This window comes from Schistocerca serialis, chromosome 10 (assembly GCF_023864345.2).
Source record: "Schistocerca serialis cubense isolate TAMUIC-IGC-003099 chromosome 10, iqSchSeri2.2, whole genome shotgun sequence".
Taxonomy (NCBI): domain Eukaryota; kingdom Metazoa; phylum Arthropoda; class Insecta; order Orthoptera; family Acrididae; genus Schistocerca; species Schistocerca serialis.
The window spans coordinates 161,541,534-161,746,863 of NC_064647.1; the positions used below are offsets into that span (position 1 = coordinate 161,541,534).

General features: G+C 39.6%; 2 protein-coding genes across 2 annotated transcripts in view; both read left to right on the plus strand.

The window, feature by feature from the left end:
- Positions 1–11,458: 11,458 nt before the first annotated feature.
- Positions 11,459–139,528, plus strand: LOC126425315 (nuclear RNA export factor 1-like). The gene is made up of 14 exons (XM_050088295.1): positions 11,459–11,483; positions 11,694–11,831; positions 22,765–22,964; positions 33,672–33,755; positions 34,643–34,747; positions 42,232–42,361; positions 54,182–54,384; positions 57,971–58,080; positions 66,379–66,415; positions 92,277–92,506; positions 106,248–106,416; positions 114,615–114,788; positions 119,852–119,988; positions 137,854–139,528. The coding sequence occupies exons 2-14, from the start codon at positions 11,714–11,716 to the stop codon at positions 137,972–137,974; spliced, it is 1,818 nt and encodes a 605-aa protein (XP_049944252.1). The 5' UTR covers positions 11,459–11,483; positions 11,694–11,713; the 3' UTR covers positions 137,975–139,528.
- Positions 139,529–169,538: 30,010 nt separating this feature from the next.
- The window catches only part of LOC126424629 (uncharacterized), a 117,073-nt gene continuing 81,281 nt past the window's right edge, over positions 169,539–205,330 (plus strand). The window contains exons 1-2 of the mRNA XM_050087363.1: positions 169,539–169,632; positions 174,146–174,361. Of these exons, the coding sequence (XP_049943320.1) occupies positions 169,615–169,632; positions 174,146–174,361 (234 nt within the window). The 5' untranslated portion in view covers positions 169,539–169,614. The remainder of the gene's footprint in view (positions 169,633–174,145; positions 174,362–205,330) is intronic.

Genomic DNA, 205,330 nt, shown 5'->3' on the forward strand with positions numbered 1-205,330 from the left:
CTCTGGATTAAGGAAGATTCGATTATGAAATATTTCAAAATGTAAATTGTGACTTAAATCCATTCAGTGTTTCATTTCCAACTGGACAGAAATGATACAAAATCAGAAACAGTGCAGATGAGTAGTAACATCGGAAATGGGAAGTTGAAATAACAATTAACATCCACAGACGTTATTAACTATCTTGTCTTTGATAATGCAGCAACAAATGAAGGATGATCGACTGTGCAAGAAGTGAACATTAACTATTATAATGAAAACTCGAAATTTAATGGATGGTGAAGATGTTTGTGGCTGCTCCATCTGATGTGTAGGTATAACGAGAAGTAGGGCATATAAAGTAGATAACAACATTAATATCTTACATCAGAGAAGTCGATGACAGCAGATTGACAGAGGGCGGTTACAGAAAACATGAGAACGCATGAACTCCACAAAGATTTAAGGAATGATTAGCAGAGGGTCTGAACAGAGCTTTTAGATTGGCATGTCGAATTTTCTGTTGTACTTCCCCATGTGCACCTGACATTGATGCAGCATTGTCATAATCTTCAGCCCTGCATAACGCAATATCCAGCCCGTCGTTTTCCAGATGCTGTTGAACATCTTTTGACATATCCTCTCCAGTGTTTCCCAACATAAAAGAATCTCAGAAGGATTCTCGAACTTCCACATTGTCGTCTTTTACATGTAGATAAATAATCATTTGACTCATTTGGTCGGTGGTTATTACATGGGGAGCCCTGTAAAAACTTATTTCGTGATATTTCCAATTTCTTATGTCTGCAATGACGAATGGAAAAACTAGTAGAAGCTGACCTCGGGGAAGATCAGTTTGGATTCCGTAGAAATACTGGAACACGTGAGGCAATACTGACCTTACGACTTATCTTAGAAGAAAGATTAAGGAAAGGCAAACCTACGTTTCTAGCATTTGTAGACTTAGAGAAAGCTTTTGACAATGTTGACTGGAATACTCTCTTTCAAATTCTAAAGGTGGCAGGGGTAAAATACAGGGAGCGAAAGGCTATTTACAACTTGTACAGAAACCAGATGGCAGTTATAAGGGTTGAGGGACATGAAAGGGAAGCAGTGGTTGGGAAGGGAGTAAGACAGGGTTGTAGCCTCTCCCCGATGTTATTCAATCTCTATATTGAGCAAGCAGTAAAGGAAACAAAAGAAAAATTTGGAGTAGGTATTAAAATCCATGGACAAGAAATAAAAACTTTGAGGTTCGCCGATGACATTGTAATTCTGTCAGAGACAGCAAAGGACTTGGAAGAGCAGTTGAACGGAATGGATGGTGTCTTGAAGGGAGGATATAAGATGAACATCAACAAAAGCAAAACGAGGATAATGGAATGTAGTCGAGTTAAGTCGGGTGATGCTGAGGGTTTTAGATTAGGAAATGAGACACTTGAAGTAGTAAAGGAGTTTTGCTATTTGGGGAGCAAAATAACTGATGATGGACGAAGTAGAGAGGATATAAAATGTAGACTGGCAATGGCAAGGAAAGCGTTTCTGAAGAAGAGAAATTTGTTAACATCGAGTATAGATTTAAGTGTCAGGAAGTTATTTCTGAAAGTATTTGTATGGAGTGTAGCCACGTATGGAAGTGAAACATGGATGGTAAAAAGTTTGGACAAGAAGAGAATAGAAGCTTTTGAAATGTGGTGCTACAGAAGAATGCTGAAGATTAGATGGGTAGATCACATAACTAATGATGAAGTATTGAATAGGATTGGGGAGAAGAGAAGTTTGTGGCACAACTTGACCAGAAGAAGGGATCGGTTGGTAGGACATGTTCTGAGGCATCAAGGGATCACCAATTTAGTATTGGAGGGCAGCGTGGAGGGTAAAAATCGTAGGGGGAGACCAAGAGATGAATACACTAAGCAGATTCAGAAGGATGTAGGTTGCAGTAGGTACTGGGAGATGAAGAAGCTTGCACAGGATAGAGTAGCATGGAGAGCTGCATCAAACCAGTCTCAGGACTGAAGACCACAACAACAACAACAATGTCTGCAATAGTTTTGTTTTTGAAATGCTTACCGAAAATGGAAAAAGTTCATATTGTATCCCTATTGACAAATAAGAAGGTACTCTGTTTGGCCCACCAGCGGACTCTTCAAGCTTCAAACAACGCTCTTTCAATACTGAACCATATTTCGCCATCAACTTCACCAATTCTAAGAAATTTCTTCAGTTTTCTGACGAAACCTCTTCACAATGACTGCGGAAAGCAAGGTTTTGCTCAGCTAAAAATAGTGTAATATATAAAAGGCGATGAAAAATTTTTCTCCATTTCTGGTCTCATTTTTATAAATCTTATGGCCTTTGTCAATCGTTTTCATTGTGTTTCAACTTGTGCAGTATCACTGGAGGAAGAAGAATAGAGCTTAAATCTATCAGAAATATGTTCATTTTTAATAATTTTCTCATCTTCACTGTCTTTATTGTCCTTTCTTATGTCACAATCGTCATTAAAGTTACTTGCAGTGGGCTTTTTACCTATGTTTGTAGTCTCAATATCAATAATTATCTGTATGCTGGAGCCAGATTCAACAGCTCGATTACCCTTATTTACGTCATCTTTGGTTTTCTCCATGATTGTACAGACGTTTGGATAATGATCCAGCGAGTGATTTAGTCTCTTCAGGTTTTGCTTTTCCTTGCCTTCTATTCTGAGAGCCAAATGGGTGCAGTATTTTCAGTAAAAAAAAATTTATAAGATTATTTCACTGACACATCATGACTTACACGTTCATTAAAAGTAATTTTTTTCTCTCCGTGTAGTCTTTAGGTTCAAAGGAGAGAGTGGATACGTACCATCATGATCAGAAATGCATGAATGTTGTGTATAGTGCTTATATTGTGACTGACATTAATGCCAACAATGATAAACGACATAAAAGAAAATTCGCAGATGGGACTTCGTGCAATCCAGCAAATGGATGGCATACCAAGAAAGCTTCCAGAAGTGTACACATAAAAAAAAGTTTTGCATCACCCTGGTTCCCAGGACTCCTGAAGACAGACGTTGACAGTGGATATTGTATCACAGACACAGTCCTTTTGACTGTTCAGAGATGACACTAAACCCGCCCAAAGGTGTAAACAACCATGCATGAGCAGCGCCTATTAGATGGAGGGGGTCAGACATCCGATCAGTTTCAGTCATTCCGTCAGGAAGGAGGTACACGGCTCGTGCTGTCTGTAGTTCTACCAGGCGTAGACGGTCAATATCGCGGTTCGATCGTGTCCGCATTATTACTTTGTGCCAGGAAGGACTCTCAACAAGGGAAGTGTCCAGGGGTCTTGGATTGAACCAAAGCGATGTTGTTCGGACATCGAGGAGATACAGAGAGACAGAAACTGTCGATGACGTGCATCGCTCAGGCTGCTCAAGGGCTACTACTGCAGTGAATGACCGCTACCTACGGAGGAACCCTGACAGTAACGCCACCATGTTGAATAATGCTTTTGGTGCAGGCACAGGACGTCGTGTTACGACCAAAACTGTGTGCAATAGGCTGCATGATGCGCTCTTCACTCCCGACGTCCATGGCGAAGTCCATCTTTGTAACCATGACACCATGCAGTGTGGAACAGATTGGTCCAACAACATGCCGAATGGACTGCTCAGGATTGACATCACGTTCTCTTCACTGATGAGTGTCGCATATGCCTTCAACCAGACAATCGTCAGAGACGTGTTTGGAGGCAACCTGGTCAGGCTGAACGCCTTAGACACACTGGAAATTTGTGGTAAGGTCTTATGGGACCAAACTGCTGAGGTCAGCGGTCCCTAAGCCTACGCACTACTTAATCTAACTTAAACTAATTTACACTAATGGCAACACACAACACACACACCCACGCCAGAGGGAGGACTCGAACCTCTGATAGAGGGAGCCGCGCGGACCGTGACAAGATGCCTCAGATCGCGCGGCTAGACACACTGTCCAATGAGTACAGCAAGGTGGAGGTTCCCTGCTGTTTTGGGGTGGCATTATGTGGGGCCGACGTACGCCGCTGGTGGTCAAGGAAGGCGCAATAATGGTTGCGCGATATGTGAATGCCATCTATCCAACTGATAGTGCAACTATACTGGCAGCATATTGACGAGTCATTCGTCTTCATGGACGGCAATTCAGGCCCCCATCTTGTGAATGATTTCCTTCAGGATAACGACATTACAGGACGAGAGTGGCCAGCATGTTCTCGAGACATGAACCCTATCGACCATGCCTGGAATAGACTGAAAAAGTGCTGTTTATGGTCGACATGAGCTACCAGCCACTCTGAGGAATCAACGCCGAATTGCAATTGAGGAGTGGGACGATCTGGACGAACAGTGCCTTGATTAACTTATGGAGAGTATGCCACGACGAATACAGGCATGCATCAATACAAGAGGACGTGCTACTGGGTATTAATGTACAGCAATCTGGACCAGCACTTCTGAAGGTCTCCCTGTATGGTGGTACAACATGCAATGTGTGGTTTTCATGAGCAATAAAAAGGGCGGAAATGATGTTTATGTTGATCTCTTTTCCAATTTTCTGTACAGGTTCCAAAACTCTAGGAACTGAGGTGACAATAAACTTTTTTTAATGTGCGTAGAACTGGCATTGGGAGCGGTGTATTAATTGTGGATGAGCGTATTTCGAAGGAGACCCTGCACAAAAAGTAAAAGGTATGCGAAGAAAAATTTTGTGGACAGAGTTTCGGAATTTATTTCAATAGACTTCGTATTTGCATTTATTTTACTGAAAAAAGAAAAGCAGTATTTGGCGGGTACACTTTTGTCGGTTTTGGAACTACTTCTGGAACTACAACAACAGCCTAACATTACAGTTCAAGCATCACTTTATATATACAATTACGGCTCTCCCCTTGAAGTACAATGTTCAGTATTCACAAAATTATATTTCCGTCTGAGACCTGAAAAACTCTTTGGTCACACTTGATGATATTGACTGCTTCAGCTGAGGTCACGAACTGGCGCAGAGCACTTCCAAAGCTCAGCTCTTTAGTAAACTCTGTGCGAGAGCACTGCAGTCATGAGAGAAAGGCGCTGTCTTCTCCAGACTCTCCCATTCGTCGTTGCGGACTGCAGCGAGACATTGCTATTTGTCTGTGGTATTGATGTGGGTTGCCTGCTTTCGTGTGGCTTTACGATCTTTCGTCAATACCACATGCACAATATTTGCAAACGAATGATGTATCCGACAATTTTTAAAGATTTTTGGGTTAATAAATAAATAAGAGATCAAGCACTGTATACACTGTGACTTATATGTGGGGAAATAGCCCCCAAGTGTGATGTGGCAGCTGTTAAACTAAAAGCTAGTTACCGTATTCGAAATACCTGCATCAACGAATACAATAAAAAATCTTGGAAGAGTGGCGTGTCTGCAGATGGTATGTACATGCCAGCTGTTGGCTAGTTTGTCACAGTAGACAGCGTTTTCGCCTTCGTGTTATTTCTTCCTTAAATGGTCCCAGGATTTGTCCTCGTGCGAAATCTAGTTTCGGATCTAACATTTGGGTTTTATCTTTCTTGTATCTGACTCCTCTCACAGCTCAAATGCCATAACCTGTACAATAACATACAAACCAAGGGTTCGTTTAAAGGCCAATTCACACTGGCCGTCAGGTCCCGTCCTGTCAAAACATTCGGCAATGCGTTAGTAGTAGTAGTAGTTTATTCATCCAGAGACAATTTACATTGCATGGATTTCGTCAAAAAATACATAGTATATATATACACACACATATAGGGTGAACAATACTATACAAAATACAGATGTGCATAGTAGACTACATAACATCAGACCACATTGAAATAGCATGTACAACTTTGATTATTTACATTGATGAATGAGAAAGACTTTTTACATGGAATACACAGTTGATATTTAGATATAACACATACAATTCTAGCACTTTTGTACATATTATTTATTTAGATCATAGCAACAGTCAGATAAAAATTACTATTGGCACAGAGTACATAAATAAAATTGTTTAGTATGAAGCTATTCCAGGTATTCTTTTACACTATAATAGCAGTTGGTCATTAAAAATTTGAATACTGCTTCTTTAAATGAAGACAATTTTTTTATTTCTTTTATCTTTACCGGTAGTTTGTTATACAATCTGCTTCCTTGTATGTTTGTTTGTTTCTGCGCCAAAACCTTGTTAACTCTTTTTATATGAATGTCATTGCACTTTCTTGTGTTGTAAGTATGTAGATCCGAGTTGGATTGGAAATTGTTAATATTTCGTTTTACATTAATTACGCTTTTCTGTATATAGAGGTATGGTAGGGGTAGAATATTCAGCTGTTTAAATAATTGCTTTGGAGGAGTTAGTCTTGAATTGTTGGTAATTATTCTAACAACTCGTTTTTGTAGAGTGAAGATGGTTTTAAGATTTTTCTTACTATGACCCCAGAAGATGAGGCCATAGGTATTAGCAGAATGTATATAAGCAAAGTAAACAGCTCTGCTACATTCCCTACTACATACAAAGCTAATAACGTGTAAAGCAAAGCAAGCAGAGCTTAACTTATGCAAGAGATACAGGATATAGGATTTCCAGTCTAAATTTTCACATATATGTACACCTAAGAATTATGTGGTAGCAACTCTCACAATTTCTTTATTTTGTATTCTGAGATCTAGATCAGAGTGTGACTTTGCTTTCCTGTAATGGATATAATTAGTTTTAGAGATATTTATGGTTAATTTGTTCACTTCAAACCAATTTTGCAAATATTCTATAACTCTGGTTGCAGATGTTGGCAATACCCGGTTTATGTCAGTTACTACAATGTTTGTGTCATCCACAAACAGGGTTATATGAGTACCATTTACTGGAATCTTGATATCATTTATGTAAAGAAGAAATAGGAGAGGTCCTAGAACACTCCCCTGCTGTACCCCTATTGGCACAGTCTGAATATCCGATCTGTAAACAATACTTTGGTTTTTACTGTTTGTTGTTGCAATTTCTACTACCTGTTTCCTATTATGGAGATATGACTGAAACCACTTTTTAGCTACTCCTCGTATTCCGACATATTCTAATTTGTCTAGCAGGATGTCATGTTGGACAGTATCGAATGCCTTTGAGAGGTCCAAATTTATTCCTATTGTACTGTTGTTCTTATCTAGCCCCGTTACAATATTTTCAATGAATTGGGTGATGGCTGACTCTGTACTCATTCCTTTGCGAAAGCCGTGTTGGTTTACAGACAATAGATTGAATTTCTCAAGGTAATTTGTAATTCTGTTTTTCATGACTGTCTCTATTACTTTTGAAAATACCGATAATAAAGCTATTGGTCTATAGTTTCCCACTTCATGTATATTGCCCCTTTTATACTATGGTTTTACTTTTGCAATTTTTAATCGTTGTGGAAAGACACCTTCTGAAAATGATATGTTTATGATGTGTGAGAGTGGGTCTGATATGACACTAGCACATCTCATCATGACTGAGCAAGGTATCTCGTCAATCCCTGAGGATATTTTATTCTTCATTGTTTTTATTATTCGATTAACTTCCAATTTGTTTGTGGGAGGTAGCAATAATGAATTAACACTTTGTTCTTCTGGGATTGATGTTCTACTAATTTTAGGACAATTTTTATGTAGATTGATTGGACTATTTATGAAGTAGTCATTAATGTAATTTGCTAAAATACGATTTCTGACTAGCACACCTTGATCATCTTTTAAAACAAAGTCATCTGGATTTCTAACATTTTTGCTTGGGCCTATTCCTTTTTTTACTACATTCCATATAGCTTTTGATTTGTTTGCTGACCCAGCAATTACACTGTCATTGTGCATTGTCTTGGCTTTTTTGATCACCTTCCTGTAAATTTTCTTGTATGTCTGAACATAATCTGTGAAGTGTTCATCTTTGTTATCTTTTTTGAGTTGACTAATATGTTTTAGTGTTTGACTAGATACTCTAATAGCAGGTGTTATCCACTGGCTTGTGTTCCTAGGCATGACATTGATCTTTGTGAGCTTTTTTGGGAAACACATCTCAAATAGGGACATGAATGTACTAGAAAAAGCATTGAAAGATTCCTCGGTTGTTGTTTGTGCAAAGACATCTTCCCAGGTTTCATTAGCTAACAACTGGATGAAAGTATTTACTTTTTCTGTATAGAAGTGCCTTTTGTATCCCGACTTATAATTTACTGCCTTGGGGATAGAGTAATTTATGTATGTTAATAGTGTATTGTGATCCAAAAGACCTAAGTTTACGTTTAGTGGCTCAGAGATACCATTCTCCATATTTGAGAAAATATTGTCTAAAAGAGAAGATGACAGTTCTGTTATTCTGGTGGCATCTGTAAAGAGTGGTTTCATGTGGAAGCTGCTGAGTATACTCAAAAGCTGTCTTTTTTCATCACTTTCAATTAACAGGTTAATATTAAAATCTCCACATAAAAATAATTTCACTTCATTACTATAAAAAGTGTTTAATGCTGCTTCTAGTTTTTTGAAGAATACGTTTTTCTCACCCAGTGGAGATCTATATACTGTAATTACAACTAGTTTTTCACTCTTCTCCTAAGTTTTTAACTCTATGGCACATGATTCAAAATGTTTTTCTATATTTAGATGGTCCAATTCTGTTTTCACTTTGAACTGCAGTCCTACTCTAGAGTAAATGCATACCCCACCATTTTTAAAAACACTTCGGCAATAATGTGTTGCTAAATTAAACTTGCTTATATTTATGAGACTTAATTCACTAGCCTTGCACCAGTGTTCAGATAAACAAATACAAGAGACATCAGCAAGATTATTTAAAGCTGCTTCTAGATCTAGTACTTTGTTTCTGAGGCACTGAATATTCTGACACATTATCCTGACTGTTTTGCAAGTATTTTTTCTTTTGTCATTACCTGGTAATATGCTGCTTTTTCCATAGTAGTTGTGATTTATCTGCAAATTTTCTTGCTGATTTGTCACAATCTTTTCCATTTCTTTGTCTGATGCCATAAAAAATCCTTATTTAATGATGTAGATGTACCTTGTCTTTGACTCCTCCTTAGGCAGTGTTGTGTTGCTGCAACTGTTGTTGATGGTTTTGTTGCTGCTGCTACTGTTGTTGTTGGTTCAGTTGCTGCTGCTGTTGTTGCTGCTGGTGCTTCTGTGGCCGGAGGTGGTGGTGGTGGTAGTGGATGTGGTGCTGACAGGATTCTTCGTGCTGTTGCTGCCTTTGATTCTTTTATTGGCACTGTTTCTGTTGGTGGTGGATCTGTTGTTGTAGTATCTGTTGGTTTTGCCCTGTAATTGCTGATGCTTGTGGTTTCCTTCCTCTTTTCTGCCAGTGACTGTAGTGGAACTGCTACAGTTGTTGACACCTTTTCTGCTTCTGTTGCTTGTACTGCTGCTGTTATTGGTCTTGTTGCTTGAGCTGGTTCAGATGTTGCTGGTTTTGCTGGTGCTGCAGTTGTTACTGAATTTGATCGTGATGCAGTAGCAATTTGTGGTTCTGCAGCTGCTTTAGTTGTTGTCTCCAAGACAGATTCACTTCCTCTATGGTTGCTTCCAGTAATATATTGGTAGTTCATTACAATGGCTGGTACTGACTCATAGATACTTTGTTTTTTATATGGTTCTAACGTTTCGTAAATTGCTTTGCACAGAGATGACTTGCCTCTTCTATTCAGGTGCATGCCATGTTTTGTAAAGCTGCATCTATCCAGGAAATCGATTGATAGGAATCTTATGTTTGGGTACACTTTACACGCTGTTTGTATCTGTTTATTTGCTTCCTTAATTTCAGCATTCACTCATGAAGCAGATATCCTCATATCTGCCTATGTGGTATACCAATAACAGTTACTTTTTGGTTTTCTATCGAACTGAGGGCACTTTTGAGACTGATAATAGCGTTAGCTAACTCGTTACAATACACGTCATTTGCTCCTCCAATTAATACAACATGACGATTTTTGTTGTCTTGTTTGTCCAGTAAAACGTCCCTAATAACTTCCCGCATTGGTGCTCCTGGTTTCACAAGACTGCGTACTTTCAGACCGTAATGGTTTCGTAGTACTTCCTCCAGTCCGCGTCCGTGGCTATCTGAGTAGATATTTAACTCAGTGAGATTTCGTGAAGATTTATTATTTATTCTTGGAGACAAATATTTCACTTGGGCACAGATTTTCGCTTCGCTGGTATTCATTTTCTGTTCTAATTCATCGATCTCTGCGTGTTTTCTATGTGAGGCCTGTCTTTCTAGTTCATTAGTTAATGAACTTTTTATTATTTTTGCTTCTTGCAGTTCGCTTTTATATTTTAATATATCAGGATGTAGGTCTTCTTGTGTTAAGGCCTCATATTTACGTTTTAAAATGCCGATCTCAGTTAGCAACGTTGCAATCACTTCACTTTCGCATTCTGCACTGATCAATTTTTTTTCAATGTCGTCTATATAACATTCCCGACAAGCCCAGAGCTTTTGTTTCGGATTAGCACTCGCACAACTGTAATGGTGTAAAGTTTTGCATTTAACACACATAATACCTTTCGCCGCTCGCTTGTTGCAGTAGCATTTGTCTGAGTATAGACGATCGTGTGTGTTAGCTCCGCAAATGTGAACAAAAACAGTGGTAAAAAGTGTGAAAAATGTAAAAAACAAAACATTTACAGTGAAGAGAAATGTGTTACATGCCATATGATTGTAAAAATATCAGAAGAAAGGATGGGAAAATCGACAAATTTCGTTAAAGCAATCGCGAGTATAGCGTCCACATCGTCTTCCGGTCAACCTCGTGGTATATCTTCACTTTCCGCCATCTTCCTTAATTCACATCCTGCAGTGGAGATACATAAAACAATCGTGCCAAAGGCGTCGTCAGTAGTTAAAATATCACCTCCATTTGCACCTCCACTTAGCCTGTGAACTAGCGTGAGGGAAGGAGGGTGTGGAAGCCCTAGGGCACACAGTTTAACCGAGAGAGGGCACTTGTGGTAGGCGGGAGACACTCGCACACATTAAAACCCAGGGATACATACTCATATGCATCAAAATTTTAAAAATTGTGCTAATTCAAACCCTCTGTCTTAATAAATAAAACATATCAGAACCATTTAAGACACCTACATACAGTAGAAAATATGAAACCAATTTGCCTGTGTCCTAGTGTCAAGCAGACGAAGCTCGTTTCAAATGGCAGCATCTATCCACGCCCTGTGCTGATTTGGCGAGTACAATTTATATAGGTTCAAGAATTTAGGTATTTTGTAGGCCAGTAATTATTCAATTTGTTCTGAAAAAAAGTTTAAATTTGGGGGAAAAAAAAATCTCTTACGGGAAATTCTATGCATATTCTAGGGAAATTTGAGATATGGTGTCTGGCAATACTGTATGGGCGAAGGCGTAAACAAATATGTAGTAGCGGGGGCAGGTATTGTTTAATGTTTATGCGGAGTACGTAGGTATGACATGGATTGTAATTCATGGAAAGAGTAGAAGACATATCTGTTGTTTCGTTAACTTCGCATTGTGATCGAAGAGAGACTTCAGTACGCTTTTGTAATAGTGCTCTGGTAGTGTGTAGAATTCCTGTTGCTGATGGTGTTTAGGTTTGAATTGTGATTGTGTTACGCAAATGAAATGAATGTGACAGGATACAAACGTTATTGTAGAACTTTACGCTGACGTGAGAATGGGGAAGAAGAAGAAAAGGGCGAAATGGGTTCAGCAAACAGTCCGTCCATTGTTGCTACCTTTGGTGCCGTGTCAAGGTACGTCGGCTGCTGTGACTAGCACATCTGGAGGAGCAGGTAATTGATGTATAGACCTTATAAGAGCCACGGTGTAAACGAATCTTTTATTGAAAACTTTTGTAGTGAGTTCATGTATATTAAGTACATTTTATACAAGTTTTAGCTATTTCTGTAGTTTCAAATATTCGGCTTTTTCTGTAGCGTAGCCAGATGTCTAGATTAGATTGAAAGGCGATAATTTGGATGTGAGTTTGCGAACTCGATGAATAAGTGTGCGAAATATCTGTTGTGGAAACAGATTGCTCTGTATTGTAATTTAATGCCATATATGTGTATCATACTTCAAAAGCGTATGTAAAGCGCGTCTCGTTATAAAAGCTAAAATTGCGGGGCAAACTCGGAAAGCCTATTTTACAAAATGTTGAAGCTCCCGACGAGAATTGTGGTGCATATTGTGTACACATAAACTACGGAAAATCTAAGGGGGTACAGTACATAATTTTCAGCAAGTTGTGTGCCTTATTAAGTTTGTATTTACTTACTCTCTAAGTTCGAGGGGAAACTTCAAGAGAACTGACAGGAACTTTTCACACCATTACATCATCACTACTTTATCGGAAGCGTAAACTGTTACAGGAATCGATTCAGTGTTACGGATTTCCACATGACACTTGAATCACAACTTTTGCCAACTGAACTATGGCCGATTTTTTTTTTTCCGTGCCATGATTTCTTGGCGTTTCATTAGCGGGTCTCGACATTTGTAAGTCTTCTGTTGGCTGTTTATCAAAAATGTACATACGACAATTGGGTGAGGAGCATATGTAAAATAAGAGTACCTGGTGTGAAATCACAATGCATTAGGTCTGTAGTATAGCAATTTATTCATTCAGGAATCAATTTTACAATGATAGGCTATAGGAATAATGTAGTCGGTTTAGTACAGAAAAGTGAACTATCTCTGTCTTATACCTGTATCTCTTGATCTCTGTGTAGAATTAACCGTAACAGGTTGCAGTCATCAAGCCCAGCACCTGGTGTAATGGTACAGTGTGCTACTGCGTACACAGGGTCACCTCTGCAGTAATTTTGACAGCAGCTATTGTATTTCTGATAATTTAAAGCTGGTGACTGTGCCCTATCTTTGAGGTCTTTGTGGCATTATTTATCAAACAAGATAATGCAGGACTATGTGTTACCTATGCTGTCCTGACCTACCTTGATGCAGGGGATGTTAGATCATTTGCCTGATGACCAATTTTCCCTGATCTCTCACACACTGAAAGAATCTGGCATCCGGTCATGAGTTGCCAAGATACTGGCTCACCAGTGCTCGCCAGTCCCTATGGCTGATACATTTGGCACAGAGCTGTAGCTGTGTGGAAGAACATACCCTATTTGTCATCCAAGCTCAGTTTGATTCAAAGCCCAGCCGGATTAGAGCCATTGTTGCTGCTAAAGCTGGTAGTAATGTGTTTTACATTCCACACACTAGCCTATGTACTCCCAAATCACAAACATAGTCACAAATTCTTCCTGAAATGCTGCATACGCACGATATGTAAGATTTCATTGGTTGCCATCGGGGTAGATGTTGCAATTTTAATGGTCTGCTGTGTAAATGTAAAATTAGGAGGAGACAGAATGGTTCGCCAATACTTACCTTTAAGACATGAAATTCCAGTACTGCTGAAAGATGCGTGCAAAAGTAGAAAGAAGTACCCTAGCGTCTGTCACTGTTGGTTTCTTTGTTAGGGACAAAAGAGGGGTGGGTTGTTAAAGGCGAGAAAAGAAGTGTAGGCCCTTTGTACCTCAGCCTGAGAGTGACCTATTGGGTGTGAGGACAAGGCAGAAAGTAACGTCTTTTGTTCACAGTGACTATGTACAAACAATAAAGTGTGTGTTGCAACTCAAACAAAACATTCGTTTCATCGATCGAAAAAGTTCATGGAATTCAGCTGTAACCACACTATGTCTGTAGGCATAGTTGAAGAAGGTATTTTTTTTGAAATTCCACATCTAAGGGGTGAAATTGGGTTGAAAGGCTTTTGAAAACATGACAGTATTAAGGCAATTTTGAAGGTAGACCTACAAAAATTGGTGTTTGATTTTGTGGTCAGAAATAAAGAAATATGTATTTCAGCATTCTTGAGAATTTAACACCTACAGGTATGAATATTTCTTTTTGAAAATAAATCATTATTAAAGAACTGCTGAAGTTTTTTTAAAGATACGTCGATAAAGACTGATAGCCTATTTGATTTCTCAGTTACAAATAAGAAAATATACATGTTTAAATGTTTGTGGAAATTTAACTCCTAATGAGGTGAAATAGAGGATAAATGTTTCATGAAAATATTTAATAATGAAAGCATTTTTAAAGCTAAATCTACGAAACTTGAAATTTGGTGTTTCGATTAGAAATAAAGAAATGCATGTTTCACTGTTTTTGGAAATTCAACACCTAGGGGGGTAAAATAGGGGATGAAAGTTTTAATGGAAATATTTCATTATGGAAGCATGTTTGAAACTAAATTTATGAAAATTTGTATGTGGTTTCTCTGTTAGACATAAGAAATGAGTTGTGCTGTTTTTGGAAATTAATCTCCTAAGGTGGCAAAATAGAATGAATAGTTTATGAATGTGTTTCATTGTGAAAGCATTTTGAAGCTAAATGTATGGAAATTTTCACCATTTTTGGAAATTAAACCCCTGAGAAGGTGATATAGCCGGTGAAAAGTTTTATGAAATTATTCCATTATGAAAGCATTTTCAAAGCTAAATCTACAAAAAATTGTATTTGGCATCTCAGTTAGAAATAAAAAAAAAAAATGTGTTTCTATGTTTCTGGGGAAATTCAGTCCCTATGAGGATGAAATAAAGGATGAAAATTTTTAAGAAAATGTCTCATTATATTAAGAAAATTTTAAAGCTTAATCTGTGAACGTTGTTAGTTCACCTCTTGGTTGAATGTAAATAAATATTTGTTTGGGGATGGAAGTTTCTATGGAAATTTCACCGAAAGAACGCAAATGGCGTTATTAACAAAAACCTTGACTCTAGCTACCAAATTCGCTTTTTGGTCAGAGGTACATTCAGGAAAGACCATACTTGTATAGCCTTAATTAGTGTGGAAGTTCAGAAGGTGCTGCATTTCGTGAACAACAAAAAATTTAAGTAAAGACCATACGGTCTGCGAGAGCAAAGCAGTGAGTACTAAGCTAATGATGATATAAATAAGTTAAGCCGTATATGGGAATAATGTTTTCAGTCAGCGTATTTACTATTTCCTTTTATAAGACTTTCAATTAATTTCAGGTGCAGAGAGCAGTGTTTCCTGTATATGTATATGTGAATTTAGGTTTGAGTTTGTCATCTTGCACTTTTCAGATTCTGCATCTGAAATAGTTTTATGTACAACTGTGACAGTGCAGATCAGTCACTCTTCTTTGCTTTTGCAGTTTCTTCTGTAACGATAGTCATATATTGTTTCATAATGTACATTAACTACATCTACAGAAGACTGTGCACTGTGAGGAACATTGCATAAGATTGAATATGTGATTTTCACAGTTCAATACATGAATGAATATCATCTTCTCTGTCTGCACATATGTGTCACTGGATTGTTAGACTGTGTGCATTTACTCCTGGTATGCCACACTGCTCCAGTCTGGGACGACGGTGCAAGAAACAAACACAAGAGCTGTGCAGGTCTTTGTCTCACGCAGATACTGTGATTGTTGTCCCACACCGAAGTTGTGCAGTTTCCCTCTCTACACATGTTACAAGCAAAGATAGATAACAAAACGGCCAGACAATGTCATATTGTTTTTACTATTTAAAATTGTTATATTGCTATTATGAATTGGCTAGGTAGTCATAGAGTTAAACTTCACCTCACTGGAGTGTCGTATAATGGGCGATGAAAAGGTTCTGTTTGAAGGCTTTGCTGCAGTGTTTATGCAATGTAGCATAACTCTGATATGGGTATATAAGCACTGACATGTAATCAAGGTATTACTGTGGAATTTGTCTTTCTGGCATGCGTGCTGCAAATGCAGAAACGTGGATTGCGATAACATTTTACCAAATGCGCCCAACAGGAACAGTGTTATTCTCAGTTGCCAATGGACGAACACAGGTAGACACCTGTCAGAGCATGAAAGATGTGCGTGGTCTTAGCACGTCTGTCGAAGATAGCTGTATTGGAATGGTGCGAGAAGGTGTGTTGCTGCGTATAGCAAATGTTGGAACACACAAGTTACGCCAACTCGAGTAGGAGATACTCTAGGACTCACCCTGTAGACCTGATCTTTCTCCATGCAGTTATCGTGCCTACGACCCCTTAAAAAAGGCCTTGAAGTGTCAACAGTTCCTGTCCGATAAGGATGTGCAGCAGGCAGTCAGACTACTTGATGCAGCAGAACATTGCGTGTTACCAAATGAGTATCTTCAACCTTGAATGTCAGTAGAATGATTGCCTCAGCATTCATGGAAATTTTGTCTGATTTGCATATGGATTCTGGACTGTGTGGCCTTTGAAAGGAAACTTTTTGATTGCTCCTTATGACACCGCAAGGGATGTGAAATACTTAAAGTTGTTGAAGTAAAGTACAAATATTTTCCATATATTTTTCTCTAACAAGTCTTCTCCCATCTATGTTTATTGTCTCTAAAATACATGGTTAAACTGCTCAGTGACCATGTACAATACAAATGTTCTTAGTGTGAAATGAACCATGTCTGCCATCAACCAACTTGTAATGGATGCTAAAAGTCTTCTGTACATCAGTTACCAAGCTGTTGATTTCAGTTATGTTTTAATCATTACAACAAAGCACAGTCAGGTTCTTGACAGTGTGGACCCCTTTCTCTTTGTGGCAGCTGTCTGTTAGTTAAAACACTGCGGTGATCTGCGGTGTGAAGTGGCGCGTCCTCAGAGAAGTGTAATGCCGTGTTACCATGATCTTGTAAACTCTATAAAAAAAAAATCAAAATTTTAAAAAAATTGATGTCACTAAAATGGGAAATACGTCATTGTTGCGATCAATATTTGTAACACCACACAAGCAGAGCAGCCAGCAAACATACTTGTCCCCAAGTAGTGCACCTCAGACTGCACAGTGAACTCGAGCCTGAGGCTCCAACGACTTCTTCTCTGTTGACTCCTGGTTGCTCAGGTGTGGCTCAACTGACTTCTCGAGGCCTCTCACCTCAGCTTTTGAATGCATTCTGCTCTGACTGTTCCTCCCTGGCAGTGTCCATAGGGAGGGAGAGAGGTGCTTTGATTTCTATTGGCAGCTAATAAGCTATTGCTAACACATCTTGCCTTCATGATCACTTGTGACATTACAGAGTCCCCTTCCTAATCACCAATCCTCGTCTCTTACCTTACACTGTCTGTCACACTTTGAGAGCGTAGTACTTTGTATTTAGGGCAGCCATGGTTGTCATACTCCATGTTGAGTAAGAATGACTGTTAATAATCTTTATTCAAATTCACAACTGCTTTCAAAAATTATATTTGCATCAACAGGCATCCATAGTCAATCCAGAGTGGTGGTGTGTTTGTGAAACTACTTGTGTCTTTCAATAAAGATTTTTAACAGTTGCAGTGGTCTTCATTTGACACACTTTGGAAGTTTGCCCAGCGTCTTAACTAGCCTACTAGGGGCACTCAAAGAGTTTTAATTGTCATCTCGAAAAAATCAAGTGAAGTCCATTAAACTTGGTGATAGTGTAGCCCTAAACTTTTTCACCATTCAGCGTGTCAATGGAAAATGAGCAGATAGAGACTTTGGTCACAGAAGCCTGCATTTTGGCTGTTCGGGAAATGTCACCTTGTCATTGGTGTGGAAATGGCTGCCATGCAGTGGTTTCTTCATCTGAAGAAAGAGAAAGAAGTCACTTGTTGCCATGTCAGGAAAATACAGGAGAGGTGTGGGAGAGCATGCAGAAGCAGCTCGTGTGACCCTGTCCTGAGCAGCTTCCTCGTGGAGCAAAAGCACGTCCTCGGGCAGCTTCCAACAAAATCTCGTCTCGACTACCTCCCATAACCTCATAAGGGTATTTTGGGGTCATAGTAATACATCAGTGGTGACGAGGTGGCTCAAGAAGTCACCTGAGAATTGGCCTGGCACAGTCACAACATTTCCCTCGGATTGTCCAGCTTTTTTAATGGAGGTGAATAGTTTGAACCTCACTGGGCGGTGAAATTTACTGTGTACAAAATGTTGAAATATGATCCAGTAACTGGTTTTCACTTTTCCCCATGTGATCCAGTGACTGGTTTTCAATGTTTCCTACATTATCTTGATTGTGTTACCCAGGCCTTCGAGCATCAGGTCCTCAGATTCTGTGTGACCACATTGGAAGCGTCTGTGCCACATGACTACAGTGTCATATGATGTTTCACTGTTGCCTTACATCAGCTCAGCATAGACTGTACAGCATTGTTTTCCTTCAGTTGCAGAAAACAAGTTGCTGCACACTACTCCACTGCCTGCACAATTTTGTTGTGCTGTTGCATTGGGATTGCATTGTGTATCAGTTTCCTGTGAGGGCTACATACTTGGTCCAGTGATCCTCCAGATTTTTCATCCCATCAGAAAAATAGCTTCTGTCAAACTCTGCAAAATATTGATTGCAACAATCACTTCTCATTTGATGGAAATTTCTTCCCAGCAAGCCAAAGTTTCAAGTTAGGGAACAGGAAGAAGTCACTTGGAGCTAAGCCTTGTGAAGAGGGTTGATGAGGAACCAACTGAAAGTCCTATTAGTGCACTTTTGCCATTGTTATCAACGGTGTGTGGGCTGGAGTAATATCCTGGTGAAAGAGCATTTGTGTGTGTGTGTGTGTGTGTGTGTGTGTGTGTGTGTGTGTGTGTGTGTCAACCTCATTTTCAGCCAACCCAAATTTCAAATGATCCAATGGTTAAGCATAACCTTTGCTCATTGTTTTGGCTGCCGATTTGACTCTAGTTTGAAATGATGGATCCATGTTTCATCAGCGGTCACAAATCGGTGGAAAAAGTCTTACGGGTGATTAAATGTTGCCATACAATGGTTGCAATGTCGTTCTGAGTGTACTTTTGGTCAACTGTGAGCAAATGTGGCACCCACCTCGCACTCAGCTTCTTTGTAGCCATTCTCTGAGTGGTATGTTATGTACTTGTTCAGTTGAGATACCTACAGTCTCAGCACTCTCACAAAGTTTTATACGGCAGTCTTGCATTACTGTATCGTGGATTTTGTCAGTGCTTTCCTTTGTGGTGACCTCATTTTGATGCCCATGCTTCATTTAAATTCATTGATCCAGAAGTAAATAGTCTTCAATGATAATGCAGATTCTGCTTGAACGTCATCCAGTTCTGTTCCGGTTTGTGTGCCTGTCCAGCCATTCAAATGAAAATGTTCAATAACAACAAGAAACTTGGTTTTCCCCATTTTCAGTCAAGGTCAACACACTGACCAATTCAGACGGCTGTCAACAATGAATTGTTCTCTGTTTTTTTTTTTTTAATAGAGGTGGAGCCCCTCCACGCCCACACCGGCATGATGGCCAACACAAAAGGTCTTCTGCCATCTCTGCATAAGGGTTAGTATTCACTAAAGTGAGGTGTCGCAGGATGTGGGTACTGCGATGTCTGCGTACGTCTGGTTAGGATTAACCATTAATACGCGCTCATCTGGAGATAGATTGGTCGAAATCTGACGAAGGGTAGCGGTTTGAAGGGCAGAGGAAAAAAAGTGCCAAGGCAAGAGCCAAGGGAAAAAAACCTCTGCGAAAGTTAGGTCGGGCGGCAAGAGCAGTAGCGGTTGTCTTGCTGCCTGCGATAGGTTGTGTAAGGATAGGCTTTGTTAGTAGTGGGTATCATGCATGTCGATACCTTGACGTTGTGCGTTTGTGCTGCTCGGCGGCTGGCGCTGGGTGCTGGTACAGAGTCCTCGTTCAGCGTCCTGCAACCTGCAACAGTTAGGTTTGTTATCGGTCTTGTGTCCGATAGGTCATATACCGGAGGCACAGTGTGAGGGAATGTTGGCAGATTGTTTGTGCGTCTGTGGGCGAGCTCGTCGGTGTCCCTGCTGTGGCCTGTTGGTTGGCTCTAATAGCAGCTGGTAGTTGCCAGTCAGTGTTGCTGATATGCAGGGGCTTACCGGCGTTTGTCGCTGTTTGCGTATGTTAGTTTACCATAGGTGGTTATGCCCTAGTTAGCAGTGTCTTTGGCCGCTTGTGTTTCCACCTGTGGTTGTGATCGTAGTTTCCCAGAGTGAGGATGAAAGGATTGTTCGAGTGTCTCGAGTTCCTGTTAATTGTTCTCTGTACGTTGTTGATACTTTTATACGCTCTTTGGAATAATCAAGCTTACCAACCATGAAATTGTTTAATTCTTTTGAGGAAATTTACTTGTCCTATCAAACCACCCTCATATTCATACCAACTCCTCAAACACAACACATGCAATAAATGATGACTAACTGACAACCTCAGCTGCCGACAGGTGTTGTTGATATACCTCGATGTGGACAGCTGAAAATGTGTGCCCCGACCGGAACTCGAACCGGGGATCTCCTGCTTACATGGCAGACGCTCTATCCATCTGAGCCACCGAGGACACAGATGAATAGCGCAACTGCAGGGACTTATCCCTTGCACGCCTCCCGTGAGACTCACACTCCCAACTGTCCACAATTCTACATATGTATTGTACCTTATAGACATTTGCCCACCCACTCATTACTCGCGCACGCTTTGGCGATTCCCGTAAGAGTTTGGGCAACCTGTGTGCATTTGCACAGACGAAGGTCAATGGCTGGTTAGCCTATAACTATATATACGAAGACAGTAACTTGTTCTCGAAAGAACAGTTACTGTTGATGACCGTGCAGCTTTTCCATGGAATAAATGATGACTGACTGACAACCTCAGCTGCCGACAGGTGTTGTTGATATACCTCAATGTGGACAGCTGAAAATTTGTGCCCCGACCGGGACTCGAACCCGTATATCAACAACACCTGTTGGCAGCTGAGGTTGTCAGTTAGTCATCATTTATTCCAGGGAAAAGCTGCACAGTCATCAACAGTAACTGTTCTTTCGAGAACAAGTTACTGTCTTCGTATATACAACACATGCAGTACATAACAGTGACCCCTCCCAGTTTTGTGTTGAGGTCCTGCTAGACCAGTTACTGCTGAACTGCCATCCTGTCATCATCTGCAGCATGGCATTATTAGGACTTGATATGAAGGGGCACAGAATTGGCACATCACGCTCCCAGCCAATGTCGGCTTTCCGGACCCCAGAACCACTATTTGTCAGTCAAGTATCCCCTCGATTCACCTCACGAGGCTGAGTGGACTCAGTTCCACTCCTCTCTCCGAGGAAAAATCCCTGGCAGAATAGTATTAGAGCAGAGAATACAAGTTTTTGAGCTGTCTGGAGCATAGCGTACCTGCGTGGTACGCAGTGGTTGTATTAACAAGTATAAAAACACATGGGCATGGGAACACAATGAAGAGGATTACACTACCACAGACTCTGCGAGAGAGAGCACATTAGAAACACCTGGTGCAGCACTGTGACATCATTGCAAAGGAGAGGTAGTGATATTCTGCTAATGGGGCAACGTGGAGTAACTACTTGAAAAGACGCCTTTCGGACTGTAAACCATGTAGAAAAGACCACACTGGTGCTCTGAAATTAAACATTACTCTGGCAGAGTACACTGACAGGCTTGAAAAGCCCCCCGTAGGGGGGGATTAGGTCATTGACCACTTCCTTGTTCCTGCATCTCGAAGTCAGAGTAGGTCATTCCAACTGTACCAGTGACACCAATGGATGGCGAGCTCTGTTAGCTGCAGATTGACCTTGTGATAGATGATGAACTGTGGATAGCTACTGCCCATTTGGAGTCCGCTTCTAACAGCCAGCATCTGTCCTGGTGTAATGTGAACTTCAATTTTGCAAGCTGTCGTTCCTGTCAGTCACAGTGGTGACTGACTTAAGGTGAGGGTCGGGCAAATCTTCCGTAGACATAGAATGGACACCTCTGACTGCAAGCTGCTCGACTTGCGAGCAGGGAGCCCATTGACGCCACTCCTTGGCAGAGCGTTTGCTGCTTTACCGACTGTACAGTCGGGCCTCTCCTCGAGATGTCCTCCGTGTCGCTGTCGGGACTTCTATCCTCTCGCCGTCAGGACAATCGCTGCTATGGGTATGCAGATTTTTGGGGCCGAGCCTAAGCACAGTTATGCTAGATGAGGGTGCTGGGGCTTTGGGAGCCCAGTCACTGGGCCACAGGAACGTGCCACTGTGCCTCGTACGAGGCAGCAGAACTGACAACTGACCCTGGGCAACACTGGTTCCGTTAACCGCAGATTCCACAAAAGGTTGTGACGTGCCATTTGACGTGTTCCCACATTGGAACATAGTGCTTCTGCCGCTGAGCAGTGGAGGAGCAGACTGATTCACTGTAAAACTCTCATTAGTAAATGGATGTTAATTGAATATAGTCTCGTTGACGCGTCAGGGGTCACACGGGTCCTTGCCGCTGCCGTGTCTGTAGAAACAATAGTTACCCCTCTGTCTGTTACACTTTTGAGTACATCTTTCTCGCAGCAGCTGACTGCGGCCTTGCATTATGTGTGCTGTGGCATGAAACGATGATGTTTGGTGCACCTCTCTGGCTGAGCCTAGAGTTTCTCGTGCGGTAACATTTTATTTAAGAATGTCACGCCTTGGCTTTTCATCTGTGAATACTACGCTCATTCTTTCTTAAGCCTGTAAGCTCTCTAATGGGACTTTCATCTGTAGAATATTAAACTTTGATCTTCCTTCTTGCCTTCCTTCTTATCTCCATTTAGTTACTCTGATTATATGTAACTTTAAGACATTAGTGTGTGCCTCTGGGAACACCTTTTATATGAATCGCATGTAATTGGCATGAACCAACTATATTACTAAATGTTGCATTTTTTACTTCTAGAAAGTGCAGCAGCTCCAGAAAAAGTAATACAGGAGGACCTTACTGATGAAGTGAGTGAAGTGGACTTTACGAACGAAGTGACAGAGGTGGAAGATACGAACGATGAGATAGACGTTCTTGGTAAAAATGCTGTCCGCTTACTAGCTGCACATCCTAATATTCTGTCAAATGCAACACCCAACATCTGGCATAAAATTACAGTAAGTACCACACTTGTGTATCGTAATACATACAGAGTGACTTTCAAAGTCGGCAAATAAAGTAATGAGATTGATAGTTCAGAGTTTCACAACAGCAGCAACTGCCTTTCTAAAATTCCAAGGATCTGACTGATAGTCTTATACTGTAATCAAACGAAATATTTCCTTTTCTATAACAATAATAAAATATCTTAAGACGAAATGGACTACATCTTCTACATTGAAAATTGTAGAAGTCAGTTATGGTCATGACGTACTTGACCCTTACTGACTTGCAGTGAACTTCAGATACTGATAATACTTATAATGGCGCCGACAGTGCCAGGTAGCATTGAACCTGTCGGAGGGTGGGGAGATCGGGAGTAGACCGGTCAGGGTGGCCAGCTGACCCCTCATCTTGGGCACATCAGTTCTCTAGCGGGAGCCGTAGTGAGCCCAGCCTCACTAGGGTCGGAACTAGTAGATTTATTTTTCCGATACAGCTTATATTGGATAAATCCAATCTGGCAGGTGCAGAGGGAGAGGGGTCAAAACCGGAATCCTCGGCGGAAGTGTTCTATCGGTATCGAAAACAGTGCAGTCCGGCTCGCAGCAGTTAGTGTTTGCCAGTCGGGTGCAGGGCGGGGCTGACGGGCACTGAGTCAGTGCCGGCCACAAAGTCCAGCCTCACTTTAGAGTGGCGACCAAACGATACTACCAGTCTGTCCGGTGGCGGCTCGGAGCGAGGACAGTCTCATTCGGGGAGTGAACCCTGACCTACGGTGTTTGCCTTGTGGCTCCTAGCGACAATACTCTGTGAGTGAGCCAGTCACTAGAAATGCCCCAGTTTCATTGTAGGCCAGTCCGAGCTAATGCTGGACGGTTTTCCTGGTGGTTGTGTAGGTCGACAGATGTCGGTGACTGCACCAGTATGTTGGTAGTAGAATGACTGCTTTTCTTGGCAACATGGGGTAGACTGCTCCACTGTGGCCACTGACTCGATGCCCTCCGCCAGCTGGTTGTCCAGTGCTTAAACGCTCCAGTGCCAGCCAGGCGTGTCGAAATACGGTTGCCTCGGTCATCACGTAGTTCCCCTGTTGCAATACTGCACACGTGTTCATATTTTGGGAACTTTGACAGTCGCTGATCTGGTGATTGTACAGACATACTGACACCGATCGTGATGGCGAAATGCTGTGACGACTTGGCGCAGTTACAGTAGCGGTGGCTTGCACTGACTAGCACTGCTGCAGACTGACGGTGCGTCAGTCGATAGGGTACTAAAAGCGATACTGACTACACTGCGTGTGATGCTGCTTTCACTTTTCTCTCCTGTACTTAATAGACACTGGCAGAAGATCGTAGCAGTGGTGGCCAAGTGGGATTATACGAGGAGTGGAGGAACGCTGTTGACATTCGTGTACTGTGTTGTCGTTCGTCTACTCACATTCCCTATAATTGTGTTATCCTAAAGTTAGGTTATTATTAAGATGCAAATCGTTGGATCACTTTGAAATCTTATCGAGAGCTGATTTAATGTGTGTGCAGCTATTTTTGAAACCGATCTCAGTCAGGCATTTATAATGTGTCGGATTTGCAGTAATTGTACGACTGTTTAAATTACGAAGTCTAATGAGATGCAATCTTGAACGCTGGTGCACGGCCATCAGTCGGGTATCGGAACTCATTTTGTGTCTAAGGTTGTGATGTTCAAACCTAATGCTGCCGTAAAGTTCACTGTTTCATTACTAAGGAAGTCTCATTGTTTCAGTGGCTTTCATAGGTCACAGTACTGGTTTTTATGTACAACAAAATCAGTGTTCAGTAACCTTTACATTTTATTGGTATTTTCGAGATTGAGCACATCAGTGAATGATAGTTCAAAACCTGGCACATTTGAACTCTCATTGTGCTTACAAAAATATTAATTTGTGTGTCAAGAGACATCAGAAAGGCTTCTACCGAGCACTAGTAGGTTGTGGTTCAGTCACTGTGCTATTCGTAGTCCACAATGCGACAAGCCACTTACTTACAAAGCACTGTCAGTAATAACCACTATCCTAATTAGCTGGAGCTGAATTTAAGCAGTATTCAATACTATGTTTTTATAAAAACCAAGAAATACTTGAATGAAAAGTTATTGCACAGCACATAAAATGAAACATAATTGAAAACCCTGTCTGTGAACAGTGGTAGGGGATGAGTCAGATGGTTTGAGAAGTTATGCATAAGCTTTCAATAAAATATCATAAGTGAGATATTTCGAGTACATCCGTTGTGATTTCTTTTTATTCAGGTACGTCATTGTTTTCAAATATTTCTAGTGTAATAATATTTTTTAAAGCTGCAAATTCTGTGCCGAATTTCATTCTTAAAAATATGACAATGGGCACTTAACAATGTTGACTTGTAAACTGAATGCACTCAGCACGGGTTATCGTTGACTTACACATATACTTTCCAGGCGAATTAATGAAACTTTAATGTGAAACCTCTTAAAAATAAAAATTTAAAAGGTCAAAATTGTTTCTGTTAAGAAGTATTGCATTACCAATTTTTGAAATAATGAATTATAATAACCTCAAAATTTTATCTGTGATTCATCACAATATGAAAGTAATTTTATTGTCACCTGCTACAGAGAGCAAACAATGTTAAGGATGCCCATTAACATTTTTGGCATCACACTGTCACATAAATTCATGTAAACTGTGGTAAGGAGCACAACTTAACGTTATTTCCTTGCAGAAACAATTAATGTATTCATGTTGACGTAATTATCAACAAGTGGTGGAACGAATTTACATTTGGGAACATATTCAGGATCCTTATCTAACAAGGAGAGGTCCCCAGCAGTGGGATTGACTTCTTAAAACCATCTATACAGTGATGTCATTGAAGGTCCAAGGTAAAACACCCTGCAGCCATTCACCCTGGGGGTCCTTGTTTGTGGATAATAAAAAAAATGATACAGAATGTCATTGGTGCACTACAGCTTTAAATGAGGAATGTTCTTCTGGCTGGTTGCATAGTGTAATGGTAAAGATACTCTCTTCACGTGCAAAAGGCTGTATCTTCAAATCTCGTTAAGTTGTGTTGGACCTTATGTAAGTTTACCTATAGCGGTGTATGTTTTATTTTTTCTGTCTATTTTTATCCGTTCATTTACCTAAGTAGTTTACAGTTAAGATTAAAACTGAGTATGCCAGGAGCAATCTAGTCCCTGGAGCTAGTGAGAAAAAATGAGAAACATTAATTTTCTTATGTATGTAAAAACTACTAGCGGATGTTCATCGATCTTGTGCTGTCTGTGTTTTCCTATCCGTAAGAGAGGGAGGATGTGGATTTCTATTGAGTTCACTAATAACATGAAATATAGTAATTCTTATAACATGAAGTCAATTTCACTTACTAGTTTCTTATTTCACCTGACCTATGTATCTGCATTACTGGTCCTGTAATACTTTGTGAGAAGCAAGAAATTTAAGCAGAGCAAACTGGACACTGTAACATTGTCTTCAAAGAAGAAGAGGTGAGGTAGTAAATAACTTCAGGGCTCGAAGAACTATCATATAATAATCCAATATTGTATGTTACAGATTTTTGCGTATATGAAAAATCGGAAGCCTGCCTGACTGAAGTGTGTGTTGCTGTGGGTAAATTTGCTGAGTCTCACACACGCGAGTGAGCTCACTATTGTTGCGCTCTTTGTGCAGTGCCAGCACATTTCCAGCATAATTATTATTCTTAAGACTATTAAGTTAACAGTAGAAAGTGCTTTGAATTGTTCTAAAGGTAATTTTTTTAAAATTTCTGTTTCATTGGCTCAACATTTTAATCACTCTATTAGCTTTTCAATTTGCTCACACTTTTCTTTGCATCATTATTTTTCCACTTGCAATCTTTGTTCATGTGATTTTGAATATTTTTATCTATTAACATCGATTTAATTTCTACATTTTATCATCCTATATTTTCATTAATGTTGTATTCATTATATCTATTCCTCAGTTTGCTTGAATTTCATTTTACTTACAATCCCTTCTTTTGTTTAAACTTTCATCTATGTCATTTTGTTGATAGTGCTACAAGAATTTGTTTTAAGTTTGTTATGTCGAGAGCCATTAAAAAAAAAAAAAAAAAAAAAATATGTACATCTGTTAGTTCATTTTTTACACCATTGCACAACTTCTCATTTTTGACTGTGAATACAATGCTGATTTTTATTGGACTTCCTCTTCAGATGCAGGCAGCTACAGTGACATGACATTAGCATAATGCGCGGAAGGAAATGAAAACTTTCATGGTTTTGCACTAATAAGAATCCTCACACTTAATATTTTCATAAAATTATTATTCAGATAGTAAAATATCTACTACTCATTTCTCACAAGAATACGTCTTCTCCCTACAAGAACTAAAGACAGAGTCTATTAAGTAATTGACAAAAAAAAATTGAATGAAATTTCCATTATTCGTCATTCGCTTTCCGGCGTAGCAAAATACATCTTTTCCGGTGCTTACAGGGTCACGCTGGTGTTTATTATCATTGGTTTTTAACTTTTGTCGTAGTGAGTTGGGGCTTTTCCTTATGTATCTATACAGCCTTTGGCTCCAAAGGCCTGCCCATCACAACAGCCTTTTAGGTGTGTGTGCTGCCGCCGCTTGGTGAGTAGATTTTTTATCTATCAAATTAAATAATTTATCTAAAAACAAAGATGTGACTTACCAAACGAAGTGCTGGCAGGTCGATAGACACACAAACTAACACAAACAAACACACAGAATACTAGCTTTTGCAACCAACGGTTGCTTCGTCAGGAAAGAGGGAAGGAGGGGAAGACGAAAGGATGTGGGTTTTAAGGGAGAGGGTAAGGAGTCATTCCAATCCCGGGAGCGGAAAGACTTACCTTAGGGGGAAAAAAGGATGGGTATACACTCGCACACACATACATATCCATCCACACATATACAGACACAAGCAGACATATTTAAAGACAAAGAGTTTGGGCAGAGATCTCAGTCCCCTCTTTCCTGACGAAGCAACCGTTGGTTGCGAAAGCTAGTATTTTGTGTGTTTGTTTGTGTTAGTTTGTGTGTCTATCGACCTGCCAGCGCTTCGTTTGGTAAGTCACATCATCTTTGTTTTTAGATATATTTTTCCCACGTGGAATGTTTCCTTCTATTATATTTATATCTTGAATTAAATAATTTCATCAATAATTGATTGTTTTCGTTGATATGTTTTAAGTATTATGACAGATAGATGAAAATAAATTCGCATGCACAGAAATTCAGAATGGAATGAGCATGATATGAAGGAAAGTGAGTGCAAGTGAAAAAGTTCATACGATTATTTAAATGATGTGAGAAAGGACTAGATTAAAAAAAATACATTTAAACCAATTAATTGAATAAAAATAATGATCGGAGTCATTTTGATAGAGATATAAAAATAAAGCACTTGTCAAGATATGAATTCACAACCTGTAGTGCATGAAGACTACTTTAGCCATTATACTGCCCAACCAGCCTGCAGAATATTTTTTATTTAAAGCTGTAGAGCATCACATGATATTCTGTAATTATTATTATTTTGTTGACTAATATCAGATTAGGGCCCAACAAGGTGGAATGGCTGCAGTGTGTGATTCCTGGGACCATAAGCTACATCACCAAATGGATTGTTCTTTAAAAGTAGATCCCTCTCCTTGTGAATTGTAATGATCCATGTCATTCTAGGATTTATACAAATTGTCCTCGAACAGAATTTTCCTGGCACGAACACCGCATCATTATGACTACTGGCAGCCATGTTTTTGTACTTATCACTGTTCACATGCACACATCCTGACAAAGTTGACGTTAGTGAGAATACCAGATTAGAGATAGAGCTGCTGTTTCACTTTATCATGGAACTATCAGCTAATATGAATGCAGCACACCGTGTTTTACACACAGTAAGTCGGCTTCTCACTCGCATATGGGATGAGACAGTTCAAACCTGCATCTGACAATCCTGATTTATGTTTCCTGTAATTTCCCTAAAATGCTTAAGGAAAATGCCAGGATGATCATGGAATATAAATGAAAAAAATGCCAGGATAATAATGGAATATGAATGAAACACACCATGAACTCGTTTTACATGCAGTAAGTCCTCACATTCGGGAAGATGAAGGTTCAAACCTGCATCCGGCCATTTCGTTTTCTGCGATTTCCCCAAATCGCTTCAGGCAAATTCCGGAATGATGCCTTTGAAAGGGTACGGCCGACTTCCTTCCCCATCCTACCCTAATGCGATAGGACCAATGACCTCGCTGTTTGGCTCCTCCCTCAAATTAACCGATCTGTTTCTCATCGATTCTACCTTGCCATTGCTTACAGCGGACATCTTTAATACTGTAGTCTGAAGCTTAGCACTTTAAACCTCAGGCAGATGCACCGTTTTTCATAACGTGAGCGTACTTTGCATGTGTACAAAGAATAGCGAACTTTATGTTACCGAGGTAAACATGGATGACCAAAACCACTGTTTAGTTTAACTAAACAATAATAAAAAGAGACCTACATAATGTGACCTAAACCATTGTTCAATTAAATAATAATGAAATAAACTTCCTTGTATGACTCTACTGCCACAGACAGGTGTTACCCCACAGTAATCATGGACTCAAAGCATTAAGCAGTGCAGTTGCTTCAGATCCCAGCCAACTGCTTATTAAATCTCTAATTATCTCATGGACAACAGCCTTATTGTGAAATTGTGCTGCAAGCTTGTAATCTGGATCATTTTCTTGCGCAGAACATAATTTTTTTGTCACCTAGCTCGCTGTTTATTTTCACTTCTGCTGCTGCTAATGTCGATGTATGGCAACACAATTTATCACTGGGTAAGCTGAAGCAATAATGAAGAAATAAGTATGGGGTCGTAATCGTGAAACAACGATGTAATGGTGCAAAACAGTTTTATTTATGGGTGGCACTCTTTATACAGAGCTGTGCCCATTCAAGGCTTAAGACAGTAAGTCTGGCACTGTAGCTCAATTTTCAGCAAATATTTATAGTGAGATTGAAATTTTGTAGTACGTGGTACTAGGAAATTTTAAAGATCAAATTCCGCTGGGAAATAAAAATCCTTTGGCAACACTAATTATATTATGGCAAGCAACAAAACATAAATTATTCCCTGAATAATAGATTTCAGGGAAACATAATCTTTGAAATAATTTTGGATATCTTGTTAGTAATCTATTGCATGCACCCCACAATTTTTGTTTTAAATTTAACAAGTATTATCATAGGTATTAAAAATTCAGAAGCACAAATTTTCAGGACTATCTGTGTGGGGTTAAGAATCTCTATGGCACTAGGAGAAATTATTTTATATAAGGGGTGTTCAAAAAGAAATGATCTGGAGGCATAATTACAGAAACTAGTACCTATATGTTAGACGCATTGACCCTGGCTGTTGAGACACTTGTCCCACTGTGACACAAGGCGGTGAATGGCTGTTTCATAAAATTTCCGGGGCTGCGATGTTAACCAGTTCCGCACGTACAGCTGGACGTTGTCGTAGGTGGTGAATCATTTGCCCCTCAGAGCCTTTTTCAGAGGACTAAAATGGCATAATCACAGGAACAGAGGTCTGGACTGTATGGAGGGTGGCCAAAAACTTCCCATTTGAATTTCTGCAGGAGTGCCGCGACTGTGTTGGCTGTATGAGGCTTTGTATTGTCATGGAGCAGAGTGACTCCACGGGTGACATTGCCTGGCCATTTTGATTTGATCGCTTGGTGAAGGGTGGTCAAGGTTTGCGAATAACACTGGGCATTCACTGTTGTCCCGTGCTTCAGGAAGTGAATCAGGAGGAGGCCATTTTGGTCGAAGAAGAAGATCAGCATAACCTTTCCTGCACTTGTTTGGATGGCCTTGGCTTTTTTGGTGGTGGTGGTCATCGATGCTTCCACTGGAGATTTTGTCATTTTGATTCTGGTTTGAAATGATGACACCACGACTCATCTCCAGCCACCACGACTCATCTCAGGAACGCATTCCCTTCCTGAACATAGCACTGCAGATGAGCAAGATAGTGGGCCATTCGACATGATTCGTAGTGTGGTTGAAGGCCGTGGGGCACCCATTGGGCACACACTTTGCGCATATGGAGTCGTTCCTTCATAATGGTGTGACCCAACCACGACGGCTATGGCTTTGACTGTCACTCGGCAGTCCTGGCTAATGAGTGCATCCACCAGCTGGTCGATGGTAATGCAGTGTGATGCTCCAGATCGTGCATCATCGGCTAATGACACCTGTTCTTCCATGAAGCGCTTGTGCCATGCCTTGACCCTTGCAAGGGACATGCAGTGTTTGCTGTACACGTGTGACATTTGTCGGTGAATGTCCGTTGCTACTACTCCTTCCACTGTCAGAAAACACATGACCATTTGACAAGTCCACGTCACTGTTTGCAATGCGACTGGCAGTGTTGGACGATTGATGCATGCTGCTGCTAGCTCTGTATAGTCACATGACGTGCATGTGCCCTCTAGCAACAGACTGAACTTCCATGCTGTGGTCAGAACCACACCTCGTTACACATGCCACAATATTACCCTCCTGTCACTGGTTTGCGCATTCCTGACTCCAGCTCGTTTCTTTTTGAATGCCCCTTATACTTTTCAATTCTTTTAAAACATGTTATATTAAAACAATTATTTACATAATTTTTTTCCACAGTTTCTGTATTTGTTTAAAAATTTGCCATAACATTCTAAAAGTAGACATCTGCTGCCTGTGAGGATAATCAGGCTTTAATGCTTCTTTCACCTCGTCATCTGTTGTGAAGTGCGTACCACCGAGAAACTCCTTTAGGTAGTGGAGCAGGTGAAAATCGCGTGGACAGTCAGTTTGTATCTGAAAGATCTGATCAGATTTTTACTGTGAATGGCAGAATGGCATCTGGCATTGTTGTGCTGTAAAAAAACTCCAGCCACGTCACTTATCGTGTGCTGCACGTTGAATTAGAGTCAGGGTAGTGCAGTATACAGCTGCATTTGTTATTGTCCCATGCTGCATAAATTTGACTAACTAGACTTGTGTCCATCCCAAAACATGGTTGCCATAAACTTTCATGTTGAGATTGTTTGTGTGGTCTCAACTTTGACTGGTGATACCTCTATAAGCCATTCTTTTGACTGACATTTGGGATCTGGGGTCATGTGAGAAATCCATGTCTTGTTCCCTGTGACAGTGTTCTCTAAATTTGATCACCTTGCTAATGATATTGGCCCAAAAAATCAAGAGCACAAACCATTGTTTCCATTTCTTGTTTCTTAATAATATCTTTATTTATTACTGAGTCTGGAATTACCATTTTAAAATAAATGTGTGTAATTGCAAAAGGGAACCAATTGTAACTGATTACGGCCCCGTCCACAATCGTAACCAAATCCTGCGTTCCTTGACTACCAGGTTTCAGTACATTGTGAATTTCTTCATAATACACTATGTGATCAAAAGTATCCGGACACCTGGCTGAAAATGACTTACAAGTTCGTGGCGCCCTCCATCAATAATGCTGGAATTCAGTATGGTGTTGGTCCACCCTTAGCCTTGATGACAGCTTCCACTCTGCCAGGCATATGTTCAGTCAGCTGCTGGAAGGTTTCGTGGGGAATGGCAGCCCATTCTTCACGGAGTGCTGCACTGAGGAGAGATATTGATGTTGGTCGGTGAGGCCTGGCACGAAGTCGGCATTCCAAAACATTTCAAAGGTGCTCTATAGGATGCAGGTCAGGACTCTGTGCAGCCCAGTTCATTACTGGGATATTATTGTCATGTAACCACTCCGCCACAGGCCGTGCGTTATGAACAGGTGCTCAATTGTGTTGAAAGATGCAGTTGTCATCTATGAATTGCTCTTCAACAGTGGGATGCAAGAAGGTGCTTAAAACATCAGTGTACGCCTGTGCTGTGATAGTGCCACACAAAACAAGGGCTGCAAGCTCCCTCCATGAAAAACACGACCACTCCATAACCACCCACCACCTCTGAATTTTACTGTTGGCATTACACACGCTGGCAGATTAAGTTCACCGGGCATTTGCCATACCCACACCCTGCCACATTGTGTACCGTGATTCATCACTCCACACAACGTTTTTCCACTGTTCAACCGGCCAATGTTAACGCTCCTTACACCAAGCGAGGTGTCGCTGGGTATTTACCAGCATGATGTGTGGCTTTTGAGCAGCCACTCACCCATGAAATCAAAGTTTTCTCACCTCCTGCCTAACTGTCATAGTACTTGCAGTGGATCATGATGCAGTTTGGAATTCCTGTGTAATGGTCTGGATAGATGTCTGCCTATTACACATTATGACACTCTTCAACTGTCGGCATTCTCTCTCAGTCAACAGACGAGGTCGGTCTGAACAGTGGACGTAGGGATGTTTAGGAGTGTAGAAGTCTTGCGTACAGACGTGTGACACCCAATCACCTGACCATGTTCAAAGTCCGTGAGTTTCGCGGAATGCCACATACTAATCTCTCATGATGTCTAACAACTACTGAGGTCGCTGATATGAAGTGCCTAGCAGTAGGTGGCAGCACAATGCACTTAATACGAAAAATGTATGATTTTTGGGGATGTCCGGACACTTTTGATCACATAGTGTATATGTACGCTTACATTTTCTAGTGATTGTCTCATTTTGTTTCCAGGTGAAACCAGCTGGGGGTGACAAAGTAGCTATTCTCGATGCCATCAACAGGCAAATTTCTCCACTGGAGCTCATTCCGTATTTTGTAAGTTCGTAGTTGTGGGACAGTACTGTCTTTTCCACAAACTTTTTGTTTTAATGTTATGCTTAGCACAAATCTTTAAATGGTATACAGAAATGTTTGTACCCTACATCCAGCCAGCAGTGTGTAATGTTTGTTGTCAGGTGCTTTCTCCCAGTCCATTCATGACCTTGATTTAAAAGTTTAAGACTAACTCATGAAAAGACACCCATCGTGTATGCCAGTGCTGACTCACTTGTCTTATCAAGAGGACACAGAATATAGTTATGGAACTCAACCTGTCTGAAACTCCAGCAATTTTATTTGCTAATAAAAGACTCTACCCATTTTTTACGAAAATTTCTTTGTCTTTTAATTGTAATCTAGATACAAATAGCATTCTCTTCATGTGCAAAGAATTTGAATATAACACTGGACTGTCACATAATTCAATACAGGCATGTAAGATACTTTTAGACCAAAAGTGTGGCATCTGGGCTACGCACGGTGCTAATTTGTAGTCTGCTGTTTAATAATCGGGGAGTTCTTGTGCAGACATTGCAGTATCTCTATTTCCTTACGAAATTTGTTTATTCAAAAGGAATAACAGCATCCATTCAGCAAACATTAGACAAGTGATCTACGTGCAGGAAACATATGATTGCCTATCGTTCAGAATGTTTCATTTCTTCTACTATAACTAAAGACAGTCGGTGACAAATTGCATATTTTTTAGCCAGAGTAGAAGACTCTTCAGTAGGCAAACTCTTTGTATTCTGTGCAGTAATATCTGATGTTTTAACTGCATTTCATAGTAAAGTGGATAATATTTTAGATGTATTATTTTTATAATATATTGTGGAGTAGATAGTCTTGTTCTTCCATAATGTTAGTACCTCTTATTTTTACAGTTTTGCATGGAGCGTGGACATATAACATTCCTAGTGAATAACTGCAGTGCTGCACTGGCAGCATTGTTCAAACAGAACCTGAGAGTGCCATTTTATCCTTTTAAGGTAAGTTTTTCATGGCTTTTGGTATGCTATTAGTATGTAAAACTGTTTGTGGATTCTTTGTATAAATTGCTCTTAGTGAATTTAAGCTCTGAAAAAATTCCAAGCTGCTTGTAAAATACCTGCATTGTCTCAACTGGAAATGCTACTGCTTAAATGTAATCAGTGTTTGACAGTTTAAAAAATTCTATTGGTCAATTTTGACAGTTATGCCAATGTATAAAAAGCAGTCAGTGCATGCTAGTCCACAATATAAATTCCTGGTATGGATTGCAGGAAACATTTGAAAGCCTACCATGTTAACCTACCCACTCACCTAGTAATCCATTTTGCTCTAAATCCTCCTCATCAAAAGGGTGGTGCAGTGGACAGACACTTGGACTTGCATACCGAACAGTGTTGGTTCAAATCTCGATCCATCCATCCATCCAAATTTAGACGTACTCTGTTTTCCCCAAGTCAGTTCAGGCAAATGCTGTCAGGACACAGCTAGTTTTGTTTGCCATCTTTCCACAATCCGAACTTATGCTTAGTCTATAATGATCCCATTCTCAACAGGTTACTTAACCTTGATCGTCCTTCCTTTCTTGAGGTCCCTCACAGTGGTCCTCTAGCCTAGGGATTCTCAAACTTTGTTGTTGGTGACTCCTCCTTACAGGTGCATTTCTTCAGGAACCCCAGTCACTGTCGCAAATGTAATTAGTACTATCGACATATAGGAACAATGGCTATTATAGTTTTTACACATATTTTTCCACACAGGCACTGCACAATCAGCCCTTCTTGCTGAAACTTTATTGTGTAACTTCTTACGCATAAACAGTATTTGAGGAAAAAACACTTGAACTAGTTAAATATTTGTTGATAAGAACTGTGATTAAAATGGTGTATTAAAGCACCTACAGTGGAAACAAAGAAGAAAACGGAATAGGTAATTTGCACGCTGAAACACTGTATAAACACTGGCCTTTGTTATATAGAATTCTGTATATGCATATGCTGAAGCACTGTGGAAACACTAGCCTGTATTGTATAGAATTCTGTGTATTGTGCACTAAACTTTTATCTGAGTAACTTGCTGGACCACTGAATACGAGGAGTCACAAAATGTTACTAACCATTTGTATACTGCTTCTGTAAACATCAGTACAGTTAGTCTGTAGAGCAACAGTTGGAACTTAGTAGAGTTCCTCCAATATGCCAGCAATGAAACATTGGTCAAAATGGAAATAACAGAGTTGCCAGGTGCCACAACAAAACAGATGTGATCATTAATCACTACTGATGACAGTGTCCAGTGGAGGAGCCCCTGATTTCAAAATACAGTATATATTGAAACTAAGATAGGCGAATGCAATAAATGGTATGAAAGCTGTAAGAATTTTATAGAGACATTTCAAGATAGTTGGAGAAGTTGCTAGCAGGTGGTACTGTGATCACAGTATGTGTGCCTACATATGGGGTACCTCACGTGAGAGTGATCAGTTCCACTGTTGAAACCTGAAAGGAGCTTAGTGTACTAAAGGAAGAGGTCAGAATCACGTATTCCATTGAACAATGTGTTTTTCTGGTAGTGGAATACCACTGGTTAGAATACAGTCTTGCAGCAAGGAGGCACAGTTTACTATTCCAAATGGACTGAACATGAGAATCATTCGCAGGCTCTTCACCAAATTCCAATAGACAGGCAGCATGGCTGATGATGTAAAGGGGAATGTTGGCCCCAGGCAAACTTGGGTTACTCCTGAAAATGTCGCCACAGTTTCTGGAATTATTTGGAAAACTCCAAGGAAATACACTCCTGGAAATTGAAAAAAGAACACCGTGAATTCATTGTCCCAGGAAGGGGAAACTTTATTGACACATTCCTGTGGTCAGATACATCACATGATCACACTGACAGAACCACAGGCACATAGACACAGGCAACAGAGCATGCACAATGTCGGCACTAGTACAGTGTATATCAACCTTTCGCAGCAATGCAGGCTGCTATTCTCCCATGGAGACGATCGTAGAGATGTTGGATGTAGTCCTGTGGAACTGCTTGCCATGCCATTTCCACCTGGCGCCTCAGTTGGACCAGCGTTCGTGCTGGACGTGCAGACCGTGTGAGACGACGCTTCATCCAGTCCCAAACATGCTCAATGGGGGACAGATCTGGAGATCTTGCTGGCCAGGGTAGTTGACTTACACCTTCTAGAGCACGTTGGGTGGCACGGGATACATGCAGACGTGCATTGCCCTGTTGGAACAGCAAGTTCCCTTGCCGGTCTAGGAATGGTAGAACGATGGGTTCGATGACGGTTTGCATGTACCGTGCACTATTCAGTGTCCCCTCGATGATCACCAGTGGTGTACGGCCAGTGTAGGAGATCGCTCCCCACACCATGATGCCGGGTGTTGGCCCTGTGTGCCTCGGTCGTATGCAGTCCTGATTGTGGCGCTCACCTGCACGGCGCCAAACATGCATACGACCATCATTGGCACCAAGGCAGAAGCGACTCTCATCGCTGAAGATGACACGTCTCCATTCGTCCCTCCATTCACGCCTGTCGCGACACCACTGGAGGCGGGCTGCACGATGTTGGGGCGTGAGCGGAAGACAGCCTAACGGTGTGCGGGACCGTAGCCCAGCTTCATGGAGACGGTTGCGAATGGCCCTTGCCGATACCCCAGGAGCAACAGTGTCCCTAATTTGCTGGGAAGTGGCGGTGAGGTCCCCTACGGCACTGCGTAGGATCCTACGGTCTTGGCGTGCATCCGTGCGTCGCTGCGGTCCGGTCCCAGGTCGACGGGCACGTGCACCTTCCGCCGACCACTGGCGACAACATCGATGTACTGTGGAGACCTCACGCCCCACGTGTTGAGCAATTCGGCGGTACGTCCACCCGGCCTCCCGCATGCCCACTATACGCCCTCGCTCAAAGTCCGTCAACTGCACATACGGTTCATGTCCACGCTGTCGCGGCATGCTACCAGTGTTAAAGACTGCGATGGAGCTCCGGCAAACTGGCTGACACTGACGGCGGCGGTGCACAAATGCTGCGCAGCTAGCGCCATTCGACGGCCAACACCGCGGTTCCTGGTGTGTCCGCTGTGCCGTGCGTGTGATCATTGCTTGTACAGCCCTCTCGCAGTGTCCGGAGCAAGTATGGTGGGTCTGACACACCGGTGTCAATGTGTTCTTTTTTCCATTTCCAGGAGTGTACTTATGAAGAATTCGAGTGGAGAAGAGTTTGAAGGGTTTCAGCATGCAGAAACTACAGACAGAGCCTATACATTTCTGTTCAAAATCAAAAATTGGTTGACAGAGGGCTGACTTTGCAAACCAGATTCTCACAGTGATTAATTATGAAGGATTTGATGTTGGCTGCATCTGGTTCACAGATAGAGCACACTTCTATCTGAATGAATAGAAAAAAAGAGGAGATTTTGGGGTTTAAAAAATCCCCATTTGTCTGAAGCAAAACCACTGTATTTTCCTAAATTTACTGTTTAGGCTGCAGTATGCAGCAGTAGCATTATTTACCCTTTTCTAACATGAGAAACAATCACTAGTGAATATAATAATATTATAAAAGGGAAAGTTGCCACTCACCATATAGCAGAGATGCTGAGTTGCAGATAGAGACAACAAAATACTGCCACAAATAAAGCTCTCTGCTGGTAAGGCCTTCGTCAAAAATACACACAGTGCAGTGCGGCTTCAGTTGCCTACGACAGCATTCATGTGTGTGTGTGTGTGTCGTGTGTGTGTGTGTGTGTGTGTGTGTGTGTGTGTGTGTGAGAGAGAGAGAGAGATCTATTTTTGACGAAAGCCTCACTGGCTGAAAGCTTTATTTGTGACAGTCTTTATGTTGTGCCTGTGCCTATCCTTCCCACCCCTCCTACCATGGTATTCCGCCGTCCACCGACCCTACACAATATACTCATCCATCCTTACACAACCCCTTCTCCCAATCCCTTACCTCATGGCTCATACCCCTGTAGTAGGCCTAGATGCAAGATCTGTCCCATACATCCTCCTACCACCACCTACTCCAGTCCAGTCACTAACATCACCTATCCCATTAAAGGCAGGGCTACCTGTGAAACCAGTCATGTGATTTACAAGCTAAGCTGCAACCTCTGTGCTGCATTCTATGTAGGCATGACAACCAACGAGCTGTCTGTCTGCATGAACGGCCACCAACAAACTGTGGCCAAAAAAAGTGTATCACCCTGTTGCTGAACATGCTGCCAAACTTGATATCCCTCATCTCAATGACTGCTTCACAGCCTGTGCCATGTGGATCCTTCCCACCAATACCAGCTTTTCTCAATTGCGCAGGTGGGAACTTTCTCTGCAATACATCCTACGTTCCCCTAACCCTCCTGGCCTCAACCTCCGTCAGTTACTGTTCTCACCCCTCCAGCCTCCTCCCTGTTCCTATTCCAGCACTACACAGCAGTCATTTCACCACCACACCCAGTCTTTTAATTTCTTTTTATTTCTTTTATTTGTCTCCTTTCCACTACTTACCCCCTCCCGCCCTCCGCACCTTCTCTCCCGCCCTCCGCACCTTCTCTCCCGCCCTCCGCACCTTCTCTCCCGCCCTCCGCACCTTCTCTCCCGCCCTCCGTCTAAAATGCAACACTTCACTGTCCGCCACTCCCACCATACTATCCCTCCTTACCTCCACCCAGTCGCCACTCCCCTCATGCACTAGTGCTGCTATTCGCAGTGTGGTTTCAGCTCTCTGAGACTGCAGATGTGTGTGCAAGTTGCGTTTACGTGAGTGTGTTTGTGTGCGTGTGTGTATGTGTGTCTACTGCTGACAAAAAGCTTTAATTGTGTGAATCTTTTTGTTGTGCCTATCGCGACTCGGCATCTCCGCTACATGGTTAGTAGCAACTTTCCTTCTCTGGTATTGTCACATCCTTGTTACCAAGATACGGAACACTGAGACAATACCTGCAGATCTGCGTGACACTGCTATTATTAGGATATTCAAAAAAGTCGATCGGACACATTGTGGAAACTACCGAGGAATATCACTACTCTCAACAGCTGGAAAGATCCTTGCTAGAATTCTCTCCAACCAACTGGTTCCTCTGGCTGAAAAAAACCCTACCTGAAACTCAGTGCGGCTTTAGACCTAATCGGGGCATGGTCGATATGATTTTCAGTGCAAGGCAAATGCAAGAAAAATCTAAAGAACAGAACCAGCCCCTGTACATGGTATTTGACCTTGTAAAAGCCTTTCACTCTGTTAATCAAGAAGCACTCGGGAAAATTCTGGCATCAAATCGATGTCCTGGAAAATTAATCAAAATACTTCATGACAACATGAATGCCGCTGTCCTTGCCAGCAATGGACACGGGGAAATGTTTTAAGATTACCACAGGAGTCAAGCAGGGATGTGTTATTGCACATAGCCTATTCTAGACATTTGTGGAAACCATACTTCACCTTGTTAAGGAAAACCTACTGTTGGGTGTTGGAATAGCGTATAGGACTGATGGTAAGCTATTCAACGTTAGCAGACTCGGAGCTAATATAACAACAGCTGTCATTGAACTTACACTGATGATAACATTATCTTGACAAACACAGTAGAGGATCTACAAACCACCCTAAATGCATTCAGTCTGGCATACAAATCCATTGGTCTAGAGCTTAATGCAGACAAAATGAATGTCCTCTGTCAGCCAGCCCCAGATTCCACTACAGCTGCTCCAGTTATCACAGTTGATGGAACACCTCTAGGGATTGTAGAGTATTTTCCATGTCTGGGAAGCCATCTTTATGCAAAATCAAACATAGATGCAGAAATTTAATACTGACTAAATTGTGCAAGTACTTCATATGGTTGTCTTTTGTAAAAAGTGTTTGATAACCATGATTTGAGTGTTAAAACTAAGCTTACAGTCTTCAATGCCATTATCGTGCCTACACTTCATTATGAACGTGAAACCTGGACCACCTGCAGGCCTCTCTTAAAGTCCTTAAAAAAATACAACCAACATTGCCTAAGGAGAATATTGAAACTAAAGTGGCAGGATCGGTGAACAAACAACACCATTTTGGAAGAAACGAACTCCACCAGCATTGAAGCAAAAATTGTCATACACCAATTTCATTGGGCTGGTCATATCATCCAGATGCCAAGCTCCTGTCTCCCTAAGCAAATCATATTCTCCTAATTGAAGGATAGCCAATGCAATAAGGGATGGCAAACAAAATGATATAAAGATGTCCTCAAGTCAACTATGACAAAATGTCAAATAAACACAAATGATTGGGAAACTGCAGCTCTAGATAGTCCAAGTGGTGATAAATTGTTCACCAAGGAACACTTCATTTTGAAAAGCAGAGACAATTGCAGGAGAATTGGAAGAGAGATCGCAGAAGAAAATAAAAGCTCTTGAGAGGAACAAATCTGTTACACCGTTCAGTCAACACTAACTGGGTATGCCATTACTGCAGGAAAATCTGTGGCTCCAGAATAGGACTGTTTAGCCACCAAAGGATCCACAGATAGCGCTACTAAAAGTCATTTCATAATGAGTAAATTACTGTGACGATGATATTAATGACCCTACAGACATTATTAATAGTAAAATCGGGCTTTTTGCAGATGATGCAGTAATCTTTACTGAAGTAATATCTGAGAGAAGCTGCATAAATATTCAGTCATATCTTGATAATATTTCAACATGGTGCAGAGATTGGCAACTTGCTCTGAATGTTCAGAAATGTAAAATTTTGCAATTCACAAAACAAAAAAACGTAACATCGAATGACTATATCAGTAAGTCACAGATGGAACTGGCCAGTTCACACAAATTCCTGGTATTTGTAGTTTGTAGGGATATGAAATGTAGTGATCTCATAGGTTCAGTCATGGGTAAAGCAGGTGATAGACGTCAGTTTATTGGTAGGATACTGGCAAAGTACTATCAATCTAGAAAGGAGATTGCTTAAAAATCACTTGTGTTGACCCATTCTAGACCCTTCCTCAGGGGAGCTGGACCCATACCAAATAGGTTTGGTTGACCTTGGGAGAGTGGCACTTAAATGTTGAGAGAACTAAACTGGCAGACTCCTGCACTATGCCAAGAAAGCTTACTTATGAAGTTTCAATAACCAGCTTTAAATGACGACTTCAGGAGTGTACTGCAACCCCTTACCTGTCATTCCTGCAGGGATCGTGAGGAAAAGGTTAGAAGAATTACAGCATGCACATAGGCATGTAAGCACTCATTCTTCCCATGCTTTATACGCGAATGGAATGTGAAGAAATCCTAATAACTGGTACAGTGGGGCTTACCCTCTTCCATGTACTTAACATACATTTGCACAGTATAGTTGTAGATGTAGAACCACTTAAATTAGTTTAGTTTGCCTGTCTGTGAAGTAATCACTTGCTGTGTTGTTTTCTTCTTTCACACAATTTTTATAGTTTTCTCTTTGCTATCTAATACATCTTTTTAATGACAGCAACGTGAATTGGTACTCCAGCTTCATTCCAAGAAAGTGAACCTCTCTGCAGTTCTGCAGAAAATTATCAGTAAAAGGCTAAATTCTGAGAAAACGGTCTTAGACCTGTCAAACCTGAATAGCATTCCTGGTAAGTATATGTCTTCAACATACATGTTAATGATAAGAGCTGTGCGTAAATTTCGTGCACTTTATGGGTGCACTTTTCAGTAAAATTTATGTTTTTTCTAGAAGATGATGGTAAACTCACAGTGGCTTGTGCTGTAGGTATTACATGCTTCATGTCTCTCTTTATTACATAGGTAGTTTATCAGGAACTTTTACATTCTGAACTTTCCTATGGTTCTTCCCCTGAATATATACTCATTGAGAGATGGACAGCCGTGAAATATTAGTGTGTCTAATCTCACCAAATAAAATTAATCAAGACAACTCTGGTTGCTTTGGAGCAATGCAGATGATGGAGAACTGGTACCAGATAGTTAAATGACCATCCAGTGCTGATGTAAACCATTTCAGTGAAATGGTGTGTGTGTACCTGTCAGTTATTTGGAATTGGCGCTTTAAGTGTGTCGATGTGGAGAAGTGGCAAAATGGCAGAGGCAAGTTACCATGTTTTGAAGTGCCCATTGCTGTACGGCGAATGAAGTTGTCCATTCTATTGGAGGGTTGTCCAACATGTCTAAAAGGAATGGTGTACCACAAAGCCACATAACACAGTGCAAGAACAGTAGTCGTAACGAGATCCTAACTAAAGGTACTGTAGATGAGTGTCACACCTTATCTATGACTGTCGATTTCAAATCCTACAGGAAATGCTGCTGTCAGTGAATACGGGTTCATCTCAACCAGTTTCCAAGTTAATGTAGTATAGGGAACTTCAGGCAGTGGAGATCTGGAGTTGGGTGCCTCACAAAAAGCCATTGCTTCCAGCGACACATAAAGTTATGGGTCTTCAGCGGTTGAAACATCCATCCGAAATTTATAGTACAAGAAACAGGCCTGGGATATTGCTATTAGGAAAACTAAGGGTGCAAATGCCCATGGGGGTCAATTCGAGAAGGTGATATGCACCCTTACTGCTCAATTGAGATGGCGAGATTGTGTGTGTTTGTGTTTATGGAAATATATATGAGAATGATAATTGAATTGTGAAACACTACGTTTCAGTAATAATAGTTATAGGTAAAGGGAAATTATGTTCTATTTGGTACTGTGCGGTGATGGATGGTAAAGGGAAATTACGCTACATTTGGTTTGGTGCGGTGATTTATGTTGGAGATATACCCGGGGACGCCAGATGACTGCTTGTGATGTCAAAGCAGGCAGGGGCTCAGAGTCTGCAGGGCAGTGCAGTGTGCCATGGAGCTTCATCCGTGACGAAGTTCCACGATTGTGAGACTTGGTAACTTGGGAGACCTATAGATAACACAGTACCGAATTGGACTCAGAAGCACATTGAGAGTCAGTTCTTGTTATTGCTTGTAAAAAATTATTGTCAATCAGAAGTTAAGCCAATTTGTAATTATGACAATAAACACTCTTTGTGAACCTACTAGCACATTTCACGACATAATAGTAGTTATTTCACATGAAAAGTCTTGTGGAATGTGGAGCCCTCCGAAAAGAGTAAGAAGATCTCACCGAGAAGAAGAGAACCCTCGCAAAACTTTTCCCAGGTGGTTTCTAAAAACAAAGATGCAGATATTCATACTAAGTTATGATCACTTTCATGGGATATGATCAAGTCTGATTCTGCAATTAAATTCCACTTACACATAAAAAAAAACTTTTATCTAAAGGTATGCTACATAGCAACTTGTGTGCTTACTGTACAACAGCCAGACTAAAAAAGACGCCACAGAATGGTGAGAACAAATGAAATACAGTATTATCTGTTTTATAGGAAAAGATGTACAGAGTTCATTTCATGTGACTTTTTTAGCAAGTCCCTAACCAAACAACTGTATTATGATATTAATTACAAAATTTATTTTACACAGAAGAACAAAAACAGTAATTCACCACATATCACAGTATTAATAGATTTCTATTAATTTCCACCTCACACTTCAGATAGTTATGAAGTTACACGGGAGCAATACATATTTTTATGGCTAGCACATGCTACACTATATGGGCCAAATGATGCAGAAAGTAGACTGGAGCATGTTTTGTGGTTTGATAAGTCATTCTTTCTAAATGACTCGGTGTTGAATGTGTTCAAATGTGTCAGTGGCCCAGTGAGACTGTTACCCACAGTTTGTGTAGGGTGTAGTTGAGGTCCTACCAGCAACAGTCGGTTACGGGATCAACGACTCTGGGTTTCCCGAGCTGGGGACTGCCTAACTCCACCAGACCTTTTCTGTCTTAAATTCTGAGCATAACTGACACAGTACCATTAGGTGTAGCGCTGGGATGCTACACTTGGAACCGAAATCTTTCAGAAGCCGTCAACAACGAACCTGAAACCTCAATCCCATATTGCTGCACACCATCAAAAGGACTAAACCATCCTCTCTACCCGTGCGAGCAGCTTCTTCCATAAGAGAGAAAAAACATCACACAGAAAGTCATTCAAAATCAAAGAAAGCAGCAGCTATACCTTCGGATTGGCGAGTACTTTCCCTTTCCAATGGCGATTTTACTATCGAGGAGATAGATATTGGCGCAGAGGAACCAGAGAGCCAGGCACCATCTAACATTTCTCCTGGTCCATCGACAGGAGGATGAGGATACTCTTCGCTAATCAATGGCTTACCCAGGGACTTCTATGTCACAGTGGAACTTAAACGGATACATCACATTTGGAAGAACTTCAGCTCCTGGCCCAGGAGAGACTGTTTTGCATCCGTTTACAAGAAACTCTTTTAATGTCACTGACATACCTGCATTAAGGGGCTACCGCCCTTACAGGAAGGACGATGTTACTAGAGACATGGCTAAGGGTGGTGCGGCTGTTTTCGTCGATGTTTGATGCCACTACCCTCCTGTCCTATTTACTGTGGCCTTACAACCAGTTGCAGTGGAACTTCTCACACCGATTAAAATCACAATTTGTGCTTCGTATGTTCCACCTCACAACCCGTTGGATGCAGTGATAGAACTCTTCCAGGCACTTCCGTGCTCATTTCTCCTCGTGTGGGACATCAGTGCACACAGTGTGCTGTGAGGCTCAGCTATCACGTGCCCCATGGTTCAAATTATTGAGTGCCTTGTCCATTCAGAGAATATTTGGATTTTGAACTATGGTCAGATGAGATACTCTCCCACAGCTTCGAGGTTATCTTAAACCGTCAACCTTTGTTTTTGCTCAGTTTCATTGGGAAGTGGCCACAGATTTGTATTCCAGTGACTACTTTCTGGTGTGGATTGCCCTTCCAACTCAGACAGTGGTTGACAGGATACCACGAAGGTGGACAGTTCGTAGGGCAAATTGGTTACGATGAAGGCAGCAGGCTGTCTTCGTACGACAGGGCTGTGCCCAGGACGTGGTACACTGTACCACGTGCGAGATCCGACGAGTTGCTGCGGATCCGTTCCCCAGTCTAGCAACCACCTCAGGTGACAATCTGTCCTTCGGTGGAGTGACAAATGTCGCCCAGTAGTCGGAACTGGGCAGAAATTCAAACACCACTGAACTACAGAAAACCTTCATGCCTTCAGATCTGAGGGTGCACAAGTGAGGCAAGTGTTAAGGGGAGCCAGAATGATGAAAATGGAAAAATTAACATTTTTAGGGTTTTTTCATTATAAAATTACTTGGAGTTTCCTTATTAAAACTAATCAAGTTTCAATCTTCTAAGTGAATTCTAAGTGTGTTTTCTATCATTTCAAAGTTGATGCACCACGCTGTGTAGATGGTTGTAGCGAGTTGGCATGTTACCTGTGATGACACTGCTCGCTGTCTTTAGGCAGCATTTCTTGGTGAAATTTTCCAGTGTTTTGTTTTCCAACGTTGAAGGCCTTGATCTCTGTGACAAGTGAATTGTTGATTTGTGAAGTTTGCTTTGTGTTTTTTGTTAGGCTAGCTCAGCAATTTTTCATATTTGACAAATTTTTCTTGTATCTGTTTTACGTATTATAATGTATTTTGCCAAGTTTGCAAAGAAAGAGGTCTCGAATTGAAAATAATTTCACACATTGGTTTGGCATGTAAAATGTTATTGAAGTGTGACAGATGTGGTGGAGAGGTTTCATTGTATATTTCTAATACAAGGGTAATTCCAAAAGTAAGGTCTCCTATTTTTTTTATAAGTATGTAGACCTGTTTATTTCTACAATTGTTTACATCAGATTACTGCTTGAACATTTAGCTATTTTTCAACATAATCACAATTTCTGTCAATGCATTTTTGTAGACGCTGTGGCAGTTTTTGTATGCCCATGTCATACCAGCTCACTGCCATGCTGTTCAGAAAGTTATGAACCTCTTCTTTCACCTCGTCGTTGGAGCTGAATCACTTTCCGGCTAAATGTTCTTTTAACCTAAGGAACTGGTGATAGTCACTGGGCGCCAAGTCAGGACTATAGGGTGGGTGGGTGATTATGTTCCACTGAAACAGTGGAGCAACGGTTTGCCGAGCGATGTGTGGGCGAGCATTGTCATGGAGAATGTGTGCGCCCTTGCTCAACATTCCTCTTCTCCGGTTCTGAATTGCCCATTTGACTTGTTTCAGAGTCTAACAGTACCTGTCAACGTTAATTGTGATTATGTTGAAAAATAGCCAACTGTTCAAGGTGTAAACTGATGTAAACCATTGTAGAAATAAACAGGTCTATGTACTTATTAAAAAAAATGGGAGACCTTACTTTTGGGATTACTCTCGTAGTATTCCTGGTAATGGTAATAGTGGAAAGAAGTTGTATGACATAAATGTTAGGCTAGTCTAAGGCTTTTGTTGCATAGGAATGGGCAGTGCTGCAGGAACAATGTTATGTGGAATTATGAACTTGCCAAAATCACCAAGTTTGGATTTAATATGAATTGATGGTATCTTCTGCTGAAGATGTTGCACAAGCATCAATGAAGAAAGCAGTTGAAGAGGCTGTGGCTGATAATGGAAATTAAGATTTAACTGTTGCTTTATGTGGGTCATGGCAACATAGAGGCCATAAATCTCTAAATGGAGTTGTGACAGCTACCAGTGGAGACAGTTGCAAAGTCATTGATGTTGCTATTCTCTCCAAACATTGGAAATGTAAAGGCAATACCAAGGAGGAACATAATGAAGGTTTTGAAGCAAATTTTCGAGGTACAGGTGGAGCGATCGAAGTAGAGGGAGTGAAAAACTTTTTTTTCCAGATCAGAGGAGTGGTATAATGTACAATATGCTAACTGTCTAAGGGATGGTGATTCTAAGGGATATAAAATAGGAGAAGAATGACAATGAAATTCACATTAAAAAACAGGAATACATCAGACGTGTGTAGAAGCACATGGGGGCTCGCTTGTGCAAACTGAAGCAGACATTAGGAGCCCTGAAGCTTAGCAATGGTAAGACCCTTGGAGGAAGATGGAGATTGACAGGTGAAACAATTGACAGATTATAGAGGTTTTATGGTTGTGCAATTAGGCAAAATACAGGAAGCACTGAGCATATGAAGAAAGCAGTATGGGCATTATTTTTTCATACTGCACCAACAAATGAGCACCCACAACATGCACTATGTCCCACAGGTGATGACTCGTGGTGTAAGTACCAATCAGGAAAGGAATATGACCATAAAAACAGTTTGCCAGGTGCTGTAATTAATGTAATTAAGCCCATATTCAGAGATTTGTCACAGCCAAATTTATTGGAAAAGTACCTGCATGGGAAAACACAAAATTCCAATGAAAGTGTGGACAGTTTAATTTGGATTAGGATTCCACAAACAGTTGCAACATACAATGCTGGAAACATTATAAAATGTGATGTGATGAAAGGTTTAGGTTTCCAGCCATGGGGCACCACCATTTCCACAATGCACCTAATTGATGAAGAAAGACTAAGAGGTGCAGCAAGGAAAATATTATAAAAAGAAGAGCTTGCTGATGATCCAAGTTTAAGAAAAAAATGTTCGTTGTATTTGCTGAAATTAACATGGAGAATATAGAATGTACCAGCTCTCCTTACAAGAACAGAAGAGGAACTCCTGGAAGGAATTTGTGACTTACACTAATTGTTCTACTTCAACTGTGAAGGAAGGTTTGAAACTCGTAAGGTGGATTTTAGTCAAGGCCAGTTCACATCCCCTTGCGACCTCTTATACAGGGTGGTCCATTGATCGTGACCAGGCCAAATATCTCAAGAAATAAGCGTCAAATGAAAAAACTACAGAGAACGAAACTTGTCTAGCTCGAAGGGGGAAACCACATGGCGCTATGGTTGACCCGCTAGATGGCGCTGCCATAGGTTAAACGGATATCAAATGCGTTTTTTAAAATAGGAACCCCCATTTTTATTACATATTCGTGTAGTACGTAAAGGAATATGAATGTTTTAGTTGGAGCACTTTTTTCGCTTTGTGATAGATGGCGCTGTAATATTCACAAACATATGGCTCACAATTTTAGACGAACAGTTGGTAACAGGTAGGTTTTTTAAATTAAAATACAGAACATTTTATTTTGGTTGTTCCAATGTGATACATGTATCTTTGTGAACTTATCATTTCTGAGAACGCATGCTGTTACAGCATGATTACCTGTAAATACCACATTAATGCAATAAATGCTCAAAATGATATCCATCAACCTCAATGCATTTTGCATTACGTGTAACGACATTTCTCTCAACAGCGAGTAGCTCCCCTTTCGTAATGTTCGCACATGCATAGACAATGCACTGACACATTTTGTCAGGCATTGTCGGTGGATCACGATAGAAAATATCCTTCAACTTTCCCCACAGAAATAAATCTGGGGACATCAGATCCGGTGAACGTGCGAGCCATGGTATATGGTGCTTCGATGACCAATCCACCTGTCATGAAATATGCTATTCAATACCGCTTCAACCGCACGTGAGCTATATGCCGGACATCCATCATGTTGGAAGTACATTGCCATTCTGTCATGCAGTGAAACATTCTTGTAGTAACATCGGTAGAACATTACATAGAAAATCAGCATACATTGCACCATTTAGGTTGCCATCAATAAAATGGGGGCCAATTATCCTTCCTCCCATAATGCTGCACCATACATTAACCCGCCAAGGTCGCTGATGTTCGACTTGTCGCAGCCATTGTGGATTTTCCTTTGCCCAATAGTACATATTATGCCGGTTTACGTTACTGCTGTTGGTGAATGACGAGATTCCCGATTCTCTCACAATTTTTCTGCTACTGATGTGTGGATTAGCCGTGACAGCAGCTAAAACACCTACTTGGGCATCATCATTTGTTGCAGGTCGTGGTTGACGTTTCACATGTGGCTGAACACTTCCTGTTTCATTAAATAACATAATTATCCAGCGAATGGTCCGGACACTTGGATGGTGTCGTCCAGGATACTGAGCAGCATACATAGCACACGCCTGTTGGTAATTTTGATCACAATAGCCATACATCAACACAGTATCGACCTTTTCTGCAATTGGTAAACAGTCCATTTTAACACGGGTAATGTATCACTAAGCAAATACCGTCCGCACTGGCGGAATGTTACGTGATACCACGTACTTATACGTTTGTGACTATTACAGTGCCATCTATCAAGAGTGAAAAAACTGGTCCAACTAAAACATTCTTATTTCTTTACATACTACACGAATATGTAATAAAAAATGGGGGTTCCTATTTTAAAAAATGAATTTGATATCCGTTTCACCTATGGCAGCGCCATCTAGCGGGCCAACCATAGTGCCATGTGGTTTCCTCCTTCAAGCTAGACAAGTTTCGTTCTTTGTAGTTTTTTCGTTTGACGCTTATTTTGTGAGACATTTGGCCCAGTCATGATCAATGGACCACCCTGTATACTGTGACATTCAGATAAATTCCTGTGTTCCAGGTGTTCCGTAGGACTGTGGAGATGAGGAGTCTCTGGTTCTTATCATGTAATGTGATGGTCTAGAATCCTAGAATGTTACATTCTAATGGAAGTGAGCCCTCTCCGTGGCCAGAGACACTGCTCCAGGACCTGATCATTCTTTATGCCATGCTTTGTCATCTGCGCCTTAAAGCCAAAAGCAAGCTCCTATCTCGTTTGAATCAGATATAGTTTTTGATCATTCATTGGAAAGAGGCAATATTAACCGCCGCCTTGCCTGGCTCCTCAGATCCCGATGTCATGTGTATCACTCCCTGCGCATTTCAGGTGCTACCAGCATTCTGTCCTAGACAACTTAATTCTGGTGTGTCAACTTAACGAATGAGGACTTTGTGAATGTCTGTTACTTCATATCCATTCCTTCCTTGAGGAGCAGTGCTTCTTGATATTGTATTGGCAATGCCTTCTCTGATTACTATGTTCAGGAGAACAGGGTCCTCCATTGCAGTGTACTCAACTTCAAATTGTTTACATTCACTATCTGGCATCTCCTCCTCAGACAGGAGCCTTGCTAAATGCTCTTTGTTTGTGGATGACTTTGTTGTTTTTTGATCTTCCTTCTATCTTACAGTGACAATGAAGCAACTACAGCTCACCTTCAGGGGGCTGGAAGCTTGGGCAAATGAAACTGGTTTTAGGTTATCACCAGAGAAGACTGTGTGTCAATTTTAACTGCACCTGTCAAAGTTTCAATTGACCAGAACTCACAGTGGGAGCCAGCATTTTACATTTTAAGCAAACTGTGTGCTTTTTGGGCCTATTATTGGACTCGAAACTAATGTGACTCCCACACATTAAAGAATTGAAAACAAAGGACTTAAAATCGTTGAATATTTGAAAATGCCTCAACGAAAATACATGGGTAGTGGACAGCTCCTACCCGCCTCCTGCAGTTTTATATGGCATTTGTCACAGAACACAGATTACAGTAGCACGATTTACGGATCAACCCTTACTTCTTACATCAAGTTGTTAGACTCCATCCACCAGTTGATTCAACTTGTGCGTTAAAGCGACTCCGGCACTGTGGCAACGAAGTGGCCTTTGCTGGGTACCCAGACACATTGGGATATGGGAAAACAGCATAGCTGAAAAAGCCGCCAAAGAAGCGTGTCAGGATGGTGTCGTATGTCAATGTGCTGTCCCCTCCCGTGCTGTCACCTCATTATGTGACAGACATATTGTGCTTCAGTAGGAAACTCAATGATTGGAAGTGATGGAAAACAAACTGCAGTCACTCAAGTTGACCATGGAAGGAAGAGTTGCATGCGAGACTCCTGTCAGAGGATCCACAATTCTATGAAGTTTGTGGTGTACCACTTTTGGTTCTGTGCATTTTGGCTACATGAGTCTTGTGTGCTGGCATCAGGGCAGCGTTCGGTTTGGCTGGAGATCTGCCCACTGTCCTCGCCAATAGAGACCCCAATGTTACATTGGTTCAGAAGTACTGGGAACTGTTGGGCCTCATCCCTAAAGTGCAGGGGAGGAGAAGTGGACTTCAAGGCATAGTAAACTACTCCACATGTGGGGACACTCCTTGTCCCCCCTGCCCACCCTCTCCCCCTCGCTCTGTCGTCGTAACATCCTGTACCACAAGAGGTCCTTTCATTGAGTGTGATATTGCTTCTGTCTTATACATTCTGTACGTAATATTATCTCATTTCCCTGCGATATTGGGCCCTGTTCTTCAGTTGTTCTTCTGCCAAGCAAATTTGCTCATGATTATCACCTAATGTTTATTTCAGTTTGGAATGCTATTTGTGCCAGCTATCGAGCTTCTCTTAGTTTTTTTTGAACCACTGCCTGGCTGTGCCATCAGAGTAAAGTACACGTTTGCCAGACACAGTGTGTCATCCCATCTGTTGTATTTTGCAGCTGGCCAAATCCTTTCAGCTGTTCGTCAGGTCCTGACTGACATCCCTGGACAACAGTGACGGATGCTTGATGTGCAGCTGACTTGCTGTTGTTTCAGAATCTGTTGGTCTCCTGAATATACAGACCTTGGTAACAGTATACTGCTTGTATTCCAGTTCCTGTCTGTGTAGGTGGTAGTGTTCGTGTTGCCTAATTTGAGCCACAGTGATGTAAATGTTTCGGGATACTCGGTGTCTGTACCAAACAATATCACATCGTAATCAGAGTAAAGTCTAAATTTGAAAGTAGGGCAGTCATTGGAGTACAACACTTGGCACTGAAAGCATGTTTATTATGGACATCAGTGTGCAGACATGACAGAACTGAGTCCTAAATGGAGTGTACAGCTACTTGTACAAACATAGACTATTTCAAAATATATGCACATTAAAGGATTAAGGAATTTTGAGAAACTTCTAGAAATGCTAAATACTAAGTAACAAATATTTTGTGGTGGTTTGATTTGAACTGGTACCCTGCAACAGCTGAGCTAACCATCATTCCGCTGCAGCTCACAGAAGTATTCCTTTTATCTTTTGGCCTACCCTTATTTGCCTTTTTCTAGCTTCCCATCTGAGTTCTTAATATTCTTGCAACGGTGTCCCTTTTCCCCAAAGGCCTCTTTAATTTTCCTGTAGACAGCATCTGTCTCTTCCCTAGCCATGCATGCTTTATAGGCCTGCGTTTGTTCTCCAACTATTCCTGCTTTAACACGTGCTAAGTAGATAAAGTTTTCTGTTACCTTTACCATTCCTTTTAGACACTGATGCTACAACAGTCATATGGTCTCACTCTAGTTCCTCCTCTGTGTTAACTGGATCATTAAGTTCTGTGCAACCCAGGAGTGCCAAAAATTGATACTGGATGATAGGAACCAGGTATGTGTTTGTGAGGAGGCGTCATACACTCACCAGGGCATCCTGGCTTCAGATGATGGTGAGGGAGATTAGAGGATGTTGTAGAACACTTCAGCAAAACAGTTGACAAACATCACAATTTCTCATTATTCCATTAGTCTCTAACAATGTGTGTGCTCTCGTCCCAAGTGTTACCTAGCTTCACCCAGTAATGTTCCCTTGTAAGTGTGACAGAGATAGCAGATGGCCCAGGGATGTATAAGTGCAGCTGTAAAGTGGTGTGCCTTCTCAGCGAATGCCAACACGGCCGATGCTGACGTGTCAGCCGACGTGACAGTGGATGGACCGCCAAGAGTCGAACTCCGGACCGGCAGCTGAAGAGCGACGGCAGGCAGAACCTGACAGCATGGAACGTCAAACGGAGGGGCAACTGCAGGATTCCGGTGGCGGAGTCCCTGGAGGTGGCCGAGTGCGGAGCTGCCGTGTGTTCAGAGTGGGCAGTGTTCAGAGGTTAATAGCCCATTGATAGCTGCATTGACTCTGTGGCCAAATCTGACACGGACTGGGCATCATGACATTGGCAAGCTGTCTGAAAGATGACTGGATGTCTTTGGGAGTTGGGAGCTGTCTGGTATTGAAAGAGGCAGAAGGAATAACACTCACATTCCTCCACATCAATGAACCTTCTGGCTCCCTCAGAAGATTCCTGAAAGGGGTCAGTTTCCCAGACCCGGCCGTAGCCTCGCGAAGTGTATGGTGCAGAAGTGACCGGCCTCTGCCGAGTTGTTGTCCCGACACATTGTCGACTCGCGGCGGCTGTGCCCTAGATACGGCTCTGTGCACTGGCTGTGGTCTGTGCTGTAACAGTTCGCCGAGAGATGAAAGATATTACTCTTACGTGTTCTGATAACTCAACATCAGAACCTTTACACTAAATTTATCAGCTGCCTCTGAAGGTTGAGCTCATCTGATATTATTGACCATTTAAGAGATTATTAAGGAAAAAAAAAGTGTCAGCAGTTACTTCATTTATTGTACAGTAATGTTCATTTATTGTAAAATAATGGAGTGTCCACATATTTTATGGATTGAACAGTCTTTATGTAGCTTTTTGCATTAATTGTTGTTTCTCTACTTTTTTTAGAGTATCAGCAAGTGATGTACGACCCATCAAAAAGCTCTCATTTACAGCAGCAGTTGCTGAAAAATGCACAGGTAATGGCTCCGAACCTCATCAGCCTCTGCCTAGCAGGAAATGAGCTGTCGACACTGAGCCACCTCACCCCAGTCTTTGCGGATAAAACCAAATGGAGGTCACTAAAAGTATTAGATCTGATGGACAACGAGGTAAGTGACCACTGATTTTTATTCGTTTATCATGACACTGGAACATCATGGACACAGGACAGACACAGACTCAGAGAGAGAGAGAGAGAGAGAGAGAGAGAGAGAGAGAGAGAGTATTTGTAGCTTTCAGGCCTAAGCCTGCAGAAGCATTGGAATTGGAAGGCACATATAGGCTTTATAGAAAACAAATTGAATAACTTAACTGGCGGCAGTAGCAAACACACACAAAAGGTAAGGAAGTGTTCAAGATTTTGGAGCCAGTGGCTCCTTCTGGCAGAAGGTATGAAGGGGAAGGAAGAGGGATGAAGAAAAAAGGAATGGCAAGGTTTAGGAAATGGGGAGAATTACAGAAAAGTCGCCCAGAACCCCAGGTCGGCGGAGACTTACCAGACGGAATGAGAAGGAAAAACTTATTGTTGCGGAATGCACAAAATGAGATTTGAAAAACTAAAAGCTTAAAGGTGGAAGATATGGTAATAAGCAAGAAAGAGATTACTGACCAAACATTGTGCGAGAGTTAATGAGAGTGGAAAGCTACTTACAGTAAACATGTTGTGAGGGTAGGGGATAGGGAAAAAATACAGGTCAGAAAATAAGCTCAAATGGAGTGGGAAAGAAATTGTTACTGAAAAGGAATGCTGAATCTGAAGAATTTTAAATAAATTAAGGCCAGGTGGGAGGCAAGAACTGGGGACAATCACAATTTATTGTTTGATATCTTAGAGGCGGCTTTTCTGGGATCCATAAGCCTTCAGCCACTGGTTTGGTAAAGGTGCATTGATCTGTACCATATAGACTCATGATGAAGCTAATCTGTTAACACTTTTGGAATCTCTAAATACACTCTTCCAATGATCATTTTCTGAATAGCATGTCATTTTTTCTTGGTGTTGACCTTATCCTCACCAAGGGTAAGCTAAACTCTTCTGTTCTCATTAAACCTACTAACAAACAACAGTACTCACAGTTGACATCATTTCCATGTTAATTCTCATCTCAGCCTTCCCTGAATGTAATTCTTACCAGCCAAGCCCAAAAGCAATTGTCCAGGCCATCACCTCCAATCCTGGTTCAATTGAGCCCTCCAAAAAGCTAAGTGGGACTAAACCTCTTATCACTCTGTATTTCCTAGTCTTGAATTATTAATAAACTAATTCGACAAGGCTATGATTTCCTAAAATTGTGCCTTTAAATGAGTTCCATTCTGTCAGGCATTTTGCCCACTGAACTTTTCGTCGTCCCCTCTAATCTCCACAATATCCTGGTCAGGCCCTATGCTCCTTGTGCACCCTCTTCCCTACCCCACAACTCCTGTCCCTGTGACCGCTGTAAGACTTGCCCTGTGCACCATCCTCCCAACACCTTTACCAGGCCTGCAACTTCCAAAACATACATACACCATCTGAGGGAGAGTCATCTGTGAAATGTCACATGTATACTAGCTGCTATGGAATCATTGTTCGACCTTCTGTTTTGATATGACTACCACCAAGTTATCAGTTAGGACGAATGGACGTAGAGAGGGTGTGTGCTGGAAACACACAATGTCCCATTGCAGAGCATGCTCTACAACATGACAGTCATGATCTTGGTGCCTGTTGCACCACCCATGCCATGTGACACCAGTTTCTAAGAACTCGGCAGTTGGAAACTGGCGTTACAACATATCCTTCTCTCACCACCATCTGGCCTTAATTTGTGTTAATTTCTTTGGACTCAGCATTCCTTCTCAGTAACTATTCCTTTCTTCACTCCCCTTTAGCTTTCAGTATATTTTATTTTCTGACCTGTCAGTTATTTCCCCTTCAGCCTACCCCCAACCATATTTAACGTACTTAGCTTTCTGCTATTATCATCTTGTGCACCATATTTTGTTAGTAATTTCTGTCTCGTTTATTACCCTATCTTCCACATTTAAGCTCTCAGGTTTTCAAATCTCAGCTGGTGCAGTCCCCAACAATGTCTTTCCTTATAATCTCATCTGGTAAGTCTTCCCTGACCTGAGGTTCTGGGAAAGTTTTCCGTAATGACAAAAACATGAATGTAACAACAAATAAGCACACATTGCCAGCCTAGTGTAACTTATGAACTGGCTACAAACGGCTAGACATGTGGCATGGGCTTAAGAAATTCTCGGCAATTCTCCATATTCCCAAAAGCTCACAAGTCCTCCTTCATCCATCTTTCATCCCCTTCAACTCTTCCGTGAGAAGGAGCCACTGGCTCCAAAAGCTTGCACAATTCCTTATATGTATTTACTCCTGCTGTCACTTAGTGAGTAGATTTTTTTTATCTATCCAGTCATATTTTCAAAAACTGATTAGTTTTTATATCATATGTTTTGTCTGGTGTCCATAAGTACAAGAAAAATAGTGTATCACAACTACTTTGTGTCAGTTATTAGGTGTTGTGTAATCTTATGGGGAAATTCAACTGACATTAGACTTCTAACACTTCAAAAAAGAAACATCAGAAACTTGTGTAACCCATAAAGAGATTCGTGTCGCCCACTATTTAAAAAAATTAAGTAACACAACCATTCCATCCTCATACATGTACGGGGGGCGGGGGGTCTCCTGCCTACTAGGCAGATGCTGTGACCATGAAGCCATCCAGACATAGGGGTCATTGCAACTGCTGCACCCACTACCCTTAAACGCCTCCCATCAAAGTTAAATTATCAACTAATCCACTACTACTAATGTAGTGTGCCTCACCCATTATCCTCATTACACCCAGTATTTTGCCTATTCTCGTAAGCTGTGTGCATCTACACTGAAGAGATCGTTGGCCATCTTGTCTCAATTGTATACATATCTGGTGTCTTAGTTCATAATGGTCCTTGTATCAAAATAGTACTGTTCTTTTGGATATGTCCGTGCAGTTGCAGTGTTTACTGTGTCTGGATGGCTCAGTGATCAGAGCGTCTGCCTAGTAAGAGGAGACCCGAGTTTAAATCCTGTTTCGGCACAAAATTATAACTGTCTTGATTTCAGTCAATGCCCACCTGCTGTCAACATTTGTAATTCCTTTGTGTCTAAAAACATATATTTTTTGTAGGGCATCTTGTGTATTGTGTACCTTCACCAAACTGTCATTGTGGCATAGATAGGCCACTCATTAACTAGAAGCTGGCTGTAAAAAGCATCAGCAACCTAGACACATAGTTGCTTCGGACTGTGACCATGGGAAAGACACCAAAAGTGTTTTTTCTTATTATCTTTAACTTACAGGACTTGAAATTGAAGTGTTAATGTCGTCAACAAGCAATACATGTAAAAAGGGAACAACATGTTTAGAAATCCAGTTCTCAGAAATAGCTGAAAATGCTACAGCCTGGCTGGTCACCAGGAAATTAATAAAGTTGCAGTTCCCAAAATGAAATGCGCTCTTTCACTGCGTCTAAAAAAAAGACATCATTGTGCATCCTTAAACTTGGAGAATGTTTAAATCTGATGATTGTTTTGTAGTTACCATGTATATGTACATGAATAGTCTTATCCCAGCCAAGTTCTATGAGAAAAGAGTTGTTAATGTGCAGTAGTATGTCCTACTTGATGTTCATTGTAACTGGAATGGTTTTCAGATCCAGACAGCTGGTGTGCTGCCGACCTTTAATTCTCTGCCTATCACAGAATTTTACTTGCACAAAAATCCTGTGTGTGGGAAATATAAAACACGTGAGGCGTACACGAGGTTAGTGATATTTGTTTCTCCTTTATCTCGAAATATTTGGCAGTAGTGTTATGGAATTGAAATTGAGAGATGTCTATTTCCAAAATATAAAATGTTGTTTCTGGTTTGTTTTGTGTTTATGCAGACGTGGTGTTAATTACGATATTGTAACAGGTTTATATTTGAAGCATATTATTGGTGTGAGAGAGTAAAGACTTGGCTATTCTCCCCTACAAGGGCATCTCAAGAGTGGTTCCTTTCATATGAATTGATTGATTTTCCAGATTATAAGTATCATAAAGTCTCAAACAGAAGGATCCATTCCAAATTCTATAAAAAAGGAAGTGCAGATATTTTCATTTGCAATTGAAATTGTTGTAAATGCTGATTATTTTTACTTTAAATGAAATTATGATAGTTGACTTTAATATAATGAATGAAAATGATATGTAGGACAAAATGTCATTGTCAGTTTGATGACAAATGATCATGTATATAGTTAATTTACATACAAAATAGTTATTTGTAAAAGTTAATCGGATTTTGAGTTAAAATGCAGGCTCGACTTTTTAATAATAAAATACCTAAAGATCTGGCAATCCTTAAAGTAATCATGGCAAATACATTGATAACCAGCGAACCCCTCGTAGATGCATGATAAAGGGAAAAAGGAAAAGAAAAGACAAAAATGGGAAACATCAAATGAATTGGCACTTGCTAAAAGAGCCTCAGTCAGGAAATACCAAAATGGAGTTGAGACATTGACATGTTGCTGAAGGGTAGCCACGTGTTTTAATGCACTTACTGAGATGCTTCCCTATTATAGGAGATGGAAATCCTGCTGTGTGCTGTAAGGATTTTGGTCAGTTACTGAATCTCTTCCAGGAAAAGCAAGAGAAGCTGTCCAGCGATAAATTGAAAGTTTTCATCTAAAAGGAAGTCATTTATGCTGGCAAGGTATAAAATGTTTAGAAGGCAGACTTAACATTCTAGAGAGGTATAAGTTGTTTAAGGAGAAACATCACCAGATTAAGGTCACTTTATGCATCATTTTTCAAGGAAAATTTCAGTTGGCATTTTGGGCCTGCTCAGACTGCTGCTGCACATATGAAGAACTGAAGGTGAAAATGAGAAGCCCTCGCATTACAGATGCAAAGCAATGTGTCACTGGAGAGCTACTGCTTCACAAGAGAAGGGCCTAAAAATTTTATACCGAGCTTACAGAAGAAGCCAAAAGGATATTTGATCCCATTGTATGTGCTATTAGTTTTGACTACATGCAAAATATACAAATTCTGCAGGTTCCTGCCCAGGAAACGTTTTATCTGTGACAGTTGACAACTTGTATATTTTGTGTTTGTGACATTAAAAAAGTAATGCATATATTTATAAATATCATAGAGGCATTGGAAAATGTGGGCACAAAAAAGTAGGCCTACGCTCTTTTCTCTAGAAGCGTCTGCAGAGTGTTCCTCCGTCAGTTGCTGAATTTCACTTACATCCTGGCAAGTGTGGAGGACAGAACAAGAACTGTGTTGTATATGTTACTGGCATTGACTGACTGAAACGGGTTTGAAAAGTTGGACACTACTTACGTCAAGAGACATTACTTTCTTCTTTGTGACAGGGATTTCAGCATACTCAAAAGACATATTAGAAAGTGTGACAGGTTCTATATGGCACATGAACTAACAGAGCTCATAATAAATTCCAGCAACAGCCAAAAATTTATTGGGACTGAAATTGATGCTAGAGATACACTGGAATTGAAGACGTTGTTGCAGCAGTTTTACAAGACGACTTGTGCTTCAGTTGAAAGTTGCCATAAAAGTGTCAAAGGATATAAGAAAATCCACTTTCTTATCACTAATTTGGTGCATTTTACATACAGTAACATTCTACCTTCATAACACATTTGTAATTATTGGTTGTTATAAATGCCACTGTTGAATGCATTTATTAAGAGAGGAAAAAACAGTAAATACTTGAGGAAATTTCAAAAGTGCTAAAAGATCCTCAGTTATCAAACTCTAAATATTTTTTGTGTGCACAGTTTTTATTTTTTCGCAATGTGAAATGAACCCTGATATTCATGCAAATGTCGTGCGTTATTCATATTTTTTCTGGAGAAAAGAAAGAATTGTTGAAGTGTAATCATGATTTTACTAGTTCTTTCAAAACTATGTTGGAATAACTAAGTACCTTTAGCACATGATGATTCAAATAGAAATTATGGCACTCTTTTGTTTTTGGAGATTGTGAAAATACAGACATAATATTAAAAACACAAATATGAAATTACTAAATGTGTTTCATTTATTATCAATTAGCTGACACACCTTGCATTGCCTGGATATGCCTTCTGGCAATTTTCTGTTGGAAATGAAAATGAACTTTGTCCATTGTGAAGTATCGAAAAAAATTTATTTGTAAATTTCACATTTTGTAAAAGTGGTTCATGGTGTGGGTTCCTGTAGTCATGTCCTAGTTCATGAACCACGGGCAACGTATGAGGGGCCAAGTAAGTGGTCCCGACAGTCGGGATACCAGTTACTTTGGAATAAGGCTGGGCATCTCGGACATATTCTGAGTCGTGGTCACCTTTGTGCTCATACGGCAAAGACTACCAAATCCACCGGTTAGTCCCTCAGCCATTAGGGGTAAAACCCAATGGGACTCGGGGCAAGTAAGGCTAGCAACCTGCTGCCCTGGTACTTTAAATATGATGCTGGCAACAATCAGAGCAAAATGCCTCGGAACTTTGGAGGTGACGGAGTCCCACCTCTAACTAACAAACCAGGGACTCCTAAGATACGACTTGGCAAACAAATGGTAATGAGATGGGGAGCTATTAATATCAATGGGGGAGCTATTAATATCAATGGGGGCTACTCTGGGAAGAAGGTAGAGCTGGCAGAGGCTGCAAGTAAGATGAGGCTGGATGTTTTAGCTGTTAGTGACATTCGGGTAAGGGGTGAGAAAGAATACAAGGTCTACCTGTCAGGAGTCAAAGCAGGAATAGCACAATGGGGTGTAGGGCTTTACATCAGGAAAGAAATGGAACCCAGTGTAGTTGCAATAAGGTATGTAAACGAACGACTGATGTGGATAGATTTGACAGTGTCTAGCAAGAAAATTAGGATTGTGTCAGTATATTCGCATTGTGAAGGGACAGATCAAGATAAGATGGATAGTTTTTATGAGGCACTCAGTGATGTAGTTGTTAGAGTAAAGGACAAGGACAGTGTTCTGCTCATGGGTGATTTTAATGCCAGGATTGGAAATCGAACAGAAGGGTATGAAAAGGTTATGGGTAAATTTGGAGAGGATATGGAGGCCAACAGGAACGGGAAACAACTCTTGGATTTCTGTGCCAGTATGGGCTTAGTAATCACAAACTCCTTTTTTAAACATAAGAACATTCACCGGTATACTTGGGAAGGCAGGGGAACCAGATCTGTCATTGACTATATAATAACAGATCAGGAATTCAGGAGGGCTGTGAGGGACACACGTGTATTCAGGGGATTCTTTGATGACACTGATCATTATTTAATCTGCAGTGAAATTGGGATTGTGAGGCCGAAAGTGCAGGAGGTCAGGTCCATATGTAGGAGGATAAGAGTGGAGAAACTTCAGGATAAGGAAATCAGGCACAAGTACATAACAGCGATCTCAGAAAGGTACCAGTTAGTTGAGTGTAGTCAATTACAGTCATTGGAAAAGGAATGGACAAGGTACAGGGACACAGTACCAGAAGTGGCTAAAGAATGTCTTGGAACAGTAGTGTGTAAAAGTAGGATGAAGCAAACAGCTTGGTGGAATGATACAGTCAACGCAGCCTGTAAAAGGAAAAAGAAGGCGTATCAAAAATGGCTACATACCAGAACCCAGGTAGACAGAGAAAGTTATGTTGAAGAAAGAAACAAAGCCAAACAGATAATTGCAGCATCCAAGAAGAAATCATGGGAATATTTTGGAAACAGGTTGGAGACTATGGGTCAAGCTGCTGGAAAACCATTCTGGAGTGTAATTAGTAGTCTTCGAAAGGGAGGTAAGAAGGAAATGACAAGTATTTTGGACAGGTCAGGAAAACTGCTGGTGAAACCTGTGGATGCCTTGGGCAGATGGAGGGAATATTTTGAAGAGTTGCTCAATGTAGGTGAAAATGCGATCAGTAATGTTTCAGATTTCGAGGTAGAATGGGATAGGAATGATGATGGAAATAGGATCACATTTGAGGAAGTGGAAAAAATGGCCAATAGATTGCAGTGCAATAAAGCGGCTGGGGTGGATGAAATTAAGTCGCAACTCATCAAATACAGTGGAATGTCAGGTCTTAAATGGCTACACAGGATAATTGAAATGGCCTGGGAGTCGGGACAGGTTCCATCAGACTGGACAAAAGCAGTAATCACACCAATCTTTAAACATGGAAACAGAAAAGATTGTAACAACTACAGAGGTATCTCTTTAATCAGCGTTGTGGGTAAAATCTTCTCAGGTATTGTTGAAAGGAAAGTGCGAGTATTAGTTGAGGACCAATTGGATGAAAATCAGTGTGGGTTTAGGCCTCTTAGAGGCTGTCAGGACCAGATCTTTAGCTTACGGCAAATAATGGAGAAGTGTTATGAGTGGAACAGGGAATTGTATCTATGCTTTATAGATCTAGAAAAGGCATATGACCGGGTTCCTAGGAGGAAGTTATTGTCTGTCCTACAAGATTATGGAATAGGAGGCAAACTTTTGCAAGCAATTAAAGGTCTTTACATGGATAGTCAGGCAGCAGTTAGAGTTGACGGTAAATTGAGTTCATGGTTCAGAGTAGTTTCAGGGGTAAGACAAGGCTGCAACCTGTCTCCACTGTTGTTCATATTATTTATGCATCATATGTTGAAAACAATAGACTGGCTGGGTGAGATTAAGATATGTGAACACAAAATAAGCAGTCTTGCATATGCGGATGACTTAGTTGTGATGGCAGATTCGATTGATAGTTTGCAAAGTAATATTTCAGAGCTAGATCAGAAATGTAAGGACTATGGTATGAAGATTAGCATCTCCAAAACGAAAGTAATGTCAGTGGGAAAGAAATATAAACGGATTGAGTGCCAAATAGGAGGAACAAAGTTAGAACAGGTGGACGGTTTCAAGTACTTACGATGCATATTCTCACAGGATGGCAACATAGTGAAGGAACTGGAAGCGAGATGTAGCAAAGCTGATGCAGTGAGCGCTCAGCTACGATCTACTCTCTTCTGCAAGAAGGAAGTCAGTACCAAGACTAAGTTATCTGTGCACCGTTCAATCTTTCGACCAACTTTGTTGTATGGGAGCGAAAGCTGGGTGGATTCAGGTTACCTTATCAACAAGGTTGAGGTTACGGATATGAAAGTAGCTAGGATGATTGCAGGTACTAGTAGATGGGAACAATGGCAGGAGGGTGTCCACAATGAGGAAATCAAAGAAAAACTGGGAATGAACTCTATAGATGTAGCAGTCAGGGCGAACAGGCTTAGATGGTGGGGTCATGTTACACGCATGGGAGAAGCAAGTTTACCCAAGAGACTCATGGATTCAGCAGTAGAGGGTAAGAGGAGTCGGGGCAGACCGAGGAGAAGGTACCTGGATTCGGTTAAGAATGATTTTGAAGTAATAGGTTTAACATCAGAAGAGGCACCAATGTTAGCACTGAACAGGGGATCATGGAGGAACTGTATAAGGGGGCTATGCTCCAGACTGAACGCTGAAAGGCATAATCAGTCTTGATGATGATGATGATGATGATGTATTTGTAAAAACACCTTTGAAATTATGAAACGGTCATACAAAGAAATGTGCGTAATGGACAAATGTGTAAGTACAGTATCCAAATTAATAAACACATTACCTGACAGTTTCTTTGTGCTGGGCGCAGCTGCTTCACATGTCCACAATGCAATTTTGTAAATGTCTTGATGGCAACGCCTCTTCATAGCTCTATAGACAGATGTCATTCTCACCTACAACTGTTTGTGCTTCTCAGCTGAAAACTGTCAAAACTGCTGCCAAGTGCCAGAGAATCTGAGTCAACTGTAGGAGTGTGTTAGTAGTAAAGAATAAATGTATTAAAACTTCATGCACGATGTGGCATTTTTCCAGATATTTCAGTGTTTATGATGTCATATTTCTTCCACTGTGTGTGATACAATGATATATTTGTGTAGGTCCATTCTGCAGCATATGAGGATTCTGTCAGAAAATATGTCATGGATAGAGTTAGCAACAAAGACATATAACTTTAAATGTTACCCATGCTGCGGCAGTTTTTTTACGTGTCCATTGCTTATAACACTATATCTCCTGTATGGTTCTTATCCATAGGGACTATTGCCTAACTAACCGTTCCCCCCCCCCCCCCCCCCCCCCTCCTCTCTCTCTCTCTCTCTCTCTCTCTCTCTCTCTCTCTCTCTCTCTCTCTCTCTCTCTCTCTCTCTCTCTGTAATGAAATATTTTGTACTGTAATGTGCTCGGAATCGTGCCATGCGGGGGACCCGGGTTCGGTTCCCAGTACTGCCGGGAATTTTTCCTCAGTGTCACGGCATGCACTCGGGATGTGAGGCTGGCAGACAGATGTTCAACAGAGTGGTAGTGGTTCCGACGATGACTGGGAGAGTGGTGTGCTGACTAAATGCCCTTCCGTACTGTATCTGATGACACAGTCGGCAGAGGACAGCACAGAGATCGGTCAGGCTCGATCGGCCCATCTTGGTGTGGGACGCGAAACTTTGCGTTTACATTGCTTTCTGCCAAGTTGTATCGTTAGGAAGGAATTCAAACCAGACCAGTCTGTGAGGCCATGTTATTAACGTCATGGGGTTAGGTAGGCAGTCAATCTTGTGTTCCATATATCATATGTGCACTTTTTATTATTATATCGTGGAACAAATCGGTTTTAAGGTTATGTACAGGTGACTAGGCTAAGCTGTTCACCTAAGTTTTTCCTGAACCATTGAAGGTATTGTGACACTATCTCATCCAAATTAATTTAAAAAAGTCCTCTTGTTGCCAAGTGCGCCAAACTGACACACAAGCTGACTTTTCTGGCTGGCCAAGTGCATCAAATGTATACACACATTTCAGGCCATGTGTATGATTCTTATACATAGCTATATTAATTTCAAATGGATATATAGTTGTCCAGGCCCCCTGGAGAGGCCGTGCAGTTTTGGTTCCGAAATCCACCGACGGACCTACGCCATATTACTTGTGTGATTACTGACGGGTTCTTCTCGATGTTGGCAGCTGTGTGTAATGGTTGTCTGCATGAAAAGCTCGCATGCTAGAACTGTCTGATAAAAACTTCTTAACTAATGTGTACACTCTAGTAATTAATTGAAATATGTTGTTACATCTACTGTTAATTCGTAAACCAACCAGTTGAAATATTAAAAATTCAACATTTATATTATTTCTGCTCTATTCTTCCAAAAAATAAATGTCATTCATCTGAAATCTGAAAACTTGATCTGTCCCTATCAGTCATGAGCTATGACCCAAAGCAAAATAAAATTATTCTTGACAACTTACTGCTGATTTCCACTGTAGAAGAGGTATTGTTTCCAGCAGGCGCTCAGTGGTGCATCAGATAGCGCATGTGACTACGGATAACAAGATAACGTGCTCAAATCCTGTAAGGATCATATGTTTTTAAAAGTTTTACACAAAATACGAAAATAGCGTTAACAAGAACTGGTTGTGGGTTGTTTTGATTGGGATATATTATATATAGATTCACATTGGTATTAGTCTGAGAAATGGATAACAGAGGATAAATGCATTTACTTTGCAGACACACAGTTCACTTTTTTGGAAAGCATTGTTAGTAGTGAAGGTATCACCACATGCCGTCAGTACAGTGAGGTGTATGACGATAAGGTTATTCGGAGAGATACAAAGTGTGTACAACGTACAGGTGACACTAACATAAGGGCTGTGATGTTTGTGATTGTAAACTAAGTTTATTGTCGGAAACAGACTTACTTCAGCTGTACATAAGGTGATGACACTGCAAAAGTTCAAACAATAAGAATCCTAGCTGGACAGTATGAAGATAAAAACATTGTTTCTAATAAAGTAAAAAGTGTACAGTGATCGCAAATGTAAGCGCATGTAAACAGCGAGGATGTTATGTAATGGTTACACACACAGCTTTTATATGTTGTTGCTATTTTTGGTATATTTTTTATGAGATAGGTCCTATGAAAGCTTGTAGTATCTAATGTTTCAGTTAATTGAAACAGCCACCAAATGACATTAATATTCTTGTTTTCATTTCAGCATCGTCACAGCGAACTTCCCCCGTCTCATTAAGTTGGTGAGTTATAAAGTATGCATGATTTTTATAACTTTAGCTTACGTGTTATTTGTTGGATTAGTTCATTCTTCATACATCACAACTTAGAATACTTTAAGAATTTATTATTTCATTAATAATGCACCCATTAATGCCAGATCCAGCCACTTTCAAAGTTTCTGAGCACTGAAAATTGCTGATTTATAATGTTATTTTATACCTTTAATTCTTTGATTGATTAAATGTGAGGTCTATTTGAAAAAAAAACAATTAGTGGAGGGGAGGTGGGGGGGGGGGGGGGCGGTGTTTGGAGTGGGACAGCTCATAAGCATTACCAGTTACCTGATGTAAGGATGTAGAATTAAATTTGGAAATTTTCCCCTAAGCATTAGAAATGTGAAATCTTATGTACTCCTACTCTCTATAAATAAGCCAGTGTGGGTACAACTAATTTTATTTTAAAACAGTGGAAAATCCAGGATGAAATAACATCTGTACGGAAAGGATAGATTGCTACTCGCCATACGGAGGAGACATTTGAGTCACAGACAGGTGGAATGAAAAGATTGCTTAACGTTGAAACTTTTAGACAAAAAAGTCCTTCTTCCAGGATGGATAACGCACACATTCATATAAGCTTTCACACACGTTTGCAGCCACTGCGTCTGACATGAGAGGCAGTCGTAGGGTGGGCAGTGAGGGTGAGGAGGCGGCACGGGCAGGGAGGTGGGGGGTGAGGACAGGATAAGGCTGCTAGTTGCAGAGCCAGCATGAGCATGGGAACTCGAGAGCCCTGTGTGATGTAAAGTGGGATACTATTCTTGGTAAAAATCGTAGGAGTTTATAAGAAGCGAGGAAGTAGTTGAAAAATTCTATCCATTATACAGGGTGTTCGAAAATTCTCATCTTAAACTTCTAGGACTTGTGTAGATGGGAATGAGTACATAATATTTTGAATAGGAACCCATGTCTGGAAAAGTACTGTTTCCATTCAGCAATGATTTCAATTCAGATTTGTAATATGTCTATGTCTGCTGAGGGGGAGAGAAAAGTCTCAGAGTTGCTTGTCCTGGTATGCAGTAGGTTAGACAGGATGACGTTATTACATCAGACTGTCAGCTGATGTTACTCAGCATCTGCCTTGGTGTGAGACCTATTCAGTGCCTGTGTGTCTCTGATACAGTAAGCACAGTTCGGCACATGTTTTCAGAACACACAAGACACACTCTTTGTGTATGTGAAACTGGAGGTAGCAGAGGAGCTGTTAGTCAGCTGTATCACTGAACGTTTTCTGCATCGTAATGTGCCATTGTACAAACTTTTTGCTCTAGCTACGCAATGGCTCTGAGAAACAGGTACCTTCACTGTGAGAAGGCAGAACTTTGTGCTCCATGGCATCACGCATGGCTGAATTTGAAGATGATATACTGCATCACATTGAAGAGATCCCATCAGTGAGTACTCGATCAATAGTGTGTGCAATGTGTTTTAGTCACTGTGTCATCTGGGATTTTCTGCACGAGCAGCAATCACATCTGTGCCACTTACAGAGGATACACGCTACGAGTCCAGGTGATTTTCGACAATGCGTTGCCTGCTCCACGTGGTTCCTGCACCACTGTATCGACACACCCCTGTTTCCATGTAGAGTTTTGTTCAAAGATGAATGAAAGTTCATTGGGGACTGTGCATTGAATTCACAAAACAGCCATGTCTGGGCAGACGAAAACCCTCTTGTCACACTTTTTCAGGAATTTGGGCTCTGGATTGGTATTAATGTGTGGGCAGGTATTCTGAATGGTCATGTGATTGGGCCATGCCCCCTTCCACTCACCTAACTGACCCTGCATACTTGATCTTGCTACAAAACGTATTGGACCCGTTCTTGGAAGCTGTGCCACTGAATGTACATCAGGAAATGTGGTTTCAGCATAATGGTGCACCACCTCACTTCTCACAATGTGGTTCAGAGACAAGCAACTGACAATATGGTGGAAGATGGATAGTCCGAGGTGGTCTAACCATTTGGCCGCCAAGATCACCGGATTTAACTCCTGTGCACTACTTTTTGTTGGGTTTTATGAAAAGATTAATTTACAAGACTTCTTTAGAGACAGAGGAAGATATGCTGACACGAGTTCTGGCCACTGCACAAGAATTTGAAGAGACACCAGGTGGGATGGAGAGTGTGTACCAGAAGACTAGAGAAACAATATCAAAATTTTAGACACTGAGGTATCTTCATAGTAAAGTTTATTTTTTGTGTGTGTGTGTGTGTGTGATTTTTTGGGGGGGGGGGGGGGGTTGTGTCTACAGCTTCAACATGTTTTGTGAATGAAAACATGGTCCAGGTAGGCTGTATTATTTTTTTAATTATATGTGTGATTGGCCACTTTCAACCTTTGGTCATTCTCAAGTGTGTAACTTAAGCTTCCAGTTTCATTTTACAGTACATTATAATATATCGTTAGTACAAGTCGACAAAACATCTTACTTCTGTGTGTATGTGACACAAAAACAATATACTATTGTACATGGTTACTGTGGTGTCTAGGAAACTTGTGCACTCAGTTTGCTAGACAAACAATTCAAACAAATTGTATTAATGAGTTTTATTACAAAATGATAATTACAATACTTAACTTTTGCAATTACACAGATGTGTCACAAGCAAAGGGCGACATACAAAATAATGAATCTTCTTCAGTATAAACATTCTCAAGTCTATGCCACATAGACAGTACAAGCGGAGTAACTAGAGTTGACACTGCTATTGGACTCGCTAATCTTGAAGCTGCTATTCAACTGGGGCATCACCAATCAGTTGCGGCACTTATGTCCTCTTCACATAGGGGCTGCTGCTGTTGCATTGTCACCCTGGAAAAGGGTCAGTTAGTGTGTGATTGGCTGACATATTCTCACAGCCATGTCTTCTCTGTGCAACATACGCAAAGAAGTAAGGTGTATTCCGTTAACATGTACCAGCGACATAATGTAAAATGAAGCTGGAAGGATAAGATGTGTGTTTTAAAATGACCAAAGGTTTAAATTGGCCAGTCACATAGATAATTTAAAAAAAATTACAGCCTACATGGACCAAGCTTCCATTCAAAAAATATCTTCATGGTATTCAATTCATTGTCGGGCATTTGGGAGAAATAAATGCGTGGCAATTTTATGATTTTGAGAGGATATTTTTTGAGAAGCCTCTGATGACTACATTTGCTTTATATATTAACCACAGGGGGTTGTTAGAGAAAAATAATTGTATGCATAATTACAGCATGAGAGCAGGGATTGACTAGTGGAAAGTAGAGTGGAGCTCTTTTGTATATCTGTATATGTATAGCATTGTATTTATATGTATGAACCTAAATTTGTTCCAGTCTGAAAGCGCTTAGAGTACTTTCCTACGAGGTGTCACTAATTATAGTATACTGTGGCAGAAAGGGTTATGTGAAGACTTATAAAGAGTTATAGCATTATTTGATTTTGTTGTCTTTGAACCACTATTTATTTAGTGATGAGGCAACAGTTTGTTGCGAAAGCTTGAATTTCATGTGTATGTGTATGTTTGTGTTTGTTTGTGTGTCTATCGACGTGCCAGCACTTTCGTTCGGTAAGTCACATCATCTGTGTTTTTATATATATTTTTCCCACGTGGAATGTTTCCCTCTATTTTTTATATATATAAAATTCAAGCTTTTGCAACAAACTGTTGCCTCATCAGGAAAGAGGGAAGGAGAGGGAAAGACGAAAGGATGTGGGTTTTAAGGGAGAGGGTAAGGAGTCATTCCAATCCCGGGAGCGGAAAGACTTACCTTAGGGGGAAAAAAGGACAGGTATGCGCTCGCGCGCGCTCGCACACACACACAAACACACACACACACACACACACACACACACACACACACACACACACACACAAGCAGACATTTGTAAAGGCGGATGCCATAGGGCTCTGGTGGAGCTAGGGGGAAGCAATAAGGTAAACCTAGTGTGGCTCCCTAGCTACTCGGGGATTTGTGGCAATGAACGAGCCGACAGGTAAGACAGGATGGGGCAACGACTGCTTTTATTGGACTGGAACCTGTTCTGACAATCACTAAGGCTATGATCAAACTAGAACTACGGAACTGGCTTAGGAAACAGCACATAGAATATTGGACCAAGGTCCATAAATAAAAACATGGTAAGGTAATGATGCCTAAGCCATGTTTTAAAAGAAGCTCTGTAATCCTGGGATTGAACAGGAAAGAGATTAAACTCATGAGTGGACTGATGGCCGGCCATGGGAATTTCAAAAAACACATACAAACAATGCATATAACGGAAGAAGACTCTAAATGAAGGATCTGTGATGAGGATGAAGAAACTGCATCACACATAATCTTAAAGAAATTGTGTCTAACAAAAAAAACTGGTAAAGGGACTCATTGCACTATTTAAGGGCATTGGTTGGCTTTAGTAGATATACAGGGAGAAGTGCTGCACAATAAACTTGGTTTCAGTGCAGGCAGTGGTGGGTTAGACCAAAGCTGTTTTAGCTTCCGTGTCAATATCAAATCAAATATGGTATAGGTTTTGTAAGAAGAGCATTTGTACTGTTTGGAATTTTCTTAAGCAAATTAGCTCAACAGTAATGTAAGTGATTGAGCTTATTATCATTCTTACAATATATAGTGAATTTAAGAATGAGCTGCATGTTTGGCTAATTATTCACTCGATTTTGTAGTCTGATTCAAATGTTAAGCAGAAGTTGTTATTGCATCGCATCACTCTCCATTGGCTGTCCACTGTGGTGTGTTGGAACATTCATAGGGCCTACAGGGATTAAGCTGGTGGTATCATTTCTGTAGGATTGAGGAACACCACTATTCTCCAGCCCACCAGCGAAGTACGGCCTAGGGATATATCCTGTGGTGGGTGGTGGGAAGGCCATCTGTCTTTTGGGGCTGCCTTATTTTCTATTTTGGCTTTAAAACTCTTAAACTCTCTTTTCCTTTCTTACTTGCCATTACTTTGTACCATTCTATTGCATCATTGTCCATACTGAATCATTCTGTCATATGAAGCCTCCTACTTTGTGGTATACTCTCTGGTCAGAGTGTAACAGTGGGCTATGGTTTCGATGTGTCTCACACTGTGTACGATCTGTCATCCAGTTGAAAAGTGTGCCAACTTTTACCTTTCTTTTGGTCACTGTTCTTGAAGTTATTTGCTGCTGCAGACCTGTTATGCAATGCCACTACACTGTGATGTGTGACTTGTTCACCTTTTGCATTGAGGGGGTTGCTGAAAAAGAGCTCTGATCTAATTGTGCTACCAAAATGACATAATAAGTTTTGTGATAACTCTTCTGTATTATAATCACAATGTTTTTACTGTAGAACTTCATTTACAATTAAGAGTGATATAGATCTCTCATTGTAGCTCACAGTAGATCATAACATGTACTCCTTTGCTAATTTGACATTTCAGACTGACTGTTCTTATATGTACTTCAGTTATTCGGGCACTGACACCGTTGCCCACACCCACGTCCTTTGCTATGTGGCTCCCAAGACACTGCCGAGCCTTGGCAGCGAGGCGTAAGCAGCCCTTTCACAGCAGGTGGAGACACTCACTTGCAATCACACCTTGTCGATGTTCTGAGCTGAAGCCTTTACACCAAATCTGCCTGTATGGTAAAGCAGAGCACGTACTGTTTTTATGTTCTACACTTTACAGTTACCTAAATGAAATTTTTGAGTTGCGATAGGCACAATAAGAACATTCACACAATCGTAGCTTTCGGCCATTAAGGCCTTTGTCAGCAGTACACCCACCCACCCACACACACACCCACACACACACACACACACACACACACACAAGCGCAACTTGCACACACATCTGCAGTCTCAGAGAGCTGAAACTACACTGCTCTCTGAGACTGCAGACGTGTGTGCAAGTTGCGCTTGCGTGAGTGAGTGAGTGAGTGAGTGAGTGTGTGTGTGTGTGTGTGTGTGTGTGTGTGTACTGCTGACAAAGGGCTTAATGGCTGAAAGCTACGATTGTGTGAATGTTCTTGTTGTGCCTATCGCGTCTCAACATCTCCGCTTTATGGCGAGTGGCAACTTTCCTTCTCTCATATTGTTACATTCCATCCTCGATTTTATATTGTTTGATAAATGAAATTTTTTGTTTCCATGAACGTCTTTCGTTGACTTAAGTGGTTAGAAATGGAACATGTTATTCTGCAGAATCACTCAATTACACTATAAGGTCTGCCTGAGTTGAAGCAGCTTCCTGTCTTCCTGTCTGCCTGTGTGTGTGTGTGTGTGTGTGTGTGTGTGTGTGTGGGAGAGAGAGAGAGAGAGAGAGAGAGAGAGAGAGAGAGATTTCTATTTATGAAATCATATTAATAAAACAAAGGAAAATCCAGTATGGAATTAACAGTGTGATGAAAAGGATAGTTGCTACTCACTATATACCAGAGACATTGACTCGCAGATAGGCACCACAAAGAGAATGTCGCAAAATGATCTTTCATCCAACACACACACACACACACACACACACACACACACACACACACACAACTCATGTGTCTGTTGTCTATTTTTGATAAAGGTTGTTTTGGCCAAAAGCTGATTTTGTTTCTCTCTTTGTGGTGCCTATAGCATCTCCACTATATGGTGAGTAGCAACTATCCTTTTCATAATATTGTTAAAAATTATATTGATACACATATTTAAAAAAATAGTTTCCATAAAATAAGATGTGTACATCTTTTGTCCTTCTTCTTCTTCTTCTTCTTCTGCCACTCTAGGGTAAGGCCCAAGGCCTGTTCTGGTCTCACCATTTCATCCTCTGTCTTCCCACACGTCTTGCACCCTGTGGCTTATAATCCATTTGTGATGACATACGACATACACGTTCTCTCCATGTTTCTTTGTATTGGATTGTCTTTTGGGTTATTGTTTGGATTCCAAATTTTTGTACAACTTTTGTAAAATAGTGAAAGGTTGTGGTGTGGTCAGAGTGGAGTGTTTAGCTGTATTTAGCGTGTTTGGCAATGTTTTGACTACTTGAGCAATGTCTGCTCTAGACCTGTTACTCCTTGAAGGTACACCTAGCACTACCACCTTAGCTTTCCCTTATTAGATTGGTGTAGAGATTCAACCTTGCAACTCTTGTGATTTGTCTTAGGCTCCAGCTATGCTGTGCCGTGTTCTTCTTCAGCATTGAACTTCTTTCTTCTGTGCAGATTTCTATAAGTGAAGAGGCTATAAAACAAAACACTGTCTCTCTATTTAAATAAGTGTAGATTGGTTCCAATCAGCTCTGTATATTGTCACAAACTTTCATAAACAGTTACACATTACATGTGTAGTTACTACTCCCAGAACCAACTAACATTGCTGTCTCAAAGATATCTCATTATCATGTATGTAAATAGTATAAAACAACAATCGCATATATACATCATATTCCTCTTCCGTGGTGCTGGATGTCTTCCATGGTACTAGAGCTCCTTCATTCCTCCCTGCTCCATGTAAATTCAGATGCTCTCCACTTAGATTCAAATGCTCTCCAGCAGGTAGACACAGCACCTGCCAAGTAGTACTTTCCCACAGTATGTGACCCAGTGTTTACAAATGCGATCACATGCATCGTTGCTCTGAGCACTACATTTCACAAACGTATTATATGCCCTTCCATGAATGACACAGATCACTGTAAGATAAGATCCCTTAAAGCAGAACCTAGTTGCATGTGGTATACATTAAGATTCATTTGTAAAGAACATGTAATGATAATAAAGAAAAAGTAAATATGATTAATATTTAAGTATTTGTTGTATAATTATAAGAAAGAAGTCTTGTTATGTTACTTCATATTTAGATGGTATAGAAAATAGAAACACACTTACTCATTTATATGGGTAGCAAGTGTGAGGGTACAGAATTTGGCTGAATTAAATTCCGAAATATTCCCATAAGCTTTAGAGGTGTGTGATTTCCTGTACCATTGTCGCCTATAAATGAGATAGCGTGTATACAACTAATTTTATTAGTAATCTATGTCTTTCAGCAACAGCTGAAACATATTAAGACTTGTAGATAAATTTTGTTATAATTTTAATAATAATGAAGTAGGAAAAGAGTAGTTCAGTAAGTTGTTACTAGTGTATGGATGATATCCCATACATATCTTCAAATATTTGTTTTGTATTTTTATTACTTGTTTGAGGTACTCCTTGGGATGGAGTTTCACAACAGAAATCCTTACATCACTGCAGATGCTGCATAGAGCTACCAATACTGTACAGAGTACTAAACAGGATCTCAGCATATGCAATCCCTGTGTAATTCCAGAGATGATAAAACAATATAAATGAAGAACAAAGAATAATCAGTGTAAAACTTCAGTATCACCTTAGCTGTTGCTCAATGTTTGTACTCACCTGTATCCAATAATAGTTCATTAGTATTCACAAATGAGAGAGAGTATTATTATCGATGTATGATAGAAGAATAAGAAATCGCTAAGCCACTATTGATGTGGATTTTTAGTTCTGAAAATGTTCAGAAGCAAAACTGCAGTAATTCGAGAAATGAGCTAAACAAGTAGCAAATCGACTTTGATTACATTACAAAGTTGATGTTTTTGAAATTCCAAAAAGGAGAAGAGGCTTACTGAAAGGAAAATACTAATCATTTTACTTTCAACTCTGATACTGGCAGAATTTTTACTTCACAGGTGAACACTTCACAGTGGAAGTTACAGCTTGTGAGGGTGCAAGATTTTCCAGATCTTTTGTAGCCAAAGTTTGGAAATAAATTATTTCATTGGGGGAAGTGAAATCTCGCACTGATTTTGAATGTAAATGAACAAGCTTTATTAGTTGAATTATGTTCAGTTTTGTTACTCAGAATAACATAGGCCAACGATGGAAAACCTTTTTTGCTGAAAATACCTTATTCTTATGTTTTTTAGGGTGGGAAATCCAAATATGATAACTGTATCGCCCACCATTTCTTTACATTTTACAGTTAAGTTTATTAAATTAAGTGATTTTTTAAAGAATTTAACAGCTTATATATGGTTAAAATAATTTTAGAAGGAGGTGTAATGAATGTAAATGACATTGGTAGCACTGCTGAAAAACATTTGCTGGCAAAAAAAGAGGTCAATTCTATTTTTGTGTTAACAGATGATATTTTGTTTACTGTCAACCTAACCTCACTTTCCCGTTCCCTGTACATGTGCTCGATACAATGTCTAATCGTGGTTGTAAAAACTCTGCTGGCAGTTTTTGTTATCTTTGTGGTGAATTCGTGATTAAGAAACACCAAAGAAACATTACAGACTTTGGGATAAAGGTTTATCTATCATACTTTGGATCCAAACTTGGTGATCAATATAAATCTTGGGTGCTGCATAAGGTATGTTATGTGTGTGTTGAAGATCTGAGAAAATGGTCCAAAAAGGAGTAAAAAACCTTTAGATTTGCTGTTCCTATGATATGGTGGGAGCCAAAAAATCATTCCGGTGATTGCTACTTTTCAGTGTTGATATTATTGGTCGTAATTCGAAAAACAAGAAGGTAATAAGCTACCCTAACCTTCCGTCCGCCATCTGACCAGTAGGGCATGGTGTAGATTTGCTGGTTCCTGAACCACCAGATGAATTTAAATTCTATTCCAACAAAAGTATTTTCTGATGTACAGTCTGATTTAGATGAACCAGATGATGATGAATTCCATTGTAAAACGGAAAGTCTAGAGCCCAAATCGTTTACCCAGACTGAGCTTAACGATTTGTGTAGGGATCTGGGCTTAACGAAACAAAAAGCGAATTGATTGTCTCTAGATTAAAAGAAAAGAACTTATTGACAGTTGGAACCAGCATATACATGTATAGAAAGAGAGAGCAGCAATTTTCCAAGTTTTTTTACGAAGAAGCTGATTTAGTGTACTGCTCAGACATTCCAAAAAGGAAGACTGGAGGCTGTTTATTGATTCATCCAAAACTAGTGATGGAAAAACGCACGCAAGGCCTCTGGAACAGCAACATGATTGGGGGGGGGCTACTTCACCGAGAAGTTCAGCAAGCGACTCATCATAGAAAAAGCTACACAAGAAGCTTCAAAGAAAAAAGAGAAAGAAAATACAAACCAATTTCAGCTGACAAGTGAAACCTCTATTAACACACATCATTGTTTTAAGTAGCTTATTGTAAATATAAACCATACTTATGTTGTAACAAAGCGTTCCATTAATTTCCCTGTGTACCATACAGCATAGGGTTTTTATGCTATGTAATAAAAAGCGTATTGCTTGAAAACTGTGGGTGATAAAACTAAGGCTAGATTTGAATTCAGCTCATAAAAATCTACGAAGTTCAGCTATCAAAAAAAAAAAAAAAAACTCGTTGGCCTGTGTAATCATCCTGAATGTAAAGTTTTAATTATCACGTAAGAAGATATGTTAGGGAACAAGTACTGTTTTGTGTGTTGTATTATTTGCATGATGTATACCATCTGGTCACTGTGCTGTTCCAAAAGAGTTGAAGGCGTACTTTGAGTCTTCACGTGCAAAGTAGTCAAAGGCAGAAAAGTCTCTTCTGCACCAGTCATACTGTCAAGGAATACCAGTGACCAGAAGTTTATATCAAAAATGTATGTATGTACATATTGAAAAAATGCTTGTTATTCATTACCTTAAAGGTCTTCTGCAACAAGATACTTATCATCTAATATGTGCTGTATTTAAAGGTTCAATAAAAGTCTTAAAAGACCACAGTTGCCAAGTCTTGATTTTTAGTAGAAATTAAGTTAGTCTAAAGGTAAGAAGAATATTTAACAAGCCAGGGGTTCGCAGATTACTCCCAGCTGAACATCACAACGAGGCAACTTAAAATATAAGTAAACCCTTGCATGTGGCGTCCCTGGTGTGAAATGAACTGGAGGACGATTAAATAATATTGGTACATCAAACCAAAAACTGGGTAGAAAGGCAAGATTTAACACCAGTAAGGAAGATCTGAGCACGAAAGTTAAATTGTTGGTACAAGAAGCCACCATTAACAAGACTATATGGAAATAGCCAAACTGTATGTTCTTCTTTCCAGGAGTAACGATTTTAACAAAGTAATAGGTGTTGGTAACTAGTAATCAAAGCTAAAGTTACTATTCAAGGGCCAATACAAACAACTGTGCAATGCTGAAACATCAAGAATCAATACAGCCAAAAGCACAAAAAGTGGAATTAAACATATTTGAACAATATAACTGATTTTTCTGTGTATTGTAATTTACATCATCATGATTGGAATTCAGTTACTAAGAAACCATACAACCACAGAATTACAACTAAATCCACCAATATATGGATAATTGGAGCATCCATGATGAATGGCCCTACATGTTGTTCAGAGCATAGAAGGCTGTCCAACAGGTCGAAGTTCGATGAACTGCCGCGAGACAGCATGCTGATATCACCAGCAGCAGATAATACCAAACAGCAGCCATCCACGAGTCGCAAAATGCCATAACTCTGTTAGTTTTGATCCCCCCCCTCCTGTCTTCTTTTTATCAGAAAAAGTGAATTACTAGTACAATAATTTGGTTGCAACATTTTCTGTGCATACAGTTGCTTGCAGTCGGATCACTGTGGTGTTCAAATGTTCTATTACTGTACTATTACATATAGTAAATAAAAAAAACTAGACCATTGTAGTGAATATACTTACACCCATTGCAGGATTAAGACGTCTTACACTGTATATAGTTCAGTACATCCACATTAATACATGAGATAGATTTAAATTTGTTTAGTTTGAAAATAATATGATGCTATACATAGATAACAGCATGACTATGGAAGAGTTAATGCAGTTGGTTGTACAGCAGTTGGCTCACTTAAATACTACAGTTACGCATATGGATGACAAGTTCACACATGAAGAAAACAGACTGACACAAAACCATAGACACACAAATTTAGAAACAAGATTTTATGCTTTTACCACCCAACTTAATAGTAGGATACGTTGGAAACAAGATGAAAAAGGGTTTTGGTCATGTGTCCGAAATAGATGGGTACTTAGAAATAGTGGAAACTAAACTAGACAGTACTTAGAGCACATACATACTATCAAAGCAGAGAATGATAAATTAGTGCGGAGAAGTGACATATTAGAAAAAGAACTGACGAGTACTGAAACAATGTTGCATACCTAGACGAAAAAAGAAAGTGATGTTTTGCTGCAATAATTAATGAATTGGAACCAAGAATACAAAAGCTGAGTGGTAAGAATGTTCATAATACAGAATTGGTAGACAACAAATCTACCTCTACAAAGACTACATCTGCAGTGTTGGAAGAACCAGCCGTTCACGATGATGATATTTTGCGTTCAAACACTTATGATGGTATACAAAATAACTCTTTGAGCTTAGAGGAGACAGAGAAAGAATTTAGAAAAGAGGTAGAAGACTTGTTATTAAATAACAGGACAGCAGCTAATAACTGTGATGACTTTACTGCAACACTAAGCAATGGATTCAATCACAAATTCCCCAAGTTTTAATAGGTTTGTTTATAAATAAATAAATCTTCTGCTACCAGTCAGGATTTTTTCTTTATTTTACTATTCGCATGACGCGTTTCGAGAAATAATTCCCATTTTCAAGTGCGTTTTTTTGGTGTATATTAAGCTATTTCTTTTGATGATGTCAGTGTGTGTGAGTCTGCTTCATTTTGTTGACTTTTACTGTAATACATAAGAAACACGTGATTTTTAGTTGGGTATCAATTCTTTTTGTGAGGTTAGTGGCTAAAATTTAGAAGAATTTATACTTACAGTTTTCTAATGGTCCATTTGTGTAGTGTCTCACACACACTTAACATCACACACAACTTGTTGTACACTTTACACATCAAAAATATCTTATATAAACAAAACAGTTACAAAGATCTTACAGGTAGTCCACAGAGATAACATTATAGGTCTTCCACAGATTATGATATGCTTTTGTACAGAGGTTATTTATCTTAACAATTTGGCTCATGAATTGCTTATATTGATTTTACTATTGTGCTTATTTCTATGTTTTACTATTTTTATTTAAGTATATTATCGAAACATCTGAAGAAATTCACTTTCAAGTTTTTCATTTAATATTTTATCTTCATATTTTCTGTAATGTGAATATATCTCCAGTTCTTCAAGCAAATCCATTTTATGTCCTTTATTTAGTCGGTGTAGTACTTTGACATTTTGCTCTATTTTTCCAAATGGGTGTCCTGTATTATGTATGTGTGTTGCTATTGCTGATGTAGTGTGTTTGTTGTGTGTGTTTGCTCTAATGTGCTCTGTGTACCTGGTGTTGATATTTCGGCCTGTTTGTCCTACGTAGAACTTAGAGCATTCCTGGCATGTTACCTTGTATATTACAGAGTCTGAATATGGATCATGATTACACTTTATATTATGTACTAGTTTTTGGTGTAGTTTATTAATGTAGAAAATCCCAATTTTTACTCTGTGATTTTTGAAAATATTTGCAGTCTTCTGTCATACATTGCCTGTGTATGGAATGCTAGATATACATTTGTTTTTCTCTTTTTCTTCTGTGGTGCAGTTTGTACCTGGGTTTTTCTTCACTTTGTCTAAGATTGTGTCAACCATGGAAGCATTGTAACCATTGGCAACTGCAATCTTTTTCACTGTGTTTATTTCTTGTTGCATATTTTCTTGGTTCAATGGTATTTTTGTTGCCCATCTGTATGCTGCATGTTTATGGATATTTGGGTGACATGAGGTTGCAGGGATTGTGGTGTCAGTCATTGTGTTATTCCTATAAATTTTGAATGTGCATGTGTTGTTGTGTCTTGTAATATTTAGGTCCAGAAAGTTGATACTTTTATTTTGCTCATGTTCCACTGTAAATTTGATTTTCTCATTTAGATTATTGAAATGATTAAGAATGTCTGTGATGTCTTTGGTATCTCCTTTCACAGTAGTGTGTCATCTACATATCTCCTATAAAATTCTATTTTCTTGAGGCAAGGTTCTTGGCTGTCAAATAATTTTTGTTCTAAGTGATTTATGTATATGTCAGCTATGGTACCAGATATACATTGCTAGGCCATCTGGTTTCTTATAAATGTTGTCATTAAAGATAAAGTAGTTGTAACTTAGGTTTAGCTGAAGGAGTTCCATAAATTCAACAATGTCTGTGTATGAAAGTTTCTTGTGTTGCATAATGTTCTTTTGTATTACTATTAGAGCTTCTTGTATGGGTATGTTTGAATAAAGGTTGGTGATGTCAAGTGATATAAACTGTGCATCTTGGGAGAGCTTTCTGGTTCTTAGTTCTTTGGCTAGCATCATGCTGTTTTTTATGGAATATGTTGTTTCATATGTATAATTTTTCATCGATATGTTATTCAGTTTTTGTGACAGTTTGTGTGCTGGGTTATTTATAGAGTTGACCACGAGACGTATTGGGTTTCCATTTTTGTGTATTTCTGGCAGTGCTCTTAGGCGTGGTGCTTTTGCATTCATACATGTAAGGTATTTCTTTTCAGTTTCTTTCAACAGGAAATGTGTGTTCTTTAATTGTTCCCTAGTTTTACTTTGGAATTGTTTGGTGGGGCCTTTTTCAATGTGCTGAATGTTATTAGCAGCAAAGAATTCATTTGTTTTGTCTATGTATTCCTTTTCTCTCATCACAATTAATGTATTACTTTTGTCTGACTTTACAACTATGAATTGGTTGTTTTTCAGTTTATTATTTATAGATTTTAAAGTTTTTATATCATTTATTGTATATTTAGATCTAAACTTATCTTTATTCATTTCTTTCTCAAGAGGCTTGCTTACTTTGTGACCTATTGCTGCTTTTGTATTTGAATTTAATTTTGCAGCATCTTCTGCACTTTTAGTTGCAGCTATAACCTGTTTCAGTGTATGGTTGTTGAGGTTAAGTTTTGCATTGTATTTTAGTCCTTTTTGGAGTAGATCGTTTTCTCTTTGGTTGAACTTTATGTCAGTGTTGTTCGCCATCCTACTGTAAAATGTGTGTGTGCTTTTGTCAGTTATCTCAAGGTTGGATCTCTTGTCTTGTTTGGATGTCAAGGTCTGTAGTTTCTTGTTATGTGTGTTGCAAATGGTCAAGTACTCCTTGTCAACTACATCCTGGATATGCCTGCAAATGCTGTCATAAACTGTAGATTCCATGTTGCTTGCTGCTTCTATCTGCATGTTGAGTAGCTTTCTGTTTAGTAAGTCCTTCTTATGGTACTGCCTTATTTCGGTTTTCAGCCATAGTTTTTCTGCTTTGTGTTTTATAAGTTTTGCTATGTTGCTGCTAGAACATATTTTCACTTTTTTATATTTTGGAATTATGCTTTGTTGTTGACAGTGCTTGTTGAATCTTATGTGTGCAACTGTTTTTAGTACTTTCATTTTGAGGTTTTTGTATTTATATATAGCTTTCATTGCCTGGCTTGGCACTAATAATCTGATTTGATCCATTTTAAATGGTTTTTGAAAGCCTGCGACTGTAGATACAATAGGTTTGTTTATAAATAAATAAATCAATCTTCTGCTACCAGTCAGTTTTCACCTTCATGCAATGTTCACCCTGTTTTATTTCTAAAGTCACTTAAGAGTGTGTTACCCAATTCCTGGTCAGATTTTAATAGGATACAACTTGTGATAAGTTTTTTGATGGGTGATTCTGCACAGTGGGGTATGTTAAAGCTAGAAAAATTCACAAGACATAGTGATTTTGAAACAGCTTTTAATTCTAAGTATTGGAGTGAGGGAGCCCAAAAGAAACTGAGATTAGAATTTTTAGCATCAAAACTGTGCAACAGAAGTTCATGGAAGGGCACAGAGATTTTGTGGAATGGCATCTTAACAAAGTAAAATATCTAGACTACCCCATAAGTGAGGAACATTTATTAGAAGTTGTCATTAGCTGATTACCAAGGTTTGTAAGGGACAAATTGTTATGGAAGGAGCCGGCCGGATTGGCCAAGGGGTTCTAGGCCCTTCAGTCTGGAACCGCGCGATCGCTACGGTCACTAGTTCGAATCCTGCCTTGGGCATGAATGTGTGTGATGTCCTTAGGTTAGTTAGGTTTAAGTAGTTCTAAGTTCTAGGGGACTGATGCCCTCAGATGTTAAGTCCCATAGTGCTCAGAGCCATTTGTTATGGAAGGACTGAAAAAAAGTGAACAACTTATTGGAATATCCAGAATAATTGGACACAGTGGAAAGGCAATCAGAAAGATGACACACAGGCAACAATATCACAATAATAATTGACAAAGTAATGTTAGAGAGCATCTCACACCACCAGGGAGAGTGCTACGAATAAAGGAAACAGGGTACATAATGGATATGATTATAACCATTCAGGGAATAGATACAGAAACAGGAACAATAACAGAAATTATAGTAATAACACATTTAACAATACACGTACTACAGAGAAGAAAAATTAATACGCTTCGAGGTGGAGGCTCGGTCCTCTGAAACAATAGAAAATGAGCCACAACAAATCTGTTCCAGCTTAATTAGGTACGATTACAAGCAGAGTTTAACAGATGTCTTATTACATGAAGTACACAAAAAAGAATAGATGAAACCAACATTGACATGCATTGTAAATAACAACTATGGAAGTTATTTTAGGCTCTGATAGTGACATATCAGTAGTCGATAACTATTTCTTACAGCAAAATAATTTGTTAAATGCATTTCCTTGGCTACCAGTCACAGGAATAAAGATAACTGGGATGACAGGTATGACAAGAAAACCAGTACATGCAGAATTGTGTATCAAATTTACATTAAACACATACACTTTTCAACAAGCAATGTATTTAAGGAAGATTTAAAGGTACATATGATTTTAGGCATAAACTGGTTGTTGGACAGCAGCATATCGGTAAACTTGGACAGTAACGTTCCCATACAGGCAACAAGATGACTTGGCTGTCATTCATTGTGATCAAAGCTACTCGCTTTATTGACAGAAGCTGTATTAGAATAGAATGACGGGCACCAATCAGGGGCAGACATGGTACAAGTGAATGAGACAGACATAACTGATAACATCAACAAATCAAAGAATCTAAGCATTGAGGAAAAGGAAGATATGATTTCTTTATTATGTAAACATATAACAGTATTTTCAACGTCCCCAGGTATTATTAGGGAAGGTTGAAAATTAAAGCACACAATTCATTTTACATCCATACCAGTATTGACAAAGCCATTAGTTAAAAAAGAAACTGAAAGAATGTTACAATGGAATATTACAGAAATGTCCGATAGCTGTTATAACAGTCCATTAGTTTTTGTTAAAAACCGGATGTTAATGTATGTATAGTGTTGGATGCATGAACTGTAAATAGAATTATAGAGCCTGAGGGACATGAGACCCCTTAAACAGAGGAACTGCTTGCAAAGTTTGATGGATTAAAATACCTCAGCACAATGGATCTCATGTTGAGTTATTAGTAGATTGCCCTGCATGAAGATTCGCTGAAGTTTACAGCATTTCTGTTTGAAGGAAGGTCTTATTAATTCAAAGTGCTGCCATTTGCTCTAAATTTATCAGTCTGTTTTCATAAGACCTTTGCATAAAGTATTGGGAAACGAGCTAAAAAGGGAAGTGTTGTTATGTGTTGATGATGTATTTGTAATATCCACAGAATGTGAAGAAAACCTGCAAACTTTGAATGAATTTTTAAGGAGGTTAGGTTCCCAAGGTGTCACCATTAAATTGCCAAAATTATAATTTGGTTGAAAAGAGGAGAAATTCTTGGGACACATTGTAAATACTATGCGGATTAAGCTATATCCACACAGATTAGATGTGACCATGAATTGCCCAGAACCTACTAATAAAAAACAACTCAAATCATTTTCAGGTATGGTAGGATTCTACAGAAAAGTCATTGCCAATTCAGTACTTAATGCACCAAGTTTGAGGAGGTAAATAAAACAGAACACAATGTGGAGATGTGATATAAATTGTCATGAAGAATTTTCAAAAATAAAAGCAGCATTGGTCACAGTCAACTATTGGTTCACCCAAATTTTTCCATTCCTTTCCATACGGTGGTGGATGCATCAGATTATGGGTTCGGCTATCACGTATTCCAAGAATATGTGACTGATCATACATTAGAGCGAAAACCAATAGCCTTTGCCAGTAGATTGCTGACATAAAATGAGTGAAATTATAGAATTACAGAAAAAGAAACATTATCAGCAGTGTGGTCATTCAAGAAATTTAAATACCTACTAGTGGTATCTGAGACAGCAATACATACAGACCGTAGCACATTGACATTTCTATGTAAGAGCGAACTTCAACACAGTAGGCTAACACAGTGGGCTCTCTATCTCTACAGGAATTTTGCTTTCCTATTAAATATGTAAAGGGGAAAGATAATATACTACCCGATGCACTGTCTTGACTGCCTATAGGTCTTCAGTCAAACCAAAACGTATAGGAAAGAATCAAATTTGCTGTTTATTTTCGAAAAGTAAATATATACAAGAAAGACGTGAAAATTTTTGTAAAAACTTAGAAAGTGAACAATGCAAGGACGATCACTTACGGCTGTATATTGATGCCTTATGCCAAAGTCATATTGATACAAAAAACATTTGGAAACTTTACAAAGGATTACTGTTTGATGGGAACACAATTCGCATAGCTAGTTACTAAGCATCCCGTAAAATAGCATTAATTTAATAACCTGGCATGTACATGTAGGATATGCCCATTTCAGCCCAAAAAGTGTATGTGTATGAACAAATATTACTACTTTAAGACTATAAATTGCTTTGTTAGAAAAATCCTGAGATCCTTTGAGATATGTCAGAAAGTTGAGGTACAAACATTGGAGTCCACATTGCATTGTATCTCATCATTCCCTGTAATCTGTGAGACCTGTTGGCCATGACGTGTCTAGAGGCTGAGGAGGAATGGTGTTGGAATGCTGGGCCAAACTAATAAAATTATACCTGTTAAGGAAGGCAACAGAAGTCCTTATGTCACAGCAGATGCTGCATGGAGTTACCAGTACCGTACAGAGTACTAAACAGGACCTCATAGTATGCAATCTCTGTGTCACTGCATGGGTGATAAAACAGTATGAATGAAGAACAAAGAATAATTGATGTAAAACTTCAGTAACACCTTAGCTGCTGCTGAATGTTTTTACTCACCTGTATACAATAAAAGTTCATCAATATTCACAAATGAGAGAGAGTATTGTTATGAATGTATGATAGAAGAATAAGAAATTGCTAAGCTACTATTGGTGCTGATTTTTAGTTCTAAAAATATTCGAAAGCGAAACTGCAGTAATTGGGGACTGAGCTAAACAAATAGTAACCTGACTTTGTTTACTTTACACAGTTATTGTTTTTGAAATTCCAGAAAGGAGAAGAGACTTATTGAAATGCAAATACTAATCATTTTACTTTCAACTCTGATCCTGGCAGAATTTGTATTTCATGGGGTAAACAACAGCTTATGAAGGTACAAGATTTTCCAGATGTTATGTAGCCAGAGTTTGGAAATAGATTATTTCATTGAGTGGAAGTAAACCTTGCACTAATTTTGAATATAAATGAACAAGCTTTATTAGTAGAATTATATGCATTTTTGTTGTACAGAATAAGCATTTCGAATATAAAGTTTTAATTATTGTGTAAGAAGATTTATTAGGGGACAAGTCCTGTTTTGTGTATTTTATTATATGCTTAAGGTGTTCCGCACGGTCTTCGTGTCATTCCAAAAGAGTTGAAGACATACTTGGAGTCTAGACATGCAAAGTAGTCAAAGGCGACAAAGTGTCTTCTGCACCAGCCATGCTGTCAAGGAATACCATCGACCAGAAGTTTATATCAATAATGCGTATATGAACATACTGAAAAAGTGCTTGTCATTCATTACCCAAAAAGTCTTCTGTAACAAGATACTTATCACCTAATATGTGATGTATTTAAAGGTTGGAGTTGCCACCTCATGGTTTTTAGTAAGTATTGAGTTACAGTTATTCTTCAGGTAAGAAGAATATGAAACAATTCGGGTCCACAGTATAATCTGAGCTGAAGATCACAATGAGGTAACTTAAATATAAATGAACTTTCGCAAGCTGAAGCATGTGGCATTGTGCAGAGACTTTCACTCTCCAATGCCAGAGTGTTAAACTGACAAGTAGTTGAACAATACTAATGTTGCAAGAAATATTAAGTATTAGTGGAAAAACTAGATTGGTTTCGTATTTTTATGACAGTGAGAACTTTTGAATATCTCAAGTGTGTTAGTTTGTTTACACTGGCAAATTGGACTTCACAAATGAAATTGAATAATTACTACAATCTGTAGCTGTCTCAGTGAGACAGATGGAATGGTGGCCAAGCAAACTTTGCTCAAGTGGGCTATTTCCATTCGTATAATGTAAGACTCGCCCACCTTTGCAGAAAAAACACATGTTAATAACATACAAAGGGCATTATTAGTACAGAGTAAGAAAGTATTACACAATGTGTGATATCAGTTTTGTGGTTGTTATTGTGCAAACACATTAATGTGCATGCTTTAACAGTACAAGGTCAGGAGGAGGAAAGGTGCAGAAGGAAGTGAGAGATGAAGGATGTCAGACAAAGTATGAGTATTAATGTACAGAGACAATCCTGTCATTCTACACATACCTCCAAAATTCTAACTTCCAATTCTAGGCTTTTATATTTTTCATACATAAGCCTTTCTCTCTTACTTGTCTACAAATAATACATTTCATAGGCTTACTATTATATCTGCTCTTAAAGATAAAAGAAAATAATTTCACTTAAACCAGAAAATAAATTTTAAAAAATTCTGTTGTATCTCTATAAGACAGGCAACACACTTGCAGTAGCACAAAGTACACTTCATCCCCCTGCACAGAAATTTGTCATGCATAGGCCGGTGAAGTTTGGCAATCTACGTAGCTAGCCCTGATCTTGACAGTGCACCAGTACGTCTTCTTATGTAGTTCTGTGTTATCTTCAATACACTTTGATATTTTCAACCTGCAGAGTATACAGAAGAGATGACAATACGATCAGCGCAATCTCTCTATAGAGGGAAAATTCATTCTGGAAACAATCCCCTAGATAGCACAGCCATTTCTCTGCAGTGTCTTTTCTCCCAGGAGCACTCATTGCCCAAGGTGTGCTGCAGAAATTCTGTGAAGCAGCGAAAGCAGCAGATGGGTGCTGGCAGAAGTAAGGCAGGTCATGAGTCGTGCCCAGATAGCACAGCCGGTGGAGCATTTGCCCCCAAAAGACAGAGTCGTGGTTTGCCACACAATTTTAGTATTGCAGTAAGTTTCAAATCTGTGCATACTGTGCTGCAGAGTGAAAATTTATTCTGAATGCAAATGACATTTCAAAGGCCTTAATATGTTTTTCAGTGCTAGAGTCAAAGGTCCAACTTCCATACCCGTCAAGGACAATGGAGAATATGTGACACCCAAGCATTCAGGTTCTCAGTTGCAAACCGAGATCTGACTCGTTAAGAATTTTCCCATTTTGATGAACTGTTACCTTGGCTGTTAATTGTAGAGTTTTCCTCTTGCTTGGAGTCACATTCTTGACCAAAATCCTATTTGTGTGTCCGATTGTTGACACTTCTTCAAAAGTAATGCTATTTTATTTTGAAATTTGTTTGCATTATCTGTTTTGAGAATACTACCGGTCTGGCCTCGGAAGGGTTAGTAAGTAGGCCGAAATTTTCACAGCACTCAATCTGTTTGCATTGCATTGAAGACAGGTAAAATCTAGATACATGGGATGTTGTCAGATGCAGAGAAGAGTCAACTAATCACCTTCTCAAATAGTACAAGATGGGATCTGATAGCACCACAGCAGGACAACAATATTGATACCTGGGTGCAACACTGACCGTTGGGGACTAAACACAGGGGAGGGTGTAAACTGGGTACATAAGTCTCTGCACAGTGTGGGCAGGGTTACAAAGGAGAAAGCTGATGTCCCTTGTAAAACAACAGTTGAAGTACCCAGCAGGAATACGGGATCCCAACCAAAGAGAAAGATACCTGTGAAAGCAGGTACCAGTAGTGCAGCAGCAGGGGCAGCCAGGGGTATGGTAGGATATGTGTGTGTGTGTGTGTGTGTGTGTGTTTGTGTGTGTGTGTGTGTGTGAGAGAGAGAGAGAGAGAGAGAGAGAGAGAGAGAGAGAGAGAGAGAGAGAGGGGAATCGTAATGCAGCTGCCAATGTTGTTGGGTAGTATTGCAGAACGCGATTCCCAATTAGTAAATAACCTGATACCATGTTTATTTTTTGTACTTACATTATTTTACTAATAAAAGATGCATCATTTTACTACATGCAGCTACAATTAAGTGCTTTCTGTATGATTTATATTTATTTTGTACTAGTATCAGTTCTTGTAATAGTTGACTTTTATTAATAAGTTATCGTGAATACTGTAAAAGGCTCTTGTTACAATAGCTTACACATCAACTTTCAGGAATAATAAAAATGCTATTTGAAGATTTGTTTGTACAGAATTACCTTCTGAAAATGTTAATTTTGAAATTAATTAGTTACCAATATAACTGGCTGGTGCTGGTTTCTGTTGTCAGTTTCTAGAATTATTCTGAAAGAAAGACTAGCGAATGTAACAGCTACTGTTGCAACTGGGTGAGCTAATGTCTGATTACACTGATGTAATTTCATGCATTTACTTGTGAGGTTTTGCAGTTTGCTGTAATTCTGCTACATCATGTTCGTTGAGTGAGCAAGAAATTTTGGAAGCTAAAGTGGAAGAAATTGCTCAGTAACTCACCTTGCACCTTTTTTGTTGGAGGATAACTGCACTGTCCGTCAGTTTTATTTTAAAATTTATAACCTATGAAAAAACTAAAAGTATATGTGAAGAATAAATCTTGAGTCTGGTCCTCGTTTTAGCACGCATTACTCTCGAAGATATATCAGCTACATATTATGTGCCCGTAACACTTAAGATAACGGCATAAATGCATGGTTTCGTGGCCCCAATATTTTTCTAAGTGGCTGATCTCCAAAGTGTTGACCAACAGTTATGTACTTCATTAACTGTTTTTTGAAATTCATAAACAGTTGTACTTTCAGATTTGAGATCGAGATTTAAACACCAAAAGTACCACAAGAAGTCTGTAACTCTCTGTAAATTAGCAGTGTTAATTGTAATTACACTGAAATGACAAAGTCGTAGGACACCTCCTAATATCATGTCAGACTTTCTTTTGCCCAGTGTAGTGCAACTCGACTTGTGATCCCCTGCAGAAATATTGAGCCATGCTGTCTCTATTGTCATCATGCCAGTGCAGGTTTTTGTGCACAAACTGACCTGCCAATTATGTCCCATAAATGTTATGTAATCTGGATGGCCAAACAATTCACATGAATTGTTTTCCAGTCATCTAGTGTTGAACCGATATGGTCACAAGCCCAGGAGAGACACTGCAGGCTGCTAGCAAAGACACTTGCATTGGTCATCTACTGCCATAGCTCATTAATTCCAAATTTTGTCCTAAGTCCTAAGTGATACGTTTGTCATATGCCCTGCATTTATTTCGTAGCACCGACACTCTTTGCAAAGGCTGTTGCTCTCGGTCGTTAAGTGAACGCCGTCAACTACTGCATTGTCTGTTGTGAGAGTTAATGCCTGAAATATATTCTCGGCACACTCCAGACTCTGTGGACCTCGGAATATTGAATTCCCTAATGATGTACAAAATGGGATGTCCCAAGCATCTAACTCCAGCTACCATTCCACATTGAAAGCCCGTTAATTCCCGTCGTGTGTCCATTATCTCTTCAGAAACCTTTTTACATGAATCACCTGAGTACAAATGACAGCTCCACCTCCCTTTCATATCCTGTGTATGTGATATTACCACCATCTGCGTATGTGCATATCGCTATCCCTTGACTTTTGTCACCTGCCATCAATGGAATTTGACTTTCTTGTTTTTGAAAATTTTATGAATGGATCAAAGACTTGTAACTGTGGTGCAGTATTTGATCAGTCAGTATTCCAAAAACACTGTTTGAGGATCAGTATGTGGTGGTCCACTATCTGAGAACAGTATTTGTTTGGTTGAGCACTTCCTGGTGTGAAAAATGACACTGGTTTCCATACAAGTTGCTATGTGAGTGGCATTAGCTACATGTGAAGGTATTTGTAATGATGTTTTGCACCTGATGAATATAAAGAAAAAGGACAATCAGAATAAATGTATCAAGTTATTGATTTATGATAGCCACCCTAAACCAGTATACACTGCTTCAAAGGTAAGTAAATTATATTTAATTATTGTTCTATCTACATCCGTTTCAATCTTGCCACATGTCTGTATATGTGGGTTATCATACTGAGAAAAATTTTACATAAAGATGAAAATGGATTGCATTGGAGTATGCATGCGAAGACGTAGGACATAGGTTAGTCTGTGTAGGTGTATACAGTGTATCTCAGGAGGAATGATCAATATTCAGGGATATCACAAAAACCCTAATTTGAAACAAAAAATTTCATATGAGTGTATGCCCTGTGCCGAATGGTTTCCGAGATAGAATACATTTAATGTACATTTGTCTTTGGGCTTTATGCACGTATATAAGTCTTGCCCAGCCAACCTGCATCATCATCATCATCATCTTCTTCTTCTTCTTCTTCTTCTTCTTCTTGAATAGTTTCCAGTCTCAGGCTGAGTCTCTGTGGAACACAAGCCTTACCATCTAGTCGTTTCCCCACCATCTTTCTGTGTTCACTCTGGTCCAGTCCTCGCCTTTTTCTTTTTTTTCCTTTTTCTTCTTCTTCGAAAGACTCCTCTACACCTTTCAGGCATCTATCCCTTGATCTTCCTCTAGGTCATTTCCTCCACATCTCCATTTCATGTATCGTCTTGGGAATCCTCTAGTCTCCCATTCTCTTTAAGTGCCCATACTATCTTAGGCTTGATGTTTCTATCCGGCTGTGTAAGAGTTTCTCTTTCACTATTTCCCTTGCCCCTTCCTTCCTCATCCTCTCCCCTTGTTATCCTGTCCTACTTCTGAGGAACTTCATTCCACTTGCATTTAATCTGCTGACATTTCTTTTCTTCATTACCCGTGTTTCAGATGTGTTGGTCAGTATTGGCATGTAATAACTTCTATATACTGTTTCTTTGCCTTTTTTGTGGGGTGCCCTAGATGTACCATCTGCAAAAAGAACTGATGAAATGTTGACACTGATAGGTAAATCATTAACAAAGAACAGAAAAACAGGATTAAGAATAGAGCCTTGTGTGACTGTTAAGAGAAGGCAGGTTTGAAGGTGGTGTAATGTGCAACTGCAGCGTACCTTGGCTACTTGTGTTCTATATCAGACACCATTCAAACTAGGGCATAGGTACATATGAAGTTTTTTGCTTCAAATGATTGTTCCTGTTGTCTCCCTGAGTATTGACCATTCCTCCCAGGACACCCTGTATGAGGAAAGAAAAGCCCATCACTACAAGATAAGTGTATTATCATGAAACAACAGTGGAGAAACTCTTATATTGCTAGAGGAGTAACGGAGTGAAGCATTTTACCAGGAGATCTCCTCTGTCCATTTCCAGAAAGCGTCCCTAAACTTGACTACCTGCTCCAATACTGGAAAAACATCAAAGCTTGTGGAAGATAGGATAATGGTAAATCTGGTTTTATAGTAAATGTTTGTATAATAATATTAGGGAGATAAAGTAATTATACAATGACTTTTTCCCTACTATATGATTTTAGGACATGCATATATGTTCAATCCTCTCTTTAGGATGGGACGTACGTGCCGCACATGCCAGGCTTACCACAGTGGCGTCCGAATTACATTTTCTGTAGCAGCCACGGCGACTCGAGTGAGCTCGCTGACCAGTTCATCGAGTACTTTTTCACCCTGTACGATGGTGAGGTTCGGACGGGGCTTCAAGGCTTGTACCATGAGGACGCCTACTTCTCTCTCTCTAGCACGTACTATGCTGGACAGAGCACAGCAACCAGTAAGGGGTAAGTGCAAATCCACCGCTATTCTCTCACTACCTGTTGCAGGCCCCTTGAGTATATTCTGAGGACGAGTATAGTCTGTCAGTAAACTCAAGAGCGACTGAGTTCCCACTCTGCCTACCCAGCTATGTCACAAGGCACTTCTACAGGCTGTTTCACAATGTAGTACCGGCCCTGCTGTGGCATGAACTTTAAATCTGTGGCGACGCCGTGTACAGATACGTCCCGGCAGCATTTATTTTTAGATAAATGCGTTAAGAACATAAGGAATACAAAAGACGATAACTTCTTCCAAGACACAACATTATAATATTAACATAGGAACGGAAGCCAGGATTCTACTGCAAACATAGAGCCGAATGCCTGTTCATGTGAATGTATGATACTGTACTGCTATTCATAAAATGAATCCCATAAAATGCAATATATCTGTAGAATTTAAGGCTTTTTCTTACTTTGTGTTTGTACTAAAAGGTAGAAGTTTCCTGTGAAGGGCTGCATCGAAATGTAACAGTTCTTGCAACATGAAGAGTGTTTGAAAAGCAACGAGAAATTTATAATTTCGGGTGTTATATTAGTCCGATTTGCACTACTTCTTTTGTCATTGTTTTCGTAAACGTGTCTGAAAAGTATCGGTACAATGTTACGCATATTGGGTATTTACTCTATTGTCAGCTGTCAAAAAGATTACATCCGTTCTTGTAGTATTAATGATTATTTGCTTTGTATATACCTGTAAATAGATTAGAGAACCTGTTTTAAATTTTGCTATAAGAATGGAATAAAGTGTATCAAATTTTTAGAAATGTTAAATATTACTTTTTATGAGTCTGCTATTAGTAAAACAAGGGCATACAAGTGGTATAAAAATTTCAAAGCCAGGCCTTAAAGGACAGCGGTTTTACAACATGGATGAGACTAAAAATGCATAGTTAAGAGACCTACAAACTATCCTGAAGAAACAGTTCCTAATGTGTTTTGGGAATTGGAAAAAGCACTGGCATAAGTGTGTAGTATGTAATGGAGAATATTTTGAAGAGGATAACATTGCTGTAGATTAACAAATAAAGCACTTACCAAAAAATAAAAACTAATATGTGAACGCACCTTGTTTACATAGAAGTCCAGAATCGGTGTACATGTTTCGAAGGAAATTTCAGCAGTGTTTAGGATAGCTATTGTTGTATATGTTTTAAGCAGTATGTCTTAGAATCAGGTAAATAGTAACTGAGATAGAGATTTGATGAAAGAGTACGTTCAAATGCTGCTGTTCAATAAGCATCAAAGGTTTTATGTGATTGAATCACATTCTATTAGTGAAAAATCAATTAATTTTACCATGAAGTTCTTAAATGGGCACTGATTTTGTACAACTAGTGATAACGGTATTTATTGTTTTGGACCACATTTGCCTGTATTTATCTTGGAAAACTGTTTAACATATATACTACCATGTAGTACATTTCTACCACATGAAACTTTATAGTGTATGAACATAGTCATGCTTGAAAGCATACACAACGTATTTTTTAAGAAATTATTCATTGCCTATTTACATACATCATAATTTAGAGGTCATTATCAACAGTGTCACTGTCAGTATTGTCATTGTCATCATCGTCTCTTTCTATATTAATAACTACGTCATCTAGTATGTCTTCAATAATCCTTATCCTTATCCCAGTACTCTCATTCAAGTTTCTCCATGTGGAGGCCGTGTGCACTCCAGTCATTTAGTTTGGAATAAAAAACGGAAACTCAGAAAATTGTTCATCAACTGCAGTAACTTTGTCATGCAAATATCTCCAATAATATTTCTTCCTCTGATGAAATTTTTGAGTTTTGCCCTTGCTATTTCAATTGGATTTATGTCACAGTTGTATGGTGGAACTTGGAGCACAGTATGTCCATGGACTTCAAGTACTTTATTAATTTCAAATACTTTGTCTTCCGGCTTATGGTGTTTAATTAAATCAAATATTTTTTTTTATCACTAACAAATCAGCTTCCACCTTATTTTTTAATAACCATTCAGTCATTTCCCTTTTATTCAGGGACTTGGTTTGAGCTTTGTTATGCTCCTTGTTGTGATATGAAGCGTTGTCTATAACGATAACACAGTTTGGTGACAGATTCGGAACTATTTTAGTCGATATCCAATTTGAAAAATTTTCTTAGTTCTTTTGACCATGGTAATCTCCTGTTGCATATACCACTTTCTAAATTAGCTGTGCGTTGGGTAAAAACCCATCTTTTGATCCAGCTGTCTATAATAATGGGTTTCCTCCCAAAATTATTCGTTTTCCTTTGTGGCGATTCCAGTAAACCATGTGGTTTATTTTCGTGTTCCTTCCTTATGTGTCCTATTGTGGTGTGTCTGACATATGCATAAATTGCAGCCCTTCGATTGGGACTGGTAATATTAACCAACAGTTCTTTTTGTGTCACCTCTTTGACACATGCTGTAATAACATTGGAGATGATCAAATGCTTGATACTCCGCAAACACCTCCATTTCTTTGTGTTGTGCACATTTTCTTGCAATGCAGGGCGACTGTCCATCACTTCCAGAGACCGAGATGTATCAGTAAGTGTACAAATTTAACTGCCTGACACTGGCAACTAAGATCCCACAAACAGAAACGATATATATCGCTGCAGTCCAGACCCCAACGCTAGTCAGGTAACATGCAACCGGTTTTGGGTGCCCCTGTAGGCCAGGGAAGAGTACTTCTGGAAAACGCCACATCCCCCGCCAAAAGCACTGCTCTCTCTTGAGTTTATAGGCGAACTATACAGGGTGATCTGCAGGGAATATATCATTTTCAAATGAGCAGTAGTATGTTGACTTTTGAGAAAAACGCCTTTATTTATACAAAATTGAAGGATAACATTTTCAATTTGTTTTGCATAGAGCACTTGCCTGCGAAAGGCAAAGGTCCCGAGTTCAAGTCTCGGTCCGGAACACAGTTTTAATCTGCCAGGAAGTTTCATATCAGCACACACTCCGCTGCAGAGTGAAAAATTTCATTCTGGTTTGCATAATCACTCATTGAAAGTTATGTGATCCTGGTGGCAGCTGTTCTCTCAAAAAGAATTTCTAACTCTCTGCTAGGAGTTACTCTTATCACAGGCCAACAGATGTTGGTCAGTCAAATCCACCTATTCTTTAATGCCTTCTTTCAACAAAAAAAGTTTGGAATTTGTTAACTGTGGTGCTCTGTCATTATTATTGAGTTATGATGTACAGTTCCTTGGGAGCTACAACTCCCTTTCATTGATTTGCTCATTTTGATATTTCTTCACACTCACCAATATCTCTCGGCTGTACTTCATTTCTCAATGTGCTGGAGTAATCACTGGAAGTGAAGAGGGCAAGCCAGTATCCAAATTCTCAAATTATATATGACACCTCTCAGAAAAAATGTGACGTATATTGCACTCTCCTTTTACAATAATCATTCATACCGAATTCTCATTACTTGGAATGCCACAGATGCATCAATATGGACAGTGTCAAAATCTGACTGTTCCACCTAGCAGAATCGAATTCAGTACACAAATAATAGAAAAGCATCTAACAGAATAGTAACGGCTGAAACCGATTCTACTGTTTGCATAACACCATTACGTTTGTCACGGTGATTCTTCTGCCTTGTCACAGACCATATCTCCAAGGCAGGACCTGACAGCAGGAAATAAACTGCTCAAACAGCAGGTACCGTAAAATGTAGTGAGATAGCTATTGTCATCCCAGCTTGCAGATATGCTGTGTCTGACCACTCCAGTGTACATGCCCATAAAGATATCACACTTCTGAACAGCATACTCTGCTAACTCATTACTTAAAGAAAAATTTTATGGTGGTGATCATCATTCGTCAAGCACATCGCTTCATCAAAGTAATATGTTACACTATATAACATCAACATATTCTTTCAAATAGCCCCACAAGCATTCAAGTCTGACGATCGTGATGGCCATGACATGTCGCTGAAAAGGGAAAAGATACCACAGAAAAAAAGGATATACAGGGTGTCCCTCTCAAACCTCCCTGATTTCAAAGACCCAGGAAAAAAAACACAGTAGATACAACAATGATAAATGCACCACATTGTAGAGCATCTCAAAGAATTTATTTATTTATTATCAGTACACCTCCGCATGGTAACAATTCGTAGCATGAAGAATATCAAGTCTATATTCAAGTTCTTGCCAAGTTCTTTGTAACATTTCCTCTGTTATTGTTGCAATCGCATTGGTGACATGATATTGCAACGTCAGAATATCATCCCCATTGGTCACATACACATGGTCCTTATGAATCCCCACACAAAGAAATCAGGCGGCGTAATGCTGGGTGAATGTGGTGGCCAGGCAGTATGTCCTCTGCATCCAATCCAACGATTGGAAACTTTCGTATCCAGGAACTTGAGAACAGCCGTTGACCAATGCTGTGGATATTCATCTTGTTGAAAAATTATGTTGGGTTGCAAGTCTTGTATCTGAGGGTACACAAACAGCTTCAACATTTCTAAATACACTGACCCATTCACTGTTTGTTCCGCAAAGTAGAACGGTCCAACAATCCTGTCATGCATTAGCCCGCACCAGACGTTTAGTTTAGGGCTATCAAAACATGTTCAATGACAACATGCGGATTTTGCAAACCTCAAATCCGAACATTATGCCTATTAACCGTTCCTGGTAGATGAAAGGTTGCCTCATCTGAGGATAAACATCTTTTCACAAAGCTGGCATCAATATCAATACGCTGCAACATATCTGCAACAAACTGTTGTCGTCGTGGTTTGTCGATCGGCGTCAGATGTTGCAGAATTATCACTTTGTAAGCACACATACGAAGACGCTGGTGAACTACATGATGCAATGTTGATCGAGGTACATCAAGTTGCCTAGATGCTTTATGAATTGACGTTTGTCTGATGTCCCCCAACGTCTCTTTTGAAACTCCGTAACGTGGACCAACAGAATGTTTCAGAACACTTCCTGTCGCCAGAAACTTCCTGTACCATTCCTTAATTGTTTATACATCAGGGGGATCACCCTCATACACGCGACAATAATTTCTCTGCACAGTCATCGGTAATTTTGTTTCTGCAAACCACACTACTGCCTGTGTGCACTGCTGTTGAGTCGCCATTTTCACTTCATACTACCATTCTGCACTCTGGCGATGATACTTGGCACTTCTGATGTGGGAATATAAATTATTTGAGATGCTCTACAATGTGGTGCATTTTTCATTGTCGTATCTACTGTGGTTTTTCTCTCATGGGTGCTTGAAATCAGGGAGGTTTGAGTGGGACACCCTGTATTGTTTCTCACTTTCCTTTAAATAAATATCTTAGAATTTTAAACTCTCATAAATCTTTTACGTGACAGATTTTTCCATATTAATAATTCAACAACCAATAATCTCTTACTGTGTCATCTCTCATAACTTTGTGGAAACACTTTTCTCTTTGCATCAATCATTTCATACTTCCAAAATATAGGGGAAATCTGTCAAAACAAATTATTCAGCCAGTGTAGTTTATTTGCGCTCTTCATTGATAAAATATGAGGGGATGCTGAAAAGTAGTGCCTCCAATTTTGTCATTCTGTTCTCGATATTAGTTGAGGTACTATATTTCAGGTATATCACTCAGTCGACTTTCCCTCTTTGCTGACACAAGTTGAATTTTCTGCCACTAGAGGTCCCTCTACTTCAGCATGACAAAACCAGACACGAGTGGCCTACACGTATAAATAAATATTTGTAATTATTCTTATTCGTGCCGTCCCTTTATGGCAAATAAGAGTTATAATGTGCGAAAGCCACAAGTGTTCATTCTACTATCGAGCTATGTTCAAATCTCCACATACTGATGTAATGAGGACTTATAATTTTTAATGGACCTCTTCCGAGAAGAAATCAACATGAAGAGAGAATAGTCAATGCAGCCATTCTGGCATTGTTGTACATCATTGGGGAGATGAGGTACAGCAGAACTGAAAGAAATTAATCTTTAATCAATGTTCCAGAACTGCCACAATGTTTCTTTACCTTCATGCACCCATACCTGCCTGCATTTCTGGACTTACAACTTCTGGTGCGGCTAAATGTGCATTAGCATAACTTATCAGCTTTGAACAATTCACACGATCCCTCTCCCTAATCATGCATCTGGCGACCTGTACTAGCATGTTGATATCTGGAGAGAGTTAGCACATTTGTAATAATTTACAATAATTATACAGTTTTGTAAATCTGCTATTATATTAATTGTTGTCTTTCTTTGTTTTATGAATGGGATTCTATGTCATCATTACAAGGATGGAAATCACATGATGTGCAAAACGTTAAAGATAATTAATTGGAGAATTAATTCTGGAAGGAGGGAAATGTGTGCATACAATTGAGTTACAAGGACAATGTATTTGGATACAGTAAGGCACCACTGAATAGGTTTCGTAGTGGTATCTTCGCTATTACAAACAGAATATTCCATTTTTAGAAGTATTCATTTATTTTGTCATTTTGTAAAATTATAGAAAAATGAGTACACAAGATAGGCACATTGTTGTTAGTCCATCGGATGGCCAGGCACAAGATGTCGCCAGCATGGACATGGCAACAAATGAAATCAAAACTAAAAATTTCAGTCGCAGTGACGATGATCAATTAAATTTTTCAATTAACATGGACACAGATGATAGTTCTTTACCATTTGAAATGATACGATGATGACAGTAGATGAGACAAGGTAACAGTTTTCTTCAAGGAGTATTTTTTTCAAATGGTGAAACTGTAGCATGTGACAGCGCAGACTTGTGAAATCATTCTATGCCTGCCACACTTACACCTCATGCAAACATGATTGGACAGGGTGCACTGCACACACCGGAAACCCCGATCATGATGCAAATGTTACAATAGTTACTTAAGCAAAGTTTCAATGATTTCAAGAACAAGTTTAAGGAAGAGGAAAAACAAACACTCAAACAAAGTATTCATGAAAAATTTAATGATTTTTCCTAACAAAATGAAAAATTTAATAATCTTAATGAGCAAAATCAAACACCTAAGCAAAGCATCGATGAAAAATTTAATGATTTTACAAAACAATTGACAGATGTACAAACGGAATTACTTGAACAGCTAAAGCAAACTATTGATGCTTTCAAAACTGACATAACAACGGTTCAATGACTTGGCAAAAGATGTGTATGCTGATCTTTCAAATGAATTATCGGATAAACTTGTAAGTGTGGGGGAAGATCTAGAAACATCATTTCTCACTGATTTGTCACAAGATATAAATAATTTAAGCCAAAAAATGAAATTAGTGGATGAGGTACAAGAACAGTTTGCGGAAAATGTGAAGGAAGTGTCTGAGGCTCAGACAGATATGCAGCAAGAGCAGTCACAATTGTGCCAGAATATAAATACACTCAGTGGTACCATTGATGGGTTGCAAACAGTGTACAAAGATGTACCTGAACATGTGCAATACCTGTCATTGCAGCTAGGTAGCATAAGTTTAAATATTCAGCTCATGAGAAAGGAGTAAGAAAGGATAGATAAAGAAATTGAAGGAAATTAAGGGATAGAGCTGTGGCTGGTAGGCTAGACCAAGGCAGTACCCTAGCACAGAATGTTTTCCAGAAACACAAGGGTTATATGGGTGTGATCGAGGAAGTGATGAAGGTACAGAGGGCAGAACTAAGAGCTGAAATAGGTCAGAGGTGGAAAGCAGTGGAGGAAAAACTAACATTGTTAGTAACACTGAAAAGGAAAGAAAACATTCAGTCCCAAGCTATCTGGTGTCAACAGACTGAATTGATAATCTACCCACTCTTAAACCCTAACCTGTCAGGTAAAATAGATCACAACTACAACATTCAGCAGTCGCTACTGACTTCTGTCCCCGTCGTGCAGAGGTATTCAGAATATGATCTGATACATCAAAACAATGCCACACTGCCAATGTACAGTGCTGTGTGCCTTCCTGCTCTGTTCACAAATGAAGGCTTATTACAACACTTTTTCTTCCAAAGGTAAGCGAACAAACTGTCATGTTCATAAGAGTCTTCCAGAACATTTTGCCAAGGAATTGGACCAAAATGTGTAAGATACACTTCGTGGTAGGTTATACTCAGTGTCTTGCTGTGAGCTACTGACATGGCAGAAAAATGTCACACATATAAACTGTTTGAAAGAGCATTCCTAGATAATTTCTGGTCCATCGCATTACAAGAGAGATTGAGATGCAAAGTGTTTAACCCAGCTCCATTCAGTAGTAAACGCAGAGGGCTCAGAAGGTACTTCGAGAAGTATCTAAATAAAACCAGCTACTGGACGAAACTGGTATCACTTGTAGATGTCCTAAAATATTGAAAAGCCAACTACTGGCTAACATAAATGAGAAATTAATCATCACTACTGAGCACAATATGAAGGATTTCCTCTCAGTTCTCTATTCCATTGATCTTATCTACGAAGAGAGAACTGAGCGATCACAAGTGACAGCGCGCAGGCTGACCCCGCATGAACTAATGAACAACTCGGTGGAAATGGCAATGACAGCCAGCATTAGTTGGCAGCCATATCCCCCTTGCAACAATACCAACAGGAACCAATCTGGTAATGTAAAGGGACAAAAATTCAAGCAAGGATGTAAAAATAACCAAGGACAGAATTTTAATCGGTGAGGATTTAATGACCGCAGAGTTTATAGCCAGCAAGCGTACAATGTGCCACCGACCGGGGCCTGTGATCCGAACGGCAACTGGGAGGGCAGAATGCAAACGGGCAACAAAATAATCTGCCACTGCCTGACTTCACTACAGTCAAAATTATGTTTCAAATAGCAGCCAGGGACAACAAAATTTTGAATCAAGCTCCTAACTGGTGAAACCAGATGCATAATGTGCACATAGTTGAGGTTACCTGTAATGAGGAGGTCAGTGCTCAGGCTACGTCAGAAAACACGAACTGGTCTTGATAGACCCCTGTTCGATGACCAGTAATATGGGTAGGGGCATGGAACTAGTTAAAAATTGTTTACTTAGATATGACAACTATAGCGATATTAAAGATGACCCCTGATATTGAAGATGATCTGTGTCAGGAAGATATCACCAACTGTGTAGATAAAAATGAAGACACAGTACAGGCAATAATCAATGCACAAATACTTGTTTTAGGGGTACCCATGGTACTGGACATGACACTACCACAAATATAATTTCACGTGACCTGTTTGATCAGTTACAAAAACAAGGACACTTACCGATGCTTCCAGTCCAAAACTGTAAAATCCGAATGGCTTTAGGAGGTAAGTCTAAAGGCGTAAAATTGCAGGCATGAATTCCTATTCAACAAGATAGCCTCTCTTTGCAATGCATTTTTCTTGCGGTTGAAAGACTAATAGTAAACTGCCTTATCAGCATGGACACCTTTAGGAAGTAACAAGCACAAATTGACATTGGTAAGGGGAAGTGTCATTTCCTTGTGAACAACCAACAATATTCAGCAGACCTAGTCAAGTCAAACGTCAGAGAAAGTAAACCAAAACACACTGCTGATGTTTGAATACAATTCTTCTATCCTACCGAGGCTCAGTGCTGTCAGACACTGTCCTATACCTCAAAATAAGAAATATTGCATTAATATCTCTCTTCCGAAAATCAGGAGCATTACAATAAATTATCTACCCAGAGTAGGCAAACCAGAAATACTGACGACAGACAATGCATCATACTTTACAGGCAACCGCTGGAAAGAGCTCATGAACACCCACAACATTAAACGTGCTTGTATTCATGTTTCAAAAAGCAAGTCCCATAGAGAGGATATTTAAGTGCTTTAACAAATTTATCCAGACTTACACCCCTCACAAACACACAAGGTGGATCAAATACGTTACCCCATTCCTTCACGTTGTTAACAATCTCCCATGTAGCTCAACTGGCTTCACACCTACAGAATTGCTGTTTTACCAAAGACAAGTTGACCATTTGGAAAAACCTCTACCTAACGTCCCTAAGAAGAAAATATCATGAGGAGGAAATATGTCAGGCACTGGTTAGCATTGAAGAAAAGGCAAAATACAGAAAACAATTGTATGATAAGAAATTAGGACACATTGTAGAGTACCATGTGGGCCAACAAATACCTTTCAGGACTCATCCAAAATCGGTAAAGTATGGTAAGTTGAATTGCAAGTGGTAGCTGCTGTACACAGGACCATTTGCTGTACCAAAGGTCCCTCACCCATGAGCCTATAAGGCATTATACTTAAATAGTGGTAAGGAAAAAGGGCTCTACCAATGCAAAGATTTACGTGAACTTGTGCACTAGACAGAATTTGACACTAATCAAGTATGGCTTGGAGCATTGTATGTAAAAGATTACATGCTGTCCAGTTGAATATCCATATTATGATTGATGTTTAGTATTAAGGAAAGATTTCATTTTACCTATTTCATGTGTGTTGCCTTATTAGGATGTAAGTTTTAGTTATGTAAGGTTTTCATTGTATGTTTATGAGCCAGAGAAGCTGAGAAAACATTACCCTCATGAAGCACGAGAAATTATTTAATTTGACACCGTGCTGTTTAAACATGCAGTAGCTGTGTTATTGAGCTGCAGCACTTGGAAGAGGCAAAGTGGAGTAAGGATAGAACTGCGCATGTGCAGTTGCTAGTCTTAAGGTTGACGACCTCTGCGCATGCGCCCAGTGCAGTGTAAGCCAGAGCTGCTAGATGACAATGGTAGCTTAGCAAAGAAACACCAAGCAACCTACACTTAGAGAAAACTTTATAATGTGAGTTAATTACTAATGAAATAAAATGTCTACACAACAGACCTAGACTAAGATTAAGAAATTGGGAAGAACTAAGCTCAGGAATATATATATATATAGAGAAACAAAGATGAGGTGACTTACCGAACAAAAGCGCTGGCAGGTCGATAGACACACAAACAAACACAAACACACACACAAAATTCAAGCTTTCGCAACAAACTGTTGCCTCATCAGGAAAGAGGGAAGGAGAGGGGAAGACGAAAGGAAGTGGGTTTTAAGGGAGAGGGTAAGGAGTCATTCCAATCCCGGGAGCGGAAAGACTTACCTTAGGGGGAAAAAAGGACAGGTATACACTCGCACACACGCACATATCCATCCACACATACAGACACAAGCAGACATATATGTCTGCTTGTGTCTGTATGTGTGGATGGATATGTGCGTGTGTGCGAGTGTATACCTGTCCTTTTTTCCCCCTAAGGTAAGTCTTTCCGCTCCCGGGATTGGAATGACTCCTTACCCTCTCCCTTAAAACCCACTTCCTTTCGTCTTCCCCTCTCCTTCCCTCTTTCCTGATGAGGCAACAGTTTGTTGCGAAAGCTTGAATTTTGTGTGTGTGTTTGTGTTTGTTTGTGTGTCTATCGACCTGCCAGCGCTTTTGTTCGGTAAGTCACCTCATCTTTGTTTTTATATATAATTTTTCCCACGTGGAATGTTTCCTTCCATTATATATATATATAGAGAGAGAGAGAGAACACAGTAAATACAGTGTACAGAAAACTGGCTACCCACTATGGTACTATGTATAAGCTATTTACATTTATACAAGTGGCTATTTACATGCTACATATAAGGAATGAAGGAATATAACCTAAGTTTTGAATATACTATAAGAGATAAGATTGTGCCCTGCCAATGACAACACTTTTCTTTCCAGATCCAAGAAGGTAAGTCAAAATGACAACCTGCAGTATGAACATGTGCGCTCTTTCAACTCATTGAAAAAATTGATAAAGAATGAACTGCATACTAATAGAAATAGAATATATGAATATTGAATGTGTGATGCATTAGTAGCCAGCAAGCAGCTATGCACTTAGTTTTAAGTTAGTATTTAAGTGTCCTTCCAGGGAACGATGCAGAGTCATGTCCTGGGTAAAATAGGGAACACAATAGTTATGTGTTTGGTACCAAAGCATAAGGGCTGCACTGAAAATAAATAACTATGTGTATGTGAGTGTGACGCAGATGTGTGAGAAGGTTGAACATAGGTCTTGCGCTACCAAATGAAAAGGGGTCAGACCAAGCAAAGTCAATGTGACTGAGAAGAGCGCCAAGCAAGAGTTATTACAGTACATTTGCACATGAGCACATAAATTCATGTATAACAGAATACACAAGAGTGATATCACGTAGCAAAAGGAAATATAAGTGACCAACACTGAAGTACATTGTTTACAGTCGATGATGACACTTGTATACCAACATTGTACTATCAGGATGTATCAGTGGATATTAAATTCAAAGTAAGTGGATTAACACCAGTAGATAGTCATGAAATGAAGTACTCAGTAGTTCTCTCATGATGAACGAAGAATTGTAGTAGTAGAGTAAAAATGAATGCTTCTTCCTGTCCATACCATTTCCTGTAGACCAGTAGACACATCGTAGTAAACATGTTCAGAGGTGTAGCTAAACATAGTTAGGTAGGCTTATTGTGATTTTGTGTTACGAAGCTTTCTTTCCTCTGCATGCGTAACAATGGATGCTCACATCAGGCATGATATATGAATGCAAAACTCATCCACATCATGTGACAGTGTGGTTTGCAAATATTTTGTCAATACTGGGAAATGAGATTGAAAAAATGACTACCTGTGTCATGTAAAAATAAGATGAAACTATGAATACAGATTGTTCACAAATGGACATTCAAAAGCGTAATGCTCAATGTGATAAAAATGATAAAGTAAAAACTGAAAAATGTTATGTGACATAAAACCACAATAAGTGTACAGAATAATGACTGTTTTGTATGCATAATTTCTAAGTGTTTGTGAAATTTTTTTTACAATATTTATTGAAAGAAATTTAAATCTCATATGACAATGTATATGTACAGAGTAAGAAATATGCCAACACGACATGTCATTGTATTATAAAATGTAAATACTTAGGTTATTGTAACAATAAAGAAATGCAAAAAGTACTTCACTCTGCCTGCTCACAACTGACTGGTAAAATGGACACCTGTTGCTTACAATTGTTAGTTAAAGCTGACACCGTAGTTACTGCGCTGATGTCGCTTCTACACCAGGAAAAAACTAGTCCCGGAACTTTTGAATGGGTTGCGTATGTTTGGATTGATGTCATCACTAGTGTCATCTGCAAAAAGAATGAATTCTGCGTGTTATGTTAGATGGAAGTTCGTATTTGTATATGAGAAACATAAGTGGACTTAAGACTGTGCCTTGTGTAACACCATAAGTGATTTCTCCGTAATCAGAAGAATCACTCCTGGTTTTATAGGTCGAATTATCGAGTACAACTTTCTGCATTCTTTTTATTAGAGGTGACCTTACCCCTTGTTTGACTATACCATCAGTTCCATAAATCCCAAGTTTACCTAGGAGGATATTGTGAGTTGCTCAGTCAAGTGTCCTAAATAAGGCAAGAAAATACTGACCTGCAATGTTTTGCTATTTATAGCGTGTAAAATTTGTTAAGCGAACATTGAAATGGCATTTTTAATTGAGCAGCTTGTCCTGGAAACCAAACTGTGATTCACTAATGATACTATTTTTTCTCTGGTGGAATACAATTTTGGAATATGTCAGCTTATCAGAAGTTTTGAAAAGTGATGTCAGCATAAGATGCCGTGTTTTACCTTTGTTACACTTGTCACTCATTCTTTCCTCTTTTTGCAGGCTGAGCCCCTACATAGCACAGAGTGGCAACATCTTACATATGTCTAACAAACAGAATACAAAAATTGCACTATGCCATGGGGCGAAGAATATCCTCACAAAACTTCAGGTGCTGCCACAGACCCAACATGACCCATACTCCTTCACTGTGGATGTCCTACATCATTCCGTAAGTACAAAACATTTACCATTGCTGTACTGTCCCCTCCTTACCATTCCATCATTTATGAGCAACGTTTTTACTCAGTCATTGTAGTTCTGACGGGTGATGCAAGTTAAGTGCAGCAAAAGTCATTATCCCTAACTGGTGGGAGAAATACATTCTATTCCTTCCTTCTACTCCAATTTTTCTTCTTCTTGTTTTGATGACTCAAGGGCAAATAACTTGTTGTGATCTGTTTTAATGTTGTCCTTAGTGGGCTGATTTGTAAGGCCTGTGACTAATGACAAAATCTTAAATGATAGTATCTCTTACATCTTTGTCAACGGTCCCTCAACTGTCATACGGGACTGGTCACCATGACCTTCAGATACTGCCCACTTTAAGTGAAAGGTATAATGTGATACTATATGAAGAATTGCATCTTTACATATGTGTAGAGAAAGTTGGTAGAATGAACTCAATGACAGTATTTAAATAGGTACAACGAACTTCTACAGAATTTTTGTAAGGTTCTTGAAATATTTTTTTAATAATGAACAACAGCACAGTTTGAATTCATTGACAAATTTTTTCCCTTTCATCCTTTGCTCCTTCTCGACTTTTTTTCTTGTCTGTACATTTTTATTTACATGTTTTGTTGTCCGTGCACTTCTTCCTAGGCTAGACAGTACATACACACCCTCTGGAGGTGTAATTTCTAGTGCTGGCATTAGAAACATTTAAAGCAGAAAATTCTAATCCTAGCTTTTGGAATTTGTCTATTCCTTTGTTATGGGGGAAAAATGGTGTCTGGTCAGAATTGGAAAGGAGGGAGGCTGTGGGGAGGACAAGGAGAGAGAAAGGTGAAGGACAAGGGAGTAATATACTATAGTCAGATAAAATTACTTGATGTTGATGCTTCCTGTTGTAGATGGTTTCCTCCAGTCAGAGCACTCAGCATCAGGCCTGAACCGTTTGCTGTTGCCAAACCACCACGAAAATTAGGTCACTTGCAATTCCTCATCTGGCTTTCTTTCTTTGTGTATTTGGATCCCAAATCCTGCATCTGGCCCTTTTATTTTGTATTCAGTATTCATCACACATGATAACACTCCCCCACCCCAGCCAAATGCTCACACTCATAAAGTGCTACTGAAATACACACATTTCACAAAGAGCACTGACCAAACACTATACAACAACATATTACAGAGTAAGGGTGTAGGATATTTATTACTGTAACAACTTGACATGTAGAAGGCTGAAGGTTCGAATCTTGTCAAATGCAGCAATTTTTTTTTATTTGTGTTTTTCTAAATCTAATTATGAACTGTGGTCATCGTATTTATTCAGTTAATTGGTTTAAATGTAATTATTTTATTTCTAATACTTTGCAGAATCATTTTTATCATTGTATTAACTCTTTCATTTTCTCTTATTTTTCTTCCTAACATTCCTTTTTTAATTTGTAATCTGCTGGCATCGCCTATAATCTGCAACCAGGTGCCAGCTAGGACTGTTCATCAGTTGGCCATGCGGCATCCCCTTTATCCAGTGTGAGGATAGTTTCAGATAGCCTATGATAGAAAGAAATTACAGTTTGCTTTTACCACTAAATATTAAACTTTGCAGCGGAAGATAGCTGTGCAAACAAGTAGATTATGAGATTTTTTTGTCTTGAGTTTGGTCATAGAGGTTATCCTTAAATACCATGAGCAAAGCAATCATGATTTTAGTTATGCTGTAGTTTGTTGATCGCTGCTTTTTTTTTTTTTTTTTTTTTTTTTTTTTTTTTTTTTTTTTTTTTTTTTTTTTTTTTTTTTTTTACAAATAACTATGGGACTCAACTTCTGAGGTCATTAGTCCCCTAGAACTTAGAACTAGTTAAACCTAACTAACCTAAGGACATCACACACTTCCATGCCCCAGGCAGGATTCGAACCTGCGACCATAGTGGTCTCGCGGTTCCAGACTGCAGCGCCTAGAACCGCACAGCCACTTCGGCCGGCTGATCGCTGTTTCCTCAGATACATTGCACATAATGAGGTTGTGGTTAGGTTAGGACAAGAATTTAAATTCAGGGCTTCAAAACGCATCAACTGCTGGAGTTCAGTCATTAGTCACTTAAAATCAGCTGTCGACACAGCATCTCCCATCTCTGTCATACCTCATGCCGGCCACTTCCGACATTGCTCTGCGTTACACATTAACAACATTTGTGAAGCGACCTGCCGTGTTTGTCTGTTGCCTATAACTGAGTGGTAGCCAGCAGCGGATGTGGCAGCACTGTAGTGGCAAGTGACAGATGTCCCCTACCAAGTAATTTTAATCAGTTTGTATTAAACACTGCACCAGCTTCAGTTCAAAGATTATAGAAGTGGAAAAGTGTGAAGTAAAGGTGCATTAAAGACAAAGAGATACAAAAATGGAATTAATAATACAGTTTTAAAAATGCAGGTGGAAAAGGGATGAAAAGGTGGAGGGGGGGGGGGTGGATCATTAAAAAGAGAGAGGGAGAATAAAAAAATGGATAAATAACCGAGTAAATAATGAAATATTAGTACTGGAAAATGGGATACTGAGCTACAAAACCTCCACTTCAACAGCTGCCTCCTCTTCCATAGCAATTGCTTACAACCTAGGCTTTCATATAAACATATCTGATTCAACACCAAATACTCTTGGTACCTATTATTCAAGACTTTCCTCACCAGCAACTACCTCACACCCACAATCCAATTTTATGGGCAGTCTCTTATAATGGTTCCTTTTCTTGTGATTTTCTTTCAAATAGTAGGCTCAATATGAGTAAAGGCAGTTAAGTCAGAATACATTTAGTTGTGAGCTCTTTTTTTTCATCACTACTACAAAAAACTGCAGTCCAGTTATTTCTGTTAATATGTAATATTTTCTTCCACCCATATTACATGTTGCTCAGTGGAACTGATGAACAAGACTTAATACTTTTTATGATCATTTCCTCAATGCGGAAAACAATTGCCAATAATTTATTGCTTAGAAAAGGAAAAGAATTTAGATATCACAGAAGTCGTGCTTTCCATATCTTTGGCCCGTTTGGCAGGCGCTACAGCAGGCAGTCTATATTGCGCGGCAGACCAACCCCCAGTCAGCTGCGGCAGTCACTCATCTCGTGTGAAATGAACAGAAATAACAAAGGAACCATATCCTTGTGGAAGAAGACGTTGAATATATGACATTAAAAGTCCATTAAACAGAAAATGGTCAAAATTATGCCAGCTGCAGGAGTCCGAATGCTAGTACCGACAAATCTGTGACATTATACACCTCCTCTGACTCTCTTGCAAACAATTCTTCTTCTAGTCAGAAGCACATTGTTTGTCACCCAGTATCACTCAAATAACAAATTCTTCAGTACCTCTGGTAGAAGTGCTTGGTAAGGTCTGTTGGCCACAATTTGTTTTATACCATCAGGAATACTGTTAGTTGTGGTCTGGAGGACACTAGAAAATTACTCCAACCACAGGTATCAAAGCAAATAAATAAAGTAAACTTAAATAGTTCTTTACTTCTGTAACAAAAAAAATGTTGATTCTGAAGAATTCTGTTGACAGCTAGTCTTACTGTCATTAAAATTAAGGTGACTCATAAATTTCATTTCCAAGAATAAAATTTTTTCGATTCTTGAGTTAAAAAATAAATACGTGAGAATTTCACACATCTGATCTTTATTTTCAGGTGGGAACAATTCTCACTGTTCACAGCCCTTCTGAAAAAGTGCGATAATCCTACATTTGCACCTCTCATAACCCACTGGAACCAGCAGGCCACTGCTGCAGATTCAACCTGTCAGCCCCTACCCAGTCCATGACACTTAGATCAAGTATTCCCAGTCACTTTGGAAAGAATGTTAGAGATTATGTGAATTGCTTATGTTCATTAATGTCTTATATATCTTTTGTGACACACGCAAATGTTGCAGTTTTAAACCCATTTAAACAAGTAATTTCCTCATCTCAGCTGACTGATTGTGATGGGTGAGTCTACTGTAGCACCTCTGGCATTTTATTCCAGCCAGGAATGGATGTTTTCATTTACACGTCAGTGCCAAAATTACATGTGTTGTGTGAGCTGTCTGCAGTTTGGCACCTGAATAGTAAAAGTAAGGTTATGAGGGACCAACATTTTTAAGAAAAAATTGAAATGTATTAACAGAAATAGGAACAACCAATAGTAATTCAATTCATCAATGACCAAAGCAAAAATTTTTGACAAACATTGTAATGTAAATTCTCCACACTCCTGAGAATTGAAAGAATAGCAAATGTTTTGTATAACAATTTCAAAACATTTACATTTATTTTCATAAGAAAATATATGTATATAAGTACATCAAACATTTAGAAGGCAGTAAACAGCATCTTTGTGTGTCATCCCTTTTAGCTTGTCTGCTTTCTAAGTGCACATGACATCGAAAATTATTTTTTTGTTTCAGTACATCTGAATTTTCCACTGTTGAAAAAGTTTTCATTAAAAAGGATATTATCTATTTATGTTCTTATTTAAGTACAAAGTTTGCTTTTTTCTGTCCAGGTGCTAAAAACCCAAATATCTTTTTGCTGTCAGGTAATTGTAGGAAAAAGTATCAATCCTCGTGAAACCTTCGCATTGTGTCATGGGGGGGATTAAGAATCAAAAGAACAAAGTCCATTATTGTGATATGAATTATCTGAGTGTGATGTGTGATGTACCCTATGTATATTTATAGACATTTCCAGATTGTAATTTTCTGAATTTCTCATGGCTTCAACTTGCAGCACTTCAAATAACCCGTATTACAACCATGCCAGTCACAACTCAATTCCACTCATTCAGGTTGCCTTGAATACGAACAAAGCTATTACTTCAATATTTTCAGTGACCAAGTGCTGCCCTGTTTTCTGCATCTTCATTATGAATAAGCTGTGATTATTCAGGTCTTTTAAGATGGTGACATCTGTTTTCACAAAGCTCCATACAGACATTCCTCACTTGACAGCCACGCTGGGTAGCCCCCCAGTCTGAGGCACCTCGTCATGGTCCATGTGGCTCCCCCCGTCGGAGGTTCGAGTCCTCCCTCGGGCATGTGTGTGTGTGTGTGTGTGTGTGTGTGTGTGTGTGTGTGTGTGTGTGTGTTGTCCGTAGCTTAAGTTAGATTAAGTAATGTGTAGGCTTAGGGACTGATGACCTCAGCAGTTTGGTCCCATAAGACCTTATCACAAAGTGCCAAAGTGCTCTCTTGACAAACACTCAGGCGCCATATCACAAATAATTCCATACAAAATGTTTGTGACTGTTTGGGACAACCATTGATACTTAGCAACCATTATGCCTCCAATCTGGAAGCTCTGCAGGATGTAATGGCTTCAACTTATGCGCCATACCTGAAGAAACTTGTGAATACTCTTTCTCACCAAATGGCAGCTATTATCAAGTCAAGAAAGAGAGAGTCACATGGTGTTAGTGTGATGTGGGGGTGACTTTTTTTTAGTCCAGTGGTTATTTGTCGTGCGCACTATTGCACAACTGCTAGCAGACAGGTGGGTAAAGGAGAGCTGAATAGGGGTATTCCACATTGAGAAATACTCTCACACCACCTGCAGCCATTTTCCCACTGAGATCATCCTATCTGTGGGGGCTATAGCCTCTTTAACAGGGACACAGTGGCTTTGTCTGTCAGGAGAACAACAGTCCCTTCTTATGAATACTGATCCCATTCACGTTCCACAGCAGTGTGGGAGAAGGTTTACTGAGAAAATGATTCTTTTTCTTTGCCTTCCACTTTCTGATAGGGGGAGAGCCTACATTACAGAGAGATTATATACACTATGTGATCAAAAGTATCCGGACACCTGGCTGAAATTGACTTACAAGTTCGTGGCGCCCTCCGTTGGTAATTCTGGAATTCATATGGTGCTGGCCCACCCTTACCCTTAATGACAGTTTCCACTCTCGCGGACATATGTCCAATCAGGTGCTTGGAGGTTTCTTGGGAAATGGCAGCCCATTCTTTATGGAGTTCTGCACTGAGGAGAGGTATCGATGTCAGTTGGTGAGGCCTGGTATTGCTTGATCATGTTGAAAGATGCAGTCACCATCCCTGAATTGCTCTTCAGCAGTGGGAAGCAAGAAGCTGTTTAAAACATCATTATAGGTCTATGCTGTGATAGTGCCATGCAAAATAACAAGCTCCCTCCATGAAAAACACGACCACACCATGAAACCATCGTCTCCAAATGTTACTGTTGGCACTACACACGCTGGCAGGTGACGTTCACCGGGCATTCGCCATACCCACACCCTGCCATCAGATCGCCACATTGTGTGCCATGATTCATCACTGCACACAATGTTTTTCTACTGTTCAACAGTCCAATGTTTACGCTCCTTACACCAAGCGAGGGATCATTTGGCATTTACCGGCATGATGTGTGGCTTATGAGCAGCCGCTCAACCATGAAATCCAAGTTTTCTCACCTCCAGCCTAACTGTAATAGTACTAGCGGTGGATCCTGGTGCAGTTTGGAATTCCTGTGTGATGGTTTCGAAAGATGTCTGCCTATTACATATTATAACCCTCTCCAACTGTTGGCAGTCTGTCAATCAACAGACAAGGTCGGCCTGTACGCTTTTGTGCTGTATGTGTCCCTTCACATTTCCACTTCACTATTACATCGGAAACAGTGGATCTAGGGATGTTTAAGAGTGTAGGAATCTCACATACAGACGTATGACACAAGTGACACCCAATCAACTGACCACGTTCGAAGGCCATGAGTTCCATGGAGCACCCCATTCTGCTCTATCATGATGTCTATTGACTAGTGAGGTCGCTAATATGGAGTACCTGTCAGTAGGTGGCATTACAATGCACCTAATATGAAAAATGTATGTTTTTGGGGTGTCCGGATACTTTTGATCACATAGTGTAGCTATACATAAATAATAGTTTCAAACACAGACTGCCTTTATATCTGCTCATGATTTAACATGTGTTAGACTACCACCAGTAAGTCCCAAATGCTTTACAGAATTGAGTACTCACATATAAAACAACTTCAAACATCTGATTAATTTGCACATGAATTAATGTGTTAAATATTTGTCTTTTTAGATTGTAAGCAAGAAAAAGTTTATGATAGCCTTGAAATTATACTTACAGTTTGTTGGAAGTTTCTAAGTACTCTCATTATGAACACTGGAAAAATATACTCAGGGAAATTTGTGCTCCATTTTAAGCAAAAGCTAATTTGTCACGCATTTCAATGTTTACGGCACTATATCTTGTTATCTACCTTGTTGTGCAGCTACATAATTTTGCAGGTAAATTAAGTGATATATTATTATACATATACTATGCGCAAAGTGTTTTCTGAGTAGTAAAGAAATAATAAATTAAAACATCATGCCTAATGCTGAAGTTCCACTGCATGAACAGCAAAAATGTATCAATCAATAAACTGTCTTCCTTTCATTGTTTTGTGAGAGGTGTTGTGGGGGCGGGGATGGGGGGAGCTGTCAGCGAGAAAAAGTTTTGTAAAGGTTCAAAGTTATCTGTAAAATTTGCTGGAAGTTGCTAAGTGCTCTCATTATCAAATGCTGGATGAATGAAGCCCTCATATTTGCATGCCGTGAGTTACTCTGCCTCAAGACAAACATAAAGTTTCTAGTTATGATACTTGCCCTCTTGTGTTTAACTTTTAACATAAGATAATACCTCTTAATGAGTAGATTGTGATAGCATTTTAAATTCGGTCAATAATTCTCAAAATATTGAAAATCAAATTTTTGTTGCCCGTATGTTGCATCTGGTACCAGGTTTTTTGGTTAGTTGGTTGGTTAGTTGATTTGGGAGAGAGGACCAAACAACAAGGTCATTTGTTCCATTGGATTAGGGATGGGTGGGAGAAGGAAGTCAGCCACACCGTTTCAAAGGAACCACCCTGCCATTTGCTGAAGTGATATAGGGAAATCACAGAAAACCTAAATCAGAATGGTCAGACACAGGTTTCAACTGTCATCCTTCCAAATGCAAGTGGTACTGGGTTTTGGGATAGTTTCTAGTACAGTAATATAGATTATCACTAGAAAAATGCACTTTTTTTTATTTTATTTTTATTTTTTTTTAAGAACACAAATTAGTTGTTACAACTATTGCTAGATGTTGCTGCAGTAATCAGTTCTCTAAATTATATTTATTTTTACAGGAGATAAAGACTATATTGACAGTTACAGGGGTGTTCAAAGAGCTAACACCAAAACAAGACGAATCGCCTCGACATTTTATGCGTACCTTTGTCCTTGTCAGACTAGCGAAAGAGGAATACCAGATAGTTAATGACATTGTGCACGTTACAAATGCGGCAACGGGAGAAGCAGAGGTAAGCTGAATTACAAGAATTGTATTCTGTAACATGTATTTGTATCCTGTGCTGCATTTGGATGTTAAGTGATGCTGTGCATCGAGGACATAAAGCATATGATGAGTTGCAGAATTGCTGTAATTTGCTTTCTCCTTCTGGAGTCATCAAACAGTAAACCACTTATCCACAATTCGAGGTGAACTACTACTCCTTTGTGACTGCAGCAGTTCTGCTTTTGTCATTTGGATTCACAAATAACATAATTATTCTATTTTTGCTTTTCTTTTAATCAAATAATTAGTTTCTCAGTTTACCACACATACTTCTGTTTATTTCAGCCAAACACATAATGGTTTACTGTCAGCTGTTCTTTCACGAACAAGATCTGTACTCCAGCTGACTGCTTCCGGTTTCTATGCTCGGTATTTATGCAGTTGCCTTCAACATCTGTGGAAGTACATAGGATTGTAGTACTCTGAAATCTCCCTTGGCACTCTGTGCAGCACCAGCTCTAATGTTAGGACTATGCCCAACTGAATCCGTCCACCGCACGTTGCACGACGAGCAAGTAGGATTAAATATTAAAATGTAAAACCCAGTATCAGAACATATAAAAAATATCCACATCTGAATACCAGAAGTTCCCAGGCTATTTGCACATTTCTGTCCCTTTCAATAACTTTTAAATTAGACAATAGAGTTGCTTTAACAAATGCTCGTTTATAAATGGCCAGGGCACATAAATTATTATACCTTTAATGAATTCAGGAAATTTCTTAAAGTTTAGTTCTATGAATTTTTTGCCCTGTCAGTTACAGTGTTTACTGTTTACTCTTCTATCCTGTTTTTGTTTTAAATTTGTCCATCACATTAGTGACCATTTTTCTGGTATACCTCTCAGTCTGATTGTGGCAGTTTCCCATACTGTGCTGGCTCCCCGCCTCTGCCACAGAATACAGCAGACAAACTGGTTAAGTACGAATATGCCCAGCAGAAATTTTCTACTATTCACACTCAGTTTGATGGTGCTCACAATTTTCCTCTCTGAATAATTAACATTCTTGATGGCAGGAGTGTCATAAGGCCCTGGTGGGGGTGGTAATCTGTAGCATATCACAGATGAATGTCATTAGTGGAACATTCCATGGACAAATGCTGAAGAAGAATACTGCTCTTTAAAGAATGAAGGATAAGGCTTGTTCATGGAGGTCTATACAGATGTGGATCAATTATTACAGGTAAATGGAAATGTCGTGTGGCTAGGGCCTCCCGTCGGGTAGACCGTTCGCCTGGTGCAGGTCTTTCGATTTGACGCCACTTCGGCGACCTGCGCGTCGATGGGGATGAAATGATGATGATTAGGACAACACAACACCCAGTCCCTGAGCGGAGAAAATTTCCGACCCAGCCGGGAATCGAACCCGGGCCCTTAGGATTGACAGTCTGTCACGCTGACCACTCAGCTACCGGGGCGGACATTATTACAGGTGAAAGAATGGTCAGAAGTTCATATCTGTGGTTGTACATGCAACGACAATCATCCACTCATCCATTGTCAATACTGGAATACAATTTTCATTTACTAATGTTAGTTGTGATTGTTGCACGTGGCTGTAAGAAGCAGCACCACAAATTAGCAGTTACGTTGCATGAAAATTTGTCTATGACCAGTTTCTACATTATTTTTTATGAAATGTAAGCTGCAGGGTCTGTTAGCAGTATACAAAATGTGGTAGAGATTACCTCTCATCAATTTGCCATCATCAAACTACAAATTTTGTTGTGTGCAGCTGATAGATACAAATAGAAATTAATTAAAATTTTACTTGACTGACATTCCAATCAGACCACAACAGAGCCCCACAGCTTAGTGTATGCACTTCAGCAGATGAAAATAATTTAGGGCAAGCCTACCGTCAGAACTTATCAAATGGGTTAAAGAGGTTTAGAAATTTCATTCCCTGGAGGGGGGTGTGGGTGTGCAAGGCTTGTTGATACTGATTAGGAACTTGTGAACCTGGAGTTGATGTGGATAGCATTTAGTTTTTCCACACAGACCTAAGTCTATTAATAATCATGTGTAAAGCTTTTATTCTTCTTCTTTATCTTCCTCTTCCTTTGTTACCGGCCAGCTAAGGGCTATGTTTAAGTCACTAATTTAGCACTGTGCTTTCCCCCAGTACTTCTTGATCTGTTCACCTTTCCTTCCTTTCTTCTCAGAACTATTTTGTCTCAGATACCTTCCCACCTCTAAATTTTATTCTTTCAAGCTGGCCAAGAGAGCAGTGTGCCGATCTCACACCCCTGCTTACCGTATCCAGAAACACTACCGGCAGAGGACGATGCAGCAGTTGGTTGATCCCGACTGTCCCATCAGGGCCAGAACAACGAGCTTTGCTTACTTCTTGCTTTGCCTCAATTTCTTTCTTTGCTTCAGTTTCTTGCTTTTTTATGCCAATTTCTTCCAGTTCTTGAAGCATTTCCCTAAGCAAGTGGACTTTGCCTTTTAATTCTTTAAGAGGGGTAGGACATCAAACAGGCCGTCTTGGAGCAGGAGAGACACCACAGGACATTTTAATTTCCACTGTCTATACTTTTACGAATAAATTCATAAAACTTTGTCACCATGACCAGGAAGGATTCAGGTTTCACAATCATAGCAGTGGAAGTTCAAAAACATAACAAAATAATTTTTTTTGTACGTGTGAAAGTTCATCATTTTTTCACTTCTATTGGCAGAGATAGTTAGAGGCCACAAAATGTATTGACGGTTGAAGGCTGTATATGGTGAGTACAGTCTGAGTCGTTCAAGTGTTGCGAAATGGTGCAAACGATTCCTTGAGGGGTACAAGTCACTGGAAGATGATACTAGTCCTGTACACTCTCATCATGTCATCACACCGGAAATGGTTGCAGAAGTGAGTGCTTTAGTCTTGGACTAAGTCCTGACATTTCACTGTGTGACTTTATTGTGTTTGGACCTCTAAAACAAGTTATTCGCAGACATCGATTCGCAATGGATGACGAAGTGTCTGTCTGGGTCCAGGCCTGTATCCAGTAGCAGCCGACTAGCTTCTTCAAGGATGAAATAGACTGGCTAGTGTCACAATGGGATAAATGTGCCAACAGTTTTGGCGACTATTTTTGAGTACGTTTGCTGTGTATAATTACATTTTTGAGTTAATAAAATCGTTACCGTTACTTTATACTAGTGACCGGGTTTCGTTTGAATGCCCCTAATATATAAAACATAAGAAAAAACATGTACCCACAATAAGCACTTTCAAAAAATACACAAACATAACAAAACCGTATAACAAACGCAGATGATGTGTAGTGTTGGTTCACTGTCAGTATGCGGGCCATTTGTGTTTGTTTATCATAATTTGATTAAACTTTTTGCATCCTGCACTGTTCTTTATCTTGGCTACAGTTGTACTAATGTCTGTGTGATAATATTATGACTGTTTGTTGAAATGGCACCGTAGCCTAGCAGTTAAGTCATTTGGCTCATATGTTTAAGATTGTGGGTTAGAGTCTCGTTGGATGCTGTCTAATTTTGTTTGTGTGGTTATTGAAATACCTGATTATAATTTTTTCAGTTAATTTGTTATGATTTATTTCATTTCTCATTTGCTGTGTTGTATTAACTTTCTTATTTGCTCTCATTTTTTCCTTCATTTCATTCTTTATTTAATTTATCTTTGGACATATGATTCAAATTACTGTTGTGTATTTACTCCTTTTTAAGTTTACTCCTTTTTATCCTTCTGTATTTTCTGCATGTTATTGGAATCATTCTTTATATTACTCATTTTTCTTGAATTTTGTTTTATTTTTTTAACTACTGTTTTTTCGTGGTGTGAGAAGAATTTATGTTGTAAATGTTTGTTTGAGGATTGACAACCAAAAATTGCTTGTCTAATATTGAAAAATAAATTTTTCACCCCACTGCACAGCCAACATAAGTAGACTTATTTCATCCTTTTTTTTTTTTAATTAATAGATCAGTAATTTTTAAACAATTTCTGTATTACAATGGATAAATTTAAAAAATTACAATCGTGTTAGCAAATAGTCCAAAAGAAAAAAAAGGATGAAACAAAGAAAAAATGAGAGCAACAAAGAAAGTTAATACAATAATTTAAATGAAATTATTCAAATGGCATGGTGAAGGATGGCTAGGGCCTCCCGTCGGGTAGACCATTCGCCTGGTGCAAGTCTTTCGAGTTGACACCACTGCGGCGACTTGCATGTTGACTGGTGAAGGATTAGAAATAAAATATTTACATTTAAACAAATTAATTAAATAAAAATAATGATCTCAGACGATTCCATAAAGATATTAAAAATTACAGATAGCACTTAACAGGACGCAGACACATAACATTGTGCACACCATCGAAGTTACTTAACCACTAGCCTAATGCCACTGCTTCCAAAATGTGTGTTATTTTAAAGGCTGTAGTGGATCAAGAGAATTTCTTTTTTGTCCATTACATATAAATGAGGGCTGACCTGGGCCAGTGGCTGTAGAGTGCAATGCCTGGAACCCTACTCTATAAGTGATTTAAAAAAGTCAATCCCATTCATGGGGACCCCCACTTCTCTGTTCTCTGTTTACATCTTCCTCCTTTTATAAAGCATATTTGAACCGTCACACTATTTTTTGTAATAAGTGATGTTAGCAACAACATCCAAATCGTCTTTGAAGAAAGTCCTCTCTAACAGAAATGCCTAATGTGATTTGTGCTTAAAAATTGTGCTTGCTGAAGATGGCTAATTTATGGCAGAACACTCGCAATTATAAGCATATATCTGTGGTTGTGTCTAAAAGAGTGTAATGAATTGTGTACTTATCATTTTTCCTCAATAATTTTTGTTGTGTCAGTCTGACACTTTCACCTCGTCACTTGTATAACTGTTAGTTCTGTATTGCATGCACTTTATTCTTTTGTAGTGGAGGTTGCAAGTAGTTTGTACAGGTTTGTTTACTATGTTTCCTCATTAACCTTCAAGTATTGTGAAATAATAACTAACGGTAAAGAAGATGGCAGTTAATTATTTATCTTTCCCCACAGAATGCATTTAAATACCCAAAGCCAGATACAGTCCTAAAGAAAATCAGGCCACCGAGGGAGGTGACAGAGAGTGATAAAAATTCTATGATTGAAAAGTTTTCACAGCTTACCGACTTGACAGCTGAGTGGTCACGCAGGTATGTGTCATTTTTTACTGGATCCCTACAGAAAAAAATATTGCACTTGACTCGCTTCTACTTTATTTTTATTCAGTTAGTCCTCTGTTTTGATGTCATTATCGTAAAAGCTGTAGTAACATGTACAGAACTTTTTAGGGGTAAGAAGAAGAAACTGCAGTAGACATAGACTAATAATCTTCTAATTTTGTTCCCATCTACATTTACCTCTACATCTATACTCTGCAAACCACTGTGAGATGCATGGCAGGGGATAAGTCCCATTGTACCAATTTTTAGGATTTCTTTCTGTTCCATTCACATTTGGAGCACGGAAAGAATGTTTGAATGCCTCTCTATGTGCAGTAATTATTCTAACCTTATCTTCATGATCTGTTTTTGAATAATATGTAAATCATTTAAAGCCTGTTCTTGAAACTTAGTCGACCTTCTCAGGATATTTTACGTCTGTCTTCAAGAATCTTCCAGTTCAGTTCTATCAGAATCTCTGACACTCTAGCGTGGATTAAACAAACCTGTGGCAATTTATGCCGCCCTTCTCTGAATACGTTCAATATTCCATTTTAGGCCTATCTGGTGTAGGTCCCACACACTTGAGCAATGTTCTAGAATTGGTCGCATGAGTGATTTGAGAGCCAACTCGTTTGTAGATTAATTGCACTTACCCAGTATTCCATCAATAAACTGAAGTGTACCATCTGCTCTACCCGTGAATAAACGTTTGTGATCATTTCATTTCATACAGGGAGTTTCAGAAATGACCGGTATATTTGAAACGGCAATAAAAACTAAACGAGCAGCGATAGAAATACACCGTTTGTTGCAATATGCTTGGGACAACAGTACATTTTCAGGCAGACAAACTTTCGAAATTACAGTAGTTGCAATTTTCAACAACAGATGGCGCTGCAGTCTGGGAAACTCTATAGTACGATATTTTCCACATATCCACCATGCGTAGCAATAATATGGCGTAGTCTCTGAATGAAATTACCCAAACCTTTGACATCGTGTCTGGCGGAATGGCTTCACATGCAGATGAGATGTACTGCTTCAGCTGTTCAATTGTTTCTGGATTCTGGCGGTACACCTGGTCTTTCAAGTGTCCCCACAGAAAGAAGTCACAGGGGTTCATGTCTGGCGAATAGGGAGGCCAATCCACGCCGCCTCCTGTATGTTTCGGATAGCCCAAAGCAATCGAAATATTCATTCAGGAAATTAAAGACGTCGGCCGTGCGATGTGGCCGGGCACCATCTTGCATAAACCACGAGGTGTTCGCAGTGTCGTCTAAGGCAGTTTGTACCGCCACAAATTCGCGAAGAATGTCCAGATAGCGTGATGCAGTAATCGTTTTGGATCTGAAAAATGGGCCAATGATTCCTTTGGAAGAAATGGCGGCCCAGACCAGTACTTTTTGAGGATGCAGGGACGATGGGACTGCAACATGGGGCTTTTCTGTTCCCCATATGCGCCAGTTCTGTTTGTTGACGAAGCCGTCCAGGTAAAAATAAGCTTCGTCAGTAAACCAAATGCTGCCCACATGCATATTGCCGTCATCAATCCTGTGCACTATATCGTTAGCGAATGTCTCTCGTGCAGCAATGGTAGCGGCGCTGAGGGGTTGCCACGTTTGAATTTTGTATGGATAGAGGTGTAAACTCTGGCGCATGAGACGATACATGGACGTTGGCGTCATTTGGACCGCAGCTGCAACACGGCGAACAGAAACCCGAGGCCGCTGTTGGATCACCTGCTGCACTAGCTGCGCGTTGCCCTCTGTGGTTGCCATACGCGGTCGCCCTATCTTTCCAGCAGGTTCATCCGTCACGTTCCCAGTCCGTTGAAATTTTTCAAACAGATCCTTTATTGTATCGCTTTTCGATCCTTTGGTTACATTAAACCTCCGTTGAAAACTTCGTCTTGTTGCAACAACACTGTGTTCTAGGCGGTGGAATTCCAACACCAGAAAAATTCTCTGTTCTAAGGAATAAACCATGTTGTCTACAGCACAATTGCACGTTGTGAACAGCACACGCTTACAGCAGAAAGATGACGTACAGAATGGCGCACCCACAGACTGCGTTGTCTTCTATATCTTTCACATCACTTGCAGCGCCATCTGTTGTTGAAAATTGTAACTACTGTAATTTCAAAAGTTTGTCCACCTGAAAATGTACTGTTGTCCCAAGCATATTGCAACAAACGGTGTATTTCTATCGCTGCTCGTTTAGTTTTTATTGCCGTTTCAAATATACCGGTCTTTTTGAAACACCCTGTATCTGCACAAAGTGTTACACTCAGGTATTTGTATGAGTTGGTCAATTCCAACAGTGCTCATTGATATTATAGTCATGACTATAGAAAGAATAATGAACAGTTATAATTACAGTGGTTGATATGATAGAGCATGCACTGGCAATTTGACAACACATTTCATCTGGTGCAGTTGGGGCTTTGTCATAGACTGCATTTTTGAGTGCTCCCCAAAGAAAGAAATCGAAAGAAGTCAAAACAGTGGACCTCGCAGGCCATTTGACAACAGAATTTCGTCCTATCCATTGTCCAGGAAAGTTCTCATTCAGTATCTGCATTGCAACATGGGACAAGTGTGCTGGACAACCATTGTGCTGCAGCCATATACACTGTCGTATTTCCCGTGGTACGTCTTCTAGAAGAACCGGCGGAATGTTTGTCAGTAAGTTTGCATACGAATGTCCATTTAGAGCACCTGAGATGAAGTAAGGTCCCACAATGTTATTGCCTATGACACTGCACCATGTTTTTACACTCCACAGTTGTTGATGTTACACGTGAAGAAGCCAGTGTGGATTTTTGGCAGCAGCCAGTAGTGCATGTTACGCAAATTTACATTAGCGTGATAAGTAAAAGTCGCTTCATCGATAAAGGGCACACATTGGAAAAATGCAGATCATCTCTAACTTTCTGAAGGGCAAACTGACAGATTCTGTACAGGATTCAAAATCAGAGGCATCGAGTACCTAGTGTAGTGACAGATGATAGGGATAGAAATTCTGTTTGTGCAGGGTGCGAATAACACTTGTCTGGCTGATTCCTCATTCCTTGACCATATGTCTCGTGCCACTGTGTGGACTCATTAGTGTCATAGCCAACACAGCTACTTCGTGTTCTCTGTTTTCTTTCTTGTCGCCTCTTTGACTTTCGAGCAGCCTGATCACACTAGCATCTTAACAATTCGTGCAGTTGTCTGGCATGTCAGACATTGGTGATCCGGATAGATAGCGCTATACTGCTGTGCTGTTGTAAGACATTTCCTTTACATTCACCATATAGGAGTAATATATCCAGTTTCTCCTCATTGGTGTACGTGTCTGCACACATCGAATTTTGAGCAGAAATGAGCAGTGTGCAGTGCAGACAACTAATATGCAAATGTGTTGACGTTCTGGCACAGCATAGTATGAGAGCTCTGCTTGGTGGTGTTTGCACAGCTAATGCCGATTCCGGCCACTGTGCTCTCAGATTCTAGGACATTTCTTGAATTTTTGTGCTACAGGTTTCAATGTCAACATTCAAGAAGGCTATATGACTGTAATTGTCTTTTAAATAGCTATCAGATGCAGTTGTAAAAAGTATACGGTTCCATTGTAAAAAAAGTACTTACTTCAATATCTCAGTTGACACCAGCACTAAAAAGTTAACTAAACAAAAAATGTGTGTCCCTTGATGCTCTTAACGTTTGCTGAAAACTGTGTTTTGACATGTGTAACCATTCACAAAATAAAAAGGGGTATTGCTTCTTATGTGATTCATCCTATACAGTGTGGGTGACGGGGTAACAAAATACAATGCGTGTGCCAGAACATGAGCTCCAGAGATGTGGTGCTCATATTAGCTCATTCATACTCTTTGGACCATCCCTGTACCACCTTATTATTATTATTATTATTATTATTATTTTGGTAATATATGCAATGAGAAAGACAATGTATGGGAGAAACCACTTGTCTGACTGTGGGAAAGAAACAAAACCACACATTTACACAGCAGTGCACAGTACAGTGTTTTCTTTGTCGCAGTCAGTTTTAACAGAAAACCAGTACACCGTTGTTTAAGAAATATGTAGCACATGTCCGTCTGAATGTCTATTACAGTATTGTGTAAAAAATTGAATTAAATCGGTCAAGTACTTTTCAAGATTTGTGCTAACAGTATTTTCATAAAGATGACATGTTAAGTTGCAGACAGGCACAATTAAGACACTTACTTGAGGATTTTGGGCACAGCCTTCATCAGTAAAAGAGAAACAGAGAAACACACACTATTCATACACATACCCAGGCACATGACTGCCAGCTCAGGCCAGAATGCAACTATCACATGGGATGGAAGCAGCAGTCTGGTGAGGGTGGGGAAGGCAAAGGGGAAGGTAGTAGTGTACGACACTATCTGGTGGAGTGTGCAGGGACAAGAATGTCAATAGGTGCAGGTTAGGAGGTAGTGGTGCAGGGAGGAAAGATGAGCAGGTTAATTGACAGAGGTCAGCTAACGAAGAAGGTGGGAGATGATTATGGGGAGGAGATGATGGACAGGGTGAGTGGAACTGTTGGGTGGATGGTGTTACTGTAAGTTGAGGCCAGGATAGTTACAGTAGCGGAGTATGTGTTGTAAGGATAACTCCTATATCCACAGTTCTGAAAAACTTTTGGTGAAGGGGAGGATCCAGAAGGCCCAGGTACTAGTGCAGATAAAGACAATACAGGGCTATTACAAATGATTGAAGCGATTTCATAAATTCACTGTAGCTCCATTCATAGACATATGGTCACGACACACTACAGATACGTAGAAAAACTCATAAAGTTTTGTTCGGCTGAAGCCACACTTCAGACAAAATGGCGACAGGAGCCGAGAAAGCATATGTCGTGCTTGAAATGCACTCACATCAGTCAGTCATAACAGTGCAATGACACTTCAGGACGAAGTTCAACAAAGATCCACCAACTGCTAACTCCAATCGGCGATGGTATGCGCAGTTTAAAGCTTCTGGATGCCTCTGTAAGGGGAAATCAACGGGTCGGCCTGCAGTGAGCGAAGAAACAGTTGAACGCGTGCGGGCAAGTTTCACGTGTAGCCCGCGGAAGTCGACGAATAAAGCAAGCAGGGAGCTAAACGTACCACAGCCGACGGTTTGGAAAATCTTACGGAAAAGGCTAAAGCAGAAGCCTTACCGTTTACAATTGCTACAAGCCCTGACACCCGATGACAAACTCAAACGCTTTGAATTTTCGGCGCGGTTGCAACAGCTCATGGAAGAGGATGCGTTCAGTGTGAAACTTGTTTTCGGTGATGAAGCAACATTTTTTCTTAATGGTGAAGTGAACAGACACAATGTGCGAATCTGGGCGGTAGAGAATCCTCACGCATTCGTGCAGCGAATTCGCAATTCACCAAAAGTTAACGTGTTTTGTGCAATCTCACGGTTTAAAGTTTACGGCCCCTTTTTCCTCTGCGAAAAAAACGTTACAGGACACGTGTATCTGGACATGCTGGAAAATTGGCTCATTCAACAACTGGAGACCGACAGCGCCGACTTCCATCTTTCAACAGGATGGTGCTCCACCGCACTTCCATCATGATGTTCGGCATTTCTTAAACAGGAGATTGGAAAACCGAAGGATCGGTCGTGGTGGAGATCATGATCAGCAATTCATGTCATGGTCTCCACGCTCTCCCGACTTAACCCCATGTGATTTCTTTCTGTGGGGTTATGTGAAAGATTCAGTGTTTAAACCTCCTCTACCAAGAAATGTGCCACAACTGCGAGCTCGCATCAACGATGCTTTCGAACTCATTGATGGGGACATGCTGCGCCGAGTGTAGGAGGAACTTTATTATCGGCTTGATGTCTGCCGAATCACTAAAGGGGCACATATCGAACATTTGTGAATGCCTAAAAAAACTTTTTGAGTTTTTGTATGTGTGTGCAAAGCATTGTGAAAATATCTCAAATAATAAAGTTATTGTAGAGCTGTGAAATCGCTTCAATCATTTGTAATAACCCTGTACATTGTTTAATGTTGTTTCCAAAAATCACAAAACATTCTTGATGGATTTACTTCAAATTTTTATGTAGTACACTAATAAACAGTCAGCTGGACATATGCCATATACAGGGTGATTAGAAACAACGTGAAAGGCTTGTAAGGGTATCACAGGATATGTTGTGCTGAGAAATAATTGCTAAGAAAAAAATTTAATGCATTGTGCCATTTCTGATTTAATTAACATTGGAGTTAGCCAGTGTGATCATTGTGTGTGACAAATTTGAGCATCCTGCCAGAGAGGCAGGTACCACACATGTTCTTCGTGTAGTTTCCTAAAGCTAAACAGGAGAGCAATACAAAAATTGGACACGGATCGGAGGCAAGGATCCAACCTGAGCCAACGGCTGAGCAGTCTCGTGCTCTGTCATCTACGCTATGAGGAAAACTGACACTAACTGTATCTGGCAGGGTGCGCGATTTGCGTGTGAAATGACCTGATTGGCTAACTTCAGTGCTAATTAAATCAGAAATGGTGCAATGTATCGAATTCTTTTCTTAACAATTATTTCTCCACACAACTTACCCTGTAATACCCTTGCACCTTGCAAGCTTTTCACACCGTTTGTGACTAGCCTGTATGTTTTTGAAAATAGACAGCTGTAAAAAATGCAATACCATCAAGAACTGTTTTCAGTGGCATGAGGGGATGATAAGTGCATACTTTGTGGTCGTAGTGTTAGTGATACATTTGTTACGGTCATCGGCAACTAGACGGTGCTCGGGAGGATTGTGCACTGTATGTTTTGACTCTGCAGGCAGTATCTGTGCTGAGTTTAGAGGTGAACAGTGTGTGCAACAGTCATTCAGGGGTACAACCGTGCCCCTCTGATGAGTCCATATTACTGTTGAACAGCTCTAGCTGTTTGAATAGGGTCGCATTGTAGGCCTGTGGGAAGCTAGACGGACGTTTTGATGAATTGCTGCTCATTTCGGACACAATGTTTCGGTGATGTGTCACTGCTTTCAACAGTGGTCTGTGGAACATTCCCACATCTGGGAAATCTGTGCACCTGTTGTACCTTCCGTGTCATTAGGAACCACTGGGAACAGTCTGCTTATAGCACTACTGAGAACACCTGTGAATCTGGCTAGATACCACTAGCGCTCTGGTTATGTGAAACAGTGGACTGGAGAATGGAATGGTATTCTGTTGTCTTCAGTGGTGGGCGTAAGTTCTCCCTATATGTGAGTGGTGGACTTACACACGTGTGCTGTAGATGTGGTTATCTGTATACTCCAGAGTGCATTCACTCGTGACACACTGGTCCCGTCCGAAGCTTTAGGGTGGGAGAGTCCATCAGTTACAATTTGCAGTCACATTTGATGTTTCTGCAGGTTAAAGTAATGAGTGCTGCTACAATGCACGGGCTGTCATCCCTGTGCACCTGCTATTTCTTTGACAGGACAGTTTACTTCCAGTTACAGCTGCTGCGACATCAAGTGTTCTTTGTGGTGTATGAGGGTGGTTGAAAAGTTCTCGGAATGAAATAGAAAAAAGCACTTACGTCACTGAAACTTTTTTATTTATTTTTTTATGTAGTCTCCTTGTGGATTAATGCACTCGCCCCAACAATGTTCCAGTGCCTTGATCCCATCTTGAAAAAAAAAGTTTCCTCCAGGCCTGCAAAATAGTTGTCAACTCCAGCTATCAATTCTTTGTTTGAAGTGAATCTTCATCCGTTTTGGGAAGAGATGAAAGTCTGCCAGAGCCATATCAGGTGAGTAAGATGGGTGTGACAACAATTCTTTCTTTAGTTCGTGTGATTTTACCACAGCGATGGCACGTGTGTGCGGGCACAGCATCGAGAGTCGTGGCACCCCTCTTGCAGATAATTTTTACGTTTATAATTCTTCAGTTAAAATGTGATATACCCTTTCAGATGACATCTGGCAATGGTGAGCAATTTCACACACTTTCAATCGGCAATCCTCTGTGACCATTTTGTGCACTTTTACAATGATTCTGGAGTAGTGACACTTCTTGGCCTACTACTGCACAGATCGTCATCTGAGCTCTCCCGACCAAATTTTAATTCATTTGCCCACTTGGCAACAGTCGAATATGAAGGAGCAGAATCCACCAGTGTATTGTGGAAATCAGCACGAATGTCCTTTGCTTTCATACCTTTCTTTACGAAGTACTTAATCACTGCTCGAATCTCGATTTTTACATCTTCGCGAATCACTACGTGGGAACAACAACAGAGCCTCATCACCGCCACAGCTATCTTCCGAAAGGATTGACGTGGCACATGTTTACAGGCAGCAGTCCAATGAATATCCCGTGAACAACTCGTTGTGCTAGAGCTGACCTCTCATGATAATTTCGAGAACTTTTCAAACCACCCTCATACTAGTACTTTTCAGGCTAGCAAGATCACCAGATCACTCACCAGATGAATGTGTATGGGACATGGTGAAGTGGGATCTTGTTCTCCAGGACCTGCAAGGGCAATACGCTTGGGACAGTCTGTCATAGGATGCCATTTGGCACCTTTACGATTGTTTTTGTGTGAGAGGGAGGGTGAGGGATACTCTGTGTAATGACATGACTCTTTGGGTACCATTTACTGTGACGTGCATTTAATTTTGTTTGAATTTCTCATATGCTCCCACAATGATGAACTACCTTTCACTTCACTTGTCAATAAAGTGACCTTGTCCTTGAAGTTGTTGAATTTTTTTCTGGCAGGGTGCGAAAACATTGTTAGCAAAAATCTCTAAAAGTTTTTAACTGATTTGCTTCAGAGTTTTACATGGTGCTCTAATAAACATTCAGAAGGACACGGGCTATATTTTCTTTAAACAACAGTGTACAGGGTTTCTGTTGAAACTGGCAGAGGGAAAAAAATGCTAGACTGTGCTGTAAAATGTATAGTTTCGTTTTTTTTCTCTTCCTTTAACAGAAAACAGGAGTGTTGTATGTATAGCTTATTGGCCTGTGATTAGAATACTACTTGGTAATATGAATCTTCTGAAACTTTGTGATCATACAAGTTCGCAGATTAAAACTGTGAAAAATTCTGTCATTGAAGTTGCCATTCTTACAGGTCCAGCAGGTGGAGAAATCTCTCTTGTGCCCCACATACCAATGACCCTGGCTGATTTACCCATTCATCTTAATTAATTTCAAGGTTTCATTTGGAATAAAGTTAGAAGATAGGAGGGAGGGTGGGGTGGGGGTGGGGCAGGGGGAGGAAGAGATGGAGAGAGGGGGAGGGGAAAAAGGAGATGGAGAGAGTGGGAGGAGGAGATGGGTGAAGAGAGTGGAGGAGGATATAGATAGAGAGATGGGGAAGGAGGACTGTACAAAGGGAGAGAGAGAAGGCGATGGACAGGGAGAAGGTGGACATTTATTCAATTCCAATACATATTTAGCAATTACGAAACATTGCCACATTTGCTAGTCTACAGTATTTTGGCGACTAACCCAGTGATCTTCTGCAGCTGCTGCAAGCTGTGCTGTTACGTGTACTCATTGCATAGACTCCTGCCAGACTGTGGGCTATTGTTAGTCTTGCATCACTATTTGTAGCCGGGTTCGACTCCCGACGCCCACTAATGCTCTTTGATGCTATTTTGTTTTTCAGAGACTGGACTTATATTCCAGGAATTGCTCATCCTGTCAACATGTCCCATCTGTGATGTATTTGCTGGCTGGTAATATCTTAAATTGAGTGCCAGACCCCAAACCTTGTTTAAATTGAAATCTGTCTCTGTTTATTAGGTTTTGCGACATCTTTATTTTGAAGGACTCCTTAATTACACTCTCCCATTGTACTTAATATTTGCATTGTGTTTCTGGTCTCACCATATTTCATTTCATGATTGTATTTGAGATAGCATTTGTTGATAGCTTTTGTTTCAGTCAGACAAGTCACTGCGAAGCGCCAAGAGAATGTACATTTCACAGAATACCTGTGTGGGCTCTGCAAAACAAAATTGCATCAAATATCCTATTTGGTGGAAGGAGTTGAACTCATCTATAAATAGCAACATGAGACCAACTGCAGTTCAGAGTCCGGTTGGAGTTCAGGCACCGAGTATGCATAACAAAACAACTCGCAGCACGTGAAGAAGATGGCAGGAATGGTCGTTGAAATATTGTCCACAAAATGGAAACAACAATTCAGCTGAGCACTCATTAGCATGCAAGTAATTTATTGTGCAAAGAGAACCTGAAAGATATTTTGTGTGAGGCAAAGCAAACAAATTACTGTATTGATCTGAATGTAAACTGTAATGGCTACCAAAAATTTGACCAAGAAAAATGAGTGTGTGACTCTACAAATACCACTATATTATTGGATCACAAAAACCTGTTAACTGCAGTGCCTGTTCCTTAGTTCAAAACAGAGCAACCGTATTACTAGTGTTTGGAAGCTGACCATTGTATATAAGGCAGCAGTTTAACTATCTATGACTGTTAACAATTCATTATGTAGTGACTGTTCCATTGTTTTATGTGGCAGAACAGGCACAGTTTTTCTCTAAAGGATGAAGTTTAGTAAAGAAAGAAAATCATCAACAAACTTCCGAATTAGTCACAGTTATGGTGCAAGTGTCAAACACTTAGTTATTCCTGATGCAAAGAGCGCATCTAATAGTAAAGCTTTCAAGAAGTGTGGTTCAAGAAACGGTGCAGTGTTCAATGTCCTGGATGATGACATGCTTGGAGTTCTTGGTAGGAGAGTGACAAATATATTGAAACTGATGAATGACTACCAGATGTTAAGTTAACAGTAACATCAAGGAAGACTGTGATTAGAAGTCTGCCATGCCTGTGTTATTTATCTGTATAATAAAATATAAAAAAGTGGTTAAGAGCGACTTTACATAGGACTGTTTTTCTAAGTGGGTAATGTGACCTTTTTTTTCTATTGAGAATGAGCTTCCCGCTTCCCCCCCCCCCCCCCCTTTTTCTTTTTTTCAAAATTAATCCTATTTTTTTATATTTTTTGATCCGGCTTATATGCTACATTCAGTTTCTCTCTTCAGCAGCTACTGATAAGCACTGTACATACACTATGTGACCAAAAGTATCCGGCACTCCCAAAAACGTACGTTTTTCATATTAGGTGCATTGTGCTGCCACCTATTGCCAGGTACTCCATATCAGCAACCTCACTAGTCATTAGACATTGTGCAAGAGCAGAATAGGGCATTCTGTGGAACTCACAGACTTCAAATGTGGTCAGGTGATTGGGTGTGATTTGTGTCATACGTCTTACATGAGTTTTCCACAATCCTACACATCCCTAGCTCCACTGTTTCCAATGTTATAGTGAAGTGAAAACATGAAGGGACACGTACAGCACAAAAGTGTATGGGCCGACCTCGTCTGTTGACTGACAGAGATCGCCGACAGTTGAAGAGGGTCATAATGTGTAATAAGCAGACATATATCCAGACCATCACACGGGAATTCCAAACTGCATCAGGATTCACTGCAAGTACTACGACAGTTAGGTGGGAGGTGAGAAAACTTTTATTTCATCGTCAAGTGGCTGCTCATAAGCCACACATGACTCTGGTAAATGCCAAAGACACCTCGCTCAGTGTAAGGAGTGTAAACCTTGGACGACTGCACAGTGGAAAAATATTGTGTCCAATGACAAACCACTGTACACAATGTGGCGCTTGGATGGCAGGGTGTGGGTATAGCAAATGCCTGGTGAATGTCATCTGCCAGCGTATGTAGTGGCGACAGTAAAATTTGGAGGCAGTCGTGTTACGGTGTGGTCGTGTTTTTCATGGAGGGGGCTTGTACCCCTTGTTGTTTTGCATGGCACTATCACAGCACAGGCCTACATTGATGTGTTAAGCACTTTCTTGCTTCCCACTGTTGAAAAGCAATTTGGGGATGGCAATTGCATCTTTCAACACACTTGAGCACCTGTTCATAATGCATGGCCTGTGGCGGAGTGGTTACACGACAATAACATCCCTATAATGGATGCCAGGCCTCACCGATCAACATCGATACCTCTCCTCAGTGCAGCACTCCATGAAGAATGGGCTGCCATTCCCCAATAAACGTTCCAGCACCTGGGAGAGTAGAAGCTGTCATTATCTGTAAGGGTGGGCCAACATTATATTGAATTCCAGCATTATCGATAGAGGGCGCCACAGACGTGTAAGTCATTTTCAGCCAGGTGTCCGGATACTTTTGATGACATAGTGTACTGTATGAATTTTCCTAACTGTGTTGTCAGTAGAGTAATTTAGATTGTTTGATTGTTGGTCAAATGACATATGTGCGCCCGCGCACCCAACCACGTGCACGCCCGCATGCAAAACACACACACACACACACACACACACACACACACACACACACACACACACATGGAGAGGGGGGATGAGAGAGAGAGAGAGAGAGAGAGAGAGAGAGAGAGAGAGAGGGAGAGAGAGAGAGAGAGTGTACCTGGTCCAGAAACAGATCTCTTATGCCTTGTATCAGCAGTCACCTGTCACTCCCACATACCCACTGTTTGGCCACGAGGGAGCAGTCCTCTCATGACTCAGTACCACCCAGGACTGGAAGTACTGAATTACATTCTCTGCCAGGGTTTTTGATTATCTGTCATTGAGCCCTGAAATACACCCTTGTGTGTGTGTTTGTGGGGGGGGCTAGTTGGTGATGCAAAATCCGATATGCATAGGGTGTTTTGTGGCTTTCTTTCCATATTGATATCAATAAACTAGGAATGAGATTATAACTCTGGTGACTGGTTTTGACTTCCTTTCCTTTTTGTGTCTGTGAGCTGCAACAACAATTATGGCCTACTGCCAACAAAATGAAGTAGCATTGCCTTTGTATGCCTAGTACCCATTGCTGTGATTGCATTGGAAAGCATCATTTTATTCTTCTAATTTCCATTGAATGAGGGCCAATGGGGTTGATTTTTCTGAAAACTGAAAAAAATTCTCAAACGAGTCATAAAACCTATCAGAAGGCTGATTTCCCATGAATTAGCTTCAGTTGTAGTTCCTCTACATATTTTTGCAAGACATTTAACAAAAACTCAGTTTCTTCTTTCACAGCATACTTTGAACTTTACAGACTCACTATTATCCATTAACTTATGATGGTACAATTACTTCAGGTAGCTCTGTGTTTTCATACAGCTGAGTCTATTATTACCCACAGTGTATGAAATGCCCTGTCAGTACATATTTTCACCACTGCAAGAAACCAAGGAACAGTGAAGACAATCAATGACATGTGATTAGTCTGCTTCAAAGAAGGCATCAGTAGAAAAAGTTGTGAAGACATTTTTGTGGGATGTGAAGGATGTAATGCTCATAGCATTCTTTGAAAAAGAAAAGTTATCAATGGAAAATACTACTATGAAGTACTGGATCAGTTCAGCTAGAAACCAAAGGAAACATGGTCTTCTTTGAAAGTAAGAAACTACTGTTTCATTACAACAGCAAACCAGTACATTCATGTCCCTGAAAAACAGCACAAATTACATCAAGAATTGCTGGTGCGTACCCCAGTACTCTCCAGGTTATAAGGGGTGATCTACAAGTTTTTATTTGAGAGCATTGCTGCAGTGTATATGCAACATAACGTGACTCGGTGTGCATATGTAAGCTTTGACATGCAAGTAAGGAATTAGTGTGGCATTTGTCTCTTTCTGACATGCGTGCAGGAAATATAGGAACGTGAATATGGTGACATTATTACCAGATTTGTCCAAATGACGCCATCATGCTGGTATTATTTTGTAGGCTGCCTAATGACAAGCACCATTAGATGTCCACTGGAAAATGAAGAATGGATCTGAGGTAGCAAATCTGTTGAAAACTGCCTTTGGGGAATGGTGCACCAAGTTCCATGCTGGTCACAGTTCGACACAAGACTACAGTTGATGTGGGAGGCCAGCCTCTTGGTCCAACTCAAGTGGGAGACACTTCACCAACCGCCCTAAAGTCCTGGTCTCTCCCCATGTTAATGTCATGCCTTCGATCCCTTTAAAAAAATCTTTGAGGGCACAGTGATTCCTGTCAGGTGAGAATGTGCAGTTGGCTGTTACAGACTTCTTTATGGAGTAGGACATGGTGTTTTACAAATGGGGATCTTCAAGCTGGTGCATTGGTGGGATGATTGCCTCAATGCTCAAAGTTATTTTGTGTGAGTGGAATACCAATTCTCGACTGTACAGTCTTTGAACAGAAAGTTTTTGACTGCTCCTTATACCTCACTGTGATTTCTTCTTGCTCCTAAACATGCCTTAAAGATGAAAAAAATCTACTCGAATAATGGTGTGATCTTCAAGACAGGTGCACATATTATAGGAGTAGCTCAAAACACAGCCAGGATGTTAGGGAAATCAAAATCTTAAACAGGGCTGCGAAACAGCAGCTGTGCAAATCTGAATAGGTTGAAAAATCAGCCAACCGGTTGCAAATAAAGGTTTTGTTAACCCTTGACCTAGGTTTCAATATTTGTAAAAATAGCTTCTTCAGAAGTAGTGGACCCTAAAAATGTATACAACCAGTTACAAAGTTATTTTTACAAACATAATAAATTATTAATAGAAAAATATTCATGACATAAGCATACTCACGTGTTACACCACATGATGGTACATTAGATTAGATGAAGCCGAGCGGCTCCTTTCGTAAAGAAGATTGACAAAACAAAAATTATCATAAGCAGTGGCTTTAAATGGTAGCCAGATTACATACATTGTGCTTCATGAATGCTCACTATTAAGTGCCCATAGGTAGAGGCTCTTGTCAACATAAAATTGTAATAGGTGTCACAGGATAAAATATTTGCATAAGCCACGTGTACCTGACACCAGAGACTAAGGCCAACTGCTATAAGTATAAAGGCTCAAGCGACCAGGAAAATTTGAGCTCCAGAGGGCGCCAAATGCATGTGCGTAAGAGCTGCATCTTGGTTGTGTTGAACAACAGTGTTTTGTATTAAAGCAAACATGAAATTTCTTTTACAAGGCTATTAAGAATATAATAGATTTACAGATATACATTACGTATAAAATTACTAATACATTTGCTGACGGAGTAAATAAAAAAATTCAGTGTGCAGAAGTAGAGTTCTGTTTACAAAAGATCACTGTTACAAATGCAAGGGGAAAGAAGACCAAATATAAGCTAAAACAACATCACTAAAAAGAAAACCTTCCGCTTGATACTACGGAAGCTTAAGCGATGAGAAGAATGAGAAAGCAGTGGGCACTATATACATTCACTTAATCACTGTGTCTTGCTGGTGTTAAATAGCATAATTTTACATTAAAGCAGTATGACAATTTCTTACAGATGGCCACTAAAAATGCAACAATTTTAAAGGTATGCATTAAATATAAAGTTTGTAATACATTTATGTAGCAAAGTGACACTGCACATAGTTTAAGTATGCAGAAGTTAACAGCTACAAAACTTACTTCTGTCACCAAAAAGGTGGAGGACATAATAAAAGTGTGTATTCCTAAAAGGAGAGTGTACATAAACTGTATTCCCATATAATGAAATATCTTTTAAGAAAAGGTTCTATTGAAACATAACCAGCACGGAACCTGAAAATATCATTCTTGTGAAAACAACTGGCTCTGTATTCACATGAAGTAATGAGTGCTGTCAACACTGGTTAATTCCATGTTTCTAGATTTCCAGAAGACTTTTGAACTGAAGTATATCTGAGGTTCCACAAGGAAGTGTCATAGGTCATCTGCAGTTCTTGATTCATATAAACAATTTAAGAGACAATCTGAGGAGCCCTCTCGGAGTGTTTGCAGGCGATACTGTTATTTATCATGTAATAAAGTCATAGGAAGATCAAAAATAATGACAAAATGATTTAGAGAAGTCACCTACATGATGCAACAAGTGGCAGTTGATGCTGAATACTAAAAAGAGTGTACTGAAAAAATGCATTAAATTTCAGTTACACTAAAATCAAACAAATTTCATGGTTTTCATCTCAATAGAATACATGGGGATTATAATTACAAACAACTTAAGTTGAGACTATCACATAGAATATATTGTGGGAGGGGAGACCAGACACAGAATTTTATTGGTAGAACTCTTATAAGGTGCAACCAGTTTGCTAAAGTGACTTTCTACACTAGGCTTGTCTGACCTGTGAGGGAGTATTGCTCCATAGTATAGGATCCTTACCAAACAGAGTTCAACGTGGAATCACGAATATGATAAGCTACGTGGGGTGTAATCATTAAAATAAAGGCATATTTTGTTGTAGCAAGGTCTTTCCAAGAAATTTCAATCGTTAACCATCATCTCCAAAAGTCAAAATATTTTGTTGACTCTCACCTACACAGGGAGAAGATACCATCATGTTAGAATAAGGGAAAGTCTATGAATCACAAATTGTGAGGACCATCTGTAAAATGGAAAAAAAAGAAAAAAGAAAAAGAAAAAAAAAAAAATGAAATTTCTTCACAGCAAAAAGCCTTAAAGATAAATAATGAACAAGAATCTTTAGTGCCACTATTAGACACAGAAAGAAATGAGTTTAAAATTTTACTGTGAATTAATGGCTGGACAAAGCCAAAGTCAAGTGTGTGTGGGCCTCAGGTCAGCCACAAGTCTATCGTCAGTTCTCTCACAGAAAGTTTAGGTATTCATTTCTTCCATGTGCTCTTTGAAAATTGAATATTGGCGATATAGTCTGAAACTGGTTCTATGCACATTCTACTAAGCACTCGAGTGTGAAATGTTGAGTAATCATTTAGCTTTAGTAGAAGAAAAATAAATAATTTGCTTTGGAAAAAATGGCATCTCCATTCATAACTTGAGTACTTACTAAATTTCCCGTATAGAAAGGGTATTCAATAAGTAATTGAAGACTTTTTTCCCGAAAGTAGGTTGTTTTATTCAGGATTCCAATACATCATATTATTCCTCACTCATTTGCCTATAAAACCCTGCTTTTCAACATAATTTCCATTCAGTGTGACAGCCTTATGCAATTTTATTGGGAGAACCTGTTTGCCTGCGCAGTACCACTCTATTGGTCGACATCAGAGCCGATGTCTTGCTGCATCTGTAATCTCACCATCATTCAAGTGCTGCTTCTCGTGGAGTGCATCTGTCATTGGGCAAAACAGATGGAAGTCGGAAGGTCCGTGATCCGAGCTGTAGTCCAGTGAAGTTTCGTGAGTGTATCATCACTGCCAACAGAGAGATCCAGTTACACAGAGAGGTGTTTGATTGTGATCTGTTGATCAATTCGAATGAGTGTCCACAGGCTTCAGCATCACAGGAGCTGCAGCTGTGTGCATGCGGCTGGCACACGGGAGGGGGAGACTGGACAGATTTGTGTGACCTTGTTGTGATGGTGACAGATATCTCATCCAGTGACTCATCATGCCTTTGTTCACTGCACAGTTTCCGTAGACATTTTGCAAGTGCCTGTGAATATCTGCGATAGTCTAGTTTTCCACCAAGAGAAATTCAGTGAGAGCTCTGTGCTTGGAATGCACCTCTGTTACAGATGCCATTTTTAAGGCTACATATACCACTGCTCTCTATCAGAAGTTCATTAAACTGTAGGTGCTGAAGCAGGAATATTCCACAATGTCCCACAACAAACTGAAACTGGCTGAGAAAAAACAGTTTTGCGTTACTTGTTGAATGCCTCTTGTAATTTGTTTGGATACTTGCTTTTTTGTATAGACATGCATAGATGTTGTGCAATAAATATAAAAACAAGCTCTCATTAATGTTTAGGAAGGTTCTACCTTACGTAGTAAATAACACTCTTTTTCTTTTCAGCTGCCTGGATACTGCTGACTGGGACTTAAGAAGAGCTCTCCTATTATTCATTGAAATGTACAAAGCAGATACAATTCCAGCAAGTGGATTCAGAAAACCAAAAGAAGCAGCGAAATCTTGAAAGCGAGAAAGCTTTCTTCCCTATTAGAGTATATGTGTCTGCATAGCGTATGAAGCAGCGACTGAGAAACATTGCACGCTTTGTGAATGTGGTAATTGTTATTACAGAAAAAGATGATGAAAGTTAGTTTTGAGACCGATTAACTGAGGTACATCTGGTGAAAGTTAGTTTTGTGACTGACTAACTGAGGTACATCAGCAGGGAACAGAGTGCAGAGAGCAGTTAATATGATGTTCGTTGTATCCAAAGGAAAATTCAACCGAAAGAACTCGTAAACTATGGGCAAAATAACTGTCCAATATTTGCTTCAAAGAAGTGGTACACACACAAAAGTAAAAGTACACAACACTGTCCTAGCTTTTGGGATGTGTGCGTATGTGGGCACGAGCACATATGCGGACACACGCAGGCACGTTGCACAATTTGTCTGAAAGTTAGCAAACTTTCAGTCATTTTTGTGTGGCTGTCAATGAATCACCGCTTCTACTGTCCAGTGAGTGGTGTCCTTTACTCCTAAATTATGTACAATCTCTCTTCAACTATATTTGACCTGTGGCCACTGGACATTTAACTGTCAATAATTCGATGTCAGACACAGCACTCGTAGCAGATCTCGCTTCGCAGCAGATAAAACAGTAGAGCCCTTAAGCTCACAGTTTACACCAAACTGCAGTAAGACGGCCAAGTCTTCAGACAACTCAAGTTTATCAAGCATAACCTGGTACCTGGCAATTTTGCTTCAGCTCGGAACCCTACATAACTTAAAGTATCATTGATTGTTCGTCAGTATTAATTTGTTACGTGTTGTACTCATATTATCTACAGCGGGAAGCCAATGGTCCAAAATGGGGAGCTGTGAGATGTGTATGCTTGCCCGTCACTGCTGCCTTGGCCGTGCACTGGCACTGCTCTTGACACCCAGGGTCCTCTGAAACATCATCCAAACAAATTACCAGCAGTAGCTGTCGTAACATCAAAACATCCGACAGTTAATTACTCAAAATAGATCTGAGCATAATTGTTTTTAGACACACTCTGTTACATATTACTTTGACATCACCTGCAGACACACTTACATGGGCAACTTTGGATCCTCACACTAGATCTTGCCTCCCTCTCATCCTGCAGTCTTGAATGAACCGCATTCCCTTTTAACTTTCCACAACCTATTTCTCTCTCCTACCCCAAGGGAAAGAACTAATTGTTCTGAAAGCTAGTATAGTGTTATGTACATTTCTTTATATACATGTGTATTGGCAGTACTAAATATATCGCCTCCTGAAAGTTATTACTGGCTAGTAATTCTGTCAGGTAATTTAATGTAATATCCATTACATTGCATGTAAATAAACTGTTTCTTATGTGAAATCAGTCTAAAAATAAAACCTACAATCAAATTAAAATGTATGTCTTGTTCATATGTTACATACAGATACTTTTTCTGCATGTACATACATTATATGAATTACACACAGCGTATCCCAGGAGTCTCTGGGATGTGCAACATGAAAATTTCATTGTAATTCAGTATAATAAAATTCTGGAAATGTGTAATATGTATTTTATTATACCAAATAAATTAGTTTAAATTGTCCCTTGCACGACAGACATTTCCGTAATCGGCACTTAAGCTACACTCTGTTCTCTCAAGTTGTCAACAATGTGTGTATGCATCAGGAATCCTTTAATGTTAAACTTTTGAGGCCTTTGTAGGGATTATTATTAGTCCAGTTAGTATATATATGTATATAATAATATGAAATATAATGACAAAAATAATCAATTTTTGAAAATACAATGTAACTGGAAAGATAAAAAGTCTACTCACCAAGCAGCAGCAGGAGAACAGGCATGTAAAAGGTATTATGTATGCAAGCTTTCGGAGCTGTTGGCTCTTTCTTCTGGCAGAAGGGTTGAAGGGGAAGGAATAGGTGTGAAGGAAAATGTCTGGTGAGGTTTAGGAAAAGGGGTACAGGTCGGAAGAATCTCCCAACACACCGGGTCAAGAGATTTACCAGACCTTCCCATCCCGTACAGTAGGTCTCCCCTGACCCAGGATTCTGGGTGACTTTCCCAAATGTTACCCCTTTTCCTAAACCTCACCAGTCCTTTTCCTTCTCTCCTCTTTTGTAGAGGAAGGAGCCAATGGCACCGAAAGCTTGCATACATAATACCTTTTATATGTCTGTTCTCCTTCCACCGCTTGGTGAGTAGATTTTTTACCTATCCAATTACATTATAATATGAAACAGGATAGACTCCTTCTCTCAAAATAGCGGAGGTGCTGAGCGGGAGACAGACACATTGAAAGAATACTGTTATAATATTATAAGCCATTGGACAAGTCCTCCTTCAAATGTAGAATAACACACACACACACACACACACACACACACACACACACACACACACACACAGCCAGCCATTCACGCACAATCTTCCACACTGTCATCTCTGGGTGCTGGGCCTAACTGCATTGAACAGCGGACTCGGCTGGGATGAGTAATGGTTGTACAGAAGAGAAGTGGAATGGAGAAGGAGACGGATAGCAGAGTAGGGATGGAATATGGTGGGGATTTGGGGAATGGCAGATTGCTAACTGCAGTATGGCGTGGCCATCCTGGGAGGGGGGGGGGGGGGGGGGTGTTAGAAAATGGGAAAGGACTGTGCGAGTCCACTGAGGTATAGCACGAGTTTGTGAGTCTGGAGTGGAGTATAGAAGGGGTTTAGTAGGTGGGTACAGGGATTGTAGAACGTTGAGGCCACGAGGATTGACGAAATGAAGGGCATGTTCTAGGGAGAGTTCCCAACTGTGCAATTCAGAAAAGCTGTTGTTGGTAGGAAACATCCAAATGGCACAGGCTGTGAAGCAATCTATCTTTGAAGTCGAGCACACTCTCTAACCAGCGGTATAGCAGTGGCCGTTCATACAGATGAGTAATTTGTTGGTCGTCATGCCCACATAGAATGCTGGACAGTGGTTGCAGCTAAGTTGGTAGACCTCACGGCTGCTGTCACAGGTGGCCCTGCCTCTAATTGGGTAAGAGGTTCTAGTGATAGAACTAGAATGAGTTACTGCCCACCATTCATGTGGAGCATGTATTGGACTCACCGTGGACTTCTAGTACTCAGCCACACACAATTGATTTTGTCAAAGTGTACAGGCCTGAAGATGGCGTTGATGCAACGTTGAAACTAGTAGTCAAATAAATATAAAATCTTAAGTACAGCTGGAGGAGTTTCATTTCTAATAAAAAAAACTAGACTGGGTGATAGTGGAAGAAGAATGTGTGTATTAGATACTACTGTCTGAATACTATTTTTCTCAATGGGTCTCTTTGGAGGGTTTGTATTAACACCAGATATAGTTTTTGTAATGTATTCGTGTGTTAGGAAATGCGCTGTGAACATCATGTTTACCGAAATAATAATTCCGTAACTTATAAGTCGTGTTAATACCCAGAATAAAATAATATTTTCATCTTTAGTTCACCTACATGTGTATTTAATCACAGATAAATGTAGCAAAATGAACACCATCTGTTCAGCGTAAAGTGTGGGTTTTGTGAGTCAAGCTGTGATCTGTTTTTAGTACAAAACCAGATCAGTATCTACTTTTACTATTAAACTGGTTGAATAGATTATAATTACAGGTTATGGTGTTGTATGAGAAGTATTCAGTTGTTGATACTGAACAAATTCAAACAGATATTTAACTGACAGCCCTATTTGTAAGAGACTAGTGCTATTTTTTTCCTATACTTCTATTATCTGCAAGAGCAACAAGATTGATATCTTACAATACAAGTGGAAAAAAATATACAGAGCCATTTCAGTTGATAATGTGATAGAGCTGAATTGTCTTCCAGCCAAATGTTCATTCCGCTTAGGGAACAGTTGGGGCTGATGTTCCATTCAGTCTCTAGCAGGAGAGCAATGGATCGATGACTGAAATGTCGGCAAGTGTTGCCGTGGAAAATGCTTACACCATTGCTCGACATTTCTCTTCTTCAGTTCTCAATTGCCCATCTGAGTTAGTTTCACAATACCTATCAGTGTTTATTGTGGCCCCAGCAGGCATCCCAAAACATAGTTACCATGACTTTACCAGAAGACTGTCTTTGTTTGAATTTTAGTAGCTCAGGTGAAGAGGAATGATGCCACTTGTGTAATTATTGTTAGGTTTCAGGTATAGAGTGTAGTGTCCAGTTTTTGTCAGCTGTGACAATTGAGTCTCAAAAGGTTGTCCTTTTTGTCTGCATTGCGGCAAAGAATACTTTGGGAAATATCAACTCATTGTCATTCGTGGCTTTTGAAATGCAAATTAGTTTGCTTTTGGTGTATTACCCGTGTTACATTTCCTGTGCATGATCTGTAACTCTTTTATGTTTGATGTCAGTAGATTTATTTAATAAAATTTCTTTCAGTTGCCTTTCTTGATATTGGCTGAGGTGGACCTGCTAGTCAGTGCATGTACTGATGCTGAAAGAGAGCATTAATTGTCTTCCGAGCTACTTGAATGGCATAAACAACTGAACTTTAAACCTTATTTCCCTTAACATACAATCTCATATCACAACAGGTTGACATACCCTTTTAACAGATGTTGCTTGGACCAAATCAAGACGGCAACTGCATCTTAATATAAGTCATTTTGACATAAGTTATTTTGACAGTCATTTTTCATGGTGTCCTTTGTAGCCATGACCTTTTCTCTTTTTCTCCTTTTCTTCTATACACCTTCAAAGCCTGATGCCAAGGAACAAATGGGCCTATGCAGCAGGTGGAGACCCTGACTCACCGTTCTGCCTCGTAGTTGTGATTGATTTGAGTTGTTCTACCATCTGCTCATGTCGTAATAATATCTCGCGGAGTGGGATGTCCTAACACTTACGTACTACTAAATGTCATGAACATCTTTTGTCATCATGGAAGCTCAAAAGTGGGACATGCCATCCTAAAAATATAATGTCACACTTCATGTGCTTGAGAACTTTTCCTTTAAAATCCTGTTGATGTTGTCTCAGAAAACTTACAGAATCAAAGTGGAGAAAGCATTGAGAGTAATTTGCCAATCTTTATGCACAGTTAGCTCAACCTTCATGACCGTATCATCAGAAATTGATGGTCTCCCTCTCTTTTCTTCTCAGTGGATTTCAGTACGATCAGCTGCAAACACTGCACCATTTGCAAAAGTTTTTGACATCCGTACATGACTCGACATACACTTTTGGCAACTGGCAATGAATTTCAATCAATTTGATTCCTTTTGTGTTCATAAACTGAATAACTGTGCATACATTGGACTGGGCAGAAGTATCCAAGAGGAGCTCTATTCTCAACAGCTCCAAAGCCGAGACTGAACACCCCAGCATGATGTGCGGATGGTCATTTGGATATGGGGAAAGTACCAATCACAATGGTGTGGGCCACAGCCACATTAACAGTTTCTCTGCATCTCCAATACTTTGAAGACCTTTCTTTTTGATTACCCTTGTAGCTGTTTTGTACTCTGACCAACATAATACAAAAACATTTCCCTTGCAGCAACAGAAGTAACAATCTGTTGTGGTGTACATGGTGGTCTATAATGCCCTAAAAACTGTCTGTACAAGAGCATTGGTTCACTGCTAAAAGAACTCCGCACTGAGAACATTTCAGCACTTTGAGGAAATATTACAACTAACTTAAAGAAGCTTCTGCAAGATTAGATCAGTTGCACAGCTTGTCTCTGCAGGAATGTAGTGAAAAGAAACCATAGTCTTACATGCCATACGCATTTTGACTTACTTGTTATACAAATTAAAATCATTTGTTAGTAATAGTCAGTTTCTGTCTCCCTACTATGCCATCTGCCATTTTGCCTAACAGTATGAATGTGTGGGCAATGTTCCTGCTGCACAAACAGTATCTATGTGGGAAAACAAAGCAGTCAGAACAATTACAGGCATTGGGAACATAATCATCTCTGCCTCAGTTCAAATAGTAAAGCTGCAAGAGACATTACTTTGCTGTAACATTATCCACAGTTAAAAAACAAGGTATGGAAAAAAAATACGAATTTAGAGTACACTACATTAAGGAAGCACCGAAACAGATTCTAATATATTTATTTTATTAGTTTGATATTTACTTACAGAAATTACTAATTAGTAAATGTATGTATAAGGTAGTATCAGTTAAATATGTAAGAGAAGCAAATAAGTAATTTCATAAAATTTTTAATTTATTAATTACTTGGCCCAATTTGTTTTTCAATTACAGACAATTGCACAAAGTTTTCAACAGAAGTTGTAGAGAATTTAATTTTGGAAAAATGACTGTAATAACGTTAACTGAAACTGTATGAATCTGTCAGATAATCTGCTTTTATTAATACCATGGCACACCTAAATTCATTTTAAACTGGAAAAAAACAAAGCTCAGTGTTAAGGAAATTGTACAGTATACAATTTCACAATACATTCACAATAAATATTCAACAATGTCTCCACCAACTTCAACACATTTAGCTGGAAGTGTATGAACACATTTTGTTGCTTGTTTCAGTTATTATAATCTTTGCTTCTCTGGATGTTCTGGAAAACTACTGCAGATACACGTCTGGGACATGTTTTATTAGACTCACCAGACCAATAACAACAAAATAAATGGAAATTTTGCTTCACTTTAACCTTGTACAGTTTTTCGATGGCTTCACATTAGCATAGTTGCTAAATTGCTGACAAAATCTTTTATTAGCTGTAACTCCATAATAAACATTTGCAGACCCATGTTTATATAAACTTTTTTCTTTAGTTTTACTTGTACAATAACATATTACAATATTTGCATATCTTCGTGAATCACCCTGTATACTTACTTGTACTGTGTAGATTAAGAGTCAGATGAGAGTCATTCAGTCACACTTCATGTTCTGTAAATCTCATCATAAAAAAGAATCTTCTGGGTAGTGGAACACGTCAAGTTGATAATAAATTTAAGCACATTCACAATAAACGTTCAACAATGAGTAATGCTAACCCACATGGGCTAGTCAGTAGGGGCTGTTAGCTTTCCAATGTGACCAACCACCCCTTTCTCTGAGCCACCAGACAATTGGGGCATGTCGCTGTGTGAAGCTGTGTGGTGTGGTCCGATTCCAGATACGATCCAACGTACATTGAAATAAAGGTATGAATCAAATCTGTGTGAAACAATGGGAAGTCTGGTGCCAAAACCCGTCAAGTGATTGAGCAGCATTTGAGAATTACTTTCTGTCAAAATGACAGGTGTTTTCGTGGCACAAGGGGTTTCTGGAAGACCGGGATGACAACAGCAAAACTTGGGTCCAAAGTGAAGGCAGTGTTCATTACTTTTTCAATGCTAGTGGTGTCTTCCACTTGTACCTGGTAAATAGACTGTCAGTGCTGCATTTAGTGTGGAAAAGTTCAAAAGGCCAAAAAAAGCCTCAACTGTATCAAACCGCACATCAACAGTTGCTGGAAGCTACAACCATTACTTTTTATTATACTCATGGGCATGCAACTCTACTATGGAGCCTAATGATGATGGCGTCCTTTTGGGAACAATGTTCTAGGGGTAAAATAGTCCAACATTTGAATGTCCATGTTTGGGCAGTGTGCTGTCAAGTCTACTTAAAATCTGAGGTCTTCAATCCACTGCAGATGTAGTACAAGTTTACAAACCAATTATTTCTGCAGATGATGAAGTGGTTGAAAGATTGTATGATGAGATGAAGTCAATTATTCAGATTAATTGTGATTCCTGGCTAGAATTTGGTAATAGGAAAAGGAAGAGAAGGAAAAATAGTAGGAGAACATGGACTTGGGGAAGGAACAAAGAGGAATTTTACACACAGCATAATTTAAAATTGCAACACATAGGTTAAGAATCTTGAAAGAAGGTGATATATGTGGAAGAGATCAGGGGACATGTGAAGGTTTCAAATTGATTACACAGAGTGTGTCATAGTTAATGGTGTAAAAACATACAGTTGAAAGTACATGATACTATAAGCAAATTGTCTCAGCAAATATGGCTCTGTAAATGAACCACTTGTAAGATAACAGCGACTTTGTGGTTACCAGCAACCACTGACTTGATTCTGTGTAAATGTCATCCCAGTTAGGAAGAGATACAAATACTGTACAAATTAAGAAAAGTTATTAGAAATACTTTGGCAGAGGTATAGAAGTTTTTAATGAACAACTACAACTGTTACATGACAGTAGTTAAAGTCAGAGGTGTTCAAAGTGCTGTTCTCGTAAGCGGATGCGGGTCTGTACCTGTCTCTGCCGCAGTGAGTTTCGTATCCTTTCAGACACACCTGGATCATTTTGGAATTCTTGGCAAATCTCTATTCCAATTCTTCAACCTCATTAACAAGAGTGGCATACATTACATCTTTAAAGTGGCCCCAAACACACAAAATGATGGGGTTCAGATAAAACGATCTCGGAGGCCACATTTAGGTTCTCCTTGCCTAATGCATGTTTGGCCTTATTGGCATGTTAGATGTCATCTCATCAAGCAGCAAAATGTTCCAGTGCTCCAGCATGCATGTACCCCATCCTGTGGTGTTGCTCTAAGGCAGGGCTGGCCACGGTGTGCTACCTTTCTTGGCTTTGCTTGCTCTTTCTCGAAAGTACCCAGAACAGCATGACATTTCATTGAGTGTTGCTGTGTGGCATTTTTCTGTCAGCACAACTCTCCTCAGTTCAGCAGAACCACGGTATCTGTGCTGTTTACCCTCCGCTATTTGTTCGTGGTATGAAGGACTTCCCAGATAGATCGTGTTTGCACAAAAAGAGGCAGCCCAGTGATCTATCGTCACAAGTCATTAAAAGTGTGTGGGAATTCTCAGTATATTTTATGCAGTAACAAAAAAGTAATTTACACCATGGTAAGAAATAAGAGGAACGACAGAAGCGAGTGCCTGAGGATCATGGATAATAATGGAAGAGTTGTGGAGGAAATGCATGAGCTTAAAAAGATTTGGAAGGAGTACTTTGAAGATCTGTTGAATGCCGCCAAGCGGGTAACTAACAGCGATGGAGAGCCTAAGGCAACAGACGATTATAATAGTGGGGAAATTGATGATCTAACTTGGAATGAAGTGGAAGAAGCCATAAGGAGGATGAAAGGGGGCAAGGCACCAGGTTGGGACGAAGTAACAGTGGATATGATACGAGCAGCAGGAGAAGTAGGAACCCAGTGGCTATACAGAGTGCTGAGGGTGGTGTGGAAGGAGAACAGAATTCCTGAGGATTGGAAGAAAGGAATTATAGTCCCGATCTTCAAGAAAGGGGATAAAAGGAGATGTGAGAACTACAGAGGAATCACCCTGCTATGCCACTGTGGAAAAATCTATGAAAAGATTCTGGAGAAGAGAATAAGAAGCAGTATTGGAAGTAGACTGCAAGAGGAGCAGTACGGCTTCAGACCGGGAAGATCAACAACGGACCTCATATTTGCGGTAAGGCAACTGCAGGAAAGGCACTATGAGTACGGGAAGGACTTAATCATGGCCTTTTTGGATATTGAGAAGGCGTATGACAGTATCTGTAGGGACAAGCTCTGGGATGTGCTGAACGCAAAAGGGCTAGATGAAGAGATAACACGAAAAGTCAGAAAAATGTATGAGGGAAGTGAGAGTTGTGTGAAAGTGGGGAGGGAACGTACTGCATGGTTCAAGCTGGAAAATGGGCTGCGACAGGGAAGTGCACTTTCGCCTTTATTGTTTATTATTGTTATGGATGAAATCCTACAGCAAGTATCAGATGCAATTGGAGATCATAAAATGAAAGCAGTGCTTTTTGCCGATGACCTGATGTTGTGGGGAAATTGCGAGAAGGAGGTGCAAGAGCAGTTAGATGCTTGGGAGGCAATGGCAGCACAATATGGAATGCATTTCTCTGCAAAGAAAAGTGAAATAATCGTCACAACAAGGAAGAAGAATAGGCCAAATGTGGATATAATTTGTGGAGGGGAAAAACTACAAGTGGTAGAGAACTTCAAGTACCTGGGAAGCGTGATTGAAAGTAAGGGGGGAAACGCAATGGAAATGAATGAAAGGTGCAGAAAAGCAGGGCAGTTCTACAAATGCATTAGGGGGCTTATTTGGAGCAAGGGGGTGCCACAGAAATCCAAGGGAATTATATATCGAACCTACTTTGTCCCCATATTGGCATACGGAAGTGAGACATGGGTAATGCACAAAAGCGACAAAAGTAGAATACAGGCTAGTGAAATGAAGTTCCAGAGGAGCAGGTTGGGTGTAACAAGACGAGACAGATTACGAAATGTGTATGTGAGGGAAAGACTAAAGGAGGAACCAGTACAGGACAGGATAGAAAAATCAAGACTGCAGTGGTATGGACACATGAAGAGAATGGATGAGGGAAGAATTCCAAAGAGGATGTTTGATCTGCAACTGGAGGGGAAGAGGCCCAGAGGAAGACCAAGAGATAGATGGGTGAAGGGAGTGAAGAAATGTGTGATGAGAAGAGGAGAGAACTGGACGAAGGTGGAAGAGGGGAAATGGTGGAAAGACAGAATACGATGGAGAGGCTTGTGTTCCCGACAGACCCAGCCAGTGGCTGGAAACTGCAAGATGATGATGATAAGTGACGGATACTGCAAATTTTACTTGACACAACATTATGGTACCACACAGAAAGAATTTAAAGATTTAGTTGACAATGAAAGAGTGAAAAACTATGACATTCGACAGATGGGTTTCATTGTTCTTTACATCAGGATGCATTTTGTACTAAATTTGCAGGCATGGAGCATGTGAAGAACTTGGTGACACGAATAATAAAATTTCTGAAGTTACACACATTATTTCATTGTCAGTTGCAATCATTTTCAATAGAACTGAACAAAGAGTGTGGAGACTTTCTGATTTGATGGGGATGCTATAGAAGGGACACTTTTTGATAAACACAGTCCAGTTACCTGCAAATTACATTGGTTAAGTCAAGTGGCATCCCTGGAATGCTTTTTCTATTTAAAACTCGGTATTGGTGAATTTGTGAAGGGAAATAGAGTATAGGAATGAAAATTAGAACATCTGAAATGGACTGCGGATCTCGCATTTTACGTGGACTTGACTGCACACTGCCTACGGTAAGACATTGCAAAGTGAGGAGCACAACTTCATTGTGATCTGATGGGGATGCATTTGGAAAAGAAAATCACGTTGTTATAGAAGGAACAAATTCTGACAGTCCAGTTTCCTAAGCTCACTGACATTAAATAAAATGTGAGGTTTGGAGGATTCATTGTGACCTTGGAAGAATTACAAGGATAGTTTCATAAACATTTTGAGTGCACTGCCAATCTTATATCTGTAAATGAAAGGGGATCATTACTGTCAGCTGCAGGGGGACATTAAGTGGAATCAGTAGCAAAGAATGAAAAAGTGTACCAGGCCAGATTTTGAACCCGGGATCTCCTGCTTTCTAGGCAGGTGCGTTAACCACTGCGCCATCCGGGACACCGTGCTATCTCAACTGTGTTGACTATCTGGGCATGCCTCACAGCCGATCCACATTCCCAGCGAGTGCCACCTATCCACAGTCCTGTCCATTTTACTGCTGTTCACTACTGTGAGATTCCCACAGGATGTCGGACGTATGTGTGCAACCGCACCGAAGAGGGTGGATCAATTGCCTACGTAGGCATATCAATTATATGAAATGTCCGAAAGAACAGACACCATGCATTCATATAATCTTATATCTGTTTTCAATACCATTTGCTGTTTCAGTTGAAAGTGCCCCTGTGCATGTGCAGATGTACTTGATTGATCTGCAGGTAGTTTTGGTTGTAAAGACAAATCCACTGAACATTAAAACTGCCCAGGACATCTACATTGCTTTCCTCAGGTAATTTCATCATATCAGTAATAATGATGGAAAAGTGCTACAATATTTTGACTAACAAATGTGTGTGAAAGACATTGTTTTGACTATGAAACTAAATAAGTCACAATTACATGGAAACCTGAGTGTGAAAATGTATTAAATTATCTGTGTCTGCCCGTATGCTGACAGTTTGTACCAGCTAAAAATTATATTAGGTCTTCAGCATGCCAAAAATAATGAAATAATACTGAAAATTTGTTTTGTTTTTTATGTATGTTGTTGAGAAATGTGAAATATAAAACCAACTCGTATGCAGTGTGACTGCATTGCCGTTTAAATGTAATGCATTCGCAGTTCCCCCTCTTCCCCCTCCTGACACTCAGACAGTCTGGTGTGCTGGTGGTGGAAGTGTACCAGCCAGGCTGAGTGCTGTGGCACTCGTGCCGGGCACAGCTCATGAGCTGAATCGTTGGCTACCCCTGCTCAAAAGAAACATCGTGAAGCAATCCTTCAAGATGATGCCTCAGAAACCGAAGGTAATTCTGTCCATTGAGTTCTTTAGTAGATGTAAGACCCAAATTAGATGATCACCTACTACCCCTAACCACACATTCAATAAGAAAAGTTACGAATGTGGAGATTAATGCACAGCTTGTGGATTGGAGCTTCAATGACTAAATATGAGAATTGTTATAAATAGACCTACCATCATGTGTGAATGATGCCTTGTCTGTAATAAAATGTTATTGTCAAATGTAGGGTTGCCTTTGGCTTATTGATGCATCCACACACAGAATGTTAGTCTAGGACTAAAGACTGCCTCATTAAGACACTGAACTCATTGGAGATGATGCAGCTACATTGCATTGCAATGTATTATTTTCCAGACACTACTGTACCTCATTCCAAGAATTTGTGACGCAACTCTCCTTGTCGAGATTTGTGGAGAGTGATCGACTGTTCACAGCCTCAGGCACAGGTGTAATTCATGTGACCTACCCTCTCACACAGCACATGCAAAGCTCCCATTTTATCAGAGGCATTGACGCACCCTTGTAAACGTTTGACTCCCAGGGTGCTTCGTACAAGTATGCAGTCTCCCGTCTTTTGCTGTTAACCCTACTGTACGTGAAATGCATATCTGCATACTCCTCTTTACTATAATGTTCCGTGTTACTACCAACACTCATACAATAAAACTAATATTTCCCAAACAACTGACACATGTGATACTCTGACTGTGTACTCTATCGTATCCATATTGTCTCTCATAAATGTAAACGAAGATCCCACTGTGGACAAGGTGTTTATACAGAGTTATATCAGTAATGGCTGGTAACTGCAAAAGCACAATTATATCATGAACGGTTCATTTGCAGACCTGTTTTTAATGAGACTTTTTTGCTTCTAGTATCGTGCACTTTCAACTGTGTGCATTTACACCATTAACCCTGCAGTAGTCACATGCAGACTGACAGTCTGCGCGAATACATTTTTTCCATTCCTTTCAATCCCTTCAGATCAAGGGGAAAAATGACCCAAGTACCTTCCTGTTAGCAGTAATATGTTCCTCCTTTGTTTCATTCTTACTGGAGCTGCAGTGGTGAAATGGTCAAGAATTGCAGACTGACTGTCCCATCTGAGCAGCGGAATTTGGTATGATTTACATTGTTGCCTCTAGGAAAAATAGAATAAGGGAAACCATTTCAGGAATACAGTACTTTATTCTCAAGGATTTTCTTATTATTGTGGTGTTACTTTCCATTAGTTACATTTTTTTGTTAGGGAGAGGTCAGTTAATTGTTCTGTTCACATATTTTGGGGAACTGGAATTGCCCCTTGAATACACAAAGCCAATAATCATCCAGAGGCTTCAAATTTGCCTTCAAAAAATCTTATACTCTTATACCATTTATGCCTAAGAAAGGTGAAAATGTTGTATGATACTCGTATCTCGTCTCCACCACAATGACAGTGTTAAAGGGATGGACAAAGCAGAAGTGACAGTTGTGCACAAGACGAAAGGAGGTGTAGACAGGTGACAATTGTGTGCTGTCTACAGTTTCACAAGACACACTACTGATTGCCTATGGTCATATCTTATTCCCTGCTGAATTTTAGAGGCATCAATTCTCTGGCAATTCATGCCACTAACACAGACAGTGGTACTGTATGAAGAGATTTTTGTTACTTGTTGTATTATCAGATTGTTTCAGAACACGTGGAAATCTGAGCTACCATTAAAATTTAAACATAGTGATTCATGTATCACAATTATTTCATTGATTTTTATTTATAAATCCACATTTATCTCCATGCAGACTGACAGTCCACAGTGAGTACTAATGGTGCAAATAATGGTGCGACTACTGCACGGCTAATGATATTGAACGTAGATTTTAAACTGTGAGATATTTCCAAGGACAGATGTACGCTCTGACTGTAATTTATTGGTTATGAACTATAGATTAAAAATGGAGAAATTGTATAAGGTAAAAAAATGGAGATATATCTGGAAAAATTGAATGAACCAGGGCTTGTGAAGAGTTTCAGAGGGACTGTTAGGAAATATTGGATTGGAACAAGGGAAAGAAATATGATAGATGTCAAATGGGTACCTTTGAGAAATGAAATATGGAAGGCAACAGAGGATCACACACTTAAAAAGACAAGGTCTAATAGAAATTGTAATATTAGTATCTGTTTCGATAGCTTAAATAAACTTACATTCGATAATCTAACCATGCAGGCTCATAAAATCCATACAATTTGTGTAAAAATCTCTTAGATTGTCGCTTAGCAGCGACCACCTGATATTTCAATGAATACCTTACGCGCCATGGCGCGGAATATGAATTGTTCATAAATTGTATCGATAGATATATTTTGTGTTTCTTATTTTTTACAGCTGAAGAATGTAATCCTCTTCTGTTACCACAGTCGTGATATTTTTTAAAGACGGTGGACGTGTGTATGGCGTGGTCTGCAATCAGTAATTAGTTATTATAAAATATTACTATTGTTCAGTGCTATGTAAGAATTTGTGTGTGCATCTAAGATGAAATATCGAAGATGTTAAAGGACTTTATTTAAGGAAACAGCTAGAAAGATAGAAAATAGAAATTGTATGGAGCCTATTGTTAGCAATACTGACTAAGGTAATTAAATAAGTTATTGTACTCTCAAATGCAGTAGTGCCTGCTTATTACTTAAAGTATTTCTATGCTATCCATTTCGTATTAATAGCAACAGAAATAACGGTGTTTTTATAGTTTTCAAACATCTACCAGGGACCGACTGCATGTTGGCAAATGTCGTAGTTAAGGCAGAAGGCGCATTGCTGTTTACCTTGTTTGTGATTTAAATTCAACTTCTTTTAATGTGTAGTGTAGAACAGCAAAGAAAATTTCCAGATCTGTCTGGTCCCTTAGGTTTCTCTGTTCGTAGTTGCTATGTCTCATATCCGGTCGTGATCGAACATGATCACAACACAAATAAATTAAGGGACAATGCGAACTCTGTTCTTGATCTTGAGAACGCTACGCCTTCTGCAAATGATTTCATGTGAAATATAACTTACAGTAGTTAAGTTTTTTGAAAAGTCTTTGCTCTTCCCACCAAGAAGTGGTGCAAAACTCACAACAGATTTCTGAATCTTCACAAGAGAATAATAATTTGACCAAAATATAAATATCTTAAAAAAAAAAAAAAAAAAAAAAAAAAAATTCAAGGGTGACACACAAAATATTTAATTTAATTGACAAATGGAGAAAATATAAAAATGTTTAAATGAAGCAGATGAAAGGGAATTCAAACATTTAAAAACTGAAACAGACATGAAGTGCAGAATGTCTCAGCAGGAATGGCTAGAGGTCAAATGCAAGGCTATAGAAGATGAGATGGGAGATAAGTTTCTGGAGAAGAATTTGACAAAGCACTGAATGGTGTGCAAGATAAGAAGACAGATGTGAAAACTAACGAACCAGCAGTTTACCAAATAATGGCTGAAAAATATTGACACAAACATGTAGCCAAGATAGATCCAAAGCCAACCAGTGTAGTATGACTTTCTATACCAATTAGCTCTGCAGATGATGAATAGATTGTCAGAATGTGTGATGGGATGAAGGTAATTATTCAAATAGTTGAAGGAGATGAAAATTTAATTGTCATGATTGATTGGTGGTAGAAAAAGGAAGAGAAAGCAAAAATGTAGGACAACATAAGCTGGGGGGAAGGAATGAAAGAGGAAGCCACCTGCTAGAATAATTTAACTATTGCTTAGTTTAATAATCAAGCGGCAAAATTGTATATGTGAAAGGTACCTAGGGACACTGAAATTCTTAGATTGAATATACAATGGTAGCACATAGATTTCAAAACCTGATTTTAAACTGCAACACATTTCCATGGACAGATGTAGACTCCGACCATAATTCAGTGCAGGCTGAAACTGAAGAAATTGCAAAAAGTTAGAAAATGGGACCACGATAAATTGAAATAGCCAGAAATTGTCGAGAATTTCAGAGGAAGTGCTAGTCATTGTTGCAATAAACCAGGGGAAATGAATACAACAGAAAATAAGTGTCTAGCTTAGACAGATGAAACAGTGCAACCAGTAGAGGATCACATAGTTAAAAAGACAAGGATTAGCATAAGTATTTGAATAGCTTGGGAGATACTGAATTTAACTGATAGAAGGAGAAAATATAAAAATGCAGCCAATTAAGCAGATGAAATGGAATACAGATGTCGAAAGAATGAGGTTCACTGAAAGTCCAAATAGTTTAAGCAGGAATCAGTAGAGGATAACTGCAAGGCTGTTGTAGAAGCATACATAACTAGAGGAAACATAGAAGCTGCCTGTAGGAAAATTGAAGCACTAAGCAAAGAATGAAAGACTGACAAGCAGAGGGAATACACGTAGGGGCTGTCCAAGGGCCATGTTACTTGCTATCGTGCGTATCAGATCAACATCTACTGGACACAATGGCATCACAGTCCAAATGATGAAGCTTAATACTGACCACCACTGATCACTACAACAGATATCTTAAACTGCTCCTTAATCACAAATATTTTCACTGAGGTCTGGATACAGGGACTAATTAAGCCAATACCCAAAAAGGATGTTGCCACAGCACCTGACTACTGAACATATCTGCAGTCTTCCTGCACTGTCCAGGGCCTGAGATGTAGCAAACAATATCTGGCACCATAAAATCACAATGTAGGCAGGTAGTATCAGGTGTCCCACAGGATTCAGTATTACGTGCTATATTTTTTCACTCTATGTGAATGATGTGTCATCAGTTTTGTCCTACTGCAAATTCCACATATACGCTGATGACCTCCAGTTGTATCTAAGTGCAAACCCAATAAATCTTAAACAGCTATCGAGAATCTCGATACTGACACATGTGTACTGTCAAAATAGGCACAGAATATAGGGTTAAACCGTAACTCATCCAAAACCTAAGTGGTACTGGTTTTTCAATTCTAGCCCCATTGGCCCGAAATACTGGGAATCCCTATCATCTTCAGTCCTAAATGGGACAAATATCAACTTCTCTCCCTCAGCAAAAAGTGTAGGAGTAATAATAAATGAAAATCAAAATTCGACTGAGCATGTAACTACAATGTACAAGAAGGCATCAGCATCCCTCTCATTTCCTACAAAAATATAAAAAGCTCTTTCCTCTTGACCTGAAAAGAAACTTGTACAAAACACTTATATAAGGTCAAGTCATATTAAGGTGACCGCTGGTTATGTTTGACATCAGTGTGCAATTACCATACACAGGCGCCGGTGGGAGTACTAGCAGTGGAGGGTCTGTAAAGCATGTCACGGGGATGTAGAAAACACTGCAGTCATTGTCAAAATGCAGAAAAGGAATGATTTATCTGATGTCCGGAGTGGCATGATCATTGGCTTTCAGGCAAAGGGCGAAAGTGTTTCCGAAATGGCTAAGTTTGTAAACTGTTCGCGTGCTCCCACGGTTAAACTATATTGTGCATGGCAAAATGGCACTATCCAAAACTGGCATTGTGATAACTGTGATGCACCTCGGGCCATAGATGACAGGGATGAACGACAGTTGCAGAGATGTGTAGAGGCAAATAGACACGCAACTTACTGCCCAGGTGAACCGAGGGGCTACCAACTGAGTCTCCACAACAACTGTACAGTTAACATAGCTGCGTATGGGCCTCTGTAGCAGGCACATGGTTCGAATAGCTATCTGACTGCTATTCATCTGCAACAAAGACTGGAATTTTCATGCCAATCCTGCAGTTGGATGTCCAGTGAGTGGCAACAGTCAGCCTTGTAAGATGAGTTACATTTTATGCCAACTCAGACAGATGTCCATCGGCTTATACAGCGTGAAATCTCTGAAATCAAACAAAGAGGGTGCATTGTGGTATGGGGAATCTATTTGTGGCATTCCTTGGGTGATCTTGTCATTCTGGAAGGCACAATGGATCAACACAAATATGCATCTATCCTTGGGGGCCATGTCTGCCCCAACGTGCCATTTGTTTCTCCACTGCATGATGGCATCTACCAGCAGAACAATGCAATGTGTCACACAACTCAAAGTGTATATGAGTGGTTCGAAGAACCCCAGGATGAGTTTACTGTACTCCCCTGCCCACCTAACACTTTGGACTTAAGCCCAATCAAGAATCCGTGGGACCATCATGATTGGACAGTTCGCACCATGGATCCTCAACCTAGAAATCTATCACAGCTGGCCACGGGACTGGAATTGGCGCAGCTCTGCATCCCTGTCGGTTCCTTCCAGAACCTCACTGACTCTCTTCCTACATGCCTGACAGTGGCCCTTGCTGCAAAAACTGATAATGCAGGTTTCTGACAGACGGTCACCTTCATGTCACTGGACAGTGTACTTCCAATTTATTATCGATTTCAGTGATGTTACCCTTCAAGGTCTTGTTCAGGAAAGCTTACTTCACCTGTAACTGTCTATGAGTGCCTGTGTTTGATGTATCAGTGACTTTTGACTCTTGATCGTATTTCACCACGTTGTGTGCAGACAAGTGCAGGATTTCCATACTGTGCTTCTCTATTGTCTTATCAATGTACACTGCCCCTATCTCTTTCTGACCTTAACACTCATGTCTGAACAGCATGGCAGAAACATCCATTTCCATCTGAGCAAAATCCTGTCTGCCCCATTCTAACACTCATCCACTTTCTTGAAGTCCTTCTCAGGAACAGGCACGCCACTCTGGAATCACCTCTTACTTTATTAGGGAACTGAATGACACCTCCAGCTTCAGAAGACAGTTGATGTATTTACTGAAGGAACAATAAGGATTACCATTGTCCCTGTACAAACTCATTAACTCTTAACATCCAAAACTTCCTCATTTCTCAGTTTCTTAGATGGTGCAGCCTCCTTAAATTTCCTTTCTCCCAGAACTCGCTGTATCAGAAAACATCTTGCTTTCACACATATAAATTCTTTTTATATCTGCCAGTATCATCATTGTCACCATCACCATCACCATCATCATCATCATCATCATCATCATCATCATGATTAGTGGCAACAGCAGCAGTAGTAGAAGTACTGACAGAAGTAACCTTATTAGTTCTTAGTCAATATTATTTATTTGCAATGTCTCTACTGATACTCAGTTCATTTTAACATTACATTATTTGTCATATTACAATTGTTTATTTCTTATGTAACTATGCTGTAAAAGGAGGTACTGTATGTGTGAAACCCTGGTCCGATATAAGAGAGGGCCAGAAAACTCTAATCAGATCACATTAAACAAATAAAAAATTCCAATCCCAAAGGAGGCATATGTTGACAGGTGTGAATTCTACCAAACCATAAGTCATGGTTGCAAAATTTGACACAAATTATTTAGACAAGAGTGGAAAACTGGTAGATGTTGACCTTGGAGCAGATCAGTTTGGGTTCCAGAGAAATGTAAAAACACATCAGACAATACTTGTCCAAGAAGATAGATTGAAGATTAGCAAACATACCTTTACGGCATGCGTCGATGTAGAGAAAACTTTTGACAGTGTGGACTGGACTTTCGAATTTTTTGAAATGTTAAATGTAGCAAGGATAAAAGGACCAAAAGATTATCTATAGCTTTAATAGAAACCAGTCTGTAGTTATAAGAGCAGAAAGAAGTGAAGGGTAAGCAGAAGTTGAGAAGGGACTGAGTCAGGTAGTAGCCTAACCACAATGTTGTTCAATCTGTACTTTGGGCAAGCAATAAAGGAAACCAGGGAGAAATTTGGAAAAGGAATTAAATTTCAGGAATAAGAAATAAAAACTTTGCATTTTTCTAATGATGTGATAATTCTGTCAGAGATGGCACTGGGCATGAAAATAACAATGGAAAGGAATGTGTCGTTGTTAAGAGGCTATAGACAGAACATCAGTAGGTAAAACAGGGGCAATGGTATGTAGTGAAAGTAAATCATGCTATGCTGAGAAAATTAGAGTAGGAAATGAGACACTAAAAGTAGTAGATGAGTTTTGCTATTTGGACAGAAAAATACAGGATGGTGGCTGAAGTAGAGAGGATATAAAATGTAGATTGGCAACAGCAAGAAAAGGTTTCAGAAAAAGAGGAATTTGTTAACATCTAATATAAATTTAGATGTCAGGAAATCTTTTCTGGAGGCCTTTGTCTGAAGTGTAGCCTTGTATGGAAGTGGAATGTGGACAAATGCAATATAGACAAGAAGAAGAAGTTTGAAATTTCATGCTCCAGATATTATGGAAATGGAAGACAATGTAGATGAAGACAAAATGGGAGATACGATATTGAGTGAAGAGTTTTACAGAGCACTGAGAGACCTAAGTCGAAACAAGGCCCCCAGAGTAGACAACATTCCATTAGAACTACTGGCAGCCTTGGGAGAGCCAGTCCTGACAAAACTCTACCATCTGGTGAGCAAGATGTATGAGACAGGCGAAATACCCTCAGACTTCAAGAAGAATATAATAAATCCAATCCCAAAGAAAGCAGGTGTTGACAGACGTGAAAATTACCCAACAATCAGTTTAATAAGTCACAGCTGCAAAATACTAACACGAATTCTGTACAGACGAATGGAAAAACTGGTAGACGCCGACCTCGGGGAAGATCAGTTTGGATTCCGTAGAAATATTGGAACACGGGAGGCAATACTGACCTTACGACTTATCTTAGAAGAAAGATTAAGGAAAGGCAAACCTATGTTTCTAGCATTTGTAGACTTAGAGAACACTTTTGACAATGTTGACTGGAATACTCTCTTTCAAATTCTAAAGATGGCAGGGGTAAAATACAGGGAGCGAAAGGCTATTTACAATTTGTACAGAAAGCAGATGGCAGTTATAAGAGTCGAGGGGCATGAAAGAGAAGCAGTGGTTGGGAAGGGAGTGAGACAGGGTTGTAGCCTCTCCCCAATGTTATTCAATCTGTATATTGAGCAAGCAGTAAAGGAAATAAAAGAAAAATTCGGAGTAGGTATTAAAATCCATGGAGAAGAAATAAAAACTTTGAGGTTCGCTGATGACATTGTAATTCTGTCAGAGACATCAAAGGACTTGGAAGAGCAGTTGAACGAAATGGACAGTCTTGAAAGGAGGATATAAGATGAACATCACCAAACACAAAATGAGGATAATGGAATGTAGTCGAATTAAATCAGGTGATGCTGAGGGAATTAGATTAAGAAATGAGACACTTAAAGTAGTAAAGGAGTTTTGCTATTTGGGGAGCAAAATAACTGATGATGGCCGAAGTAGAGAAGATATGAAATGTAGACTGGCAATGTCAAGGAAACCGTTTCTGAAGAAGAGAACTTTGTTAACATCGAGTACAGATTTAAGTGCCAGGAAGTTGATTCTGAAAGTATTTGTATGGAGTGTAGCCATGTATGGAAGTGAAACATGGACGATAAATAGTTTGGACAAGAAGAGAACAGAAGATTTTGAAATGTGGTGCTACAGAAGAATGCTGAAGATTAGATGGGTAGATCACATAACTAATGAGGAGATATTGAATAGAATTGGGGAGAAAAGGAGTTTGTGGCACAACTTGACAAGAAGAAGGGACCGGTTGGCAGGACATGTTCTGAGGCATCAAGGGATCACAAATTTAGCATTGGAGGGCAGCATGGAGGGTAAAAATTGTAGAGGCAGGCCAAGAGATGAATACACTAAGCAGATTCAGAAGGATGTAGGTTGCAGTAAGTACCGAGAGATGAAGAAGCTTGCACAGGATAGGGTAGCATGGAGAGCTGCATCAAACCAGTCTCAGGACTGAAAACCACAATAACAACAACAGCAACAGTGGTTAGAATACAAAGTTCCTTGAACAGGTTTCTACAAGATGTTCTTGAATTTACACAACGAATGATTCTTATAACACACTTTTGCACTCTAGAACCTTTTGGTCTGTTTGATGAGTTGTTCCAGAGTATGGTCCTGTATGACATAATAGAATGAAAGTAACCAAAGTATGCAAGATTTTTATACTTATCTCTCCTACATCAGACATAATTCTCATGCCAAATACAGACTTTTGTAGGCACTTAAGCAATTCTGTGGTATGCCCTTCCCAACTGAATTTATTATCAAGTTGTAATCCCAGAAGTTTAACACTGTCTACCTCTTTGATCTGCATGTCTTTATATATTATACTCATGCTGGAAGGAAATCTCTTACAGATTCTGAACTGCATATAATGGTTCTTCTCAAAGTTTAATGACAGTGAATTAGATTTAAACCACTCATTAATGTCAGTGAAAATTGGATTAGCAGCTATTTCTAAATCTGTACTTGACTTGCTACTTATTGCAATGATTGTATCATCTGCAAACAAAACAAACTTAGCATCTGGCAATGTAACAGATGACAGGTTATTAATGTACACAAGATAAAGCAATGGGCCCTAGATGGAACCTTGAGGAACACCACATGTAATTAATTCCCAGTCAGATGAAGACTGACTGCTTACTGCACAGGTATTTTGCAGTGACACCCTTTGTTTCCTGTTAGATAGATTAGACTCAAACCATTTCACAGCATTGCCGGTGACAAGATAATATTTTAATTTACTTAAGAGAATGCTGTGATTCACACAGTCAAAGGCTTTTGACAGGTCACAGAAAATGCCAGTAGCCTCTAATTTATTATCTAATGAATTGAGTACATTCTCAATGTAAGTGTCAATAGCTTTCTCTAAATCAGAACCCTTAAGAAATCCAAACTGTGACATGGACAATATATTATTTGCAGTCAGATGCTCAAGGAGATGCTTGAACAAAACCATTTCAAATATTTTTGAGAAAGCTGGCAAAACTGAAATAGGTTGATAGTTTGATGGTATCTCTTTATCCCCCCTCTTGCAAAGATGCTTAACTTCAGCATGTTTTAGCCAGTATGGAAATGTTCTGCTGATAAGAGATTGATTACACAAATAACTTAAGATATAACTCAACTTGCATGAGCACTCTTTGATTAACTTTGCTGATATGTTATCATATCCACTGGAATACTTAGATTTTAAGGATTTCATGATGGATGCTACTTCTTTGGGAGATGTGAGTGTCATTTCTATTTTAATGAAGTTATTTTTAAAGACTGGTCTCAGATACTCCATTTCACTGTTCACTGAACCTGATAACCCCAAGCTGTTAGTAACAGAAATGAAGTACTTGTTTAATATGTTTGTAACACTACATGTACTTGTTACCAAAGTCTCATTTATTTTTAGAGCTATCTGTTCCTCTTCCTGTTTGGTCCCACCTGTCTCTGTCTTCACAATATCCTATACAGTTTTTATTTTCTTACCTGATGTAATTCTCTTTTTCTCATAATAAAGCTGCTTTGATTTCTGGATTACTTGCTTCAATATTTTGCAGTATTCTTTGTGATACAATTCTAACATCAGAGCTGTCCCTAGATAGTACATACGGTCTCCTTTTTGTCCTACATGATATCTTTATTTCTTGTGTAATCCACAGTTTATTTTTTGACTTCTGTGTGATTTGAGTTACCTTTAGGGGAAAACAATTTTCAAAAGTGGAAGCAACTTTATTAATGAACTCATTGTATTTTCCATTTGAGTCAGATTTTTTGACTTATTTATTACCTTCCTGTATTCAGATTTAATAGATTTTTTTTATCCTGACAAGTTTCAACATTTAACACAAGATGCTGCATGTCATGATCAGATAGCCAATTTACTATTGGTTTTGTGATACGACTTTTTTTCCCTAGATTTGTCTACAAAGATATTATCAATGGCAGTCTCAAAGCATTTACATATCCTATTAGCAAAATTCACAGTAGGAACTAAATTGAATGATAGTGTTACTGACTGCAATAATTGTTCACTGACAGAGCTTATCAATAAATCCACAATAAAATCCCCAGCAGCCACTATTTCCTTGTTTTTTGCTATGAGATGGGACAGCAGAGTTTCCAGATTTTTTATGAAGAGGTCAAAATTTCCTGAAGGTGATCTGTATATACTTACTACACTACTGGCCATTAAAATTGCTACACCAAGAAGAAATGCAGATGATAAATGGGTATTCATTGGGCAAATATATTATACTAGAACTGACATGTGATTACATTTTCACGCAATTTGGGTACATAGATCCTGAGAAATCAGTACCCAGAACAACCACCTCTGGCTGCAATAATGGCCTTGATATGCCTGGGCATTGAGTCAAACAGAGCTTGGACAGCGTGTACAGGTACAGCTGCCCATGCAGCTTCAACACGACACCACAGTTCATCAAAAGTAGTGACTGGCATATTGTGACGAGCCAGTTGCTCGGCCACCATTGGCTAGACATTTTCAAGTGGTGAGAGATCTGGAGAATGTACTGGCTAGGGCAGCAGGCGACCATTTTCTGTATCCAGAAAGGCCTGTACAGGACCTGCAACATGTGGTCATGCATTATCTTGCTGAAATGTAGTGTTTTGCAGGGATCAAATGAAGGGTAGAGCCATGGGTCATAACACATCTGAAATGTAATGTCCACTGTTCAAAGTGCCGTCAATGCGAACAAGAGGTGACCGAGACGTGTAACCAATGGCACCCCATACCATCGCGCAGGGTGATACGCCAGTATGGAGATGACGAATACACGCTTCCAAAGTGCGTTCATCGTGATGTCGCCAAACACGGATGCGACCATCATGATGCTGTAAACAGGACCTGGATTCATCCGAAAAAATGACGTTTTGCCATTCGTGTGCCCAGGTTCGTCGTTGAGTACATCATCGCAGGTGCTCCTGTCTGTGATGCAGCGACAAGGGTAACTGCAGTCATGGTCTCCGAGCTGATAGTCCATGCTGCTGCAAACGTCGTCGAACTGTTCATGCAGATGGTTGTTGTGTCGCAAACGTCCCCATCTGTTCACTCAGGGATCAAGACGTGGCTGCATGATCCGTTACAGCCATGCGGATAAGATGCCTGTCATCTCAACTGCTAGTGATATGAGGCCATTGGGATCCAGCATGGCATTCCGTATTACCCTCCTGAATCCACTGATTCCATATTCTGCAAACAGTCATTGGATCTCGACCAACTGGAGCAGCAATGTTGCGATACGATAAACTGCAATCGCGATAGGCTACAATCCGATCTTTATCAAAGTCGGAAACGTGATGGTACACATTTCTCCTCCTTACACGAGGCATCAAAACAACGTTTCACCAGGCAACGCCGGTCAAGTGCTGTTTGTGTATGAGAAATCGGTTGGAAACGTTCCTCATGTCAGCACATTGTAGATGTTACCACCGGTGCCAACCTTGTGTGAATGCTCTGGAAAGCTGATCATTTTCATATCACAGCATCTTCTTCCTGTCGGTTAAATTTCGTGTCTGTAGCACATCATCTTTGTGGTGTAGCAATTTTAATGGGCAGTAGTGTATTATAAAGTACTAATTATGAAATACTACTTCTGCTGCACAAGCATCTAACTGCTGCTCTGAGCAAAAACTATTAATATCAATATTCTTGAAATCAAAACAGTTTCTGACAAATATGGCAATTCCTCCATTTTCCGTATTTTCTCTACGGAAATAAGAAGCTAACTTGAATCCTGCAATGGCTTCTCATAAATTATTAGGAGTGTATAAGTTTTTAACTGGAAATAAAGAAAAAGGCTATAATTAGATGTTGAGAACATATTACTTTCCGAGAATTGTGTTTTTATTATAATTTAATTTCCATATCCGCACTTTGAGTGAAGCAAACTAATTGATTAAATCATTGAAATCAGATTTAGCAACAGTGTCACATTCTGTCTACAAGATAGAGGAATTTGACTGTCTCCTTCACCTATACTTGACCTATAGTGGTGCTTGCGATCTTGAATTTTCTAAAAATGCATTGACAAGATGCTGCAGTGTTTGGAATTGTCATAAATATTATCAAAGCTAATTCAATGTTTAGATAAGGATCTTGTAACTCATACTTTGGAGACAAATATCTTCAAAATATCCAAATGGGGAACTGTGTCAGTGTTCTTTATTAGCTCTTTCTACAGGAATTTGAAAGCTGCCATTTCATTAACTAGCTCATCTGTACCAACATAACTGCTGTATTTGACAAAAAATCTGCTGCATCTTTCTCCAAATATGATCCAAATGTCTCATTTAAAGTATTTGAGAAAGAAAAATTAAAACAAGATGAAAGTTTATGTTTCTCATTCCCTTAGTATTCAATGAAACAATTTGAAGCACTCTAGCTTAAAAAGTTTCACTCCAGTCCTCAATTGGCACAAATTGTAAAAAATTGGAAGACTCTGGTCAAATAGCATATTTGCTCCAGCACACACTCACCAACCTATAAGATTCCACAATTCTGTAACAAAGCAGTAGCAAAAACTCCGTTGTTGAATGGAAGACAATGACTGGATAAAAAGAAGAGTGAAAGTGGCCTAGAGTGGTTTTAATAAACTTGGTACAGTATTGAAAACTAAATCCCTGGTGGATCTTAAAAGAAAAATTGCTATTAGGGCATGTTAACAGCATTGATTTATGGCAATGAGACATGGACTTTTAATCTGGAAAAGAACTGAGAAACAGCAATCAAAAGTGGAATGTTGGGAATCTCTAGAAGAGACAGGAAAAGACGCAAATGATCAGGGGGCTAATTGGAGTTTGTCCACAAGTATATTTATAATGAAAACAGAATGGAGCTGGGTGAGAAATAAAGCCAGGTGAATTAATAGACAAAGCAAGTTTTTTGTTAGATTACAGAAGGTATGAAAATGCAGAGACAGTGGCCTTATCGACAGTGCATAGATGAGATTAGAAAATGTGCAGGAGCAACTTATATGCCTCTAGCTGGAGGCTGCAGAACATGGAAAAGCATAGAGGAGGGCTTTATTCAATAGGTGCTTTTCAAATGGTTGATGGTGATAGTGAATCTAAATTATAATTAGCACTGTGAAAGTGTGAGAACAATCAAAATAAACAAATCTGAGGAAAGATTCGAGGTACAAGTGTGTGTGTGTGTGTGTGTGTGTGTGTGTGTGTGTGTGTGTGTGTGTGTGTGTGGACATGGGCATTCGTGAGAGAGAGAGAGAGAGGGGGGGGGGGGGGAGGAGGGAGTTCACAAGCTAATTAACTCTCTGTACTGTAAGTGTTTCGGTGCTTCCTGCTTCAACCAGCTATGTGTTAGTGGTGGCCTTCCCTATTTTTTGCTTAATCTTCATTTCTCTTTCTAGTGTCAAACCAGTGTGAAGTGTTCTGCCCATTGTACCAGTTATTAGAGCTTTTCCCATTCCATTTGTGTATGGAGCATGAGTCAAATGACTGCTTAAATAATGCTGAGCATCTTGTCTTCATGAGACTTGCAAGAGCAAAAGTAAGGGATCGTAATCTATTATTAGATTTCTCACTTGAAGCTGGCTCTTGAAACTTTGTAAGTAGGCATTCACTGGATAGTCTGCATCTGTTTCCAAGCATCTGCAGTTCAGAACTTTCAGCATCTCTGTGTAGCTCTCGCATGGGCAAAACAAACTTTTGATCATTTGAGATGCCCTTTTATGCAATGGGTGGGTATAATTAAAGTCCAGGTACTGACAGAAGTCTATTGTGGTCTTTAATTATTGTATGGCAGCAAACCTTAGTAGATATGGTAATGCAGAACCAATTTACACAGAAAAACAAATTAGTTCCAGTTGTGGTTACCAGGTGCAAATGAAGTGCTGTACATAGGTTATATGACATCCACAATGTCATTTGATATGTGATAACGAGAGCGGACAGTGTGGATATTGAGAAGAGAGACTGGGCACTGTAAGTGAAACTGTTTTATGTGAATGCCAGCAAATTAGTGCCACATTGGGAGAGTATTGCTGACTGAAAAGTCTGAGAAGAGACCCATTGTTAATAATGGGTTAAAGAAGATCATAGTGAAATTCAAAAATATGGGTGAGCTTAGTGTGGCACCTGGAAGAGGAAGGCTTCCTATCCTATTAGAAGTTATTGATGAGGTTGCTGTTGCCATAACCAACCCCACAGCAGTTGCCCAGGGTAGTGCTAGTGCTCAAGCAGTATCACAAGAATTGTCCATCCCTTGGTCAACAGTGTGAAAAGTTTAATGGTCTATATTACACAGTATCCATACAAGATCCAGGTGATGCAGTAACTGAAACTTCATGATCTGCAGCAATGTTCTGAATTTGCTCTTTGACTTCTGGGGTGGATCAATGTTGACAACATGTGTCCAAGCATTATTCAATAGTGTGACGAGGCACCAGTGAATACACAGAACTGCCAAATTTGTGGTACTGTTAAACCACATGTACATGTTGTGCCTGAAGAGCCAATGCACTTGCTATATGTTTTTGTGTGATGTGGATTCACAAGCATCTTTGTTCTCAGTCTGTGCTTCTTTCAAGAGAATACACCCAGGGGGCCTGTCAGATATATCTTAATGTTTGTGTGTTATCGAGATCTCCTCGTATAGTATGTAATTCCTGCTTTGCAAGAGCACAACTGTGTGGAAGCCATGGTTTTCATGCAAAATGGGTCAACATGTCATTTCACTCACCCAGTGAAACATCTGCTAGATGAAACCTTCCATGAGTGTGATATCTCCATAGGTTTTACAGATGTATGGCTTGCAAAATCACTCATTCGGAATCCATGTGACTTTTGGCTCTGGGGATCTCTAAAGAAACACATTTATCAGAGAGACTTTCAATCTGTACCTTATCTGAAGGCCAGTATACAGGAACACATTGTTTAGATTCCTCCGGAATTGCTGCAAGCAATTGTTGATCACGTCATTTTACAGATGCAGCACCTCAATGACGTCTCCAGTGCTCATACTGAACAAATTGTGTAAGTGGCAGTTAATAACAAAATCAACATTATGCGTGCCTCACTTGTTTGACATTTTCTGCCCATGTCCTGTTCGTATTCCACTACATATGTAACATCTTACTTGCATTCACAGTGCCAGATTTGCTCCTGGAGGCTAAAGTTAAAACCAATTTTTTTCCAGCATAAATCGTTTCTGCATTAATGCATTAGGATACCTACCAAGCTTTGCTGCCATACTACAATTAGAGCCCACACTGGATCTCTGTGGGTAGCTGCACTTTGATTATAACCACCCAGTATATGTTCAATATCCCCTGTTAGTCCTATTTGGTACAGGTCCCACGTACTTGATCAACATTCTAGGATGAGTCACACAAGCTTTTTGTAAGCAATCTTCCTCAAAGAGTCATTGTATTATCCCACTATCATACCAGTGAATCGCAGTCTGTCACATGCTTTACCAATGATTGAGTTTGCATGATTCTTCCATTTCATAGCCCTACAAACTGTGATACCCAGGTGTTTGTATGAATTGGTTGATTCCATTGATTCCAACTGTGTCTCCTGAAATTGTAGTCATAGGACATTATAATTCCCCTCTCCCTTAATATTTGAACTAAGTTATCAGTTTATGGACCTCTTTGAAATTATATAAAGATTAATGTGAAATTTCAGCATTTTGCAACTAACATATAACATCTACTCTACAATTTCAGTTAAAAAGCAGCAATGGCTGGTTGTTCACTAGTGACAGATAAAGACAGAATATTCTACTCATGATGGAAACAATTATTATGTGGAGGAACATGTATTTTGATCCATGGTCATTACAGTGAGCTTAGTTGATGAGATTGGTGTAAGAATAAATCGAATTACTCAACCTCCATATGTGAATTACGATCAAGGTCACTCAGTGCTTAAGTCACTGGACTCAGCTTCAGGACACCACAACCCCTGCTTAGCCATTCATAATTAGGTTTTCCTCAATTATTTGATGGTTGAAGGAATCTAAGCTGGTTTCCTTGTCCAATTTGATCTTGTGCACTGTCTCTTAACACCTTGTCATTGAAATGTCATTAAAAGATAATCTTCTTTTCCATGAGTGAGTGAGAGAATCTGTACAGTAGCCCCCTACTATTTTCCCCTTCTTGTTAGTTGGGGGTTGGGTTGTTTGGGGAAGGAGACCAGACAGCGAGGTCATCGGTCTCATCGGATTAGGGAAGGCTGGGGAAGGAAGTCGGCCCAGCCCATTCAAAGGAACCATCCAGGCATTTGCCTGGAACAATTTAGGGAAATTACGGAAAATCTAAATCAGGATGGCCGGACATGGGAATTATTCTTATTAGTATCTAGTACTGCAGAAGGATGTTGCAAAATCAAATCGATTGAAAGAAAAGAAACTGAGAGGTTCTCCACAGGACTGTCAAGGAGAGGAACATGGGTAAACATTGACAAGAAGGAAGGACAGGATGATAAGATATTAGTTAAGATGTAATTTCTATGATGCATGAGCTTCTGAGAGCTGTAGTGTGTAAAAACTGCAGGTGAAGAAAGAGACTGGAATACATCCAATAAATAATAGACGATGTCAGGTTCAAGTGGTACTCTGAGAGGAAGGATTGACACTTGGAAGGAATTTATAAGAGCCTCACACAAAAAGTAAGACGACTTATCACATACCCCCTGAAATAAAAAGTAATAATATTTTCCATTAGGCCTGCCATCCAACATGTTTTAAAGTCGTTCACGTTCCAAAATTGACGACCAAAATCGCGCAGTGATTAAGCTAATGAACTCGCATCCGGGGAGGCGGGGTTCCGGATATCTATTTCTAGGATATCCGTGATTTCACCAAATCGATTAAAGTAAATAGGTGGATGGTGCACTTGAAAACTGCACTGCAGTTTCAGTGCAGTTTCTAAAGCTCTTGCTTTCGATTAGACGTTTAATCTTCCTTTTTGCGTTATAATACTATACAGAAGTACCGGTGTTCCCTTTCGTAACATGAGTGCACTTGGAACCACCAAATTTCTCTTAGTAGTAAACCGAATGTTACGTATGTAGTTCAACCAGCTTTACGCTCTGCAATTGCCTGGCGTAAGTGTGCTATCATATTCGCCGAAATGGGTTGATAATGTGTTACTTCAAATTTTTTATTTTAGAACAATGATTGCCATTATGATTTTCTTTCTGTATACACGTGAAAAAAAGTTCCATTAATATCTGTATGAAATAAAAATCCATGTCAGTACGATTTTCGGCAAGGGTGGATTGGGTGATGGAATACCGATACAGATAGTAAAAAAAACAACTGCGTAGCGTCTGTGGGTTAGTCTGTTGTCGCCGCAAATGAGTGCCACGGGATTGCATAGAGTTTTCATATTCTGATGGAATAACAATATGGTATTCGTGCAACTAAATGACATACATTTTTAGTGTAATTGTCTACACCTAGCGATCAATAGTATTAATTTTATTTCTCTTTGGCAGCCCATTAAGTATCGATTGCGAATGCCATATCAGCATCGATGAAAGCTTTTCATGTAGATCCACAGTCAGTGTTTGTTTGAATTAAACTTACGGAAATATGTGTTAATTAATGTGATAACACATTTCAGAGGTTATTTTACTATTCAAATGGTACGCATAAGTGTAGTTTATGAATAAGAGAACGGAAGAAGCGAGGGTCAATTTCTATTTCGTGTAATATTCTTGAACATAAACAGCTTTTCTGCAGAATGTTTTGTACGAAAATGAATGTCATTTTCTCTGCTATATCCAATAGATTAAGGAAAGCGTGGCAGTGTCCCCTCTTTCCTTTACATTTTCGTTATATAACGAAGTTTGGAGGACTCTGCATATTCTACCAAAAGAGCTGTTTACGGAACATTAAACTGATAGAAAAACTAGTAACACACGAAAACTATTAAGTAGTGGGATTGTATTGTTTCCGACTTTGTGAACAAACATAAATCGAACGAAGTTTTGGAAGTTGTCGCGAGAATAATTTGCTTGCTGGTGTGTTCTTGTCTGTAAACAATACGAAACTTATGAATTGTATGTCATCTGGTCATATTATTTTGGCACTGATTGGAGTTGACCTTTACAACTGCTAAAATTGTGCGTCGTATTTAGTAAACTGTGGAGTGTGGTACGTTTAAGTGGCGTGAACGTCCCTTTCTCCATTTATGCTCTTGGTGTGATTAAGAACAGTTTCTTGTTGGTGGCAGTCTTAAAATAACTGTATTCATACATACGCATCAATGCATCTTTTTTCAGTGTTTTGTGACACCGTCTATTCTGACATACAGAATTACTACTGGGATCTCCAGAATACATTGTAGCTGGGATAGTCCAAGATGTGTTATGAGATAATCAGCGGTGATAACTGGTGTGAATGGCAGATTTTCACTGAACCATAAATTCGTTAGTTGTGTACACCTGTGGTACACAGTAAAATTTTATCACCTTAGAGATATTTTTGGGCCGGTTTTGTGACACACACACACACACGAGATAAGTATTGTTTTAGATGAAAATGTTTTACAGGGAAGGATGACAAAAGTACTGTATAGAATTCATGCCATTATTAATCTCCATTCATTAGTTTATATTAGTGAGCATATTACTGTAATAATAATACACCAAAGTGTAACAGCAAGAAAGAGAGAGAAAATTTAAAAAAGTCTTTTATTTCATTTTCATAAATCATTGTTTAATGCAGAAAATTCCTTATTGACGTTTGTATTCTTCCCTGTTACTCATGTCATTTGGTGTTTCACTTTTTATTGAGCAGTGTCCTTTTGAAACTGATTTTATGCAGTTATTTTTCATTGAGTAACATTCCAATTTGGAATTTTTTTATTGTTATTCTCCAGAAATTGTGTACACATTAACTTGTCATTTTTTGTGGTGTCTGACAGGGATGTAGGCCTAGAAATCAGTAGTCGATGACTTCTTTTTGCTATTGACAATTTTCTCTCTGTGCCAATCAAAGTTAATAAACAGTACTTAGTGGTGTTGTGCTGTATTAGCCCATGACAAAGGCTGTGTTCCGTTTATTTTATTTTGTAATGGGTGTACCATATTTTGTGACAGTTGTCTTCACCAACTTTCAACGTAACATAAAGAGATAAAATGATGAAATTTATAAATTCAAAAGAAAGATGAAACTATGCCATCTTGAAATTCCTACTACAAAATATCAATCTTCAAACAATAAATGAGGATTTTAATGAGTTGCACGCCAACTAGCAGTGCCCTTTGTAACTGGGATTATATTCTTATCGGACACAGTTAATTATTGTTACACGATGCATATCATTGTGCTCATATTAAACTAGGAGAAGGAAATAAACAGCCTCTATTTCAAGTAACCAAGAAAGTAAACTTAACAGCTTTTCAAAAATGCTTTCATCTAAAGTTTGATGTGTTAAACATAAACTGACTAATCAGAAAAGTGTGTGTGGGTGGGGACAATGTCCGTGTAACATGGTACTAACTAGCATATTCAATTCATTGTTTTCTCAGTCAATGGTTGAGTGGTGAAACCATAACAAAAAATAAATGCACTAAATTTGCATCGCTAAGGAGAAGTCATTTGATTGAAATAAATCTGATACCATGGATTAGGGGCATGACAATGCATTAATAATGGCATAGAAATAGAAGTGACCTACAGTTTTCAGAATTTAGCATGTTGCAGTTACTCTTCAGGTTGCTCTTAGTACCATGGTGTTGAAATTGCTTGTAATATCTATAGGTGCTTAAAACCAACACTGTCTGTCCTCTGTACCTGCTTGGGTAGATGTGTGTTAACAGGACTGCTTCAGGAGCAGGGAGGTATGTTGGCCCCAGATTGAATCTGCCCGGCAGAATGACAGGGGAGGGAGGGGGGGGTTGGGGTTCTAGCCAGCTTGGATGTGGTTTTCAGGCAGTTTCCCACATCCTACTATGTGAACGCCATGCTGGTTACCACGTCCTGCCTCGGATACATGCTACACAAACGGTTAGTACACTTGCACACGGAATTTACTCCATACCCAGACAGATTGAGTACCATGCTTGCGTCATTGGGGGTGAATAGGAGACTGATGACCTCTGCTGTTTTGTCTCCTTAAACACTTACTCAGCTGCAACAGCTGTGTACTATAACACTGAGCAATGCACACTGCCAGATAGTATCACAGTAACGATATAGATACATAGATAAGCACGACTGCAGTACTTGTGGAATTGAATATATGTGACAGTGTTATGTTGCATTTGAAAACACTACATTTTGGAATTCACTATGTCAATGGCAACATTGTCATGCAGCCTTAGCCATTTGTGGTGACTTGACAATGGAAGCAAATGTCTACACTAAGCGTGCACCAAAACATCCTACAGCTGATGGCATTGAATCATTGATGTAGACACGTCTGCACAGATTGCAGTGCATCCTCCACTCCACTGTCACATTGGTTTAATCAATGCAATGCTTAAACAGGAGTGAAAGATACGGTGTAGCACTAGGCTAGAATGCGAACAGGAAAAGGGAGTCTATGGTGTATCGGCTGTTTATTATTCTGTCTCTCTCTCTCTCTCTCTCTCTCTCTCTCTCTCTCTCTCTCTCTCTGTCTGTCTGTCTGTCTGTCTGTCTGTCTGTCTTTCGTGGCCGAATTAAAGACCATGTGGCAATTTCAATACCTTATTTGTTATTCTCTTCTTTTCTTCCTGTACTAAGTTCGCTATGTTTTTTCCTCCTGTCTTCTGACAGTTTCACACTAGCACTTTATTCCATTGCCATGGAACCCTTCTATACTCAAGACTTTTTCTCTAAAAACTTCTGTTTTTTTCTATGGCTTTTATATTATTTTTTTTCTAATTCAATATAGATATCCAGAAATACCAGTCTTCTTTTAATCATTACTTCAGATATGGTTTTGTTTTTTACATTTCAATAAATTTCATAATTATTGTGTAGTTCCCAAGTTCTTTTAGCTTTTGTGGTCATAATATTTTCCTAATGATTCTCCTTTCTGTTATTTCTAATTTATGTATGTTATAGTTTAATGTTAGCCATTCAACTGCATATAAACATTCTGGCTTTGCTATTGTATTGTAATGCCTAATTTTTGCATTTTTAGACATGCGTTTTTTTGTTGTAAAAGTCTCCTATTTTGCATATCTTTTGTTCTATAGCCCCTTTTTTCAAACCAAGGTATTTAAATTTTTTAACTTTTTCAGCTTGATCAGTACCCTTTTTCAGCTTGATCAGTACCCATTTTCAGAAATTTTGGTGCATTTTTAATGTTTGTAAAAATTTGGGTTTTTTTTTCTGCAGGAGTTCTTAAGCTGATCCTACTGGCTATTTTGGTTTGTGTTTAGTGACATAAAATTTGTATTTTCAGCACCTGTGACATATCAGAACCATGACCAACTCCAAAAATAAAAACAAAACATGACAGTTAAGATAAAAGCCTTACTTTTCAATACATCTTCAGGATATTATGAATAGTGGCCAGAATTTCTCTTAAAAATTTAGAAAATGTGTTTTTAGAAGTGCAGTAAGCATACCCTAGTGACGGTAAGGATGTTTCCAGCAGCCAAGTATTTAGCGTTACTTGTAACTTAAGGCAAGCTGTGATGTTATCTAGCGTACATGTGCCTGACTTTTGTGTAGATCAAGAAATGGAGGAATTCAGAAGTAGTTTTACTTCTTCCTATACTTTTAGAATAATACTTTGACCCCTTTTCAACAACACTTTTATACGTTTGCATGTCTTACGTTAGTTGACACGATCATGAATACAGTGCCAGCAGAATATCAGACTGTCCATGTGGAGAAAGCCTTGGAGGACGATGGTGGTGTGGTGCTTGTGCAAGTTTTTGTTGTCTTTGGAAATGTGGCTTTATGTAGCACCAAACCATCAAAAGTTAGTTATACTGCATCTTTGATTTCACAGGCATACATTGAACCGGGAAAGATGCCACTCCACCAGGTGAAAGTGGAGCCGGTGGATGACAGTGGTGAGGACTCTGACCCAGTGTGCGGAGGAAATGAAAATGAAGACGATGAAGACATGGCCGTTCCAGACCCCACATCCATGCTGTCTGTGCGGCTCGAGGAGGAGGAGCCCTCTAACTTGAAGATCTCCATTGATCCTGCTCCAACTCCTCCAGTAAGTATATTTGCTAGAGCATCGTGACAAGGTAAAAGTCTAGGATAGGGCCAGTGGTGTATTTAGGAGTTTTGTGCAGGAATGTTATCAGTACTTGCCGTCAGGTATGGAGGGGACAGAAGACGTGTCAGCTGTTAGTATTACGCAGCCAGTGAGAGAGCAACAGGCAGACGACATGTTCTGAAGTAATACAGTCAGAAGAAAGGGGGAAGCATTGCTGTAAACAAGGTTTATAAATTTAATTGCTCCTTGTTTGAGTCACAGCTATTTAAACAGGGCTACTATCTGCAAACCAAGACAGCATCACAGCCCGTAATGTATTAAAAAAAAGCAGTGAAATATTTCCTTCCTCTGTGTTGCTACGCAATCAATCTGCATGAGCACACTGAGTAAGTGGATCAGTGTTTTTTAATTAAATCATGGGAGGAGCCAGGTGGAACAATGTTTTTGATTAAATCATGGGAGAAGATATGCGGAGCAATGTTTATTAATACATCAAACTTGCGATTCTATTAAAAATAAGTATTGGTCCACCTGCCTTCTTCCACATTTCAATTAATCATTTCACCAGCACATTTAATAGATTTTTTTGTCTCTGCAGTTAATCCGTACCAATATCAGTCCACTCTGTAGCATTTGTTGCCATAGTCACAAAATATTTCTCTCGAAACTCACTAACACTCCCAAAAACAGCAAACAAAACAACGGTTTGAATTTCGGTGCTAGAAATGCATTGTTTCTCTTCTTGCCTCTCATTGGTTGTGTCAAAAAAATCATCCCGTTGACTACGCGAAACTGACGTGTTGCGAACCTGTGAGCAATAGCTAAGCATCACAGTGACTGCTGCTGTCCCTGATCTGGACTTCAGCCTCATGACATAATGGTAATTTAAAATGCAAAAACTTTAGGTTATGCTTGATGTAGCCCTTATGATTAACAACTTAAAAAACAAATTGCTGTAACCAGTCATATTTATTGCATAACTACTACAGTCTACATCCATGTGAACCTACTTGCTGTATTCATGCCTAGGCCTCCCTCTACAATTCCCCCCCCCCCCCCCCCTCGCCCCCTTTCCCCTTTCCCTTCACCTCACCTCCACCCCTATTCTATTCAGTATGTAATCATTACTTATTGGCTCTACCCATCTGGTCTTCAATTTTCTTCTGTAGCTCCACACTTCAAAAGCTTCTGTTGTTTTTTATTTCTGAATAGCTTATTGTCCACATTTCAGTTTCATACAAGGCTACACTCCAAAGAAATACCTTCAGAAAAGACCTCACGACATATAAATTTGTAATGGGTGTTAACAAATTTCTTTCCTTCTTCTTCTTCTTTTCCAGAAATACTTTTGTTGCTATTGCCAGTTTGCATTTTATGTCCTCGGCCGTCACCAGTTGTTTTGCTGTCCAAGTAGCAAAACTCATACAGGTACTACCTTTTGTGCCTTATTTCCGAATCTTATTTTATCAGCATAGCCTGATATAATTCGACTACCTTTCATTGCATTTGTTTTACTTTTTTTTTATGTTCATTTTGTAAACTCTTTTGAATGCACTATCCGTTCCATTCAGCTGATCTTCTAAGTCCTTTTCCATCTGATAGAATTAGAATGTCATTGGCAAACCTCGTAAGTTTTTATTTCTTCTCCCTGGATTTTCCTTCCCTTTCCAGATTTCTCCCTTGTTTCCTTTGTTTGCTAACGGATATTAATAATAATGGAAATAGACCACAACGTTGCCTCAGTCCCCTCTCAACTACTGCTTGCCTTTCATGTCTTTCCACTCTTGTAACTGGAGCCCGACTTCTGTACAAGTTGTAGATAACATTTTGCTCCATGTATTTTATCCTAGCTGTCTTCAGAATTTCATTGTGTATTTCAGTAAACATTGTTGAAAATTTTCTCTAAATCTATATATGCTATTACCACACTTCATTCTACCTTGTGAGATAAGTTGTAGGGTCAGTATTGCCTCCCCATGTTCCTACATTTCTGTGGATCCAAATTGATCCTTCCCAAGCCGTCTTTTACAAGTACCTGTATGAATATTAAGAGCTCAGATGGCAAGCCCATACTGAGGAAAGAAGGGAAGGCTGCAAGGTGTAAGAACTTTGTAGAGTAGGCTGCTCCATCACTGCCCATTGAGCAGGGGGGGGGGGGGGGGGGGGGCCTTCAGTTCGCCAGAGGGTAGGGGTTGAATAGGCAACCTACCATGCTACCATGCAGTCCTGTCACACTGTTTTCGTGGGCTGCTGTATTGCTGTACACCTGGGTGTGTCTGATGCTTGGCATTGTACGATTTATTAATGCTTCTCACTTCCTAGTGAATGTAGCCAAAATGACGACTTCTCAGATGAGCCCATTGCCATTTTCCTTTTGCGCCACGAGATACTTAATATGTTCATGTATTTGCTGGCAGAGTGCTTAACATGAGGAGAGGTAAAGAAATGAGAAGTTTGCCTCTTTGAGAAAACAGTATCTTGCCAGATCCAGGAAATGGGTGTGGATCTGGAAAACCGACTCAAGGAGAAAGGTCAAACCTTTGTTGCTGCTTCATTAGCACTTGATGAAACCACTGTTGTAACAGATTATGTACAGCTTACCGTATTTGTGTGGGGTTTATAGAATTCTTGGGTGTCTGACCAGGTCACTTCGTAATTCGCCCATGGTATTTTGGCAAGCGGACATACTGTCATCTTCAAATGGTCTCTGACTAATGCTGTGCTCCTGCAGCATTTATCAGGGACTACCTGAAGATGGCAACATTTCTGTTTGCTGAAATATTGTGGAGGGATTTTGGCGTGACCTGGTGGGACACCTGAGAATTCTATAGATTAAGAATACATTGGAAAAACACTAGATTGCATATGTGCGGGGTGCTGATTAAATACAACAGATTTTTCAGGAGCTACTAGATGTTATGTCTATGGTTTACACTACCACAGGTTGTGAAATATTTGAGGTTATGTGTGAATCTGTTGAAGACGTGGTTGCCATGAGCAGCCCAGCATCCGTGAACTCTTAGCACCATGCAGTGTTTGTGACAGTTCGTGCATCATATTGCTCCGTACACTTCTACATCTACATTTATACTCCGCAAGCCACCCAACGGTGTGTGGCAGAGGGCACTTTATGTGCCACTGTCATTACCTCCCTTTTTTGTTCCAGTCGCGTATGGTTCGCGGGAAGAACGACTGTCTGAAAGCCTCCGTGCGCGCTCGAATCTCTCTAATTTTACATTCGTGATCTCCTCAGGAGGTATAAGTAGGGGGAAGCAACATATTCGATACCTCATCCAGAAACGCACCCTCTCGAAACCTGGCGAGCAAGCTACACCGCGATGCAGAGCGCCTCTCTTGCAGAGTCTGCCACTTGAGTTTGCTAAACATCTCCGTAACGCTATCACGGTTACCAAATAACCCTGTGACGAAATGCGCCGCTCTTCTTTGGATCTTCTCTATCTCCTCCGTCAATCCGATCTGGTACGGATCCCACACTGTTGAGCAATACTCAAGTATAGGTTGAACGAGTGTTTTGTAAGCCACCTCCTTTGTTGATGGACTACATTTTCTAAGGACTCTCCCAATGAATCTCAACCTGGTACCCGCCTTACCAACAATTAATTTTATATGATCATTCCACTTCAAATCGTTCCGCACACATACTCCCAGATATTTTACAGAAGTAACTGCTACCAGTGTTTGTTCCGCTATCATATAATCATAAAATAAAGGATCCTTCTTTCTATGTATTCGCAATACATTACATTTGTCTATGTTAAGGGTCAGTTGCCACTCCCTGCACCAAGTGCCTATCTGCTGCAGATCTTCCTGCATTTCGCTACAATTTTCTAATGCTGCAACTTCTCTGTATACTACAGCATCATCCGCGAAAAGCCACATGGAACTTCCGACACTATCTACTCGGTCATTTATATATATTGTGAAAAGCAATGGTCCCATAACACTCCCCTGTGGCACGCCAGAGGTTACTTTAACGTCTGTAGACGTCTCTCCATTGATAACAACATGCTGTGTTCTGTTTGCTAAAAACTCTTCAATCCAGCCACACAGCTGGTCTGATATTCCGTAGGCTCTTACTTTATCAGGCGACAGTGCGGAACTGTATCGAACACCTTCCGGAAGTCAAGGAAAATAGCATCTACCTGGGAGCCTGTATCTAATATTTTCTGGGTCTCATGAACAAATAAAGTGAGTTGGGTCTCACATGATCGCTGTTTCCAGAATCCATGTTGACTCCTACAGAGTAGATTCTGGGTTTCCAAAAACTACATGATACTCGAGCAAAAAACATGTTCTAAAATTCTACAACAGATCGACGTCAGAGATATAGGTCTATAGTTTTGCGCATCTGCGCAATTCGTTTGTTCAGAAGAGGAGACTGAAAAGTGTTTTGCACCTTTTGGCCAGTCAGCGATGACAGAATGCATGACATGATATGGGGGTCACTATGATTTTGCATTTGGTGCATATTACATGATACATTGTTGTGTATGAAACTTGGCTAACATATTGAATTTTTCTTTATATTTGGATAGAGGCATCTATCTGCTACCAATCTCAAGAAAATTGATCTGATGTAACACACTCATTCCTCCAAATCATTTTTTGCAGGCCTGGATATCCCCTATTTGCTGCTCCACATATGCTCTCAATCTAAATCGGAGTTAAAAATCAAACAATGGAAAATCCAGGATGGAATGTAACAATATTAGAGAAGGAAAGTTGCTACTCACCATATAACGGAGATGCTGAATCACAGATAGGCACAACAAAAAGATTTTCACACTTAAAGCTTTCGGCCAATGTCCTTTGTCAACAATAGACACACACATGCGCACAAACACACTCACGCAAAAGCAACTCACAAACATGATTGTAGTCTCAGGCAACTGAAACCACAGTTACCAGCATCACTTTGATCCATGAGAAAAGATTAAAACAGTTGCGTCCTATATAATAATACTACTACTACTACTACTACTACTACTGCTGCTACTCAGTGCCCTGGAGCAATCCTCTCTCGAGATTCCTGAGTCCGACCACTGGATATGACAGTAAACCACACTGTGACGCTGTGTACCATCACCAGTCGGTTTCTACTAACTCCCCTGTAAACCATACAGTTTCACAGTCTAAAGTCAGAGAGGATAAGGCCATACACAAGAACTACGGTGTTCAAATTTACATTGAAGCAAAATAGAGTTTGTTCTCTACTAACAACTTGCCAAGTCCTCTGCATCTGTTAGATGACACCACCAGCTATAGCTCATGTTGGATATGGTGGCCGATGTGCAGTGACCATTTTTCATCCAAAGTGCTGGGTTAGATCATTCGTTTGTTTGAAAGAGGAGGCCGAAAAGTGTTTTGCACCTTTCGGCCAGTCAGTGATGACAGAATGCATGACATGATATGGAGGTCACTATGATTTTGCATTTGGTGCATATTACATGATACGTTGTTGCGTATGAAATTTAGCTAACATATTGAATTTTTCTATCTATCTATCTATCTATCTGCTACCAATCTCAAGAAAATTGGTCTGGTGTAGCACACTCATTTGCTCTTGCGCAACACCAGCGATGAAGCCAGAGTGAAATACCAGCAGTATTCCTCATCTTTCGTAAAAGGTTTTGAATATTGAATTGAGATTTTGGAAAATGATAGCATGAAAAGAGGAGAGTATTTTGTCATATCGTTATTATGTAAAACTTCATTATCTGGTGTGTTATTCCAATAACTACAGACTTTTTTGGTGAAAGAATGTAATTTTTAAGGGCCATCGATAGCTGGTTAAATGAGAAATGCTATGGGTTTTGGAACAACATATGTGAAGACATTACACTTTTTGTTCAGAGGATGGGCTTTTTCATCAGCTACTGACTTTACTTTTCCTCACTTAATAAACCATTGTTTCAGAATTCTCTTACAATTGTTTCTGCAAAACAAGTTAGTGAGGAGAGACAGTGTAAACTCCGCTTTGTTATGGCAAAAGAAGCAAATTTTGTCATGGCAACCAGAGAAATGTGCTATGCAAAATTCTTTTCATGTGTAGACATTTCGGCCAGTCAACCTGCAGAGAAGAAACTAACACTTATAATACTACTATAAAGTGCTGCTGCCTGCTTTTCAATATTGTTCCCAGAGGCTGCTAGGAAACACCATTCATTCTGTGGGAAACACTAGCATTTGAAAATCTCCCACTCAGGCCTTTACACCTGTTAGCCAGATTAAGCAAAAACTGCCCACTTTATTGCAGTCAAGAAAACAGTTCCTGTCCCTGGAGGACAGGTAACATATGCTGTTGCCCACAGTGGCAACTGACATTCTCCACCAGAATATGATCCATTGGCTGGTGCAGTAGTTAGCACATTGGACTCTCTTTTGGAAGGACAATGGTTCAAACCTGCGTCCAGCCATCCGGATTTAGGTTTTCCGTGATTTCCCTGTATCGCTTTAGGCAAATGCCAGGATGGTTGCTTTGAAAGAGCACGACTGACTTCCTTCCACATCCTTCCCTAATCTGATGGGACCGATGACCTTGCTGTTTGGCTCGTCTCCCAAACCAACCAACTAACCATCCAATCAACACACACACACACACACACACACACACACACACACACACACACACACACACACAGACAGACAGACAGACAGACAGACAGAGAGAGAGAGAGAGAGAGAGAGAGAGAGAGAGAGAGAGAGACAATATTTGTACACCCGCATTTCTCACCCATGACCATCATCATCTCAGGATGCCGAGGCCCGACTGAGGTGACCATGTGATCTTGGCTGGGATGGGTAGCGGAGGCACAGAAGAGGTGTGGAACAGGGAGTTGAAGGGATAGCAGGTTAGGGGTAAGGGAGATGCTTTATCACTGCCTGAGGGAGCATGCAGAAATGGAGACAGCAATACTGGGCTGTTAGGTGCAGTGTTGGGAGGCTGAGTCTCATGAGGAGAGAAGCAAAGGTGGGAAGAGGACTACGTCTAAGCAGGCATTCTGCGGGGGAAGGAGGATGGGGTAGATAGCTGGCGTGTGTGTGGCTGGAATGGAAGCAGGAAAGGAGGTGGATGTAGGTGGGAACAGAGATTAGTGAAGGTCATATAACTTAATTTTTTTGAGGTGATAAAATATTATGACGACCCTCTCGTAAGGTGTTGATGTATTGGCTGTACGACTTTTTAGTAACCTTTGACATGGGCTTCCAGTAGCCACAGGCTCCTGGACAAGCAAAAATCTTTGGAAGCGGCAGAAATAATTTTGGTTGGTGAAGTGAACCATCCAGCCATGGTGCACTTCTTTCTCCTGTCAAAGAGATGCACTGAAGCATTATCACCATGCCTCCACATTGTACCCACTCCCCTTATACATTGATTTCTCCTCCCACAAGAGGAGGCATCAGTGTTCAGCGATTATGATGTTGATTGAATTTTATTTGCTGGCAAGAGGGAGGCCAACAACTGCCTATGGACTTGCTGTCTATTTTAGATAATGTTTGATAATGTTGCGTTATGCTACGTATATGTATGCACCACTCGTCAGTCTTCTAAAGGTAAGTGTTTGCCTTTCCTTTATTTTATGTATTGTTAGGTGATGTTTGGAAGAGTGTAGCAAGTATTTTCAAAATTTGTGAGGTAACAGGACTACTCTTTAAAACATTATGGCATAGATTTTAACTAACATAGTAGTAGCCCACACAGAAATCTGAGCACCATGTCTCGTCACTACTCATACTCATAACAAGAGAACTTGGTGGTAAAATGAGAGCACAACGAATCTTCAGTTTGACAGCCTGGAAGGTGAACTTTGTAATAAACAAACCACTACTGGGGCAAATGGTTGTAACAAGAGTGCACCAAAGAAAGCTGTGGTAATGAGGGATAAGAGCAAGAGCACTCAGGAAGAAATGTCACACAAATTGCCCACCTGCCGTAAGTGTATGGCATTAAGGGGCCCTCAAATGCTGAATATTTATTGTGCAGTACTGAGCACTGTCCAATAATATTGAGCATTTGAGAATGTAAAAATTATGACTCTCGCTCAGTATGTTGTACCATCAACGGCAATATTGCACAATACACACAAGTTCCCACTGTGACTGTGTGCTTTGCAAAAGTGATGACTGGTGATCCAGTGATGAAAATGAACGTGGATACATCAGGAAAGACAGATGAAAGGAGTCATATGCTGAAATTCATTCAGGTGAGTAGTTTGATTACATATTCTATTTAATATTTGCTCAATTATGAGGCATATTCTAAAACTTAGATCCATTTGGTCATAAAAAATAAGCTTGTGTGTCATAAAAAATAAGGTTATGAGTCATAAAAATAAGCTTATGAATCATAAAAAAACTTATGATTCATAAAAAATAAGCTCATGAGAAAAGGTTTTATTGATAGTAATATTTTACTTTATGACTAATTTGCATTTCTACATAATCGCTGTTCACATCTGTACACTTTCTGCAATGTTGCACCAGCTTCTTTAAACCCTCTGCGTAGCAGTCTGCCACATGGAAATTGAACCAGTTGGTAATGCCAGTCTTGAGTTCGTTACTGTTTTGAAATAGTTGTCCACTCAGTCACTTTTTCAGATGAATGATTGGGAAATAGTTGCTTGGTGTAAGGCCAGGACTCTACGGAGGGTGTTCAAAAAGTTTCCAACATAAATCTTGAATCTTCTTGGTTTTGGCAGCAGTATGAGGGCATGCATTGTTGTGAAGGAGGATTATACCAGCTGACAGTTTCCTGCGGCATTGATTTTGGATACTATGTCTCAGTGATTTTGGATACTATGTCTCAGTTTTGTTAGTATTTCACAGTACACTTCAGCTGTAATTGTTGACCCATGATCAGTGAAATCAATCAAAAGGGCACAGTTTTCATCCCAAAAAATGGTAGCTATCATTTTTCGATTCAAGAACAGAGATCGCTTAAACTTTTTTGGTTTGGGTGAACTTGAATTCCACCTCTGCATTGGTGTACAATATCCACCTCTCATTGCCTGGAACAATGTGATAAAACAAATAATCTCCATCTTGTTCACAGCGCTACAGAAACTGTCACAGTTTGTGATACCCGAGCTGTTCAGTGGCAATCCTGAAAAATTGAGGTTTGAGCAACATTTTGTAATTCATAGCCAGACCATTAATGATCAATCGTCAATCATTTTGAATATTTTAGTTTACTTGATCAATTTTCGAACTTGTTTCTCACTCATTATTTCAGGTCTGTACACTAGGCATATCTCAGAATGGATTTCCGCAGCTGAAAATCCTTTTACCAGCAAAATCACAGCACATGGGTTCAACAATTGTCTCAACAATTGCAATCTTCTCACTGACTTCCAAATGACTACTGAATTGAACCAACACTGCAGTAGTTTCCTAAGGAATTGGTAGACAGCCGCGCATGTGTGAAACTTCATTCAGGCATACTGTTAGTTAAAAAAGTCACCATTGTGAGAGGCACACAAAAAGTTTCCATTTGAGAGAATTGCTGCAGTATATATGTAACATGGCATGGCTCTGATGTAAATATATAAGCACAGACATTTAGGCAAGGGATTAGTATGGCATTTGTATTTTTCCGACATGCTTGCGGTAAATGCAGAAATGTGAACTTCAGCGACATTGTTACCAAATGCATCCAAACGGGACAATGAGCCATTATTCTTTTCTTGGCTACCAAAGGACAAAAACACTGGTAGACATCCATTGGAAAATGAGGAATGTGTGGGAGGCAGCTTGTCTGTCGAGTACCACTGTTGTGGACTGGTGCACCTAGATCCTTGCTGCTTCTTCAAAATAATACATGTCCCCCATGCCACAAATTTCGTAATGCAAAAGCTTTACTAACTCAAGTGGAAGACACTCGAGCACCAGCCCTATAGTCCTGATCTTTCCCCGTGCAATTATTATGCCTTCGATCTCTTAAAAACCCCTTGAAGGATCAACGATTCTTGTCGGGCAGTGATGTGCTGCAGGTTGTCACGGACTTCTTCACGCAGCAGGACATGGTGTTCAACCAAACAGGTGTTTGCTGCTTGGTGCATTGGTGGTATGATTGCCTCAGTGCTCACATCATCGTTAGCATACCGATTCTGGACAGTAGGACCTTCAAATGGAAACTTTTTGATTGGCACTTATAACAAAAAAAAAAAGCAAGCTCGGAAACTGCTTATTTATTCATTTCAGAACCTTGAAATATTTATTTCAGAAATACATGTCAGCGCTGGCCGCGGTGGTCGTGCGGTTCTAGGCACTGCAGTCCGGAACCGCGGGACTGCTACGGTCGCAGGTTCGAATCCTGCCTCGGGCATGGATGTGTGTGATGTCCTTAGGTTACTTAGGTTTAAGTAGTTCTAAGTTCTAGGCGACTGATGACCTAAGATGTTAAGCCCCATAGTGCTCAGAGCCATTTGGACCATACATGTCAGCAGTACCTCCATACCTATTCTGTACACAAATGTGTATGTACACAGTAAATTGTGCAGTTAACATGTTTAATTTGTGATTAGTTGTTGTTATTGTTGTTAATGTGTTTCACGAGTCTGTGCTGCCACAAAAAGCCCCTGGCCCATTGAAATATTCACCATAAGCTCCTCTGACGTGTTTTGCCTGGTTTGTGTAATGTGTGCTTGTGGTTTCTGAGGCAAGCAACTCAGCACGTTTGTTTTTGCATGGCTCTGCAACTGTGTCACATATGTTTTCAAGCTCCAGATCCACTGACCCTCATGCCATGTATTTACATGATGTTTTTGGCTGAGGAAAACTTTTAGAAAATCCAAACTTTGAGGCCAAAGTGTCAAATGTTGGTTTTTCTCGGAAATGCGGTATACTCTGCTACAATGATAGTTGAATATTCACCGTTGACTGTTCAGATTTCCTCCAGAATAAAGCTTCATTAGATTCTCGGATATAGCAAAAGCATCATTGCCAACAAAAACACAAGGCAGTTTAGTTGTATGCCTGGGGACTGCTTCTTCTTTTGGAGTGTTCAACTGGTTTTCAGCAAGCAGCTTTCCAAGGGCAGAGCATCCTAGCATGTCGCCATGAGATATGTGGCCATTTATCCTAATATCAACCATGATCAATTCATAATTAGCATTTACAGCTGTCAGCAACCTGATACTGAATGTGCCGTATGTGACCCAGAATGAGGTCTCTTCACGATGTGTACATGTTGACCATCAATTTCTCCAAGGCATTGAAGAAAATTTCAGCAGTCACAAAACTGTTGTGCCACACACTTCCACTCGGTGGGAGTCACAGGCATCTGAAAAGGAAAGTTAGAACTAGCACTTTTCAGCAGTCATTTGATGTGCTTATTCTAGCAATGTTGCTGGGTAATAATGATATTTAACGGGGTAAATTGATTTCAATTGAAGCCTGCTGTAATATCATTTTAGCAGTTCACTGATAGGTCTTGTGTCAGTCCTTAAAGCAATTAAATAATAGAATAATATGTTCTGAAGTTGAAGTTAGCTGTAAATGTGACATATACCAAATGGTCCATTACATTAGTGTTATTCTTTCAGGACTCAGAAATTTCAGAAACTGAGATACCATTGAAGAAACCTTTAACAAAAAGAAGGAAGTCAGCACAGGCAACAAATGAGGATTTATTAGAACATGCATGTCAGCGACTGCAGGAACTGATGTCTGACAAGGACCTCATTGGCATAATGTGGGCCCGTGAACTACAGAAAATGGACAGAATGCAGCAAACATTAGCAAAGAAATTTATAAATGACATTTTATTTGAAGGGGTAATGGGCACCTTGCGAAGAGATTCTGTGGTGATAAATGGTTCTACATCAACTTCAACACGCGTCTCCAAGACCTAATTTCTGAAGCCCATCAAGTGCTTCAACCAGTCCGCACATTGTACAACGAGGTGGTAGTCTCTATTTTACAAATTTGTCTCCTGAAAATTCGTAATTCCATACGTTTGTTGAAGTATGCTCTGGTGAGTTTTGTGTTGTGCGATGTATATTTATTTCAAATTTTATCATTTCTCATAATGTAGGCATTAAAAAATTGTTTGTAAATTCCAGTGTAATAATTATATCTGCAAAAGAATTGCTATTTGACTGCTTCCACAAAAACTTTTGCCATGTAGTACTGTCCTCTGGGATTCATAAATTTTCTATTATTTGCACGTCACTTACTGTGGTGTATTTTTTCAAGTAGGTGCAAGTAGATTCAGGGTTTTGATTACAATACACCTGGTAGTAGTTGGTGCAGTGAATGTTGAAAATTGGAGGTCTTCAAAAGTGTTTCTGGTTGTCAGGTAACGTAGTGTTCCTGGGTGTTGGTTGCTGCCCTCAACACTGTATCTTTCCTCTGTTCATAAGTTGTAAAAAGGTTCAACAATTTGTTGAAAGCTCACTCCTTCATCTTTTAATTGTAGTACTCGGCCAGTTCTGCTAAAAGTTCACCTAGCATGTTAGTATGATTGTATGTCAAACATCTTCCAAGCTATTTTTTGACCCAACACCACTTCCTCTCATTTTTCTTCTTGCTGCATGTAGTGATCACAATTGCAATACGTGTAAGTTCCTTGTCGTCAAGTGCTCACATGTCTGCTATGAAGACAGAGTTCTACCTGACACATATCGCGCATAAATATTGCGGAGTAATATTGCGCCAGTATCAATCTCACTCCTTTGTGCAGTATATTGGCACAGTATTATTACAGAATAAGTGTTGTGCACGTGAGGTCCCCCTCTGGTGATACAATATATTTTTGAACGTGGTGGCCCACAGCTTATAAGTGCCCCACAGGTCATGAATATTGAATAAAATAAGCCTTTGTTCAGTGCCAAGAGTGGATAATAAGTCTTTCTTTATTACGACCAGTTTCCAGGCTTTGACTGCTGAAGGCACGCCACCTGCTTGGCGTGCTGAGGCACCGCAGCCTGCGACATAATCCATCTACCTGTGCTGCATGCCTGTCTCTTGGAGCCGCTGCTGGGACCGGATTGGCCCACGCTGCTCAACCCACCCTGTGCTGAATATTTCTTGGTTGAACACGACTCGTGCAGAGTCACCGTGAATTTTTGGCAACTTTGAGCTGTAATATCTCGGGCAATAATTTTTGTAAAGAAATAAAATTGGCAATCTTGTGCAACCTTATGTGTTCTCTTAAGAATAATAATGAAAAGAATTTTACGAGCCATATTGATCCAGAAAATTGTAGGTTAATTGGCCAAAAAAATAGGTGCCCGAAAAAAAAAAAAAAATCGAAGTTTAGCTTCTTGCATCTCCTGAACTAATGCTGTGATGAACATGAAACTTGGTATGTAGTAACCTAACAGCACCAGGTTCTTAAATATAAAGTTTCATTTCCATAGCACTTTTCAGTACTGAATGAGTTAAGCAAAAAATTGAAGATTTTGTAAAAACGTCAAAAATGCGGTATTTTAGTTCAGATTTTTCTAAAAAACTATGCTCCACAAAACATACCAAGCTGTACAACTGGAATGAAAGTTGGCTGCAAAAATCAGGCCTGAAAACAATGTAAATTTCGGGTTAGCGTATCTAGTAGTGTGAACCCATGATGAAAATGAATTTAGAGTGCAATAGATTGACTGCACAATGATAAGGAATAAAAATTTTTACTCCCCTACTATTTTCCAATAATCTGCAAATTAGTCGAAAAGATGTTAACTTTTATGAAATGATGAAAGCAAGGTGTATTCATTACTTCTTTTTCAAATACCGTTTCTTATTAATGCTTCAAAGCCATTCTCATTTGAACAACAAATTTTAAGCCCCCACTCTCCCCAGAACAATGAGTTTAATTTTTGATACTGGCTAACAACAAAGGCAAAGTAGCAAGAAAAATCACACTGAGAAAAGAGTTTTTACTTTGGCATGTTGTTTCTCGTTGATCAAAGGCATTTAAATCAGTTATGGAAAACATCTTTTGTACAAGTAGACTGAGTGTGATCTACACTTTTACTACTAAGGATAAAAGAATATAACTGTCCATGTTACGTGTTAATAATTTAAATGTATTGTTTGCAGATTAATGTATGGGTTTTGTTAAACTGGCGCAATGTACTCGGTGTAATTACATTTGCCACAGTGCAGATACTGCGCCATCTCAATCACCAAGTCCGTTTATTTGCTAGTAAACTGCTACATATGATGAAGTCAGGCTTCGTTTGAATAATTTTACACCTGTTGCATCCATTTCCCATTATTTTTTTCGATCTGGTCTTTGGACCGGCACTGGCGAAGTTAAAAATATAAATCTAATTTTTTTTTATTTTATTTTATTTTTTACCTGTTTTTTTTTGTAATTCATTCAGAAGCATCAATAAATTTTCTCATATTTTAGTTCCCAATGATTAGTAATCCTTCTTTGTATGATAAGTCTCAAAGCAGGGTGCAACACATAATGGAAAGTTGGAAGTTTTGCATTGGTATCTAGTTTCCTGGTGCACTTTCTGTTTTGTGCAAACCACGCATTTGCACATTAGTGTACTTTTCTGCGAATGTTCACTCACGATAACAGCCAGAAAATGTCTCCCTGTGAATCGCAGAGGATTCTCGTCATCGTAGCGCCTTCCCCTACCAGCTTTTCTCTGTTCTGTAGCATATTTTTCTACAATCTCCCTTACAAGAGAAAGGGGAAACTCTGCAAGTGCCATTTTTCACCCTGTTACTGACCGGTGGAGAGCATGAGCATGTAGAATGCACAAATCCAGAATATGAAAAAAATATTTCTTATACCATTTCACAGTCTTATGCACTGATCCCACTGATCTCAGTTACATGTGACAACAGTCAACTGCACCCACACTCGAATTGTAATCTACAATACATTGTGGTTCCTTCATTTTTTTGCCGGTATTTCTGTCAGTCTTCTCTGTTTCAACCGTTTGTGTTGTGTAACTTGTGGTCAACATGTACACCTCTCTCTTATCGCACCACTTGATAGCAAGGACCTTGTCAGTGGACCTTAAGTCAGTGTCTCCTCGTTTTAATTTCTTCTGCAGTTTTGGCATGTTGTGCCTGTTCTTACGAACAGTGCCACGTGCGGCTGTTCCACGGTTGTGAAGCCAGAGGAACGGTCGGGGCTGGAGTACCAGTTATCAACATATGGTCCCATAAGAGTTGCCGCTACGTCACCACTTTTTCCCAAATTGTGGAACCCAATTTCTATTGTTGCGCCTGTATATATAATAAAATCAAAAATATACCCACTCTGACAGTCACACAGTACAATGTCTTTATTCCGAATCTACTTCACTTGGTTGGAATAAATTGCTTAAAAGATAATCGTCCTTTGAACAGCAAGAGACTTTCATCTATACAAAGCTTGTGATGTGGACGAAATGAATTACGAAACGTCTTATGAACTTTGTCAACAATCGTCCTAATTTTAAATAGACTGTCGCCTCCAGTACGCACGGAGTTATCACTGAAGTGTAACATTCTGAGAAGTAGACAAAAACGTTCTCGGGACATAATGCGCCATTAGAAGGCAACAGCGACAAAACAATACAGTTCTTCAAATCCAGTGTCTTTCCACTTTGACAGTCGACAATTCACAGATTCTGTAGTATTTTCTCTGGTGTAAATGTAAAAACGATTTGTTTCATCTGTAATAAATTGCAACAGTTCTTGAGACATAATTATCACAAAAATTGAAAGAATGCTTGGGTCAGTACCTAATTGACATTTGTGTCCTGAACTCGAGTCATCGAAGTAATGGTTTAACGGCTGGAAATCAGTTTCTTTCCAGTCAAATGTGTCACTTAAGTACACTCTTTTCTGAACCATTTCACTGTCACTTTCTGATTCCTCCGATTCAGAGGAACTGATGCCTGTAATTCTTGCTCTCCTCTCTGACGTAAAGGGCTGAGGACTACAGCTTTGAGATTCTGTTGAAGACTCATCACTGTTAGCAACGTCAGATAATTCACACTCAGTGTCGCTCTTAGTGAGCATATCCAGGATTTCTTTATCTGTGCAACCAGGGCAACGTGACTTCTCTCGTATGAAACAAGAAAACTGATGAAAATACAGGAATCTAAGTCGAATTCTGCAAAGAGTGAACACAGCAACAAAGATATATGCTCTCTCTAACTACACAGTCAGACCACTGAAAAGCTACTAGAAGAGCAGGGCAGAAAGACAGCTGTGCATGTATACATGTCCGTAGCGCACAGGTAGCTGTGACTCAGCGTGCCTAAACTCATTCCTAGCAGTGGTGCGGGATGTGTAAACACGTCCTTAGCACTGTAGGGAAGAGCCGAGGCCACGTGTATACACGTCAGGCATGCCAGGGGAACGGCGAGGCATGACGAGTTAACACGTCCGCAGCAGTCAAAGGGTTAAAGCAGCTTAAATGACGGTATAAAACCCATGGTGTCAGGTGCCATTAAGTTTTGTTATCGGGATGTGAAATACATTTACATTGACAATAACTAGTGACCTGCTCTGGCTTCACACAGTTAGCACTTAGCACTGGCCGGTTGATTTGTCTCCCATAGTGGGTGATAAATTATATACACACTTCCTTGTGAATCACTCCATCTATCAGTGAAAACTGTATAAAAATCCCAACTGTAGTTCCCGAGATTAGCCGTCACATGCAGACAGAAAAATGTGGCAGATGACTTGAATTTATAGTATGTGTAGATTCTGGTCAAGTTTTGCTGCCTTCTGGACTTGGAGTGGCTGTTTACTGTACTGATTTTCCCACCACTAAATGCCTCCCCTGTAGCTGATCAGTTTGTAGCTCCCACCATTACCACAAGATGTCATACCAAACCCACATTAAACATGAAACAAATAACAATGCATGTATTACACACTCATCATTACTACAATTATAAATTTCTAGTGAACCTGGCAATGCTTCATAATTGCTAAATATGTATGGGAATTGGATATGTATACTTCTCCCTTCCCTCATCTTTTGTCCATCTACTCCTCCTCCCTCCTATCTCTGTCTATCACCCCCACCCCCTCCCACTCTTTTATCCCAAACCCCCTCTATCCATGTCCATACCCTCTTCCCCCATCTCTCTGTCCATATCATCCTTCTCCCTACTTCTTATCTATCTCCTCCTCCCTTCTCTGACATTATATATTGTTACGACATCGATAATAGAAGTCAAAATGAATGGATAAATCAGTTTTAATCATTAGTACACGGAGTATGAGAGAGACCTTTCCAGCTCTGGGTCCATGAGGATAGTAACTTTATTGACAGTATTCCACGTGGTTTTAATCTACGGACAGTTAGGATTATAAAGGTAGCCATAGACACAACTCTCCTGTTTTCTGTTAAAAATGACTGCAAAAAGGAAAACAAAACTGCACATTTTCACAGCACAGCTTAGCATGTTCTTTCTTGCAGCTGGTTTAACAGAAAGCGTTTATTGTGTATTATTGTGTAACATGTTTAGGCTGTGCATTGTATTTCTGTTGCTCAGTTACTTGAAAACAAGTTCAGTAAAATCATTAATTTATTTAAATGAAATAAATTGGAATTCATTCTTCAGTTCAAATTATCACTTTGGCTGTCTACTTGTCGACGTTCCAAAGTATTTTGTGCATAAGCTCCAACTGAGCAAGTCATACTTGGCTACATCCATTGTATGTAGGAATCATAATGTATGTAGCCAAGTATTGTTATTCAATTTGCCTCCAAACACTGTCTATGCTCTTTTTCGATCTCATTGACTTCATGTGTCACTGGTGGCATTGTTCCCAAAGAAATAAACCGCATACTGAAATCAATTGAATATTTGCAGCACACCAAGGATATCACCACTGCCAATAACACACTAAAATATCACTTTCAATTGTTTTGTTTTTCACAAAATACCAATATTCAGTGTGGAATTGTTTGCCATTACGAAAACGTGTAACCAGAACCATCAAACTGAACATCATATTATTATTATTATTATTATTATTATTTTTATAAAAAACATGTGAAAGTGGAGCTGTCTTTCTATGAGATTTTCATACAAAAATATCATCCACATTTCTGACTTTTGTAGTGGGTTTTCCAAACATTTCCTTCGTACAAACCTTGTCCTGACAATTATGAGGGATCAGTCTACATATTAGTGAACAGCATATCAAATTGCCTACACATACAGACACACAGAATAATGGTGTGGTGTTTATAATATGTATGAACAAAATGTGTTTGATTTCCCAGTATTTGGTACATTTTATTATTGGCAATGTAATATATTTTGCTGTATGACAACAGAGACAAATGATGAATTTTATATCAATTGACACCATAGGTTTTATAAGTCCATGTAAGTTGTTGTAAATGTCTTATCATATCCAATAAGGGTCTGAGGACTAGAACTGGTCATAATAAAGGATTTATCATCAGCTCTGGATGAAACTATGACATTTCTTAAACGTTAATGATACAGTGGGCAAGATTCTATGACGACGTGGAATTGTGCACACTTACTTCAGCAACAACAAAATAGAAAACTTCCTGGGTTCTGTTAGAGACCTCGTGGACAAGCTTCAAGTGGCAGGAGTATAAGAATTTACTTGCGATTATGGACTGTTCTATATGGGTGAAATGGGATTTCCTGTCTACACACACATTGCAGAGCATGATCAATATTTCACAAAGCCAGCCACTTACCACTAACAAGGACAAGTCCCCAGAGGTGGGATCGACTTTTGGAAACTGTCTGTACAGTTGTGTAGGTAGGGTCCCAAGTATCACACACTGCAGTGGGCCTTCAGTTATGAGTAATAGATATAAAAAAGAATTTTGCATGATGCTCTAGGACCTTAAAAATTATAAGTGATATCTGCAGTGGTGTGTGTTGCGTTGTGGTTAAGATATTGAAGGTTGTGAGTTCAAATCATGTTAGGTGCTTTTAAACTGTTATTTTTAAATAGTTATTGAACTGACTGATTATTATTCCTATTTATTTAATTGGTTTAAATGTAATGCTTGTTATTTGTAATCCTTTGCTACATCATTTTAATAATTGTATTAACTTTTTATTTGCTCCCATTTTTTTCTTCGTCTTTTCTCCATTTGAAATCTTTGTGCTTGTGACTTTAATTATTTTTATTTATCCATCACAATATTTAAATGTTTGAAAATGCCTGTCTGTTGATTAAAAAACCAATTGGAGAAATCATCTTTTATATTGGTTGTAAAATTGTGACAATAGTGTATTTCCCATTACAAGATGTACATTTTTTTATGATAATTGTCAAACAAACATTTAAAACACAAATTATTCTTGAACTATGGACAAAATAACACAGATGAAGGATTAATCAATAAATAAAATGAAATTCAAGCAAATGAGGTACAGAGCAGTGATGAATAATAGACGAAAGTATAAAATGATAAAACAGAAGAAAAGGAGAGCACATGCACAAAGATTCCAAATGAAAAAAGAGCGATAGGAAGAAAAAATGAGAGCAAATAAAAAGTTAATAGGATGATTAAAATGGTGTAGCTAAGGATTAGAAATAAAAAATTACATTTCAACCGATAAACTGACTGAAAATAATGATTAATGTCACTAATGTAGATCTAAAAATAAAATTTGTAAAACACCTAATGGGATTCAAATACACAACCTTCAACGCATCTGTAATACATTGGAACCACTATGCTACACCACCACTCCAAATATTCACTTACAATTTTAAGGCTCTAGAGCACTACATAAATTTATTTTTTGTCTATTACGCACAAATGAAGACCCATTGCTCCAAATGGGTGCAGGTTGTGATATCTGCGACCCTAACCTACATCACCGTATAGACGCTTTCAAAAAGCCAATCCTACACCTGGAGACCTTCATCTGTAAGTGAAAAATCATGGAGGGTGGGGAGGTAGCAAAGTGCCGGTCAAACTTAAACCACCAGGAGGATTGCAGTCTCTGTTGCCAGTAATTGCAGGTCAGTGGGCTGATTTCGTTAGCAGAGTTGCCATTTGAACATCACACTTCAGGTAGCAAGAGGCACTCACATGTCTCGGGAACCACCTGCCGGTATGTAAGCAGCAATGTGTCACTATAACAGCTTCCACCAGATGAACCGACAACAACCGATAAACATTCTCATCAAATTTACCTCCCAATCGAAACATTGTATGGAATATTACCCAACCATTTCCATTGATAAATGTAAAGCAGACACCACCAGCCATGGACTGCCCTAGACTCCCCAAACAAACTGAGGGCAATAAAGGAGACCACGACCATACAGTAGTCTTCCCTTTGTGTTTCTTGCAGGGAATCCACTGTCCTTCCTTGGCTACACATTGGCCACACTCGACTGGCCTATGGTCACATTCTCAGACGTGAGGACTCACCTTACTGCCCGTGTGGTGCCCCCTGATGTTAGCACTCATCCTGCTGGACTGTCTAGATTTGGCTACTTTGCAGTATATCTCAACATTCCTGACACACTACCTCTGGTGCTAGCAGATGATGCCAAAGTGGCTGACCTGATTTTATGTTGCTCTTGCAAAGGTGGTTTCTACTCATCTCTGTGAGGCGAGGTGCTTTGACCTCATTGACCGCCTGGGGGGTTGGAGGGGGACCTCCCACTTGCTGTGGACTGGTAACACACACTGGCTCTTGCTCGTTGGCCTGGCCTGACTCCTTCCCTTCCCACCTTTAATTCTCATTACTCTTTTATATTTTCCATTTTTAATATTTTGTCTTTCCTATAATTTTATCATCTTGTCTGTGCTGCCCATTTTTTCGGGATAACAGAGGGTGAGGTAGTGTCTGTGACGCAGAAGATGTGTGTCTCGACCCGTACCTTCAACTGCATTCTGTGGATGACAACTCACCCACCTTACTCCCTCTCACTCTTTTCCTTGCTTTTATGGTATCTTGGTTACAGTCATACTTCCCAGGATTTGCCTGTTGCATCCTTACTCTGAGGATTATCCCTGGTTCGATACATACAGAATGAAGCAACTGCCACTAGTAATTCCCATTGCTGTGCAGTCAGGAGCAAATATCGCCTGTCTAAATTTTCTCAGTAGTGTTTCCCGAAAATAACATCACCTTCTCTCTAGGAATTCCCATTTGAGTTTAAGCAGCACCTCCGTGAGACTTGCGTGCTGATTGAACCTACCGTTAACAAATCTAGCAGCCTCTGATATACTTTTGACGTCTTCCTCTGTTCTGACCTAGTGGAATCCCAAACACTCGAGGAGTGCTCAATAATGGGTTGCACTAGCATTCTGTGTGTTGTCTTGCTTATAGATGAGCTACACTTTTCCAAAATTTTCCCAATAAAATGAATTCTAATAGTCACCTTCCCTACTACAAACTTGACATTTTCATTCCATTTAATATCACTTTACAACATTATGCGTAGATATTTAATTTATGTGACTGTGCCAGGCAGCACACTACTAATGCTGTGTTTGAATTTATAGGATTCTTTTTCCTACTCATCCGCATTAACTTGCATTTTTCTTCATCTAAGCTATCAAGCTGCTATCCATCACACCAGCTAGAAACTAAGTCATTTTATACCCTTGTATAGCCACTTGACAACTACACATTCATTTCAGTATTTCATTTTTTAAAAAGTGTTTTAGCTTTTCAGTAATTTAGAATTTTTAACATCGAGATTGTGTGTCTTAGTGAGTGAGTATGACAATTGTAAGAGAGGTTGGTTTTTTCCATTTTTATTAATGTTCAGCCAGCCACAATGTTAAGGCCTTTTTCTTATTATTGGATCTGTCATTGAAAATTGTCTGCTAGTGTTTGTTGAATGAGTGGATAAGGAGGAATGTATTAAATTCTTTTTAAGTTCACTTGTCCAAGGAAAATATTTGTGATTGTTAATAACCTAAATATTGAATACCCCAAAAAACAACAACAACAACAACAAAAACACAGTAACAAACCTCTGTTTCTCAGTGGAGATTCTTTATGATGTTGTGTTTAAAGTTCTCTCTATTTTGGATATCTTCGTCAGAAACGTTCATTCTTCTGAATGTATTTGAGTTCCATTGATCCAATTACTTCTTTTCTTTCTCTTGTTGATGTATTGAAATATTTATTTAGTTAATCTATTTTCCTCCATTCTTTTTGTACCAGTAAACCTCTGATTCTTTAAAGGATCGAACGCTCATGTGTAAAACAGCTTCAAACATCTGATTAATTGATAAATTGGTTAATGTGTTAAATACTTGATGTTAAGCATGTAAGCGAGAATAAATTTAGAGAAGGAGGTTTGAAATTATGCTTAGTTTGTTGCAAGTTGCTAAGTGCTCTCATTATGAAACACTGGATGAATATAGTCTTGAGTAATTTGCGCTTAATTTTGAGCAAAAGCAAGTTTTTCGCTCATCTCAATGTTTATGACATCATATCTAGTACAATGATACATCCTACAATAATATAATTTTGCAGTTTATTCAGTGATGTATCAGGATACTGTCAACAAACAGTTTTGCAAATAGTCAGTAGTAGCATTGTTGTCCACATTTCTCTTCCATGCAGTGCTACAATCCAGACAGATACTTTTACGAAAGACTTTCTATGACTTAAATTTATAATAGATATTAACAAATCCATCTTTTTCAAAAACGTTTCTGTGCTATTGCTAGTTTCTATTTTATATCCTCTCTACTTTGGCCATCATCAGTTATTTTGCTCTCTAAATAGGAAAAACTCATCCTCTATTTTTAGTGTCACATTTCCTAATAACTTTCCCTTGGCATCAGCATCGACTACAATCCATTACGCTTATTTTGCTGTTGTTGATGCTCCTTTTATAATCATTTTTAAGATACTATCCATTCTGTTCAACTGCTCTTTAAAGTCCCTTCGCAATCACTTCCCTCATGTACTTTGACTGTTATAACTAAAGTCTGATTCCTGTACAAGTTGTAAATAATCTTTTATTCTCTGTATTTAATCCCTGTTACCTACAGTATTTAAAACACTGTATTCCAGCCAACATTGTCAAAAGCTTTCTCTGGCTCTACAATTTCTATAAATGTTGGTTTGCTTTTCTGCAAACTGTCTTTTAAATATTCATCATTGGATCAGTATTTCCTCATGTGTTCTGTATGTCTTTGAACCCCAAATTGCTATTCCCAGAAGTCGGATTCTACCAGTTTTCCATTCTTCTGTAAATAATTTGTCAGCATTTTGCAACCATACTTTATTAAAATGATAGTGTGCTACCATTCACACCTGTCAGCATGTGCCTTTGTTGGAATTGGAATTATTGTGTTGTTCCAAATTACAACCAAGAAATTTCACTCTACATGTAGAGTTCGTTACAGATTGTTTGTTTAAATTTTATCAATTTGTCATTGGCATTGAGTTTATAGAGTGTGAAAAGAGGGGTGATCATTGATTGAATCATATGCAAAAGTGAGATATTTCTATTTTGGCAGTGCATAGTGTTGGATTGCTGATTTGATATTTATAATTTGTTCCACATCTGACATTTCTTTCATGAATCCTACCCAATATTCCCCCGAAATAGTTTTGTAAGACCCTCTCCAATGATTTGTATCTGTTTTGTCTCCATTACTTTTTCGCGGATGGGTGCATTTCTATTTTCTCATATTTCTTTTTGTTTGCTAAATTTTGAGAATTGTATTATGTACCATATTTTTTAAGTTTGGGTTGGTTACTTCCAACTTTTTGCTAATATGCTTTCTTCTCCACAATGCCTTATGGTTTGGTTTTTTTGCTATTTAGCAGTTTTTCAAAGTATACCAGAAGCTCCCAGTAGGCACATGGTGACTGTATGAGATAAAATTGTTACAACTGCTGAACAGTTTGTGTTGGGACGTTCAAACTGCACAGTTGGCCACAGGGCATGATGGGAATTAGTATGTGCATGCATGGTTTGGTTTAGAAACAAAGCCCACTTTCATTTGGATGGGTTTGTCAGTAAGCAAAATTGGCGCATTTGGCGGACTGAGAACCTGCGTTTTGCGATTGCGAAGTCTCTTCACCCTCAGCAGTTGACTCTGTGGTGTGCAACGTCCAGTCACGGAATAACTGGTACAATATTTGTTGATGGCACAGTGACTACCAAACAGTACGTGAAGGTTTTGGAAGATTATTTCGTCCCCATTATCCAGGTGACCCTGATTTTGACAAGATGTGGTTCACGCAAGACAGAACTCAACCCCATCGAAGCAGGAGAGTGTTTGATGTCCTGGTGGAGCACTTTGGGGACTAGCTCTGGGATATCCAGAGGCCACTACCACGGACCTCAATTGGCCACCGTATTTTCCGTATCTGAACCGTGTGACTCCTTTTTGGGTGACTATCTTAAAGACAAAATGTACAGCAATAACCTCAGAACCATTGCTGTTCTGAAAAAAGCCATTCAGAAGGTCACCGACAGCATCGATGTTCTGACACGTCAGCGGGTCATGCAGAATTTCGCTATTCGTCTGCACCACATCATCACCAATGATGGCAGGCATATTGAATGTGTCATAACCTAAATCTAAATATCTGTAGTGATGTTTACATGTTGAATAAAGTGTGTGCACACTGTAGTTTGAAACTAATTTGCTTTTTTTCATATAGTCAATATTGTCACTGTGTAACTTCATACACTTAAACACTGTTGCTGTGTATGTAAATGTTTGGAGTTGCAATTCCCAGTGAAATGTAAAATGGCGACCAGAGTGCATTAGTATTTTTCACATTTAGTGTTGCCATGCCCGGTATGGTATATAATGGGTGTGAGCAGCATAAGGTGCATTTGTGATTACTGTAAAGGACATGGAGGTACCATCTACTTGTGAGAGACATTGTTATCAGTACCTGACAGAATTTGTAAGTTCTCCCATTGTGGATATCCATTTAGCCAGCTGGCTGAATTGTGCTATATGCAGATTTGTGGGGCTTTCAGATGTGACAGTGGCCTGGTGTTGGCTGCATGGGAATGTGAGGTCAGGCATACTCGTTGTAAAGATTGCAACCGGCCGAGTGTGACCAGCAAAAGGAAGGACTGCTGTTTTGCGTACTGAACACATTATAACCCCTTCACATCTGTGCCTGCCATCTGAGAACAAGTAATGGATTCCTTGCAGTATGGTATGCCAATCTGCATCATTGGTCAAAGACTAGCAGCAGTTAGCTTAGGTATTTACCGTTACATGCACAGGATGCATTTAACACCACAACACAAACGGCTGCATATGGAGTGGCGCCTTGACCGGGAAGTATGGACCGCAAGTGACAGACATCACGTTTTATTCAGCGATGAATCGTGGTTCCGTACCGACCCAGATGACCATTTCCAGGAAAGTAAGATGGTTACCTGGGGAAAGGTCCCATTCTTCCAATATTTAGAGAAGCACGGCAGTATGGGAAGCCACAGGATGTGACTTCAACTTGCATCTGGTAATAGAGGAAATTTTGACAACAGAATGATACATCACATCCTGCATCATTATGTGTTACATCTCGTGCAGCAGTATTCTTGTGCTGTTTCTGAATGGACCAATGCTCGGCTAGACATGGCATGTGTGTGTATGAACTGAATATGAATTCGTTCTCTTATGAACTGCCTGTGTAATGTTGAGATGCTCTCGTGTCTAGGTGACCCCAGATCTGTCGTCGATGTAGTGTCTGACTGATAAGTGGCTCCTACTTCAAACTTTTTTGTGAATTTGACTTGGTTTTGTAATCACTGAGATAACACCACAAACCCTCTCACCCTGTGATGAATAATTTTGTTTCCTCCTCCCCTTCTGGATGGTTCACTTTTATTGTCATACATTTATAAAATTAATTTTAAACTCAGCCTTTGTGCTGATGATGCCTTACCTGTAATTAAACACTCTTTGAGAAGAGCTGCACAAATTTTCAGTTAGATCTTTGTAAGATTTCAGAGTGGTGCAAAAATTTTAAACTTGTTTTAAGTGTTCAGAAATGTAAAATTGTACAGCTTACAAAACGTAGAAACTAGTATTGTATAACTACAACATCAATGAATCACAATTTGATTACCTGTGTGTAATGATTTTTAGAGACAGAAATCAAATGATCACATAGGGTCAATCATAGGCAGGGACAAGAAAAAATTCATGTCTGTTGGAGCCAATAGAAGCACAAGCAAAGACGATTTCATTAAAAAAGCATTTTGAAGTTTTGTAAAAGCGATCAGATTCTCTTATTAAGTAGAATAAAAACTATTGATCTTATTTTACTGCCAATCACCACCAGATGGTTATAGTTACTCAGATTTCTGAGCTCCATGATCAACAATTCTACTTTTTTTGTACAGGTACTGCAGTATATCAATGGCAGTAAATGTTTATATAGTAGTATGTAATGCACAACTTGTTATATACATTTATTATATGAGTTGCATGATATCATTGTTCTAAATGTACAGAAAATGATGATGTCCAAGACTGTAAAGTTATTATTGACAAATAAAGAGTATTGCTATTATCATTATTATTATTATTATTATTATTATTAGTAGTAGTAGTAGTAGTAGTAGTAACAAGTGTTTGACTCACAGCAGAGTGAGTATTGGAAAACCAGAATTGGCATGCACAAGTCTCATCAAAACCTACTTACAAAGTTTCAAGAAACAGTATTTAGTGAAGAATGTAGAGATGTGTGTTTTCACAAGAAGGTCAATGGCCAGGAAGCCATATTTTAACTATATATGACGGTAGTATCTGTTGCCGAACAAACAGTTACCGTTGATGACCATGCAGCTTTGCTAGAAATGAAAGGATAATTAAATGGACACCCTAGCTGCAAACAGGCAGTATGTTGCAGTATTGGACGCATCTAACATGTAGCTTCATTGCTCTTAAAGCTGCCGTGTTCCATGCCAGACAATGATTGAGCTACGACAGCAGCATTAATATATTGTAAAAGCCAAACAACAAAATGTCAAATTCCCTGTACATGTGATTCATAAACATTGAACAAAAGCAAACAGTAGAAATACAGGTTGATCCATATAAACGTGAATTATTTCAGTGGATTATAATTTCCTCCCAAAAGGTCATAGAAATGGAAATATTGTTTTAACGATCTCAGTAGCTCTGAGAGAATCAGAAATATTGCCCTTTGTTGGCAAATTGATTGTTGTTTCTGCACACAATGTCCTTTGTCCGGTTTAATGCCGCACTTGCTTGGCCCATGTTAGTTCGTTTGTAGCCTCATCGCTTGTGGTTTGTGAGGTCTGCAAGTGTGTTGTTTGGGCCGCCTGACAGTAATGAGCAAATCAGTGATTTGTTTGTAATCTTTAGCTGGCAGAAACATTCAGTACACACTTCGAGAGCGGGATTTTATTGTGAAAATCTATTCAAAGACAAATTCACTGGCTATAACACAACAGGCATTCTCGAGAGAAGGCAACAATTTTATTGATTGGAAGAAAGTTGGAGACTTATGGTGTACTAAACAGAGACAGTGGTAAACATAGACATCATTGAGTGCAGAGGTTATTGATAGTGTTCAAAGGCACCTGGTAAACTCTCCGACAAAATCAGTGCGCCGATTGAGACAGGCATTTCACATGACACATGTCGCAGAGCTGTGAAGCAATCGGCATTGCAACTGCACATGATGAAAGCAGTGCAAGAAACAAACCACAAGGAAAGAAATCATGACTGTTGATTGTTTTAGGGGTATTTATTCAATGTCCAGACATTCTCTCTGTAAGTTGGTTGGTGGATGAGGCATGGTTTGATCTGTCAGGTTACACCAACTGACAAAACAGCAGAAACTGTGCTGGTGTAACCCCCATATCATCCACGAAACACCACTGCATGACAAAAAGGCTGAAGTGTGGTGTGAGGTGTCAGCTTCCACGATTGTCAGCTCCATTTTCTTTGATACAACTGTATGCACTGCAGTTTTTACACACTTCTTCAATACATTTGTGGAGCAGCTGGATGATGTCGAACTTATGGAAGGTTGTTTCTAACAAGATGGAGCAATATTATAATATAATTTAAAAAAATCATACACAGGCAGACAGTGTTTGTTGGTAATGAGGATCACCCTGTGGCTAAACATGCCTTGGTGCACAGCCAGCACATCTTGGCACAGTGTTACACCGTCCGGGTTATCTGGATACTTCCCACCAACACCAACCTATCCGAACTCCGGAGATGGGAACTTGCCCTTCAGTATATCCTCTCTTCTCGTTGTCCGCCAGGCCTCAATCTCCGCTAATTTCAAGTTGCCGCCACTCATACATCACCTGTCTTTCAACAACGTTTTTGCCTCTACAATTCCGCCTCGACTGACATCTCTGCCCAAACTCTTCGTCCTTAAATATGTCTGCTTGTGTCTGTATGTGTGGATGGATATGTGTGTGTGTGTGTGTGTGTGCGAGTGTATACCTGTCCTTTTTTCCCCCTAAGGTAAGTCTTTCTGCTCCCGGAATTGGAATGACTCCTTACCCTCTCCCTTAAAACCCAATTCCTTTCGTCTTTCCCTCTCCTTCCCTCTTTCCTGATGAGGCAACAGTTTGTTGCGAAAGCTTGAATTTTGTGTGTATGTTTGTGTTTGTTTGTGTGTCTATTGACCTGCCAGCGCTTTCGTTCGGTAAGTCACCTCATCTTTGTTTTTATATATAATCATAATAAGTGTTTGATATATGGAAATAATGAGATTAATTTTTCGGCGTGTCGGACAAGCACAATAAGCTGAGCTATGCTTGTAAATGGGTAAAGAATCTTTTCATATTAACTTTACATAAATGAAATAGCCTTTCTCTTGTTGCCGATTTATGCTTACCAATTAATAATACTACATCCGATTGCCATATCCACCTACAAAATCTTGACCATGTCCATCATTCCTTTTGTAATCGGATCTCCATAATAACTCTGAAGTACACTGGTGGGCTTCTTGGATTTTTATGTATTACGGTACTACTGGGAACAATAACTCAGTTTTTCACTGGTGAAATACCACTGTATTATTTCTTCTACACACATGAAAAATACAGACTTTTTCTTATTCTCACAACCAAAATGGGTACTATAGATTTCACTCTAAAATAACGTGTGTTTACTTTCGTTCATTAACAGAGAGCGAGTCCTTCCTTTTACCAAAGAACAAGAAAAACATCTTATGTTTTTTTTAACATTTGAAAATAAAAAATACATGACGGTAGGTGCAGGCTCTATACTGGGTTACCGATTCACCTTTTCTCTTTGCCTTTGAAAAAAAAAAAAAAAAAGCAAGAAATGCAAAAGGTACGTCACAATGTGTCACATGCCTGAAGCTTCATGCATCTTGTAACCAGTTTCTTTAGTGGTCAAATAACCTCAAAAAATTTCTACCCCTCTTGTTCACATGACCTAACTTAATCCCCCTCCTGCCCCAGTCCCATGGATTTTTTTTCTTTTTGGGGTATCTTAGAAACCAAGTATACAAGAACAGACCACAGGTAACTGTGGCACTCATTGAGGTCATTGCACATGAAACAAGCAACATTGATGGGGATACACTTCATAGAATATTTTGGAATGTGGTGAAATTAGTGCAGTTGTGCATTGATGTTGGTGGAGGGCACTGCCAAAATTTGCTGCGAGTACTTTGTATGTGTAGCATGTATAAGTGCGTGTGTGTGTGTGTGTGTGTGTGTGTGTGTGTGTGTGTCAATTATCATCTCGCAAAATTGCAAATGTGTCCAGTTATTGGTTCAGATCTTATGACTCTTTGAAGTAGTTCAGGTTTATATGGTCATGCTGTATAAAATCAGATTCTGTGTAGTACAATTTGTAAAGACAGTGAAATAGGATATGCCATTTATTCATTTTAGGCATTTCATTTTTGAAGAGAAATGAGTGTGTTTGTTCACACACACACACACACACACACACACACACACTAGCTTGTCCTGTATTTTATTTGGGCTCATATTTATCATCAGTACCACTGCATAACTCTACTTGACATTCACCACCATATCAGACAGTCCAGAATTTCTGCATGCTTCAGGGATGGCCATAGCTGCTGGTACAAAAACAAAAAAAAAGCATAAACACCACTCACAGATTATGCCTCGGACCTGTTCCGGCTGGCCAACTGTTGCCTGTAAGGCAGTACAAGAAGTGACCTATGATCGTAGGGTGTGTGATCAGCATGCTGCCCATTGCTCCAACAGATGACTTGTGATTGTGCTGCTGTTTCTTTGAGCAGCTCCTCATTTGGTCTCACGAGACTGCGTGGACTCCCTTCCAGGCCTCCCTCTCTCTGATCTGACGAGGCACCAGGATTCAAACCCCTGTCTTTGTGCACACAAAGACTGCAGTGCTAACTGTTCATCTCTGAAAGCAGTATAATTAATTCTGCCTTAGCTGATGTTTCTGTCATATGGTGTTTGTGAATTTGTGGACTTGCAGTAAAGCGCCATTTTGCGGGACCCTGTGTTTACCTAAGTAATAAATTACTCTTCCTGTCATAACTGTGTGCTGGATTGGGAATTGAAGCTGGAACCTTGGTTTTCATGGGCAGTGGCACAACTCTCAAACTATCTTCACAGCTTTATTTCCACCAGTACGTACTTGTCAACGTTCAGGTCACTGGGAGAGTTAAAGACTGTGAGGGCAGTTTGGGTCTTGCCTGCAAAAGACAGTCTGCTAGTACATTTCAAAAAAGTGTGCCCTCCAGTACAGACTGAAATATTCATTCATGTAACAAATTATTTGTGTTGGTGTATTGTTAGATTCTTACTAATGATTCTGGTTCTCATTCTGAGAATTTTCTAAATAATCCAGGCATATGGCAGAATTATTCCATTGGGAAGCGTTTCAACAGAATACTTACTGATCCTCACACATTTACTATAATGCGTTGCAACTAATGAACTTAAGAGTTGGCATCGTGTTAAAATCAAATTCCCCGAACTACAGCAAGTTGCAAGCCACCTGGGACTCACTCTCTTTAATGTGAATGCATATCTGAC

Bases quoted from the DNA above. Each gene is read 5' to 3' on its own strand.
- LOC126425315 (XM_050088295.1), top strand. From the start codon at position 11,714: ATGGGGAAGAAGAAGAAAAGGGCGAAATGGGTTCAGCAAACAGTCCGT. The intron at 11,832-22,764 runs GTAATTGATGTA...TTTTACTTCTAG, and splicing joins TAGCACATCTGGAGGAGCAG to AAAGTGCAGCAGCTCCAGAA. The intron at 22,965-33,671 runs GTAAGTACCACA...TTTTGTTTCCAG, and splicing joins ACATCTGGCATAAAATTACA to GTGAAACCAGCTGGGGGTGA.